At 41.4% G+C, this 288358-nt stretch overlaps 8 protein-coding genes and 1 long non-coding RNA gene across 34 annotated transcripts in view; 5 read left to right on the top strand and 4 right to left on the bottom strand.

The window, feature by feature from the left end:
* nsmce4a (NSE4 homolog A, SMC5-SMC6 complex component) overlaps nt 1–1998 on the bottom strand; it is an 8904-nt gene extending 6906 nt beyond the window's left edge. For 2 of the 5 annotated variants that reach the window (XR_009790955.1, XM_061790976.1), the window contains exon 1: nt 1792–1998. The gene's annotated coding sequence lies outside the window, so the exon portion shown is untranslated. Of the gene's footprint in view, nt 1–1683 lie in introns of all 5 variants that reach the window. The other 3 variants (XM_061790957.1, XR_009790951.1, XM_061790966.1) reach the window with 3 other exon arrangements.
* Nucleotides 1999–8338: 6340 nt separating this feature from the next.
* Nucleotides 8339–103445, top strand: plekhg5b (pleckstrin homology domain containing, family G (with RhoGef domain) member 5b). Of its 6 annotated transcripts, none has more exons than XM_061790776.1 (21): nt 8339–9019; nt 46751–46827; nt 74066–74207; nt 74918–75017; nt 75899–75959; nt 76215–76306; nt 76623–76759; nt 77310–77476; nt 92068–92259; nt 93807–93980; nt 95860–95955; nt 96735–96935; nt 98098–98208; nt 98309–98458; nt 98546–98683; nt 99132–99251; nt 99329–99461; nt 100441–100556; nt 100635–100798; nt 101864–102706; nt 103310–103445. In XM_061790776.1, exons 1-21 carry the CDS (start codon nt 8938–8940, stop codon nt 103317–103319), a joined length of 3306 nt encoding a protein of 1101 aa, XP_061646760.1. In that variant the 5' UTR covers nt 8339–8937; the 3' UTR covers nt 103320–103445. The 6 variants fall into 6 exon arrangements, with proteins under 6 accessions (XP_061646760.1, XP_061646742.1, XP_061646750.1 ...); XM_061790758.1 differs by lacking the exon at nt 8339–9019 and adding an exon at nt 26131–26287; XM_061790766.1 differs by lacking the exon at nt 8339–9019 and adding an exon at nt 28573–28791.
* Nucleotides 103446–110292: 6847 nt separating this feature from the next.
* On the top strand, nt 110293–142376 carry LOC133486118 (ankyrin repeat domain-containing protein SOWAHA). 4 transcript variants are annotated; one of them, XR_009790929.1, is made up of 9 exons: nt 110293–110703; nt 119330–119391; nt 119895–120119; nt 127474–127530; nt 127787–127888; nt 138327–138413; nt 138591–138933; nt 139030–139102; nt 140345–140411. XR_009790929.1 is itself a non-coding variant. In XM_061790829.1 (9 exons), exons 1-9 carry the CDS (start codon nt 110571–110573, stop codon nt 140701–140703), a joined length of 1008 nt encoding a protein of 335 aa, XP_061646813.1. In that variant the 5' UTR covers nt 110294–110570; the 3' UTR covers nt 140704–142376. The 4 variants fall into 4 exon arrangements, 3 of the variants coding, with proteins under 3 accessions (XP_061646813.1, XP_061646804.1, XP_061646820.1); XM_061790829.1 differs by lacking the exon at nt 138591–138933 and adding an exon at nt 140531–142376 and having other exon boundaries at nt 110294–110703; nt 140345–140440; XM_061790820.1 differs by lacking the exon at nt 138591–138933 and adding an exon at nt 140528–142376 and having other exon boundaries at nt 110295–110703; nt 140345–140440.
* Nucleotides 142377–150820: 8444 nt separating this feature from the next.
* Nucleotides 150821–154677, top strand: irx7 (iroquois homeobox 7). The gene is made up of 2 exons (XM_061790738.1): nt 150821–151147; nt 153653–154677. Exons 1-2 carry the CDS (start codon nt 150938–150940, stop codon nt 154367–154369), a joined length of 927 nt encoding a protein of 308 aa, XP_061646722.1. The 5' UTR covers nt 150821–150937; the 3' UTR covers nt 154370–154677.
* Nucleotides 154678–158087: 3410 nt separating this feature from the next.
* Nucleotides 158088–195649, bottom strand: cd40 (CD40 molecule, TNF receptor superfamily member 5). Its single transcript, XM_061790725.1, has 10 exons — nt 195522–195649; nt 167485–167608; nt 166470–166551; nt 166072–166194; nt 165843–165989; nt 165670–165763; nt 163728–163786; nt 162812–162907; nt 159703–159728; nt 158088–158837 (listed from the first exon to the last, which is right to left on the bottom strand). Exons 2-10 carry the CDS (start codon nt 167539–167541, stop codon nt 158532–158534), a joined length of 990 nt encoding a protein of 329 aa, XP_061646709.1. The 5' UTR covers nt 167542–167608; nt 195522–195649; the 3' UTR covers nt 158088–158531.
* LOC133486030 (uncharacterized) lies at nt 167664–231131 on the top strand. 14 transcript variants are annotated; one of them, XM_061790633.1, is made up of 18 exons: nt 167664–167887; nt 171272–171372; nt 181693–181844; nt 183086–183214; nt 187604–188080; nt 188159–188316; nt 189264–189452; nt 190120–190618; nt 190886–191048; nt 198676–198787; nt 207406–207496; nt 209486–209572; nt 215066–215218; nt 220049–220178; nt 220263–220295; nt 220393–220490; nt 222354–222437; nt 230162–231131. In XM_061790633.1, the coding sequence occupies exons 3-18, from the start codon at nt 181773–181775 to the stop codon at nt 230261–230263; spliced, it is 2577 nt and encodes an 858-aa protein (XP_061646617.1). In that variant the 5' UTR covers nt 167664–167887; nt 171272–171372; nt 181693–181772; the 3' UTR covers nt 230264–231131. The 14 variants fall into 14 exon arrangements, 12 of the variants coding, with proteins under 12 accessions (XP_061646617.1, XP_061646633.1, XP_061646626.1 ...); XM_061790649.1 differs by lacking the exon at nt 171272–171372; XM_061790642.1 differs by lacking the exon at nt 167664–167887 and having other exon boundaries at nt 167910–171372.
* LOC133486099 (uncharacterized) lies at nt 195963–198765 on the bottom strand. Its single transcript, XR_009790913.1, has 3 exons — nt 198651–198765; nt 196181–196226; nt 195963–196080 (listed from the first exon to the last, which is right to left on the bottom strand). It is a non-coding gene; the product is annotated as an uncharacterized LOC133486099 (long non-coding RNA).
* A 2492-nt stretch (nt 231132–233623) lies between the features above and the next one.
* On the top strand, nt 233624–237230 carry cbln4 (cerebellin 4 precursor). The gene is made up of 3 exons (XM_061790603.1): nt 233624–234213; nt 235503–235619; nt 236734–237230. The coding sequence occupies exons 1-3, from the start codon at nt 233953–233955 to the stop codon at nt 236929–236931; spliced, it is 576 nt and encodes a 191-aa protein (XP_061646587.1). The 5' UTR covers nt 233624–233952; the 3' UTR covers nt 236932–237230.
* Nucleotides 237231–263264: 26034 nt separating this feature from the next.
* On the bottom strand, nt 263265–264535 carry LOC133474620 (probable N-acetyltransferase camello). Its single transcript, XM_061766474.1, has 2 exons — nt 264444–264535; nt 263265–264139 (listed from the first exon to the last, which is right to left on the bottom strand). Exons 1-2 carry the CDS (start codon nt 264460–264462, stop codon nt 263409–263411), a joined length of 750 nt encoding a protein of 249 aa, XP_061622458.1. The 5' UTR covers nt 264463–264535; the 3' UTR covers nt 263265–263408.
* Between the last annotated feature and the right edge of the window lie 23823 nt (nt 264536–288358).

The raw sequence follows: 288358 nt of genomic DNA, 5'->3' as shown, positions 1-288358 counted from the left end.
CTTGTCAGTGCAAATGAATATCAGCTGCTTCAGTCCTAATTGATGGTCTACAAAAACATCTCATTGCCAAGGTATGAGTCAAGACACATCTCATGATGGGTAAGAGCAAAGAGCTGTCTAAAGACCATTGCAAATTGTTGCAAAACATAGCGATGGCATTGGTTACAGGTGCATATCTAAGCTTATGAACGTTCCAGTGAGCACGGTTGGGGCCATAATACGTAAGTGGAAAGCCAATCATAGCACCATGAATTTGGCTCAATCACGTGCTCCTCGGAAGACTTCTGACAGAGTAGTGCAAAGAATAATCAGAAGAGTCGTCAAAGCGCTCCACCACCTGTGGAGAGCTTAAAAAAACCTGGAATTAGCAGGTACTGTTGTCACGAGGAAAACAGTGAGTAAACCATGTGAGCCATGACCTGTATGCATGCTCACCACGCAAGACCCCATTGCTGAAAAAAAAAAAAAAAGCATTTCAAAGCTTGTTTAAAGTTTGCTGAACAACATTTGGACAAGCCAGTTAAATACTGGGAGAATATAGTCTGGTCGGATGAGAGCAAAATTGAACTGTTTGGATGCCATAAGGGCGGCACGGTGGGCGACTGGTTAGAGCTTCTGCCTCACAGTTCTGAGGAGCGGGGTTCAATCCCCGGCCCCGCCTGTGTGGAGTTTGCATGTTCTCCCCGTGCCTGCGTGGGTTTTCTCCGGGCACTCCGGTTTCCTCACACATCCCAAAAACATGCCTTAATTGAAGACTCTAAATTGCCCGTAGGTGTGACCGAGTGCGAATGGTTGTTTGTTTATGTGTGCCCTGCGATTGGCTGGCAACCAGTTCAGGGTGTACCCCGCCTCCTGCCCGATGATAGCTGGGATAGGCTCCAGCATGCCAGCGACCCGAGTGAGGAGAAGCAGCTCAAAAAATGGATGGATGGCTGGATGGATGCCATAATGCACACCCCGTTTGAAGGAGAAATGGCACTGCACATCAGAATCAGAATCATCTTTATTTGCCAAGTATGTCCAAAACACACAAGGAATTTGTCTCCGGTAGTTGGAGCCGCTCTAGTACAACAGACAGTCACAAGTTTCCTAATTATCCATACAGCTTATCCTCACTTGGGTCGCGGGTGTGCTGGCGCCTAGATCAATTATCTTCAGGCGAGAGGTGGGGTACACCCTGAACTGGTCGCCAGCCAGTCGCAAGGCACATATAGACAAACAACCACTCACACCTACGGGCAATTTAGAGTCTTCAATTAACCAACCATGCATGTTTTTGGAGAAACAGGAGTACCCAGAGAAAGCCCACGCAGGTACGGGTATGATTTCTGGGCAGATAATTCTGATATATTTTTGACATAAAAAGTGTCATAAAATCCTTAATCCTTTTCCAATTCTTACAAACTAGGGCTAATTGTATTCGTGTAACAGTTCTCTATCTAACCCTACTTTGATATAAAGGCATTTTAATAAAGAACCTACACCTACTTATTGGCTTTGTATATTAAGATTTTGGCCAAAAATTGGTGCATTTTCATCGGTTATAAAAAGTCATAACTGTCTTCATTTTGTCACAGGAAAATGATACATTTACCTCTGAAATTGTCTTACATAGCCATGTCTCTGATATTGGTGTTAATGTCTCGTGTAAATCAATTCAACTTCAACATTTTACACACATACCTCTAACATGACATTGCTGTGGGAGTTTCCTCCAAACTGGTGCTAGCAAAAACCCAACATTAGCAAATTAAACAACGTGCTAAACCACTTTAGTCCAGAGTTTCATACTTTACGCTGTAGCACCGGCTGGGGTTGTTCGAGCTTTGCTCCTTGTGTCCAAGATGAGCCCCAGGGCGCTTCTGCCTGGATCGCCTACAGCCTTCTTATTCGAGCCTACAGCTACAATGCCCGCCGTAAACTGACGTCGCGGCTGACTCGTAGGAATCCCACTAGCCTTGTTGGCAGGACACGCTCTGCTGCAATATGATTGGCTCCTGAACACGCGCTGCTGCAATATGATTGACTGAGAAAGTCTCTCTCGCACGCGAGGGAATGGGCAATCGTCATATTACGTGGTTTCCGTTTTGGTGGTAAATGACGTAACACAACAGGCGTTCACCCATAGATATGAACACGAGATAGGCCAGCGCTGCTCTCAACCATAGATATCTTATGTAGTATTGAATCACGTGGCATAAGCGGTCTCTGCGGTCGTTTAGGGCTACATGTATGTTATGTCCAGTGGCATATTTATGCCTCTTTTAAGGGGGCTTCAGTGTATCAGTCACCATTTTCAACACGTTGACCATAACCAAGAACGACAGCTCTTCACTTTTTGCAGCTGAGCTGAGTAGATTCACAAATGACTCCCCTCCAAAACCTTTGGCCAATCACAGTGAAGATTGATTGATATCAACATGTGACCAATCACAGCCAAGTAGCAAGGGATAACCGTCTGTTTTGCATTTGATTTAGTTTTTCGAATTCGAGCACAATGTCAAATAATATCAATGTTGTATCCGTAAATGCAATTTATGCTGATAAAGACCACCTGCATCAATATTTTGACTGCCTCTTTTGCTTGGTTTAGGCGGACTTTAAGTGACGTCGAAAAAAAAACAATGTAATATTTCTGCTCAAAATGCCAACAAATAGAAGTTTCAAAGCACCACAACGCGTGAGCACCAGCACCAAAGCGGTCGTAAATCTGTGGAGTCCAATACCTATGGAAAAAAATAAATACAAATGTGGGCCCCCCGTTGACGAGCGTTATTTCAGGGGAAGAAAACCTTTGCACAGGGGATGAGTTTTGCACACCACTATTTTGGGGCCACATATGAAATCTCATTTACGGCCACCGAATTTGCACATTTATTTAGTATTTGCCCTCTGCCATCCATACGAAAGTATATGTGAGTAAAATACTGACACAACATCACAGTTGGTGTAAAGGATATCATTACAAGATTTGTATTTTAGTCTCTAGGCTTTGTGGTCAATCTTATTCTAATTGGAAAATTTTGCAGATCTAAATGAGAATCTCCAAATCCCCTCAAATTTTTCAAATATTTTGTGGATTTTTTTTTATTTGCATAACAAATACCGTAAAAGTAACAAATAATGAGAAAAGCATTTACAAGTAACAATACTTTGGTTACTTATATTTATATTTAATAGAACTTGAATGAAAAGGACTCTAGTGTCCCTTCTACATTAGCCGTACACTCACTGTTTTATCACGCTGCACTATTTGCATACCGTTGTTGTTATTTGCATACCTACTGCCCACTTATGTGTCTGAGAACTCTCTGCACCATTTGCACAATCGTCACTGTGCCAGATCATTGCACTATTAGTCACTTTAAATGTCTCTAAATTGCTTGGGGACTGCATCGTTTGCACAATTGCCACTATATCGGCATCACCACACTAGTGGTACACTTTCATTGCTTAGTGAGTCTCCACACGTTTTTTTTATGTCCTATTTGTTCATAGCTGCTGTTTGTCGTCATTCTAGAGTTGGTCCAACTAGTGGGAGACAAATTTCTTGTGTGTCTTATAACTTACTTAGCCAATAAATCTGATTCTCATTCTTGTGTGTTTGTTTGTTAGTTTTGTTTTGTACTTTAATGTCAAAACCATGTTATTTTATTCTCTGCCTATGTTTGAATGTTCATATGTTAATAAGTATTTCAACAGAATAAGTAATTCAATAGATCTAAATACAGATCTCTTCTATAACACGAGATAGAGCCTTAGAGTGGCCGCTGTGTGTGTATTTTCAGTTTTTTTTTTAATTCAAGGTTTACGATTTTTCCCTCCTTGAGCAGTCCCCTTATCGTGGTGGAGGGGTTTGTGTGTCGCAGTGATCAGAGGATCTAAGTGGTCTGGGGCTTTATGCCCCTGGCAGGGTCACCCATGGCAAACAGGTCCTAGGTGAGGGACCAGACAAAGCACGACTCAAATGAACCCTTATGATGTTTATCATAAATGGACATCAGTTTCCCTTGCCCGGCCGCGGGTCACTGGGGCCCCCCTCTGGAGCCAGGCCTGGAGGTGGGGCTCGAAGGCGAGTACCTGGTGGCTGGGTCTGTACCCATGGGGCCCGGTCGGGTACAGCCCAAAAGGGTAACGTGGGTCCCCCTTCCCATGGGCTCACCACCTGTGAGAGGGATCATGGGGGTCGGGTCCAGTGAGCTGGGCGGTGGCCAAAAGGCAGGGACCTTGGTGGTCCGATCCCCGGCTACAGAAGCTGGCTCTAGGGATGTGGAACATCACCTCTCTATGATTTTTTACAGGCTGTTCGATCCCTGTATGACCAGTGTCAAAAGGTTGGTCCGTGTTGCTGGCAGTCAGTCGAATTTCTTTACAGTGAAGAATGGACTCCGCCAAGGCTGTCCTTTGTCACCGATATTGTTCATAACTTTTATGGACAGAATTTCTAGATGCAGCCAATGCGTGGAGGGGGTCTGGTTTGGTGGCCTCAGTATTGCATCTCTGCTTTTTTCAGATGATCTAGTTCTGTTGGCGTCATCAAGTCGTGATCTCCAAGTCTCACTGGAGCGGTTCGCAGCAGAGTGTGAAGCAGTTGGGATGAAAATCAGTACCTCCAAATCTGAGACCATGGTCCTCAGTCGGAAAAGGGTGGCGTGCCCTCTCCAGGTCGGGTATGAGATCTTGCCCAAGTGGAGGAGTTCAAGTATCTTGGGGTCTTGTTCACAAGTGAGGGAAGAATGGAACGGGAGATCGACAAGTGGATTGGTGCAGCGTCTGCAGTGGTGTGGATTTTGTATCGGTCCGTTGTGGTGAAGAAGGCGCTAAGCCGAAAGGCGAAGCTCTCAATTTTTACCGGTCAATCTACATTCCTACCCTTACCTATGGTCACGAGCTGTGGTTCATGACTGAAAGAACAAGATTCCGGATACAAGCGGCCAAAATGAATTTCGTCCGCAGGGTGTTCGGGTGCTCCCTTAGAGATAAGGTGAGCAGCTCGGTCAACCAGGAGAGGGTCAGAGTGGAGCCTCTGCTACTCCGCATTGAGAGGAGCCAGATGAGATGGCTCGGGCATCTTATTAGGATGCCTCCTGGACGCCTTCCTGGTGAGGTATTCAGGGCATGTCCCACCGGGAGGAGACACCGGGGATGACCGCAGGACACGCTGGAGAGACTATGTCTCCCGGCTGGCCTGGGAGCTGGTTGAAGTGGCTGGGGAGAGGGAAGCAGACTTCCCTGCTAAAGCCACTGCCCCCGCAACCCGACCTCAGATAAGCGGAAGAAAATGGATGGATGGATTATGAATTTTTTCAAGTAATTGTTTCTGTATTTTTTTGTATATTCCTAATAGTTAGTTTACTAATTTAACAATGCCGAAAATGATTTTTGTTAACGCTGACTTCAGATTCATTTGTCACTGACTGCATTTATTTATTTTGTGCATTTAAACAACTGATCTCATGCACAAACTGATCCCCAACTGAGCAGTACTACACTTTGAAGCTATTCTGTACCTTTGCAATCATGCTACTTTGTTTTGTTTTGCTGGAGCTGTGGTCATCTTCACCTGCACTTCATTTGGATTTGAACTCCTGACTTTGCTGGGGAGGAAAAAGCATGTCTGTCTTAACAAAACCCCACTTTTTGTATTCCTGTGCAAAACGTTGCATCAAATCTGTTCTAATGAATGAGTTCTAATGAAATCATTCAGTGATTCATACTGTCTGAGCAGTTTGACATTCCTTTGTTTTTAACCTTACGAACAGCAGAGAAAGAAGCTCTTACAAATGTGCCGAGAAGAGAGTGAGGATAATCCTGCATGTTGTCAGGTGACCAAGAATTAAGGAAGTCTCAAGACTGTAAGACAACCAGACACTAAGCCATTCTGCCGCTTATGTGACTTAAACACTCTTCAGCTATTCAGATGAAGCTGTAGAAGCTTACTAAAGACAAGGGGAATGTGTGTCCCAGTATCACGGACATTACCGCTCTCGTGCTGGTGAAGCACCAGGAGGACGACGACCCCCTTTTAGTCAAAGGGAGCAGAAAGAAGGGGAGTCAGAGGAGGCACGGCGGAGAGAAGAAGGAGGTAGAAACTGGAGGCCCGCTGGAAGGCAGACAGTGCGTCAGAAGAAGAGGGAGCAGGAGAACTTAAGCAGGAGGTGATGCTCCGAAAAGGTCTGGAGGAACCTGAAGGAGCAGGTGGAGGTGCAGTACAGAGAAAAGATAGCAGCTGCATAGAAGGAGGCAGAGGAGAGGAGATGCTTCCACACAGCAACAACAGCCAGGTGTTAAGTTGACTCTCACAGTCAAATTGGACCCTTGCTAAAATTGTATATTGATAGCTCCACAGTTGTTGTGAGGATAATTACATATTTAACACTTTAACAGTTGCATGTTTAACCCCTCTAAACTTAAAAAAACAAAACATTTTGAGAATTACAACTTTACTTTTTAGCTTCACTCCATACAGTGTCAGGGACCTGGTGACTCCTTTGTTTTCCAAAGATCAATGTTGTACACAATTGTTTGCAGTAATGTGTAGACCGTACACTGTCCTAAAACAGATTAGACAACATGCGTTTGCCTGTCTAAAGGATGTACAGTGGTACTTTGATTTGAGTGTGCGGCACTATTTTATTTATTTATTTATTTATTTATTTATTTATTTTGTTGCTTTGTGTTTAAGATATGAGCAAGCTTCAGATATGCTGCTGCTTGAGTCAAGTATTTTTTTTTTTCAACTGAAGTGTAAAAAAAAAAAAAACAACAGCCGCCAATGCACTTTTTAGCCGTTTATTGAACAGGACAAACAGTCAAACACAAATACAAAATGAAAACACTTGCAAGGAGCATGGAGGAGAGGCTCACACCTGCCAACCCGACTTACTCCAGGTTCCTGACGTCACTAAACTGCACCACTTAAAAGCACATCGACACACGAATGTACTGCACCGTGTGTATGTGTGTGAGAGACTTTAATCTTAAAATCTCTTTATTAAAATCACTTTGCTACTTTTCATGGTCTTTTATTTTTTTTAACAGTATTTATTCAATTAAAGTCAATCGCGTAAGGAGTGTAGTCATACATTAATTCATCTTCAATCCCCGGCCCCGCCTGTGTGGAGTTTGTATGTTCTCCACGTGCCTGCGTGGGTTTTCTCCGGGCATTCCGGTTTCTTCCCACATCCCAAAAACATACATGGTAGGTTAATTGACAACTCTAAATTGCCCGTAGGTGTGAATGTGAGTGCGAATGGTTGTTTGTTTGTAACCAGTTCAGGGTGTACCCCGCCTCCTAAACGATGATAGCTGGGATAGGCTCCAGCACGCCCACGACCCTTGTGAGGAGAAGCGGCTCAGAAAATGGATGGATGGATGTTAATTTACCTTGGGAAAGAGTCATTGATCGATCAGTTTTTCAGCTGCAATAATGCATTTATATTTGGAGAAATGTCCTTGTTGTTTAAGGATATGGAGAAGCAGCAAAACATGTGTGAATTCTGAGTACATTAAATGATGAGGTGAAATTCTCATCTATTCTTGTGATTAACAAGATCCTGTTTGATGTGTAATTTAACAACATTTTTGTATGGGTACACTGTTTGGTTGCTGAGATGCTCCTCCAAACTGCAACATGACTTGAGCAAATAAAAGAACACTCAGGATTAGCTCCAAGCACAATGTGTAGCTCCGGAGGAAATCTGGGTAAAAATGTGGGTTTTCGTTAACTAAGCTAAAATCGTATAAATAAGTCATCAATTCATTTTCCGTACCGCTTATGCTCACTAGGGTCGCGGGCATGCTGCAGCCTATCCTAGGTATCTTCGGGCGAGAGCCGGGGTACACCGTCAACTGGTCGCCAGCCAATCGCAGGGCACATAGAAACAAACAACCGCACTCACATACACGCCTACGGGCAATTTAGAGTCACCAATTAACCTACCATGCATGTTTTGGGGATGTGGGAGGAAACCGGAGTACCCACGCAGCCACGGGGAGAACATACCAACTCCACACAGGCAAGACCGGATTTGAACCCAGGTCCTCAGAACTGTGAGGCGGAGGTGCTAACCAGTCATCCAGCGTGCTGTCCGTCTAAATAATAACAAATAAAATCATAAAATAATTTACTCTGTGTGGTGAATATATGAGTTTTTTAATTTAACTACAGAAATACACCATTTTTGAGATGCACCTTTATTTTTATTTACAAAGCAATACATTATTATTATTAGTAGTAGTAGTAGTAGTAATTTAATTTAATTTATTGCTGTACGCCTGAATTTCCCCTCTGGGTATCAACAAAGGACATTTTATCCGAAACTGCGATTCAGCACCCCTAGAGGCACTCGCCTGGCAGTGCAGAGCAAATCGCTACATTGGATGAATGGAAGGCGGTCGGCGAGTGTTTGGAGTGGAAGACACGAAGCTAAAAAAGGAGTAGAACTTGTTTGAAAGTTCTCTGATGAGAGGCGCTTCCTTTAAAGCACAACCGTGGACATTTATTTCTAGATTCATCCCTCCCCGTGGGCATCAAACTTGCAAGCCGAGCCCAACGAACGGCGATTTCAGCGAGGAGCATTTAATTTTTAAATGTTAAACCACGGCAACAGGTTACGATGTGCGTGTTTTAGTTGACGTGAGGACATAGGCTATCTTAAAAACACGCACCTTGGTCACACTTCGCCTTCCACGCGCTCGGCGTGATGTGGAGGTCGAGCCGAGCCGAGCCGAGCTTCACGTCTAGTGTGCAGGACAATGTGGGAGAGCTTTTGACCGGACAGCTAGCCAAACTGAAACTTCACGGGGTGATTAGCAATTAGCATCGGAGCACACCGGCACGCGAACCTGCTCGGAACCGGTGAGGGTTCCCCCTTTTCTGCCTAACCACCACAGCACCACCACCCAAAAAAAAAAAAAGCACGACCGCATTCCTTCATGGTTCCGAACAAGTGGACCATGAATTCAGTCCTGCACAAGTCGCCTCCTCGAAGCTGGCTTGGACTCAAGTTGAGGCTCAGTAAGTGACTACTGTATTTTTATTTTGGAATTTTAGCTATTACAGTACTTATGAGGCCTTATATGTATTTTCTTTTGGAATTTTAGCTCTTTAAGGTAGTCGTGAGGCTTTATACGTTGTTGTTTTGTCTCTTATTTGTTCAAATGACCTAATCAATCCATCATTTCAATTGGATACTGTCTTGTTCCTAGTGACACTTGTGCTCCGCACACTTTTGTAACAACGTTTCCTGGATTTTCTGCTTTTATTGATACTGAGGTCCTCGGTTTACGACGGAATTTCCGTTCCTACGGCGGCGACGAAACCGAAATTCAATTTGTACGTAAGGCGGAATGCTTCGTCGTCATCACTAGCCTACATTAATGCAGAAGTAAATAAATCATGACAGTAAATATTTGTGTGAATTCCATTTTTTGGCGTAAATAAAACAATCAAATGAAAAACAGTAAGTACAGCGGTAACTGAGCGTGCCTCCTGACGATGTACGACTTATATAACTGTACTTTAACGCCACGTACAGCAATTAAAACAAATTCTGAATAAAACTGAATGATACGAAAACTGAAACAGTATTTACTAATAATGTAAATCCAATTAATCTATTTCAGACACCCAAACTATTAACAAAAATACCATTTTATAAAGAATAACTGTACAATGTGAATAACTAATAAAATTGATGAATAAAGATTTAACATCACTTTTACCTTTATTGAAGACACATGATGGCGTATGTAAGAGGGCAAGAAGGGAGAGGGAGAAGGGCAGCTTATTGTTTGGAAGGGGAATCTGCCATTTTCGTACTTTGCTATATGAATTTTCTTTCTGCAGTGTTTCTCATCTTCTTTATCAAAGCCAGGGCGGGTGCTTGCATGGTGGCTTATTGGGCAGGTACACTCAATAAATGAGCACAAAAAAGACTTTTAAAAATGTGCTTCTGATGAACGTGCTGTTGTCTTGTGCTGATGCACGCTCAACCAGAAAACAAAGTGCACGTGTATGGGGTCCTTTGTGTGGGGCTCAGTACTGGGAAACGAGCGGCAGAGTCACAAACAGTTTTGGTTGAAACCTGAGCAAATGTTCATAAACTGAGACAATTGCGGATATGAAATTGCCGAAAACCGAATTGTACCAAAACTAGGGCATATGGAAAGTGAGGTTCCACTGTAGTTCAATGCACGCAGTTAACCTTAAACTGTTGAAAGTCGCATCCATGATAAACTGGTAAACCCCAGTATATTAGAACTCTTTGTTGGATTTAAAATGATATGCTGTACAGTTTGAAAGGTTCCTCTATAATGGGGGTCTTTGGTGTATGACGTAGCCCAAATCTGTACGTTTTTAAGTTTGAAGGTGCCATAGTCTAACCGTAGTCTGTCCATTGCCATCTGTTATTTTTACACATTATTAACCAATTGAAAGTGTTCAAAATAGCTTGAGAACAAACCTATGAACTCTCTTGAATGCTTCAACTGTCTGGAAAGTGTTGTAAAACTGCAATCTTCTCTCACTCTGCGGGAGCCGTGCAGCATTATGTCGCATCAAGATTCTGGATGTACTTGAGACAGTAACAAGTGAAAATCGTTAGGTTAGATGCATTTAAGTAAGACAGTTATGTTAATGCTCGCTGCAGAAGGAACTGTAGTGGCACACAGCTAAGTTTGTATGCAGATTCATTTCAGCTTATTATACCACTTAGACAGCTCGTCGTTTTATTGAATGCAATACTCCTTTGGAAAATAGTTTGACAAGATGATATAACATCTTTTGTGACATATGAAAGCCTTTTTCGCTCGATCAGTTTGGTGTGAGCGCAGACTTTGATGTGGACAGCTGGCGCTGTGTTTGAGCAAAATTTTCTTTAGGTTTTAAAAAACTTTTAACTGTTAACTTATCTTTACACTTGTGTGACAAAAAAGTTAAAAAATGTGATTCATGAATGAAGCACATTTGCAATGCGAGTCTTATAGGTTCACTTTTGTTGATGTCAACAAGTTATTGTCCCGGATTGTATTGCGTTTAAACCTAAAAGGTTACACTGTAATTGTCCTCGTCTTATTGTTCTTCAGCTCAATTTCATCACGCTTAGGAGCTGTGTCTCTTTTGGGATTGATTAGCTTTTACATTTTTGGGCCTGAACCATTGAAATTTCTGACTTTTTTAGGCAAGAACATCAAAGGTGAGATCAAGCCATCAGATTCAGAATGCGTGTCCAAAAACCACACAAGGAATTTGTAGCTAGTAGTTGGTGATACTCAAGTAAAGTACATAGGAACAACTTGCAAAGGCTGGATTTGCACTGCATTGTCCAAGTAACACAATTGTGTTTTTTGCTCTCAAGTGGCACAGTTGGGATATGCACCATGGCATGGAATCGGATAGCTTCAGATCAAAATCAGGCCTCTTCCAAATGTGAATAATAATGGACATCTGCCAATGTGAGGGCAGCGAAAATACACACATCTGATATCCCCTGTCAATGCAAGCTTGATGTCATGAAAATACATAGATTGGTGACGTATACTGACACAAGTAAACACACTTAAACACGCCCATTGTAAATATAAAATACAGGGAAAACATCTTAAACACGCCCATTGTAAATATGAAATACAGGGAAAACTGACAAATATGACAGTTATGGTACATTAGAGGTGTGTCGGCGATTCAATAAGGAAAATAATTGCTGACGGGAGCCAGTGAAGTAATGTGGAGGTTACCCTCATTTCAACCATTGAGAGAAAGAGTCAGCCCAGGCCAACTAATGTAACATTTAGTATTTGTAATATTTTTGTATTATTGTTTACTTCCATCTTGTGAGAGCCCGGTGTTAAGGTTTATAGAGTTACTAGCAATTTGGGCATCCGCACATATAGGTTGGTTTATGTGTTCTGTCAGAAAAAAAAGAAACACTTAGGCACATATTGGATATGTGTCACTTGAAATGTAAATATAAATAGATAGCAAAGTATGAATCACACCATCCATCCAGCCATTCATTGATTCATTCATTTTTCTATACTGCTATCTCATCGAATGGCAATGAGCTATGGGGTCCCTCAAGGGTTAGTTCTTGGACCCCTCCTGTTCAGCCTGTATATGCTACCCTTGGGTCAAATTCTTCAGAACTTTAATCTTGACTATCATAGCTATGCAGATGACACACAGTTATATCTAGCAGTGTCTCCAGATGACTACAGTTCAATTGAGATGTTGTGTCACTGTCTAAAAGAGATAAATATCTGGATGAGAAAACATTTTCTTCAATTAAACCACAACAAAAGTGACATAATTGTTTTTGGCAATAAAGAAAAGAGAATTGCTGTTAGTAAATACCTGGAGTCACTCTCTTTAAAAACCAAAGACCAATTCCGAAACCTTGGTGTTCTGATAGATTCCGACCTGACTTTCAACAGTCACATCAAATCAATTACTAAAACTGCTTTCTACCATCTGAAGAACATATCCAGAGTGAAGGCTTGCATGTGTCAAGCAGACGAGGGGCCTCATGTACAAAGACTTGCGTGGATCTCCTACTAAAACGCGTACGCTCAAATCCAGAAAACATCGTAGGCACAAAAATATCCAGATGTATGAAACTCTGCGTACTCATGAATCCAAGCACATTTCATTTGTACATTCCAATCAACGTGGAAATGAGCGCACATGTTGGAGTAGCCGACTCCTCGCTTTCCACGCCCTCATTTGAATATGCAAATCACATTTAAATGAACCCTGCACCTGAGATGCCGATCTCTGCATGATCAGATAAAAAGGAAAATGAGCAAAGTAATGAAGAAAAAGAATTTTTCGGAATGTGAAGTTGCTCAATGAAGTGGAGGTGCGCAAGAAAATCCTCTTTGGCACGCTGTCCTCCGGCGTTAACAACACACGAAAGAGGAGCGAATGGGACAGCGCGTGTGCAGTTGTCAATGCTGTGGAGACAGAATAGCGCGCACACGCTAAACTAAAAAAGAAGTGGTCAGACATTAAGGTGGATGTGAAGCGGAGGACAGCTGCAAACTGTGGCCCAAAAAAGGCGGAAGAACCGGCGCGCAGGGCCTCACCCCGTTCGAGGAGAGAATCGCTGCGATCATGGGTGACGCTGCTCTCTCAGGGGTGATGGGAGGACACATGGCTCACTATGATCACCCCACAAGGTTAATACCATGTATTTTTATAACTCATAACAAATGTGTTCATACAGTAACCAACACTCAGCCCTGTGAGATAAAGGTTAATTCGTAAATGTTCTATGTGTGGTATTTCTAATAAATCTTTTGAATTCAAATAGAACCACATCAGCATATCAAAGAGGATATCAAAAACTTTTGACTCCTTTTTGATTACTCCATTTATTATTTTAATACACAGGAGTGGACACGCACGCTAAAAAAATTTTTTTTAGGTGAAGGGGGTAAATTATGTCAATTTAAACACATTTTAATCATGTGCAACCGATGTACATGTTCAAATGAAGTAAATTCAAAGGACTCTTTTTTTTCCAGTGCATGTGCTGGAGTCACGAAGCGATTGTGAGGGCATAGGCATAAATGATTGCCTTGATCAATTAATAGGTGTCCTCACAAATATCAGTGGTTAATTAAATACACTGGTTAACAAATGAATTCTGAGTCCTTGCCTCAATTGCATTGTTGAAATCAAATGTTGCCGGGCATGAATTGTCCATCAGTGCTAATTGTTCATGTCTCTCTGATGCGCAGATTTATGAGAACAGTTTCCCAGCATCACCGCTAAGTGTCGCCAAAGCACCAAAAGCTGCAGAAACGTGCGTACCCCAGCCATGCAGTTGGCGTGAGGCACCGTACATTTCCACGGTGATGTCACTCTTGATACATCTGAACTTTGTCGTGAAAAAGAACGGACACCATGTTTTTGTGCGTTCGCACCTTTTGTACATGAGGCCCCAGGAGAAGCTCATCCATGCTTTTATCTCAAGTAGACTTGACTATTGTAATGGTCTTCTGACTGGACTCCCTCAAAAGAGCATTAAACAGCTGCAGCTCATTCAGAATGCTGTGGCTCGAGTTCTGACCAGAACAAAGAAGTCAGAGCATATCACTCCAATTCTAAAGTCTTTACACTGGCTTCGAGTCAGCTTTAGAATAGATTTTAAAGTTCTGCTACTGGTCTATAAATCACTAAATGGTTTAAGTCCTGAATACATGAATGAAATGCTCATGGAATATAAACCCAGTAGGGCTCTGAGATCGACAGACAAACAAATAGTGGAGCACAGAGTCCAAAGCAAACATGGTGAAGCAGCATTTAGCTATTATGCTGCACACAAATGGAATAAGTTGCCAACAGAAGTGACGTCAGCCCCAAGTGTGCAAGTTTTTAAATTCAGGTGAAAAACTCTTCTTTTTTCTGTTCTTTTTAGAGCATTTCCACTTTTATATGATATTTCTTGCACTGTCAAATGCGCTATATAAATAAATTTGCTTTGCTTTGTTTGTCCTCTTTTAGTGAGCTGGAGCCGATCCAGTCAATTAAAAAACTGACGGGTAGCTTCTGAAGCCACGGTGCTTCTGGCTTTTTTTATTCCTAGTTTTAAAACAGCATTAAATAAGTTAGTTTGATTAGCTAATCTTTCTTAAAATATTTTAAATTTTTTAAAAATAATTATCCTCTCTTGTTCGGTTGTCTGGTCAAGCAGAATGGAGGATCTGTGTTGTATGCCTTTTTATGCTGGAACAGTTTTTCTGTGCAACAGGGGAAGTCAACTAATCTGCGAATTGCCAGCTGAATGTTTCAAGTTCGCCTGCAACCCCATCTCGACTTCACGTGTTGGCACTGTCGGGAGTCAATGGGTTCATACCGTCAACATGATGTTTACGTTTAGCAGCATTAATAGTTTGAGTCTGGAACCCTTCAGTGTTCCAGGCCACTGGAGTCTTAAATTGGTCTTAAAGTCACTGGTCTAATCTGGGGCCAGATGTCTTGTCTGGTCTCTGTTGAGTGTCCAAAAGACAAACACAAGTACCACATCTACTTCCGGTAGGGATTCTGAAGCTTCGGGCATCTGTGAGCAGAACACCTTTGTTCCACTGTTATGTTTCTTCCACTTTGGTCAATACAGTAACACTGATGTGGAACACAATCCAGTGCTAAATGCTGGCCTACCTTGTTCCAATCTAGAAACACTTTATCCATTGGAAATAATGGAAATGGAAGTAATCATTTCTAGGCTCAAACTTTTGTTAACACATTTAGCACCTTTGTTGACGCCTAAAACGTTAAAACACTCAGCTGTAACTTTATTGACAAAGGTGGAATGTGGAGGTGAGTCACATAGAAGTTAGTTACTGTTGATAGTATCCATCCATTTTCTGAGCCGCTTCTCCTCACTAGGGTCGCGGGCATGCTGGAGCCTATCTCAGCTGTCATCGGGCAGGAGGCGGGGTACACCCTGAACTGGTTGACAGCCAATCGCAGGGCACATACAAACAAACAACATTCCGCACTCACATTCACACCTACAGGCAATTTAGAGTCTCCAATTAATGCATGTTTTTGGGATGTGGGAGGAAACCGGAGTGCCCGGAGAAAACCCACGTAGGCACGGGGAGAACATGCAAACTCCACACAGGCGGGGCCGGGGATTGAACCCGGGTCCTCAGAACTCTGAGGCTGACGCTCTAACCAGTCACTACCGTGCCGCCTACTGTTGATAGTAAAATATAAAAAAAATAACTTTGAAGTGATGATGCAGATGGTACTGCTTTGAATCTCTCTGGTTACGTCATGCAATTTTGTTTATGTAGTATTATTTGTGTTGTCATGTTCTTCTCTCAATATGCATTGTTTGGAAGTGCTGGGGAAAAAAAAGAAAAAAATAACAAGCAAAACACGCTTACTGAACTGAAGTTTAACACAATATGCTAAGGTCTCACATGATGCTGTTTGAACGCCAAAGCCCAAAATGTAGGTCAGAATATGAGCTGTCAACTCTAGAGACGTCATCACAGTGTTTGGCAAAGCGATTGTCCTCTCAATAGTGTTTCCGGGACTACCCTCATGGTCTACATAGTTTGGTTCGGACTGTTCTTAGTGGACTTTAAACCACTTTAGCAAGAAGTCATTGAGCAGGGGTCTCAAACAAATTTTTGCCATGGGCCACGTTGTTGTTAGGGTTTCCCTCAAAGGGACGTTCTGACTGTGAAACTGTACGTTAATGTAAAATCGCCTCATCCTATTATCAAGCTTACACAACAAATTGATGGATAACTAGTTTTGAAATCAGAAGGATACTAGTTTAACTATTGCAGTGTTTCCCCTATGTTGAGAATTAACTTTTTTAATTTACTTACTACTGGTTGTGCGCAGTGCAGGGTAGCGCCGTGGTGTTTGATAAGCACATATAAAATATATATCCATCCATACATTTTATGAGTCGCTTCTCCTTACTAGGATATATATATATATATATATATATACACACTAAATTATTAGTACAATTCATGGCCATTACTGTGTACTAACCTTGCTTAAATCAAGGCATTATAATTGCACAAATTAATATGAATGCTTCAAAGAATAAATCAATTACAAAATTATTCAAACTATTTACATTGCACCGACATTGCAACAATGCACAATATAAAATATTATGCATTTCTGTTTCACTGTTGCTATTTATCTTGTGGTTTTATTGTATTTGAAGAAACCTACTCATTGCCTGTCTCATGGCCATGATGATACCTCAAGGAATGTATTGACACAAACTGTGTAGGCACTGTATTGACACTGTGTTGGTCACTCAATAGTGACCATAAAGCCATAAAATTCTAAGTTAATGATTATTTGCTAAAAACAATAAAGTTTATCAGTTTGAACATTAAATATATTGTCTTTGTAGTGTATTCAATTAAATATAGGTTGAACATGATTTGCAAATCATTGTATTCTGTTTTGATTTATGTTTAACACAACGTCCCAACTTCATTGGAATTGGGGTTGTATTTTGTTAAAAGCTGATTAAAGGACTGTAATTTTTACAAACAATATTACAATCACACAAAGCCTTTTGTGTGTAATAAACTATTTTTGAAATGTCACATTTTTTGTGAAAATTTCAACATACCTGGGGTACTCACACAAGTATCTGTCAATTCTTCATTGCCATGCCGAGCTTTATAATGCCTCAGCATTGATGAAGTGCTCTTGTTGATGTAAGATAGCTCTGTTGAGCTTCAGGTACAATACAATCAAAAAGTTAATTAGTCTGAAAACAATTCAAACCTCTTACCAGAAAAGAGTACAAACATATTTAATTAAAAAAACTAACAGTAAACAATGCCCACAGGAGAAAATTCTACCTTATATGGCATCAAAAGATCAACATTATTCCAGATTGGGGAAAATTTCTTGGAACAATCCATGAAGTCAGTGGAACAAGGTGAGGGCAAGCAAAACTCCAAAATCCAACAGCAACAGCAAAACTCCATCCAACAAATCCTCAACATACCGACAACAGTTTGTTTCCTTATAAACACAATTTGGCGCGGGACATCCAAAAGACAGACTTCCTGTATCGGTCACATGATTTTTCTTAAAGCGATACACTCATCAATACAGGGTTTCACCCTTTTTCTTCACATTTCTCTGTCTGTCTTGTTTACTCCAGGAATGTCCTTTGCTGCCGTCTTGTGCCAGCAACGAAGCCGCCATGGAGGCGGATTAGTGATGCTAGCTTGCTAGCTAGCCCGGCTAGTAACAGTTCAGAGCCGTGAAGTTGACAGCATGACACAATCTCGTGCTGCGATGCTGATTTGTGTGCATAATTGGACATACTAATCTGCCGACTAGTGACGATAGCTAGCAAGCCTGGCTAATCACGGTGCAGAGCCGTGAGGCAGACAGACAGAGTGGAGCTTTTCCAGGGTTTGTACAGTATGAGCATGTTTTTTCATCTTGGGTGGCTGTCAATTTTCTTGGGTGGCCCACCCAAGTAAAGCCCATGTTGGGGAAACACTGCTATTGCTCAAGTAACTGTAAAAAGGGGTTTGTAACAACAACAACAAAAAATGCTTGCAATATCTCGTTATTTATTACATATGACATTTTGAAATTTTGGAACAGATTTTAATAAGAAATATAGAAGTTGACACGCATGATTTGCTTTCGCAGGTGACATAAAATAATGTGTCGGCTGGATCTGGCTCCCGGGCCTTGAATTTGACACCAGTGTGTCATAGCGTCAAGAGAGTTCATGTTTTCAGGCGAGCAGATGAAAAGTGTGTGCGCTGTTGTGTGCGGGGCTGTGTGCGTGCCCACGTGTGCGTTGGGGTTCTGGCCCACCGCGTGACTTCTTACAGGTCAGACTTCCTCCTCCATTGTTATACTTTATTCTCAACAGTAATTTCCTTTCTCTCTCGTCTGCCTCATCCTAATGTTGAAGCAGGTCACACAGTTTTTTTTATTTTGTTCAGGAATAAGGTCATGCATGTTTGATACTGCAGTTACATGGTTTATATTTCTGTATACTACAAAACGCAGTCATAACCATTAACCTTTCTCCCCTTAATCTGGGAATGCATGGTATTATTTTAGATATTTTGAAATGTGGGTTTACATGTATTTTCAAAGTCCAATGTCAGTCTCACAGGCACCAGAGTTAGATTTTTCTCTACCACCATTTACCGTAATTTCTCGTGTATAATGCACAGCCCCCCCCCCCCAAAGTGTCAAAAACCAATGGTGCACATCATACATAGGTATAGGGGGAAATGAAAAAGACTTTCCCATTTTATAAACGTATGCCGCCATCTAGAGGTTATGAAAAAGCGGTACACGTTCATTTCAAAATGCCACCGCCACCTAGAGGTTCTGAGAGAGAGAGAGAGGTGTACGCTTTCATTCTAATATGCCAGCGCCACCTAGAGGCTATGAAAAAAGCATAGCCTACACTTTCATTCCAATATGACAGGGCTATGTATGACTGCATAATATGTGCAGTTGTGCTCATAAGTTTACATACCCTGGCAGAATTTGTTAATTATTATTTTAAATTATTATTATTTTTAAATACCACTGGTGACTGAACAGCAACCATCATTAATTTCTTTATGGTTATGTTTTGTTTGATGATAATGCTTTTCTGAAAACACTTTGGGAGTTTGTATCTGGGCTCCAGCGACCCCCATCAGAGCACAAAAGCCCTTGTTTTTGATGACAGCATATCGATCTAAATCATCTCCAACTCGCAGCCCTCTACTTGACAAAGTTTTTCTGTGAGTGCAGCCCATGCGTTTTTTTGCAGAGTTGTTGCCCTGATTTTTATTTATTTTTTTTAAATAAATCATTTATAAGACCATAGTTCACGCTCATGTTTGTCGACAAGTTAGCCAAAGCAAATTAGTCATGTGGTTGAAATGTAATTCCGAAGTGACACCAAGTGGATAGAAGATATATCCTCTCAGCCAGTTCCAGTAATTTTTTTCTCAAAACCTGCCGTGACGAGAGATGTTGGAAACGAGCACAGCCAATTTCAAGAAACGTTACTAAGGCAGACATGCTGAGGAGTATACCAGGAGAGGGTCACCAATCTTATGAACTGTTAATAATAAAAATTGAGAAGATTGGATTAGTTTTTTTGTAATACTTGAAACCTTTTTTTGTGGAATGCTTGATGCCGCCCAGAATCACCCAAACTTAATCTCCAGCAGCCCTCAAATAAGTTTAGTTTGAGACCCCTGACCTAAATCCTTAGCAATAAAAGTTGCGATGCATGATGAAATTCGTTTCACCCTTTCAGAGCTGCGGGGAAGTTGTGATAAACTTTCTATTGTTTGCTGGTGAGCAGCTACAACTGGCGGATTCTTCACCTGCCCTAGTCTGTTACCAGTGTACTTCATTTTTGTTTTACATGCCTTACATGTGGAGTAGGTTTTTTCAATGCCCTTTCTATTTTCATATTCATAAAACCTGAAATGCTATCAAACAGTAGCTTTTAACATGGTTATTGAATATCATGCTCAGTGACTGTAGCAAACTAGTTGGCTGCTGCCATCGTCACCTGGTCCGTTCCTTCAGGTTTCCGAGTGGAATGCGTGACTTTCACAGCGGTTGTATTTTTGAACACATAATCATTTTTGAACATTTATGAATCATTATCGAATCGTCACGTGTCACATTGCAATTACAATCGAAAAGCACACCCTTAATATTCTGGCTGCAATTCAGTACTGGATGTTTTCCATTCCATTGTTAAAAGTCATGTAGGGTATCAAAATCATTGATCTGTACCATACAACTCTTCCCATTGAGGTACCAAGCGACGTAGTTGGTTGCCTAAAAGGAGTGTTGCTAGACAGAACAGTGCGTTCGTTGATTGATGGACAGAGAATGGTCACTTCCAGAATGGGAAAAAATAAAGGTCAAAGGTTGTCTTCTTTTTGTAATATAAAAAGAGCTACATGTTACGATGTCCTCCATTTTTGTCCTTTAGTTTACAGTTTTAGTTGAATTAGTTGGGGCCTTACAATGTACTGTATATACTGTACCCCTTCCAAACCTTCAAGTGGACCGGACTGCTTGGTGGAAATGTGAATTTAGATCAGGGATTGGAATGCGTATTATATATATTTTTAATGTGCATGTGTGGATTAAATGTGCTTTGCCTTTCATAGAAGTGTCTCAAAGGTTTTATCTGCTTTGAGAAATGCATGGAGGGCCAGATCAGATGCTCTTTTGGGCCCTATATGACCCACGTGCGGTAGGTTACCCCCCCACTAGATGATTCTACACGAACACACTCGTTTAAAGACACTGATAGTAGTCATTAGTGCCTTTAAACAGCTAATAATCATTTGATGATATTTATTTTTGCTGCGCTTGGCTCACATGAGCTAATGTAGATATCAGATTACAAGCAGTGCAAGTGTTGCGTGAGGGTTGGTGCTTGTAAAGGCACTGTTGTCAACTCTGCACTGCAGTGTCACTTTTACTGTGTTCATTCGCTGATGAAGTCACCGTCATAAACATGCTCACAGCTGGAGGCCTTTCCCCTCTCCATTCTCTTGCGTGTCTTTTCCCATCATTTCTTTCCCCTCCCAAACATGGTTCCTAGTGAATGCTGATCTTAAAACTCCTGGGCTCCTCTTATACTCCCCCCCCCCCCCCCCCCCCCCCCCATCCCTCTTGAAAGTCACTGTTCTTGTGGCACATTGATTTACAGCACTGTTTTTTATAAAAGCTTTGGATATCAGTTGTTGTTTTTTGTCCAAAAGGTGTTCTCAATTTATTTTTATTAAATCTGCATGCAGAACCTTATATCACTAGTGTTAACTGCAATAATTATTAAATTGATATTTCATGGAATTTAGGGTATGTTTATTCAATCTAGACTTTGGGAAAAAAATGGGAACATCAATATCCATTGTAGTTCATCCCCAAGGGATTCCATGGGCTTGTTCTTCCACACCTAATTCATCAAAGCATAGTGTGCCTTTTTGGACCTTGCTTTGTGTCAGGTGTCACCAACCACGGGCACCAGGTAGCCCCCAAGAACCAAATGAGTAGCGCGTGGGCCTGCTGTAAGATTTTATTTTTTATTTTTATTTTTTTAGTTTATGGACAATGTGGACATACATTAATCACTTTGTAGACTTGAAAAGATGCTTGCACCATATTTAGCAGAAAACTAACTTCCGTCTGTAGTCCTGAACATAAAATATAACCAACAAAAAACAAACATGAAAACCCCCGAAATTGGGGTACACAACAACTAACACAGACTAATAAAATATACAATAAAAATAGAAAAAATTGCTCACCAATTGTGACAATGTGATTCCCTTGGAATGTTGTACACAGTGTTGCAAAAGTTCATTTTATATGCGAACTAATTCAAAGTTCAGTTTACCGTTCCAAAAATGAACTAATTCAATTCACAGTTTATAATTCAAAATTTTGAACTAAGTACACCATTCCAAAAATGAACTAGTTCATAGATAGTTTTTGTTTTTTCTCAATATGTTGCTGATGGGCTATTTCCCTTAAAATACTGGAATTTCATTTTCCCATTGTTGCCATCCATTCAGTCCACATTAGTAACCAGCTGCAGCTTTCACCCGACAACGTCAAAAACATGAGTAAAAACATGTTGCTTGAATGGTCTTTTTTAAAATGAGGAATTAAAAACAAAACCAGGACCTTTGTCCTTGCACAGAAAAACATGCAACACAGTATGACAGGAACGATGGTGAAAGGACGTTAACTTTGCATTCCTTGCAGCCCTGGCTGACTATATGAACAAAATATTTTATTTTATCTTTTCATATATCACAAAAATTACAAATTCCATATCATGCCAGTGTGATCGTACAGAGTTGTAACTAAAGCATTCTGATACAAATAATAATTTTCAATTTATATCAATATCGTAATACATTTTTGCAATTATGTACTGTATTACAAAAGAACCACCGAAGAACACGTTTACTCCCATTTACGATGTGTCCCTGAACGCACCTCACGTTCTCACGCAGCTGTGACGTGCCTGCCATAAATGGCGGCTGTGGCCATTCGAACTGAGGACTCTGCATCTTTTTGCACAATTGTTGTTTTTTGTCAATGTCTTTATGTCTCCAAAGTGTTCTGTAAATTGACTGTCTGTTGTACTAGAGCGGCTCCAACTACCGGAGACAAATTCCTTGTGTGTTTTGGACATACTTGGCAAATAAAGATGATTCTGATTCTGATTCTGATTCTGAATCGGTTGCACAATACAGCTTCGGTAGCCAAATACAACTTTCGTTTGAAAACCGTTCTTTGACGCCAGAATGAGCGCGTTCTCAGTTACGTTCATCAGGCAAAAATGAATTAAGTTCAGTTCACTTGCGCACAAAAACTACTTCATGAACTTTCATTCATTGAACCCATTCAGGTACAACATTGGTTGTACAAGTGTTCATTTCAAAATGTGAACACTTTAAAAGAATTTTAAGAATTTTATTTAAGTGTTACGTATTGATGTATTTCCTACCTTGTAAAATAATTGATTATTGTGAGAAATCATGAACATAATCAATGGGTCTTCACATAGATTAATATAATTTATTATTATCCATCTATCCATTCTCTTAACCACTTATCCTCACGAGGGTCGCGGGCATGCTGGTGGCCAACTTAGCTGACTTCGGGCAAGCGGCGAGGTACACCCTGAACTGGTTGCCAGCCAATCGCAGGGCACATATAAGCAAACAACCATTGGCACTCACATTCACACCTATGGGCAATTTAGAGTCTTCAGTTAGTTAACCAACCATGCATGTTTATGGAATGTGGGAAGAAACCGGAATACCCAGAGAAAACACACGCAGGCACGGGGGAAACATGCAAACTCCACACAGGGAGGCCCAAAAGGTATTATTATTCATAACATAATTAAAGAAACTTTTAAGAAGATTTTCTATTACAGAAGTATGTATCAAACTAGTAGCCCTTCGCATTAATCAGTTGCCAAGAAGTAGCTCTCAGTTTCAAAAAAGGTTGGTGACCCCTGCTTTGTGCACTGGTGTACAGTCATGGTGGAACTACTACATACTTCCTTCAACTGTTCTCACAGGGGACAGTGTGAATCATAGAATTCTCTAAAATATTTTGCTAAAATGAAGAACTGAGATACAAATGGTGGTAACATGGTGAGCAATGATTGCAAAAATTCTGGAAGGGTTATCAATTAGCCACTATTTGAGTAAACTGATCTGATACACTCTCATTAACTATTATTAGCAAATGATAACATGCTAAACAAGTAGGCTTTACGCGATCAGGATTTTTGTTGCCGATCACCGATCAGCAAGTTTAACCGATCACCGATCTGATCACAAAATGGAGCAATGTGTCTATTTACATGACTTGTTCATTTATTGTATATACTTGTGGACTGTATACTATCATCAAAATTATTCTCTCGCATTTTAGACAAAAGTTAAAACATCAATGACCTCTAGGGGGCATTCAAGGATTGGTCACTGACATAAATTTAGGTCAACTCAACATTACAACATGACTAATGACTAACGAATAATGGGTGCTAACTTACTGTAATTAAATTACTTTATTGCAGTTAAATTACGTTAACAAATACTGATAATGAAATGCTTACTCTAACTTTCTCACTGTCCCAGCTATATGGACGGGTGTTGTACAGAGTTTGTGTCCGTTTGGCTTTTCCTATATATATATCCCCACCCTCCCAACCCCCACGCTGCGTAGCTTGAACGCGGCATGCTCCTCCTTGTGTATATTCTCCAGCTGCCCAATCAAATTTGTTGTGTTGAAGCATTTAGATGACATTCCCCACGACGTACTTCAGTTGTGCACAGACTGCAAATAATTTACGTGTTGTTTGTCTGAGACACCGCAAAATAATCCCACACCGACGACGTGTTTTTTCACCGACAAGATTTAAAAAAAACTTTATTGGCCGTCAGATAGTTACAGTACTACGCCACAAGACACGTGACAAGGCTAAAGATAAACTAGCTTTTGGATTCATGTGTGACGGCGACCCAGAGTTAGTTTTTTGCGGAGCCGATCGATGACGTCATTGATTGGATCGGCGAATTATGACATGAAAGCTGATCAGCATAAAATGCTAATTATCGGCTGATACCAATCAAACCGATCAGAACGGTGTAAAATCTATAAACAAGTACATCAACACAAATCATAATGCTGTTTATTCTTTTACTGTAATTCCAGATGAAAAACCACTTTGTAGCTACACTATTTAAGAATAATTAATTTTCGCGTAAGATTGTAACTACTGTTTATGATGTCACATGATTAGCACGTAGGGTTTACAGGGTGACAAGTTCATCACCAATGGAAACATGACAGAGTGGTTTGAGCTGTTTTGGTTACAATGTGCTTGTCTTTATTAGCAGTTGAATCTCAAGAGACTATGCTAATGCGCATCTAGTGTCAAGTATGTTGAGTATTGGAACATTATTATTATATGACATGAATTGCCTCATTTATTTGCCTTTTTCATTGTAATTTGGTCTGAGCTGGCTGCTAAAGGGTCATTACCAGTGCCATTGGTGTCCTGCCGTGCTATTTATAACCTACATATGGTCATGTACTAGCCTCAGTGTGCACTCTCTCTGTCATGGATTACATCTTTTTAAAGTTCTTTAAAATACGGCGAGTCTTTGGAGCAACCCACAATTCAATTTACGTTCATTTAGTTAGTCATCTCAAGGTACTTTCCATATGGATCACTTTTTTTTTTTTTTTAAAGAGCTAAGAGTTCTTTGTTGCAGAAAACTTGCTGGTACTGGCACTAATGATGTACTTGTGTGATTTCTCCTTCTATTACAAGTGTTTGTGATTGCACATTTTCCAGGAATTTGTTTTCTTCTGGCATCTCGTCCGTCCGTGGCTATGGTGGCTTTTGATTTTTCGGAATTATAGCGTCATGTCTTGCTTCAGCATGCAAATGAGAGGCAGCAAATGTTTTTCATGAGCGTAGTGTTGTACACTTGGTTAAAGTATTCTTTGTTACTAAATGTACGTGAGTTTGTCTTTCTAATGGAAACCTTGTGTGGGTGAGATCAGATATAGATTCTACATGAGCATCATGCAGGTGCGTTGTTTGTGGAGTCTTTTTATGAAAGCGTGACATGATGAAAGCGAGGCTGCCTAATATCTCCTCTCCCCTCCCCACAATAACGCCAGCCCCCCCTTCCACACACACACACACACATCTTTTGTTACTGCAGGAGGTGGAAATTGGCCCTTGTATTGGCAGCCCAGTTTTCATGCTGCACATCTGCTCGCTTCATTAAAAGGGAAGCTTCATGCCCAAAGCTGCTTTTGATTATTACCATATGTCTGCAAAGCCGAGAGCCGCACAGCAAGCTCGGCTCCCATCCTACCCTCTAATTTCTCATCCCAAAATTGGAGATGTTGGTCGTTGCATGTGACTGTGTCCCTCCCTTTCCTCAGCCTGGCCAGACTCAGTCACACAGTATTCCTTCTCTCGTTTTTAGATGTGCAACAGAAGTGCGTCAGTCAGGAACGCTGGGAAAACTGTTACAGTTCTGTGCAAATGTCTTGGGTAACCATGACACATCCAACCATCCATATTACAGTATATGTCTATCCCAGCTGACTTTGGGGGGAAAGGCAGACTATACCTTTGGACTGGCCTTTCGTCAATCGTACTTATGAAGGGACAGACTACTATCCACACTCATACTCACACTGTCACTGAGTTGGTACTGAAGTCAGGTGAGTTTACCACTACACAGAAACATGAGACAATGTTTTTTTTTTTGGTCTAGCAATGGGCTAGTGATCGTCCCTTGGAACCTCTAAGGTAAAATGCAATTAAATCTGAGACCACAGGTTGACCCCTGATTTCTTCGGATTTTAAACCAATTTGTCAAATAATAATGGGAAATCTTGTTCTAGCGTCTTTTGTCATGACATTGTTGTTATATTATCATTTAACATACTTTATTCAGCACAATTATAATTAACAATTGGTAACAGTAACAAAAAAAAAAATCATTTTATCTTTGATAACAAGTGAATATTTGGAATAAATGTCCCAAAAAAACATCAAAATCCAAAATGCCAGAGAAAAGGTTAATCTCGACTTTCTGAATTTAGGTTTCGAGTGATGTGATGCAGGGCGGCAGTTTCAAATTTTGTGTTAACCTTTAAGGTTCAACTGTATTTATTTTGATTTATTCATTGTCACTCAGTAAAACGCAGACCCTGAAAAAAGGTCCAGGAAATGCTTTTTGGTTCATTGACGCTGATGAACAGATGGCGATATCGTTGTATTTTCTGGGAGGTGGTTGCTTCTATTAATACCATAGTGACTCAAATCTTAAAGACCCCAAAGAGGCCACAAAAATGTCTTGTAAATTTGACACACCACAGAGAATAGTGTTTTTAAAAAGCCTGCCAAATTTGAATGAATACAAAAAATAAATTAAAATCACCATGTATGTAAAATAAGACTGAAATCGTGAAAAACGAGGCCCACCGTCGAGCTGTGGGAGTATTTTGGTGTGTCCGCTGAAGGCAGTGGAGACAGCCTTACACCTGTCAATCAAATGCATTCGCTCGTATGCTGTGTGCTCAAGTGTCTGTAGTCAGCTACTGGCTGAATGACGTGTGCTGCTGTGGTTATGGTTAATCAGGAGTTAACGTTCCCGTGTGTCTATTATGTAGGGACACACAACAACGCCGAGTGAGGAGCTAAAGTTTTAAACAACCCCCCCCCCCAGTTGAGTGAGCTCCTTAGCTCGCTAGCTCCGTAGCTCGCTAGCTCCTTAGTTTATTAGCCCGTTGGCTAGTGATTGTAATAAACAGTTAACTTTCCCTTAAGGTCTCAAGTGTCTTAAGTGGACTGTGACATCTCCTTATTTCAGAATTGTACAAGGAGTAACGATTCGATTCTGATTCAGAACTCATTCACTACTGTCAACACTAATAACAAATCGGGATTAAGAGGGTGAGTCTGAGCCCTGATTACCACCATTTGTTTGTTCTTTCTTTCTCATGTACCATCCCTCTACAAAATTTTGTGGGAATATTTTTTTCTGTTATCTAATCGAATCTGTATGTATCCTGCTGTTTACCGTTTTACTATGTCAATGCGGCTGCTGTGACAAACCAATATTTGACCAACACAGTGCTGAATTTACTGTATGTGTGGACCACATGTATACGGTACTACACATTGTTTTAACCTGTTGGCATCGTCAGAGTGGTTCTCTCATCATCATCATCTCTTGCCTTTTATTTGCATGTTTGCATTGTTCAGCGCACACAGGAAGCTCATTCACAAGATGAATACATCTAAAGGGCAGAGACACAAATGAATGCAGAATATGTGAGCCCTTTACAGTTCGTGAAAAATATAAAGAGAGTCCACTCTGCATGTAGGAGGAGTGTTTAAAAGAGATCTTTGTGAGGTCCGGTCCAAAAGCCATTGCCCCAGACTGCCCCAGCATGTCTCTCACCCCTTCATGAATAGAGCACTTGTCTGATGGCGTGGGCCCTAAAAGCCCCCCTATGGTCGAGACATCCTCCACAAGCAGCTCGGCTTGCACAAGTGTTGTATAGTTGGGGAAACTTTGACACAGACAAGGTCGAGTCACAGGGAGAGTGGCGACGGTGGAAAGAATTGCTCTTGAATCGTTGTGAGAAGTCTGACAAGGTGGTGACTGGATGTCTCAGTAGGAGGAAGCATGGGGGAGTGACTTTTATCATTGCATCATTTGATTCCACTATTTTCTTTGACTTTCGAGACTTAGACTTAAACTCGATTTCTTGGGAGCAGCTTCTTCTGGATTCTGCGTTCTTCTGACGGTGCAACAAGACGAAGCGTGACACCAAGTGTTGGCAACTCTACTGCATGAGGTCATGGTGCAGGTGGATATTTGGAATGAATGTATTGGCAGGCATTTAAAGCAGAGTTTGAACTGGCAAGTTTATTATTTTTGAAAGATGAGCTCATTGTGGAGAGGAGTCCACAGGCTGGTCAGCAGCTCCACAGGGGTCTCACAGCTTGGTCAGTTCTCACTTTATAGCATAGCTTAAATATTTGCCTCTTCATTAATATCTATAGAGTGAATTAGTTTAAGTCAGCAGAATGTTCCTGTACTGGAAGAAGCGCGGCGCTTATGAGCTCGAGCCACCTTCATCATCTTGCTCCCAAATGGGAATAGAGCGCTACTTCTGGTCTTCCTCCCTGGACGCCATCCATGATCTGTATGGTAAGATAACCAACTGATCCTAGTGTGTGCTTGCTTGTGGCTTAAAAGTGAATTTGCAAGTTTTATTTTAGATTCGCCTCAAGGCGATGTTATACAGTTGGGAATTTGTCCAAAATCTTTTGAAAAATATGCCACGAAAGTCGCGCAAAAGTTGAAACCACTATCATACATGATGTCAGCAAGACCTCAGCTTCTCTTCGTTCAGCAAGCATCAAATCATTACCTATGCTGTGTTTTTATGTTTTGCTTCCTGCAACACTTATTCCAAAGGAAGAAGCAGCTTCAAGTTCTCAACAAAAGATGTTAATAGAAGAAGAAGGAGAGGAAAAAGAATATATTGTACACCTGGAGTTTCGTGAACTATTTTTCCGAAATCTGAACAAATGTGAGGTCACCAAACCTCCCGTAACAGATTGAAACAAATACATTTTAGATGCTGTAATGTCTGGACTTTGGTAGTTTTGTGGTACACCTTGTTGCCCTTTGACGCAACAATCACCAGTCACTGTCATCAGATCCTGGCCAATGCTCCAACACCCAGCCATTAGGAATCTCCACTGCTGGTCCCAAGCCTGGATAAATGGGAAACTTGTGTCAGTAGGAGCATCTGGCATAAAAAGTTGTGCGTCATCATCACTCAATATTTCACATCTACTCTGACTTTTCCTGTTTTGCTTAAATGTTAGTTGAATGTTTTACACGCAACGACACTATTACTTTGTTGTGAGACATTTGTCAAACTTGTGCCATTGTGTGATTCATATTTTTGTTAGTATGATGCCACACTTAGCAACAGACATGACTTAATTTTGTTACATTTACTTTTTTACCAGCACTGTTATTTTGAGGTGAGTATTTCACCTCCATCGTCAGAATCAGAATCATCTTTATTCGCCAAGTATGTCCAAAAAAACACACAAGGAATTTGTCTCCGGTAGTTGGAAAGGCCTTTTCTCCTAACCATTTCTTGCATCTCTTGTGGAAATTGCTCAGCCAAGTGGCATGAAGACAACCCCACATGAACGCAAAGAAAGGGAAAAAACACAGATGAAATATTTACTGCCCCAGAAAATGGAGAGCTGCACTTTCCTGTCCACTTTTTTTTTGTGTGTGGTGTGGCACAGGGGCACCCGCTTTCCGCTGCCCTTCCTCATTGATGCTATTAGTAAAAGGGATGTGATAACACGGGGCTGTGAAGGAATGTTCCTCCCTGCCAGCCAGCCTGGAATTATTGGAACTTTCCGGCCATCTTAAGGATGATGGATGCTTGATGCAAAGGTGTTTGGCAGACGAATGTGACAGAGATGCTTTGATCAGTATGTTTTATCTGTAACTGTGAACCTCTCACCCCCAACATTTTACATCTTCACATTCAACATTCTCTTCCTTGAGCTGTCACCTTATTGTGGTGGAGGGGTTTGTGTGTCCCAATGATCCTAGGAGCTAAGTTGTCTGGGGAGTTATGCCACTGGCAGGGTCACCCATGGCAAACAGGTGAAGGACCAGACAAAGCACAGCTCCTAAAACCCCTATGATGACAAACAATTCAGTAAGACATTTTCCCTTGCCCGGACGCGGGTCACCAGAGCCCCCCTCTGGAGCTAGGCCTGGAGGTGGAGCTCGAAGGCGAGCGCCTGGTGGCCGGGCCTGCACCCATGGGGCCCGGCCGGGCACAGCCCGAAAGGGTAACGTGGGTCCCCTTCCCATGGTCTCACCACCTGTGGGAGGGGCCGTAGGGGTCGGATGCAGTGTGAGCTGGGCGGTGGCCAAAGGCAGGGACATTGGCGATCCGATCCCCGGCTACAGAAGCTGGCTCTAGGTACATGGAATGTCACCTCTCTGGCAGGGAAGGAGCCCGAGCTGGTGTGTGAGGTCGAGAAGTTCCTAGTCGATATAGTCGGGCTCGCCTCCACACACAACTTGGGCTCTGATACCAGTCCTTTTGAGAGGGGTTGGACTCTCTTCCACTCTGGAGCAGGTGTGGCAATACTTATTGCCCCCCCCCCGACTCGGCCCCTGTACGTTGGGGTTCACCCCCGTGGACGGGAGGGTAGCCTCCCTCCGCCTTCGGGTAGGGTCCCGACTGTTTGTGCCTACGCACCAAACAGCAGTTCAGAATACCCACCCTTTTTGGAGTCTTGGATGGGGTGCTGAAGAGCGCGCCCGCTGGGGACTCCATCGGTATGTTGGTGGACTTCAGTGCTCACACGGGCAATGACAGTGAGACCTGGACCCCACACACACACACACACATCCCTATTAGAACCAGAGCGGTGTTCTGTAATTGGACTTCTGTGCTCATCACGGATTGTCCATAACAAACACCATGTTCAAGCACTTGACACCAGGACACCCTAGGTCGCAGTTCGATGATCGACTTTGTGGTCGTGTCATCGGACTTGCATGTCTTGGACACTCGGGTGAAGAGAGGGGCAGAGCTATCAACTGATCACCACGTGGTGGTGAGTTGGCGCCGATGGTGGGGAAGATACCGGTCCGACCTGGCAGGCCCAAACGTATTGTGAGGGTCTGCTGGGTACGTCTGGCAGAATCCCCTGTCAGAAAGAGTTTCAACTCCCACCTCCGGCAGAACTTCACCCAAGTCTCGGGGGAGGCGGGGGACATTGAATCCGAGTGGACCATGTTCCGTGCCTCTATTGCCAAGGCGGCCGACCGGAGCTGTGGCCGTAAGGTAGTCTGTGCCTGTCGTGGCAGAAATCCCCGAACCCGTTGGTGGACACCAACGGTGAGGGATGCCGTCAAGCTGAAGAAGGAGTCCTATCGGGCCTTTTTGGCCTGTGGGACTCCTGAGGCAGCTGATGGGTACCGGCTGGCCAAGCGGAATGCAGCTTTGGTGGTCGCTGAGGCAAAAACTCGGGCATGGGAGGAGTTTGGTGAGACCATGGAAAAAGAATTCCGGACGGCTTCGAGGAAATTCTTGTCCACCATCCGGCGTCTCAGGAGGGGAAAGCAGTGCACCACCAACACCGTGTATAGTGGAGATGGGGCGCTGCTGACCTCGACTCGGGACGTTGTGAGTCGGTGGGGAGAATACTTCGAAGACCTACACAACTTCACCGACACGCCTTCCCATGAGGAAGCAGAGTCTGAGTTCTCTGAGGCGGGGTCTCCTATCTCTGGGGATGGGGCACTGCTGACCTCGACTCGGGACATTGTGAGTCGGTGGTGAGAATACTTCGAAGACCTCCTCAACTCCACCGACACGCCTTCCCATGAGGAAGCAGAGTCTCAGTTCTCTGAGGCGGGCTCTCCTATCTCTGGGTTTGAGGTCACTGAGGTGGTTAAAAAGCTCCTTGGTGGCTAGGCCCCGGAGGTGGATGAGATTCGCCCGGAGTTCCTAATTGCTCTGGATGTTGTGGGGCTGTCCTGGTTGACACGCCTCTGCAACATTGCGTGGACATTGGGGACAGTGCCACTGGGTTGGCAGACTGGGGTGGTGCTCCCCCTTTTTAAGAAGGGGGACCGTAGGGTGTGTTCCAACTACTGGGGGATCACACTCCTCAGCCTCCCTGGTAAGGTCTATTCAGGGGTGCTGGAGAGGAGGGTCTGTCGGGAAGTCGAATCTCAGATTCAGGAGGAGCAGTGTGGTTTTCTTCCTGGCCGTGGAACAGTGGACCAACTCTACACCCTTGGCAGGGTCCTCGAGGGTGCATGGGAGTTCGCCCAACCAGTCTACATGTGTTTTGTGGACTTGGAGAAGGCGTTCGACCATGACCCTCGGGGAGTCCTGTGGGGGGTGCTTCGGGAGTATGGGGTACCGAACCCCCTGATACGGGCTGTTCAGTCCCTGTGCGACCAGTGTCAGAGCTTGGTCCGCATTGCCGGCAGTAAGTCGGACTCGTTTCCGGTGGGGGTTGGACTCCGCCAAGGCTGGCCTTTTTCACCGATTCTGTTCATAACTTTTATGGACAGAATTTCTAGGCACAGCCGAGGCCTAGTGGGGGTCCGGTTTGGTGGCCTCAGAATTGCATCTCTGCTTTTTGCAGATGATGTGGTTCTGTTCGCTTCATCAAGCCGTGATCTCCAATTCTCACTGGAGTGGTTCGCAGCAAAGTGTGAAGCGGGTGGGATGAGAATGAGCACTTCCAAATCTGAGACCATGGTCCTCAGTCGAAAAAGGGTGGCGTGCCCTCTCCGGGTCGGGGTTGAGATCCTGCCCAAAGTGGAGGAGTTCAAGTTTCTTGGGGTCTTGTTCACGAGTGAGGGAAGAATGGAACGGGAGCTCAACAGGCGGTGTTGCAAACTTAAAAAAGGCAGTTGACCTGAAAGCAAGATTGTGTGACAAGACATTGTGTGATTGTGACCTTTCCCACATTTGCTCTGGTGACTTTGTTTTGTGTTTGATTTAAACATCATCCTAAATGCTGTTTTCTATATTTCTTCACTGTTGTTCTTGTTGGGAAATGAAACGCGGTAGAATGTGTCTTTGAATCAAAACAAGGAAGTGACTTATTGGCGTATATGTGAACATGATTTGGCATAAAATGGCAACGATTGGGTAGATACGTGGACAAGTTGCTAAAACTGTATTAGTTGTGATAGCAACCTCCCGAAATCCTGGAGGGTCTGATTAAATGTCTAAGGTTAAATTTAACAATACTGTTTTCATTTATGTATGGTGGTAAGTATAAATGCCTATTGTGGGATACATTTAAATTTTAAACAGACTCTTGAGTAATGGACTATGTCGACAACAACAACTGTGTCAAGTCCCACTTTCGCTTTTCACGAAATCTGGTGTTTTACTACAGAATACATTAAAGATTAAAGGTTGCCACAACATTACATAATAATCACTTACTGTACCTTGTGACACAAATACCCTCGGAGACACGGCTTTTATGACTAATAACCCTGAAAATTGCTGACCCTCCAAGCTCATTAAGGTCAACAGTATGGGAGCATTTCGGCTACCTGGTTAAGAAAACGGACGGAAATTATGTCGTTGACAAAGCAAGACAATTTGCTGGAAGTGCTTCATTAAACATTCCCAAGTCACGTCAAACATGTTAATGCACCTTCAAAGACACTATCCTGAAGTTAATTTAAGTGGAACAAAACACAGGCACTGTCGACTCTTTTTTTAATTTCTTTTTTAAAATTTATTATTATTATATTAATAAATAATATGCAGTTGAGATCAGAAGTTTATATACGCTATATAAAAATATTTATTTTTTTCCAGCTTGACATGAAATCAGACTTTGCTGGTTTAGGTCAATTAGGATAGCCAAACTTATTTTTATTTGCTAAATGCCAGAATGAGGGCTTTATACAAATTGTAATATTGTTATAATTGAATTAATATTATATATTGGCGTGGCGTTGTGCCAAGGGTAAGTGTACGACCTGAAACTAGAGGGGCGCTGGTTTGTATATCCTCGCCTGAGTACATGTCGTAGTTGTGTCCTTGGGCAAGACACTTAACCCATGAATGAATGTGGATGGATGTTTGTTGGTGGTTGGAGAGGCCGTAGGCGTAGAGTGGCAGCTACACTTCTGTCAGACTGCCACAGGGCAGCTGCGGCTACACAAGTGTCTTACCACCACTAGGTTGTGACAGTGGCGTGAATGAATAATGTGTGCAACTGTAAGCAACTCTGAGTGCCTTGAAAAGCGCTATATAAGTGGTATGCATTATTATTATTATAATATTGTAAACATATTTTATTCATTACATTAATTTATAAAATATTTATCATATTAATTTTATAATTATATAAATATTATTAGTACCATTATTAATTGTTATATTTATTAAAAAATAAAATCATGTCTCAAACCGTGCGTCAGAACTCAAAATACGAGTATTGTTTACAGCCAAAGTCAAGACGTGAGGAGACAAAAGCTGACAAGATCATTTTTAGTTTCAAATTAAATAACATGGACTTAAGTTTAGAAATATTTTTGAGGTGGAAAAAGAAGGAATGGGTTAGTTTTAATGTGAGTATACACGTGTTTTTCAAATGACTATTTCCACAGTTTGTGTACAAGGAAATGGTAAGAGTGATGTTTTTAAAATCTTCTACTTTGAGATCTTATTTAAAATGTTGGCATTTTCATGCTCCATAATGTTGTCATAATGGTACAGTGCTTTTCATTGACATCAAACATATAAAACACAAAACAAGCTCCTATGTAAACAATGACAAGTGATGAGCTTTGACATACTGTAGATATACTGTGCGGTGAAAATTTTTTTGCTCCCTTCTCAAATCCTTGTTTTTTTTTTTTTTTCTTTGCATAGTTTCATCAAACAAAAGTAAATATCAGACAAAGATATCCCAAGTGAACATGAAATTTTTAAATGGTGATTTTGTTTATTAGAAAAAAACTATTCAAAGCTACCTCGCCCTGTGTGAAAAATTGCCCCCTAAACCTAATAACTGATTGGGCCACTCTAAGCAGCAACAGCTGAAATCAAGTGTTTTCGATAACTGGCCCACGACCCTAGTGAAGACAATCGGAATGGAAAATGAATGAATGACTGAATGTGAAATCAGGCTTCAAAATGGTCAAGAATTGAGACGTTCTTTCAGCTTAAAGGTGCTGTTGGCTGAATGTTCTGAAAACACCGCCTCTTGCAACTTTCAACTGTCACTTAAATACGTGCCTTCTCTCCTGGCTCCTAAAGGGCCTATCTTACTGACGGACTTGTCGCTGAGACTGCCAACAGTGATCAGTTGCGGCGACTCTGGGAGGCCGGAGACCAAAATATTGCTTGCGCTCTCACCAGGAAGATGTCTGGGAGACATCTAGACAATGAAAAAATTGTCGGTACCCCCCGATCTACACTTTAAGATGTGCATGCTGCCAGAACTAAGATAAGCGCATGCAAAATCCTCTTTGACCCATCCTGGTCACCCCCTCTTCCAGCTCCTTCCCTCGGGTAGGCGCTATTGAACAATGCAAACTAAAACTAGCAGACATTCCAACAGCTTCTTCCCTCTTGCCAAACATTGTAATATACTGCCAATTTTATCTTGAGATTGTTGTCACATCTCTGTCGAGCCAATTATACATTATTCATGCACTCACTGTAGTCGTCTCGCCACTCTGGACTACTTGCATATCTGTTGTTGACCAATACTGGCGACTCATGTACTTTAAGTATCTGCACCCTTTACACAATTGACACTTCCAGATTATCGCACTACTAGTCACTTTAAACTGCATACATTTCTTGAAGTCTCTGCGCCATTTGGACAATGGTCACTGTACCAGACTATTGTTCTATTACTCATTTCAAACTGACTCGGCATCATTTGCACAATTGTCCAAAAAAAAAAAAAAAAAAAAAAAGTATCGGCATTACCCCATTACTGATAACATTTGATTTAGTCTGTTGTCGTACTAGAGCGGCTCCAAATACCGGAGACAAATTCCTTGTGTGTTTTTGACATACTTATATAAAGATGATTCTGATATAGGCTTATACAGTCCTGCTCACCATTATTGACACCCATGAAGTTAAAGTACTAAATGTGGATTTGCTTCTAAAGAAAATTAATCAAATGAAACATTTTACATTTTTGTAGAGAAGCTGTGTTTGATACAAAAGAGCAAATGATAAACATTTTATGGATAGATGAAACAAAAATAGAGCTTTATGGTAATGCACACAAACAGTATGTTTACAGCCGGCGCAATGAAGCCTTTAATCACTGCAATTGATTGCTGTTGAATTCAAATATCCATGTTAACATGGAGGACTGGGAGTGAATAAGTTAAGGAAAAGAACAACTTGCCAACAGTCAAGCATGGTGGAGGGTCCATAATGCTGTGGGGCTGCTTTTCTGCATCTGGTACTGGAGGCCTTGACTGTATCACAGGCATCATGAAATAAGAAAATTATCAAGAGATTTTAGAGCGAAATGTCTTACCCAGTGTAAGAAAACTCGGTTTGAGGCGAAGATCATGGGACCTTCAGCAAGACAAAGACTAAAAGCACACAACCAAAAGCACACAGGAATGGTTGAGAAGAAAAAGAATAACTGTTTTAAAATGGCCAGCAATGAGTCCTGATCTCAATCCAATTGAAAATCTTTGGGGGAGCTGAAATCTACAATTCGGGAAAAGAACCCTGCAGATGTTCAAGAGCTTGAACAAATTGCAAAGGAAGAGTTGGAGAAAATACCCCCTGGGAAGTGCAAAACACTTGTAGAGGGATACAAGAAACGTTTGGAGGCTGTCATCGCTGCCAAAGGGTATATAACCAAATATTAAGGAGGGGTGCCAATATTCCTGCACATGCTTATTTCTGTTTATTTTTTCTTTGAAATTAAAATAAGTTGAAAAAAAATGTATTTGTTAAATTACTTTGGATCTCCAATTAAAAGATCCTGAGGCTATACGTTTTGTACATTTCCATTTATTTGTTGTGCAAAAAATTAAGGCTTGCCAATATTAATCAGACATGCAAACACCAAAGGCCTGAAAAAGGTAACAAAAAATAAAAAACATTGTAGGGGGATCTGAGGGGATCCCCCGGTCTCCCGCAGATAATGTTTTTGATTTTAAAATCAATTAAGCAACCTGGAAGACTCTGAAGAGTACAGTCAGGCAAAATACAAAACAAATTATTCACGCAGAAAAACATTCATTTACACCGCTCAAGTACATGTTGATGTACAAATTTAAGATTAAAATTAAATTTGCCTCATTTCTTTCCTTTTTTTTGTTTGTTTTGGCCTCCAGCTTGAGCCAGGCCCATCTCCACCTGCACCTGATGCCAGCTTCAAGCTGTGCCACGAATATCATCCACCTCTTTAAGCACACTCATTCTGGAAAAGAATTGACTACAATCATTGTCTGTTCCATTTCACTTTTCACGATTACCAACTTCAAAGGCTAATCCCAGATGCATCCTCCAGGAAAATATTAAGTACAATATTTTTCCATTTTTATTGGCCATTGCTAAATTTGAAGTTAGGTCCTTACTGTGTTGTGATCCCTAACATCGCTCTATCGCTTAATACATTCAACTTTAACATCCGTAAACTAATTAGATAAATGTAGGCGCGTTTCCTAATTAATACAAGATGTACTAGCGGATCAACTCTTGTCGCTGAGTTACGTGTGCTTCGCTGTTCCACTGGGAGCACAACCAGGGCCACGGCCCACAGCACCTCAACGCAAAAATACAGAAGACCAGTGCAACAAATACAACACTGGCTGATCTGATGAGCAAAAATGTTGCTTAAACGTAAGAGTAGCAATAAAGGATGTCCGCTCCAGAGATGGGTAGAGTAGCCAAATATTGTACTCAAGTAAGAATACTCTTACTTGACAATAATGTGACTCAAGTAAAAAGTAGTCGTCCAAAAAAATTACTTGAGTAAGAGTAAAAAGTACACAGTGAAATAATTAACCACTGTACATGTAAGTTTAATATTCAAACATTCAGCTACTCAGTGGTTCCCAACTGGTTTTGCATCAGGACCCAAAATTTAACTTAGTCATTAAGTCGCAACCCAAATTTTGACATTCTTTAGCAACTCAAATTTATTTCACAGAAAAAAAGCCCAGTAATACAAAAGCCTTTATGCACTGTTGAAAACATGAAAACGGTTGATAAATGAAACACGAACAAACATGACAAACATGAAATATGAAATAAAAAGGCACACTTTCTACAAAGTAAATAAAAAGGCAGAATTATTTTTTGTTGACAAAAAAGGCAGACCTTGAATAAAATAATAAAATAAAACAGACAAAATACATACAAAAATAAAAGGGCAGAATTCACATGAATTACAGGTAGGCTATACCTATTTTAAACAAGCTACACAGGTGATACTGGTGAAATTTCAGAAATCAAACTCTGAAATATAAAGGCAGAATTCACTTGAATTACAGTATGTGTGCTTTTTAAACAAGCTTCACTTGTGATGCTCATTAACAGCACTTTTGTGATGCCCTCAACTCCTCAAGTTTTCGTTGAAAGCACTCCACAAGTTTGTCTTAAGTGTTTTTAGCTAGCCTGTTGTGCAAGACATTATGCATGAAATAAGATGCTGCAGAGAAGAGGAAAAAAATGCAATAGCAACACTTTTGACACTGTAGCAGTGTCAGTTTTTAAACTTTTAAACAAACATATCAGTATACAAACAGTTTAGAGACATAACAAAGGGCAAAACGTGAAGCATAATCCCCCAGCCTCCTTCACCTCATATTTCATTTAAGCCAACAGAGCCTGAAACATCTAGATGGCCGATTGTCTGCTAGTTTCATTCCTCTAAAATCATTGGAGAAACACGTCAATATAAGCAGCAACCCGAATTAAATGTAGACGTTAATGTGGAGTGGCTGTTGGAAGCTGGTTAAAGCGACGTTAAGCTTTTTTGATATAGGAAGACACTGTAACATTCTATAAAATCCAAAATAATGGGGCGATCTTTCTGATCTTTTCAGAGGTTGAAGTCAGCATAGGTAGAGACATCTATAGAAGTGTTGTTAACGATTGCTAGCAGTTTAGTGATATTAATATTAGGGATGTAACAATATCTATATCTCACGCTTTGTTTTTATCACAGTGTTAATCTCACGGTCCAATAATTATTGCTATATTTCGTCAGAAAGCTCATGGTATTGCAGTAAGACTCCTGATATTGCAGGAAGCTTCACGGTACAGGTGGAGCCAAGAGGCAAACGCAGGAGAACCGAAAAACCTCTTTTTTTCTTGCTGGCTGAGTCCTTGGCAGGTTTTAATAGTTTCTGTATGTTTTCCCATAGGTTTTTGTGAAAAAGACATCTTCAAATTATATATTACCGTGCACTTCTATCCCTGTCCAGCCAATGTTTACATTCGTATAGAATACCTCCAAAACGCTGTTATTGCTGCAGCAATATTCATACTATACTCACAATGACAAAACTGTCCATTGAGAAATTGTCTGTTCATTAATTTAATAGTATTTATTGTCATATTTTTTAAAAATTTATATTAGAAATTGGGTACTGCCTACTAACAGTGATTTTTTTTGTTTGAGTCCAAAAATGCAAGTAGTCAGAAATGTAGGAACACATAGGAATCCTTAGTTTCTTAGTGATATTGTAAGATGATTTATTTGTCTGAGCAGCCTCAGTCTGTAATATGTTTTCATTTGAAATTTGGACATTTCATTTGAAGAGAGGTACTTGTCTTAGATTATTTTTTGCATTGATGTTGGTTGTTATTGGTACGAGTGGGACCTATTATTAAATTTTTTGGGACTAATCGGATGGATTGGCGGACGACTGCATGGTAGCGGGAGTCGGAATCTTTATTCTCTCTCTGTGTGATGTTCATTCACCCAGGACCTTCGACTTGAGATAACACTAGATAGATAACACCACTAAAAAGTGATCCTGTTACAATATGCTTTGCCGGATTGTCTCTTCGACGAGGCAGCGGCGGCATGAGGAGAGCCGACTCACAGGGCTTCCTGGTGGTAGACGCGGGATGCTGGCAGCTGAACCCGGCCCGTGGTGCTCTTTGCTAGGACAGAGGCTGGGGCGAACAACAAGGCGCCTCTTGCCCAATCGAATATAAAATGACGCTCTGACAGGCGTAGTACACCGTAGCAAGTTGCAGTGCTTCTGCATCCCTTCCAATGAGAGCCTTTCGGTAATGTGGGCCAGTCGGCCAATCAGTGCATTTCTTGTGACGCACCCACATGGTCACCTGGGTCAGTCAACCAATCAGTGCATTTCTTGTGACGCACCCACATGGTCACCTGGGTCAGTCAACCAATCAGTGCATTTCTTGTGACGTACCCATGGGGTCACATGGGTTACGCATCCAATCGGGTGCGCTTACACTCAAATGAAAAAGTGAAGTGTTCTCGCAGCCTGGCTAAGCACCGTGACTTCGCATAGCCAGACCAAGCTAAATTTTAAACACAAAGGAAAAAATTTTATACCGAGACAAAACCACGATGATATCGAGGCACACTTAAATTTGTGATACCACGAGATCGTGAATATTGTCACATCTCTGATTAATATACTTTATGAGCCTTTTCTCTATAGTGTGTATTGAGGAATATCCAAAAGGTCTCTGCTAAAATTGAAATTGGCACCCTCAGGACAATTTTCCCTCGTTTGTCTCAGTTAAAATTCTCTGGGCCGTGCATCACGCTGCTGTGGCCGCCAAAGTGTGCATCTTATGCGGTGCGATGGACAGTTGTCCCCCTGTATGATCTTTTTCTTTTTTTTCCTCTCTACATCTCCTTTCCTCACAACATTTTGGTTGGAAACTGTTAGGCTGACTGTCCTATTGCCGTTGTGCCGGAGTAGCTGGCGGCGGCCTGGCACAGGGCTGCGGGACTGCAAACAACGGTGCTGCTGGCCTGCTGCCTTGCCGTGCTTGGGGGCACAACACGGCAGATAATCTGTTGCCCTAATAACACAAAAAAACATTACACTTCAGGGAAGATGTTTTTTGTTAGTTAGTTGTAAGCATAGTTTGATGGCTAACCGCATTCTGTAGTGGTAGAACTGGGACAACTTGTTAAGATTAAGGAAGCGGCAATAATGCTGAATGGCCACTGCATGGAATAAGGGCGCTTGGTAATTATACAGTGGGGAGGACTGACTCATGCCGCAAAGTATACGCCACCAGCCCTCTTTCATCACGGGGCTATTTTTTAGTCCCGCCCAAAAAGATCCGGCCAGTGAAAAAGGGTTGTACACTAGATCTCAACAATTCAGTATTAAAGGGCCTATCTCACTTTTGGAGATGTCGCTGAGACTGCTGAGGCTCATCAGTGGCAGTGACTCTGGGACCCAAGCGACCAAAATATTGCTTGTGCTTTTACCAGGAAGATGTCTGGGAGATGTCTCCAGACAACTTGACAGCCTATTCACCTAGAAGTCGCTCATGTAGACCTATGTACGGTATATGTTTTTATTTAAATAAATGCAGTATATACTGTATATTATGTGTGTGTTTGTGTGTGCGTGCTCTGCGCTCAGCCGGGACAGTCCTCTGAGGAAAACGCTTTAACGTCCATAAAATCGAAAATATTGGGCCGATCGTTCTGATATTTTCATAGGTTGAAGTGGGCTTAGAGATGTCCACATACATGTTGGTGATGATTGCTCGCAGTTTTGTGACACTGTCTACATAAGGTGATTATTGCTTGCAGTTTTGTGACACTGTCTACATAAGAGGAAAACTCTTAACGTCAATAATATCCAAAATATTGGGTTGATCCTTCTCCTATTTTCAGAGGTTGAAGTGGCCATAAGTCAAGATGTCCACACATTTTGGTGACGATTGAGTGCAGTTTTGTGATGTTAAGGTTTTTCTCTATAGTGAGCTTATAGAGGAGTCGCCAAAAGGTCTCCAGATTTCATCGCAACTCCCTATCGACCTGGCGAGTCTCCTTGAGACTCTAGGAGACGTCTCTGCAACCCGTGGAGACTCGACTCGCCATCAGGACACCAACAAGGCTCTAGGCTAGTGAGATGGAAATCTCAGGGCCCCAGACAATTGCCTGTGTTTGCCTAATGATAAATCTGCCGCTGATTGTATGTCACACGCCAAACAGAACATGCAAATGCATGTTTAATTTGCAATCCTAATGTGAATATTAGGAGGGAAGGTCTTTCATGCACACCTGGCCTGGTGTTTAATATTCTCATGCTAACAATGATCTCTCTCAGCTTGAGTCTTTTTTGTTTGATTAAGTGTTGTATTTACCTGTTTCTTTTCGATTTTGACATTTTCTTCAACTTCACCACTCTCACTGATCACATGAATAGGAGACAAAAACATTTGAAACCTTTGTTGCTAATTTTCAACTCATTTAAGGCAAGTTTCCTTCTCAGCTCCAATATCAACCACATTTAGACCTTAAACATTCATCCATCCATCCATTTTCTTTACCGATTATCCTCAGTAGGGTCACGGGCTGCTGGAGCCTATCCCAGCTATCTTCGGGCGGGAGGCGGGGTACACCCTGAACCAGTCACCAGTCAATCGCAGGGCACATAGAAACAAACAACCATTCGCAGTCACATTCACACGTACGGGCAATTTAGAGTCTTCAATCAACCTACCACGCATGTTTTTGGGATGTGGGAGGAAACCGGAGTGCTCTGAGAAAACCGTGCCGGCTAGACCTTAAACAATGCTGTAAAAAGTAAATTAAAACTCCCTTGTGCACACTGAAGTGCTCGAGTGAACTGTTTCCTTCACGGCTTGCTGAATGTTGTGAAGTTCATTTAACAGGCATAAGCTCAGTCAAGTCTGTTTTGTATTCAAATTGTTACTTTGTAATTCATGGAGGAAAACTCAAGTTGTTATGAATTAACAGACAGTGCCATTTTGTGTTCCATTAAGGAAATTAGGACTCAAAGGATTGAAAGAAAACAAAAACATAATTCCAGACCTATACTATATTTGATTGTGATCTAACCCTCTAGAAAGCTTTTACATAACAGTGCCAACTGTCTTAATCCTGCTTTTCCCACTGTACGGTTGAACTCTGCTCAGCTCTACTCGCCTTTGTTTGGGGTAGTTGTTGTGAAGAACAGCTTGTTTTTCACTGAACGCATCAGTCAGTACAGGACACACTAACAACAACTGTATTTTAATGCATGGAATTATGGCATTTGGCTGTTCTCCATGGTAAGGAGATCCAGTACCTTTGATGTGAGAGGAGACTGAGGTCTGTAAGAATACATGTTCCCGCAGCAAAAAATAAGGGATGGGAGTGTAATACTGCAGTGTCAAGAGCTAAGGCACAGCAACAGTGTAAGTTAACATTGTCTGTTTTTGTCATCTATAGCCCTTCGCAAATTTACAATGCACATAGGGTTGACAAATTTGCTTGACCAACGAGCGACAAGTGGTGGTATACAGTACATCACCCATATGGTATCAGTTTGAAATGCTTGAAACCCCAGCTACAAATAGTACCTGGTAGTAGTAGTAGCTATTTGTTTGCCAAAGGAAAAGCATCAATAGTGAATAGAGCCTAGAGACTGGTATGGACAAAGGTGGAAAAGGACCATTAGTTCTTCCTTTGTCTTGAGCCCCTCATATCCCTTGTTCAGTAGTCCTCTGCAGATGGTGTTTGTGTTATCCTGCTGACAAGCATACAAATAAGAATAAAAACACATTGGGGGAGGTAATGAGCTCGTTCCATCCCAGTGAACATTTCCTGGGAACATGTGGGGAAAAGTTGATGGCCAAACATCCTCCTGTGACGGCTTCTGTCAGCTAAATATACACGCCTCAACGTTTTCACATTACCTTAGCCTAAGGTGGCCTGCACTGGAATGAACTTCCTGAGAAAACTGGATGAAAGCCAGCACAACAACTTACCTTTCGCAACCTTTTTTCTTATCCGTGGATTCTTGACGGTTTACCTTTTAATGGTCTGATTGAATTTGCAGAAGATGGCTTGGTAACAATCAGCTTTAATTTATTCATTTTTTTTTCCAAATATTTTTACATTTCCCTTGAATCCAGAAGAAGAACATATGGATGCTGGGACTTGGTCACCTTTAGCCATTGATGCCATTTACAGTAATCATTCACTCTTTCATTTCACAGATGACCAATATTAAACTAACCCTTGGTTTAGATTAACGTAGGCAAAACCAGACCAACTTTTACACATTATTGAGCGTTAAGTGGTTTTGCATAGAAAAATTGCTAATATGACCATATTAACTAACTTGGTTGTGGATGTCAACAATAGTCAAGACATACTTTTTGTTAGCCACACTAAACAAGCAAGTATTCACATAATTGGAATTGTAAAAGTATTCACATTTTGTCACATAATCATAGTTGAGTTTATTATTGTATTGTCTTTTTGCATGACATCAAGATAAATGGAAGTTTAGCCAAATAGTCACTGTATTTCTCCTGCAATCCACCTGTTGTTTCGTACACACGAGTAAAAAGAATAGTTTCCACTGGCAAATACCTCAGTTTGCAGCTAGTGGCATAGATTTGATTCTCCACTGTCTCTCTAGTGTGCGATCTCATTGTGCACTGTCACGTGTGCCCGTGTATAGCTTGTGTTAGGTTTTGGCTTCATCAGCACTGCTGAGTTGAGGAATTCCAATGAGTGAGTGAGTGAGTGAGTGAGAGAGAGAGAGAGAGAGAGAGTGTCAATGAGAAGAAGGGGGCGCGGCCCTTTTATGTATGGCAGAAATTTTAAGATGTTAACGAGATTTGTTCCATTTAGCAGTCTCTGTTAGGTATCACCATAACACACAAATTAATCCATGTCTTCAAGGTGCTGTATTTACAAGTTTAAACATACTGTACTGAGATTATGTAATGCATAAATGTGAATCATATCCTCACTCATATCAAATGTGAATCATATCCTCACTCCAGAGCTTTTAGAATTAGAAATGGGCTTGACAATCGATTAATTCATGTTCAAAATTCGGTTTAATTTGTAAAATTGAAAGTGTCCTGAAGCAGCTCGGGTAAAATGTGTGTGCTGCAGTGCAACAACCATTAGTGGTACAGTAGATTCAGTCTATTGTCTGAAGAAGAACAATACGATATCAGCTATGATGAGTAGTTGCGTAGACGTCCACTATGGCACGACTCCTCTAGGCAGTAATATTCTGTTGAATATTACACTGGCGAGTTCACGAGTTTAGAATTTTTTCAAATGCCCATCAATAGATGGATTTTTTTTTCTCTTTTTTTGTAATCTGGGGTGGAGATTTTTGTCACGTCTTTTCCGGGAAGCTGAGGAAACCTGCTGCCTTAAAGCAGTGCGAGACCACATTTTGTTTGCGGAAGCGTGGGTTTTCTCCAGGTACTCGGGTTTCCTCCCACATCCCAAAAACATGCATCGTAGGTTGATTGAAGACTCTAAACTGCCCGTAGGTGTGAATGTGAGTACGAATGGTTGTTTTTTTAATATGTGCCCTGCGATTGGCTGGTGACCAGTTCAGAATGTACCCAGCCTCTCACCCGAAGATAACTAGGATAGGCTCCAGCACGCCCCCGACCCCAGTGAGGATATGCGGTACAGAAAATGGATGGATGAATGGAAGTCCACTGCAGTGTTGTCCCTCGTCCTCCCAACAGGGACACTGCCAGCCATGAGGTCTGCAGCAATTAGTGTTTTTACTCCCTCATTCCCACAAGAACCTTTGACCTGTCGGTGTAGCTGTGGCCAAGTGCATGACTCGGAGACTTTTCGTGTGGAATAAGGCCTTGGGTCTTCGATTTTTTTTTTTTTTTTTTGCGCTTGGCCTAAAAGTGTCTAAATGTTTCAGCAGCGACCTCTTGAAAAGTGCCTTACCTTAGACTTAAATAAATAAATAAAAATAATAATTACTAATACGTTAAATAAACGTTATACTGTACTGTGATCGGCTTCTTTTGAAAGGGGACAAGTGACACTGAACTATTCTGACCACCCTTGTGCAAAGTGGACCTTATTAGCCAAGTGGATAAAAATGGCCTTATGTTATCTTTACCTCATGTATGGACCCGCACAAGATGTGGACATAAGGCCTTTAATCACTCGCTCAATACTGACTAGTGGAGTAGCTTTTGGAGGTTTATTTAACAACAGTGATTTGCTATTGTGGACCATGGAGTGAGTGCACTTTGCGAAAGAAAATGGGCCAGAGCTTTCCTCTCTGCTCCATTTTTTTCCTGCCCTGTCACTCATTATTCATGTCTCTCTGATCTCCTCCCATTAGTGCGCCCTAACCCCCCCCCCCCCAGCTTCTGTTTACTCTGTCTCACTTTGCTCTCTATTGCCGCTCGGTCACTCTCGCTGCCCCCCCCCCCCCCCCCCAACTCTGTCCTTACATAAACAGAGTTGGTGAGTCTAGACCGTGTTTTTAACAGCTTCATTAAGAAATTAGTGTTAATGAACACATACATGTGATTAGATCGATATTAGGTTATTTCTTAGTGTCAATGATGTGTGAATTTGCTGGTTTTGTTTTGTTTCAGATGACAAGCCTGTCCAGGAGGATGACTGGGTGGTGTGCCAGCACCCTGAGTGCCCTGACCGACGCAGAGCTTCAAAGGTAAGACCTCTTGAAGTTAAATGGCCTTTATACACAATGTAAAATGAGTCTCAAAAGAAAGAATGGAACTTTTCACAGGGCATGTACACAAAACAAATATAGCTTTGCCTGACTTCAGTGCAGGCAGCGTGGGTTCAGTTCCCACTTAGTGACCTGTGAATGTGAAAGTGAATGGTTCACTGTCTCTATACTGTATGTGCGTTACCACTGACTGACGACCATTCCCTGGGTGTAGTCTGCTTCTTGCCCAAAGTCAGCTGGGATTGACTCCAGCTCCCTGTGACCCTCAGCAGGATAAGTAGTATAGAAAATGGATAGATTGAAAATTACAAACCCCAATATCTAATGAAGTTGGGACATTGTGTAAAACTTAAACAGAATACAAAGATGTGCAAATCCTATTAATCAATTAAATACACAAAAATGACATTTAATGTTCAAAATTATGAATGCTATATTTGTTTTGTGCCAATATTCTTTCATTTTGAATTTGATGCCTGCCATGCCGCTTATTGAGTGTTCTTAAAAGCAAGGGTAATGTAATACAGTGTTAAACATGCCCCTGTCCCAGGTTTTTGGAACATGTTCCAGGTGGCAAATTCAAAATGAGTGAATACAGTGTTCCCTCGCCATTTCGCGCTTCACGTTTTGCGGCTTCAGTGCTTCGCGGGTTTTTCCAAAATATTCATTAAAAAAAAGAATAAAATAAAAAATACAGCCATATCGGCAGCCACATTGCGGAAAGACCCATTGTTTCATGTTGATGCGCGCAAGAGAAGATTTCCCTGCATGCCAAAAAAAGAGATGAGTTGACTCAGAGGCTTTGTACATGCTTGTACATGCCTGTACTGTACGGGCACTCATACAAGGTGCGTGATTGACCATTGACCAATGAGAGCACGAGTGGATTTATCCCGTGAGCTGATTGGCTGCGCATCGCCGCAGCCTCACCCAGCATCCTCCCTTGTTGTGTCTCGCCACTCTCGTCCACGCTGTTGTGTTCGCAATAACTTTTTTTGTTTAAGCGCTAATTTTTTTGGTTAGTTAAGCAAACCCTTACAATGCCGCCGAAACGCTGTGCGCCTGCGAAAGCTTCCTCCGGGGCGCCCAAGAGGAAGAAGATGATGATGAACATCAGCGAAAAAGTGAAACTTTTAGATTTGATCAAAGAGGGCAGAAGTTATGAATCTACAGTGCGGTACATAAAGAGGAAGCAAACATCCGCAAAAGTGCTTCAATAACCTCCAATAATAAGGAAGCAAAACGTGTGGTAACTCTGCGTAATACGAGAATTGTAAAAATGGAAGCTGCATTGGCATTGTGGATTGCTGATTGCAGGGAAAAGACAGTGAGTTTGGACACTAATATTATTAGGACAAAGGCCAAAGCTCTCTACAACCAAATCTTGCCCGATGACGACAATGAAGAGGCTGAAGAAGGTGCTGACGAACCTCAAGCCAGTACTAGCGCTGCCAGGAGTGATTCGCCTCCTCGAGGACGAGGCTTTTCAGCTGGCAAAGGCTGGTTCGAAAAATTTAAAAAAAGATACGGCCTCAGAAGCGTGCCTCTGTATGGTCTGTATTCGCCTCTCTCAGAAGGCAATGTTGATGAATGTTAATTACTATATAATAAATGTTAATTACTGTATAAGGTTTTATAATTCAAGATTTAAGTAAATACATGTACTGTTGTAATATTTGTCTCAAATATGTAAAGTATACTGTTTACATATTTTAAACATTCTGGTACCCACATACACAGCCACGAAAATTCCTAAAATCAGAAATCAACTGATTTATTTTCAAATCATTGTATTCCGTTTTTATTTAAGTTTGACACAATGCCCCAACCTCATTGGAATAGGGGTTTGTACATTTTAGATTCAGCGAAATTGATTTTTGAACCTTCTCGATGTTAAAATTGCCACATTTTGCTTGGAAAAGTAAAGGGCATTATAAGGACAGCAGCTCTGAGGGTCTTTGCCTGGACTTGAGTTGACTTCAACCTTGCCACCTCTAACATCTCAAAATCAATAGGAGTTTTGCTCTGGCTTATAACAATAACTCCTGTTTCAAGAAATCAGTCAAGAATAGTGGCCAACTGTGCACTGACAAGAAAACTCTTGTCCAGTTGTTGCTCTGTGGGTACCATAGCAATTATTTCTAAAATGAGCCCAGATGTAACTGTTTTTCTGACATTTATTAATTGCCTAAACCTAAAGAGGTGGGCCGGTGTTGAGTCCATAAACAACGCATACTCCATACATGCAAATCACTCGCCTTGGGGCGGCTGTGGGTCAGTAGGTAGAGTGGGTCGTCCAGTGACCGAAGTGTAGCTGGTTCAAATCTCTGCTCCGACTAGCCGCATGTCGAAGTATTCTTGGGCAAAACACTGAACCCTAATTTGCTCCCAGTGGGCCTGGCAGCCCATTGGTGTATGAATGTGTGTGTAAATGGGTGGATGTGATGCTTTGTAAAGCGTTTTGGGCACTGTGATAGTGTAGATAAAGCCCTATGTAAGTGCAGAGGTGGGGTTGGGTGGGGCGGGTGCTGCTGCTAACCTCCGCTTCACTTTCCCTGGGGCACTCTGCCATGGTCATCACGACTCTCTCGCTCGGGCTGCGTGAGGCCCCTCCCGCCTGGGACAGGCCCACTTCCTGTGCCCTGTTCTGGTCGCTAGGTTGTGGTCGGTGGTGACCGGGAGGGGGCTGGGGGGTTAGCGATAGGGCAGGCTTGGGCTGTCCCCCTTTTCTCTGGAGACTTCCAGCCAGTCAGGCCGGGCATGCAGGAGTCTTGTCTCTTACTTCACTTACTCTGAACATTTTTATTGCTGACTCTGTACATATTTCACACATTGTGCATATTCACATCTCATACAGGGTCCCCTGGGGGGCTGGTACGAGGCATGATGATGCGTAGGCTAGGCCGGGTCCTAGCACATCTTTGCTGGTCTCCGGTCTGGCTGCTCCCCTTCTCTGTCTGGCCAGTCCTCCAGTTTTAATACATCATATACCCATGGAGGGAGGGAGGACACTCGGCCAGGTGTTCCTACACTCCAGCGTGTTCCCTGGCCTGCGTTGCCTTTCCCCTGCTCATTTTTAATCACATCCATTCACACATCCTTTGGGCAGCTGGTTGCTCTGGGTTGGGGTGACAGGATGTGGGTCATAATTGACCCATGTCCATGTCGCCGCCCCAATTTTAATGCACGACACCCCACCCCACATGATCCCGGTTCAGGGACAATGGTTGCCAGTTGGGACGGTCCGGTCCCCATGCCCCGACTTTTGGGACTGGTTAGGGCATGTCGGTCTGGCTGGGGGACCACCCTGGGTCCCTGGGGAGTGGGTGGCGTCCCCCCGGACTGCCCCCCCCCCCCCCCCCCCCCCTGGCGGGTTAATCACTTATCTGAATTTTCAGAGACTTGTGAGGGATGGGAGAACAGTGTTGAATGGCAGATGATTAAAATTGGAGCTTTACAATCATGTGACCATAATCCCCCACAATACATCAAACACTACCAGCCATTTCATAGTCATTTGCTGAGATTTGCAGACTGAGTGGCTGAACTGAAACTGCAATAAGTAGCCTGCACATGACAACACCCCCCCCCCACTGTTGATTTCCTCATCAGATTAAGCAACACTAAGCTTCATCTACAAGGTCAGGCTGAGGGCTATAGCTGATGTGCTTCTTTTAGGCAGTTTAAAAGGGGTGTCAGGCCTCTTGTGTCTGGCCAGTGGACCGTTTAATGAATTAGTGCTTTGAAGCCGCCAGTTTTGACAATGGGAGTCTGACCAGAAGACGGAGAGAGACAGACACAGTGCCTGCTCGCTGCTTGCTTGTTTTGGGTGCTCTGCTCCCTCCTGCCACCTCTCCGCCCTGGCATCATGTGGATTTTACCCTTTTCGGTTGAGTAGTCCTCTCTGTAGAGACAAAAAGAGTAATAAAGGTGGAGAATGTTGTTATTGCTGTTGTTTATACCTTTTCTCTATGGTAACAGCGATGAATAAAGTGGAAAAAGGGTGAGCCAAAGAACTTTAACCTGAAACCGTCCTTTAGCCCACATTGACTCATCCCTCCTATAGCAGATTTATCAGAGAGAGTGAAGTTGTCAGAGTTCAGAATGGCTAGATGTTAACATTTTTCAAATGTAGTTGCTGTCAATTTTGTACTAGAGCAAAAAAACGCAATATGTAGCAAAAAGGATATTTTGTATACACAAATGTACAGTAACTTATTAGAAATGAGCATGGCCAGGGGAAAGACAGAAGCCGTTTGAATGTTCTGCCAAATTTATCCACACAGCTTGTTGGTGGCTACAAAAATGTCTGCTGAAACTTACTCTTTTAGTAGGGATATGTATTTGTGCCTGTGTGTCTATTTTGGACCGTGTAGATCAAAGAAAACTCGAAGTGATCAGGGTTAATGGAGACATTGTTATGTAATGCCCACCACCGCACACAAACCCGAACCCACTGTCGTCCAGTGTGTGAACATAATTATAATACTGACAAAATAATGTGGAACTCAGTCATAAATGTGCAATCACACATTTTATTTACAATGCATTGTAAGTGCATTTGTTTTGGAAAGAAAATTCACCACCCTCCTCTCTATTTACATAAACTGGTTCGGTCCAGCTGCTCCAGCCTGTAGCGCGCTAACTTTTTACAGACAGCGAGTTAAGGTGCAGATATCAGGATGCCTCAAAAAAGAAAAGAAGCTCAGACTTGAGAAATAAGAGAGGGTTTGACAGTTCTTTCATAGGCAAGGTGGGTCTGTTAGTGGTTCATTTGATGGAAGGTTCTGGAACATTAGCCTGTCTTTCTTTTGTCTTGACTTTGTACATACTTTATAAGCTAGCTCACCTTTCTCCCAATTTTAGCTCAGATTTCTGACAAAAACGTTATTTTTTAACTTTATTTATACATTCCATTGTTCTTTTAGTTAAATAATAAACAGGGTCCAACTCCGACATTAACGGTGGTCCAATTGCCTGGTGCTAGCATGACACTGTGACAGGCCACCGCGTACCTTACAGACACTGGCCTGTTCCTGTCAGTACAAATTACATAAATGAATTCGATGAAATCAACACATTCACGTCCACGCGTCCAGGTTTCCCCTGCTGCTCGGGTACTATCGGGTAATGCGCAGCACTCCGCTATCTTACGCCACTCCAGCTAGCTTTTAACTCCCGACTGGCTAGCTAGTGCAGCAAAACACGGTGCGGCGCCGCTCCCCTAAGTCACTAATCATCACCTCCATGGCGGCAAATAAGCTACACTTCTGATAAGTATCATTATCACAAAAGGAAGGTGATGAGTAATTAACAGGAAAAGTCAGAGAAACCATGCCTACTGCTAAGTAATCGCAAAACAGTGGAATAAGTGCTGGGGGGTGGGGGAGGGGGGGGGGTGATACAGTACACTTTTCACAGAAGTCAGAAGTGGTTTAAATAACCAGTCTTTCTGTGTTACAAGGTTAGCTATTGGGAAGGACTCAGTAAGTGACAGTTCATCACATTACTATAGATGAGTTTGAAGATGGCCTTAAAATTTTCACCAATTGTAAAAATAGTATAGTTCTTGCTGCTTATTTGGAGAGCGCATGGAAAGATTCAGACATGAATGTTGAATGAAAAATGCTTTACATTATTTTATATATTTTATGACATCTACGCTTGTTTTTATGGCCTGACTCACATTGCTATGGGCCTTTGAGGATGTGATATTCCCCACTGTCACAATTTATTATGTTCCTCCTGAATTTATGGCTTGGAGGTTTGAGGTAAGAGCAGGAAGAACCCCCCCATGTTTGTTCTTGAATTTCTGGATGATAAAAAAAGGATTTATCATCAGATCATGTACTCTTCATATCACTCGATCTTCAGAGTTATGCATCAGTTTTAACAATCCTTAAAAAAGCAAATTGGGCATGTTACGGTGACCCAGCTATAGTCCTGCCACTGGATTTATTGTTCTCCCCGAAAGCAAACTTACTGTGTATTAGTTAGACAACTCTTGGGCAAAGTTCGACATCCATATATCTCTCACCCTGCTCACTTTCTGGAAAGATTTTCTCACTTTTACTGGGTTTGTATTTGTTCACATTGTATCTGCTTGTTAGTTGGCAGACTACTTCCTGGTTAATGGAGGTTGACACATTCTTGGATAGTTGGTCAGGAGGGAACATCCCATTGTCTCACAAATATGGTTATTGTACCTTTTCTATGGAAATGACCATATTTCCTCAAATGGTGACTTCCACTCTCATTGACGCATGCGTTAATTGCTGGGTGTGCCGTCCACCTAAACAAATCAGCGCTTCATCACAAATAGACCTTCCCTACCCTCTTCATGAATCAAAATGACACCCACTAGGTAGTTGTAATTACCTTTGTTGATACTCAGATTGTCTTAAAATGGACATAGCCTTTATCATTATTATTATTATTATTATTATTATGCTAGTGGTTTGGCAACAGGACATGGGGCAGGCACTAACAATTGTTCCTCTCGCTATTTTAACAAACTGTTGTTCCCAGACAGCGCTGACTTTGTTGACTGGAGTCACACACAGGTCGTACACATCGCCTTGCCGAGTTTGCTGCCACGTGTTTCCAAGATATTTTGTTGTCAATTTGCTGTAGGTTGCTGTAAATCCATGAGATTAAAAACCGCCTGCAGGCTGTACTGCAGGCTGTATTGGCAGGGACACAGTTTGAGTTTAATCTCAAATTTAAGAAGTCTTTGTTAGATTTGCGCCAGTTTGCGCTTGGTGCTAGTCCCAGCTTGCTTTTTTGCCTCCCCCCTTCATCCTGTCAACCTCAACAGGACAGGACCAGACAAGACAAGTCATAAGGTTTGGCTTGCCATGGAAACAGGCCCTTCCCTCCAAACAGATGGGGTCCAAGGATCTCTGTGTTGTCACAGTCACCTTCTTTGCGTCACAATTTGGATTATGGAATGTTCACCCTTTTGTACCTTCAATTGTCCCAGATTGGTTTTAAACCCTTCTGTTCTGCCCCCTGCCACTTGTGCTGACAGGGATTGTGCTAAAGCGATGAGGTAAATGCGACCAAAAAGCTACATGTACCGGTACTGTTTATGTCAAGGGGGGTAAAGTATTACACTGTGGTGATGGGTTTGGGACAATTCCCCTATGGAACGAAAAGACTGTTCAGAGGTTACACTGGTTAACTTTTCATGTTGCGGACTTCCGTTAGTCTTTTTTCGAAGCAAAAACGTCTTGTGTTCAGTAAAGTGTTCTGTGATACTCTGGCTAAGACTCGTTTCCTACGGCACCACAAGGCGACACATACAGTATCTTCTCTTTACTGATGTCAACAGTCTCTCGACTTCTCTTCACGAATTCAACTGCAGGAGGTACTCCTTCGCGAGCAAACTTCTTCCATGCCATATTCATGGGCCATTCACACAACACTTAATTTAAAAGGGATAAATGTAGTTTTGTTTTGACTGCTCTTTTATATGACAATTATGTTTCGGAGCCTGAAAATGCAAACATTTGAAAACAACACTGTAAACATTGCAAATGGTTATCCTTGAAAACAGAAGACATTTGCATGAGTGTTTAGTGTCCAAAAGGCAACCAAAATGGCAATGGTGAACCACAGGGCTGTTGTGTTTGTATATTAAAGTGTATGTTATCGAAATTGATAGTGTTAAACAGAGTCAATATAAAACACACAAGACTGTTTTGGATAAGACATGGACAAGCAGTTGATATGTCGTCACCAACTACTGACATCTACGTTATGATGAACACAGACGTTACTGAACAACCTGGGAACTGTTTTAATAATTGGAAAAATGCCAAATATCTTCCTTAAGGAGGGTTTGCAGTTTTCCCCAAAAAACATTTTGTCAGATATGTTAAATCTGTCTGACCTGACAGTAGAATATTATAAAAATATTTTGGAAAATCACCCCACTCTGCACCATCAAATGCCTTTAATTTAATGTAATTATTATTTTACAACTGGGCACAGCAGGACAAGAATAGCCATTCAGCGAGTGTAGTGACAGGAAGCGTGACTGAATAGTCTGTCACTCATTTGCACACGCCGACCGCGCACACGGAGGCACGTTGGGATGTACCGCAGCCTCTCGCAGAGTAGACTATTGTAGTTTCTTGACTGGCTTATTTAACTCAGGTTAACAAAAAAAGTTAAAAAGCCAGAATTGGAACGCTCTCTAATTAAAATCTAGGGTTAAGCTATATATTGGTGGTGTGTGTCCTATATGCAGACAGCTGCATGGCTGAGCTTGGAAAAGTTGATCATCTCACCTATATTTTGGATTGATTATGCTGAAATGAGGCTATATTCAAATAATTGCTAGCAGTTTGAATACTGCATATTGTTCCTTTAATGTGAAACTTTGTAAATTAACATTCTGGGCATGTAAACCAGCTACTTGCTCTCTCGCTTCTTATCCGAAAATCTATACACCTACTCTTTAGAGAAAGGTGTTTGTGTGGATTTTGAATTTGTAAGTAACATGACTCTGTTGGGACACAGTGGTTTAATTTTGATGCACTTAAGTGTTATAAACGGAACACTAACACTGTCCACCATTTATTTGGTTGCAAGGTACATGTCTACACTTAATGCATGTGTCCAATGGGCAACCATTTTCTGTTTTATAGAGAAAATTATAACTGTCATTTTCCAAAACCTTTTTCAAAAACCCATTTTCAAGCAAGAAAATGCTGTTATTTGAAATTTCAGTTGGCCTTATTATCCCAAACAACTAACTACGGTAAACATTATTCTTTTGTTTATTCTAAGCATATAAAGCAAAACAAATTTAACACTGGAAAAAAAGTCTGTTTGAATTGCGACGTCAACATGCTCCAAGAAGCTCTCCGCTCGTCTCTTACATGACACTCACACACTTTGTCAGCCGCGCATTAATCGGTTTTCTACAAGTTAGTACTTTTCCAGCCATTGTTGATGATGATGATGATGATGATGATAATGGCATTGCAGCACAACTTAGTCTGCCAATATGACACATTCAGAGAAGACCAGGAAAATGTGTATGTTGCAAATTTTAAATACAACTTAGAACATGATTCCGACAGTTTGATCTTGGAATTAACTATTACTGATAGCAAAATTGGTTCGAAACCTGAATAAATTGATCATCAACCAGATCCTGGAACAACTTTTCCACTGTACATTGTATATGATGTCTTTAGAGGGAAATGCAAACACATTTGATCCCAATTCACCCCCTCAAGAGCATCCCAGTCAGGATTCAGGAAGCATTGCAACAGATGGGGAATAACAGGAAGAGGCTACATGACTGGTGCACCAATGAAAACGTTCCTTGTATGGACCCACTAGTCCGGATTCAGAGACTTAAGAGAAGACCCCAAACGAGGAGGGGTTAAGATAACAAGAAAAAAAAAGATGACAATCATGTTTTGTTCATGTAAACTGCAGCTTAATGAGATTTTAATTCTGCATGGCTTGGCTACAGAGCCAGTGCAAAGATTTTTAAAAAACTTAAAATGTATTATTATGACTGCCTGACTCCAGCACACTTACTCTCCAAAATTGAAGCCAACCAAGCAACCAGCCGACCGACCAAGAATATATGGAAACTTCCAGCATTATCTCAGGGGAAATATTAGTTTTTAATCCTCTTTGTGTGTCCGTGCTTTGTTTCTTTTGCCGACGTGCTCATCCTCGTTATCTTCACACTACTGCTTTCCTTTGTTTGCCCTTGCACTGCACACTTCCCGGGAAGACTTGGTGGAATTCAAAGCTCATGGTCGGTCAGGGGGTTAATGCCAAGGTCGGGTCACCGACACAGGCCCCCCATCCCAACTATTCATTCCTCCCCCAACAATGGCATTGCCAGTGGGGTCTAATCCTTCACAGTAATTGCATTGCTGCCCTCCCCTCTTTTAAGAGTAGCCGCCTCTAATTAAGACTGACTGTGGGGGACACAGATTCAACAGGTTGCTTTATTTTGAGCAACTGATGTGGGGGGTTAGGCATTAAGAGCCACCCGCTCCTTCACCCTACTTCAAACATGTGCCATTCCCTCCCATGTCTGCCTTGGGGGCTCCCCGTTGTTTTGTGAGCTAGCTAATTGCGAGGGATTTAAATGTAGTCATCTCGGGTTTGTCCGAAAAACAAATGAGCTGTCTTACTGCACCGCCCTTTATCTTAAGTCAGAACGTAAGTTGGGAATGACATCACTCCAAAATTCATCTTTTCCTTTAACTGCTCATGTGGAAAATTCCTTGATGTCTTGCTTTTTTTGTTTTTCCTAACCATAGCACTCATTTTGACATTAAAACAGCAAATGCCTGTTTCCTCCACGGCACTACTGTCAAAACGAGGTACTAATTCCAGTATTGCCATGTTTCAAGCATGCTCTCGCCGGGATACCAAATGCAAATTAGTCATGGCCTTAAATCGTGAGACCGCCTCATAGTGAGCATGGTCTTTTGCGTTACCAAATATGGTTCCTTGTGCAATACTAAGTGATAAAAGCAAAAATGTGATTCATCCAGGATAATAATTGTCATTGTGCAATTAATTCACTCTTCAGATTTTGCCACACAAGACCATTACAGTCATCAAGCAGCTGTTGTATAACTTTATATTTTCAGTTCAGAATTCTGATCAAATCTGATTTGAGTCCATTATGACCTTTGACACAACTATAACGTCACAGTTTTCCAGCTTGTATGACAAAGACTTTACTTGAAAACCAAATGAAATACTAAATAACACCATAAAATCCGCCAGTAGAGTTTACCTTCTAAGTTGGGGTTAAAGTGACAATGTGTTGTGGATCAGCCAGAACGTTAGGGAGCAAAAATGGGAGTTGACATGAGTCAGCGTGGATGTGTGTGAGCTTGTGTGGATGTGATTGGGAAGGGGGGCGGATCCTATGACTTTCTGCCTGTGTGTTAGTGTGTGTGTTGCTGCCAGACTGCTGTCATAAACAAAGTGAAGACATCCCCTGGCATCTTTTGTGGATCAGGACGATCATACGAGCCAGAAAGTGACTGGGACTCTCCTCACACGCATAAGAGCAAGTTTGAATCAGGTTGGAACGAGAACTTTGACCATCACTGTCCTATTGGACCTTTTTGATATTGTTAAATTCTTCCACTGAAACTCTGAAGGCTTGTCTTTCTTGGAAGGGGTCGTTTTCCATGGTAGGTAACTGTTGAAAATGCACTTCATTTTGATTGTAGTACGACTTCTCATTGAGTTTCCATTCATTCTTGGTAAAAGTAAAGGCAGGTGTGTGATATTCGAATTTACAATGGCAGCTTTTGTTTTTCCATGTTTGAGTGGAACAGCACTTTGTCTGTTTTTCTTCCAAACTGTGCATATTTCACATCTGCTTCTTATATCAACACACCAGCCTCCCTCCTGGCGCGCACCACTCTTCTCCTAAACAGTAAAAAAGTTTCAAACAAATCCTTCTCTGTGTCAAATTTGGAACCGCTCTTATCCAAATCGGCAGTCAGAGTTGGGATTTGAATATTCCTTGGCCTTGTGCACCATCCCCCCTTGTCTGTCTCTATGCCTGCCCTCAGGCTATGGGCAGAACGGCAGCTTGTACAACATAGACTGTGCGAGCCTCTGCTTCTATACTTGACTTTGTTTGAACCCCAGCTGCAGGTGAGTGGCACTTACGTATTTCACCGTCGTGGTTTGGATGGTCCAGGTTCAGTTCATTAGTTCAAAAAGGTTTTTAATGTAAAGAAGCATCCTTAAGCGTGTCCATGTTTTGCATGATGACAACAGGACAGTTCAATGTAAATATAAAAATAAAGTTGTGGAACTACCAGATAACCAATAGAAGAGCTGTAGTAGTGGAGGTAAAGGTTTTCTGAGGGGAGAACATTAGTGCGGGTTGAAACACATCTTTTGCCACAGCGCGCAATCAAGTTCACTAAAAAAGGTGTTGCAGTGCTTCTTGTATGAATGTTTTTCTTTGGCAAGTCTGACAAATGGGTAGAATTTCAACTTTTGGTGATTCTCTGTTGATGGTTGTTTGGACAACTTCATGAAGGCGATGTGCCAAATGTTGTTGACTTGCAGACGTGTTTATTATAGCCAGAGGACACTTAAAATGCAGTAGAACCTCGGTGCAAAATCTTCAAGAAACTATTGCTTTGGTTTATGCATTATTCTTCGGTTCATCTTGACATCAACGCTAAAGGGTTACCGTAATTTCTCGTGTATAATGCACATTTCCCCCCCCCCCAAAATTGTCGAAAGTCAATAGTGCGCATTATACACAGGTATAAGGGCAAATGGAAAAAACCTTCACATTTTATAAATGTATGCCGCCATCGCCTGATCATAGTATTATATACAGTATACACAATGGTGAATAACTAGTTTTGAAATCAGAACTCAAGGATAATTGTTCAACTATTGTTCCAGTTACTGTAAAAAGGGGCTTGGTAGCCAAAAAAACGCTTGCAACATTTCAAGGTTATTATTTATTACATATTACGATGTGAAATTTTTGTACAGATGTTGACCCAAATTATTTGCTTTTGGCGGCCACATTAAATGATGTGACAGGCCTGATATGGCACCCGGGTGCCAGTTTGACATGCCTGCTATTTGGTTTTATTATATCCATTTCATACGCTTGTCATCTGAGACTTGTTGCTTAAGGATTTAAAATATTCAGTTTGCTTTAGCAGTATTTGATTTCATATCTTATCAAATTAATTGGTGTCTTTTGTGTTAATGTTGTTTACTTGTTCGACTCTGTAGCATGTATTTTGAGTAACTACTGTATCAATGAATCGTGCAAGCACTGCATTGATGTTGTGCTGTACTAATCTATTATTTGTACTGTTGATTATATTTGGACCCAGGGAAGATTAGCAAACTGCTACGGCACAAGCTAATGGGGATGTCGGCAGCAGCTGCTGCTTGAGACAGTCATTGATAGTTTCACAAAAATACTTCGCCTACAACACCAAAAATAGTCAATATCCAAAGTAATTTACCATATGATCACCAGCACTTGCTGAAATTGCGATCATCCATTGATTTTGAGTTCGTACACAATAAACAATGGTAGCGTGCGCTCGACCCATCAAATTTTCCGGGTCACACTGAGAGCAAGCGCATAGTCAGATTTATTTCAAAGGTCACAGAAAACAAGAATAATAATAGTGAAGCACGTCCATAGTTTTTTATTGTGTCCGAATCCTACAACTTCCTTTTGTTTCTTGTAAAGTTTCTAGGAAAAGGTAATTATGGATGTAATAAACCATACACAAGCATTAATGCCAAATGCATTCAGACTTTATTTGATTAAAGTGCAAGTAACATCTCTTCAGGGTGGATTAACAGTAGGTTTACCTGCGACGTCTGTTTTTTTCCAAGATAAGAAATAACCACATTTTAAGAATAAACACACTGACTGTAATTGAACACAAAATATGTAACGCTCAAATATTCTAATCATATTTATTACGACCCACTCACTCGCTGTCACAATGTGTGCCAAGGTGGTTACGTAGCTCTGAGTAGCTTTTGATGTACAACTATCTGGCGTGTTCGCGTTTTGCTGAAGTATGTCCGTGATAGGATTTTGTACCTCTGCTCAACTTCAAGTGTCTTCACCAACCTTTTAGCTTACGTGCTGTCCCGGTGTACCTCAACTTAGTGGCTTCAATATCTCATATTACTTGTATTCTCCGACTTGTAGATAACCGCGGTCAGCAAACATGTTTTTTGCATGTCCTTCATGTTTCCTCCTCGATTGTTTTTGATTATTCCAAAACCAAAATGCGTCCATACTTCTGATTTAAGCTTTGCGGGACGCTCCCGTTTGTTTTCAGTTAATTTTTTTCCTCATTAATGTACACACAGCACCCCATATTGACAGAAAGAAAAACAGAATTGTTGAAATCTTTGCAGATTTATTAAAAAAGAAAAACTGAAATATCACACAGCCCTAAGTATTCAGACCCTTTGCTGTGACACTCCTATATTTAATTTGAGTGCTGTCCATTTATTCTTATCATCCTTGAGATGGTTCCACACCTTCATTGGAATTCAGCTTTGTTTGATAATACTGATTGTAGTTGATTATGAAAGCCACACACCTGTCTATATAAGACCTTACAGCTCACAGCGCATGCCAGAGCAAATGAGAATCAAGAGGTCAAAGGAACTGCCGGAAGAGCTCTGAGACAGAATTGTGGCAAGGCACAGGTCTGGGCAAGGTTACAAAAACAATTTTGCTGCACTTAAGGTTCCTAAGAGCAAAGTGGCCTCCACAATACTTAAATGGAAGACATTTGGGATGACCAGAGCCCTTCCTAGAGCTGGCCGTCCGGCCAAACTGAGCAATCGGGGGAGAAAAGCCTTGGTGAGAGAGGTAAAGAAGAACCCAAAAATCACTGTGGCTGAGCTTCCAGAGATGCAGTCGAGAGATGGGAGAAGGTTCAAGAGAGTCAACCATCACTGCAGCCCTCCAACGTTCGGTGCTTTATGGCAGACTGACCCGACGGAAGCCTCTCCTCAGTGCAAGACACATGAAAGCCCGCATGGAGTTTTCTAAAAAACACCTGAAGGACTCCAAGATGGTTAGAAATAAGATTCTCTGGTCTGATGAGACCAAGATATAACTTTTTTGCCTGAATTATAAGCGGTATGTGTGGAGAAAACCAGGTACTGCTCGTCATCTGTCCAATACAGTCCCAACAGTGAAGCATGGTGGTGGCAGCATCATGCTGTGGGGGTGTTTTTCAGCTGCAGGGACAGGACGACTGGTTGCAATCAAAGGAAAGATGAATGCAGCCAACTTCAGGGATATCCTGGACGAAAACCTTCTCCAGAGTGTTCAGGACCTCAGACTGGGCTGAAGGTTCACCTTCCAACAAGATAATGACCCTAAGCACACACACAGCTAAAATAACTAAGGAGTGGCTTCAGAACAACTCCGTGAGTCCTCTTGAATGGTCCAGCCAGAGCCCTGACTTAAACCCAATTGAGCATCTTTGGAGAGACCTGAAAATGGCTGTCCACCAACGTTCACCATCCAACCTGACAGAACTGGAGAGGATCTGCAAGGAGGAATGGCAGAGGATCCCCAAATCCAGGTGTGAAATACTCATTGTATCATTTGCAAAAAGACTCATGGCTGTATTAGCTCAAAAGGGCGCTTCTAAATACTGTGCAAAGGGTCTGAATACTCCCGACTGTGTGATATTTCCTTTTTTCTTTTTTAATAAATCAGCAAAAATGTCAACAATTCCGTTATTTCCTGTCAATACGGGGTGCTATGTGTACATTAATGAGGGAAAATGTTTTACTTAAATTATTTTAGCAAATGGCTACAATATAACAAAGAGAAAAATTTAAGGCGGTCTGAATACTTTCCATACCCACTGTAAATAAAACAGACACCGACTCAGACTTAGCAAATATTGCACGCAAACAAAAATTAAACATTTGGCACAGAGGTATAAACAGTCATTAATGCCTTGACAGGCAATACACTGCCAATCAAGTTTTCAGTTGGTTAAGAAAAAGTGCAAAGTATAGCAACATTAACAGCACAACAAGTAGTTCAAAGCAACCTGTTTTGAGTCAAGATTTGTTCTATTTTTAAAAAGTCTGCAGCATTTCTTTAAACGTTGCTTTGTTCATATGTTTAATGGCTACATCTCTTATAGTAGTGAGTACACTATACTGTATATAATATGAGCATACGTGCACCATATACGCTGTCACGTTTGTATTTGCATTGGTGGGCAAGAGTTCCATAATTGCAAGCTGACAGAAACGGGAAATGTACCACTGTGTTTTTGTTCCCAGCTGAAGAAATTAGGTGGGATGGTTGTGTTTAAAATTGATTTTTTTTTTTCATTTTGAGGCTTTAAATTTACTTGTGTTTGTTGCAACGTCATACAAATTCGACATACCAGTTCATTGGTGTTAGTGGGATGGCTGCGTTCATCTGGCTTGACTCCAAAATGTTCCCACATCGTCGCGGTGGCATTTAGGCTTTGGAACTAATTCCATTTATGCTGCTCAACTTTCTATAATTAAGCTATCGTAGGTAGCAAAATGGTCTACTAGTACTACTTACACTACTGTCTGCTGAAAATACTTGAAACCTAGAATTATGCATTCGGGACTTTTTTTTGCGTTTTCCTGTTGTGAACCCAAAACCGAGGTACATACCGAACCGTGACTTCTGTAAAGTGTTACACCCCTACTATGCATATAGCTTTTTTATTTCAAAAAGGCTGAGAAGTTGCTCAGTGATTTGCTAGCGAACAGTGTTATTTCGTCATAATAATTTTTCACTTATTTCTATAGTGTACTGTATTTATTTTAAACTAAACATAGATAAAAGCAAGATAACCATAACTTTGTTCTGTGGCTGGAACGGATTAGTTCTATTTCAATTCATTTTAATGGGAAACATTGCTTTGGTTAGCGAACATTTCGGTTAGCGAATGGAGTCTTGGAATGAATTAATTTCGTGAATCGAGGTTCTCTCGAGGTTCTTTGTGAATGTTTTGGACCACGAATGGAATCTCAGAACAAATTTCTTAAACCGAGGTTCCACTCTATATGGAACCTAGTCAGCTCTAGTCATAGTTTGAGCCACCTGGTAAGACTTCAGCTCAGTGATCTTAAGAATGCATCGTATGACCAGTGACCACACAACAGGAAATGTTACTGTTGCAACATAGGAAAGTGGTACAAACGTTTCTGTTTTGGCTACTCTGTACAATAAGGCAACAGTCAATAATAATAATAGAAGAACAAACTGCATGGTCTGTGTTGATCACTGTCTCACAACTCATAACTCATGTAATGTCCCCTTCTTTAAACGGCAAACTAGTTGCTCGTTAGACTAAATCAGCAGTGCCTCTGCTTGTTGTAGCCAAATAGACTCAGTTTTGCCTCAGTTGCTTCAAGACAATTATGTTAGGTTTCAGATGAACCATTTTGTCACTGCTTTTTGAAAGCAAAGTTTTCCATTTCCCAATCTGGGAAAATACATTTTTCTGTCATCATGCGTCACTGAGCAGATGATGATCGCATTGAGTTTAGTTCATCTCAGACATTGAGTCACATAAATATGAGCTTTACTTGAGCTTTTTTTTTTGTAAACATAGATGAATATCATTATTTCTAATAAGACAATAAAAAGGTAATTTGAGCAAATTTGTTATTTCAGAAGTACGTGTCAAACTGGTAGCCCTTTGCATTAATCAGTACCCAAGAAGTACCTCTGTTTCAAAAAGTTTGGAATCAAATTGTGTATCTTTGTAACAGTAATTGCGATCTCAACCTGGGCAATCAACATCTTACAGTATCTTTGATTAATTTCTGAAATTATGACTTTTTTTTTACCCTCTTTAAATTCACTGTACTGTAAAGAGAGTTTCCATCTACACTTGTACAAAGGTATCAGTGATAAGTGAACGAAAATGGTAATAACAACAATGGAAGTGAAAGAGGTCATCACCAAAACATGGTACTAATACAACTAAATATACTGGTTTCTTAAAACTTTACCCATCGAGTATTCAAAGGTTTTATGATTGCTGACCTTTGACACCTGGAACAGATAAGTTGCTTCTGTTATTTCTTCAGAACAAATTGAAAATAGGCCAACGTCCCGATTGTGTGTGACGTCCGCTGTGTTATTTTGTACATGTAAGCTTAACAGATGGACTAAGTCTCTCACGGTCATTTTGTTTTCACCTTGAAGGATCAAACACAAGTGCCTCTGTTTGAGTAGCTCCACATGTGTGTGGCCACAATCGAGTTGTTTAACGTAAAGCAGGTGCAGCCTGTCGGCCAGTCGCGTTGCATAAGCGCTCCTCAGGCGCATCTGCTGGGCTCTGCTCAACATATGCTCTCTTTATTTATTGATGATAAATCAGACATGGGTGTGGCCTTCCTCTGCCTCCCCCTTTGATCTCAGTTAGCCCGAGCCGGGCAAATTTTCCCCTCTAACCAGTTGGGCCGAGGTGAACTGCAAATGCTTTGTTTAGGCTGCCCCAGCAAACTCTTACGAGGGCCTGTTGGGTCTTGTGTTCTGCTCCCAAGGGGACAATGCAGACTGTCTGGGAGAGAAAAGTGGGGGAAAGTTACATTAAGCAGACACACCTCAAAGGCTTGCCATCCAGACGTTGACGGTAAGTAACTCTGTAATGTTGTGCTCTGACAGTTCGTACTGATGGATGTGGTGTCTGCGCCAGTCAAACAATGTGTGAGCCTTCCATGCATATTCTGACAAGTGGTCAGAAGACTGAGAAGCTGCACAATCGGCAGGGCTTCATCTCACGTACGATTCCGTTTTGTGCTGAAAATGAAATTGATCAGAATTGATGACAATATTGATAAACGTTTTAAGTGTCGCTGAAGTTGAATTAGGCTGGATTGACACAGCAGGTCACAATGGCCAACTGCTGGTTATCTGCCAATATTCATTTATTTTGTTTCCCTGTATTCGTTCAAGTGATCTAGATCTGATGTTTTAACAATGAAACTAATACAATCTGTTTCTAATGCCCCTACTGTATTTACATCCTAAGGTTTATGCAGCAGAAACAAATTGAGCTATGAGTACTCACCTTGACTGCGAGATGGAAGTATAGTCTGCGGTGCCCTCCCCCATGTCCCCACCATAGCCTCTCCCTCTTGGACCGGACGGACATGAACATGCACACTGTGATGCATGCTGTTACATAAGTGCAAGGTGTGCTCTGTCAGGACGGGCCGTTCTTTGAGTTTGGAGGGAAAATGGTTCCCAGTTTGTTCCTGACACAAGCAAACCACCATATTGGCTTTTAGCTCTCTGAAGCTGCTTGGTGATGTTGATTGACAGTTGATTCTTTTTAAAATTATTTTTCATTTTTAATTCATTTGTCCTCCTCAATGCAACGTTAATCCTAAGGCTGTAATTAATTAAAGTTATTGTGTTCTTTATTTTACCATGAAGGTCAATACAATGCACATACATGTTATTATTATATATTCAATATAATTCTCCAGGACGTCAGCTAGTTAGCAGCAGCAGCAGGCTATAAATAATAATAAAAAACAAAACAAAAACTGTAAGGCATGTTGCTGACAGCCACACGTTGTCATTGCACTGTTGAAGCAGTTCTGCATCGCCTTTTGTTTACCTTCCAAGAGTGTCCTTCCTTGTTTGACATACACTGTGTGCGGGCTTCCCTCAGCAGCGTACTTGTTCGGCTTGTTTTCAAATGCGTGCGTACGTGGGTGCCTGAATGTGCAAATCGCCTGCTGCTCCAAACACAGCAATGATCACCGAGTGGGGGGAGTGTCCGTCGCGAGCGGGTTGCAAATAAATGGGAAACACTGCGGTGGGTGCAACTGCGCACCCCCCCCCCCCCCCCCCCCCCCCCTCCACCTTAACATTACGGCAGCACCTGCCCACTGGCAAAACTCTCGGCACTACCAATGGGCAGTCTCCGCTGGATTCCGGGGCGCAGCTCATTCACACTGGGGCACGTGCCCCAATAAAAGGGGTCTGGCGACGCCTGTGCCAGACGCTATGTTCCTGATGCCACTCACTAGGCCATGCCCCTTAAAAACACACATGCAACACTAGTTGTCTCAGCTTGTCCCAATGTGTAGTAGTTACACTTATAAAAACAGTTAGTTACTTATTTACATTCTCTTTTATAATTTATTAGGAAATTCATTGCTGATTTTCTTTATTGAAAACTGTAACAAAAAAAGTGGTGTTTTGGGTGGGCTGTAACAGATTAATGGCATTACAATTAATTGCAATGAAGTCAAAGTCAAGGTACCACTGTAGTCCAATTCCTGACTGAACAGAATAAATTGTTTGATAGACAACCTCCTAAATTTATCAAGTAAAAACAACAAAAAAAAGAATCCACCTTAAGGGAAAACAGTAGGTAGTAGGGCAGGACAGTAAATCTTTTTTGGACACGGACACATTCACTGAGAGTTCCTCCAGTATCTTTCTAAATATATCTTCTTGCTCATAGCCTTGCTTCATCTGGCCCTTCCATTGTGAATCTGCCTGACTGAAAAGGAGAGGAAGGGAGGGGTCGTAGCCATGAGAAAGGGAAAGAGGGAGGTGGTGGTTCTGGCTCATGGTGAGTCTAGCAGCACTGTTTAATCTCTGTTGGACCGTCAGATGGTATGGACAGAGCACAGGCACCAATTAGGCCCCAAGATTAGGCGAGAAAGTCTTTCTCAAAAGCTTCTTGAGGAAAGTTTTTTCCTCTTTTTTTTCCTTTGTGGTTTATATTTTCAGTGGGATATGTCCTCCTCCTCTGCTCCCCCCTTCTTAACTCCCCCCACACACACACACACCTTCCTGTCCCCTCTAAACTGCGATTATACCTGGCTAGACATTGAGAGGAGGGGATTATTAATTAATAAAACGGGGGCAGATTTTTAGCAGCCTGGCGAGGTAGCCAACTGGACATTTGGCAAGCGTGGACATGGAGCAGTGTCGCACTCATGCAGCAATACCTTGGTGAGGTCCTTATCCCTTTTCCCGTGACGTCAATTGGCTACCTCCTCTTTGACAGGAAGCGGTATATCCTTACTTCCTATTTTAACAGGTTATAAAGTCATTGGAGTCACACGTGAGGATATGAAATCACTTTTGGGTATGTTTTTTTTTCTCTCTTTCTTTGTTAGCTATTTAAGTCATAGGTTACTCAATGTTAGGGTAAAATTGGTTATAAAGAGTATTTAGGAGTATTTATTACTCCTGTTGTGCCGCATAACATTGTAAAACAGAGGTATGGCCTTGAGTCACATGACTTGGACTCGAATCATGAATTTGATGACTTTAGACTCGACTTGACATGTTAAAAGACTTGCAACTTGACTTGGACTCAAACAGCATTGACACGTGACTTCACTTGGATTTGAACCCACTGACTTAAAGACTACCATGACCAAAGCACTGAGAAACCAATACTTTGTAGCTTTTTCTTTCTATCGCTATATGTGTAACTTACTGTTTTACTACAAGACAATAAGTGAAAACATATTGCTGAAGGTCTTAATGATTATTTATTAGGCAGAAGTGTCCCACACCATAATTGCTACTGTGTAGTTAGTTCTTTTATTTTTTATTTTTTTACCAGTTAACGCCCTGTTGGGCACCCTCAGGTAGTGGAATGGACCAAGACACACTCTCTAAAGTAATGGTTTCGTTTAAAAAAAAAACAACAACAAGAAATAGTACAACATAAATCAACAATAAATGTGAAAGCTACATAAGGTATTATATTCCAAGATCCACTGTTAACATACACAGAAATGACGACGACATTTAACGTATTAATAAGGAAGTACATTTTTTCAGGGAAAAAAAAAAATCCACATTGCATTGTGAGAATAGCAAGGCTTGAAGTCACATATGCTTGTTTTTGTTAACATTACCAGCTCGCTTTGTCAGCGATCACGCAAATGTTTACACGGTGGGTCGGCCGTGCGCTGTCTGGGCTTTCTGTACATTACAGTCTGGTTTAGTCAGTGTAGTGTTCTCAAGAATCAGTCTTGTACTTTTTTATTAACTTTATTTACCAATCAATCAGTAAACACCTACCATCTATTCGACATGAAACTAGATTCTTCTTCGTGTCCTTTTCTTCATCCCTTTTTGATGTAATATTTCTACATAGTGCCCCCAAGTGTTCTGACTGAGGTAGCACAGTTGGATAAAATTGTACCTTTATAACAAGATGACAAACTTGTGTTCCTCTTTTTTTTTTTTTTAATTAATGCCTTATGTTTTTGATACTCACAAGAAATGCCCAATTTAAACTGAAATCTATTTATATTTGTTTGAAATTGCCTCACTAGGAATGTTTTTATACAAGAAAAAGCAATTTCCTGCTTTATGCACAATGTGAATTTAAGAAAAATACTGTTGATTATCTAAAAGAGGATAAGATTTGGTCATTCATTATTAAATGTCTCATTTTCTCTTGTGTATTCATAATTGCTCTTTAACCAACCAAAATATATTTTATCCTTGATTACTATGATTACTACTATTACTATTACTAATTGCAGCACTACTGGATGCAAATTCTTATTTGTGATAGGTCTGTTTCATGTCACTTCAGAATAAAGTGAGAAAAAGTAAGTCATAGCATAACATTTTCATGGAATAACTGAAAACCTATGATCAATCGGTTTTGAAAGGGCAATAAACTAAGCCTCCCCCCCACCAACCCCTGACGACTGGCTTTGAAGGGGCAATAATTTTGATCAGCCCCCTAGTTTTCTCATAAAGGTCCAAATTTGTTTTGATAGTTAAATATGGATTTTAAAATATATTAAATGTATAAATTCAGTACATAATACATACATATTAATTCAATATAAATATTATATATTAAATATATATTTCAATTTTGTTGGTAAAATGACTCGAAAGGACTCAACTCAAAGTGTAGGACTTAAAGAATTGACTCAGGACTTGACTCAGGAGTTGAGGGCAAAGACTTACTTGTGACTTAAAAAGCAATGACATGGTCCCACCTCTATTTTAGGGTATACAGTATGTCAGTAAAATGCTATTATGGCTCAGAGCAGCAGTTGATAGTGAAAAGACCATGTCAAAGTTCAAGAAAAATACCAGATCACTGGGTGATTGGTAGGCTTCTCTAGAAAATATCCAATATACTGTACATATACAGTATCATTTAAAAAAAAAAAAAAAAAAAAAAAAAAAAAAAAAAAAAGTGGAGGATATGCAGTGGGATACATTGTGGTCATCTACAACTATGCATTTCTAGTTTAACAATACATGATAATGATTAAATAATACATATGCATTTTCATTCAATTTATTCAAAGTTTTCTTATTTGCAGCTCTGAAAATTTGCAGATCAGATAATTATATTAGGCTTAACATGATCAGGATTTTTGGGACCGATCAGCAAGTTTAATAAAAACGATAACCGATCCGATCACAGTATGGAGGAATGTCAGAATCAGAATCATCTTTATTTGCCAAGTATGTCCAAAACACACAAGGAATTTGTTTCCGGTAGTTGGAGCCGCTCTAGTACAACATACAGTCAATTTACAGAACACTTTGGAGACATAAAGACATTGACAAAAAACAATTGTGCAAAAAGATGCAGAGTCCTCTAGCACTTAGAGCAGTTCGAATGACTAATATTGCAATAGTCCGGTGCAATGACCATTGTGCAAAGGGCACTGAGACTTCAAGGATTGTATGCGGTTTAAGGTGACGAGTAGTGCGATAATCTGGGACAATGTTGGTTGTGCAAATGTTACAGATACTCCTCAATCAGTGTGCAAATGGAGCAGATGCTACTCTGGCATGAGTGGCCAGTATATGCAAATAGTGCAGAATGGCGAGACAACTACAGTGAGTGCACGAGTAATACATAATTGGCCCCACAGAAATGTGACAACGAACTCAAGTCAAAAAATTGCCAGCTTGTTGTAATGGAATTATAGGTGAGGTGTTTAAGAAGTTGATCGCAAGAGGGAAGAAGCTGTTGGAATGTCTACTAGTTCTAGTTTGCATTGATCGGTAGCGCCTACCTGAGGGAAGGAGCTGGAAGAGCTGGTGACCGGGGTGCGGAGGGTCCGAGAGGATTTTGCACGCCCTTGTCTTAGTTCTGGCAGCGTGCAAGTCCTCAATGGTGGGTAGGGGGGTACCGACAATCCTTTCAGCAGTTTTGATTGTCCGTTGCAGTCGGAGTTTGTCCTTTTTTGTAGCAGCACCAAACCAGCCTGTGATGGAAGAACACAGGACTGATTCGATGACCGCTGTGTAGTACTGTCTCAGCAGCTCCGGTGGCAGGCCGTGCGTTCTCAGAAGCCGCAGGAAGTACATCCTCTGCTGGGCCTTTTTGAGGACGGAGTTGATGTTGGTGGCCCACTTCAGGTCCTGAGAGATTGTAATTCCCAGGAACTTGAAGGTCTCGATGGTTGACACAAGGCAGCTGGACAACGTGAGGGGCAGCTGTGGCGAAGGATGCCTCCTGAAGTCTACGATCATCTCTACAGTCTTGAGCGTGTTCAGCTCCAGGTTGTGTCGGCCGCACCACAGCTCCAGCCGCTCCGCTTCCTGTCGATATGCAGACTCGTCACCGTCCTTGATGAGGCTGATGACAGTGGTGTCATCTGCAAACTTCAGGAGTTTGACAGTCGGGTTCGCTGAGGTGCAGTCGTTCGTGTAGAGAGAGAAGAGCAGCGGAGAGAGGACACAACCTTGGGGCGCCCCAGTGCTGATGCTGCGTGTGGATGAGGTGGCCTCCCCCAGCCTGACCTGCTGTGTCCTGCCCGTCAGAAAGCTGTAAATCAACTGGCAGATGGCAGGTGAGACGCTGAGCTGGAGAAGCTTGGAGGAAAGGAGTTCAGGGATGATGGTGTTGAACGCTGAGCTGAAGTCCATGAAGAGGATCCTTGCGTAGATCCCTGCACTGTCGAGGTGTTCTAGGATGAAGTGCCATCCCATGTTGACTGCATCATCCGCAGACCTATTCGCTTGGTAGGCAAACTGCAGGGGGTCCAGCAGGGGACCTGTGACACTCTTGAGGTGGTCCAGCACGAGACGTTCAAAGGACTTCATGACCACAGATGTCAAAGCGACAGGCCTGTAGTCATTCAGTCCCGAGATTGCAGGTTTCTTGGGGACTGGAATGATGGTGGAGCGTTTGAAACAGGATGGAACTTCGCACATTTCCAGAGATCTATTGAAGATCTGAGTGAAGACTGGAGCGAGCTGGTCCGCGCAGACTTTGAGGCAGGATGGGGACACATGGTCCGGGCTTGTGTCTATTTAAATAGCCTGTTCATTTACTGTCTATACTTGTGTACTTAATGGCTCAAAAAATTATATTTACAATAAATAATGTAATCTTTCTTCCTCTATTTTTTGCCAGTGTGGCATAGTGACAGTCAGTGAGGCATAGTGACAGTCAAAACAAATAATATAATAATAATACTCTTCTATTAGATGGCAGGAAGTAAATACAGTAATTAATGTATCCACTTTTTGTGACATTTTTGTTTGTTGGTGTTCCGTGAGATTTTCCAATTCTAAAATATGTTCCTTGCCTCCATAAAGGTTGGAAATCACTGCTCTAGTCAGATCGTGTATTCTAATCAGTCAGCTCAAACCAACATTACATGACAGAAATAATGGGTGCTTAACTTACTGTAATTAAATTACTTAACCCACACCGAAACTTTAGAGCATGATTCGACAGAACGGCGCCATGTTTACGTCCAACCGTTCGTGGTACCGCTAGCTTGCGAGGCTACATAACATTTTATTGCCTGCTTGTGAGTTGTATCGTATTAAAAGTACGTGAACATACCTCAAGCAAGCCTTAAACGAACGTCCTCTCCTGTCCTGAGCACTGGTGACCACCAACACACGTTTTTCCCCCATTTTGTCCTTACAATACCGTCTGCTCGCTCCACTCTTGTTGTCGTCGCCACGGTAACGAGTGTTTCCGGTCGCATTCTGGCAGTGCAATCGTGAAAGAACAAATTTGTCTTGTAGTCTGATCCGGGCATTACGTGTTGTCTGTCTCCGACGTGTTGTCTGTCCCACACCGCTCAGGTTTGTGTTTTTATTTATTTATTTTTAAAATAACTTCTTTGGCCGTCAGATATTTACAGTGCTACGTCAACAGACACGCGACAGGCTAAAAATAAACTAGCTTTTGGATTAAAATATACTGTGCACGCGGCGACGCAGAGTAAATGTTTTTTGCGGATTTGTAAATTATGACATTAAAGCCGATCAGCATAAAATGCTAAATATCGGCCAATACCGATCAGCCCGATTAAATCGGTGTAAAGTCTAATATATCTCAGTTCTAAAGCATCTTATTTTCGCCACTGACTATTTTCTGCTCCTTCATCCGCCGTTGCCGTTTTGTGGTGTTCTGTTTTGTCGAACAATTGTGACATTTGTCACCATTTGATGACGTACGGGTAGGATGCGCCCCCCGTGAGCATCCGTACCACACCCTGGTCGCATACATATCTGATTTATATCCACCTATGAAAGAGGCCTGGCTCGGATATGAAAAAATCGTAATTGCAATGTTCACATTGACAGAAAAAAAATCCGATACGCCTCATTGGGCAAAAAAATCGGAATAGACCTACAGTGTGAACGAGCCTTTGTTTTTCTTTAAATCTATTGCTGGTTGAGAACAGAAGTTATCTCAAAGCACACGGTCACTGCAGGAAGGCCTTTAAAGGTGCCATATTTTACCAAACCAACAACCACTAGCGAAGATCTCCGCCTTACTTTCCGTTCCTGAGCCAGCACTATCAATATAACAAACACGTGTGCTCTCACAAGTGGGTCTTCTACACGGAGGCAACCAATCAGAGAAAAGGGGCGGTCTTACCCAAATATGGACGTGGGTCAAACAAAGTAGCTGTTTGAGGGGCCTTTTCTGGACACTTGTATGACACTTCATGGTGTTTTTTTACGTAATTGACACTTTTATAAGTCCATGTTAGAGAGTCACTATGGAGGTCTAAATAGCCAAAATATGGGACCCTTACCATCAGTGATGACACTGTTGTAAAAGCTAGACTATCGCGCTTACACACACACACACACACACACACAATGCACAATGTCGGGAAGTACATTAGAGGGTTCGCCATTGTATCCCCCCATACATCTCCGCATCCTGACGCGGGTGTGGGCGATGGTGGCGGAGGCGTGCAAGAGCCCCCTGGTGTTTATCAGCCCACCAGTCCTGGAGGTGAGGGATGAGAAGAGGTTGTAGGGGTTAGTTAGTGCGGGTGTTAGATCTGTCTGGTCTGAGACAGATCTCCTTAATCCTACAGCCTTCTGCTGCCTTTTGTCTGGGCTCTGAAAAAGATGCTCCCAGTTCATTGCTGGTCTGTGGTCAGCCTCACTGTTTAATTTCTTGGGATGTCATCTTGGATTGTGAACAGTTAAGGTGATCTCAGATCAGCGTGCAAAGGTGAAAAGCTGAGCAGGACAGATGGTTGGAAGGTGGGAGTGTCCAAACCTTTGGGATGTTTGAGTTGTCATTTGAACATTGCGGTCTTGCTGGAAATGTTTATAAGTCTGTAGCTGCTTTGAACTTTGTTCTACTTGAACCCAGTCTTCTGTTTATTTGACATTGTTTCTGTCTTTGTTTAAATTTGTAATGTGCAGGTTTGTCACCACCCCGACTGCCAAGACCTGAATAGCAAAAGCCCCCTTCACCTGTGTGAGTCATGTGACTCGCGCTGCCACTCGGAGAAGAACGACAACATGCACTTTGACCGGCACCCCAGATTTGACTTACAACCTCAAGGTAGCATGCATTACTTATCTTACCGGTACATTAAATCTCCTTTAATTACCTCCATGAAGAGCAGAAGTGCAAAAACGAGCGGTATTGTTTTGATCGCAGTTTTTTTAATTGTTTCTCAGTTAGCAGGATTATGCAAACAATACACAAACAATTTACCTTAAACTTTGTGGAGTCGTGGCTCGTGTTTTGAGGAAGAACACATTACATTGCAAATCTGATTAAATTTTCCATGTTTCTATTTGAGTCACTACTGGTGACAACTTCGTAAAAAAATAAAATAAAATGTTAAAAAATAAATAAATGTACGTTTAGGAGTGACGTAAAATAATTGATACTATAGTTACCTCTACTAAGGAAATTGTTTTAATTTTAGTGGGATTGTTTGTGCACAACTTCCTGTCTGTAGTCGGAAACATAAACCTGGATTTTGTATTTATTTATTTATGATAGATTGGGATTCTTCCTTTAAAATTTGGTGAGAAGCCAGGCATTGTGGAAAAGTCTCTTTTGAAAACTTCAAAAAATAAAATAAAAAAATCTTACTTTGAATTGGTCTTGTGAGGCAAGGAATTATTTTGATCTCTAATCAGTTTGCTAGTTGGCCGCACAACGATAATTGCATAAGAATAATTGCAAAACATGACAATGACATTGTGGTTTTCATTATTGTTATTATATACAGTCAACAATTTCTCTTTTCCCCTCTTTAGCCTCCATCCTGGCTCGGAACGTGTCCACACGATCCTGCCCCTCACGCACCAGCGCCCCCTCTGACCTGGAGGAAGAGGATGAGGGGACCAGTGACCGCTGGTTGGTAACCCTCTTATTACTGTGTTAGAATTATATACCGTAATTTCTCGTGTATAATGTGCATTCCCCCCCCCAAAAAAAATTGTCAAAAGTCAATAGTGCGCATTATATATACATAGGTATAGGGGCAGATGGAAAAAAACTTTCACATTTTATAAATGTATGCCGCCATCCAGTGGTTATGAAAAAGCTGTACATGTTCTTTCCAAAATGCCACCACCATGTAGTGGTTATATATAAAAAAAAGTGTAGCCTACAATTTCATTCCAATATGATTGGTACGTATGATTGCATATATGTACAGTTGTGCTCATAAGTTTACATACCCTGGCAGAATTTGTGAAATATTGTTTTTTTTAAATATGACAGACTGAACAACAACCATCATTAATTTCTTGATGGTTATGTTTAGTTTAATGATAATGCTTTTCTGAAATGCATTACCGTTTAATTTGAATCCCATTAAAATAAAATTAAATGTGTTTCACCTGGTCCTTCATGTTTTCTTTAAAGAATTGTACCCATCTTACAAACTCTGTCTGGGTAATCAAACATATGAGCACAACTGTGTGTTTTCTAATTTACTACATAAAAGTAGAGCTGTTCATTTCAAAATAAGAGCAAGCAAATAATAAAAACAAATTTACTTGCTCAAATAAAGTGCTTAACTTCAGAAATATTCTTTGAAAAAAACGAACAAAATACAGATACTTCATGTTTTGATCATATTGGTAGAAGCAAAATCATGCATTATACATACGTAGAAGGGATTTCCAGAATTCTGAGGTCAACTTTGGGGGTGCGTATTATACATGGGTGCGCATTATACACGAGAAATTACGGTAATCACTTTTTTAAATTAAAGTGCCCCTTTTTTGCAGGGAGAAGAAAGCTGGGGGTATGAAACTGGTGAAGAAGAAACCACGGAGGAGACACACCGATGTAGGTCATCATCCTGACGCAGGGCACTTCCCATGTGCAACACCATAAACCCACAGCACAAAAGCACATGTTCAGTCGTTTTTGCATGTTATGCTGCAAGGAGGTGTCTCATAAACTGTTTTGAGGCTTAAAGCTACAGTGCGCAGGAGCCTCCCTGTGGGGGTGCTAAGGGCTAGCGTATGCTATACCATCAGTCTGTGCAGCCAGGAGAGCTTCTGTGTAAACTAACAATATGTGTACCCTTCCCTCCTCCAGGACCCCAGCAAAGAATGCTTCAGTCTCAAGTTTGACCTCAACGTGGACATCAACACAGAAATAGTACCTGCTATGAAAAAGAAAACCTTGAGGTGAGGTGATATTTACTATCATGTTAATAACACTATCCACAACAATATACCAACTTCATGTCTGTATCACGATCCTTTCTGTATCCTGGCAAGCTCCCACAGCGTCAATAACTTTAAATTGTTCAAAGTTATTTTGTTTGGATTTTGCTTATTTCATAAATGTCACCACTCCCATTAAAATAGTGCATTATGTCAGATCTTACATGTTGGATATAAATGTCAAATAATCAAGATCATCCGTGTGATCTTAGAAGAAGCCTTGATAATTAGCACATTTCTATTACGTCAATTTTTATCATTTGTCTCGTGTTGGCAGAGAGGTTCTTGGTCCAGTGTTTGAGAGGAACGGCATCGAGCTATCAAGTGTCGACTTGTTCCTGGATCAGTCCAACACGCCGCTGTCCCTCAACTTTGAGGCCTATCGATTTGGTGGACACTACCTCAAAGTCAAAGGTAAAGACGCCACTGGCGGGTCATGTCTGACTGGTGGTCATGTTTGAGTATTGGCGGACGGTTTTGGGTTCTTTCTGGAGCCTAAATTGTCAAATTGTGTTTGTGTGTGTCCAAAAGCTGCTCTCAGCCAGATCTCATTGATCTTCATGGGCTAAAAATGACTTATGACACTGGCATCAACAATACCACTTTGTTCATAGAAAGTAAGGAGCCTTTTTATTCAATGCCAAGTGGTGTATTTGACATGTGCACTCTTATCTGTACTGACCTTCACAATGACGAGGGTAATCTGTGTGAACCAGTTTCCGCTCACACCCTTCGTCCTGACTAAAAGAGGAAAAGGTGTGGACTCCTTAAAGCGAATAGAGCTAGCAATAGAGGTGGAACACGATGGATGAAAAAAAAAAAATCCTAAAAGATGAACAGATTAATTGCCTAGCCCTATATAATAAATGTTGTGTGTCACACCACTACCACGTGGTAGTGTAACATCCATGTCTTGGAGGCTAGATTGTACTGGTGGTCTTAATGGTCCTCCTTTGTCCTTAAGCACGGCCTGGCAACGAGTTAAAAGTGGAGCAGGGGGTGAAAGACATGAGGTCGCTCAGCCTACCCAACATGAAGCCTGCCGGGAGTCAGACCCCCTACATCCTCACACCGGCCACTGAGAGGGTGGAGCACGGATCTCTAGGACGTCGTGAGGGTGCCGATCCGCTGGTAAGTCATCTCACATATACACACCCTTCTCTCCTTTCCATCATTCGACTTTCTATTGTTGCGCTCCCATCATATCTTGTGCTGGCGCATCCCCGTTGGTAATCCCATCGTGACCTCGTTGTACAAAGAGTATCTTGCTCAGTGGAACTCTGGGAATGTGTGTTTGGATTTGAGGTGCCCGTCCTCGTACAATGTGAACCCTTAAATCCCATATTAAGTCCACTTCCTGTTTCACTGTAGTCTGTTTAGCTGCATGGACAGAAGACAGTCAGGTCATCAAGTTGATGAGACCTAATGACCCTTGTCACACGGGCCAGGAGTTCTATTTCCTGAAGATTAACAATCCGCTTCCAGTTTCCAGCGTGTCACTTTTGATTAGTTTTAGCATTAAATCTCAAATCACTATACTTACACTTACTTATACTTACACTTACACTATACTAACACTACTGTATTGATTCATGGAAGCTTGTATGTTTAACTTGCTGGCTCACTTGGTAAGTATAACGTCACATCTTACAAAGTCTTGAAAAAGACAATTGAGATACAAATGGCCCTGTAAAATTTTACTTGGTAGAGTGTAAACCTCGACTATGGCTGGACACCACCAAATTTAATACCAAATTCACTAAGAATTTAAGAAAAATTCTCAAGATTCTGGCACAGTCATCAATTTTATTTAAGTATGTGGTGTGTACTCTCTTCAAACTGGCTGCTAAGGAACGAATATACAATTGTTCATATTTGGGAACGTGACCATTTTATGAAATGGTGTTTGTTTATTGCACAGATTATGACAAAACAAAATGGCACATTATTTCATTCCCTTTCATTAGATTGCACTTAATACCTGTGAACTGCGCCGGGGATGTCAGCATTAGTTCTCATTGTGGAGAGGATGGAGTAGATGCATTTCATAGCTTGATGGTAGAAGCTGTTTTCAAGCCTCGTGGGTCTAGGCTTCAATGTCCAATGGTGGTTTCTAGAGGGGTGGCGGAAGAAAAGTGAGTGTCTGGGGTGAGAGGGGTCCTTTATGATTCCCTTGGCTTTTCGGATTAATCTGTCAGTGTAGGCATCCTTGAAGGTGGGTAGTTGTACCTCCTATCACCCGCTGCAAGTCCTTCCTGTCCTCCATGAGATGAACAAGGTGTACGCAGGTGCTGACGTCAGTGTTGCTTTGGGCGAGGAAAAACGGTGTAGTATTTCCCTAACAGCTGTAGCGACAGTTCTGGAAAGGTAGTCATCAAAGGCACACGCAAATAACAAACTCCTAGGTTGCTAAGGAAGTGTTTTTGAGCTATGTTGCGTCACACCTCTTGGTGCATGCATCATGGGATATGTCATTGTTATTGTGTCTGTTAACTGTTGGATAGTCATTGATTACATGACAGCGAGTCATCCAGTCAAGAGTTGTTTTAACGTAGAGTGACAGATGTTGAAATTACCCTGTTACCTGTAAGAACAACTAAAAACACTGCAATATACAGTGTCGTGAAAAAGTATTTGCCCCCTTCTCAAATTCTTCATTTTTTTTTATTATTATTCCCCCCCCCCCCAATATTTTCCACACTGATCATCAAACATATGTCATATATCAGACAAAGATAACCCAAGTCGGCGGCACGGTGGGTGACTGGTTAGCACATCTGCCTCACAGTTCTGTGTGGAGTTTGCATGTTCTCCTCGTGCCTGCATGGGTTTTCTCCGGGCACTCTGGTTTCCTCCCACACCCCAAAAACATGCGTGGTAGGTTGATTGAAGACTCTAAATTGCCCGTAGGTGTGAATGTGTGTGCGAATGGTTGTTTGTTTATATGTGTGCCCTCCGATTGGCTGGCGACCAGTTCGGGGTCTTATTGTTGAGTCATAAAGACTATCATATTCACAAACTCTTTCTTTTAAGTGTCTTAGAGCCATGACTGATGCAATAAATAAAACAATGACCTGACAAAGTGGGTGATCATTATATTTTTAAAAACGCAGGCTTACTTAATTGTGCCTAACCTAACTATTTAGTGCCGGAGCAGTGACCGCTGCAATGTGTGTATTGTATTTTCACTTGTTATTGTCTAAAAAAACATCCAGACTTTAAATTTTGAGGCAAATTTATGCCACATGGCTCCCACACAATGAGGAAAAAGGGACTCGGATAGTTAAGCATTCAAGAGCGTTAATAGATTTGTTGTCAAGCTTTTTTCAACACTTCATATTGGTTAATGATGCATAAAAATAACAGACAATGTAGGATCAGACCAATAGCATCAGTTTGTGGAGAAAATATAAAATTGACCGAATTTGTACATACGGTGTTTCCACCTGACAGTGACGATATTTAAGTACCGTAATTTCTCATGTATAATGCGCATTTCCCCCCCCCCCCAACTAAATTGTCAATAGTGCGCATTATACATACGTATAGGGGAAAATGAAAAAAACTTTCACGTTTTAGAAATGTATGTCGCCATCTAGAGGTTATGAAAAAGCTGTACACTTTCATTCCAATATGCCACCGCCCTCTAAAGGTTATGAAAAAGTTGTACACTTTCATTCTAGTATGCCACCTAAAGGTTATAAAAAAGGTGTAGCCTACGCTTTCATTCCAATATGACAGGGGTACATATGACTGCTTATATGTGCAATTGTGCTCATAAGTTTACATACCCAGGCAGAATTTGTGAGATGTTTTTTTTTAAAATACGACTGATGACTGAACAACAAATATAATTTATTTCTTTATGGTTAATGATAATGCTTTTCTGAAATAATTGACAGTTTAATTTGAATCCCATTAAAATAAAATTAAATGTGATTCGCCTGGTCTTTCATGTTTTCTTTTAAATAATTTTACACATTTTACAAATTCTGCCCGGGTAATCAAACATATGAGCATAACTGTTTGCGTTCTCATTTACTAAATAAAAGTAGGGCTGTGAATTTCAAAATAAGAGCAAGTAAATAAAAATAATTACGTGTTCAAATAAACTCCTTTACTTCAGAATAATTATTTGAAAAAAACTAAAAAAATACAGATAATACTTCATGTTTTGATCATATGGGTAGAAACAAAGTATAATGCATTGTAAAAATGCATTATACATAGGTAGAAGGGTTTTCCAGAATTTGAGGTCAACTTTGGGGCTCCGTATTATACATGAGTATGCATTATACATGATAAATTACGGTAATGCGCATTCGTTTATGGCAACAGCAGAAAAAACAACAACTCAATAATATGTAAATAGACCCTTAGTCTTTTTATTAATTGTGATTGTAGAAAGAGCATTATCAGTTGTACAGTCTCGTACGCAATATTGTGCTACATCTGACTTACTGTTGGTGTAACCTCAACCAAAGTTGTGTGCATGTTTTTTGTATTTGCCACACCCTGTGCAGTTTTTAACATGTCAAACTCGATCTATTTTTTTTAAATAATTGGTAGGTCTTTTATGAGTGGTGCTTTTGAGAGCTTGTAAAATATAAATAGATGGGTGGGTAGATAGCCTGGCCTTTGGCTATCAATGTTAGAAAGTGATGAGTCATATCTCCTCCACCACTACCTACCTCTTCCTGTGGGTTCGTCCAATCAGCGATGAGTCTTATCACCCCCACCAGTACCTACCTTTTCGGTAGCTTAATTTCATTTAGTTTTTTCTTTTGCGGTTGTGATTTTTCATTTGCTGTTGTGTTTAGTTGTTTGTTGTTGTGATTAGTTATTAGTTGTTTTGATTAGTTATTTGTTGTTTTTTTAATTTGCTGTTTAGTTATTTGGCGGCACGGTGGACGACTGGTTAGAGCGTCAGCCTCACAGTTCTGAGGACCTGGGTTCAATCCCCAGCCCCGCCTGTGTGGAGTTTGCATGTTCTCCCCGTGCCTGCGTGGGTTTTCTCCGGGCATTCCGGTTTCCTCCCACATCCCAAAAACAGGCATTAATTGGAGACTCTAAGTTGCCCGTAGGTGTGACTGTGAGTGCGACTGGCTATTTGTTTGTATGTGCCCTGCGATTGGCTGGCAACCAGTTCAGGGTGTACCCCGCCTCCTGCCCGATGACAGCTGGGATAGGCTCCAGCACGCCCGCGACCCTAGTGAGGAGAAGCGGCTCAGAAAATGGATGGATGGATGTTTAGTTATTTGTTGTAATTAATTATTTCCTGTTATGTTTTTTAATTTGCCATTGTGTTTAGTTGTTTGCTGTTGTGTTTTGCACATCACGGCCACAAATATAGCCTCCTTGACATTTGTGCCATGTTGTTTGATGTTCTCTAAAAAATAGAGTAGTGTATGTGCGCCTCAAAATAGCAATGTGACCGCCATCATTGTGGAATTTAAAAAAATAAAATAAAATAAAAAACCATGGAAAGAGCACTTCAAATACCTTTTAAAATCTTCCATAAAAGAAAAAATTAGGAGAAAAACTATTGATTACTAAAGAACATTACCTATTTTACTGCCCACTCTGCTCTTCTCACGAAAAATTTTGCATTAGTGCTATTTAAGTTGAGTTTTTAGGGCAAGGGACACCATTTGACACGTCACAGTAATTTTGAGGCCTCAACTTGAAAAACCCCTCTGAATTTCGTCCTGTACGAGCTATTGGTGTATATTATTAACTGAAACTTGTCAGCCAATCAGAGAAGAGGTTGAAGAGATATGTTAAGAAATAATCAAGTCATACTGTTTTCCTCTAATTTGAAGGAATTTTTGACCAGATTTTCTATCGGTGATATCACACAAAAATGTTCCTCAAAAAGCAAATTATTCTCCCCGCACAAAAAAACTAAATTTCTCTTGAATCAATCATTTAATTTTCAAAATTCTTGGTGCATTGTACCATTCCAACCAGACTCAGCATTTTGACAGGCTCGCATTTTGGGAAATCTCGTTGTGTTGCTACGCAAAACGTTGTATCGCAATAAGAACACAATTCTGTTGGAGCGATTTGGTATGTGTGCGAGGGTCAATTACCAGTTGCGCGGTTCTGAATTGTCGACTGTATATTTTCCCCTGATTTTCCCGTCCAGTCGTATTTGGCTGCCTCGCTGGGTTTATCCATCCATCCATCCATTTTCTGTACCGCTTATCCTCACTAATATTAGAATACTGCCTAATTATAATTCTAATAGACACAATAAATAAAAAAAATTTAAATGCTAACAATGGAACCTCTGTTATCAAAGTGTTATGGGTGATTGTCTTTTTTTGTGTATTACAATGAAAATTGCCTCTACCGTTAATAAGTTTTCTGATTGCAAAAGTATGCCCCAGAACAGATTACTTTGCTGTATCGGATGGTCTGCCTTTCCAGAAGAAGATAATTGTTCATCCTTTAATTATGATACCAACTACTTTAAGCACCATTTAAAATCTTAACACACTACCATTGTAATCAGGAAAGAGTTGGTCCTATAATATTCCTATTATTTAAATCTGTACGGAGCACCCAGCCATCTGAGCTTAGAGATCCAATAAACATTAGCTGAATCTAATGACTTTGTAGCTCAAACTCACATAAGCGCGGCTAGCAAGCAAATGTATGTTTGCCACATTTACGCACGACCTTAGTTAATGATTTGCTGGCACTAAATCAACATCTTTAAAGTGTCTACACAGTGAAAACCACAAGGGGTGATTATGTGCATGTCTGTGGCGTGGGGGGAATTCACGAGCCACATTTACTATACCTTTCTTTCCATGCTTACGCAGGCTGGCTCTTACTGTCTGTTTCCATATTTTGTACAAACTTCAGCCTTTCTGGAATGTAATATTGTCTCATTTTCCTCTCTAGTACCACAAAATAAACATGCTTTTATGTTCTCGGTATAGTTTTTCAGTACCCCAAAAGGGACGAGGTTGTATATCCATTTCATGATGTTTGCCTGTACAGTTAATTGGAGTGATGCAGTCACATAATTGCACAAAATTAAAGAGTCTGTGTCACATCGCTTACTTGACTTCAGTAAATACACTTGACTTATGTATTATTGTATGGCAAGTATAATATCTAAAACAGTGGGGAAAACAAAGAACTCTGCCATTTGTTTCTGTTTTACGAGAGCTTTCGACACAAGCGTGCACATTTCAGGCCGTGACTTGTCTTTTTATCAAGACGGGAAAGTGCAAGTATTACACTCTATAAAGTGAGCTAAGCACTTTGAAACCTTGTGACTTGCGGTAAGCACTTATTCTTTTGGTAGTTTGTCCCCTTTATAAAATGTAAGTGTCAACGTTGACAATGTCACACTCCACCAAGTCCATAAAATAGGAACTGTCAAGGGGCCAGCAAGAACATTGAGGCATTCCAAAAGAAATCCCCCCCCCCCAAAAAAAAGTGTAGGTTTTTCTCATTGTTTAGAAAAAAAAATCTGAAGTATCTGTTTAAATTGATTGAGGCTCTATAAAACATCTGTTTAAATTGATTGAGGCTCTATAAAACTACCCTTTTTGGTTGCAGTTAAACACCACTGTAGTTTTACTGTACTGACATTGGAGGTGGTTACCATTACCTCATAATTATTTCTGCACTGTGAAAATACTACTTTTACAAAAGACCCCCAAATCCTTCAGGACTGTGTAAAGTTCACAAGAGTGATAAGACATTGACGGGTGTGTCAAACGAAAGCATGTATTCATGCACTCTATTCTTGGTCATATTGTATTCTTTTTTTATTTCTTTTTCTTTGTGTGTAAAGCCATTGTCTTCATTGACTTTCTCTTTTCCAAACTGTGCAGTTGACACTTGAATCCTCTTCATGTTGTTTCTGTAGAGCTCAACACCTACTATCAGACCTCTCTGATGGCTCACAATTTTTACAATTGGAGGGTTGGGTTGCTTGTTGGCTAGCACGGTGTGGTTTTGCATGTCAAAGACTAACTGAGTGGCGGTCACGTGTCGTCATAGCTACATTTGATTTGACTCACTCTCGATTGAGATGCTCTTAATAGAGTCAATACAGTTTGTTAATAGCGTGACAAGTATCACTGAGGGAGATGATAAGACATACTTAAAGTATTACCATTTTGCACCTTTTTCACCCCTCATGGCAATGGCAAAAGTAAGAAAAATATTTTTGTCCAATTTTAAACAGATAGACACACACATGAAGTCCATTCAAATAGCTGTTTTGGATTAGGCCTGTTATTGATGTTACAGAGTACTATCGCTTTGCAGGTGTATAAGTGTTTTCAATCATTTTTCTAGGATCGTTTTGACAATGTTGGCGCTTGTAAGTAAAATTATTTTAAAAATACATTTACAGTACGAGACATTCCTGTTTTGGTTGTTGTTGTGTAAGCATACCCTTAGTTAAGAGATCCTAAAACTATTTTAATTGAATGTTGTTTTAAAAAGGATTTTTTAAGCCTGTTTAAAACAAAACATGTCGATCTAGCAGATGTTATTAAGTGAAAAGAGTCAGTTTTGTCAACCATTTACAATAAAACGATTCAGTTGCTTTCCAAAAGGGCTTTTACCTTTCTAATAGCTGAATTGCACCTGCAAAGATCTATTTTAGTCTAATATACTCGTGTGTTGTTGTGGGTGGAGCAGCAAAAGTGTGTGTGTTTGGTAGTGTTTTGTGTGTGTTCTATGGAACAAAAGAGATCTCCTGACGCCCTTAGGTGGAGATGACCGTTTGCGTGTGTGACCTTCGCCCTGTAGCACTTCGTACCTGCAGGATCAGGTTGCGTTAAGGCAGGCTACAGTCTCTGTTTGGAACTACTACTCATCTGAGCCTTGTCACCCTGGGGGAATTAAATACATTTTTTGTGTGATCAAATGGTGCGCTTTGGCCGCTTGTCGTCATGGCACAGCTGGGACCTTCTTCAAGTGGAGATCCCAGATTCATCTCCGCCGGAAGTTAACCAAGCAACTGACTGTCAGGTGAGCGGCTTTGAGCCTTGCCCGACGTGTCGTTTAAAGATTCAATTACCAGTAGGTATCTTTACACAAGAAATTCAAAAAGTGCTATCTCATTGCCTTTTTGAGAAGTTTCGCCTCCAGATGACATTGTCAAAACCTGTTTACACAGTCCTTCAAAAATGCCAACCCAGTAGTCAGCAATGTCACGTCACATGTGCCCATCATTTGCTCCTCTTCGCGCGTTTATCCAAGAACCAATTTGATTCTGGCATATACTCTATTTGAATCGAGAATATCAGTCCTGTTTCTCCACTGGCCACAGTCAACATGCACTTAGCTAGAGAAATATCAATGGAACTACGCACATACCCATCAGTTACCAGTCTTTCTGGGATTAATCCAAGCGCTAATCTGAATATGGCATATACTTGAGTTGAGAATTCAACTGTTTCGCCACAGGCCACAGTAAATGTGCACTTCCCTGGCGAAATGTGATCAAGCTCATTATCTTGACCTGCACATATGCAACAGAACAAGAGTTTAAGACGGGACCAATAACATGATCGTTATGAAAAACGTCTCCACTTGGAGTCCCCTTAAAAATAAAATTAAATAAAAATTGCATCTCCAAAAACGGACATTTTTCCCATTATTTAATTTGTGTAAATATTTTTTTTTGTTCATCTCTACATCTGTACTACAAAATCAACAATATTACATTATTTTTATTTTATTTATTATGCTGATAATACACTCTCAAGCAGAAATTCTACTTGCACTCTGCTGTATATCCTGTATATCTTGTTTGGATGTCTGAGTGAAAGGGGTTATTTGGACAGTGTTATGTACATTAGTTATATACTGTGCACTTTAAGTCTGTTACAAATGACGTACATGATCTGTTTCGAGAAGTGTCTTGAATAAAGACTGATGTTATTGCTGATCTACCAGGTTCTTGTAGTCTACTTTGCAGTCTGAAATTGTGTGGGGATCAGGACCAGTCTTGTTCTTGATGTTTACATGCTTCAATAAATCCATTTCTAAACACATTGTGTTTTAGCTCAACGATGGGACATTGTGTTTTAGATCAACGATGGGACATTTTTGCATGCATCTTTAAACTTCATTTTCAGTCAGACTAACCCAATATTTTTTTCTAATGCTATGTAAGTTTGTGTCACCTCTTCAATTTGAAGCATGTGTTCACAGCAGGGGGTTTGTCTTCAAATCCATTTCCTGGTTATGCACACATGACGTTTTGTGCAGGTTGAGCCAGTGTCGAGTGTGTGCTTTGAAACTTTCAGGAAGGTCGCAGTGTTTTCCCATCGTTAATCAAACCTGTCTGCTCAAGGAGAATTGTTATTGGGCTATCCCTTTGTTTATTACCATACAAGCCTCTCCAGTGTAAAGATTTTCACGTTTCTCAGCCAAGGTTACTGCCACAAATGGCCATGATAAGATAAGGGTGAGAGCAAGGTTTGATATAATTAACCTGGAAGTTCCCCCCTCAGCTTTCCAACTGTAAATGGAAGCTTTGTGGCTGTGTGTGGGGCTTGTAACGTCACTGACCTGAGGCAGGCCTGACAGGTTTCACTGCATGCACCTGGTCATGCTTGAAGGTACAGTTACGGCGAGCACACAGGGTGGAACCAGGCTGGTTGGGGTCGAACCGATACAATGGAAAAGGGACCTTAGCCAGGTGAACAACACCTGAGAATTGTGGAGTTATTTGATTGGTTTATATTTTGAAATAATTGCAAGGATATAGAGAAAATGGAAATAATCTTTTCCCGGGTCGAACTTTAGACCTCATGACACGTGTACAGGCAATGATTTGAGTAGCATTTTAACATTCTTCGACAAAACATAAACAAACAGTGCCCTCCAAAAGTATTGGAACGGCAAGATCAATTCCTTTTTTCTTTTGTCGTATACTGCAAACATTTGGGTTTGAGACAAAGGTTCAGAATTCCAGCTTTTATTTCGTGGTATTTACATTTAGATGTGTAAAACAACTCAGGACAAAGCACCTTTTGTTTAAACCCACCCATTTTTCAAGTGAGCGAGCGTATTGGAACGTGACTGATGGGTGTTTCTTGTTGCTCAGGAGGTTGCCTTTTAGATTGATTGCTTAAACATTAGATGCTTGTTTTTGGCTTTGGGTTTCACATGTGAAAACTGCATTTGCTGTTAAGCAAACATGAAGACCAGAGAGCTGTCTATGGGAGAAAAGCAAACCATTTTGAAGCTGAGAGAAGAGGGAAAATCGATCAGAGCTATTGCACAAACATTGTGCACAGCCAATACAAATGTTCGGAATGTCCTGAAAAAGAGAGAAACTACTGGTGTACTGAGCAACAGACATCAAACAGGTTGGCCAAGGGTATCAACAGCAGTTGATGACAGAAACATTGTGAGAGATGTGAAGAAACACCCAAAGACAGCAGTCTGCCAACCTCCACAGGGCAGGGGTGAAGGTATCACAATCCACTGTTCGAAGACTTCAAGTGAAGAAATATACAGGCCATACCACAACATGTAAACCACTCATCAGCAAAAAGAAACGGAAGCCCAGATTGGATTTTGCAAAGAAGTACAGAGATGCGCCACAAATGTTTTGGAACAAAGTTTTATGAACTAATGAGACCAGGATTAACCTCTACCAAAGTGATGGACAGGCCAAAGTATGGAAAATGAAAGGATCTGCTTATGATCCAAAACACACACGCTCATCTGTGAAGCATGGTGGAGGTAATGTCATGGCTTGGCCTTGCATGGCTGCTTCTGGAACAGGCTCACTTGTCTTTATTGAATATGTAGCTCATGATGGTAGCAGCAGAATGAATTCTGAAGTATACACAACCATTTTGTATGGCAATTTACAAAAATGGAGGCACGGTGTTCGACTGGTTAGCACATCTACTTCACAGTTCAAATCCGGCCTCACCTGTGTGGAGTTTGCATGTTCTCCCCCTGCCTGTGTGGGTTTTCTCCGGGTACTCCGGTTTCCTCCCACATCCCAAAAACATGCATGGTAGATTAATTGAAGAGTCTAAATTTCCTGTAGGTGTGAATGTGAGTGTGAATGGTTGTTTGTTTATATGTGCCCTGCGATTGGCTGGCGACCAGTCCAGGGTGTACCCTGCCTCGCCCGACAATAGCTGGGATAGGCTCCAGCACGCCCGCAACCCTAGTGAGGGTAGGGGCTACGGAAAATGAATGTATTTACAGAAAAATGTATCCAAACTAATCGAGAGAAACTTCATCGTGTACGCAAAAACACACTGCCAATACAACAAAGGACTTATTCAAGGGGGAAAAGTGGAATGTCTCAGACTGGCCAAGTTAATCACCGGACCTTAACCCAATAGAGCATGCATTTTACCTCCTGAAGAGAAGACTGAAACAAACAAGAACTGAAAGAGACTACAGTAAAGGCCTGGAAAAGCATTTCAAATGAAGAATGCAACAGTCTGGTGAAGTCAGTGGGTTGCAGGGTTGATGCAGTTATTGCAAGTAAGGGTTATGTCACCAAATATGAAATGTTATTCACTTTACGTTAATTTAACAATGTCTGTTCCAATACTTTTGCTCCCTTGAAAAGTGGGTGGCTTCAAACAAAAGGTGCTCTGTCCTGAGTTAACACATCTAGATGTAAATACCATGAAATAAAAGCTGGAATTCTGAAGTTTTGTCTCATATTCATCTTTTGATCTGAAATCCAAATGACTTCAGTCTACAACAATATCAAAGGAATTGACCTTGCCGTTCCAATACTTTTGGAGGTGACTGAATATTAAATATTTCTCGAATTCTCCCCTGAACACACAACTGCTGAGAATCTTTTTCCAACAAATTGTATTACAGCATTATTAAATATGATGTTGGAATTGCAGGGGTTTCAATGGTACATCAAAAGATAAAGAAAGATTTTAGCGGAAGAATCCTTGAATAATCTAATCAGGCAGTTATCATGCAAACATCAAACAGCCACTTCAGGATGCATCTTCGGTCGACATGATGCTGTAAAGATGCACATCCAGTACTCAAGAATTAGGTTTAAAATGGAAGTTGGTGTCATCATTGTTTGTACAATAGCAATACAAGTTGTTGCCTTGAAGCTCTGCCTCCAAATATTCAAATGACGCTCTTGATTTGAGTGGGTGGTGTGGTGCTGCCTTCCCTCCTCTTTCCTGACCAACACAATGAGGCAGGATTCTCCTGGTTGCTATGACTTCAGGCCAGTGTCCGCATGATATGCAAGCAGTGAAGATCTTCGCAACGCTGCCTGCGTGTCCCTATTTTCAGGAGAGAGAAAAAAATCCTCTTAGGAACAGCATTGCGGCCACTCCAACCAGGTCCTGGACCTTAACCCTTCAGGTAGACAAGCGTGGCGAGCTAACTGGATGCAGGACAGTGTTTAAAAAGGGAAAACTAAAGAGAGCGGAAGCTGATTCCAGAATGGGCTGCGATCCCTGAGTCCATATTAGAGACCAGCATGGTATTTGTTACTTTTGACATGCCTCTGGCTTCAATGGTGAGTGTAGAAGGAAGCTAATTACAACTTCCTGAATGTCATTTTTCGTTTAAAAAAAAAAACCTTTGTTTGCATAGTTATCTGAAACTCAAGTGTGAACTCTGAACCCATAGGAAATCAATAGATTGTATTTAGTTTAACTGTCAGGCAAGAAGAACAGCAGCATAATAATCCAAATGATTTCATGCGTTTCAGTATTCTTATTTTCCGTAATTTGTCATTGGTTAAGGCATGAATCCTAACCAAATTGAGGTCTACATTACCTTTTTGACATGCCAAGGTTGTTGGGACTTGGTTTATTCAAACAAATGATAAAGAAGGGTTTTCATCTTCACTTTGTCAAGTCTTTGCTTTTTCTCCAGACAAAATGAAAGAAGTTCAGAGTGAAGTGGGGTGACGTTTTTTTTTTTTTTTTTTAGACAGTTTTTGTATACTGTAACCGTAGATGTCGTGTCGTGCCCTGTTAGTACCTGCAGACTCCGCTCTTCCTTACAGTTGTGTCCTTGGTCTGTTGGCCTGGATATTACCTACCAAAAACAAAAACAAAAAAAACACCATTTCCCTCTCAAGGAGATGTCTTTTATTTCTTGTCTTTCAAGCTGTTCATAGCGTGTTCATAGTTTTAGGTGCTCTTAGTTAAAATTGTGTAAATGGAATGGAATCCAGTGTTTTCTCGCAATGAAATGACACCATAAATTGTAAAACACGATACGATTAAGTCACTTACAATACAGATGATGCCACTGTACATTCACCGGTTTTTATTGATGGCAGAGGAACCAGCTACTGGCGAAAAAAATACTCAATGACATGATGTTGTACAGTATATTATATCAAAAGTATTTTTGAATGCTCTGCATCATTATCTCATGAATACTCTTAATCATTCATTATGAAGGAATGCTTACTTTGGTAAGTAATTGGTTGTTTTGGCAATTCAATTTTGATAAGTGATTTAACACTTGTGTTAAATGTAATTATTCTGTTTTCACTGATGAAACTTATTATTCTGACTGAATAATAGTTTGTTGTTTTTGTCATTTTCTTGTAAACACACAGCCAAACCAATATCGTTTTTATCATTCTCCATTTAACAATTGTCTTGCATAAAGACTAGACCCCAGTGATATTGGTCATGGTCTTGAAACCTCAGTTGGTTAATGCACAGAGCCGCTCGTGGGTCTGACCATAACCTTTCAGCCAATCAGCTTTGAGCACCTACTCGTCGCTGGTGTTTGTTTGTGTCTGCAAAGGAATTCGTTTGGAATTGTCGACGTTGTTCCATTGCCGGTGTCAATGTCCTGGAATGCGAGTTCCTGGGTACTGAATTTGAAGGTGGGGTGGGGGGGATTTCTCTTGCTTACCCCCCACCGGCAGATTCCTCATCACTGACAGTGCGGTGTTAAAAAACAAGTGCTTCCTCAGATACGACTGTGGCCCCTGTTTGTTTACTTTGTTGGTACTCGTGAAGTGAAGGGTGTACAGCGGGGCATGCTGACAGGGTAACAATGGTGGTAGTGGGGGGTGTCAGTGGTCAGTCTTGGAATGGAGCAACCTTTCTGTGATGTAATGAGCATTCACTGTGAGGAAGTGGCCGTCCTTCCCTCTCCTGTTTATGTCTGACTGCTTTAATGGTCCTGCTGATGTCATATCTGTTGCCAAATTCCCCTGATGACTTCCTGTTTGTGTCCCCCCCTTTGTGTAGTTCCCTCTTTCCATTGAGCCACCTGGAACTTTTCTGTTTTCCCAGGAAATGAGGAACTCACTGATACTTCTTTCATTTTCATTTGTCATAGCTATCCTATGACCACCATGTACTGTTTCAGATAACCATATTTTATAAAAATGCAACACTGCAACTGTTCCTGGATGGAATCAGCACTAAAAAAGTAAATGTTTCTTTCCATCATGTTGTATGCTTAATGTCTTGAAATGTTCAATTAGGCCTGAATGTACATACAGTATATTTGCTATTTCGAATGATGGCATACGATGGTGAACAGATACTTAGGAGTTGTTCATGCGTCTCTCAGCTTGTAACGATGGGTAGCCAGGTAAAACAAGTTTACATTGATAACTAATGAAGAGCCACCTGTTTTTGTGTAAATTGTCAATCAGTGAACATATGCGGTTTTCGTTGTCAAATGATGTGCTTCGTTGAGTTTCTCCTTGCTAAATTTTGTCCTCTCTACTCCTGCAGGGTCAGTCCCGGCGGAGGAAGAACATGACTGAGTTTCTGGGAGAGACAAACATTCCCACACCGGATACGCTTGGGCAAATGGGTGGCTCGCTCCCTGGCATCGGCTCCGGTCCTGACAGCTGGAAGAACCGAGCCGCCAGCCGCTTCAGTGGTTTCTTCAGTTCCAACGCCGCCGCGGCATCCTTCGGCAAGGTAAGCCCAATGGCTTCTTCTTCGTCTAATAGCAGCGTCTTGTTAGCCACAACTTTAAAAAATAACAGAACGAGGTAAGCACGTGACAACTTCCTGTTTGGCTTTAGTGACTTGTTGGCCAGAAGTACTGAAGAGAGAACATTACAACAAAACGGTAGTAAAGCAACAGTGGGAGGAGGTGCGGGTGGTGAGATCATTTCCCCTCAAATCTTGTTGGGTCAGATATTTTCCTGCAAGGACCTTTGGAAATGAGTTGTCAGAGGCAATGTTCCACACTGCTTCTCCTTATGTTAAAAATGGAAACATTCACACTAGTTATTTTCTCTATCACAGTTATTTTAACAGTTATAGGCCGTTGTGTTAATCAGTTAAAATTACAGCCTTTATTTTAATTTGAACTCATTTTGATGTGTAAAAATGTATTACCATGAAAAATAGTATTATTAATACTAATACTGCTGTTGTGCATCATATTACAAGGTGTTTCTTTACCTGTACCTTTTGCTTTTGATCACATTTTTCATTCTAGCTAGCTAAAACTATGTGAAAACTGTTCCAATTTTCACAATGCTTTGTTGGTGGTACATGAGTATTACGAGTAATAAATTCTGAGTATGATAAATATAGTAAATACAGTAAAGAGTTCAGAGCATCTCATCTCTTGGTGCTACTGGAATAAAGTTTAAATATTTCAAGGATAAAGCAGTAATTTTGTGAGAATAGAGTTGTCATATTACGAGCAGACAGGTATACTTTTGGATGATGACTGTTGAGGATGTGGTCAAATGATCTTTTAAAATGATCAAAAGCAATCAAGTTAATGTTTGACAAATCCGCACCCTTGCACCCTCAGAGTTAACAGTTTGATGCAATTGTGTCTCTTCCTGAGAGAGAGACAAACTGAAACCAGAAGTGTTTTAAACAAATGTTTAATTATCTTACACCTGACTACTACAGTATGGCACATCGCTAGAGAGAGACAACAACTGCTGGTCTCAGCACGGCTTTTCATTTTATTATGTTTTTCTTTTTGGTCTGGCCCTAGAACTCCGTTGTTGATATGAGAATCAATAACTTATCCAAATTTGTAGATATTTAGAATTTAGCATAGACAGCTTAAACGATTTGAAAATAGAACTGTTTGACAACCTTAAAAAGTAGTAAACCTTTATTGCAGCAAAGCCTGGATGTAAACATTGTGTTCACATCCCACACGTGACAGATGGGGGACATTATCTGTCAGTCGCCTGTCAGGGTTTGGTGTGTGTCTATTCACCCTGTCCAGCCACTTTAACCTCCCCAGGGCCAGAGATCCTCCAGTGGGACCTGGACCTTTTACGCCTCTGAATTTGCCCCCAACCACACACAGCCTTTTGATCAAATGTGTATCTATGACCCCTGCCCCTCCTCCTCTTCCATTTGACATCCCTGCCTTGAAGCTCATTGTTAGAAGGTTCTTCCCTGCACACAACTCGTTTTCATAATTCCAAAGAGGGGCCGGCGTCGTCATGTTCCATTTTAACAGCGTTGAACTGTGTTCCCAACAGGAAGTGGACCGACTGGAACAGCTCCACAGCAAGCTACACTCGTACACGTTGTTCGGGCTGCCCAAAGTGCCACCGCAGCTCTCCTTCCACCAGGACTCTTGGGAGGAGGAGGACGAGCAGGAGCCCGACCTGGTCCTGGAGGACAGCTGGCAGATGTTGCTGGACAACGCTGAGGTAATCCAAACAAATCCAAACAGGTCGAACAGCTATCCCATTACCAAATCAGTCTGTCATGGCGAAACGATATTTTGAGCCACAGCTCTTAAAGTGCTACTACCCATTCGTAATATGCAATTTCAGACATAGGCTTGTGCTCTTAACATTGATGACATTTGTTATTAACTCAGCCAAGGAAGTTATGTTTTAAACAGCGGCCATTTGTTTTTCATTTTGCCTTTGTTTGGAACTTCCCATATACGATAATATTTCAACCTGGGTTGTTAGTCACCAGTAGGTATTCTTTTTCATTTTGGTGAGAATGCACACATTCATGACATGAAAAAAATAAATAAATCCATCTATCCATTTTCTTTGGGCTTCTTTGTCATTCCTGAGGGTCATAGGCTGAGCTCGAGCCTATCCCAGCTGACGTTTGGGTTTGAGACAGTCACAAGTCCATCCCAGGGCACATATAAACAAGCACTCATACTCACATTCACACCTATGGGCAATTTGATACTCTTAACCAAACATGCATGCTTTTGGAATGTGGGAGGAAGCCAGAGTACCCAGAGAAAACCCACGCAAGTATGAGGAGAACCTGGAACTTCCACACAAGGGCATAAGCTAAGACTCAAATCCAGGACCTCTCAACTGTGAGGCAGATGTTGAAACCACTCTCTACCGTGCTGGCGCCATGATGAAAAACTAAATCCAAAAAGTCCATATCTCACCTAACGGTTAAACTTAAAGAATGTTATGTGCATGATAGTGTCCTGTTTACCAACTTATTTCCCCCTTCACACCTTAGCATTTTGTACAGTACATGTGCAAACATCCACAAGTCTCATAGCAGCTACACAATTAAACAGACAACTCCCTGCTGGAAGATGTGCGACCTGCTCCGCTGCTCTTTTGTACAATATATTTGGATCATTGTGTGACCACTGAACAGCAGGGTCACCCAAAAAGGGATTATAATTCTCGATATTAATAGTTTAAACCAAAGATTTAACACAAACTCTTATAGGAAAACACCTGGGAAGAGGCTCATGGCATTTCAAATACTTAGAAACTTATTGTAGACAGTATTTTGCCATGATAAAAAAAAATCTCACTTGAATAGGGTTTTCCGCAAGATAACCTAATTTAAAACAAAAAAATCCATCCATCCATTTTCTTTACCGCTTATTCTCACGCGGGTCGCGGGCTGCTGGAGCCTATCCCAGCTATCTTCGGGCGGGAGGCGGGGTACACCCTGAACCGGTCGCCAGCCAATCGCAGGGCACATAGAAACAAACAACCATTCGCACTCACATTCACACCTACGGGCAATTTAGAGTCCTCAATCAACCTACCACGCATTGTTTTTTTGGGATGTGGGAGGAAACTAGAGTGTCCGGAGAAAACCCACCCAGGCACGGAGAGAACATGCAAACTCCACACAGGCGGGGCCGGGATTTGAACCCCGGTCTCCAGAACTGTGAGGCAGACGCGCTAACCAGACGCGCTAACCAGTCGTCCACCGTGCCGGCCCCAAAAAATCCCAATAGGTGAATTTGAGAATGCTGAATGTCGAATATGGAGGGGTCAATTGTACCACTATATCACTGTCCTGCTTCCCTGTTTGCACTACGTGTACCGGTACTTCCTTATTGTTTATGTCTTCCGATTTCCCAGAAGGATCTTTACAAGCTGTTATTGCCCTGCTGTTGATTGCAAGCGCAAGTGCATGACTAACCAAAACAACCAGACAGAGCATTTATTGCTTTGCTAATATGCCTGTGCAGTGATTATATAAATTACTGTAAATTTACATTGTCCACTGCGTGCACTCTCCTCATGCTGAGACCTGTTTGACTCACGTGTGTGTTTGTTTGTTTGTTTGTTTTAGACTTTGACAAGGAGACAGTTCCACCAGCAAGAGGCTATATGGGAGCTGCTGCATACCGAGGCCACCTACATTAAAAAACTCAGAGTCATCACTGATGTAGGTCCAACAGAACAGAGACACTGCCCAGACACACAAAGGTCACACAATGATAGACACCTTTTATTGGAAGTTGTAAAAGATAATGTGGCCTTTGCGCTGGAAGACTCCCTGAAGCATTAAGCAGTCAAATGGATGCAGATTGTTTGATTTTGACCAATGTTTCGAATTAAACATTACAGTACTTCTAACATTCCGAGCTTTTCTGCTCTTTGTGATAATTAATGTACTGCATGTGACTGGAAATGCACAGACTAATCCCATGCGTTGCAAATCCACCCTTGGGAATTAAACTCAGCAAAAAAAAATAAAAAAATAGAAATGTTACTTGAGTTAAAGAAATGTCTTATTTGGTGTGAAAATCAAATTTTTTTTGTTGGAATGCTAATTTAATTGTACCTTTTTCATATTTTCTACTACATATAGGCTGCTTGCTGTGACAGAATATAGTATGTCCTACTTGATTATAATGCATACTATACGTTATGATGTTGAAACAAATCTCTATAAATTTGAGAAGAATACGCCTGATAACACGTTTCCTATTACAATTGTGTTATAGCTTGATACAGAAAAAAATACAGAATTTTTTTTTTGTCTTTACTACAAAGTACGAAATGACAGTGTACACATCTTCACATACATCTTCAAATAATTACTTTCCGTGATCAGAACTTTGCTATTAAATGGCAAAAATGTATAAATGGCACGATAAATTTGCCTTTTGAAGTGCACAAGTAGCTAAATTGATCTCAACGGTTTTGTTGATGTCTTTGCAGCTCTTCTTGTGCGGCCTGCTCAACCTTCAGGAGAGTGGCCTGCTCACTGAGGTGGAACCCCCACGGCTCTTCAGCAACATCCAGGAAATTGTTCGTCTGCACACGGCCCTCTGGAACCAGGTCATGCTCCCTCTTTTAGACAAGGCCAGGCAGGCCCGGGCGCTGCTTGACCCCACCGACCTTCAGCATGCATTCAGGACGGTAGGTAGGAGCTTGGAAAAGGCTCCAGTCTAATGCGCCACTGCAACGTCTTCACAGTCACACTGATGCAGTTAAATATTGTGTGTAACCGTTGCTACATTAGTGTTGTTCAAGAAATAAAATTTATTGGGTTCGTCAAACTGAATCTGGACTGTAAAGAAAGGTGGGCGTAGTAAAATTCACTGAGACTGTGCTGCAAATATGTCATTGTATTGACAGCTTCACTGTGATCGGATTAGAGATGCAATGGAACAGCCATCCATCTGTCTTACTGACATGTCACGACTGAGATATCATATCACAAATATCACGACCAAAATTATCACAATTATCGGTTTTATCATCATACAGGTATTACTCAAAGAAATTTAAGCAAAAACAAATCACACAAACTCTGCAAAAACATTGTTTTAAAAAAAAAAAAGAAAAAAGTATTTTAAAGTAGAAATTTACGTGAAACTTGTTGCGCATACACATATTGTAGTTAGTCTTCCAGCCGCTCGTTCGCTCTTAATAGAGCTTACTAACTGTTTGAAATATTATATGGTTTATCAGTATACCTTAAATTGTTAAGGTTTCATCCCTAGTCACAGCGACCCTCTAGTTAAGCAGTCTTAAGAGTTTTTTTTTTATTGAGCTGAATGAAGCGCACAGTGTACTATTTCCCCTAGTTCTCTTTTGCTTTACATGGAATGGGCCATTCACTGCATGTCAGTGCATTTTTATCTTTCTCCGCCAGCAGCTTTCTTCCTCAGGAGACCCAAGTCACTGTTCTTATTCGTTTTGGCAGCACAGTAGCAAGCAACATAGCCTGCACTGTCGCGTCTATTCCAGAGTAATACTGGAATTGACATACTGCTGTATTTTGCTGCCAGTTTAAGCACACTGTGGGGCAAATTCATTAAATTATATGGAAAAATAGGGCTGTCAAAATCAGCCTCAGAGCGGAAGCAATTTTTTTAACCACATGCAGCACATACCCTGCCTGTTGTGATCAGTGCGAGTAAATCAATAGGAAGCTAAATACTGTAGCCAGCACACTTCATCTAATGATTTAACAACCCCTCCATGCATGGGACTACTCTATGTCTTTATCAAGCGATAGTGCTAGCCTGACTAAACTGTGCATATACTGAATGTATTGTTGTGTTTATGTGTCCAGTTTGCCTCCAGGTTCAAGCCGTACATCCATTACTGCATGGAGGAAGAAATCTGCATGGAGAACATGCGAGCGCTTCTCAGGGACAATGAGCTCTTCAGGACCTACGTCACCGTGAGTCAACGTGACCTTGTTTTGTCAGTCTTGGACTTTTCACGGCCAATGTTATTTGCTCCTATGTGTGGTGTGTAACAAGTCTCTTGTCTGTTAACAGTGGGCTGAGACGCACAAGCAGTGCAACCGTCTGAAGTTGGCAGACATGTTGGCAAAGCCTCACCAGCGGCTGACCAAATATCCCCTCCTGCTGAAGAGTGTGCTCAAGAAGACGGACGAGCTGCCGGCCCGAGATGTCATTGGCAGCATGGTAAGAGGCACATTTACACACGCATTATTATGATTGAAGTAAGCCTGTCGCCCTTCCTAATAATCATGTGTTCCGCTTGAACTCTAGGTGGCCTCAGTGGAGGGCTTCATCGACAGCATCAACTCACACATGCGACAGCGTCAGGAGCAACAGAGGCTGGCAACCATTTCTGCCCGCATTGAGTCCTACGAAGCAGTAGAGGGCAGTAGCGAGGAGGTAGAAAAGGTGAGGACAGATTGTTGTAAAGAACCCAGCACAGCAAAGCTTGCTTTTGGTGAATGACTTGTGAGGCACATTATATAAACACTTAACTCAACCACTTGCTTCAACCAGTGGCTTGGTCAAGCTCGGTCTGGGAAATGGCGATCGTACTGTAATAGTACATTGTACATACAGTTAAAAGTCTAGAATTGGGTCTTTACTGACTTTGATCACTAGGAAAATGCTCAAATTTGTCCCAATTGTCTGTTTATGTGTACCCCACTTTACTCATGGTACTCGATGTACCCTTTCTACAACTCTACAATAACACATTGAGTACAAATATTACAAAACATTTACTGTAAATAGACATACTGAACAATAAACAACATTAAAACAGACTTACAGTAAATATCTTCTATGGTGCAGCATTTGGTGACAATAAACAATCAACTCACATGTTCTCACTCAGATCCTCAAGGAGTTCAACCACTTCGACCTCATGGCTCCGATGAGCGGAACGTCTGCTGAGGAGACTCGACAGCTCCACCTGGAGGGCGCTCTGAGGATGAAGGAGGGCAAAGATAGCCGGGTAAAGCCGATTTCCTCCTGCTTTCAGTCTTTCTGCCTCATTAATTTTAAATGCAACTATCCCTGTCTCCTGCATAGATGGACGTCTACTGCTTCCTTTTCACTGATCTGTTGCTCATCACCAAGCCCGTGAAGAGAGTGGAGAAGGTCAAAATCATCAGGCAGCCTCTCCTCATCCACAACATCGTCTGCAAGGAGTTGAAAGACACAGGTGAGATGCGAGCGACGAGTGTGATTTCTCGTCTCCGTTGTGTGGTATTCAGTGCTGAGGGTGATGACAAATGTCTTCACCATTTAAAACGAGATAAATTAGTGAGCTCTGAAAAAACTTAACTAGATATGCTCTTATAAACATAGATTTCATGAAATACAAACACACAATCATTCTTTGTAAAGCTCATCGAGCTTCGATCAGAAAATATTTTCATGAATACTCACAACACACGTGCGGGGTAGCTGTCGGGCAATCTAGAGTATTCAATTAACCTACCATGTATGGTTTTGGGGATGTGGGAGGAAACCGGAGTACCCGGACAAAAACCCATGCAGGCACGCGGAGAACATGCAAACTCCACACAGGCAAGGCTGGATTTGAACCCGGGTCCTCAGAACTGTGAGGCAGATGTGCTAACCAGTTGTTCCCGTGCCGCCCACCAGGCTCATTTTGCAGCTCTTTATTCTTTATTTCAGACCCACGGGGATCCATATCACAATATAAAATTGTGTGGTTTTTTTTTCCGCAATTATTCCCAGGGCTCCGTCCCTATACCCAGCAAATAGTGGGGGATTACTAGCATTAAATTTATTATACATAACATAATTAATCAAAGGCAGCATGGGAAGGTAGTGGTTCTGCCTTCGGTGTGAATTTGAGCGTGAATGGTTATTTGTCTGTGTGTGTCCTGTATGATTGGCTGGCAACCACTCCAGGGTGTACCCCGCCTCTCACCCAAAGTAAGCTAGGATAGGGTCCAGTTCACCTGTGACCCCAATGAGGACAAGCACTATATAAATGATGGATGGATGGATGGATATTGAATAGAAATATTCTCAATGTTACGTTACATTTGTATGGATAATACTGTATTATAAAAGAGTCATCAAACAGTTTGTTAGAATGTACGTGGCCAGTGTGCCATCCCCAATGATAATCCAACAATATAACATCCTGCCGTCTCTCATCACTGAAGGCTCCTTCATCGTCATCTACCTCAATGAGTTCAGGAGCGCTGTGGCTGCCTACACGTTCCAAGCCAACAGCGCCCCCCAGGGGCGAAGCTGGATGGAGGCAATCTGCAGCGTCCAGGTTTGCTCTGTCGGCATCTCTTCCAGCAGGCAGCGGCAAGGTGACGTTGTTTCGTCTAACTTGTATTTTACACGACAGAACCAACTCCAGAGACTTCGCACCGAGGAAGTGATCCGGCTGCAGAATTCTCTGACGAGTTGCACGGAGGGGGAGGAAGAGCGGGATGAGGAAGAGGAAGATGAGAGCAGCAACTCCAACACAAGCTCACCTTGTCTCAGGCACAAAGATCAGCATAATTTAAGGTACTGGAGGACTGATGGAAGGGACACGTTTACATTAGATATGCCAAGTGACACAAGGTTGACCCAGCCTCTCTCTCTCTCTCTCTATATATATATATATATTAAACACAGAAGCCCATTTATTCTTCAACAAACCTCTTGGGTTTTTTTTGTTAGCAATGGAGAATGTATTCAATGAACCTAAAAATACTTGTTTTGTAATCATCAGACACACAAATAGTCCAATGTACATGTTTGTAAACATTAAAGACAATTTAGAGTCTAACATACAAATTTTTGTAAGCATTTGAAACGATTTAGTCTTCAGTGAACCTAAACATATTAGTTGTTTCAACATCAGAGACGTATTACTCGTTAGGATTTAGTCATCAGTGCACCTAACAAAACTGTTTTTGTAAATATTGTCTTCAATTTAGTCTTCAATGCGACTAAACATATTGTTATGTGTTTTGTAAAACTTGAAGATAATTTAGTCTTCAACAAACCTAACATACGTTTTTGTGAACATCGGTGCCAATGTAGTCTCCAGCAAATTGTATTGCGGAAAAATGTATTTTTTAGTTGAGAATGGGGAATACATAGACAGATTAGTCCAATATACTGTGTATAATGTATATGTTTTTCCCAAAAATAAAGAAAAGTTGGAATGTAATGTATGTTTTTGTAAACATTTGGAACAATTTAGTTCTCATTGAGCCTAAACATGTTTGTAAACATCAAAGATGTATTAGTCTAATGTAAAACATTTTAGAGAGGATTTAGTCATCAATGAACCTAACAAAAGTGCTTTTGAAAACATTGGAAACAATTGTATTCAGTGCACTTAAACGTCTGTATTTTTGTCAAACCTGTAATGTATGTTTTTGTAAAACGAGGAAACAGTTTACTTTTAAATGTACCTAAAAGTACAGTTTTAATATTGAAGCCAATGAAAACTCTAACAAACATGATTTGTGGAGTTGATTTAGTCTTTAATAGAGCTAAACGTACGGGATTTTGTGAACATGCAGACAATTTACTGTAGTCTTCAGTGAACCTGACAGTTTTTCTTTTGTTAACTTTCAGTCAGTCGGATGGTTCCACTGAGACATTGTCAGTGATGGAAGTCGACGAGCTGTCTGAGTCGCAAGCGCCTTCTGCTGCCAGCGTTATCCTCGAGGGACACGCCGACACAGCCGCTGGCATCTCCGCCCTGTCGGAAGTTGAGCAGCCCGCAGGTCTCCACAGGACCTCCTCCAGCGCTTACTGTGAGCTGAATCAGGAGGCGGATCCTGAAGGCGAGGAGCTGGATCCTCAGTGTCGCTCTCTCTCTATGGACAGCGCATACGGTACGCTATCCCCGGAGTCGCTGCTCAGAGAACTTCGGCCCCCGCAAAGTGAAGAAGATGGTGCTGAGGAGGCAGAGGAGGAGGAAGATGTGGAGGAAGAGGAGGATTCTGCATCACTTGGCTCGCAGTTGTCAGTGGCCCAGCCATGCAAACCTCGACGGAGGGCTCATGTACGGTCAAGGCTCCACTGCCTCCAGAAGCTGTCCACTCTGGTCTTATCGCGCTCCGAGGACAACCTCCTACAGCGTCTCCACGACAAAACCCCGCCGTCGCAGAACCGCGACAACCCACCGCACATGGACGCGTCTTCGCTGGCGCACAGCAAGAGCCTGTCGGAGCTCGGGAGCAACAGCGTCGACTGCTTCCCCATCGACCTCCGCCGGGACGTCCTCGACGAGGGCGGGCCTGACGTCACAGGCAGGGAAGCTCAGAGGAAGTCTGAATCGGAGGCCGGCGGTGAGGTGGGAGAAACGTCGCCCAGAGCGAGGAAATCGCCGGCTCAGCAGCATAAGAAACTGACGCTAGCACAGCTCTATCGAATACGCACCACTCTGGTCCTCAACTCTACGCTCACCGCATCGTAAGTACCCTCGTTTGCACAGATAGCTTCACTTCTCACCAAAGGTTAGGAAAAGGTTTTCGGATGAAATTCCAAGATATATGCACTATGGTGAAGCCCTTCGGCACTCACAAATTTTCAAAATTTGAGTGGAACCTTTCCTCCATTATACACTGAAAAATTAACATACTAGCTGTATTAATATGGTACCATTTGGTGACATTTTGCTGCCAAAGAACAGTTGAGGAGGTTCATTTAGACAAAAGTAGTCCTTTGCCACCATCTTGTGGCATCTGTAGCAGTTACAGTATAAACCTTTTTTAAGGGGAGCAGCAGTCACTCACAGATTTTCACCATTTGTGGCAGGGTTTAGTCCCAATACTGAAGGTTCAATATATAACGTGTGTCTTGTTAGACAACAGAAAAGTGTGCCAAAAGTACTGCAATATTGAACAGGTGGACATGTATGTTCAAAAGAATTAACAAGGTCAAATTAATCTCACCTGTAAAGGTTCATCCTGAAATTCCACTCGAAAGCCCAGTGACACTACCTTTTTACTGTAGATTGAAAGATTGATCAATTGTAGTACATTTGACTGACTTTGGGTTTTCTCACTTCCACAGGGAGGTGTAACCACCAACCTGCACTCTCTCTCTCTCTCTCTCTCTCTCTCTCTCTCTCTCTCTCTCTCTCTCTCTCTCTGTCTCTGTTTCTGTCTCTCGACGCCCCCACCACCGACCTTCAGTCGCCCCCCCCCCCCCCCCCCCCCCCCCCCCCCCCCCGTCCCTTCCTCCGGCTTGTGGGCAGCCGGCAGCCGAGAGACTTTTTCACTGCTTGCACTTTGCGGAGGATGTAGCACCACATGGGGGCGCCGCTGACTGTCCCTTCACTGGAAGAGACACGGGGTGTCCCAACCTCTTGAACAAGACCCAGGGTGGATGTTGTTGTGACTTTTTGATTTGCTTCAACAAGAGGAAAGATAATTGCACATTTGTTAAGGAAAACAAGAAGAATCACTAAGGAAGTTTGTGCGCGTGTTTGTGTGTGCATGCGTGCGTGCGTGCCTGCGTTTGTGTTTGACTGATCAATGACCAAAAGTGGACCATACAACCAAAGACGAGTACATCAGTTTTTTTGTCCTAGCTGCTGGCATTCTCGTTTCTATTTTGGGTTAATTTCATGGCCCAGCGAGGTGGGAGTGGGGTCACAGACCACGGCCTAAACGCGAGTAACTCTGAGGGCTTTGCTGCACTACAACGTATTAAAACACACACACACACACACGACAGTCCCTTGGCTGCGCTTTTTATTGCTGGTCGTGTTTTTGGATTTGTAGCAAGGTTGAGCAAATTTGTTTGGGTGCTGAATATTCCAAGTACGCCAGTTCTTCCCTCCAGACAAAACACACTTAAACACTTAGCTTTCCAAACAAAATAGCATTTGTCTATTGACTTTTTTGTTCTGGTGATGTTTAATATTTATTTTGTACAAAGGAGTATTAAGGTCTTGCAGAAGAGAAAAAATATATGCTGTACTACAAGTAAAGACACAAGATTAGTTGTAATACCAGGAAAAAAGTAAAATATTAAGGGAATGAAATCATATTACAAAAAAATTCTATCAGAAATCATTCAAACAATTATGAGGATAAAGTAAACATTTTACAAGGAAATGTTTTAAAAAAAAATAGTCACATTTAGGGGAAAGTCATAAATACAGTATTTAGTCATTTCCACTTGAATTGATCACGTCTCTAGAGAGAGACTCTTGCATGTTCATTTCCCATCGTTGCAAGTTTGTTCACGTAATATGATTTTATTCATGAAATATTACGAATTGATTCTCATTTTTTTTTCTTTCCAGTATGGCTCTAATGCTCCTTTGTAATTGTACTTGCTATGTTGTATGTATAAATATAAATAAGATATTGTTGATATTGTTGAGCTTCCAACATTTGTTGATTCTTTTTTGTTGACGTAGTCTTAAAATGAGTTTCCTCGTTGGCCACCAATTTGCCGCCAACCCAAATCATGTGTTTCCTGATGTTAAAAAGTGTCTCACGGAATAAAAAAAAAAAAGGATTCAGAAGTGCGTTGCAATCCCTGCTTTAATGGTTTAATCCACCCTAATGGAGCCAACGCGCATTAAAACCTTTTGGACTCAGACAACAGGTGGCGAAAGAACATTCTTTTTTTTTTCTTTTTTTTTTTTTTTGTTGGTGCGAAACGTTGCCGTCTGTAACTCGCTAGGGCAGCTGGAAGTGGGCCACAATGGCAACTTTCCATCACTTCCTGTTGGTGAAATTGGTCCCAATTCCTTTGATCTGACTGCAGTGATTTTTATGCTTATATTAAACAACTTTCATCTGGTCACTTCTGCGACTCAAATGAGGTGACCGTCTGAGAGCAAACGTGGGTCGAGGCAGCGTGGCGGCCCTTGCTGTATTTACAGCTCATTATATCAGCTAATCTCCAGATTACAGCATGTTGCGTCCACACGAGCCGCTGAACTGCGGGGGGGAACCACGGCGACGCTCCCCCCTGTGGGATTTGTTGCTTAATCTGGACCCCAGAATCCCACTCACCCATCCACATTTTCACATCTGGACCGCACAGGATTTACTGTTGTAATCCTTCACTTTAGAACTATTTTAATTATACCTCGCCGGGCTTTTAATTATGAAAATGCAGATTTCTGGTTTGGTGTGAAAGTAATTACATATCCTTGTCCTATTAGCTTCTGCTAAGTAATTAATCAGGTTAGAACATATTCAGCTTTTTCTCGCTTTTTTTCTGTAACATGGAACACTTATGGTAGGCGCTCATAAAAACATTTGACTTCAAAATGTCTTTCTAAGAATGGTGTTCATGTCCATCGTCCATTGTATGTACAGCTGGGAAGGGAGGAGAGGGCAAAAGGGTTAACACCACTTGCTGTGGCAGATGTCACAAAGCATGCTGTAAAAAATGTCCGATTAACACAAAGGGGGCACTTTGACAAATCCCGATTATGGGAGCACTTTCCTTTATTAAACTCGGCCCCTGTCCTGCACTCTTTGTCAGGGCAGATTAAAAGCAGGTAGACACCATTGTCTGTCCAAACAATCCGCATATAAACCATCCCCCCCACCCCTTCTCAGCGCCAGTTTATGGGTCGCTGGTAACAGTTCCCAATCTTCACCACCATCATCATCATCCTCTCAGTCAGGATGCTGTGATTGGATTTAGGATCCAGTGCGGGGGTGGGGGGGGAAAGAACAGAACTAGAGCGTGTTTACAAGTGTGACGCTCGTGGATGAGATAGGCGGCATATGTGGGGAGCGCAACATCTGGCCTCCATCATGGCCGCGTGCTGCACCACTTTGACCTTCACATTGATGCATGGTAACATCTGGACTGCCTCTCATGCATGTTTGAAGACATGTACAGTTGCAGTCAGATGTTTACACAAAAGCTAAATTTCAAACCCAAACTACGAGTTTTCCCCTTCAATGTCGACCAGGCGATCAACCATGCATCATCAAAGCATTTGGTTCATTCGGTGTGTGAGAAGTGGCTGCTCCCAATGCTGTGAGCATCTGACAGTTCCTGACCAAGAAGAACATCACCTGGCTCTGTGTGAGTTTTTTTTTTTCTTTTTTCTTTTCCATCTTTGCGAAGCTCAAGCATGTCATCAAGGGGAAGAGGGTTCTGGAGAAATCCTTCCAGAAGTGCATCAAGACTCAAGGAAGATTACTTCGAAGGAAGAAATTTGTAGTTTGAATTTGAAATATATAATTACACATCTTCAGTGAGTTGTCAAAATAAGAATTCGGTGCACACAAAATGTTTTGGGGATTTTTTTTTTTTTAACACACAGGAACAAAAATAAACAAAGGTGCTCACTGATAATTTCTTAAATGTAATATCACCTTGACCAGACAGTTTTTGTAGCCGTCAGCAAAGCATTGCACCAGTACCTCCGGTAGAAAAACGGCCCCAGAGCATGATGCTACCACCACCGTACTTGACAGTTGGTACATATTACATTTAAAAGCCTCACCTTAACTCCTCCAAATACTTCCATACCTTCAGTATCCTCTTTAGCAGGTAAAATGCGTGCTCCGTAGGGTTTGTCTGGAGATTGACTTGGCCTTACTAAAACTGCCCTTGCCCCTGATGAACTCCTTTGTTGTTTTAGCAGTGCGTTTGTCTTTATTCTGCTGTTGAAGGATTGCCCTAACAGTTTGATTTCATTTTCCTTGAAATGTTTCTGTGGACTTCTGAATTGCTTTTGCTGATGCCATCATGTGTTACCCGAGAAAGCCATGCAAGCCCAAGTCATGACTTTCTCCACTGACTTTCACAGATGAGCTTCTATATTTGAGATCATGAGCAGATCTTCCTTTGGTGACGGTTCATCTTTGTCTCATCGTTTTTCCACTCTGTACGTTTTGGCAAATTCCCGTCAGGCCTTTTTTATTCTTCTTGCTTGTGAGTGTTTTTCATCTTATTGTGTAGTATCTGTCCCTTTTTTACATTCATGACAAGGGCTCTACGGTATAAATTTATGAGTATAAATTGAATACCTTTATGGAAAAGGCATATATCACAATATAAATGTATGTGTAAAAATTACAATGGAAGTATTTCTGAATGGGTTATATACTCCCTCAGCAAAGCTAAATTGATAAAAACAAATAATAAAAAATAACAAAATGTTCAATGTAATTTTGAGAACGTTTATTGTTTAGATCTAAATTCAAATTATGCACTATATGGTCCAAAACACTGCAAACAAACTCATAAGATTGCTCATATTTAACATACTATATATTAATATACTTTTGACCTTATCGGCTCCTCATCCTGGTTGACATGCGGTAACGTACTGATTCATTTCCATATTTTGAGCATGTGTGTTTACTGTGTGGCTGTTATTTTCTGTCTTGACACTTATTAATTTACCTCCTAATTTGCTGTTTATTGTATATTATTTTCTGCTGTTCTACTTCTGTTTAAAGTGACTGTACCAGTACCCCCCACTTATTCTGGCGTTTTGCTACTCTAGTGGTTATCGCTGTCTTCTTCTGTTCTCTATTCTGGCTCAGTCTGTAGCATGCTTAATTACAGTAGTTACTCCTCATCCTCCTTTAGTGATAATGATACTTGTGATAAGTGTAGCTTTTTCGCCACCATGTAGGCCAGGATTGGTGATTTGGAGGAGCAGATAGGACAGTGTTTAGCAACGCCAGCTAGCTAGCCGTAGATCATAGCTGGTGTGGAGCAAGTTAGCTTGACACCTAGCATACCCCGGGAGTTTTGAGCAGCCGGGAAAGCAGGGATGATGAGTGACTATTAGACGTAGATGCACATATGGCTGGCTGCTCCTTTAGCTCTATGGTTAGATATGCTTGAAGCTGTTTTCACACTGAGACAGATACGATGACATCTTCAACAAGCGTGCTCTCTTTTTTTTTTTTTTTTTTTAACCTGTCCTGTTCAGCTGCATGGCCTTGCAGAGTGATTAATCTGTATGTGATGACCCGTCACCATCTCCCCCACCCAGGCCAACCAGCTCCCTGAAGGATGTGCGAATGTATGTGGTGCATTAAAAATCTGCGGGGGAAAGGCGTGGCGGGCCAGAGAGCAGGCCGGAGTGCCGGGACATTTGGCCGAGTGTCCTCCCCAGCCCGACACTGCCCTCCCCTCACTGACGGGTGTATGATGCATTAAAACTGGAGGACCGGCAGGGCAGAGAAGGGCGGCAACCAGACCGGAGAGCACAGATGTGCCAGTACCCGGCACGGCGCCGACCCCATCATGCCTCGTGCCAGTCCCCCAGAGGACCCCGAATGAGATGTGAATGTGCCCACTGTGCGAAGTATGTACAGTGTGAGTACTAAAAATGTGCAAATTGTGTGAAGAGGCTAGACAAGCGTTACCACGATTGATCGTGAGAGTCAGAATTTATGCTGTCTACAGCATATACTGCGCACCCCTGTTCATGACTTTCACACTGGCCTTTTGTGATGTCACCAACAGTTGTTTTAGGGTCTTTGCAAGATGTTCACCGTCTGTTACTTAGCACACCAGTGTTTTATTTTCCATGAAATTACAAATGTTTAACTGATTTATTTCCATCTTATCTCAGTTTCACACTTGCTACCTCCAGTCTCCCCAACACACACATTTCGACAGCTCACTGGTTTTCATCTTAGTTCTTAACAAGTACGTACACAGTAAATGCAGTCTTCACAGGCAAAATCCAAATCTGAAACTTAGTGTTGACGTTTTATCTTTTTCTTCTGGAAGTGACCGTTCCAGGTTGAGATGCCTGACCACTGTTCTTGATACCCCAACAATTTTCTGTTGTTGGACCAAAAGAACAACAATAATTTTTGGCGTTGGCTTGCCGTGCTCCCACAATGCCTTGCGCTAATCAGCAAGGTGACCAGCCAGCTGCTTTCTGGCATGAATACAGTGCGCAAAGGCGTGGCATATGCTAAAGGATCAAATATCGTTATCCTCGTGAAAGTTGTTGTTCCCGAAAATGAAAGAGCATAAGGTCCCACTTTTTCACGCCCCCGTATAAACTGCTCACCTCAATAATTGTATCAGCCGTAAGAAGCTTACTGTCATTACAATATTGTCCCATCCTCAAACATGGACGCACAAATCACTCATCAAATTAAACGGAACTCGTTCAAAGAGAAGCCATGGCGGGATTAATGTGTAAGTCTCCTACATTTAATATTTACAGAGCAGCTACACAATTAATCTGACAATGTGTTTTCTCTAATACCTGCGGCTATCATCAGTGCACGGACATGACTACAACTTGTGACCTAAATAACACCCAAAGGCTACTAGTTCCTTCGGTATTTTAAAAAAAGAAATTTGGGGGGGGGGGGGGCAAACCATCATCCCTCATGATGCCACTCAAAACGCTGTGTTTTTCTTTTTCTTTGGTTTTGTGTGTGTGTCTGTGTGTGTTTGTTGTACCCACAGAAAAGTCTGATGATGGCCATAGAACAACAGTAAATGGTACCTAATATGATGTAGGAACATGGTACACATGTATCTGTCCTGGCTGCTCCGTAATAATAATAATAATAATAATATACAGAGAGACTACAGGAGGCACAGAAAGGCATGGAGGTGAATGTCTTTAATAAAAATAAAGTTCACCCGTGAAGGTTAAAGTGCATTTTATGTTTATCCTGAAATTTCATGAAAAGCCCAATATCTTAATATATATTTTTATCAATATAACTTAACAATTCATTTTAAGTACCTTTCAGAGTCTGTGGTTTTTGTTAACCTTTATTTAATTACAGAAGTTAGATCAGTATTTCAATTTCCAGCAGTCCTTTTTTTAATTTGTATTTATTTTTATTTTTTTTACACTGAGTACTTTTGCCACCTCTGTCTGTTCACAGTCCTTTCATAAATAAAGCATGTTTTTTTAAATTGTATTTTTATTATTTTTTTTTAAGCTATTCTTTATATTTGACAGGTTAATCACTGAATGCATGTCTGAGCGTGTCTTTGTGTTCTCCTAATGAGTGGGAATAAAGTTGACGTCAGGAACCGGAAATAAACTTGTATTTCCTTCAAAGAAGCATTCAGTGCCACTATCAAAAATCGGTCAAACGAGCACTTTCTGGTAGCAGCGAGAGGATGCTACATCAAGAAGGGGTTAAAAAATTGAACGGGAGCAGGCGTAGCGGTGGTCAACTTGCTAGCTTGGGTGGAGTGAAATTTTGACATGGAGAGCCACAAATTAGCCGAGCTGACGACTCTGGGGGTGGCTGCGTGAGAAAACACCCGCAAAAAAAGCGCGTCGAAAGAAGCAGCGTCCATAGTGTAGTGTGGTGTCGTAAATTCGACGTAATAAGCAAACATGAGTGATGTGAGCGAGGCGTCGTTGCTGGATTACTTCTACTCCACTTCAGGCAGCTCAGGCAAAGTCAGAAATGCAGACATACTGAAGACTTTTAAGCCTTTTATTGGCCACAGTGACGCGCAGTTGCGTGGTAAGTAACACCGGACTCGTAAAGTTAACCAAACGTGACAGTTCTTATCTTCTGTCTGTGTCACAAACAGTTGTCATATTGTGTTCAGTTTGCATGTGTTATGTTCAAAACATTTCTCTTTATATGTTCCCGCGCCTACTGATTGCATTTTATAAAAAAAAAAAAAAAGAAAATTCCATGGAATTCCGTTGCAATAGGGGTGGTGTCATTTCCTCCCCCGTTATGGGAACTTGAATCACTCTTAACTCACTGAGTAGAACGGGAGGGGCGTCATGACGTCATCTCCCGCCATGGGCCAAATCAGACTGCCAGAGATGGCAAGAAAATTATTAGAGACCAATGCGAAATGATATATATATTTTTTCTAACTGAATGTTTAAAACTTTATGAAGTGCAAAAATTAAACCATTCGAAGTCTGAAGATGTCTGGATCGGAGAAGAAAGTCACAGAAACACAATCAATATTCAAACTAAAGAAGAAATTAAAATACTCGGGAAAGAAACTGGGAGCAAAAACTGAGTATAATTAAAGAAGTTCATAAATGGGAAAATAAAACCTTAAAAGATATATACATTGAGAATAAACATAATCAAAACTATAATTCTGTCAAAGCTCCTCTTCCTTCCAGATATTTTCCACCCAGCGAACAAAACAATTATTAAGATGAACAAGTTATGTTTGGTTTGGGGAACAACAAGGGAGGTTATCAAGACGGAACTCCTTTTCAAAAGCAGAGAATTTGGAGGTCTTGGAGGAGTCAAACCTGGCTCCAGATTCAAAGTAGCATTCGTAAAACCCATCTGTGCAGCCATCGCCAAGGAAGCCCCTTGGCTTGGTGACATGTCCCTTTGGAGGAAGAGGAGTGGAAGAGCGAGACATGGCCCTGAATATTAATACATTTTTGGAGACTTTTGGAGACAAAGCATAAATGAGGGATTCATTGGAATAGTTTAACTATTAAAAATATTTGTAATAAAATAAATAATGATAGATATGATTGACTTACGAAGTATAAATATTTAAATGAATTTTAAAAAATGGGAACATATCAGCAAACATAAAAGATGTATACGTTGGTTGATTTCGGTGGGTAGACTCCCAGTTCGAGCTATGGTTTCATGGAGTTGCTTTGTTAAAGCGAAACAATGTCCAATGATTTACTGCACTGAGGATGAAAAGGAGAAATAAAAGTGCACTTTTGTGTTAGAATGTGTATGTGGCACTTCTTCACTGTTATTGTACTTTTTGTGAAATGTTTTGTTTTGGTCTGTTGTATATTTAAATAAAGATCCTTGTTAAAAAAAAAAAGCAAAAAAAATAAAAGTAGTTAATACTGCCAGAGGTGGAAAAACTTTGCATACGCCCTGGAAGTGGAGGATTGTTGGTTCGTATCGTACCGTGTGCATGTCATCGTTGTGTCCCTGGGCAAGACACTTAAGCCACATTGCCAACAAATGAATTGGTTGGATGTTTGTTGGTGGTTGGAGGGGTCATAGGCGCAGAATGGCAGCCACACTTCTGTCAGGTTGCCCCAGGGCAGCTGTGGCTACAGAAGTCACTTTCCACCACCAGGGTGTGATAGAGGAGTGAATGATTAATGCATGAAATTGAGCGTCTAGAAAAGCGCTATCCATCCATCCATCCATTTTCTGAGCCGCTTCTCCTCACTAGGGTCGCGGGCGTGCTGGAGCCTATCCCAGCTGTCATCGGGCAGGAGGCGGGGTACACCCTGAACTGGTTGCCAGCCAATCGCAGGGCACATCGAAACAAACAACCATTCGCACTCACAGTCATGCCTACGGGCAATTTAGAGTCTCCAATTAATGCATGTTTTTGGGATGTGGGAGGAAACCGGAGTGCCCGGAGAAAACCCACGCAGGCACGGGGAGAACATGCAAACTCCACACAGGCGGGGACGGGGATTGAACCCCGCACCTCAGAACTGTGAGGCTGACGCTCTAACCAGTCGGCCACCGTGCCGCCTTAGAAAAGCGCTATTTAAGTGTAATGCATTCTTCTTATTATTATTATTAAAGACGATGTGAAGTCATTGCCATGATCTGTTTCTAAATAAATAAAATTTTTTGAAGATGCTGAAAATGTGCAAAGACTGAGAACAGTCTTGAATTGTGGAGATATAGCATCAAACTCTTTTCCACCCTTTCAGTTGTCCCGATTTTTTGGGCGGGATTTAAAACAAGCCCAAGTACAGAGGACCCCCACATATTGCCAGTTCAGCACCTGCAGATTTACCTTTTTGCTGATTTAAAATTATTTATTTTTTTTTACCTAATTAAAAACAATTGCTTATTTGCTTATAAATGCTTATTGGCGGCGTATCCCCGCTTATTCAAGATTTTTTGGGTTATAAAAACAACAGAATAACATAACAGAAAAGATAGAAATGAAAACTGCGTGGCAGCAGTTGTGGACAGCAGAGGTAAACAGAAAGGTGATCACTGATTGGTCGAAAGCAGAGCTGTCAAATGTTAGGGAACGTCTGCATTTTGTTATGTGAATCACTGAACGCTGACAAGTTCCAGCCCTAACACTGAGTACAAATTTCTCAAATTAATTTGATGAAATAAACACTATATTTTAGAAAACAAAATAAATGGCATGTAAATTTATACAGTCGTCCAACCTCCCTGATTTCCGGGTACTACAGCTGACTGCTTGGTAAACGCTACTTTTTGCTGTTTCTTGGTGCAACTACAATCCCGTTAGGTTGGATTAACAGTAGGTTTACATGCAACATCTGATGTTGTTTTTCAACATAGAAATAATAAAAATCGTATTGTAACTAAAGACAAAACAAGTAATGCTCAAATGTTCTGATTACATTTATTACTACCCACTCACTAGTCACAATGTGTGACGTAGTGGTTACGGAGCTCTGAGAAGCTTGTGATGTCATGAGTGAGAGACATTTTGCCTGCTCAATACTCTCTTTCACTACTTTGGTCTTTGCCTCTTAGTAAACTGTTGCTGTTAGCGTTTTGCTGAAGTACGTTATGTCCGTGATGGAATTTTGTATCGTGGCTCAAATTCACGAACCTTTTAGCTCTCGATTGTCCCATCATGAAGAAAACCTGGTTGAATTGTCTCACGAATTGATGTTTACCCTCGCTTCTTCCTTGATTCCAGGTGATTGTGGCTTTTCATTTTACTTACATTCTACGACTTGTCAATGGCGGCGGTCAGCAAAATGTTTATTGCATGCCAGTCATGTTTTCTTCTTGATCAATTTTCAAAATATTTTTCATTATTATGACTGCAAAACTCAAATGCGTCCAAGCTTCTGATTTAGCTTTGCAGGACGTTCCCCAATCGCTTCAACAAACAAGAGCAGTCTAGTTGCTTTGATTCAACTTTTGCAGGTTCCAAGTTTAATGCCCTGCTCTATAACGCGCTGCGCCGTCATGCTGTATTTCCTGCACTGCGCATGCTCATCATCATCATGTGGTTTGCATCTCAGACCGGCCCACTCAATAGCGCAGAAAAAACGAGGCAAAAATTTTCTATCGACTTTTTTTGTGGTTGACTTAACCGAGTTACTTAATTATTATTATTATTATTATTATTTACCCCCATCCTTACCTTCAACGAAGTGTTCAGAACTAACACGGTTGTATGGACTGGATATCTGGCCGGAGTAAAAACTGTCTTCTCGCCCTGATTCCAAATTGGTGCCCCTGGTAAACAGTGAAATGAGACTTTGTCCCACCCACCTGTATTGTTGCAGCCAAACAAAGCACAGTAACCGTTTTTTTTTTTTTTTTTAATGTTGGCAACCAAATTTATCGAGTCACTCAGTAAGCACCGGAACAAAACAATTCGTACACCCCCAGCATGGCGACAGTGGCCTACGTCCAGAGGTGTGTGACGTTACAGGAAAACTATCTATATAGTCCCCGTTAAAAGCTACAATTCCCTAACATTCAGTAGAATTTGTCTGTGGAAGCTAATGTTAGCATAAAGAAGCTACATTATGCTAACATTACCCAATCATACCTGTTAAAGACTAGAATGTCCCAAGGAGACCTGTGAAAGCCACAGTATGCTAACATTAACTAATAGTACCCACCAAAAGTACAATGCCCTAATAATAAGCACTAGAAACTGCATTATGTTAACAATAATGAATACTAATTGCTAAAAACAATTTCCTAATATGATCTTAAGTTTGCTTGAAAAAGCTTCTAAAATTGTGTTAAGCTAGGATGGTAGCACAGAAATAGACATTTTAGCCAGAATTATAGCTGGACAAGAGTACACTTATAGTAAGTCTTATGAATTAGAATGTAAACTGCATTGTTTTTAAAATAAACATTCGTCTTTTTACCCAACAGAACTGTTTTGTTGCGTGAATTAGCATTTACATGCTTACAATAGTTGTTTTACAATTCTCTTTCCCCGTTATTTTTTTTTTTATCTGTGGCCGAAAGGCAAACATTTGTCAAGCATGCTATTCAAATGTTGATCCAGGGTGACCTTGCGCTGCCGCCACATGTGGTCCAGATGTGACGTCAGTGCCATCTGACGTGGCCGACCGGTGATTAGAGAAGTGCTTCCCGTAGTGAAATGTCTGCCCGAGCATGTGGTCGCTGCTCCTCGTGATGTAAATGTGATGATCGTGTTTTAATCACAATTAAGTCCACATGCATGACGGGATTTATATGTGGAGGGGGGGTATTTTTCATCACATCAAAAGTGGGGCATGTTGGTGAATGGAGGAACGTGGGTGCATGGGTATTGAGTTTTCTGTCAATAGATAACTAGGCATTGTTACTTACTGTCTGTCGTAAGCATGGAATATTTGTGTGTAAAATACATGTGAGCTGCTGCTGCTGTAAGTGTGGATCACCGCCAGTGTCCTTTGTGTCCGCACTGGGAAAAGGAAACCCCTTGTTTGTCCACGTCAGAATGCAGGCAAACACCTACCTAACTATCATGTAGCTGGCAAATAGTGCAATATTGCTATGTGAGTCTTGGCTCGTCAGACGTTTGTTAGTTTGAAAATGGCCTTTTGGGAGTGACAACATGGCCCCACTGCTCCTGCTACCTTTCTGTCAGTCTTCCTGCCTATCTGTGTCACAATCGCGTGTACAGAATTTTGAACACCAGAGCAGAGCCAACACAGTAATAAGAGCAAATAAACAATTTATTCATTCAACCAAGGGTGCACGAAAAACGTGAGCAAGAATAATATAAAAATGAAAACTGGGATGTTGAGTTCCTGAGCGGTAGACGTGATGACTATTCGTGTCGGAGGTAGCGGATGGGGTGGCAGGCATGTTGGAAGTAACCTTACGCGCGGCCAATTGAGTACAAGTCTTGCTCGAATTGTAACCCGAAGGATCCTCAGGTGGTAGTAAGGGAATTTACCACCATCATAATGTCTTTTATCGCTTGCTCATGCTCTCCTACCAACTTCCCTTGATTGGTTAAGGCCTTACGTAATTTCTTGGCTTCTGCGGGGTCCATGCTTATGGCCGGAATATTCTGTCACGATCGCATGTACAGAATTTTGAACCGAGCCAACACAGTAATAAGTGTGAATGTGAGTGTGAATGGTTGTTTGTTCATATATACTCTAGGATTAGCTGGGGACCGGTTCAGGGTGTACCCCGCCTATCCCAGCTTGCCCGAAGGTCGGCGGGATAGGCTCCAGCATACCCGCGACCCTAGTGAGGCTAAGCGGTACGAAGATGGTCGTGGGCATGCTGGAGCCTATCCCAGCTGTCATCGGCAGGAGGCGGGGTACACCTGGTACAACTGGTTGCCAGCCAATCGCAGGGCACATAGAAACAAACAACCATTCGCACTCACAGTCATGCCTACGGGCAATTTAGAGTCTCCAATTAATGGATGCTTTTGGGATGTGGGAGGAAACCGGAGTGCCCGGAGAAAACCCACGCAGGCACGGGGAGAACATGCAAACTCCACACAGGCGGGGCCGGCGATTGAACCCGGGTCCTCAGAACTGTTAGGCTGACGCTCTAACTAGTCATCCACCGTGCCGCCTTGCTTGTTAATAGCGAACATTTATTAACTATGTAGTGAGGCTACACAATTAATTGAATTTTATTCATCATTGCACTTTTGGCTCCCACGAGTAAATGAGCCTGACTGTTGATTTCTTACATTTGAAATGTGAGCACTGCTGCATGTGAAAATTGCTTCATTTGCAGCAGTGCCTGCAACCTAGTCAGCCAATCAGCAATGAAGTCAGCAATGAAAAAATGCCAGGAGTAAATAGAGAGGGAAATCACAACTGTCGAGTTCTTTGCAGTTTGTGACCGTGCACAACTGACCAATCGTCAAGCATAACAACGGAGAGAACGTACCCGTCCTTGATAATTCACTATATTGACGGGGATTTTCAAGTCTGTACTTACAGCCTAATGTTATTGCGTTTTATGCATTAACTGTATTTGCTTCCATTAAGTTGCAATTCGTGATTGGACTTTGTAATAGCATATACAGTGGGTATGGAAAGTATTCAGAACCCCTTAAATTATTCACTCTTTGTTATATTGTAGCCATTTGCTAAAATAATATTCTTTTCTTTTTTTCCTCATTAATGTACACCGCACCCCACATTGACAGAAAAAAAATGGAATTGTTGAATTTTTTGCGGATTTATTAAAAAAGGAAACTGAAATATCACACAGCCATAAGTATTCAGACCCTTTCCTGTGACACGCATATATTTAACTTCGGTGCTGTCCATTTCTTCTGATCATCCTTAAAATGGTTCTACACCTTCATTGGAGTCCAGCTATGTTTGATTATACTGATTGGACTTGATTAGGAAAGCCATACACCTGTCTGTATAAGACCTTACAGCTCACAGTTCGTGTCAGAGCAAATGAGAATCATGAGGTCAAAGGAACTGCCTGAAGAGCTCAGAGACAGAATTGTGGCAAGGCGCAGATCTGGCCAAGGTTACAAAAAAAATTCTGCTGCACTTAAGGTTCCTAAGAGCACAGTGGCCTCTATAATCCTGAAATGGAAGACGTTTGGGACGATCAGAACCCTTCCTAGAGCTGGCCGTCTGGTCAAACTGAGCAATTGGAGAAGAGCCTTGGTGAGAGAGGTAAAGAAGAACCCAAAGATCACTGTGGCTGAGCTCCAGAGATGCAGTCGGGAGATGTGAGAAAGCTCTAGAAAGTCAACCATCACTGCAGCCCTCCACCAGTCGGGGCTTTATGGCAGAGTGGCCTGACGGAAGCCGCTCCTAAGTGCAAGACATATAAAAGCCTGCATGGAGTTTGCTAAAACACCTGAAGGACTCCAAGATGGTGAGAAATAAGATTCTCTGGTCTGATGAGACCACGATGGAACTTTTTGGCCTTAATTCTAAGTGGCATGTGTGGACAAAATCAGGCACTGCTTATCACCTGTCCAATACAGTCCCAACAGTGAAGCATGGTGGTGGTAGCATCCTCATGTGGGGGTGTTTTTCAGCTGCAGGGACAGGACGACTGGTTGCAATCGAAGGAAAGATGAATGCGGCCAAGTACAGGGATATCCTGGACGAAAACCTTCTCCAGAGTGCTCAGGAACACAGACTGGGCCGAAGGTTCACCTTCCAACAAGACAATGACCCTAAGCACACAGCTAAAATAACGAAGGAGTGGCTTCAGAACAGCTCCGTGACTGTTCTTGAATGGCCCCCCGAGCCAGAGCCCTAACTTAAACGCAATTGAGCATCTCTGGAGAGTCCTGAAAATGGCTGTGCACCAATGGTCACCATCCAACCTGACATAATTGGAGATGATCTGCAAGGAGGAAGCGTTTAGGAGAGGTGTCTGTGGAGTTTTTGATTAGCTTGTTCAACAGAATTGTAGCGGGTGAGAAGATGCCCGAGGAACTAAGGAAAAGTGTGCTGGTGCCCATTTTTAAGAACAAGGGTGATGTGTAGAGTGGGAACTCTGGGAACTATACTTCTTCGACTTTGTTGATTTGGACACTTCTACGGGAGAGAGAGAGTATATTGGGAGAAGGATGATGAGGATGGAGCTGCCAGGCAAAAGAGCTAGAGGAAGAACAAAGAGAAGGTTCATGGATGTAGTGAGGGAAGACATGTGGGCAGTTGGTGCTAGAGAGGAAGCTGCAGGAGATAAGCTTACATGGAAAAGGATGACACGCTGTGGCGACCCCTAACGGGACAAGCCGAAAGGAAAAGAAGATTGTGATTTAAAGATTCATTTTGCACTGAAAACTCTTACATATTGTTTGTGGAAATGTAATGAAATAAAAATTAAGATTTTTCCCTGACATGAGGATTAATCGTGATTACAATATTGATCAAAAAAAGTCTTTCTGTCCGAAACAGAAAAGCCACAGTTGGGCCATTTTCGGCGAAAACATTTCAGGCACTGAAATTTCGGTGCATCACTAGATACTATTAGTACTATTGTCTCTACTACATGTACAAATCTACTATACTATGGTATATCATTAGTTGAATGTCTTGATTGACCCTGTTTTTTTTAAATGCTGCACCTCCTTTATTGCTACAGCTTCTCATAGTGCTTATATAATGTTATTATATAACATTGTGGGTTGTGGATCCACAAGTTAGCCTGAATGTCAACTTTTTTCATGTCCTTACAGCTAAATACAGAGAAGAATTCAAACTCATTATTGACGGAATTGCTGTGGTCAAATCAGAAAATGTAAGTACTCTTACTGTATGGTTTTTAAGTGTTTGTTTGAGTTTTGAGTGTTGCGGAACTACATTTGTCTTTGCTAGTTTTTTTTTTATTCAGTTCAGTTTCACTGCAAATCAGTACTATCTGTGGTACATAACGCAGTATAGAGGGTCCTCAATTTCCGACGGACTTGACTTATGGTGTTTTGAGGTTACGGATGGTGCCATATGAATAAGTCGTCACTCGGCACAAGAAGACACGCTCACTTATCGCCGTACATACCAGAAGTATGTTTCATACTATTTGCTGTTATTATGACTTAACTATTGCGCGAAGCTATAGACTATGGCGCATTATTATTTGCCTACAAATTTGGGTGACGTTGCCACCATAGGACTGGAACTACGAGGACCCCCTGTAGGTTGCAGTGGTGTAGAGCTGCACTGCTCGTTTCTACTATTCTGTCCCCCGTCATGTTCTGTAGCTAAATGATATGAAACATGGCCTCTGTTGTTTGTCTGTTGCAGGGTGAGAAGTATCTTTTCCTCAAGAAGAAATACAGACAGTTGCTGCAAGCGCGAGACAAAGACAAACCTCACATATCCGATGTGGACAGGCAAAGACACTCAAGTCCCACCATAGTGCCCGCGACTGCACTATGGGAGGCAACGGACACCTCCGATTGTCGCTCCCAGCAAAGGGAACGTTTGGATGAGCTGACTACATCCGGCGAGCCAGACAGTGCTAATGAGGTGAATAGAAAATTATTCTATGCTGTTCGACACTGGTGCTTATCCTGAGTCAAATAGGGGATGCTTGGGGTTTGAAAGAAAATCTGCCATTCTCTTTCACTTTGGTGTTTATTCATGGTGCTTTTCTTCCATCCATCCATCCATTTTCTACCGCTTATCCGAGGTCGGGTCGCAGGGGCAGTAGCTTTAGCAGGGATGCCCAGACTTCCTTCTCCCCAGCCACTTCATCCAGCTCTTCCGGGGGGATCCCAAGGCGTTCCCAGGCCAGCCGAAAGACGTAGTCTCTCCAGCCTGTCCTGGGTCGTCCCCGGGGTCTCCTCCCGGTGGGACGTGCCCGGAACACCTCACCGGGGAGGTGTCCGGGAGGCATCCGAATCAGATGGCCCAGCCACCTAATGTCGGCCACTTGTATCCGAGATCTTGTTCTTTCCGTGACCATAGGTGAGGGTAGTAACGTAGATCGACCGGTAAATTGAGAGCTTCGCCTTTCGGCTTAGCTCCTTCTTTACCACAACGGACCGATACAAAGTCTGCATCACTGCAGACGCTGCACCGATGCGCCTGTCGATCTCCCGTTCCATTCTTTCCAAACTCGTGAACAAGACCCCAAGATACTTGAACTCCTCCACTTGGGGCAGGATCTCATCCCCGACCTGGACAGGGCACGCCACCCTTTTCCGACTGAGGACCATGGTCTCAGATTTGGAGGTGCTGATTCTCATCCCAGGTTTACCCGGGTTTTTGCTTCAGCGACCACCAAAGCTGCATTCCGCTTGGCCAGCCGGTACCCATCAGCTGTCTCAGGAGTCCCACAGGCCAAAAAGGCCCGATAGGACTCCTCATTCAGCTTGACGGCATCCCTCACCGTTGGTGTCCACCAACGGGTTCGAGGATTGCCGCAACGACAGTCACCGACCACCTTACGGCCACAGCAATGGAGGCGCGGAACATGGTCCACTCAGACTCGATGTCCCCCGCCTCCCCCAGAACGTGAGCAAAGTTCTGTCAGAAGTTGGAGTTGAAACTCCTTCTGACAGGGGATTCTGTAAGATGTTCCCAGCAGACCCTCACAATACGTTTGGGCCTGCCATGTCGGACCGGCATCTTCCCCCACCATCGGAGCCAACTCACCACCAGGTGGTGATCAGTTGACAGCTCCGCTAGGGCATCCTGGTGCCATGTGGGCGTGTGGACACCCTTATGCTTGAACGTGGCGTTCGTTATGGACAAACTGTGATGAGCACAGAAGTCCAATAACAATACACTGCTCGGGTTCTGATCGGGGGGGGGCCGTTCCTCCCAATCACGCCCTTCCAGGTCTCACTGTCATTGCCCATGTGAGCATTGAAGTCCCCCAGCAGAAAGGACTTCCATCTGTTTCTGATTCGGTTACTGCAATTGCAGTTTAAAATGACACTGGTCCGATAGCGGTTTCATTAAGTCAGAGCTTGTTGGGGTGGAGGCGTCTGCCTCAAAATTATATACACAGAAAAAGCCCCTGCACATACTGTGTCTTGACTCAAGTCATGTTACGCGCTAGCAGTACCGCCATGACCCACCAGGTGGCGTCAAATTAATTGCCTACCTTTTGAAGTAGTCGAAAGCTGACTGTGAAGTGAGTGGGAGGCAAAGGGTGCCACAATCTGCATTTAAATTCAGCCTCCTGTTATTATGTTAAGCATCAACATGTTGGACCTAATTAGAAAGATAATAATCATTTGTGCCTATTAAAAGAAATTCATCACACAGAAGGATCTGCGTATGGACCTCCATTGCATGGAGGTGTGTGCATGTGCGTGTGTGTGTGTGTGTGTGTGTGTGTGTTAAAAAGTGCTTCAATCAGATTAAGTGTGTTTGTTAAACATATAAGTAAGAACTGCTCTCTTAGGACAACCAGTGTTGACAATTGGCTATCATGAACAACAACAGAGATTGTAAATTGCTCCCTCTCGCAGGATGGTCATTTCTGGTCCATTTAAATCCATGTTGCCATGACAGCTGTCTTTTTTAAAACATATTTTTGGTTGCAGTTCACACAGGGCACACAAAATAACACTCAGGTACATTTATAAATCCAACTGATAGCGTTGAAGACAGTGTATGTGGTCAACTGTTTCTGAATATCCATCCATCCATCCATTTTCTGAGCCGCTTCTCCTCACGCGGGTCGCGGGCGTGCTGGAGCCTATCCCAGCTGTCATCGGGCAGGAGGCGGGTGACACCCTGGACTGGTTGCCAGCCAATCGCAGGGCACATATAAATAAACAACCATTCACACTCACATTCACACCTACGGGCAATTGAGAGTCTCCAATGAATGCATGTTTTTGGGATGTGGGAGGAAACCAGAGTGCCCGGAGAAAACCCACGCAGGCATGGGGAGAACATGCAAACTCCACACAGTCGGGGCTGGAGATTGAACCCAGGTCCTCAGATCTGTGAGGCTGACGCTCTAACCAGTCGTCCACCGTGCCGCTTGTTTCTGAATAGTTATTTGCTATTATAATTTTAGATGGTAGAAAGTACTTTCCAAAATGAAATCTCTACTCTAAAGACTAAAAAAAATGCTATTTTTTTTCAAACAACTTTTGAAAGGCAAACTAGAAGGTTCTAACTTAACCAAAGACCCAAATGTCGTCATATTCTAATATACTGTACAAGTCAAGTATAACAAAGTCTACTCTACTGATTTTTGTAGAGAAATAGGAGCATGTCAACAGCAGTGAAAGCAATCAATCCAGCAGATGTCAACAAGTGTTCACAATCAAAGTTTATGCTAACCTTTTTATTTTAATGCCCATTATGTCAGTCAGCCTTCTAGAATACAGGCCATATACAAAACACTTAAATATTCTAATTTGACTTAGAACAGTCTCCATTAATTCACAAATATAAAGAATGAGGCAACAAATTGTATGGTTTAGTAATGAACTATATGTGGAACGTCACGTGACTAAACCTGGAAAAAAGGTTAGCGGACTTCCTGTATGTGCTGCACTAACGAGCATAAAATAACCTGCTAAAATTTACATTTCTGGCAGGGCTCTTTGGACAAAAGTTAAATACAGTACATGTAAAGTATATCCTTTATTTATACAAATATGTTATAATATACTGTACCTGTGCATAGACACAAACAAAGCCTCAACATTTGATATTGTCATCGTTGGTGGCTCTGTAGTGAAATCTTGTGTGAAACAAAAGACATTTTACATGTTTAGAGTTTTTTGGGCTGTTTTGTTCCGGTCACCTCCAATAGGGTTCTGCAATTTACCCGTGCCGTAAGGAAGTGATTTTGCCTGTTTTGCCGAATGCGGACGTTGGTAGCTCATGTACCCTATAAACTGCGACAAGAACATCAAACACATTTGAATGTTACTGAGTTCGCTAGCTTTGTCGACACAGTTCTTCTATTTAATTAAAAATTGTCCCTTGAAATAAATATGGGCACATTTGCAGTTCAAACCAAAAGTTTACATACACTATATAAACAGAAATTTACCTTACATTTTCAATAGGGTTAAAATCAGGGGTTTGTGATGGCCACTCCAAAACACATCCGAAAGCCGCTTTGTAGCCAATTTGGCAATATACTGCGGGTCATTGTCCATTTGGAAGACCCATTTGCCCACAAGCTTTAACTTCCTGGACGCACATTTCGGACCAAAGCATGTTCATCTCTGGGGTACAGAACTGGTCTCCTTCCCATGGTGTTTATACTTGTGTATAACCGTTTGAACAGATGAACGTAACACCTTCCGCGATCTGGAAAATTGCACCCAAGGATGAGCCAGACTTGTCCAAGTCCATTCATCCATCCATTTTCAACACCGCTTATCCTGGTTAGGGTCGCGGGATGCTGGAGCCTATCTCAGCTGACTTCGGGCGAAAGGCGGACTACACGCTGAACTGGTCGCCAGTCAGTCACAGGGCACATTCGCACTCACATTCACACCATCACTGAGTGGGAACTGAACCCACGCTGCGAGTGTACCGCTACACCATCAGTGACACTTGTCCAAGTCCATAATTACAGTATCTTTCTGATATCTTGGCTGATTTATCTTGACTTTCCCATGATGTTACACAAAGAAGCAGTGTGTTTCAGGTGTGCCGAGTTCAAATACATCCACAGGTGTGTCTCTAATTAACATAAATGTTGTCAGTAAAGCTATCAGAAGCTTCCAAATGACATGATCATCTGGGCTTTCCCAAATTGTATAAAGGTATAGTAATTACTCTATGTAAACTTTTGACTTTGGAGAGTTATGAAAGCATTTATCAAATATAAATAATTTTCGGAATACTCATTAACCTCAGGGCGGCACGGTGGACGACTGGTTAGCACATCTGCCTCACAGTTCTGAGGACTGGGGTTCAAATCCCGGCCCCGCCTGTGTGGTGTTTGCATGTTCTCCCCGTGCCTGCGTGGGTTTTCGCCGGGTACTCCGGTTTCCTCCCACATGCATGGTAGGTTAATTGAAGACTCTAAATTGCCCGTAGGTATGAATGTGAGTGCGAATGGTTGTTTGTTTATATGTGACCTACAATTGGTCGACCCTAGTGAGGATAGCGGAACAGAAGATGAATGAATAATTGACCTAAAACAGGAAAAGTTTGTCTGATTTCATGTCAGACATCTTCCGTTCCACTTATCCTCACTAGGGTCGCGGGCGTGCTGGAGCCTATCCCAGCTATCTCCGGGCGAGAGGCTGCGTACACCCTGAAGTGGTCGCCAGCCAATCGCAGTAATGTTAGACAGTGAGAGAAAAAAAAGGGGATGTGTCTTTTTATATAGTCAGAGCTTTCAAATGTTACAGAACGTGCATATTTTGAAATCACTGAACACTGACTCGTTATGGCCATAACAACCAATTATTATTGGTGGGTGAATCCAGCGTCCGACATTAGTGGCCAGTATGGCGCTGTGTTCGGCCGGTGACGAAGATTTCAGAAATAAATTTGATGAAATAAACACAATACTGTTTTGAAAAAGAAATTAAAAAGCTGCTTGGGGGCAAGCTATCTTATTACCCCCGACTTCCAAGGCATCAACACCGCAGAGGTGAAAGTTCTTGTTGCGTCTGGTGTCAACACATTGTAAGTCACTAATCATCTCCTCCTTGTTAGTGAATAAACTACACTTCTTACCATGCGTTTTACACGTATCGTTTGTTATTCCGAAGGGAGGGCGAGGAGTGGGTAGGAAAAAACAGAAAAGCATAGTGCTAATTGCTAAGCTAACGTGTCATGAAGTCGCAAAACACCAAAATAAGTGATTGGGTGATACAGTACACTTGTCACATAGGTCTGGCTGGAACTGCGTTATAGCAGAGAGTAACCAAGTTTGAACAACAAAATAATTAATGTGCGTCTGGAGATATAAATGTAAAATAATTCACAGCCTCACAAGACGGCCGCTGAACCAGAAATGAATTCATATGTCACTGGAGACATCATCTGACAACGGGGTCAGGTTAAAAGAATATTATTATTATTATTAATAAATATTTGTAATATAAGATAAGATCATCTCTATCAGTCCCACAATGGGGACATTTCCATCATCTCAGGTTGAAGACAGAATTGGTAAAGGCGAATTAATCCATAGACTTTTGACGATGGCAGTTTGAAATCTCATATACTTTGATTCAGGTTGTAACTGCGTCCACCATTACAAGGTTGAGGCAATAAAAACATTAAAATAACAAATATTAAAGCCATAATTTATTAACAATTATAGAGGAAAGATTATGTTGTACAATTGAAGAGTATGCAGAATTATTTTTATCCTATTACATAATATATTGCTATAACTGTCCCCCAGTAATGTTCTTGACAAAATTTGGAAAATGTGGAAATTCAGACAAATTTGGAGTAATTGTTCTGGAAGTGAATTGCTATAGGGTGGCAGCTCTGTATAGTGCATGTAAACATCTCGTTTTAACTGTAAATAGTAAAAACAAGCTGGTGCTTTTTTTTTTTTTTTGCAACCAATGTTCATTGCACAGTGAAGCATACAAATATAGCAATGCACTGTCGGCACAACATACAGTAGCTAAACAACCAATTGAAATGTTGTCTTGCATGCAGTAGTCTTTTAAACAAGTATCTCTAAAAGCTACTCACCATTACTTTTAATAAATCAAGTACTACCTTCAACTCTGGATAATGAACATTATGTTTTAAGAAATTAACGTGGAACGTTGCTGAACTGAGTGCTCTATAAACGGCGCCGAAAAAGAAAGGGGGACACACCAAAATCCACTCAGCAATTTTCCAGCTTTGAAGGTAGTCTCATTGATAACAGAGACATAACACTGCTTAGGTTTAAGGGCAAGTTAAATTAACAGGACCCGCTTCTGTTTCCACTCTGTTTTGTCACGCCAAACGCTGGGCTGCATGCCGCTGTGTCGCTGAGTGCAGGTGCACAGTTAGGGCAATATCCCACATTGCTGGGTCCTGTATAAACGGCACTGGTGAAAAAATGGCATATCTTCTGTTATAACTGATGCACCAATTTTTGCAGGGTCTCTGTGAGAAAGAGTGTTCCTCTGGTAACTTCACCATCCTCGGGAACCTCAACATTCACTTAACACCACTCTGTGTTATATGGTACATGGAATCCACTTACAGTATATAGCGCTTTATGTACACCATCACAGTGCCCAAAGTGCTTTACAAAGCCTCACATTCACCTATTCACACACAGTCATACATCAATGGGCGGCTGCTGCCTTGCAAGGCGCTGCAAGGTCTATTGGGAGCAAATTAGGGTTCAGTGTCTCGCCCAAGGACACTTTGACATGCAGAGCCGTGATTCAAACCGGCAACCCTTCGGTCACTGGACGACTCACTCTACCACCTGAGACAAAGTCTTTACGCATAATGACAAAATTGTAACATTTAGGAACAGTTCAAAATCTGCTCTCTTCCAAAAATGTTTTTACTTATATTTCTACAGAAACCAATTCAGACCTAAACTAATTTTACCTTCTGCGGGTGGCTGCTTAGTTGTTGTCACGCTGCAGGTTTACATGTGACTGCTAGCCAAGGTGACGCCTTTACACCTGAGGCGTTCGCTTTTTTAAAAAAAATTTTTTTTTTTTTGTGTCACACTTCAGGCGTATTGTTTTGTATTAATTGTTAATTGGATTGTTATTCATTACCCCTCATGTGTGAAATGTCTGTCTCGCTGTTGTGTTAGCTCGCTGTCTGACACCCTTTGATCAGCAGCAGTGTGACTTCAACCCAGTGTGATACATTAGTTAGTGTGTGTGCGTGTGTGTGTGTGTTGTGGGTTATGACATTGTGTAATACTTTAAGTCATCTTTCACGTTTGTCTAACTTTCAGTGGGAGTCTGAGCAAGACGAGGAGTCAACGGGTAGTATGGGTTCTGCTGCAGTCGCTGTAAGTAGATTGTAGTAACTTTTTTCTCGTTCTAATTTTTCAAGTTGACTGGTTGTTCATCTGCCAGAATGAAATCGCTGTCTCACTTGCGATATTGTAGTTGTTCAGCTGTGTCTTCTTTGTGAGGCTGTTTTAGTAGGTCAGCTTGGCCAAGTGTTAATGTGAAGCTGAGTGACCTTGGGTTAATATTTTAGAGTAGCTTTTGGAATGATTTTGGAAAAAAATCGACATAAGATCAACCCTCTCTCTGTGCTAGCTGGACCCTCTAGAAAAAGAATGGATCTACTTTGCGGCTGGCGCTAGAGTTCCTGACCTCAGTCAGCTGCTTCGACAGGACCAATCACTTGCCAACAAGAAGGTAGTGTGTTGCATGGGTCAAATGTTAGCTAATTAAGAAAGTTTGATGTCAACTGTTGACTACTGAACCTGATGCAATAATTGTAGTAGCCCGATGAACAGACATGTTTCAAACCAACTCCCACATTACTTTTGGGAATAAAATTAGCCCCCCCCAAAAAACAATAAAGCAAAATTAGGATGACATTGTAAACCACACTGTTGAGAAATTCGATTAAAGTTAGCTAGTTTAGTTTGTTATACATGTGACCATGGTAGATGAATTCACTATTATGACAGAATTTTGACTAACTAGTTATCCTTCATTTAGTTATTCAGCTACTTAGTTGGCAAAGCTAAATAATATACCGTATTTTCCACACCATAAGGCGCACCGGATTGTAAGGCGCAATCTCAATTATGGGGTCTATTTCTGTACTTAAGCCATACATAAGGCGCACCGTATTATTCGGTGCATGCTAAAACAAGGTAACGGAAGCAAAACAGTGAGTTTGGTTGAATTTTATTCAACTACTTCCAGCTTCCATTCACATATGGTGGCGTAACTCCCAGTCACTGCCTCCCAGTCTTTGTAAAGGTGTGTTCGCCGTCTCTCATCCATCGCTCCCACGCCGCTCACAACTTTACTTTGAACGCCCTATTTACACCAATGTCCAGCGGTTGGAGTTCGCTGGCAGTTGCTGCGCCACGGTAGTCCTTGCGCGGATGGCAAGATGGCACCTTTTCATAAAACGAAGGCACTAAGATGGACCTCCTTGAAAGTGTTCGATCTTCATGTCTTGCGCTATCGTTATTGCCTTCAGTCGAATGGTGACTGTAGAGACGCTTCTCCCGGCTGTTCTTGTGCTTGAGTTTGAATTCTCTCGCGGCTGCTATATTCCCATTTACAACCGCGTAACTCATAGCCTGTAGTTTGAAATGTTCCTCGTAAGAATATCTCTTCGCTGATGCCATTTTCGGGGGTTCTTAGCCAAACGAATGTTGTTTAATAGCATACCGGTAGTACAGTATACCTACCGGAGGCGTGGTGGAGGTAAGCGTACGTACTGCACGTAGCTTTACGTAATATTCTCTAATTGGTTTACGTACATAGTGTACGTATTACGTCCCTATATCGGCGGGAAATGGTCCAACAGTCAATCAAGCGGAAGCTTACCAAACTCGCACAACAACATTTTGAAACTCAGTGCAAAAATAAGGCGCACCGGGTTAAATGGCGCACCGTCGATTTTTGAGAAAATTAAAGGCTTTTAAGTGTGCCTTATAGTGCGGAAAATACAGTACTCCGTGTTCAAAGCTCGTTTGAGACTTAGCAGTCAAAGCTAGTTGTGTAGCTAGCTAGTTTGCGCCGCAGTGTTTAAATTGATTAAGCTACTTGGTGCCAGGTTCCAAGCTAGGTACTGTAAATCCATAGGGCCTGATTCACTGAAGGTTGATTCACTGAAGGTTTGCAGATGTAAAAACGGGCACAAACTTAATTGCGCATGCAAGCAGACGTGTAAGCCGATCTTCTAACCAGGTGCAACCAGGAGTCAAGCACGCTAAAGTGTCGCGCAGTATATTTTGCGCATTCCTATTTAGTTTGTTAGTTAGACCTCTCAATTCCATGAGGCACGTTAGGCCGCAATTGCGGTTTCAGTAAGATGTAGTTTTTTACGGGAGCAGGTGATTAGTCTACTGCCCAATGCCAGCACTTGGTATACCAGGGCGGTCGCCCATCCAAGTACTAGCTTGTTGTTGGTGTTTAAATGTATTTAGGTAAGCCTTCATTAGTCTAGTCCTAAGGGAAATACACATTGATGACATGAGGACCAGCTAATTGGTGTATAAACTAGCAAGTTAATGTTTAAAGTTACTGAGCTACTTTGTGGTCAAAGCTAGCTAGGGACCAAATGTTCAAAGTTCATAACCGGTTTAAAGTTACTTTCTGTTCAAAGTTAGTTTGCTATTTAGTGTTCACGGCTGGTAATTTGTTAGCTCACATGCTGAAAAAACCTTGTGGACGTAATTACAGATTTTCAAATGCACTGCTCAAAATCAGATTAATGTGACTGGAGTCGATTAGAAATAAAAAGATAATCGATTTGTATTTACATTAAATCAGTACAATGGCCCTTAAAAGCTTATAGTGTATATGGTTGTGTTGTTACCTAAAGGGAAATTTCAGTTGGGACTTGGAACAGGACAGATTGTGAATCAAACAGTGAAAATAAATCCAATGTTGCGTCAAGAGTTTTGCTGACATGTTCTCTTATGTTTTGTGTCCAAACCAGGACTTCACATCTGTAAGTATTTGATCCATCTCCTGTTGCATGATATTAGATTACTTCATATTACTTTGCAAAAATCCATTACTGGATTTGTTGTTTTAGCGATTCTATAATGAACACAAACTGTATGGCTCTTTCTCTTTTTCCACAATGTAGTCGGAAAACAGAAGAACATTAAACTGTCAAATATTTAGTGTGACGAAACTTTCATCACATACAGTACTTTTGTGTAGCTTAGAGGGAAAGTACCCTGAAGTACTCTGAGGTCATTCAATCTGTACCTCAAACAAAAATTTGGGGAAAAATACGCCGCTTGACGCTAGCATATCAGGTGAGGCAGTGAGTATCAAAGGATTGACTCTGTGCTTGTGTTTTACCTTTTCTTTGGCTCTTTGTGGCACTTATTCCAAAAGAAGAAGTCCCAAGAAGGGGAGTTGAGAAAAATGTAAAAGAAGAAAAGGAATCATAGGAAGTAATGTGATATAATCACACTCACATTCAAAGCAGTACTACGCTATCATCACCATATGCATCACCACTTGCTGTCTGTTTAATGTTAACAGTAGTTAACATATTTTACACTTGTGTGACAGTTATGTTATAAAAATAGATGTGGTGCATCAATCACACAATATACCTTCACATTATGCCTTTGGGTATGTTCGGAAATTCAATCTGACGCTTTCACTGCACCGTGAGAGTGCTGTGTTCCATTTTCGAATTTACAGATGAGCGTGTTGGCCATTGGCAGAGATTCTTTCATTTCTGCATGTAAACATCTTGTCCTGCCTGATGCGCCGGCCGCTCTGTCTTCTCATTCAGAGTGGCAGGAATGCGCTCCGGCACTCCCAGACTGTGGCACTCCGAATAACCGAACGGCACACTCTAACAACTCTCTGAGTTTCCGAAGATTTCGGAGTGTAGAGCGCACGCTTGGAGTGAATTTCCGAGCGTACCCTTTGTCATACATGGTTCGTAAAGGTAAACTGATTATTATTATTTTTCCACTTGTATGACAGTTAAGAATGTTAAAAAGTTACTTAAAACATTGCGTGTACACTTTAAAGTTTTATGATTGCAACAATTTCACAGATTGCTTCTATGTCCATTAATTTCTATGCGAAGAATGGTTTTACATCGGAAAAAATGGAATGTCAACGATCACCGCACCATTGATTGTGTTCAACTTTAGAGGCTACTTTATAACCATTCATAGTATTGTGTGTGACAAACTATTATTTAAGAATGACAAATGACAAATAAAGCAAAAGCTAAAATCAAGTCAAAATGACAATTACAGTGTACAGTCTAAGCCTGTCTTAAACCTAAATGGAATGGAACCCTAATTAATGTTGTTGCAAACACCTGTATGTCCCTGCCTATTTGCTGTTTTAATGTGTTAACAAATGGGATTAAAACATCTAAGCGAGTGGTGGAAAAAGACTTTTGCAATGTAATGTAGGTTTTACATCATTTTAATTCTTTCTGTCTTTGTTTTCTGGTCCTCATGGCCTCCATTACCACCTTATTCTACAGGGGGTAAGTTTCCTTCCTCATACTCCTCTGAATTAACTCAACATCAATGTCAGTCTGAACTATTTACGCCTTTCAAGTTTCTCCTAGTTTTTTTTTTTTTTTTTAATCCGGAATACTAGCTGGAACGCAATGCTTGCCTGCCCTCGGACCTGTGATTTGCTTTTGTAACTTTCACAAGCTCATTCTGAGATTTTTGTTCCCCTCTTAATGGAATTCCAAGAAGGCCGTGTTAAAACATCCAGATCATGCATTTCAAAGGTCCACTATCAAAAGGATTATGAAAGATAGCTTTTTAGCTCCTGTGCCCCCTTGACAACCCAAATCCTTTTATTTGTCTCCCTGTGCGCTTAAGAGATTTGAGCTCATGTTTGTTGTCCCTCCCCAGTGTCACAGTTCTCACACTGTCCTGTGGCCACCGCGGACCACCTTTGAAGCCACCGCAGTCCCCACCGGACAAGATAGCACGGCCGCCATTGAAGTGCACGGAGATGTGGGGGGGCGGGTGTTCATGGATTAAGGAGAGCCTTAATTCCCCACAAAGACTTCACCTATTTAAAGATAATCTGAAAGTAATAGAGCGGGCTGGGATTAATTGTAGAACAATGCTGCTTGTGTCCCTGGGAAGGTGCTAAGTCCCCTTTGGTGTGCTTTGATGTTCCCTTTTAGCTTCCCAATACAAGCAGAGGAAGATCAGAATCAGAATCAGAATCATCTTTATTTGTATGTCCAAAAAACACACAAGGAATTTGTCTTCGGTAATTGGAGCCGCTCTAGTACGACAACAGACAGTCAATTGACAGAGAACACTTTTGAGACATAAAGACATTGACAAAAACAGTCACTAAGCAATGAAGGGTTGCTAGTTATCTGGTAATGCCGGCACATTTATTATTATTTTTTTGACAATTGTGCAAAAAGATGCAGAGTCCTCTCGCACTTAGAGCAGTTCGAGTGCCTAATATTACAATCGTCCGGTGCAATGACCATTGTGCAAAGAGCACCGAGACTTCAAGCGAGTAGTATGATAGTCTGGGACAATGTTGATTGAGCAAATGTTGACTCCTCAGTCAGTGTGCAAATGGAGCATATGCTACTCAGGCATGAGATGCCAGTATTGGTCAACAACAGATATGCAAATACTGCAGCGTGGTGAGACTAGCAATATATAATTGGCCCGACAGAAATGTGACAACAAACTCAAGACAAAAAGACAAAAAATTGCCAGCATGTTGCAATGGAATTGTAGGTTAGGTGTTTAAGAAGTTGATTGCAAGAGGGAAGAAGCTGTTGGAATGTCTGCTAGTTCTAGTTTGCATTGATCGGGAAGGAGCTGGAAGAGCTGGTGACCGGGATGTGGAGGGTCCAAGAGGATTTTGCATGCTCTTTTCCACATGCTTTTTCCACATGCTTTTTCCACAGATAGCATTTACACTTACCTTACCCAGAGGCAAATAAGGTCACAAGACTCATGAGAACCAGTTTTGTCCTTTCACCAGGACCAACAGGACTCTCAGGAAGAATTAGGAGTTTCCTGTTTCTGACCAAATCTTTATTTTAGGATCATGTTCTTTTAAGGTTTGCAGGTAACCTTATTTGAAAGTGCCCTCATGTTGTGTGTTTGTGTCTCTGCTCCCATCATAACATGGACCTCGCACCCTGCTGGGACCTGCTCTTCCTCCCGGGCCACACAGTTTGTAAGTACATCATCTGCCCATCACTCCTCTTCTTATTCCTCCTTACACTGGACCTATTTAGGGATAAGGGGGGTTCCAATAGGCATCTCTCAAGAGTTCAGGCAGACGGGGGTGGGTGTGGGGGATCAGGAACAGAAAACGAGGGACGCAGGAAGGGAAGACGCTGTATCCTGTTCAGGCTCGTCCATCACTCTTTCCCACTAGGAGACTACTGACAAATGGCACTATGGCCAATCTGTCTTGTGTTGTGACAGCCAGCTGACAATAGAGATGGAGATACTACTGCACATTACAGGACTCCTGTTGTTTTAAAATCCAACAAGAGCACCACAGAGCGAGAAAACCTGAGACATCGGGGCTTTGTTGGTAGAGTGGTCGTCCTGTCATTTGTGACCAGGTCAAGGTATCCTTGAGCAAGATACTGAAGCGGCAGTCGCTAATGGTGCTGCGTAATGAGTGTCTGAATGAGCTGTTGCTTTCCTTTATTCATGACATTATATTCCATTAATCAATGTGGACCATATTCTCCCGTTCGTGCGGGTCTCTTTTTTACTTGCCTGGCTTCCGCCACTTCTCCCGCAATGACTTCTGCCACACCCTCTGTGCGTACCTGACTATTTTGCGCATAATGGCTTGTGTGGCTTGAGTCATTGAGATTTGTGGGAGGGTAGAATTCACAGAATGTGGTGTTTTCCTGAGACATGCGAATGCCATTGAAATCCACCTGGAAAATATGTCGCACTCCAACTGTGAAATCAACCTCTGTAGTGGATACTGAAGCTAATAACCGGATTGCTGATGACTTGTCCACCGCTTCATTCATAAGCAATACTGTGCTCATGACTGCACGCATCAATGCCAGTGGGACTTCGTCACTGGCATATTGCACCTTTTGATTTTTGACATTATAATAATATGTATAATAATACTGTATGTAATCCTTGGGCACGGTGGTTGACTGGTTAGAGCGTCAGCCTCACAGTTCTGAGGATTCGGGTTCAATCCCCGTCCCCACCTGTGTGGAGTTTGCATGTTCTCCCTGTGCCTGCGTGGGTTTTCTCCGGGCACTCTGGTTTCCTCCCACATCCCAAAAACATGCATTAATTGGAGACTCTAAATTGCCCGTAGGTGTGACTGTGAGTGCGAATGGTTGTTTGTTTGTATGTGCCCTGCGATTGGCTGGCAACCAGTTCAGGGTGTACCCCGCCTCCTGCCCGATGATAGCTGGGATAGGCTCCAGCACGCCCGCGACCCTAGTGAGGAGAAGCGGCTCAGAAAATGGATGGATGGATAATCCTTGGGGTTCCTATGGAGGTGTCGTTATTTTCATCTTCATTTTAGTTTAGTTAGTCTGGTCCAAGCTAATAAACCGCAGCCGCGAACCTACTGTATTATGTCCATCCATTTTCTTTACCGCTTATCCTCACTAGGGTCGCGGGACTGTATTATGTCACATCCTAAAATGTTAGCTGCCCAAGTGAAGTTGCACAACGGGCTCCTTATGGCTTTTTTAATTAATGCCATATTTGTTTTTTATTCTTACAAGAAATGCTAAGAAAAAATAATGAGTTTAAACTGAAATTTATTTTCTCACTGAAAATATTTCTCGACAAGAAAATAGTTTGCTGCTCAATGTGAATTTTAGAAGAAAAAAAACAGTTGATTATTTAAAAAAGAAAGAGCAATTGGTTGTTCATTTTGAAGTGAAATAGCTTTTTTTCATGTGTGCATACATGGTCTTTAACCAAGCAAAAATATAATTGATCTGAATACTCAATTATTCGATAAGATTTTTTGTAGGATACTCGAATACTAAAATATTCAATAGTTGCAGCCCTAATATATACACAACAAAATTATGGATAATTAGTTTTCAAATCAGAAGTCAAGGATAATAGTTTGTTCGACTGTTCAAGTTACTGTAAAAAAGGGTTTGTTAACAAACAAACAAAAATGCAAAATTATTTATCACATATTATGATGTGAAATGTTGTTACAGATTTGAGCAACAATCATTGGAGTTGACACAAATGATTTACTTTCGCCAGCCACAGAAAATGATGTGGTGGGCCGGATGTGGCCTCCGGGCTTCTTTGGCAGTTTGACATGCCTGCTTTTTGGTTTTATTATATCCACTTGATACTCTTTATATCTGAGAGTTGTTGCTTGAGGATTAAAATATATTTATTTTTTAACACTATTTGATTTCATATCTTAACAAATTATTAATTGGTGTCTTTCGTGTTGCTGTTGTTTACTTGTTCGACTCTGTAGCATGTATTTTGAGTAACTACTGTATCAATGAATCATGTGTAACTGTTGTATTGATGTACTATGTGCTGTACTAATCTATTATTTCTACTGTTGATTATATGTGGACCCCAGGAAGATTAGCAAACTGCTGCGACACAAGCTAATGGGGATGTCAGTAGTGGTTGCTGCTTGAGACAGTCATTGATATTTTCACCAAAGTACAACACCAAAAATAGTCAGTATCCAAATGATTATGATGTATCATATAATTCCCAGCACTTTCTGAAATTGCGACCATCCAGTGATTTTGAGTTCATCACTACAACAGTTGCCGCCAAGCTAACTAAGCTGGCTACGGTACCTTTAAACAACAAACAAAGGCTGGGTGCACTGGAGCCATCTTATTTTCTGGGTCACACTGAGAGCAAGCGCATCGTCAGATTTACTCCAAACTTCACAGAAAACAAAAATAATACTATTGAATCACGTCCATATAGTTTTCTATTGTGTCCGAACCTATAAATGTGCGATTTTTGACGCCAAAAACACTGTAAATTTGCACTGTAACAACCACAAGGAACATTTTCATCTTTGTGGAAACTTGAAATAAAGAATAATAACATAGATAACGTTAATGACAACTCATCCTGTAAGAATCTGAAAAATATTCGTGTCGACGTCATTGCCTTCGATCAAATAAGAGGTTCGCCGGCATTCTTTTCCTCGTTGTCGTTCGGCAGTCACTTTCAGTTTTGCAGTCAGATTTGCGCTGACACAACTACGAGGTCTTCGGCAATGCATCTTCATTCAATTGACAACAAACAGAGCTTCCAAAATTAGCAGTAACAGTTACTAGTACTTAAAATGCACGAGCGGATGCATAAGTAGCCATGCGGCTCCTTTGAAACTGGTACCTGTGTAACTGGAGCAAGCTAGGCTTTACGGAAGTACTTTAAGAAACCTCACAAGCTGGCGGCCTGGGCATTTAGCTCAGCGGTCAGTGTTCTCTTCTATCAATAGAAGTGTCACCGGTTACACCTGATTAGCCAACTGTCGTATCCCCACACCCCAACACTGAGTACTGTATAGTTCATACAAATAAGAAGACACTGCTCATGGAAATACTTGCACATGTTTGGGTGATGCTGTTGTGCGGTCCAATGTCACGCTGACTTCAAATTGATCTGCACAGGTCGGAAGTGGCCAGCGGGCCCGGGGCTTAACATGTCTGCTTTAACTGGTGTAAAATTGTGCATATACCTAGAAATGCCAATTGACAATCCTTTGGCGTATACTTGTTTTGCTGTCGTACCCTGCGCAGGTATTTGTTTGGGCATCCTGTTGCCATACAAAATTACTTGCTTACTAATGAATATCTATCTACTAACGAATTTCCTTCCAAGATTGTTTTCCTGTAACCTTAATGAAAACCCCTTCTAGAATGATGAACAAAACCTCTTAGAATCCTGCAGCAAACATGTAAGTTACAAAGTAGCTCTTGCAGGGTTCCCAGGGCACGTTCAAAACGCATGTGGCCGACCTGAAAGAGAATACTGTCATAGAATAACATCACGTCGGCCCTAGACAGCCTGACCTGATGAACTTCTAAGAACTTCCATAAAGTTTCCATCCAACAGACCTTATTCACATCTGAGGTTATTTACACTTGTCCAAAGTAAGGAGTCATTCTGATGTGGCTCGTGTTTGATTTTCCGTGTTAAGGGTCTGATTCCGACAGGATGGTTGTGGTTATTTAGCTGACACCTGTTGATAGCCCGTAATTACGCACATTAAAGAGTGATGGCAAAACACAGGAGATCACAGTCCGACAGGTGGATGTGTGTTTTTTTTCCCCCTGCTACATACTCGGCTCTATTATTTTCACATTGCATGCCAACATGTGGGCGTACCTTTGTAAAGGGTTGTTACTGCACTTTGACGTGCGCTGACATTCGTGTCTGGGTGGGGCGCCCCTTTGCGGGTCACACTAACATCATCAATCTTGCCTGTGGTGACAGGCGGCTGGGGCCCCCCCTGCCGTGCGCACAGCGCTGTGTTATTTTGTAATTAGGCAGGAAACCATCCCTCCATTCATCCTCTCCCCTCTTGAGTGCAGCTGGTCAAACTGGCGGCCAGTAAGAAAGTGTGATGACAACTTTGTAGCCACGCTGCAACCGTCTTACTGTGCAGTGTTTCTTAGCATCATGACTGGGAAGTGTCTCAGATAAAGAAGGAGGCCTGTGCGTGTGTGTGTATGACCAGCAAAGTGCCTTTATGGGCCTTGATTTGTGGACTCGGGTCAGTCATACTGGAACAGAGAAGAGCCTTAATTTGTTCCAATAAAGTTGGAACCATACATTTGTCCAAAATGTCTTGCTTAAGATTCTGGGCTTGAGTCCATCGTCTGATTTATTAATTAATTGATTTGGTGTCATGCCTCAATGTGTTTCTCCATACAATGTATTTGAATTACCACCGCTTTATTTTAGAATGATGGTCAATAAAGAATGGTTATACCTCGGTAGCTGGGGTCAAGAGTTATTGTATGTCAGTTGTAAATCAAAAAAGATGTCATCATTGTTCGATTAGTGGGAATGACAAACGGTCATATTGGATTGTTATACAATATGTACAAAATTCTCTCCTTCAGCACACCAGCTGAGGACTTCTTTGTTATCTCACACAGACTGCTCTGCACTGGGCTGCCAAACACGGCAACGAGGACATGGCAACTCTGATCGCAAATGCCGGTGCTGATGTCAACACCAAATCAGTGAGTTCATTTTCTCTCTCCTCATCATCATTGTAACCTAGCTAGATGTAAAAATGCATAGCTGCTTTTTGTGCTCATGTTTTACATGAGGGATCAGAAACTGAAGGGTCTGTGAAATCCTTAAAGTATTGATGTAGTCCAATCTTTGATCTACTTATCTCGCTCTATGTGTTGCAGCACGTGAGTATCCTGGCTTGTGGCAGGTGCGTACATTTGCAAACAAGCCAGCGTCACCGTGATATAGCTGTCCTCTGCCATCTGAGCAAAGATCCAGCTGTGCAAATGCACTGTGGGAGCACGGTCGCTTGGCTAATAAATCATCACATCATGTCACGTTAATTGTCTCCCATAACATGGCGTCTGTGTCCCAGCATGCACTGCTCTGAAACGACGCAATTTTCAACGAATTACCTGGCAATTATGTTTTTATCATTATTTGCTGTTTCTACAAGCTTTTGTAATTTGTATTTTCTTTCCACACTTTGTGTTGGCTGCCCGGGGCTCTGGGAAACTCCAGGGGGTAGGTACTCTGAAACACTGCCTCCATTACCTTTGCACCCAGGAGCAATGCCACCACTATTCCCTTTACTCATGTACATTATCTCCTGTTCCACAGGGTTATACGCCTTTGCACATTGCAGCGCTGCATGGCCATCGAAACATTCTTGATCTGCTCGTAGGGACCTATGGTAAATAAATAAATAAACACTTCCAGACAGAAACACTTATACACCTAATTAAAACTGTGCACTAATACAGGTTATATGCATCAATTGACAGACCCCGCTCCCATCAGTCCTTTTTGGTAAATTGTCACACAGAACAGCCAAAACATTAAGACCAATTGCACAATATAATAATATCCAATTGAACTGTATCATGTGGTCTGCTATCACAAAGGTAATCACATTTACACATTTAGTCATCATTTTTGTGTGTCATTTGTAGAACTGTATTCCATCATTGAGCGCCGTTCCTAATATTTTTGGCTCACTCATTTTTTTTATTTTTTTTTATTGTATTTGTCATACCCATGACAATCCCTCAAGGGTAAATTTAACTCATCCTCAGAGAACCAGATCACACATATACAAGCATGCAAGGAGACAAGTCAGAGTGAAAGATGTGCGCAAACAGTGCTGCATCTCTTGAGTACGTGGACAATAGCCAGAGAGCAGACTAGCATCTGTCCAACATCTATTTGCCATTTTTTGCATTTTGTCCGCAGTGGTACTCAAAACGTTAACCTCTGGCTCAAAAGCCCAATTCCATAGAGATGAAGAAAATAACCCACAAAATGTCTCAGTGGCTGACATGGTTCCAGATAAGTGACCAGGGGGAACAAAATATTTCCTGGAATAGAGAATGAGAATGAAAATTTGTTGTTGGCATGTCTGCCTCAGTCCAGAGGTCCAGGTTTCGAATCTCTCCTGTGGCCCTCTTGTGTGAGTGGAGTTTGCATGTTACATGGGTTTTCTCTGGGTACTCTAACCTTCCCCCACATTCCGAAAACATGCATGATATTGTATGTTCATTCGAGGCTAAATTGTCCATAGCTATAAATGTGAGTGTGAATTATTGGTTGTCGATATGTGCGTTGCGATTGGCTGGCAACCAGTCCAGGGTGTATTCTGCTTCTCTCGCCTGAAGTCAGCTGGGATTGGCCCTAAGGTCATCCATGACCCCAATGAGGACAAATTCAATGTAGAGCTGCACATTGGAATAGCAGCTGGCACATCTGCCTCAAACTGTTTGTCAACAGTGAAAAATATCAAGAAAAAGACGCACCTGTCATTTCATGTGGAATTGGGTTTTTTAAATCTTACTCTTATGATAATATACGCATAAATTGCAAGTTAGTTTTCTACCGACCATATTTCATCCTCAATGATGGATTATACTGTATATATGCAATGACATTTTTCCATCAGGTGCTAAGGAGAACTTGAGAGATTACAGCGGCCATCTGGCCTTGCATTACCTCAACCACAAAGAAGCAGACGGTCCAGGGGACGACTGTGAGCTGCGTGAGTGCCCTTTACTTTCAGACCTCAGTGGGACAACCGGATGCTGTAAGTCAGTGATGTATCACTGTTCGGTATCTTTCACAACAGCAGAGTATCAAGTGTCCCAGGCCAGAGAGCGTAACAGGAACAGGAAGTTGGCATCGCTCTTCCACTCCAAGAAGAAGTGGGGCTCAGCCGAGGACCTGGCGCCCATCGAGGAAGAGAGGACGACGTCGCATCAGCTCGCCGTTCCCGCTTTCAGACCAAGGAAGTTCTCTCGCTAAGGGACGGCGGACACTCTGGAGCGTTCTGCAAGTTGGATTCATCTTTTAATATGTTGTCGCTTGCTCGTAAACCGTCGGTTATCACACAGGACAGGACAACAGCATCCTCCTTACACACTCTAAACAGTTTCTATATGTATTATTAATCTGTATTTTGTGACCATTGCAGTATTTACACTCAAATGTATGTTGCCTGGTGACTTACGGCTTGCCTTAATTATTTCTTGCTCAGGATAATTTTCAAGTTAAAGAGTGCTGTTACGTTTGTGTTTACACTTTAAACCCCAAAACCAAAATTTGCTTTTATTGGAAAAAGCTAACTAGCTACTTAAAGACTAAATGCTTCACTACTGTAGTTTTATGAAACTGCAGAGTTGATCCATGACTACCACTACTTACTGGCTCCTACTTGCACAGACAGGAATTTAGTTTTTAAGTCTTCTGAGCTATAACGCATTTACATTTCATGATTTCATGCCATATTAAACCTTTTGTTTCATTTTTTTGTTTTTTGTTCATGCACTTAGATGAGAGAAAATCTTATTTGCTTAACGTGAGCTGTGTGCCGAAAGTTTTTGTTTTTTTCTATTTGCGTGTTTTCTTGCCGCAAATTGTTGATGATCTGAGAAATTACACAAGCTACAGTATAACCTGGGCTGGGCGATTATGGAAAAAATAATAATCATGATTATTTTGATTGATATTGAAATAATGATTAACAAACACAATTATTTATTGATTTCAAAATTTTATATTTATTCAACTGCCAAAACACATCTTTAAATATATAAAGGATAACCAGAAACTAAATTAGTAAAAAGTAAACTAATATGTTTAAAGTAATAGCAATTAAAAAAAAACTAAAATAAATAACTGCTATTCCTGATGTGTGCGCCTTTGCCTCTTAGGGACATTGTGGTGCACTCATGGAGATACATGGAGTTCTGAGGACCGGGGTTCAAATCCCGGCCCCGCCTGTGTGGAGTTTACATGTTCTCCGCGTGCCTGCATGGGTTTTCTCCGGGTACTCCGGTTTCCTCCCACATCCCAAGAACATGCATGGTAGGTTGATTGAAGACTCTAAATTGCCCGTAGGTGTGAATACGAGTGCAAATGGTTCTTTGTTTATATGTCCCCTACGATACCGCAAGCAATACAGTTGTTTTCTTTGATCAAAGTGTTTTTGTGATCGTGAGAAGCCAAAATCGAATTCACGATTGAATTACGATTAATCGCCCAGCCCTAGCTGTAACCTGTTAAACCACTAGTGTGATATTTACAGAGTGTGGGATGGGAAAAACACATTTTTAGCATCATCCAAAAGTCTGTGCAAAGTTTGATCCCAGTGAATGGCTCGAGGTGTCACTTTGTTGCCATTTGGAGTCCAGACGCAGGTTTTATCAGATGACTTGTTATGGTAATTAATGTTTTCAGGCTGTAATCTGCTAATTAAGTGCCTCAATTGAGTTAAGCGCTAATTTTAACTTGTCAATGTTAGTTGCAGTGTTACATTGTCAATTTATGCTTCAAAGGGAATTCTGTCCCTTGGCATGATTTTGTTTGTAGACGATACCCGTCATTTTTAATTGACTTACTTACCCTATTATTTTGTTTAAACAATTATAGGTACTGTATATTGTTTAAAGGTAATAAACTATTTTATACTAAACTCACCTATTAGTGTCTTTAAACATATTTTCTGAAGCGGGCTACACATATACAGATTTTTAATATTTTAACCGTTTTGTTGTTGTTTTTTTAATGTGAGAGACACCACACATCGAGGGAAAAATGTGTGTTCTTACTGTTCTTGAAGTGTGTGTGGTGTACACGCATAACGATGTCTGTAGTAGTACCAATACTGTCCTTTGAAAGGCACCAAAAAATGCAAAGAATAGTAGTAGAAGAAGAAATGGAAGAAACTCGGCGAACTGTTAGCTTGTCTGGTAACTACATGGCGGTTGCAAACTCTTCTATTTTGTCATTTTTATTGCGGTAAATGAATTGCGTTCTTCAAACGGTCAACACAACACGTTGTTCCTCTATTTGTGCCCAGCAACATATCACTTCCTAATTGGCTATCGTTCTGCTTCTCGTCACAGTCACGGAGTCCGTGGCTCGGCCCAACTCTGTGTTGACCACATCCGCTTACATAATGTGTGATGTGGGTTTGCGATCGTAAATTTTGAAAACGATCCTTTCTCCACTCAAAAAAACATTTTCATAATTATTCTATTGATATACACAATTGGAGATGGTTAATATACAAAAATATGAGCCTAATTTTGTTCTCAACTAATGAACTCTACTTTCAAGTTTCCATGATGTGTTTTTCACGTATCGTTTACACTGGTCAACAAAAAAAGTATTGTCTAAGATGTTTAGGACAATTTTGATATGCTGGATCCAAATATCACATTGGTTTTTACTCAGTTGGGTCAACGTTTTGAACTATGGCCACCTTTTTGTTTACATGTACAGGTATTTTCGCTTTAGAGGTTCAAATAAACGGAGGTTCATTCCCTGAATTTTGAACAATGATGACGTAACATTCAATTCACAGGTACTTAGTTTTATCAATGTCTACTACTCAATTTACAGTAAAAAAAAAAAGTTTGTAACATTTGATTAATAAACTGTTAACAACTTGGCATAAAAAACAATCTTACCTGAACAAGAGAAACGGATGCCATTTTTGGATTCAGCAATGCAAAATTGTCCTAAATTAATTGGGGAAAAAAACAGAACTTATTTTTATTTTTTTATTATTTATTTATTTTTGTAACCCTGAGTAATCCGGTCCTTTGCTCTGTTTGATTGCAAGGGAGAGAAAATGCTCAAATCTGGCCTGTTAAATGTGACTTATTTTTACACAATAACAAGCTTGTAAAATGGATAAATTGTTCATTTTCAGTATGTTTACAGATGACAACATTGACAACGTGTGGAAAAATACGACTCACATATGCATGTCAGGCTAGAAGCTGGTGATGGCGCACCATCTGCTTCAGTCTTATCCAAGTTGTCTGGTCCGTGTACATGTGAATCAGTTGGACACATTAGAGTTGACAGAGCAAACACGCAAAATCTTAGCTAGTGAATTCTTAATTCTAGTGAAAACATCTTACTTTACTTATTTTAAGACACTTTTGACTTTCTAAATTTCCACCAAGAAAAATTCAATTCATATTAGTTCCATTGGCAGATTTCTCACTTATTTTAGGGACAAACTATTTTTGTACTTGTTTTGAGAAGGTAATTTTTCCAGTGTAGCAAATGTACACTTGGATGGTCAAATGTTCTTAACAAAAACACCACAGCGTTTTGGTTGTGTGATACTCAATTTACAGCATTTAGACATAAACAGTAACAGAATACAGAAACGTCCACTTTGAGACATCTTTTGAAATGTTTGTACGTTCATGCTACCAAGTTTTATTGTCATCTACGCAAACGGCCAAAACAACATTTTTTTTCTTTCTTTTTTCGCATGTTCAGTTGAAAAAAAAGTAACACGGCCTCAGCGGGTTCTTTAACTACCTGACTTTGTGGGTCACAGATGGAGTAAATATGGGCCCTGCTAACTCTCCATACGGCTCTGGCTCTTAATTCCTGATTAGCTGAAAATGGCAGCACTTGCTCTCGGATTTTGGGATATCAGACGACACCAAGGGGGGACGAGGGCAAGTGTTTTTGTGCCTCATTTTTAAAACGGGGATGTTGGCGGGATAAGAGGGAGTTTCTGTAATAGATACTTATCTTACTGCCCTCGAGCCCCTCAAACAAAGTCCCCCTCTGAAGAGATTATAACCCAGGGAGGCACATTAACTCTAATCCCATGCTTTGAGGCCTCGCACCCCCGTACCACCCTCTGCCCCATTTATTCCATCCCTTCTGTTGTTTGGCGAGAGGGGGGCTCACCTTGTTTCTGGTGCTTGTAGGAGCAAAGCCTTTGGCTACACGACGCCTGTGAGTGTGTGTGCGCGTGCGTGTGTGTGGTGGTGGGGAGGGTGGAGTGACTGCTGCTGTTTCTATAGCCCGCTGACTCCAGTGAAAAGCACTAAGGGCTGCATACTGCTGTGTAACTGATTCTTCTCTCTGAAGAGATTAGGCGCTACATTGTCGCTTCGGTTGCTCATTTCCATGAGAGCACAGCCTCCCACCAGCGCTCTGCACGCCTTTTGTTATTTTCACTCAGAAAACACAAGGCCCGATGTCCCCGGCTTCCTTGTCGTCATTATCTCACAAATAGGCCCCGAATTTAGATGTCACGTCACAGATGCCCAATAACCTCATTAGTGCCCAGAGAGAACATGCGCATTTGCTTCACTTTGTTGTGTTTGGGCACCGCATGGATTTGACAGGACTCGTTAGGCTTTGCTTTTTAATATGGCTGGGAGACATGATGTATATGCTACTACGCTCAGCTATCTGCTGGTGACCGCCTTGCACATGTTATACCATTTATGAATGCATGAGAAAACAAACTCAAAAAATAGACACACATAGTTGTGGGAGGAAGCTGGGGTACTTGGAGAAAACCCACACAAGCATGGGGAAAACATGCAAACCCCACAGAGGTCCAGAAGCCCAGAGCCAAGATTCAGACCCAGAACCTCAGAACTGTGAGGCGGACGTGCTACCAGATTGCACGTAAATCCAGTAAATCCAAGAAAATACATCAAAACAATCAAGTCTGAGTCGAATTCTTGCCTAAACAGATTGGTTTGTTAACTGTTTTTTAAAATGACCACAGATTAGTTGGTCTGGCTTCAATTTAATGAGGGTAAACTCGCCAACTGGTCTGGCATGCATATTGCAGTGTTGTGAGTCGGTTTTGCAGATCGGTGTGAACGGTGATCGTTTTGACATCTTTACGTGAAAGACAAAATGTTGCTGTATTGACTTTGTTGGTGGTGTAAACGTACTCTTCACTTCTAAAGAATGCTTTCTCCTTATCCAATGATATTCAGCATGATGACTCCATCAAAATCGAGGTGAATTTCACCAAACTTGGCTGCGAGCTGCCGCGTGGGTCAAAACGAGTGCTGCGTTCCATTTTGGGTGCAGATCTGTTTGACAAAGCAAAACTAATTCCTTAGTTTTTTTTACACTGAACTTGGCATGCGTCAGCATGTTGACATGTTGACCTCTCTCCCTGCAGAGTTAACACCAAAAAGGAAGTCGCTTCAGAGCCTCCCGTCCAGTTAGAAAACGATATTCCACCGGCGGCAGGACCGGCTGTCACGACCGGCCAGCGCCTCCCGAGCCAGTGGCGCCTGTCACTCACTCAGCGGAGGGCCGTCAATCAGCCCGCACCCCGGAGGGAGCCGGGTGGGGGGGCGGACCTCGGGCCGGCCTAAACAAAGACATACATTTGCAAGCGCTCTCAACGCCACCACTATTTTGAAAGAATGATAGAGTGGTCCTGATAAGAGCAATGACAAAGGACAAAGAGTGCAAGGCGGTCTTTTGGGGTAGAAGAAGAAGTAGGGGTGGTGGGGTGGGGGGTTAGATGGCGAAGAAGTGGGAAAGCTTGATAACATTCACACTTTGCTTACATCTCCCCATTTGTGCTGTTGCCCCAGGAAAATCCTATTAGACAGCTCAATTGGATATTTGCCGTAAAACATTTCATGTAAATGATGGCCACACTAATCCCAATATTGATCTCTACATTTTCCCTGAGGGTCTCGCATCCAGATCCGTGCGGTACCTCCATCTTGTCAAAATAAACTAACGAGGTCAAGGTGTTGGCAACTCTTGTGGATTGTCGCTCAAGGCTTTTGTTGTCCCGCTCTCGCCTGCCGATGAGATCTTCTAATTACACGTTTGAGCCCTTTGCCAGCCACCTTTAACGGGCTTCACACCTCCAAACCAATTGTCCCGCTGTCACATTTGGCCATATTTGACAATACGGGTTTTCCAAAAAAGAAAAAAATTCTTTTTTTCAAAAATGTTTTCTTTCAACTGCTTTGTGACCATTTTGCATCGCTGAATCCGAAAATGACATCCCTTTCTCTTGTTCACGTCAGGTTTTTAGGCCAAGTTGTTAACGTGTATTAATCAACTGAATACTAGACTAACAAAAGTAAATCTCTGTAAATTGAATGTTACGTTACGTCAAGGGCATGAACCGTTTATTTGAACCTCTAAAGCTAAAATGCCTATTCATGTGAACAAAAACGTGGCCGTAGGTCAAAAGATTGACCTGACTAAGCAAAACCAATGTGATATTTGGATTCGGCACATCCAAATTGTCCTAAATCAGCTTAACAAATCTCAGACAATAAATGTGTCTTTGACCAGTGTAATCGATACATGCATATGTGGAAAAGGAAAAACGCAAAATTTCCACACAAGTAGAGTTCATTAGTTCAGAACAATAAAATTGGGATTATATTTTGGTATATTAACAATCTACAATTGTGTATATTCACTTTTTTGAGTGGGGAATGGATCCTATTGTAATCAAGTTAAAACAACCTTCCCAAATGAAATGCTGATTTTACTCATGTCAAATGTGTCTATGCAATTTTGTGTTGTTAGACAAATACAAAATATTTCATTATAATAAAATGGTGCAGAACCTTCCATCCATCCATTTTCTCTAGGGCTTGTCCACATATGTAAGTGCTGTGGGTGAGCTGGGTCCTGTCGCAGCCGACTGGCCGAGAGATGGCGTACACCCTGGACTGATCTCCAGCCCATTGTAGTTGATATAGATTATGATCTAAAGTCAGTATTTCATTTCATTTTTAACCTCCAAAATGCAAATTCTTGATGGCCTAATTATTTTTTTCCCAGCAGTTTTATTTTGTTAGTCAGGTTGAGTCAAATGAAAGTAGTTGGACAAATAAAATAACGTAAAAATATTTTTGTGATCCAATATTAGGCCTACATTAGTACAAACATCATCACTGTTGTGCTGTTTGTGCATCTTACGCTTATCCTGTTATATTTATGTCACCTTGAGGGGCCACAAAGACATAAAAAGGTTATAATAAATTGGGATTATTTTTTATGTGTGTGTGTGTATAATTTTTGTTGATACCACAAGAGATATCAAGTGATACAATACTTTCTCGTATCTTATCTCCGGACTAAGTCTTCCTGGAGATAACACCTTTTTTTTTTTTTTTTTTTTAAATCCTCTTAGCTATCTTGTATGTTATCACATCAGGCCAGGAGAACAATCAAGATTCCATTTGGTCACTTCCCTGCCCCCTTCCTCCCACCGCTGTAAACGAGCGACATCCTAACAGCAAACAGGGTCAGAGTAGCGCCGACACCTGCATTGTGGCCCAAAAGAGGAAGAGGATGAAAAGAAAAGTCCGAGCACGGGACAAAGGCGGCCGCCCGGAGCGTGTTTGTGTTGAGATGTTTTCCCCTGATCCCGTAAGCCGCCCTCTCAGTCTCTTCTTCTTCTGCTCCTCTTTGCACTCCACTCGGCTATTGTTGCCGCTGTACAAATTTGCTCGAGGGCTTTTCGGGCCGCACCCAAATAAATCGTCCGTTTCTTCCGACTAAACCTTTTTTCCCCCCACCCTGGGATCCCACCAACAGCATCATGTGTTCCCAAAACATGTTACACTAGTAAGGCTAGATTTGTAATAATTGAATAAGCATGAGGTTTCCTCTCTGGGAAGACTTCCTACGAGATGTTGGAGTTCTTCATCCCCAAGTTGTCTGATGAGCTTGAGGTCGGGGTTCAGCATAAGCAACAGTTCTTCCACTCCAAACTCATCCACTGTTTTGGAGCTTGCTTTGCAAAACAGCCTTGCAAGATGTTCCACCACATGGACGCTTGTAATTGTACATGTCTTGACAAGGCCTCTTAAAGGTTAATTCATCGACTAACCCTCTTTTTATGTTCCAGGTCAAATTGACTGGTTGCAAGTTTGAAAATCCAGACAAAATAATATGCATATTTTTGTTTTTTCCTTATAATTTTAAATATTTTTACATTTTAGTGTTTCATTTAAAGAAATATATCAGCAATTATAATCATTTCAAAATAATGTTCCTTTTATGTTAGGGCTCCATTTTACTGAAGTAGAATAAAACTTCTGTTGGTCTTTTTTTTTTTCCCTCTATTTTTTTGCATTATTCAATAAAAAATATTTTTACATTTTATTGGTTTATGTGCAAAAATATGTAAATGATAATTTTTTGAAAGTTTTTCACTCAACCTAATGCTATGTTGTGGGTCAAATTGACAAAAATGAATTTGAATACAAAAGTAAAAGTTAAAATCAAAATATTTAGCCTGTTCTGCTGGACTTTTCCCCTTTTGTCTGTTGGAATAAAAATGTAAAAACGTTTTTTTTATGGTGTTGTTCATATATATATATATGTGTGTGTGTGTTATTTCTGCTATTTAAAAGATTATTTGCCATTTTTTGGAATTAGTTGAACAACTTTTCACCTCACCTCAAAGAAAACTATCATTTGCAGTCGTGTTTTTTTTTCATTCACTTTGTTAAACAGACTTTGGTCAGAAGTGATCCAAGGTATGTCAATCCAAAACGTAACAAAAGAAATACAGTTTTTCTTGAAAGATGTTACTATAAAAATAACAACAAATGTCACCAGTATGGAATAAATAACTATGTTATCAGGGGAATTCTTAGAAACAACATAACAAATGTTGGCTTTTAAACAATTTTGGCCCACTTCTTGGTTAAATTTGTCACTCGTTTTTATTAAAAATGTATTTGGTGATCATTATTGTTTTTTTAAATTCTAATTTTAAAATAATTCATTCAAGGGATGCCAAATTGATTTTATCGATGATGTTCCATCCTTTTATTGTATCTGTTACAGCTCTCATGGAATACCTTATATTACTGTTTGACATATGTCAATTGCTTGTTTGAATAAAGTATTTTGAAAATGACGATATCAATTGTTGGTCATTTAAGAAGTACGGCTCGATTCTGTAAACATTTTGGGCTCATATTTAAAGTCAGATAATGAAGTCAAATCAGAACGTGACTTGACATTGCAGCAAGTTGTCAACATGCGTCACGTGATAGGCGTGTGTGTGTGTGTGTGTGTTTTCAGAAGTGCAAGCTCGCCCTTATCTGTAGCGCGCACACACACACACACTTAACATTAACATCTGTTATCTGACAATTATCATATACATTAGTCAACACCTGTTTCTCCTAACCTGCTTTCATTAGGACGACAATAGCCGACAAGACCATGTCAAAAGGGACACTTTGTTTACCGCGCAAATCGTGCGAATAATTAGAATATAACCCGCATGTGCAGCATATTTATGCCCTTCAATAATGTCACGTCATGCAAAAGGCACTTCGATGCATAATTGATTGACATGCAGCGATGTGGAGCCCCCCGCCCCCCCTTTTCTTTTTTTTTTCATCTTTTTTCTCGTCTGCGACGTGCCAAAAAGCCTTTGCCTGCATGATTTATATATTTGGGGTGTGGTTAATTATGTTATGATGTAAATACAGATATATTTTGTATCATATTCCATTACATATATAGTCTACTTTTCCAAAAGTCTTTGTCATTTTTATTAGGACTGTGTTTTTTTTTAGTTGAATTATTATTATTATTATTTTATTTTTTTTTAACTATCCATCCATCCATTTTCGGTACCGCTTTTACTCACTTAGGTCTAGTTTGTCTTAGTGAAGAAAAAAAAAAGTCCAATTTAATTTGAATTACAAAATACATATACACAAAAAAGAACACGTATTACAATTAATTGTATTACTGTAACTGTCAAATGTCACTACTATAATGCTTTCTGTTTACTTTCCACGGATAGGTAGATAAATAGAAAGATAGTTTTTCAAAATGTCCATGCTACAAGCCCAAAATTGCACTTATTCATCAGAATAACTGACGTATAGATTTTTGTTGTCCAGTGGATGCAAAAATACTAAATGCAACGATAACGTTACAAATAATATTTCTGAATGAAATGTTGACCTTTTCCTGCACATTTCTACAAAAGTTGAATGAGCGCATCTAAACACTAAAAGGAACAGCAGAGCTTTGATGGGATTTAGTGAAAGCTTGACCTGTCAGTCAACACCAGTTGTGTCCCCCCATGCCCCCCCCCCCCCCAAGGTCCTCCTCCTCCTCCTCCTCCTCGCCCCCACCCCCAGGCAGCTGGCTGGATATAAGCCCAGACGGTTCCGGCAGCAGCCCCACAACCTTTCTTCGCGACTCATCGGCGCTCAGCACGCAGGGAAACATGCCCGCCACGCCACCAGACTTCGGAGCCTTCTTCGTGGACCGGAACTTGGGGATGATGGCCATGGGGGCCCACGGCCCAGGTCCCGGCTATCTGGGGGCCCAGCAGCGGCAAGATCTCGGGCTCCCCGTCACCTACTCGGGACTGCACGGATACAACTTGCTCCCCTTGGCGGCCCACCAACACCACCACAGACACGTCACACACATGGTGAGCGCTCTTAGGATGAAGTAGAAATTTCACATATCAGCACTTTGCTATTCAGATTTCTGCCAACTTTAACTTGTACTTCCTGACAATACTTTTTCAATTTTCACCTGTACCTGACTTATTATATAAGCCATCCCACCAATCGCAGGGCACATAGAAACAAACAACCATGTACACTTACGGGCAATTGAGAGTCATCAAGGAAGCTACCGTGCATGTTTTTGGGATGTGGGAGGAAACCGGAGTACCCGGAGAAAACCCAAGCAGGCACGGGGAGGCCGGATTTGAACCCGGGTCCTCAGAACTGCGAGGCCGATGCGCTAACCAGTCGCCCGCCGTGCTGCCTTATTTCTAGCAACTTCCCTCCATGTATACGTATACGTTTTCCCCAAACCAGCTTTGTTATTCGTTACAACACAAGGACTTTTAAAACCCATTTCACTGACTAATGCTTAAGAACATTTGATAGCAGAAAACTCCTTTTGATACGACAAATGTCAGACTTTTACTCAAATAGGTCAAGTGCCCTGAGACAACTTTGTTTGTGATTTGGCGCTATATCAATCAAATTGAATTCAAATTGAAATAACTTCGACCAAAGTTATTTTCTGTTAAGATAATTGTACTTTTATCCAAGTACTATCGCTTTCAGGTAAGACTGATGGCGAGTTTGTCTGATCCATTATGATTTGCAACTTTTCCCTCACATTTACGGTAGTCCCGCTTTAGTAAATGTACACAGAAAAGGCACACGATATGAGGTCCAATTGCACATATTGGGGACTCCCCCACGTGATGCAACTCAGCCAAGATGAGAAATTCAAGATGATTTATTAGTCCAACTCAATACGGTGCAGGTGCTCCTTAACTCCAGATAGGAGTTTCGCTCCTACGGCAGCAACGTAACCCGAGTTTGGACTTAAGTCGCAATACGTGGCAGTTGATCACTAACAATGAAGCCAAAAGTATTGTCAAGTTTTTGGGAGACTTGTAGCTTATTAATGAAAATCAACTAAATCAACACAGTGAAACTGTTCTGGCATGAAAAGGATACAGATTCTCCATTCCGGTTGACCTAACAGCCGAACAGGATAAAAACAAAAACAAATTCTTATGCCCGCTTTATTTGTAACCTTGAAACGTTTTATGTCAAACACTTGTAGGACCCCTTGTCAAATAGAATACAAAGCCTTTATTGTCATTGTATGGTTTAGATAAAAGAAAATTGGGGTAGTTTGTTTTATTTTATTCAAGAATAAAAAAAAAAAAAAAAACTGAATAGAAAATAAAGAATATCATTAATACAATACTAAACAAGTATATATTATGAGAATTCAGAATATCATGCTATTATATAAACCTTATGACACAACGAAGTACATTTTACAACGAGGATTCACAAAGTGTTTCACATAGTTATTGAATACGTTCCTAAATATATCAAATTAAGAAACAATATTTTACATCTTATGGTTAGTACCAGAGAAACACAAATCTCTCTCTCTCTCTCTCTCTCTATCTATATATACAGTATATTTATTTGTGTGTAAATGTATTACCTTTTATATAAAATCAAAATCAAAACAAATCTCGTCATCCTGGAATGCATGCCTCAAACAAACTGTCCACTGAAGAGGCAGAAAAAAATGCATTCCATAGGACACATAGAGTAGGTCCAACATTAGAATCCAGTGTTACAGCTAGTCTATATGTTGTCTGGAAAAAATACATCGAGTATCCTAACAGCATTGCTGAATTTGAAACTGACCTGGAAGGACACATTGACGCATCTGCATAGACCAATTAGTGCATGAGGAAGATAGTCAAAAATGCATCCAAAAATAAGTGTTCAAGTGGACATGGGCTAATAAGTTTAATACAAAATGGATTTCAAGCCAAATGGCTGCCTAAATGCAAAATGGCAGAGTTCCTGTGTATTTCCAGGCATGGGGTCTTGAGACTTTTGGACTGTCCTGTTTTAAAAGGTTGCCCACTGGCTAAATTGTTGGACACCAATATGGAAACGTTCACAAGGATAGACGTGTTTGTAGGATTTTTTTTTCCATCTCACTGATAATCACAATAGTAAAAATTGCGATCATATTCAGTGAACCCCCTCTATAGGAACAGGGAGCGAGCCCTGCCTTGAAAACGTGAGCGTAATTGCACACCAAAGGTTTATCATACCCTACAGATGCCACAAGATGGTGGCAAAGAACTACTTTTGCCAAAATGAAGCTCCTCAACTAAATTTGACATACTTAGTTCCTTGGGACCAAGATGCCATAGGATGGCAGCAAAGCAATACTTGTATTTATTTGGCGTCGACATAAAAAAACAGTGAAAAGGGAAGATAGGTTCAAAACCAAATCTGCAAATATGTGATTAGCGAATGCCAAAGGGCAAATACGCGGGGTCTTCACTTTACGAAGACATCAGGCGTTCCCCCCCTTTGATGCATTTCGGGTTCGGCCACGTGTCGCCAACTTTGCCTCTCATTCCCAGGGCAACACCTTTGACCTGAAGACCGCCATCTCCCCCTACCACCATGCGCTGCTGGCCCGCGGGGGTCCCTTCTTCCCACCCTACCGGCCCGGTCCCGCGGAGGAGCCCGGGCGCGGCGGCGCCAAGGTGGCCACTCGCGAGAGCACGGGGGCGCTGAAGGCCTGGCTGGGCGAGCACCTGAAGAACCCGTACCCCACCAAGGGCGAGAAGGTCATGCTGGCCATCATCACCAAGATGAGCCTGACGCAGGTCTCCACCTGGTTCGCCAACGCGCGCCGCCGTCTCAAGAAGGAGAACCGTGTCAGCTGGGCCTCCTCCAGGTCCAAGTCTGACGAGGAGGACGAGGAGCAGGAAAGCGAGGACGAAGAGGAGGAGGAGGAGGAGGAGGGGGAGGGGCCCCTGAGGAGGAGCCACGCCAGGGAGGAGACGGAGCGGCAGGCCGGCGAGAGCTCGCCAGGGAACGCGGCGGACGTGTGCGTGACGTCGAGGGACAGGGGCGAGGGAGCGCACGGGCGGGCCCATCACACGCCCTCCCCTCCCCAGAGCAAAGACACTCCGAAGCCCAAAATCTGGTCTCTGGCCGAGACCGCCACATCGGAGACGGTGAAGAAACCAGCGCAGCACGATTACCAGTCCGCAGGGAGGATGTGGGCCGAGTGGGCCTCCAGAGGCGCGCTTCTGGTGCCCGCCTGCTACACTGCCCACGAAATCCACTAATGACATCGCCCCACCCTCCGAAACCCTCAGACAATGTCCACTATTGATGCACTTTAACCTCTCAGACGACAGGGATCCGAGTTCAACCCTGGAAATCTGTTTCCACACCAAAGACGTTTTAAATGTAAATAAATGGAGATGTATTTTTCCAACAAACCTGTAAATTATATTTCCTTTGTTCCACTGACGAAGGAATATTTTTACTTAAATAAAACCAGATTTAAAGGAAACAAATCTAATTCGCCTTCTTTTTATTCAGATCTTATTTCTCATTTAGGACAAACTGATTAACAAATGTTACCTTTAAAGAGTACAGTATATATATATATATTTTTTAAATAATACAAGTTGAAAGTCCCTTATGAGTACCACCACTTTTGAGATTTTGGAGACACGAGCCGTCGCTTGGTCGACATTTTGCTTTGTTTTACAAGAAAAAAAATGAATTGAACAGTCAGCCGCAGTCATTCCGCCACTAGCGAACTTCACAACTTGTGGCCACTATCAGTTGTGAACGTACACTTTACTGTTGTGTTTTGTGCTCGCATTTTCAGATTTTTGTACAGGTATTTTGCCATGTCTTTTTTTTTTCTAACCATGGGTCCAATGACAAGTGAGTTCTGAGAAAAGGAAGCAGACGATGTCCACTGAACTCAACTTTGAAATCAGAGCAAAACATGAGCAAGGAGTGAGTGTGGAGTGCACGATACTGAAACAGAAGGAGTCGCTTTAATGCCGGCCAAAGGCATTACAAGTGGGGGAATAAAGTAGGAATTAACTTGAAAAGTTGTTTTTCTTCACATTCTATTTGAATGTTATTACTGCATGCTTTATACAGGACAATACTGTATTTGTCTTATTGAAAACCTTCCAAAAATGTTGGCGTTTTAAGGGGCAGGAATAGATTAATGGCATTTCCATTCATCTTCATGGAGAAGTTGATTTGAGTTCCTCAAATGTATTGATTTAAACAAATATATTTTTCTATAACAAAATAAAATTACAGTAACAGTGCCAGAAGGGTAAACTGTATGGTTAGTGGCTATAGTTTGTTTCATGTTGAGAGCATATTTTCTAATCTATTCCAGTGCTAAATCATTTTAGTTTATATTGTCTTTATATTGTTTTATTAGTACAATATATATTATGGATTTCATTTGATCTGTCCAAACTAATAGCATTTTTATTATAGAAACAGCTCTCGGGGTAATTCAGTACAGTTGTACACCACTGCAAATGGCAACCACAATATTCAACAGATTGTTAAATGAATAAACCCCAAAGTGAGCTTTATTACCTACGGAAAAGCATGGGATACGGACATTGTATTCGATATTATTAAATTGTGTAGGTGTCTGTTTGATGAATAAAGTTGGATGTAATTATTCATTGAAAAAGTATTTGTCCCCAATATCCATGTCAAAGCGATCTCAGAAAATGAGATTACAAGATTTACCTCATTTTATTTGAAATCCTGTGAATGGAGTTTGACGTCAAAGGTTTCTCTCTCCAGGGTGAATGAATTTCTTTCATTTTTCTTTTCCATGTAAATTCATCAATCCATTCGGGGGACAATGTGGAACCCTGCAAATTGTCCCCTTGTCTCGATTAGCTCTCGTTGCCTGAAGACAAAACAAACTGATGGGCAATTTTATACTCCCAACAGTTTGGTAAAGGCCTTTTTCTGCTCTACGTGCACAAAGCGAGGCATGCTTGGACAAGTTTGGGGTGTAAGAATCCTATCAAAGCACAGCCAGGCCCTCTCAGTGATCTCCGCCACTACAAATGGACAAATATTACACAGGCAGGCGACCTCTTTGCGTCTAATTACTTTTGTCCATATACTGCCGCCACTTGAGGTTTAGTTTGCGTTTCATCAACATATTGACATAATGTTTGTCATCACATTTGCCAACAAGTGAGCACACCATCACAGTGGCACGTTGGAGTAGTGGAGCGACTTACTTTGCTCAAGGGCAAAATCTGTAAATACATACGTTCCTCAAGCTATTGGCTGGAAAAGACGTTTGTCCATTGTAGTTTTGTTCTGTTGCAACGCTCCATCGCTAAAGTGGAACCTCTGGCGACCTCTTGTGGCCACGGGCATTGATTACAACACAGCCCAGAATCCGTCCATCCATTTTCTACAGCGCTTGCCTATATTCGGGTCACAGTTGAACAGTTTAAGGTGGGGCACACCCTGGACTGGTCGCCAGTCATTTGCAAGAAGACGGGACATTTTAAAGAAGATTTAAGTTTTAACCTGGCTAATAATCAAGGACGTATACTAGTAGACGTAGTGATACTACTTGACTGAGAGACTAAGATCCATGTACATCAGGGAGGAGCTAAGTTTAGCCTGGGTTGTTTGAGGAAGTTGCAGAAAGTCTTTGTTGCATGTTCATGTACAGACACACTCCCGGTGCATTTTTTTTTTTTTCCCAAATTCAAATAGTTTGTAATCCATTTGCTTTTAAGGGTCATGTTGTAAGAAGAGTTTGAAAGGATATTCAAGTGTTTTGGGATCATAGTTTGTAGTATATTTACAGTTTAACCCATTAATATTGGCACTGCTGAACATTTTTACAGTGCACAGCATCAAGTTTTGATTATTTTACACGGACAGATTAGCATTATCTTTTGATAAGCGGCACATACTTGATCGATCGGTGAAGGTAGTGTAGTGTATGAGGTGCTGGCCCAATGAAAATGCTTGAGATGACGCTTACTTTTCTGTCAGGTCTGCTCGCGCCATCCCAGGTTGTTATGGTAACAAAATCTATAATTGCCATTGGCCCAGCATTATGTGTAATGCGATGTTCAGTTAAATGAGAAAAGGCCACTCTCTTAAATGGGTTGATTTCAGCAAGTCAAGAAACGGGGTGCTTAAAGTATTTCTAAAATTCTATCTTTGGGGTTTTTTGATGAAAGCATGTCACAGACACGTTATTTAGACACCTGGGAACTTTTTTAAACTGCGATAAAAACGGCATAACCTGTCCCTTTAAAGGAGACAATCTAATGACAAACTACATTGACATATTTAGAATATAGAGATACTGTAAATATCATATTGTTGAGGTAACGTACAACAAAAAAAGAAAGTAACACTAAGGCCTCTTTATACTCCCGCGGTTGCGCAGCCGACAACGCCTGCATTGCATCACGTGACCGACGAATTGCCCCGCGCAGCACCTCTGCCTAGCTTGCCGCGCACACGCCAAAAATAGTTGCTGCGCGTCGAACGCCGCGGAGATCATCTCTCGTGATTGGTCCGTTTTAGTCACGTGCTGTGATGACGTACTCAGCGTGCCACTTGGTTCTGCATACCATCTACGCCGCCGCCTTCTCGATCGATTTCGCAGCATAATCAAACGTACCATCTGGTCATCTTGTTCCATTTGTTCTAGCAGACACTGTTCCACGGTCGCCATTGTTGTTGCTTTGTTCCTTGTTCCGGAAAGGAAAGGAAAAACGACTACCGGAAATGGCCTCAAAAAATGCAGAGGAAACTCCACCCTGTGGCGTCCTAGCCAATACCAGCCGTAGCGACACCCCCGACTTGGAGGTGAACTGCAGTACATTTTCAAAACTGCGTGCGTGGGTTGCGCTCCACTATAAAGGCAAACTACGCACCGGATAGCCGCAGTGACGTCAGCGCGGTTGCTGTCTGTGCGAGTATAAAGAAGCCTTAACATTGTTAATCGTCAGACAAGTGTGAAAATAAATTAACTAGTCTTTGTATTAACATTTAAGTCTTAACCCTCTTTCAGGTCTAGCCAAATTAGCGAATAACATGGAATGGCCTTTGCCTTTAACACAGAATGCAGTGATGGATGTTGTGGCAAACTTTCACAAAGTGACACGTAATCTTGCGCTCAAGACAGTTCGATGAGGGCGCGAGACGTGAGGGTCGGGTGTTCCACTGAGAGTCTACGCACACACGTCACTTGTTAAATTGCACACCCCTGCTTTCCGCGCTCATACAGCCGCCGTCCCACCTCCGCTACGCTGCTGACACTCCCTCTGAAGGTGTTTGATGGACGGTTCAGTAATTTATAGAGACAAACCACGGCATTGAAAAAAATCAAGGTGGTCATAAAATGGACGTAGGTGGTTGTTCAGGGCCATGTGCAGAATTAGGCGCCACACGGCAGAGCGCTCAGCAAGATATTTCATTCATCACAGTCATGCTTTGGGATTCCTGACGGGAGAGCACTTCTGCTTTCCCGTTCTCCTGCGTCACATAGTTGCCTTTATCGGTGAATAGTGAATCTCCCAGGGCCGCCTGAGTGGGACTGTCCTCGTTCTCCTCTGGCTCGCCCGTGGCGCCGCTGCCGGTGTCCTCCAGCGACGCTTGCGCTACAGGCGACACGGCCTCTTCGTCGACGCTGTGAGGGATTGGCGACGTGATGAACACCTTTCTGGGGGGGTCTTTGTCACGTCGCACACACTCCTCAATGCAGCCCTGAGGACACAAAGATAAATGACATACTGGACTGTACTTAAGTTATGGTCCAACTTTCCATCCAGTTTCTATACCGCTTATCCTCATGAGGGTTGCTGGTCTCTTGGAGCTTATCCCAGCTGACATTGTGAGCGCACCCCGATATTTACTCGCGTAAACTCGCTACCTTAGCTTAGCTTAGCATACAGTTTGGTGGTCATGGAAACCGGCCAACTCTTCATAAGGATTTTATTATTATTATTATTACTACATGGATGGCACGCAATAAAAGTTCATCCATCCATCCGTTTTCTGAGCCGCTTCTCCTCACTCGGGTCGCGGGCGTGCCGGAGCCTATCCCAGCTATTATCGGGCAGGAGGCGGGGTACACCCTGAACTGGTTGCCAGCCAATCGCAGGGCACTGAATACAGGTACAGGTATGGCGGCACGGTGGCCTCACTGTTCTGAGAGCCCGGGTTCAAACTCAGCCTCACCTTTGTGGAGTTTGCATGTTCTCCCCGTGCCTGCGTGGTTTTTCTCCAGGGACTCCAGCTTTCCTCCCACATCCCCAAAACAGGTCAACTGAAGACTCTAAATTGCCTGTAGGTGTGAATGTGAGTGCCAACGGTTGTTTGTCTATATGTGCCCTGTGATATGGCTGGCGACCAGTTCAGGGTGTACTCCACCTCTCGCCCAGAGTCAGCTGGGATAGGCTCCAGCACGCCCGTGACCCTAGTGAGAATAAGCGGCAAAGAAAATGGATGGATGGACGGATGTACTGGTATGAACAGTAGTTTCATGCACTGAAGATGAAGAGATTCTTTGGTTTGTTGTTGTGTAATCATGACAGGTGAAAACAGACTAGCAACAATAAAAATGATTTACCTTTCCCTTGGAATCTTCTTCTTTGCCTAACACAAACAAGAACAGGACAACATGTTATAATATGATTGATCCGACAATTACATTAAGTTAGAAATTAAGTCGACTTAAGAAGACTGGCCCGTGTGAGGACTGAACCAACGACCTTCGGATTCTAAGACTGACATGCGACCTACTGCACTAAGGCACAACATCGAAGCCCAAACTCTCAAGAGAGAGGTGGGAGGGACCACAGGATGCTACGACAAAATCCACCTTATAGGGAACGGGAAATGCATGGTCCTAATGACTACACAATATTTCCCACCAGACATCCTCATCCTTATGCCCCTTATTGTTGTACTCAACACTTTACGACCCATGAACCATGTGATCTGATCACCATGTGATCAGAGGCTTCAGAGCCAACTCCTGAGAGGTGAAGCTGTACCCAGGGAATTCTGAGTCCCTGAGGTTGTGGGTTCAAATCTTCAAATCTTGACCCTGGGTGGGCATCGACACTGACTCCCCCCTGCTCTCGCTTACATTGCCTGGTTATTATGCCTTTTTTGTGATTTGCTTTACCACACAGTAACAATATCAATTAGTGCAGTTGGGTAATATAACACATTTATTCACAAGAAGGCTGAAAAATACTTTAAATAAAGATGAAATACAATGAAGTGCAAAACAGGCAAAAATAAATGCTTTCCACAATTACCTGCAACTACTCATTTTCTAATATAAAATGTACAAATTTGGAGTTTGGACTAACAAACTAAAGGGAGCAAATATAGGCCAACAGTAATGTGAGTAAGCCTTATCCTTCACTCTTCGAATATTATTGTGCGTGGTAACCAGAAGTGGGTAGGCACGTGCTACATTTACTCAATTTCATTGACTCAAGTAACTTGGGATAAGTTGTACTTTTCCGAGACGTTTTAATGCAACGTGCTTTTTACTTTGACTTGACTATTTATGTTAAGAAGAAACAGTACTTTTACTCCGATACAATGATCTACAGTACATGCCGTTCGCAACTTTTATTCGTCAATTATTGCTTGGGTGATCTATTTGTTTAGATTACAACTACTGCATTTGGCGCTGTTGAACCAGTCCAATGTAACCTCAGTTTGACCTCAGTTCACCAATCAAACGGCACAGAGCGGTCACATGACCGCACACAGTCTTTTATTGGGCTTTGCAGGACTGCCAAAGTGAGAAAAACAAATCTGTGGCGCGTGACTTGTCTTTACATTTCAGACTAGGAAAAACAACAGCACAATGAAGCAGTATAGTTTTGTGACTGCACAAAATTAGATATTTCATCCCGCTTCTAACTTGAGAAAACACATTGCGGTAAGTTGGAGATGTTTTTGTATTTCTTTTGGCTCCGCATATGGCAACATTAGCCCTATTTTAAGTGAACATGCATCTTTTGGGGTACGTGCTGTTTATCTCAGTCGCTTTCTCTCGCACATGCATGCACGCACGCATGCTAACTACAGTTCTTAGTGCAAGTACCAAACATATCTATTAAAAGGCCTATTCTTTATCAATAAATCTGGTCAACAAGCAGCTTCTTCATTTAGTAATTTCAGTAAAAGCAAATAATGTTTCTGTAAGTGCAAGTCCAATTTGGCAGACAGGTGTGCGCCAGGCTGGGCGTTTTGGTGCAGCAAGCGTGTGTGTCCTTGGAGATGCGCCCAGCGGAGTGACGCCAATCTAAACTTACCCCTGCTCTGACCACATCTAAATAATGGCACAGTAAGTAGACCGCTGGTCTAACGTGATTTTGGATAAGGTGACTGGGGCACAGGCAGGCAGAAGCTGAGCTCCGTGGACATATTTAAGTCGCCAGCGATTATTACCAGCTCATTCTGTATTTAATAAGGATACCAGCTCAGATTGTCAGTTGCCACACCGGCCAGCTGTGACAATGTTCGACTCACGCACGGATCGGTGCCATTACGCATCGTCCTTTTCCGCTCAGAGACGTCTCCATGCGAGACTGTCAGTTGCCCCGCATTTGAAGGAAATGGGACGAGATGCTTTGATTAGCGGCGAATGAAATCGGCTGCAAACACACCCACAGTGGAGCAGGCCACCCACCCTCAGATCCGTCGGGCTGCGATTATCTACGGAATTAAAAACACCGGTCTAACGCGCCATTGGTGCATAGTCGCGTCGCCCACCTTGCCGGATTTTCGCTGTTTATGAAAGTAGGGATCATTGCGTTAAACTCTGTTCACCATTTCAGTTGTCTGGATTTTTGGGGGTGTGGCTAAAACAAAGCCCAGGTACACACTTGGGTTTTCCGGCATGAGCTGGCCTTCCCCCACTACATACAGTACACACTGAGCGCCTTCATTCCATCAGTGGCTATGCGGCGCAATTGCGAGTTACTTAGTAATATTTACTTGGCCAATTTCTACCACTACATTGTGCAGTTAGCTAGCAGGCTATGCCTACACGCTGAAAACCGCATCTTCCCTGGACAGAACAGCTCGGTGTCATAATTTAAATTCCTAAGTGTTATGTGTTTTGTGATATTCTGGCTACCGTACCATATTGAAACGCAATGCATTGTGGGTTTCTAACTAGCATGATGTGCTCAAACATCTCGAGACTTCGCCACAGGCTGAAAACATGTGCCTTAGTGTTTAATAAATGGTTAATTTCCCCTGAAACGTCTCTGTTATGTCAACCCACACACAATGTCAAGCGAGGGAGCGCCGGATTATACGACACCACCGCCACCAGTTGCCAGCGTCCAGAAGCAGGCGTCCGGAAGCCTGTTAGCCGGCGAGCTATAGCGGCTCGTACCAAGTCGTGGCAAAGAAAATCCTCGCAACGACTAGGTGGAATATATTCCAGGTACTGGGGGCTTTAAGCGTATATATTTTCTCATGGAGTAGTGATTATCCACCCCGCGCCGCAGTAATCAGACAGATGAGCACGCAGTTGCAGGCTGAAATCTCTGTTGTGGCCCAACGAATAGATTATGGAAATCTTTCATTCCGCGAGCCGGAATATGTTGCAGTGGGATGACGTGCAAATGTTGCTCAATGAGGCTGTGTGGCATAACAGATAATGTCTCAAAAGCTGAAATCAAAACCAGCTCAGCCTGTACCTCTTGAGAACCAAATCTTGATTGCAGCTATTAGCAGGATCCCGATCACAAGTAAAACCACACACGCGATGACTACATGCTGCCGCTGGTTCTTCTCTGCAACACAGTAACAACACTTATTTAAACAGTGCAACTGTAGTAATTCACAAAGGAAAATAAGCATATGCAACAATGAAGAGTTAGATCAAGAAAATGTAATCAAATTAATTGAAAAAAAAGGTATCATTTAGCCCAGTTAATCTCAAAATGTGGTTCACTGGCTCGCTCTTGGGCTAAGAAAAAGAATTACTGAGTTAAATACAAAATAAAATCCATTTAAAACATGAAATACAAGAAAAATGATAAAATGATTGAACACATCAAATTGGATATTTTGAATTATATACGTTAAGCCTTTTCAAAAGTTTGCATGTGCATTGAAAACCATTAGCCAGATTAGAGGAAGCAGCCCAAGTACAAGACTTGACTTTTAAGAACAAATCATTTGCATTTAATCTTTAAAAATGTTTTGTTTTTAAACATGTATTTAGGTTCAACTTTTATATAACTTTTAATGTGGAAGTGTTAATGTGCAAACTGTGCATCATGTTACTGTGGCTTACAATAATACTAAATACTAAAACCTGTGCCTTGTGTTTTTTGATGAACACTTATTATGGTCATGATGGCGGTCGGTACTTGAAGAGGGAAGTACTTCTTGACATGGTACTTGGTGTAAAAAGTTTGAGGAACACTGGTTTAGCCAATATATATACAGTATCAGACTGTAGTGTAGAGACTATAATATGATATTCTTTAAAGTGTGTGTACGTCTAAGAAACCACAGAAACCACACAAGGTGACACGAATCATCGCGGAGCGGCGCTGTGGGTTGTATGCATGGAAGTCTCACATCCGGCCCGTGCCCTCAACTTACCACATACAACGTCAGAGTGGTCTGAACCTCTTTGACCGATAGTGTATCCGCTCTCACACCTGGAAAGAATGGTGGCGTGTTAAACGATATTTGGACAGTTTTATTGAAAATACCAGACACAATAAGACAACATAACAGTACGTTTGCATGTACACATTCGTCAAACTACCGCTAAAATACAGCAAAAAAACATTTTTTTCTTAGCCATGGAGCAACCTAGGCTCACCAGACATCCTCTTTTATTGGAAATTTCGTATGCTTTTTAAAAACAATTTTAGTTGTAAAACAATTTCTATAATATAACATAGATAATTTTCCACTTGAGACTATGTGAGTCCCGCGATGCACATGTCCTTGAAACAATGAGTCCGAGCCCTGGAACAATGAGTCCCTGTAATTTATCATCACGGAATACAGATACAGTAATCCTCCGCAACGTAACAGTTCTTGCTTCGTGGTCCCGCGATATTGCAGATTTCTTTTATACTGTTTGTAAAATATGTTTGTTATCTATTGCTCTGGATCTCTCTCTCAATATATATTAGATGTGTTTGCCACGATAGCAAATTTTTTAGAACAATATATTTTCCCAAAAATGTTAATGATAAACGATAGTTTTTTTTAAATGCCACTGGTATAACAATAGAGCATAATAAAGAATTGTACAAATGATGCCCTGGTAATCAAACACATGAGCACAACTGTGGACTGGTGTCTCATTTACTAAATAAACATAGGGTTGCATTTCACAATAAGAGCAAGTAAATAAAAAGAGAAAGTTATACGTGTTCAAATAAAATGCTTAGCCATAATAAAAAATAAAGTTTTAGTTTCCCTTTTCTGTTTGGTATCTCGACATAAGTGTCTTGACAAGTCTCAAACGATTTGACATATTTTAATGTAACAAATTGTAACAACTGAACCATTTTAGAGGATATGTTTGTTCAAAACCTTTAAAAAAATTGTTTTTTAATCATAATGGCATTTCACATATAAGCGCTTTTAATAAGTGCTCCGTGTGGGAACTTCCCACTGAGAAGTTTAAACATAAATGACTTTAAACTCAACTTCCATCCTAAGTCTCTTTCTCTCTCCCCTGCTACGCTTCTTCTGGTCTCTGTCTGGCCTGCGCGCAATCAGTGATTACGGCCTGAGATGCAGATTTCAATGGCTGAAGGGGGTGGCTGAACGCGCATGTGATTGGTCAGTACAGTTCATCAGTACTGTAAAGCCTATAATATGTTTCGGCGACCTGTATGAATCATAACCTTTCTTTTTTGGCTATGGTGTGGGTACGCACAGGACAGCTTCTGGGTCCGGACGCAGACCGCAGTCCGCCATTTGTAGTGACCTCTGTATGTCGCCACGATCAAGCGAGCCATTGCGAGCTGTTTAGCTCCTTAGCTAGTTAGCTCATGGGATAGCGAACTTAATAAATAGTTAACTTTCCCTAAAGTCTCCCAAGTGTGTGCATCTATGGAGCCAAAGCTGTTCTGCCAGCGGCTAGCTGTGTCGTGAGCGGCGTGCCGGGTGTTACCACGACAATGAAAATGTATCGAGTCCGAGAAAAAATATTGTGCCCATTGTATTGATGGAACGAGAACCCGCCCTACTCGACCTCTGATTGGTTAGCACCAAGGCAAGACTCGTACTTTTAGTGGATAATGATTCGCTGAAGCACTTCAGCAACACACACATACGCCGGGTAAGCAAGACGCAGATTCAGTTGTGCGGCTTTCTAGCTGTTATTGCTCCTTTTCTGCAAGTTGCCCACATGCCTCTTTCGTGAAAGGCTATAGTCCCTAGTTGACCCTGTTGACCTAGGCATGCATGCCCTTGACAGATGAGGTACAGTATTTTGATGTGGACATATTTTTGTCCACATAGTACATATACTCTGTACTAAATAAAACTGTTTTATAAAAACTTGCAATATACTAACTTGGTCCATGTAATACAGCTGCTGTCCCACGAGCTCCGGTTGGAAAATGAGCCTTCAGGACATTTGTGGCACACTGTGTCATGGGTTTGATTCCCTGGCAACAAAAAAGGAGATGGAGTGCCAAATGACAAGAAGAACTGATTTTGTTAAGTGCAAAGTTAAAGGTGCCACACCTTTAATGAGCAGCCCCCATCCGGGCTCACAAGACATGTGCTGTACACAGGTGAGGCACACGTCACTGGAGCAGTGGAATCCCAGTTCACACATGCAGGTCCTTTTTTCGGTTTTGCTCCTCTGCTCCGCAACCTGAAAGTTTTTATCTAGAAGAAAAAAAAACACAGTGAAATTTAGCACCAGTGAATAAATCAAAGCTGTGATGGATGTGAGGTGAAGACATCTCACTCGGGTCGCAGTACGGCTGACGTTTACACTTGTCTTCCGTCGTGTATGTATCCTGATACTCGTTGTCGTTGCATTGGAGGCATTGAGGAGCTGCGCACGTGCCCCATTTAGCCATGCTAGTGCCTGAAATCATGTTTATGTTGTCAAAAGGTACCCTCAGTCATGTTAAAGATTACTTAAAGGTTTTATATACAGTATGAACTTCTTCACATTATTGCTGCTGAATGAAAATTGCTGAGCCTGAAGACTGTTACCGTAGCTTGTTGGTCACCTGTACCGTTTCAGTCTTCCTTTTAGGCAACCTTTGACATTTTTTGGCATTATTCTTGTCCTTTGTGCGTATCTATGTGTGTACACGTTTTTTTTTTACATAAAGAAGGTAGGTAATAGTGGTTTACCTGGATGACACATTTGGCAGCACTGTCCACTGACTTTGTATTGAGTCAGAGGGTCACACAGTGGCTGAGCTGCAATATTTACCTGGACAACAAAACGCAAGACTTCATCACTTAAATTAGGAACAAACGGGTAAATTGTATAGAATTATAGATTGCAAATGAACAAGGGTTTCAAAGTTCTGAATGTCGCAGAATGAATTGGTTTAAAATATGCAGAACAAAAAGGAATGCTCCGTTACTGACTCTTTTTCATTTGATCGTTTTATATTTCTGGCCTAGAATTGTTTTTCATACAATCATTTACCATAATTTTGAATTTACTACAGCATTAGCATAGGTGAGTAACAGACTACAGCAGGGTTCACCAACCCTTTGACACTAAGAGGTACTTCTTGGGTACTGATTAAGGCTGGGATTTGAACCCCGGTCCTCAGAACTGTGAGGCAGATGTGCTAACCAGTCGAACACCGTGCCGCCCAATTACTATTACTTATGTGTAATTGACAGATTACCAAATTGAATTAAAAAAAATAATAATACTATTAACTGCAATTGTAGAGTTAGAAAATGTCCTCAATGACGGAACAAGCATCATGTTTTTATTGATTTTTGGTGAATATTTTTGACAATTTATTGCTTTTTGGTGAAAAGTAAGTAGTGGACTCTCATTGCCAACTACTACTACAATCAGAATGAGAAAAAGTGTTTTTATTGCTTTTTAGTGATTTCACCAAAAGCCTCGGCCGTGTAACTTGTAGACGGTCCCTGGCGAATGTCAGGAGAACGTCAAACGTCCGGCTAACTTTCTCTCGCTGCCGTCAACCGAGGAGCCTTGTATTAGTACAGTAAATAGGTAACACTGTACACTACTATGAAACCGCAGGTGCCCAAACCATGCTGTGAAAACGAAAGTGAAAGTAAAAGCGTTGGTGTTTGAAAATAATAATCTTTTTTTTAAACACATTTTTTTCGGTGACAACATGTCGTGTGGTGTCCAGTGTGAACGAACACTCACCGGAGCTGCCCACAGCAAGGTCATCATGGTCACCGTTATCACCAACACCGTCGTCATCGTCAGGCGAGGACGAGACCTCTCTGAGTGTCTCTCTCTGCCACAAGGCAGCTGCTGGCTTGTCTCCCTTTAAGAGGGAGGAGGAGGAGGAGTTTGGGGCACTTTCCTCTGCACTGACCAATTTGTGACCATTTCCCGGAAGAGATTTACAGTCACGCTTTCTTCTCTAACTAGGAAAACATGCATTCATTCATTCAAATAACAAGAATAACTTACAAAATACGATTGCGTTTGAATGCTGAAAAGCCAAAGGGCACTGAAATGCTGTGGAATTAACTACATTGTTGAAATGGAGCGTGTGATACTTGGAATGGTTTGAGATGATCAAGAAATGTGGAAGAAGTCGGTAAATATGTAAAATATGTTTTGGGTTGGGATTTGTGTGTGTGTGTGTGTGTGAAAATGTAGGAATTGGGGAACACTTCCCAAGATGTCTTGAATGAGCTAAACAGTTTGACGTTGGAATGGTTTCAATCTCATCAAGCTTTGTGGAAGGAGGAGATAAATGTGTAATGTAGCTCTCAATACGTGAATTTTACTGTGAAAATGTGCACATTTTGGGAATGGGGATAGTTTCCAAGATGTCTTTAATAGTAACACATTTTATTTGGAGGGGCCTTTCAGGGCAGTTGAGGTCACTTTACAGTCCACTAATTTAAAAAAATGACAATTAGCATGTTTTCATTACCATCAATTTTTTATGGCGCTTGTTTTCATTGTCCTCCTGACTGGTCGTCAGCCAATCACAGGGCAGATTAAGACATCTGTGGACAAGAGTTTCAGTTAACCTAAGTAATCATGTTTTGGGACTCTGTGTTGGAAGCAAAAAAACAAAACAAAAAGTAAGCACGGGGAGAACATAGAAACTACACAGGAAAGCTGGAGCTGAGATTCGAACCTCAAAACTCATAACTGTGAGGTAGATGTGCTCATCATGAAGCAAGTGTTTCCCAACCTTTACTGAGCCGAGGCACATATTTTACCCTCAAAAATTCTCATGGCACCAAAAGTCACAAAAGTTGCTAAGACACATTGATTATGCACCCTCTGGCATCTGGTCAAAGAGCATTTCATTGTTCTGCCTGTCACTATGTGTCACTGGCATAGATAGTTGAATAAAGATAGCGTACATTAGTCATGAATATTCTACCAATTAAGTGAAATTGAATAATTTCCTGCGGCACACCTGATGATATCCCACAGTACACTAGTGTGCCATGGCACAGTGCCTGGGGATCTTTGCACTCGGCCACCGTGCTGCAGTTAGCAATCCTATAAAAATAAAAATAACAACACACCGAGCAACATGACCAAACGCCACTCAACTGTCACGCAATGTGTCGGGTTCGGCAACTAACTAGTTTTGCTGTGATTCGAAATTTGAATCACAGGTTCGTAAGGTTGCAGATGTAATGACCAATCGAAATTGCCTTGTCGTATCACACGAGTTTTCACAACAAAATTTATGTTTCTGTGTTTGAAGCGAGATCCAGCTGGCCGCTGCCATTCATATATATATATATATATATATATGAATATATGGTATTGAAAAATAATACTTAAGCATATTTATAATTTCATATCTACCCGTGGCTAAAATGCAAAGCATGGAGAGTATCTGTTGGCGAAATACACGAGTGGAGGCAAGAATTGCTCTTGGCAGAGCCTCTGAAATATACGCTCACCTTTATTTCTTGGCCGTTTTCTCTCTTTGTATTATCATAATATTGCTACAACGGCCAAGGCAATCCACTTCTTCCTGAACAATCACGCCGTGTTGTTTGTGGTTCAATAAAAAATAATACAGTAGTATGTGGTGCCTCAAAACATTGCTTCTGAATAAGAAAACTAGGGTTTGCAGTTTCTGTGTTGCAGTATGTGCCAGATTCAATCAGCAGATGTGCGGGTGTGCTATCATCGGGCAGGAGGCGGGGTACACCCTGAACTGGTTGCCAGCCAATTGCAGGGCACATACAAACAAACAACCATTCGCACGCACAGTCACACCTACGGGCAATTTAGAGTCTTCAATTAATGCATGTTTTTGGGATGTGGGAGTGCCCGGAGAAAACCCACGCAGGCACGGGGAGAACATGCAAACTCCACACAGGCGGGGCCGGGAATTGAACCCCGGTCCTCAGAACTGTGAGGCTGACGCTCTAACCAGTCGTCCGCCGTCAAAGAACATACATTTTTAAAAAGGACTTAAAATTGTGGAAAAATGTAAAATCTCAGCGTGATTGGTGAGTTCCATACCTCTGGACCTAAATGTGGATAAACAGGCTGGAAGTACACTGAGGAAGAAGAGTGCACAGGCTGAAAAATAGTGTTATGTATGAATTACACAGTTGCCATATAGGGGGCCCCTGGAATTCAACCAGATACCTGTTGATCTACAGTCAAACACTCTACCACTGAGCTACACCCCCACAGGAAAGGTCCACCCATTAAAACAAATCCTACGTTTATGATAAATCTACCAATTAACAGTTAATCAAGTGCTGTACCATGTCACAAAAGCAGAAGTTGTGGTACTGTTGTGCTTGACCACACCTATGTAGCACACCAAAACTGCTAAGGAATTCCCCCGTAAAATTCTCATGCTGGGATTTCCCTCAAAAGTGAGGGAAGTCCCAGAGAACCATGTGTCTTCTTGACACATGGCTCTTTATTACAAGAAAAAGAAGACACACTTTTCTTTTAGCTACTTCCCATTCTAGGAGTGATCATTTTCTACCCACCAAACAACACACTTCACTGTGCCTAGCTTTGGCACCCTTCCACTGCCAAAAGGTGGCACATTGTAAATACTAAATATATAATATTATAGTATCTACACTATATAACACATACATATATAATACATCATACTTCTTATGAGAACATGAAGTCATGTGCCTTTAAATCACTTTCCTCCAAAGCAGCATGCTTTGCTTTTTCTTTGGCTTTTTTTATTCCAAAAGAAGCAGCAGCTGTAACAAACAGTATCAGATTCAAAGCTGTATGACTCCAGCCTCATCGTCATATTGTATAGCCCGCTCAGTTCTTTAATGACTATCAAAACGTGTCATTTGTTACATTAATTTAGCCGTTTTTCTTCCTAAAATTGGTTGATTAAAATGGATGTATCAATAGTTTTTGTTCATTTATCTCATTAAATAATTGGTTGATTAATAATAATTAGTTATAATGCAAATGAATTATTCTGTATGATTAAAATAAACAGTTTTACAGTTTTAAATATACATTTTAACTTTTTTATATTGTTTATACATTAATCTACAACTGAGATGGCCCATCTGTCCATTCAAATATTCAAATGTGGCCTTTGAGGACCAATGTTTACCCACCCCTGTCCTACACTAACCTACTATTAACAGTGGTTAACTTACTTTTACATTTGTATCACCTTTGCTCAACTTTTGTTTTGTAATGGCAACAATTTGACAAGTTTGATCTTTTTTGCCCCCCAGTATTTCCTAGAAAAAAATAAATTATCAAAGGAAAAAAACGGTGCCATGTAGTGGATCTAGTACAATGCTAATTCTACCGCAGAGTCACCAGTAAGTTAGCAAATTCAATTCGTAACCTGAGGTTCCAGTATAATAGAACATTAAGTGTTGTCACTGATGGTGTAGTGGTAAATCTGCCCGACATTAGTGCATGCAGCATCGGTTCAGTTCCCACTCAATGATAATGTTAACATGAAAGGTTGTCTGTCTTTATACAGCATGTGCCCTCTGCCCTGTGCCTTGCAACTGACTGGTGATCTTTCGCCTGATGTCAGTTGGGACAAGCTCCAGGTTCCCACAACCCCAAACAAGATAAGCGGTTGTTAAATATATTATAGAAGTTATCATTTATTTGCTTAGCTTGCATTAGTATGATGGACAATTTTAGATGTTTCGCCTTCAAAAAGAAGACTCAGCATCATCCATGGAAGGACGCTTGGACCAAGGACGTGATCGGATGTGGTCGGGTCGTGACAGGTGTTGATCCAATATTATGTGTTGTGTCTTATTGCTTAGAATACTATGTCTGGGGAAAAACCCTCTTATTATCAAATATTTTGTGTTGTGTCTTATTACTTAGAATAATATCAAATATTATGTGTTGTGTCTTATTGCTTAAAATACTATGTCTGGGAAAAAACCCTCTTATTATCAAATATTCTGTGTTGTGTCTTATTGCTTAGAACATTATGATTGTAAATCCCTCCTATTTCAAATAAATGCAGGAGCGAGGGGGGGGGATTGTTTAGAGCGTGTTGAGAGACTGTGATCTGAACAATCTCCCATACGCCCTCCTCATGAGAAAAAGTAACAAGCGTCTTCATTCCTTTTGTGTCTATTATAATGTTGGGTAAGATTAATCCAACATAAATTGGTCCTTCGAGCCGGATGTCAACACACCCGAAGATTCCAGTTGTGGAGCTGACATCCAGTTAAGAGACCGTGGCCACGGCATTTGAGACCCTTTCCGGGACTGGTCTTCGGACTTCTCAACTGGGATCTGGAGGTTGACGACAATCCAAGGATTGAAGACGACTTTGGTGAGTTAAATTTTAAAAAAATTTTTTTAGGAAAAAGGAATAAAAGAGTGAATGAATTGCGCGACGAAGAAGTCTGCGGCAGAATAAACCTTGTGTAATACTAGTCCCTGGCAAGTTAGATGGAGGACGGAATCCGATAAAATCCGTGGGGACGGCGGAGTCCTGTACGTACTTAAATTCCGTGTTTCTGTATTTCTGTATTTCTGTGTTTCTGTGTTTCCGTGTTTTCGTGTGTTTATAAAAACGTTATTAATAACGTGTGTATGTGTAAAAGTATGAATTTATAAGACAGGATTGTAAGTGACAACTGAGTTTGGAAGCAAAGGCAAGAATTCTCCGCCCCAATTGGGGTAGAAGCTTGAGAATTACCAAAACTCAGACATTAATTGTCACCCTGTCATTTTTGAATAAAGTCAGTATTTAGGTCACTCTAGGTGCAAATGAACTGACTTCCAAATTCACAAAAATGGGAAATAACAACAATAAACCGGATCCAAAAATAGGCCTAACATGTAAAGATTGGAAATATGTTCAACTCCAAAACCCTTCCAAAATAGAACATTTAAACACGTGGATAACCAAATACGGTTTTGCTGGCCAGCTAAATTCGCAAAAAATAGTGAAACTTCAAAACGAAATAAAGTGTCGACACAAAAATGATATATCACAAATACAAAAAGATGGATTTGACGACTTACTCTTCTGGTTAAACATGGCGTCAAAAAGAGAAAAAGGAAGGGAGAATAAGAAACACTTAACAAATGAACAAAAAGAGCAGGAAGGTAGACATAAAAATATGTTGTTTCAAAGACAGGAAGATGACGAGACAGGACCAATAATAAGAACAAGCGAGAAAAAGATAATTGAAGAAAGTTGTAAAAAAAGTAAGGAAACAAAAGCATCAGCACCATTGTACCCGGTTTTGCCACCTCATGAAAATCCTCCAACTCAAGAGGCACAAACACAACGAATTTTACGATCGGGAGGGGTACAAATGAATTGGTCTAGAAATTTGGGAGAAACATTTTCTCCCACTCCCAAAATAACAAATATAACCTCAGACGAGGGAGATATGGATTTATTTCCGATGATTGAAGTGGCAAATCCGAATGTACAACAAGATCGCAGAGAAACTCTTTTGGTCTATAGGACCTGGACAAATGAGGATGTGAAAAAGGCCGTAGCCGGCATCACACCTTACAAAGTAGACATTGTCCAGTTTGTTGAGGAAATAGAAAATCTTAGACAATCTTATCATTTAAATGGGACAGAGACTCAACAAGTTTGGATGACGGCAATGGGACCAGATTGGCATCTTTGGCGAGGGGATTGGGACCCAAAGCAACATGGTGTTATAATGCCACATGATGACAAAGAATTACAATATAGAGTTAGGGGTTTGATAGAGAGAACCACAGCCAGGTTCCGCAAAAGAGCAAATTACACGGAAATTAATAGGGTGAAACAAAAGGATGACGAACTTTTTGAAGAATATAGAGTTAGAATGACTGCTTGTTTTAAAGCAAACAGCGGCTTGAATGAGGATGCTAGTCCTCAGGGCCCTTACCAACAGCAGTTAAAAAATGCTTTACATGCGAATTCAAAAGAACACATTAACAGATGGGTAGATAAACATTGGATAAACCTAGCAACTGGCCCACTGGAGGAATATGTTAATCATGCCCTCCACGCAGAGAGAATGTTAGAGAAAAAGAAGAAAAAAAAAATTGATGCCTTCCTCGACGAAAGAGCAGAAATATACTATCAAGGCAGAGAAAGAGATAATTTTAGGGGACGCGGCAGAGGCCGTTGGAGAGTAAGAAATGATAGAAATCGAAATTATTGTGATAAGAACATCTGTTGGTGCTGTGGAAACAAAGGTCACATTGCGCGTGATTGTCCTAATAAAAATAAGAGAGAATACGGACAAACTACTGCATGACTAAGCCAGCCTGCTTCCCAACTCAACAAATCCTCCTGTGTAAAAATTACAGAGAATGAGGAGGTGGATTTCAATTTACAGGACATTCTGAGTTTGGACACTGAAAAACCTGAAATAACTTTATCAGTAAATGGTAAACAAATGACATTTCTTTGCGATACAGGGGCATGTAGGACTGCATGTCGGGAAAAGATTCCAGGTTCCAGATTATCGGGACATAAGGCACTAGTGAGATCTGCAAATGGACAAATTACTTTTGCCATGGAACTTGAGCCTGTGTGGATTAGAGACCCACAGGGAAAAACTTGTAGAATGCCCATTTTCGAGGTCCCGGAGTGCCCTGTGAATTTGTTGGGAAGAGATGGCTTATTCCAATTAGGACTTGTACTCATTCCATCATCAAATGGAAATATTGTAGTGAAACGAAAACATGAATTAAAGAGAGAGGACCTCTATTTAACACTGGAAAACAAAGAAAATACATTCTATTACACAATCGATATCACAAACAAACCACCGTTAAACATGGGGAAGGCCCTAGTGTCTGCAGCCTTGCAGCTTATCACAGAATTTGAAGATAAAAAACAATGTGATCAGCTGCATATAATTCTGTGGTACAATAACACACAAGGGCCAGACCTAGAATATGAAAACAAGTTACGACATGCGACACCTAATGAGATTACTGTAGATTATCTATACTCAGATAATGAAGCAAAAGTCGCGGCAGGAATTATTTTACCAGACAAATTAAAGGAACTGTATAAAAATACAAGTGTCCCACATGTTTCGTTGTGCAAAGATTATGAGTCACAATGGAAACATATGGGAACATTAGTAAAACAAGGACAAGAGATAGATGATTGGCAGCAAATAGAAAACAAACTGGAATACAGTGCATCAACTGGTCTAATTAGAAAGGCGGTGTTTTGGACAATACAGGTTGATGAAGGGAAACACATGCAACCTGTTTGATTAGACCAAATGATTCTCACTGAAATTGATGAAGAAACATTGGAAAAAGTCCCCAAAGAATTATGGTCCACGGGACCATTTGATATAGGCCTTATTAAAGGGGCTTTACCAGTACAAATTAAACCCAAAACAGAATATAGACCAGGGATTCGTCAATATCCGTTAAAACCAGATGCACATGAAGGAATCAAACCAGTAATTGAAGCACTAATTAAGGCAGGAGTTATAGTGGATTGTCCAGATTCACCATGTAACACACCCATTTTTCCAGTAAAAAAGGCCCCACCTTCAATTGGTTGGCGAATGGTGCAAGATTTACAGGCAGTAAATTCTGCAGTAATTCAGAGAGCAGCATGCGTACCAGATCCACACACATTGTTAAATTCATTGAAACCAAGCGCTAAAGTGTTTACAGTGGTAGACATAAGTAATGCTTTCTTTTCTATACCAGTAGAAAAGAAAAGTCAATTTTGGTTTGCATTCACATTTGAAGGGAAAAAATACACATTTACTAGATTGCCACAAGGTTACTGTGAAAGTCCAACCATTTATTCACAAATAATGAAAACAAGCATGTCTAAATTCACTCCCCCAGGAGGGAGCCAAATTTTACTTTATGTGGATGACGTGCTGCTGGCATCTCTAGATAAAGACACATGCATCAAAGATTCATTGGCCTTATTGCATCATCTAGCAGGAGAGGGACATAAAGTTAACAAAAATAAATTACAATGGTGTAAAAAACAAGTCAAATATCTAGGCCATAATTTAAGTGAAGGAGGAAGGACTATATTAGAGGACAGAAAAGCTATAGTTTTAAAAGCCCCTAAACCACAGACAAAGAAACATATGATGTCATTTTTAGGTCTGACAAATTATTGTAGAGCATGGATTCCAAACTATGCAGAAATTGTTGCACCATTGTCAAAATTGATGTATGAAACAAACCTTAAAATGACATCACCTATTCAATGGAATACAGAGGCAGAAAAGGCCTTCTGTGACATTAAACAACATTTGGTGTCCAGCACTGCACTGGCCCTTCCAAATTATGATAAACCATTCATTCAAATGGTAGATTGTAAAAACTATTACATGACCTCCGTACTTACACAACAATACGGTGATAAGCTAAGACCAATAGCTTATTTTTCGACTAAATTAGACAACGTGACATGTGCATTACCTCATTGTGTCAGAGCAGTTGTGGCAGCTTCAATGGCAATAGAAAGCAGTTCCATAATAGTGTTATTTCATCCATTAACTCTTAAAGTGCCGCATACAGTGTCTGCTCTACTATTGCAAACCAATATGGCATTTTTATCACCTGCAAGGCATTTATCTTGCATGGCCATTTTGCTGTCACAACCACATTTGACTGTTGAGCGATGCACAACCTTAAATCCAGCAACACTAATACCATTGCCTGATGAAGGCACACAGCATGATTGTCAGGAATTGGCTGAACAAACTGCTAAATGTAGATGTGATTTGAAAGATCAACCATTAAGTAATGGACAGGTTCTATATGCAGATGGTTCTTCGAAAAAAGATGAACTAGGTAAGACAAAAACAGGATACGCGGTGGTAACTGATACCATTATACTAAAAGCTGAGTCACTACCATCACATTACTCTGCCCAAGCTGCTGAATTAGTAGCATTAACCGAAGCATGCAAACTAATGATAAATAAAGATGTTACAATCTATACTGATAGCCAATATGCTTATTCCACAGTTCATGTGTTTGCGCAATATTGGGATAACAGAGGAATGATTACGTCAACAGGGAAGCCAGTAACTCATGCTGAATTACTTAAACAATTATTACAGGCAGTGCAACATCCGCGAAAAGTGGCAATTTGTAAATGTGTTGCGCATACATCAGGCACAGACAAGGTTTCTAAAGGAAACGCATTCGCTGACAGAACCGCGAGAGAAGCAGCCTTTAAACCATTTTTAGGTTTAAAACAACAGATTGAACAACAAACATTAGATGACCAAACATTAAAAGATATGCAACAACAAAGTCCACAACAAGAACGCAATAATTGGGAAAAACAAGGTGCAAAACTACAAAATGAGATTTACATTAGCACAGAAGGGAAACAAATACTTCCAAAAAACCTATTTAAATGGGCTGCGATATTGAGCCATGGAATATCACATGTCTCAACTGGAGGGATGGTGGCACAGATAAATCGACACTTTACAACCTATGGTTTCAATTTATATTCAAAGAATTATTGTAGAGCATGCATGATCTGTGCACGACATAACCCGCAAGGGCAATTGCGACCTACTCGAGGTACATTCCCAGTGCCTACATACCCTTTTCAACGCATTCACATGGATTACATAGAATTAAGTCAAAGTGAAGGAAAGAAGTACTGCTTGGTTATCATAGATGCATTTTCTAAATGGATCGAATTATTCCCAACAAAATCACCTGATGCTCTGACGGTGGCAAAAGCACTATGTAAAGACATTATTCCAAGATATGGCATACCTGAAACCATTTACAGTGACAATGGGACTCATTTTGTAAACCAAATAATTAATAAAATAGGAACCATGTTCCACATCAATTTAAAAAACCATTGTGCTTACCACCCTCAGAGTGCAGGTCTAGTGGAAAGAATGAATGGGACAATAAAAAATAGACTGAAAAAATGTATGGAAGAGACAGGAAGGTCATGGACACAGTGTCTTGACCTCGTTAAAATGTACATCAACATTACAAGCACCACAGGTTTAACACCTTACGAAGCGTTGTTTGGAAGACCTTATAGACTTCCGTTATTTAAACAAAAATGGGAACTTGATGACGAAACAAACTTAGCTGATTACATGAGAAAGTTGTTAGAGAAACAAAATGTTTTAAAAGAATCTGCTAAAAGTAAATATGTTTCCCAGCAGGAAACCAAGTTGGTTGGACCGGGAGACTGGGTCCTAATTCGAAGCATCAAAAAGAAGCACTGGCATTCACCAAAGTGGGAAGGACCGTATCAAGTGTTATTGACAACACCAACAGCCCTAAAAATAGCAGAAAGAAATACGTGGGTTCATTTAACACACTGTAAAAGAGTCATTTCAGCTGAGTACTCAAATAAGGAAGGTGATCTAAAGTCTGATAACGGAGCGGGAGCAGATGTGTAGATTCTGAAAACGCTTGCTGGTCAGTGAAGAAAAAAGACACCAACCCGTTTAGTGAGAACTCAGCAGAATGGCACACCCACATTGGTTACGACATTTGATAAGTGGATACGTAGTAATTTCGGCTACTATGGTGTTGGTTTTGTTTTTGTGGTACATGGGACGTCCCACCCTAAATGATAGAACCCATTTTTTTGATGAAAAATCACCTACCAACTGGACCAATATGACAAACCCAATAATAACAAAAATTGGATCATTAACTCGTGTCAAAAGGGGTACAACTGATGATCAAGTTTGTGGGCATGGCCTCCAAACACGGCAAAAGGGTTTAATATTTTGTGCCCCCCAAAATCAAGCTGCTTTAATCATAATTCCATATGCGGCTCTCACAAATGACGCTCAAGAGAATGGGCAAAATTGGGGATATAGATATGACTGGTATGCAACTATAGGCTTTAAATGGGAAGACCTTATTGGTGAAACAGGTTATGATTGGTCCAGTTGGTCAAAAAGAACAGCAAAAGAACATAGAAAGAAATTTAATTTAAGCAAAACGGTCCATAGTTTAATATTGAAATACGAATCAAATCAACCAATGTGTTTGACGGTGAGCTTGTGGGCATATACTGGCGGAAAAGATCCCCACTTCCAAGTATCATTGTGTTATGGGAACCATGTCGAACCAGAAATGCCATCAGAAACTTCAAATAAAGGTGGATACATTTTAACGATTAACGAAATAACTACTGATGATTGGTTTCTTGTTGTCACAGGAGTTTCAGGACAAAATAATAATTGGTTATTATTGGTGGAACAAGCAGCAAATGTAACGAGAAAAGATTGTGTAGTTTGCATGGGTCCCAGGCCTTTGTTGCGCATAGTTCCGGCACAAATATCACAAGATTGTATTATTCCATTAATGAACGCTACTGTACCAACAAAGAGGTGTAAATCATGGGATCCTATATATCCCGTAACAGAAGCAGATAAACACAAACCAATGTTTTCTACTTTAGTAGCACCAAATAATTTCACTTGTATAAACATGATTAATAAAGGGAAAAAATTAGGACCACTGAACGACACACAGTGTAAAGTAATCTTAAAAGTCAAACCAAATTTTGTGCCAATATCACGGAGCGACATCTGGTGGTGGTGCGGAGATGATAGACTGTTTGATAGATTACCTAAAGATAAATCTGGATTATGCGCTATTATTACTTTGATATTGCATGTGTCAGTATACCCTATTCCTGTTCAAAATTTAATGGAAAGGACACCAATGTTTTTGTCCAATCTAGAACATAGACAAAAAAGAGATTTGTCCTGGCAGGGGCAAAATAATCCAACATACATAGACGCCATAGGAGTTCCTCGTGGGGTGCCAAATCAATACAAATTGGCTGACCAAGTTGCAGGAGGATTTGAGTCTTTCATATGCTGGTGGTGTACGATTAATAAAAATGTTGATAGGATAAACTACATCCACTTCAATGTACAGAGATTAGGTAATTGGACTCAGAGTGGGTTGGAAGCTGTGCATGAGCAGCTCAAGGCTACCTCTTTAATGACGTTCCAGAACCGCATAGCTGTCGACATGCTCCTCGCAAGAGAGGGAGGTGTTTGCGGTATGTTTGGAGAACAATGTTGTACATACATTCCAAACAATACTGCTTCGGATGGGAGCTTGACCAGAGCCATCGATGGTCTACGGACCCTCAATCACAAGATGAAGAACCACTCTGGGGTGGACACTTCTTTGTGGGACAGCTGGATGGACGTTTTTGGTAGATATAAAACCCTAATTTCACCAATATTGATATCAATTGCTGTTTTTGCAGCCATTCTGACATTATGTGGATGTTGTTGTATCCCATGCATTCGGTCATTAATCAGTAAATTAATCACCACAGCCATAACCCCCATGGAGAATCGTCTGGAGCTTATGTATCCCTTACTGTATGATGATAATGATGATAATGATGAAAATGATGATAATGATGATTTTGCTTTAACTAATTTGTTTCCTGATACAGATGATTACGATATTTAAACTACAACATTCATATATGACAGGTTTACTCTGAGTGTAAATGTATTTGTTTCATAAAAATGATTCTACAGTTAAAAATCGAAATGAAGTGACTGTAAGATGATATGAGAATTTGTGCAAATACATGATAAACAGGAGGGAAATGTTAAATATATTATAGAAGTTATCATTTATTTGCTTAGCTTGCATTAGTATGATGGACAATTTTAGATGTTTCGCCTTCAAAAAGAAGACTCAGCATCATCCATGGAAGGACGCTTGGACCAAGGACGTGATCGGATGTGGTCGGGTCGTGACAGGTGTTGATCCAATATTATGTGTTGTGTCTTATTGCTTAGAATACTATGTCTGGGGAAAAACCCTCTTATTATCAAATATTTTGTGTTGTGTCTTATTACTTAGAATAATATCAAATATTATGTGTTGTGTCTTATTGCTTAAAATACTATGTCTGGGAAAAAACCCTCTTATTATCAAATATTCTGTGTTGTGTCTTATTGCTTAGAACATTATGATTGTAAATCCCTCCTATTTCAAATAAATGCAGGAGCGAGGGGGGGGGATTGTTTAGAGCGTGTTGAGAGACTGTGATCTGAACAATCTCCCATACGCCCTCCTCATGAGAAAAAGTAACAAGCGTCTTCATTCCTTTTGTGTCTATTATAATGTTGGGTAAGATTAATCCAACAGCGGTATAGAAAATGGATGAGCCATTATGCTTTCACCTATTGAATATGCTACTTACATTAACATCTGCTTGGTTAACTGCATTCATAATTGATATTACATTTATTGTCTCGCTCATATTGTACTAAATAGCTAGATGCTCTCCTGTGTTACATTGTGTGCCATTTTTAGTCCTCTTTGTTTATCACTGGTAGTTGTTAAAACACAAAAAGCAGAAGAAAAAGAAAAACTAAAAACGTACCCGTTGAGAGCCAAATTCTCAAAACATTATCTGCCTTGGGTGATGTTAACATGTGAATATACTGTAGTTTCACCTCCAAGTTTAGTTTCACCTTTTTACCTATATTTTTTCCAGAAATATTGTACACGTTTTGGGGCATTTGACTTTTGTGGTTCCAATTAGTCATATAAATAAACCAACTCAAATTCTGTGATTTGTTGGTATTTCACAAGCCATGCTATAAGGGGAAAGGCCTGGGGATAGTTGCAATGAAACATATGGTTCCAGTTCCCCGTTGCTCCATCTTCCTCATTTCAAACCGCCCTATTAGAGTACATATCCCACCCTAATGATGATGTCAATATGGTGGAGTGTGTCACTGCTTGATGCGGCCCCACACGTGTGCAGACGTGCGCGCCCCGAGGAGAAAGCTGAAAGGTAAGCAGAGAGAGGTGGGGCCAAGTCAGGCCTGACATACCTACAAGAAGTGGAACCTGAGCTGAAGTGGGCAGGGAACTGCCACACACACATACACAATACAACAACAGATTGACTTTTTTTAGGAGCAGATCGGTGCCGGAAAAGAACCAAACAACTCCACTGCAGCTTCGAGGTGCACTCGATTTGAAGAGGAATTCTGAGAATGCCGAGTTTAGGAGCAAAGAAGAAGGACAATGCGTCCAGAATGGAGAGATTCATTGAGGACTTGCCACAGGTGAGAGACCACTTGTGTGTTGGGACGAGAAAGATTATGTTAAGCAGCACTTGTTCAAAGTGTATTTATACCACAACTGTGAAGGCGGACTTTGGTTGTGTTTACGGAAGGATCTGAAACTTTTACTACTTCTATATGTGCCCTGCGATCAGAGCACATATCGACAAGCAGCAATTCGCAATTACATTCACACCTCTACAGGCAAATGTGCTAACCATTACATCACTATGCTGCACTTGGACTAAAACCAAACTAAATAATTTCCTTAAACCTTTTTGCGAGGCTGAAAGAAGAAGCAATTCAATTTTGGTGATGACCTGGAAACAAAAATGTATTTTCCATTTTTTGATGTTACAGTCCACTTCCATCGGGGCTAAGTCTTAACCACCAGACTCACTTTTAATATTTATTTAAATGTATGCGTGATAAACAGGCTTGGGGACTAACAGAATACATGCAACAGAATTATGTAACCAGAATCCCCCCCCCGCCCCCCCCCAAAAAAAAGTTTACTGTATTACAGTTTCTCTTGCATTTATTTTTACTGCATTACAGTTACTGAAAAAAAACCTTTAATCAGATTACAAGTACAATTATTTTTTAAAAATCAGATTTTTTTTTTTTGCAGGATTACAATTTCAATGCGCAGAGAGGCTGGTTTTGAGCTGCAACTTTTTTTAGAGTTAACAGCGCATCACTGTGTCATAAGTTGGAAGGCATGCTATTGATATTGAATTTATTTTGTCACAGTTTGTTAATCCAAAAATAATTGAAAGTAATCAATTTACATTACTTGAATATTGTGGAACTTGGATTACGTTACTGCATATATGTATTTTTTTAACAGGTAACTAGTAACTATCGCAATACATTTTTAAAGTAACCCCCCCCCCCCCCCCCCCCCAACCCTGGTGATAAATATAAACATATTCAAAAAATATTTAACATGTTTTCATACAACATTGTGGAGGGTAAATTTGCATCTGAATTGATCAGAAACAAAGATTTTTCTGTGATGAATTTAAATGCCAAATGTAAATTCAAGGATAAGACAGAACTTCTGACATTACAGAGATTTAAAATGTTCATACAGGTATGAAGAAAAGTGCACAAGAAAACTTTAAGTCAAAGTCAAGTACTCACCCTGAAGATGGATAGTAGTGGTGTGCTATTCTGCATATTTTGCTATCGATCCAATACCAAGCAAACCTTGATTCGGTTGTGATGATTTGTGATTTCAGCTGAGCAATGAGATGCAGCTGAGCATCATGAACAAGGTGAAGACTGGAGAGTTGTCCATCGACGATGCTCTGGACCTGGCCAGGAAGGACCGGGGCCGGTTAACCAAACTACATCGTGCCCCTGAGGAGGTCAGAATATTTTATCTAAGACCACATCCAATTCATACCTTCTTTATGCTGACCTGAGGTCACGATGCTATCATCCCATGCTGGCAACTGTATTGCTCACAGTTACTATCAGGGATATCTGTATAATATCTGGGGATTGCCATGTTAATTGATGATGTATTTACAAGTATACACTCCATCCATCTAAACAGTCATCCCCTTTCATACCTTGCAATGAAAAAGTATCCATATCCCTTGGACTTGTTCAACATTCTGTGACATTACAATCACAAACCGTGAAGTATTTTGTTTGTGATTTTATGTGATAGACCAACACAAAGTAGCACGTAATTGTGACGTGGGACAAAAATGATATACAGTTTTAAAAATTTGAAGCGAATACAAATCTGAAAAGTGTAGTGTGCATTTGTATTCAGCCCCCTGTATTCTGATAACCCTAAATACATTCCAGTGACATCAATTGCTGTCAGAAGTCACCTAATTAGTAATTTGAGTGCCCCTGTATGTAATTTACTCTCATTGTAAATACATCTTTTCTGGGAAGGCCTTAGTGATTTGTTAGAGAGCACTAGTAAAGAACAGCATCATGAAGAACAAGGAACTCACCAGATAGGTCAGGAAGTTATTAAAAAAAATATCCCAAGCTTTGAAGAGCTTAAGTAGATCCATCAATCCATCATCCAAAAATGGAAAAAAGTATGGCACAAATGCAAAACCTGCCAGGACATGGCCAGCCACGAGCGAGCGAGGGGAGCACTGGTCAGAGAAGCAGCCTAGAGGCCCACGGTCACTTGAGATGGAGCTTCAGAAATCCACAGCTCAAGTGAGAGAATTTGTCCACAGGGCAACTATAAGTCATGCACTCCACAAATCTGGCCATTATGGAAGAGTGGCAAGAAGAAAGCCATTGTTGACAGAAAGGCAAAAGAAGTCCAGTTTGTAGTTTGCCACAAGCCATGTAGGGGACACGCAAACATGTAGAAGAAGGTCCTTTGGTCAGTTGAGACCAAAGTTGAATTTTCTCGCCTAAATGCAAAGTGCTACGTGTGTTGGAAAACTAACACTGATTATCACCCTGAACACACCATCCCCACTGTGAAATATGGCGGTGACAACATTATGCTGTGGAGATGCTTTTCTTCAGCAGGGACACTGAAGCTTCTCAGAGCTGATGGGAAGATGGATGGAGCTACATACAGGGCAATCCTGGAAGAAAACATGTTGGAGGCTGCAAAAGACTTGAGACTGGGAAGGAGATTAATCTTCCAGCAAGACAATAACCCTAAACATAAAGCCAAGAACTACAATGGAATGGTTTCGATCGAAGAATATTCTTGTGTTAGAATGGCCCAGCCAAAGTCCAGACCTCAATCCCATTGAGCATCTGTGGCAAGACTTGGAAATTGCTGTTCGCACACAGTTTTCATCCGATCTGGCCAAGTTTGAGCTATTTAAGAAGAATGGGCAAAAATGTCTAGATGTGCAAAGCTGGTAGAGAAATACCCCAAAAGACTTGCAGCTCTAATTGCGGCGAAAGGTGGCTCTGCAAAGTATTGACACTGGGGGGGATGAATACAAATGCACACCACATTTTTCAGATTTTTATTTGCTTAAAATTTTGCAAACTATGTACAGTATAATTTCCGTTCCACTTTACAATAATGAGCTACTTCGTGTTGATCGATCACATAAAATCTCAATTAAAAACATTTAAGTTTGCGGTTGTAAAATGGCAAAATGTGAAAAAGTTGAACACTTTTTCAAGTAGGTGAGCTGGGTACATATAGAAAATGCGCATGAATTAGTCCCCTACTGTTACTACATGAACACATTCATTCCTTCCTTTGAAATTTCTGTTCAGCGACATCTCAGTTTTCACATGCAATATCTGAGTGTCATTTCATTTTCCTGTTTGAATATTATTGCTCCACTTCACAATGACTTTGACTTTGTAATATAATGACATTTTCCATGTTCTCTTGCATCAGCTGTTAAAAACATTCAGCTATATAACCAATGAAAATTTGTTATTTTTTTTTAAGTACATCCGTTGACCGCCAGAATTATTCTCCCAAAACCTTCACTCAAGAGCCAATTGCTATCACTTTGCTGTAATGAGCCAAGTGCCGACAACCTTGGATAAAAACAGTCATGTTAAAAAATTATTTTGAGGAGATGATTGAAGATGGAGTTATGCACCGGTAGTGTAGTTGTGCATGCTGCTTATTTTTCGGCAGAGGGCGTGGGTTCGAATCCCAGTAAGTGATCCCGTACCCAGCCACTGAGTTGCGTCAGGGCGTCGGGCATAAAAACTGTGCCTCACAAACAATGGGAATAATTTGCTATGGCGACCCCTGATTGGGCAAGCAGAAATGCACAACATTAACAAAAAGCTTGAAGAGCTGTTTTCAAGAATGCTGTAAATCCATTTGGATCACTCTGAGAAAAAAAATGCATTTGCGCAAAACTGCAAATTTTACAAATTAATTTGATCATGTCAAAAAAATTTACCGGCTCAGATGGAACATGTTCAGTAAAACATCATATTCTCTTCCAAATAGAATGCCATGTCTGTATAGATTATTTTAAATTTTGCATTTATTGAATTCTGGAAAAGGGATCTTAATTTGGTACATGCAGGTGAAAATGGGGTGGGGAATAAACGATGAACTCTGAATTAATGGGCTTTCAATGTAAAATATCAGCTTTATTGGCTATATTGCTATATGCTGAAAGGAACATGAACAGCTATTGAGACATTCCAGACAAATTTGCTTTAACATTTTAAATAATTAAACAAACAACATATTTTTAGGTTTGTGAAAAGATAGATTGAAGTTTCCAGTGCAAAAGTCCGTCTGATAATACTCGATTGATGGTGTATTTTACGCAATGTTTCGTGTTAAAAAACAATTTTTATTGATCTAAAATGTGACATACACAGTCGTCAGCAATGGACGATGATGAGTATGTTCAATTCACTCAGTCAGACATTTGGTAGCTAATTTGTTTTGACAGGCAACAACCACAAAATCGACTTGTTGTGAAAATGGTGATACTATCAGGTAGTGCTGGGCGATATATCGAGAAGCTCGGTTTGATCGATATTTTATTCATGCTTGATATGGAAAAAGGGGATCACCAATTTTATTTTCTATACTTTTCGTTATTCCGTGAGACTTCCGCCAACATGGAGGCGAAGATGCTCGCGACTAGCGTGCCATAAATACTGCGAAAAAAGGGCACGTCTATCATTTGGGAAAAAATGTTGCAAGCAAAACGTGTAGTAAAGGTGTTACGAAGAAGACAGGCATAGCCGTGTAAAATCACCTGAAGATGAAGCACGTTATTGAGTGCGATGCATGTATCACGTTAAAGAGAGCCGCCACCCCATGCTGCTCCAATAACGTAAACAGAACAACAATGGAGAGCGTAGCGATCGTGGTGGCAGTTGAAGCGCTTTTGTTTTTGTGTTCGCTCTGAAGGTCACAAGATAGTTGTTTGTTGATCATGGACAAGATAGAAAGTGTTCACAGGATTTGTTTACATTAGCATTAGCAGATACTAGCTAGCTCCGTTGCGTGAGCGACCGCCGATCACGCAAATAGTTTGACAGTAGGTCGGCCATTGATGTCTGAGCTAACTGTTCCGGAAAGTTGGGTTTGCACTGTGTGGCATTCTCAAAAATATGTCTTGTATTTATTTTTTAATTTGCTTAATTTACAGATCACCACCGCATTGTATTTGTTCCACATGAAGTCACGTTTCGTCTTCGTGTCTTTTTCTTCTTCTTAAAATCCGGCAAACTGGCCATGTTTAATTGCATCGGTGCCACCTAATTTTTAAGTGATGACGACCTGCAACAGCGCCAAACCCTTAGAAATACATTCAAATAACAAATATTGAAGCCATAATATATTAACGATTACAACTGTAGAGTATTTTCATTTCAGTGCATCGGTAATTTTGAGATTATTATATTTTGGAATACCTGCAGGGAAACGTAATTTACTGCGATTGGCTGGCAACCAGTTCAGGGTGTACCCCGCCTCCTGCCCGATGACAGCTGGGATAGGCTCCAGCACGCCCGCGACCCTAGTGAGGAGAAGCGGCTCAGAAAATGGATGGATGGATGGAAACGTAATTTATTTCTTTGTGATGTGTATAATTGTTAAATAAACCTTCTGCTTTATAATGTAAATCAATTTAGTCTGGTCCAGTTTTATATGTTTATAAACTTTAATACAATAAACATCGAGTTGGATCGAATATCGAAATTAGGGGAACAATTTAGGCCATATCGCCCAGCACTACTATCAGGCATTTTGTCATCTATTCATCTATTCTTTAATGTATTCAATATTTATTATGTTGGGGCTGTCCACACAGGAGCAGCTTCCGTCACAGTACAACTTCAGTGTGCACAAGCATGGACACTACAGGTGGAAGAAGCGGGTTTTTCAGGTATCTGTCCATCCATCTATCCATCCATCCATCCATCCATCCATCCATCCATCCATCTATCTATCTATCTATCTATCTATCTATCTATCTGTCTGTCTATCTGTCTGTCTGTCTGTCTGTCTGTCTGTCTGTCTGTCTGTCTGTCTGTCCGTCCGTCCGTCCGTCCGTCCGTCCGTCCGTCCGTCCGTCCGTCCGTCCGTCCGTCCGTCCGTCCGTCCGTCCAACCAGATGGATTTCAACACCAAAATGCTGTGCACCATAGAGAAAGGCATCGTCAAGCGCCAACTTCCCTTCGCCATCGTCAAGAGTTGTGATGATGGAGTTGGTTCTAGATTTTCTATTTCGTTCAAAGGCCACCATGATTATGAGCTGGAGGCCACTTCAGTGGATGACAAGCACAAGGTTGAATCGCTACACGATTAAGTTCATACCCATATTTTTGCTGTCTCTCCATTATCATGTGTGCTTCCTTTGCTCCAGATCATGCAGCTTGTAAACCAGATAATTTACAGGAACATCTACAGTCATGCTGAGGGGGGTAGTGCAGGGACACACCAGCAGCCTCAAGCATCGCAAACCCTCCGGGAAGGTGTCCTTATGCTGCACAGGGGCGGACTGGCATCATTCCGATGGGTCAAGTACAAACATTTTGTTCTGGGTCATTTACTTTACTTCAGTCTTCGATATCTGGTTAGTTCCAGAATGAATTTCCACATTAAAAATCCTATTCATTATTTCTTGATTTGGGCGGCACGGTGAACCACTGGTTAGCACATCTGCCTCACAGTTCTGAGGACCGGGGTTCAAATCCCGGCCCCGCCTGTGTGGAGTTTGCATGTTCTCCCCGTGCCTGCGTGGGTTTTCTCCGGGCACTCCGGTTTCCTCCCACATTCCCAAAACATGCAGGGTAGGTTAATTGAGGACTCTAAATTGCCCGTAGGCGTGAATGCTCTGGGACTGTTTTGTTGCTTCAGGCACATGAATATTGATATTTTGCAGAATATCATCAAGAAGTCAGCTGCCGTTCTAGGATGAGGTAGTTGCTCAGTTTTCTAACAAGAGAATATCTCTAAAAATCGGTCCAAATTTCTTTAAATTACACCAAAACCAATCCTTTTGACTTTAGCTATAAACGTGGACACACATAACGATGAGTATTATGCCTGTCAGAATCTACCGTAATTGTTTCATTTTGCTGTCTCCAATTCACCTGAGATCATCCTCCAAAGACTACTATGCAGGGAACTTGTTTACAACATGTGATAAGTAGCCACACTTTTACTTTTCACGTGCTTTAGTAGGTGCTGCTGTTTTGCTGAGCAATGGACTTCAATTGCACGCTTGAATTAACTAATGTGTGTGTGTGTGTGTGTATATGTGTGTGTCTGAACAATAGTCTCGATGATCTACTATCCATTTTTTATATATTTAAGTGAGGCATCTATTTCTCTAAAGTGGATAATGCACCAGTTAAGAAAAAGGCAACTAATTGGGGCACACTGTCTATTGGAGGAACGGCCATAATTTGATATTCTAGATACCACACTTGCTGCCAAACACATGATCTCCTCCACTGTCATTCCAGATATGAGGTTCAGCTGCAGCCTGGCCAGTTAACACTGGGGCCCTTTAGTCACCGAGGCGCCGCCGACGGCGAGCTGATGTCCTCAAAGCCCGTAAGCGTTGTGATCCATCTGTCGGATGGCGACACCAAAGTACAGAAACCTCACAGCATCGATACCTTCACGCTTGTCACTCGCAAAAATGAATACCAGTGAGTGAACCTCACCATGATAACATGATGATGAATGAATCGCTCAGCACATCCAATACCACAGGAGAATCGATCAGAATAATCTTTTTGTGAAATCCGATAATTGAACCTTTATTGACTTTGGGTGTATGGGACCAATGGGGCTCAAATCAAGCCTGATTATTGGTATGTGTGCACCCCACTTGACAAAGCAAGAACACAAAAGCTTATAATAGGACACGTGACCCAGAATCTTGCAGGGATGCTTCATTGTTGTATGCGACAAATAATGAATTTTGTAAATGTTTCACGCAGATTTTCACTTGCATTAAAATACATTTATAGTCAGTCCAGGAGCAAAATTACATGCTTGTTTGTAACTTTTCTATTTTGAAAATGTTTTCTGGGAGAAAAACCTTCTTTCCTCCAAGTGGGATAGATCACTAATTACCCACGGCACACCTGAAGAGCGCTCACGGCACACTAATCTGGCACACTGGTTAAGAATCACCACACTAGGGACATAATTGTACGGTACCTGACAATTACTACGATATGCTGTGATGCACTTTCACAAGCAATTTTTGAAGGAAGTGACATTCCTATCTATATCAAGCACCTTTCAACGATATATTCCATCAAAGCAGTACAAAGGATAAGGACATTGTGGCTTGCTGGTTTATTACAGCTTCAGAGTGCCCCCATCGTGTCAGCCACTTCCTGGTACTGTCCAGACGGAGCGCGATGCCTGGGTCCAGGCCATTCACAAGTTGTGTTCGGACTGGAGAAGAAAGTCCAAGAGTGAACGCATGCTTGAGGTCAACGAGAGCCTCCGACATCTAAGCATAGCAGAAGACATAGGGGAGGACAACAACGGCTCTGATGTCGAGTCCGCTGGTGAGGATGTTTATGAAGACCCAAATTCAGCTGGCGACATGAATCCAAATCCCCCCCAAGAAGTTCCAAAGCAGACCGCCCCCGATGCTACCCCCTCCCACCTTGGCCCACCACCCTCTAGCAGAGAGCATCCTCACCGGCATCCAGCAGGCTCGGTAGGGGACAAAATACCTTGCACCAAGGAGATCCCGCCACCCCCACCTTTACCTCTCTATTTCAAGATCGGTCCACGAAAGACCACACCACATCACACCAAGGCTTTCCACTGGGACCTCGTTGGTACTGATAAGGTACCACACCACATAACCCATCTATTCTACATCAAATAATCGGGATTTAAACATCCAGTGGAACCGATAAGGTCGAACACAATTTCTCTGTCGTCCTTATACTAGTCACAGCCACCAGGTGGCATATTTCCAAGGTATATGGGCATTGTTATGATATGCTATCATGTATCGTCATTAATTATCTGGTACAGGGTTATTATTTTTGTAATGTGTCGATTTCTCCTACAGTTTTTGGTTGTTGTTGTTGTTGTTGTTGTTTCTCTGCAGATTGTAAAATCATTTTGGGGGAAAGGAAGCCAGCAACACGTTGAAGTTGACACAACGCGTTTGTACATGCAATTTTCTGTTGAAAACGCGGGGTCCTTTGGAGCATCGGAGCCCACCAATGCACAACACATCATGCTCAACCAAAAGATTGCACACAACTTCAGTAAGTAACCACTCATAATGAGATTTATTGCTAATTCCTAAAAGAGGGCAAGTACGGGAAGGCTTGGGTCGCTGTTTCTAAAAACATGAATTGTTGATTAAAGACTAAATTGTATTTGACGTTCACAAAGACACGTGTTAGCTTAGTTAAAGGCTAAATTGTCATTAACAGCTTTGGCGAAAAATCTGAATTTCTTTAAAGTTTTCAAAAAACGTACAGTATATGATTCATTGAAGACTTAAATTAAATTAAACTTAAATATTTACAAAAATGTGTATGTTGACTTTGTTGGAGACTAAATTGTCTTTGTTTACAAAAACATGTAGGTTCATGAAATATTGACTTGTCTTTGATATTCACAAACTTTAATGAAAACTAAATTATCTTTAATATTTACTGAATTAGGGGCGGAATGGTGGACGACTTGTTAGCACATCTGCCTCACAGTTCTAAGGACCGGGGTTCAAATCCCGGCCCCGCCTGTGTAGAGTTTGCATGTTCTTCCCGTGCCTGCGTGGGTTTTCTCTGGGCACTCCGGTTTCCTCCCACAACCCCAAAACATGCATAGTAGGTTGATTGAATCTAAATTGCCCTTAGGTGTGAATGTGTGCGCGAATGGTTATTTGTTTCTATGTGCCCTGCGACTGGCTGGCGACAAGTTCAGGGTGTACCCCGCCTCTCGCCCGAAGATAGCTGGGATAGGCTCCAGCACGCCCGCGGCCTTTGTGAGGATAAATCAGTACAGAAAATTGATGGATGGATTTACTGAATTACAAAATTGTATTTGTCTACAAAAACTAATTGAAAATGCATTGAAAATCCCTGTTGTGAAGGTTGCCTGTTTTGAGGGGGCTGGCCTCATGCAAATAAGCCACTATTCTTCAACCCACATTTCGGAACAATGACAACCAGGGGTGACTGGTGGCTACGAGCTCAAGCCCTGAGTCTGGGGGGAAAAAAAAAAAAAAAAAAGGTGTGTGACACATCCCCAAGCCCTCAGGTACAGTGGTACCTCAAGAAAGTGACTACAACTTTCACATTTTTGTAAATATTTCATTATCTTTTCATGGGACAATAGTGAAGAAATGACACTTAGCTACAATGTCAAGTAGTAACTGTACCGCTTGTAGAACTGCGTACATTTATTGTCCCCTCAAAGTAACTCAACACACAGCCAATAATGTCTTAATGTGTGATTGGGGAGGAGGTGTGTTCTTATCTCAGACCCTCATACAGACAGGTCACTGGAAGTTCAATATGGCACCTCATGGCAAAAAATTCTCTAGGATCTGAAAGATAGTATTGTTGTTCGAAATCAAGACGGCCAAGGCGATAAGAAGATTGCCAACACACAGTCAGGCCGAAATCTGAACGGCTTGCTCAAAGACACATTTCCCGATGTAGACAACTCACAAAAATATATTTAAATGTGCAATTTTACACTTTAATGGCTAGCCATGGACGCCAGAGATCCAAATATGTCAGCACAAGCAAATCAAACTTAAACATGTTTCACTACTTTTTGAAGCTGATAGATACTGTTTCTCAACTTGGCCTGCAGGCTGCAGTGTGTCACCAGTGTTACCACCTTCTTTAGTGCTTTCCCAGAAGTGGGCCATATTGTTTTTCCTCTTCAAAAGCTTTTCTCTTCTGATTAACTGAAGGTACGCTGCTTGTATATTTCAAGAGCACAGTGAGGGGAGAACATTTCACAAGCTTCCCCTCACGAAGTCCTTCAAGTGGCTCAGGCATCTGGTTGTGGGCGGCGGCCTGCTAAATCAGTGTGAATGTGCAGGCGGGCAACATAATTAGAGTCCACATATTTATGAAATATGGATGCAGAATGTGCTATGTAGCTCTGGTTCCCTTAGAATCCTCAGATTCTCTGGCAAAAACCTGGAAATCTTGTTCCGGGTAACCAGCCTGGGCCATGTAAATACATAATACAGACATATACAGTACTGTATAATATCTATTCCAATCTTTTGGTTATGTTCTGCCCTGCGATTGGCTGGCAACCAGTTCAGGGAGGACCTCTCCTGGACCAGCAACACCTCATCACTGGCCAAGAGAGCTCACCAGCGTCTCTACTTCCTGCGCAAGCTGAGAAGACCCAGAGCCGACCCCCATCATGTGCTCGTTCTACAGAGGGACCATAGTGCCTTCTGCACGATGATAGCTGGGATAGGCTTCAGCACTCCCGCGACCCTTGTGAGGATAAGCGGCTCAGAAAATGGATGGATGGTTATGTTCATTACAACTTAAATGGAAGAAAAAAACATTTTACTTTTTGGATATGTAAAAATACACCCAAACTCCTCCAGGAGTCAATTTTCATCGATGCAAACATCTTTAATAGGATTCTTTCCCTTTCTGCCTCTTGGTTTTTTTTTTTAATTTAATTTTTTTTTTTTTTTTTGCTAGGCTTTTCCAGGCTTTTGCCACTTTGTAAACAGCTCAATTTAAGTTTAATCAGACCATAGGACCTGTCTCCTAAAATGAAGGTCTTCATTCCTGCGTGAATTTTCAAACTATGACCTGTCTTTTCTTTTTTAAATCTTTCTTTTGGAGTAATTGTTTCTTCCTGACAGAGTGGCCTTTCAGCCCATGACATACTCTTATTAGCGTCAGTCAGCATCTTCACAAGGTCTTTTGCTTTTGTTCTTGGGTTGATAGGCACAGTTTGGACCAAAGCTCGTATATTTCTGGAACACAGAACCTGTCTCCTTCCTGAGCGGTCAGATGGCTGAACATTCCCATGGTGTTTATACTTGCGTATAATTGTTTGAACAGATGAATGTGCTACCTTCAGGCATCTGGAAAATGCACCTAAGGATCAACCAGACTTGTGCAAGTCTACAATTCTGTTCCTGATAGCGCATCTAATTTCTTTTGACTGTCCCATGATGATTTACAAAGAAGCAGTGTGTTTCAGGTGTGTCTCGCTCAAATACATCTAAAGGTGTGTCTCTAATTAACTCAAATGTCGTCAATACCAGAAATTACCAAAGAAATGACATCATCATCTGGGTTTTCCCAAATTGATGAAGGCATAGTAATCTTACTGTGTGTTAACTTCTGACTTTGAAGAAAGTAATGGAAAATTGCCTAAAATCTTCTCATTATTCTAGTGTTTAACAAATATAAGTCATGTTGGTAATCCTAATTACAACAATAACGAGTTTAGTCTGATTTCATGTCAAGATACTGAGAAAAAAGTGTCTTTTTATATAGTATATGTAGACATCTGGTTTCAACTGTACTTAGACATCTATTTTTTGTAACCTCATCTATGAATGAAAGGGCTGATCTGTCCGTTTTTAAAATCCAATATTATATACGGAGAATGTAGACACGGATTTAGTTTTAGGTTGGAAATCATGAATATTAGCTGGTATCAGCTCTAGGGTGGGGAGGCGCAGCCCCCACACCCCCCCTTTTCGCTGTGGTCTTCTAGCCGGTCAGGGGTCCACAGGGGTCTAACCTCTTACTTCATACACTCTGCACATTTTTATTACTCATACTGTCCATATTTCACACATTGGACACATTCACATCTCATCTCAGGGTCCCCTGAGGGGCTGGCATGAGGAATGATTAGGCGGACGCTGGGCCGGGTACTGGCACATCTGTGCTGGTCTCCGGTCTGGTCGCCCCCCTTCCCTGTCCTGCCTGACCTCCAGTTTTTATGCATCATAGACCCGTCAGTGGGGGGAGGGCAGTGCCGGGCTGGGGAGGAGACACGGCCAGGTTTTTTGGCCTGTCATGCCTTTCCCCCGTGGATTTTTAATGCACCACATACAGTACATTCGCACATCCTTTGGGAAGCTAGTTGACCTGGTTGGGGGTGACGGTTGCGGGTCATCATTGCCCCGTGACCGTTTCATCTCACCAACACCAGTCTGCCCAATTTTAATGCATGACACCCCATCACACACGACCACGGTACAGGGATAATGGTTGCCAGTCGGGGACCTGGTAACCATGGTAATAGTGTGGGTGGTGGGTCTTCACATTTCTCTGGCTTGACACGATTTGACTGTCGTAATGTTACTTGTGGTCCAATATCTAGACTGTGTAACTGTTGTTCTGCTGTGGTTCACACGCCTATTCCCCTTGCCCATTCTCTCTCTCCGTCTGTCCCCTAAAACACTTTTCTGCCCGGCTGTATTTTCAATAAACATCAGAATAAGTAAAAAAGTATTTCAAACGCCCCTGCTGCACAGCAAAATTGTTCCAGCATAAAAGGCATACAGATCCACAATTCTGTATGGCCATGAAACTGAACATGACAGGTAAAAAAAAAAAAAGGAACTCATGACTTCTTTGCTCACTTTGAGGCACACAACAGCACCCCTGCACACAAGACTCCACCCCCTCCTGGTGACCAAGTGCTGACACTGACCCGGGACAGTGTGAAAAGATCTCTCGATAGGATCAACACACGAAAAGCCCCGGGCCCAGATAACATACCTGGTCGTGTTGCGAGGGACAGTGCAGCTGAACTCACAGATGTCTTCACGGACATCTTTAACGCCTCCTTGAGACAGGGTGTTGTCCCCGCGTGCTTCAAAGCCACCACCATCATCCCGGTCACAAAGAAGTTGTCTCCCTCCTGCCTCAATGACTACGGTCCGGTAGCTCTCACTCCCATCTTGATGAAGTGCTTCGAGCGGCTCGTCATGCACCACATCAAGTACTTCCTCCCCACCCCTCCTTGGACTTCCGGTCAATCGATGACGCTGTCTCCACCGCCCTCCACTCTGCCCTCACACACCTGGACTGTAAGGACTCGTGTCAGACTGCTGTTCATAGACCTCAGCTCAGTATTCAATACCATTATCCCGCAACAACTTATCTACAAATTGGACCATCTGGGGCTCAACACTTCGATATGCAACTGGCTGCTGGACTTTCTGACAGGGAGACCACAGGCAGTACGGGTCAGCAGCCACACATCCAGCACCGTCACTCTGAACACGGGGGCCCCTCAAGGTTGTGTGTTGAGTCCCCTTCTCTTCACCCTGCTGACCTATGACGGCACACCGACATAGAGCTCCAACCTCTTCATCAAGTTCACAGACGACACAACTGTGGTGGGTCTCATCAGCAACGGGGACGAGACAGACTACCTGAGTGAGCCGCCTGGCCGGGTGGTGCTCGGACAACAATCTCTCCCTAAATGTGGAAAAAAACAAAGAGATTGTTGTGGTCTTCAGAATTGACAATAAAAGCACCTTGTACCTTGTGAAGCACAACCGTTCACTGGTGGACCTCTGATATAACAATTTTCTGATATATTTTTTCCACACATTGCAAATAATGCATAACGGTTAAGGGTTCAAATCATGTGCAAAAAGGAACTAACTACACTACAAGACCTCTGATCTTCTTGGATTTGGATATTGTTATTCTTTTGTGCTGTTACTGTTCAATTTGTTACTGTAAGACTCGATTTTTACCTATTGCAGGACGAAAAATATTTCATTCATTCATTTTCCGGACGGCTTATCCTCACTAGGGTCGCGGGTGTGCTGGAGCTTATCCCACTTGATTCTGGGTGAGAGGCGGGCTACACCCTGAACTAGTTGGCAGCCAATCGCAGGGCACATATAAACAAACAACCATTCGCACTCACATTGACACCTAGGGGCAATTTTAGAGTCTTCAATCAACCTACCACACATGTTTTTGAGATGTGGGAGGAAACCCACGCAGGCACTGTGAGAACATGGAAACGCCACACAGGTGAGGCCGGACCTGAACCCAGGTCCTCAGAACTGTGAGGTGTCCACCGTGCCACCTAATAATATTCACAAAGCGCAATTCTAAGGAAGTTGGGACATTGTGTAAAAAACAAATAAAAACAGAATACAATGATTTGCAAATCTTTTTCAACTATATTCAATTAAATACACTACAAAGACAAGATATTTAATGTTCAACTGATGAACGTTATTAAGTTTTTGCAAATATCCTCTCATTTTGAATTTGATGCCTGCAACATGTTCCAAAAAAGCTGGGACAGGGGCAACAAAACACTGGGAAAGTTGAGGAATGCTAAAAAAAAAAAACATTCCACTGGTGAAAATGTTAATTAGAAACAGGTGAGTAGCATGATGGGGTATAAAAGGAGCATACCCGAAAGGCTGAGTTGTTCACAAGCAACGATGGGGCGAGGTTCACCACTTTGTGAACAACTGCTTGAGCCAATAGTCCAACGGTTTAAGAACCGCGTTTCTCAACGTACAATTGCAAGGTAGGTATTTTATTATCCACAGTCCATAATATCATTGAACTATTCAGAGAAGCTGGAGAAATCTCTGCAAATAAGCGGAAAGGCCAAAAACCAACATTGAGCGCATGGATTTCTACTGCTTCAGCGGGCAGATTTAATCTCAATGAACAGAAAAAAAAGCCCACCTAATAGGAACACCATTTAAGAGTGTATGAATACAGTATGTATTTTATATTTAAGTATGCTGCCTAATCAGTAGTGGCCACTTAAGAGTATACCTCTAAGCGCTACTCAGTCAAGTCTTGTTTAACACTCACGTCGTCACTAGAAAGGACAGCATTGATTCACATTTTGAATGCTCTTTTTTTTTCTTTTTTTAAAGCATAATGTGTCCCCAAAAATTTTAATGTATTTATGACTGCTCAGTAATTGATGTGGTCGGGGTTTGTCACGGAAACAAAAGTGAAGTTCGAGTGGAACATCTGAAGGTCGAGCACAATCCATTCTGGGATGGCGATTAATGTAAAACAACAACAACTACAACATTTTAACAACCTGAATTAATGGAAACAGAAATAATCTCTTCCAGAGTCAGGTCAAACAGTCGCTATCATAAAATCTTTTACAAAGTAATAGTTTCACATTCTTAAGAGCAATAAATGTGTTGAAATAATTGAACAAATGTTAATATTAACATAAAGATAAAACATGAAAACATTCTTAACTTCAGACACCTGGCTTTTAACACATACTGTATAACTTATTTTGGAAAAAGTGTTGCAAAAAAGCCAAAGAACCAACATACAGTTAATGCTTTGATGTTCACTGGACTGAACTTTTGAAAGGTACCTCAGGGTACCGCTTTCACACCCTCATAAATTATGAAGTTTTGTTTAACATATCCTTATAAATATATTTTGTATTATGTTATGGATTTGATAATATGAGCAATATCACCATTTTGTGTTTTTTACTTCTGTTTTCTTTTATTACCGTTTAATAATTCATTCATTCAATAATCATTTTAAAAAATGAAATAAATATTTAATAAATGAGCCCTGATTCTCACGTTTTTGATGGTGACGGATGAATATGTGACAGCAAAAATGTTGATCTCGTTGTCTGACTTGCCAGATGTTTTACATTTGCCTAAAAAGTCTTGAAGCACTTGACACTCGTACGCCGCTGCGTTGGAATTTTGTTTAAAAACAAAACAAATCGACCTGACGGTGCAAATGTGTGCGTTTCCCTGAGGTGTTTGGAAGAAGGGAGGCGTAATTAGGCTGCAGACGTTTTGTCTTTTTATTTCGAGTCATTCCATGAAAGGACAAGACAAAAAAAATACAAAATCAGCCGGGACTCACATTGTCGACTCTCTTGTTCTTGCAGACATTTTCCTCAAAAGTTTTGCGGTGCAGCCTGCAGAGCTGAAGGACAAGCTGTTCGTCATTAACGAGGAGGACGGAGGCCTGTCTGACGAGCACATTACCTCGCTGAGGAGGTATGACTTTTTGAGGCCCCAACCTGCTCATTTGTATTCCTTTCTCGTTGAGATGAGAGACGAGTCGATCTTTGCGCCCCAGTCAGCGAATAGAGGAAGCGGTGCATTTCACCCATTGGCTTTCAGTGGTGTCCTATTTCAACTTAAAGAAGGTCTTCATGCTATCATTGTGACACTGAGGCTCTGGAAACAAGTGAGAGGCATGATAAGTTGTTTTATTGATTTTAGCTGACCAAACATTTTTGAAAACAGAAAGTAAATAATATGTCACAGTCAGACAATAAAGCTCTCAGATCACACATTATCTGTTGGTGTACTTTGAACTTTACCATGGAAAACAATGGCAAATATTGTGTGGTTGAACTCTTGAGTCATCTATTTTCTATACCGCTCAGCCTGTTCGGGATCACAAGTGAGCTGGAGTCTCTCCCAGTTGAATTATCGGGCTACACGCATACCGGCTTTTAACATCTTAACTGATTTTTTTAAATGTAACGCCAACACAAGATGAGGAAAAACTCACTATGTGTGCCTGTTGCTCTTATAGTGTGTGTTGTACTCAGGATGACCAACACAGCACACCACACCACAATGTCTTTCGTCGTACCAAGACTAACCTGTGAAAGATAGCATAGCGCCACAGGGCATAACTGCTGGATAATACAAAGAAGAAGAAAGAGTAGTTGCAGAAGAAGAACTAGAAGAATCTCGGCAAACTGCTTATCTGGTAACTACCTTGTGGTTGCAAACTCTTCTCCTTGTCATTTTTATCGTGGTTAATGACTCAACACAACCAGTTGCTCCTCTATTTCTGTCTGGTAACAGTTCGTGGAGTGGATGTTGACCAAACACATAAGGAGATAAGGGAGGAAAAATCACACATGACATAACATACCCCACAGCACAGGATCATTGCTCAGGATAATTGTTCAAAGACATTTGAGAATCGCGCCTTTGTCGACAGTCGTGTTAACATGGAGTCTTGTATTCTGATTAGAATCGGGTTAGAAGACCAAACCGAATAAAAATGCCCCAGATAGACATCTCCATCAGAATAATCAGGCTGAAACCGAATGGAATTTTATTCGGTTGCACAGCGGTAGGACATCCCTTTCCCTTAACCGATCAAAAGTCATGTAAAGGGTTCAATCCGCATAGTCAGCCTGCCTTCTGTCTGCGCATGTTCTGCTTTAGAGTAAATTCGCAGTGCCGTCATCGTTTATGCATTGAAAAAATATGGCAGCTTCCAAACAGAGCACGTATGTGACGTGGAGCTTATTTTTAAATACTTGTAACTTGTTTTTTATCAGGCTGTTGCTTTAATAAAAGTGTTAAAAGAACAATTGCAACTACTGTGCTAAACGGACGACTGAGTTCCACCTTGAAAACTTATGTGATGTGAATATAGAGCTGCTCATGTCACACGTCTGTAATACGGGTGTTCCTCAGTAAATGTAATGGACCATGTAAACACCACATCGGAATAGATCGCGTCACATCTTCAATCGGAATGAAAAAAAATCTCCCTATAAACCAAGCTCAATTGCAAGGGAGGAAAAATGCTCAAATTTGACTTGATTCTTGCTATGGTTTACCCCTTTAGGTCACTTATCAGTGGGTGATAAGTGACCAGATAACAGGTGAAAGAAATCACTTTCAGAGCATATATGTACCTCCACTACCTGTATTGGCCAATGGAAGAAGATGTAAAACAAAAAAAGAAGAATTAAAGGTGAAATGATCGATCTTAGCAATAATAATTGAAAGGCAGAGGTGCGGATTGGTGCAGCAGTTCGTCTGCCCCCAGTGACAAGAGCATAATTAATTATTTTGTTTTTAACACGTGGCAAAGTGTGTGATATAATAGATTTCAGTCCAACTCTGACAATAACAATTCAACTGGCGGTACAAGCATCGCGAGACAGACTGAGGAAAGCAAAATACACACAGTGTGGCTGTATTCTCTCATTGAATACTACTAGTGTTAAGGCCAGCAAAAAATTCCACACCAGCCTACGTAGTTTAAACTGCAGAAGCCACATCTGAAGCACTATTGGGAGTCACGGCTCAGTATGGCTACGGCAATCAAGACAGGCTGCAAATGTGTCCTCTTCTGCATGCTCAGGGTTCTCATACTAAAGAGCAGATGGCAGAACCTTTTACCAGAGCAATGTGGTAATGAAATTTTTATCCCAGGATATTTGTGGAGACGGAAACGATTGACATGCCCTCTGGAAAGGTCAGGTGAAAGTGGCTTCCTACTTGCAGTTAACTCACTGGATTTGGATGCTGACCCCCCCTGGAGGGCACCCAGTGATCTAATGTACTGTGGAGGGGAAGGATTTTATTTATTCTATGAAAACATAATATATATTTTAATGGGCCACTGTGTGTGCCTCAGGAATACAATCTTAAAAAGAAGCTCTCCCAACAGGTGCTGCAATATTAATGTCCGGTGGCGCTCCGGAGGCACGAGGCGGTCTCATGAAAAAGTCAATGCATTTGGTTTGGAGTTCAGAAACAAATGACAGAAAGGAGCACGAGCAAGGATTAAAGTCAATGCAGGCACTAAATGGCTCCACCGAGGCTGGAGAGGACCACCCGGTTTGAACGTGTATGAAAACGGTCAACATGGGGATGTACCGTTAGGTCTCGAAGTGTTTGGACTGTAACAGAGTTCCATGATTTTTGCCTCTATACTCCACCGCAATAGATTTCAAATATACCTATTAAGATGTGATTGAAGTTCATTTGATAATTTAGGAATAAAATCCACTCTATGCAGGGTATTACCATTTTTTAGGGTATTTGGAATGATTGTAAGAATCAGCATGATCATTTTTAATCCTAGGATGAAGATGCAATGCAGTGAATGACTGCAATGTCAGTGACGTGCTGCCTGTTTGTGGAATTTGCTGCCTTCACTTTTGTCTCCATTGAGTGATAAGCATGCTCGTCTATTGCGATAAGGCCATTGACTTCAAATTCCGAGGCAGCTTCATAGTATGTTCAATGTCACCATCCATCAATACTTCTGTCAGCAGTCACAGCACTGATAAACACACATGAACTCGTGATTTGCAATGATGTTAAATACCTCTGATGGTCCCCTGAAAATCAAGAGTCTGCTTATGGCTTTAATCAGAGGTGGGTAGAGTCGCCAAATATTGTACTCAAGTAAGAGTACTGTTACATAAGAATAATATGACTCAAGTAAAAGTAAAATGAAGTCCTCCAAATAATCACTTCAGTAACAGTAAGAAAGTAATCAGTGAAAAAAACGACTCAAGTAATGAGTAACTATTGAATAACTACTGGTTTATTTTTGTTTAAATCAGAGCGTGAATGTCAAATCAAATAAAAAATAACTCAAATATGAATTGCAAATTCAGATAATGAAGATAAAGTTTAACTTCCTGACTTCTTGGCCAGGTCACCATTGCAAAAGAGATGTTCTGTTTTAACTGGTCTTATACCTGTTAAATAATGTTTAAATAAAATAACTAAAAATTAAAAAAAAGGGGGACAACCACCCCAGTCTGCCAATCCAGAGGCACTGTCCCCGATGTCCACGCGATGTTGCAGAGGCTTGTTAACCAGGACAGCCCTACAACATCCAGAGCCTTGAGGAACTCCGGGCGAATTGGTCCCGTGTTGGTCCCCCTTTTTAAGAAGATGGACCGGAGGGTGTGTTCCAACTACAGGGGGATCACACTCCTCAGCCTCCCTGGTAAGGTCTATTCAGGGGTGCTGGAGAGGAGGGTCCATCGGGTAGTCGAATCTCAGATTCAGGAGGAGCAGTGTGGTTTTCGTCCTGGCCGTGGAACAGTGGACCAGCTCTACACCCTTGGCAGGGTCCTTCGACCGTGTCCCTCGGGGGTTCCTGTGGGTGGTACTTCTGGAGTATGGGGTACCGAACCCCCTGATACGGGCTGTTCGGTCCCTGTACGACCGGAGTCAGAGTTTGGTCCGCATATCCGGCAGTAAGTCGGACTCGTTCCCGGTGAGGGTTGGACTCCGCCAAGGTTGCCCTTTGTCACCGATTCTTTTCATAACTTCTATGGACAGAATTTCTTGGCGCAGCCGAGGTGTAGAGGGGGTCCGGTTTGGGGCCTCAGTATTGCAACTCTGCTTTTTGCAGATGATGTGGTTCTGTTGGCTTCATCAAGCCATGACCTCCAACTCTCCCTAGAGCAGTTCGCAGCTGAGTGTGAAGCGGCTGGGATGAGAATCACCACCTCCAAATCTGAGACCATGGTCCTCAGTCAGAAAAGGGTGGCGTGCCCTCTCCAGGTCGGGGATGAGATCCTGCCCCAAGTGGAGCAGTTCAAGTATCTTGGAGTCTTGTTCATGAGTGGGGGAAGAATAGAACGGGAGATCGACAGACGGATCGGTGCAGCATCTGCAGTGATGCGGACTTTGTATCGATAAGTTGTGGTAAAGAAGGAGCTAAGCCGAAAGGTGAAGCTCTCGATTTACCGGTCGATCTATGTTCCTTCCCTCACCCATGGTCACGAGCTGTGGGTCTTGACCGAAAGAACGAGATCCTGGATACAAGCGGACGAAATGAGTTTACTCCGCAGGGCGTCCGGGCTCTCCCTTAGAGATAGGGTGAGAACCACAGTTATCCGGGAGGATCTCAGAGTAGAGCCGCTGCTCCTCCACATCGAGAGGAGCCAGATGAGGTGGCTGGGGCATCTGATTCGGATGCCTCCCGGACGCCTGCCTGGTGAGGTGTTCCGAGCACGTCCCCCGGGGACGACCCAGGACACGCTGGAGAGACTACATCCTTCGGCTGGCCTGGGAACGCCTCGGGATCCCCCCGCAAGAGCTGGATGAAGTGGCTGGGGAGAGGGAAGTCTGGGTGTCCTTGCTAAACCTACTGCCCCCGCGACCCGACCTCAGATAAGCGGTAGAAAATGGATGGATGGATGGATGGATGGAACTAAAAATAAATCAGGTTGCACAAGGATGCACTCCCTCCTATAACTCACATGTGGCTGTGTTCAGAACAGATCACATTCAAACTCATGTCCAGTGGGAGTCCCCCCCCAACACACACGCGCTCAAACACACACACACACACACACACACGTCACCATTTCAATTTTTAAGTGGGGGAACAACAACACATGGGGCCTTACAAAATCTGATTTGCTTTATCCACTAAAATGACTGAATGAAGAAGCTGTTTGCTGACCAGACTTATTGATAAATTGTGTGTGTGTGTGTGTCTGTGAGAGAGAGAGAGAGAGAGAGAGAGAGAGAGAGAGAGAGAGAGAACAAGATGCAACAGTTACTTGTGACCATAAAATAGTGCTAATGTTGCCATATGCAGAGCCAAAACAACAGCAAAAACATCTGCCACTTACCGCGGGTCTTTTCTCAAGTTAGAAGTGGGCTGAAATAATCAAGTTTGGGCAATGACAAAACTACGTTAAAGCTGTTGTTTTTCATCATTTGTAATGTAAACACGAGTCACACGCGGCTGTCACGACTCACTCTGATCGGCCCGTGAAGACCAATAGAAAACCTTGTTTGCGAACATGTGACTTTCTTGTGTTTGATTGGTGAACTTGAGTCAAACAGCACCGTGTGTAATCACGGTGGATTGGACCAACAGCGCATGATGCAGAAGTCGCAAACGCAAGTCCAAAAATAGATCGCGGACACAATTATTGATAAATAAACGTTGCAAGCGGCATGTAGATTATTGTAATGGAGTAAAAGTACTGTTTCTTACAATAAATACTCAAGTAAAAGTAAAACGTATGTTTCATTAAAACTACTCTGACAAGTAGAATTCATCCAAAATGTTACTTGAGTAAATGTAACGTGTTCCTACCCACCTCTGGCTATAATTCCTGTATGGTAAATGCTACAGTATATTTTTGTTTTTAAGTTAAAGTTGGAGTCTACGCTTCAATCACATCTTGATGATTTTTTTTCCCCAGATCCATCATGGTGGTGTACAAAGGCAAGCTCAAACTACTAAGATTAAAACTACTCTTTGTCCAAATACTTAAGTTTATATTAGGTCCAAAACCAACTCTTATGTAAAGAAGGATCATTATGTAAAGCGGGTAAAAACATAACAACTTTCAACATTTTAACAAATTTCAAAACGTAGAGACCACACACTACTGGTGTGAGATACTGCATATTTTGGTATTGATCCGATACCGAGTCAGTACAGGCCCAATATGGATACTTTTCAGTAATGCATCATCAAATTGCTAAATCTCAATTAATTGTCATGATCTTTCAGTGTTTTTGAGATCTTTTCTTTTTTATTATTAAATAATTCAAACCCAGGACAGAAAGACGACAATGTTCATCAGAATCAGAATCATCTTTATTTGCCAAGTATGCCCTAAAAACCCACAAGGAATTTGTCTCCGGTAGTTGGAGCCGCTCTAGTACGACAACAGACAGTCAATTGACAGAGAACACTTTTGAGACATAAAAGACATTGACAAAAAAAACAGTCACTGAACAATAAAGGGTTGCTTGTTATCTGGTAATGCTGGTAAAAAAAAAATTTGTGGACAATTTTGACAATTATTGGTAAATAAAAACATTTTTATCATCAAAATAAACATAATTTATGACCTTCTCTCTCTGTTTCAGTACAGTTTTCTTTTGCATGATTTTTCATGTACTTATATAAATATGTGGTGTTACCACTGTATTTTATAGCCTTTTTACAAATTGTATACCTTGCTGTTGTGTAATTTTCGGCCTGAACATATAGCCACATAGCGCTCCTCTTCCTCTCTACCATCCTTCTGCTCCGTATGCCTGTGGATGCATGTGTTGTGTATGTGCTGGTGGGCGGGCTTGTTTGTTTGCGCTGCTAAGTCATGTGACGGCACGACATTGAAACACAAGAGGGGTAGGATGAGCAAAGTGTGCCTGCTCCGCCCTGAGACAGAAACGACGAGTTCCGGGACCGGGCTGTCGCCTGTTTGACAAAGCGGCAGCAGTGCATCAAAGGGTGAAACTGAAAGTATGGTATTGATCTCATCAGGTTAGTATCAATCTGATATTGATACCGACTTCGTATCGATACTATTGATATTTGGATCCCACCACTACCCGACACACGACGCGGAAACAAATCAGCAAGTGTGTTCTTACTGCTGTTGTACTTGAGACGACCAACACAACATAAAACACACATAATATCTCCATTCACGTCACAGTCACAGAGTCTGGCTTCAGCTGGACTCTGTGTTTACCACACACACGTGGATTTGCGATCATGATTATGATTATTATTATCTACCCATTCATCTATTTTCCGTACTGCTTATCCTCACTAGGGCCGCGGGCGCACTGGAGCCTATCCCAGCTATCTTCGGGCGAGAGGCGGGGTACACTCTGGGGGGTACATCACAGGGCACATATACAAACAACCATTCGTGCTCACATTCACACCTATGGACAATTTACCGTTCTTCAATGAACCGAGCATGCATGTTTTTGGGATATGGGAGGAAACCAGAGTACCTGGAGAAAACCCACGCAGGCACGGGAGGGACATGCAAACTCCACACAGGCGAGGCCGGATTTGAACCCAGGTCCTCAGAACCGTGAGGCAGCCCACGGCTCAGTTCGTATCTTGTTTTTTTGGTCATAGTTTTCGGTTTGGTTCGGAACATGCTGACTCTAAGTAAAATCAATTATGTGTACCCCACTTTAGTCTGCACAAGGACTGGTCTTTTGGTTTTAAGCATTCTAATGATATCTAATACGAGAGCTTTGTGAAAAATTATATTTGTGGATGTTCCATTTTTTTTTTTTTTTTTTGTGGTCAGCATCCACACTCCTGGTGAAACTTTATGTCTAATTATGTCTAAATATATATTTTTTAATATCCATCCATCCATTTTCTGAGCCGCTTCTCCTCACTAGGGTCGCGGGCGTGCTGGAGCCTATCCCAGCTATCATTGGGCAGGAGGCGGGGTACACCCTGAACTGGTTGCCAGCCAATCGCAGGGCACATATTTTTTAATAATTATGTCTAAATATTTTGTCGGATTTGAAGGAAAAGTAGCATTTGCATCATTTGTGCTTGTAACATTTGAAGCTGAAATGTCAAAGGTTGTGCATTAGAAAAGCACCTCTTTATAGGACAAACATCTACATTTGGTCACTTAAGTCAAAATGGATGCCACAACCAGTTGCACTCACATTCACACCTACAGGCAATTTAGAGTTGTCAACTAACCTAGCATGCATGTTTTTGGGATGTGGGAGGAAACCGGAGTGCCCGGAGAAAACCCACGCAGGCACGGGGAGAACATGCAAACTCCACACAGGCGGGGCCGGGGATTGAACCCCGGTCCTCAGAACTGTGAGGCAGACGCTCTAACCAGTCGGTCGTCGGGGGATGGTACTAATAAAATGAATAATTGAAAAGAAAAGAACAGTAAGATGGTGTATCATCTGTTTCTAGAATAGGAATTCAAAGGGGACCTATTTAACAGGTTCAGTTGCAGTGGTGTGCATTGAGCGTGAGTTGTCACTTAACATATTGGCAACCAAGCTTTTGCAGGTGTGACTGTAGAATTCTGCAACCAACAGGACTGATAATGTGTATTCAAATCTCACAGGTATGTTCCCACTCTGGAGGATGTGGAGATGTATAAATCCTACAAAGGACCAGTGAGTGAACTGCACATTGTGGACCAGTACATGATGGAGGTAGAGATTTTACCTATTGTGATACCCACCTTGAGATTTAACACACGTCAATCCAATTAACATTATGCTCACTCTGTCAAGATGCCTTCTTACAAAACATCCACTTATCACCCACCAGACATCTGACCTGTGTGTGTGTGTGTGTGTGGAGGTGTGTGCGTGCGTTTGTGTGTGCGTGTGCGCGAGATGAAAAGCACAAACATCCCACAATGCCTTTCATAAAGTCAGACACGAGGGACTGAATATGCAAGACGAGGGCGTCATCACCTGTGCAACATAACGAGTCTTCTCTTCAGGCGAATGTGACCTGTGACAAGGTGCAGACACGCCACTAGAATAAAACATTCCAATCACTCTTTAGTGTGTGTTACTGACTAAAGCACATATTGGAATAGTTCACAATGCCAGCTGATTAAAAACAAAGAAAGAAAACACCTCAGATTAGAAGGTAACCGCTCACTAGAGCACATGAGTAATTATGATTGTTGTTGAACTGCAGGCTTGCTTTTTAAATAAATCCTTATAATTTCAAGCACCGTCATTTTTAGAGGATTTTAAGTTGCGCAGTTAAGATATTTAAATGATTACAACCTTTTCTTTGTTTTTTAAAAAAACAATCGCGTACATTGACAAGATGCCCCGTTCACACAGACCTGTAAAAAAACTGAAAATACTGTAATATGTATGCAGTCCTTGGCGATGTCACTTTGTGAACAAACACGATTTAATACATCCTTCATCGAGTAAAGAACTAAAATAATTCAGCTTGTTAATCAAATGAGCTTTTTTCTTTTCATAAAATGTCCCCTTTGCTTGTGAATACTGAGAGATGAGCAAGCAATACTGACCTAACATTTGCTTTTTCTGACAATACACATATACTATAAAAAGTGAATGAATTTGCTCGGTTTAAAGACGCAACAATAGCAATTAGTACTTTTTTGGGAGGTGGACGACCAATACAGTTTTAGACATCTGATTGTCATTCGTGTCAGTACAAAAGTGTAATTCCTCTAGATATGGTATCTTAGTGCTGACAAGATGCTGTCTCACCATAACAATCCCCAACGTACCAGGATAAATGTGTATAAATTGAGTTCTCGTACAGTATTGGGGATTTGAGACAGTACAAAGGGTGACAAATAATACCAATTGATTTGGCTGTTTGTTTACATAACAGCGTTTTGGACCAAGAATACACAAATATGAGAAAAATAAAGCTTTATTATTTTGTTTCCCCCCCCAAAAACGGCAGCACGGTTGTTTAGTGGTTAGTATGGGGTTTGCATGCATGTTCTTCCTGTGCTTGCGTGGGTTTTCTCCGGGAACTCCGGCTTTCTCCCACATTCCGAAAACATGGACGCTAGGTTAATTGAAAACTCTAAATTCTCCATAGGTGTGAATGTTAGTGGGAATGGATGTTTGTGTATATGTGCCCTGCGATTGGCTGACAACCAGCCTATCTCTTGCCTCAAGTCAGCTAAGAAACGCTCCAGCACACCTGCGACCTTAATGAGGACAGCGCCATAGAAAATGAATGGATTTAAAAAAAAAAAATGTTCCCCCTTAACAACACTGTTTTGTTTTCATGTAAATTCTGAAAAAATTCAGTGTTGACATGCACAACTCCTGGAGGACTTGTATTTGTGTTCATTAGACTTCACAGTCAGTTCTTTACCACAACTCGAATGTATCCAACCGTGTAGAATAGATGCCCACTTTCTAAGCCTGTTCAACATTGACAAACGGTATTCAAAAGACAGTCTTGGTTGGACCTGGCAGGACAGGCAGTTGTTGTCATGTGTGTATTGTTTCATGACTAAATGACACAGCCTACTACTGGGCTGGCATTCACACTGCAGTGTTTTCACTATTTTTGCAGGTCTGTGGGAACAGAAATCATTTTAGCAATGTTGGCATCTGTATTAGAATTATTATTTTTTCTACTAGGCTGTCATTTGAAGTCTTATCATTCCTCCTGTGTTGCAGATGTGCGACATTCCATACCTGAGCACACAACTAGAACTGCTCCTGACCCTGAGAGAGCTTCCCATCAGCATGAGAGACCTGCAGCCTGTGAGTGCACTGACCCAGAAAAAAGGTCAAATCCTTGTTTCCATGTGTGTCGCATCCCTAAAAGCTCCCATCACAATAACTGCTACTAATGGACCAAAAGCTCTTTGCCTGTCCTTTGAATCTTTATCTTTTCCTTATTTTTGATTAGTATGCATCTTCCAGACAGAATGCACTTTTTAAGACAACTCTTGATGTGATGGAGAGGAACGAAAAAGGATCTTAATCAAATCAAATTTGTTCTTTGTTCAGTAGATGCTGCAACACAATTTAACTTGATTCGGGAAACATCCAATTCTCTATGAAGACAAATGAATGAAGAGAGTTCCAAACAAAATAAGCAAATATAGTTTTTAGTGTTTTTGCTCAAGTGAGGATCAATATTTCATCATTAGCCAGTGTGACTCTCTTACACAGGATCTTTGTTTATTGGCTTTAGGGACTGCAGGCTGTGAAGTTATTGAAGTCAGACAGCAACACCTCACAACTCTTATTCTACTCTTTTATTTTTCATTCTTCCCAAACTTATTTTTCATTTCATCTGTCTCACAATGAAGACAAACAGTGGTGCTGCATCAGACTCAACAAAGACACAAAAGCTTGTTCGGCTGGCCTTTCATTCTACCTGGTTGTAATTTAAGCGGAGTACACGCACGCCGATTTTTGACATCTTCATGCTAGTTTTACAATATGTTCCCAGTGGACACAGCAATGACGTTTCAGACCGCCATGGACAAAACATCTCTGGTCAGATTTTTAAACTGTCCCAAAATTTGCCACTGCAGTCATGGTACTGATGTGGAACCTAGTCGGCTGGAGTAAAATAGGATGAACGCAACAAAACTTGACAGTATGTGATGAAGCATAACAAAACCTGGAGGCGGTGTGGAGTGGGATGGGAGGCGCATATACTGCATATTTTCAAGTTTTGTTACATTCTCGTGCCTTTGGTGTGCGTTTTGCCACATTTTGTCACGGTTCTCGTGACAAGCTAGGGTGTATAGTCGTTGTTTCGTCACATAATCACGGTGCGTCCTACTACGGTTAGACATTGCTTGTGCCGTCTGGGAGCAGGTCTGAAGCCTGGTGTGGCAGGGGAGCTTCATTCGAGTCTGCCGATATGCTGTGATTCAGTGTCATATTGCAGTCCTCCACTTTTTGCAATCTGCCTCTAACTGGTGGTAATAATGTCCGCTTAGTTACGACACTTCATCACTTCACTCCTTATAGCAAACACACAAAAACCATTAAAATTCCCTCAGAAGTTGCATATGAATATTGAGAGATGCTTTTGCTGACCTGAAATGGTAAATAAAGAAATTAAATGACGGAGATGCTGGTTAATACATCACAGCATAGTGTAGCAAGACCGCAGACACATGCAAATATGCCATCTAGTGGTTGTGAGCAGTCGATGCCATAACAAAGTACAGTATTTTTATTGTGACTGGTTTAAGTTTGAAATAAACCAAATTTGGAGCCCCATCTATCTGTGTGCAACAACCTGAGGAGAGAATATGGTGAAGTGGCCACCTGTGAGATGTTTCTCAGCAGCTGGTGGGAGCTTACGCTGCCAGGATCACCTGTTGTGCCTTTCACATTCAAATGTGAACCACCAACTTCTCACGATTTTTAATGACTGATGGAAATTCAAGATAACATACAGTAGAGTGAACCCCCACTATATCGCAGCCATGTTGTTACCCAGCCTTTCTGTTTTCGACATGTTTATATTATAGACCTGTGGTAGCCTTAGTCAGTTTTTGGCCTTTTGTAAGTTTGTTGTGAGCTTGTAGGCTGTTCCACCTGTCTCGGACAAGGCCAAATACAATATTTTAAATTCCAGCTTTTATTCAAAAGTACTTTGAATGTCAGCAGAGGCAGCTGACGTGTGCATGCACTCCATGGTTATTTCCTATGACTTACTGTTTAGAAACATGGTCACAGACGAGCACCACTGATCAACTCAAGTTTATTTCTATAGTGCTTTTCATTCATTTCAAATGCTACACAAAGTGCTTTCCAGAGATAAAAATAGATCATTCAAATACCAAGAAATATACAAGAACCCGCCCCTCCCATCCCCACAGGAAAGCGAAACTCATCGACACGAACACCCACACGTACACGCACACAGCACATATCGATTAATAGTGTAGAGAGGTGGCACTGATAATTCAAAGTAAATCAGTAATAAATAATACTCAGTATCTGTATAAACAAACACTTAAAATACTTGACAAGAAATCAAACAATTATTTTCAAGCAGTTCATTATTGCCCAATATTGAATAAATATAATTTGGGTCGGGAAAACAATTTAATATGTGGATGTTTGTCTAATGTATAAGATAATATACCTATATGGCTTGACTTCTCCTTGTTTGGTTAACAAGAATAACTGCACATCAATTTACAAAAGGTGCAGTAAGTTTGTAGTACTAAGAGTGGAACTCCATCCCATTAAAAACCCAGTGAAGTAATTTTCGTTTTTTTTTTAAATACATGAACTCATTCACTGCCATTAGCGGATGTTGAATTCAAATATCCATGTTAACATGACGGACTGGCAGTGATTAAATATGTTTGAAGACACGTGCAAAGACTAAGTACAATTTAGTATTGAATTGCTGAGATATTGCATTAAATTCATTTTCACTTTCTCAGTTGTTCGAATTATGCAACCAGGCCTTTGCCATGAGTGCCCCCTCCCCCACTACATAAGTACCAAGTGCCCTTTTTCCATGCAGTGAGTATGCGGTGCAATTGCTACTTCCTCAGAGATAACAACTTGGCCCATTTCTACCGCTACAGCATGCATTCGGCCATCAAGCTATGCCAACAACCCCCAAAAAATGCATCTTCCCTGAAGTGTTATGTGTTTTGTGTTGTTTGGGCTACAGTGTCTCCCATTTGCGGCTACGCATGGTGCTTGGAGAAAGGCTGTGGCAAACCCGACGGATCCGCCGCCCCACGCTAGCCCGCCATCGGCCAGTTAGTAGCCAGTGGTCTGACACACAGGTGTCGGGGCCCGTTCAACTCGTGACAGTCGCGCCCCGTGCAGGCCGGGAAAGATAACTGTGACTAGCTTGCAAGCTAGCAAGCCAGCGAGCTCGCCCATATGGCGTCGGCTCATCATCAGCTTTTTGAATCCATCTTTTTCCACTGTATAAATAGGAATCATGGCCAATGGCTACAGTATATAGAATGAGATTGTTGACGTTCCCTCCCTCCATTTGGTGCTCCACCTCTCATAACGTGAGGAGCTGAACATGGATCCTGTTAAGTTTGTTTTGTTGAGGTTACAGGAGCAGCACAGGGAGTCGCGGCTCTTTGGCGTGTCGCATCGCACTCGATAACATGCTTCATCTTTAGGTGATTTTACACGGATATGCCAGTCTTTGTCGCAACATCTTTCTTACACGTTTTGCAGACCACGGTTGTTTCCAAATGACAGACGTTTCGTGCTCTTTTTTGGGGACTATTTGTGACTGGCTCGTCACGAGCGTCTTCTCCTCTACGTTGTCTCCGCGCAACGAGAGCTGCCAAGGAAGTCTCGCGAAACAACGAAATCTCGTGGAGTAGCAAAAAGTATACAAAATCAAATCGATTCATTTCTCCTTATTGAGCGTTGATAAAATATAGATCGAATTGAGCTTCACGATATATCACCCAGCACTCAGTTTTACTGTCAGACTGATTTTTATTTTATGTAATGTGCGTGCTTTCTATGTGTGTGCTTTTGCTATTGCATAGTTCGGTGGATGTCTAACAATACAGTACAATGTTGTTATAACCCATTTTTCTATGAACAATAACATTCCTGATTTAATTATTTTGTTAGTTTTTTATGTCTTGTTTTATGAGCCTGCATGTTACATGTTTCATATAGCACACTGTTAGACATTTCATAGGGGGTTTCCAGTAACTTAAATTACTGGAAAACTCTGTGTGGCGTCAACCAAAATCCCATGATGCAGTGGGAACTGTAGTTAATTACTGTATAATCGCATTAAAGTACTTTACTGTATGGTACAGTGCTGTGAAAAAGTATTGACCCCCTTCTCAAATGCTTATATTTTTGTCTAGTTTCCCCACTTTAATGTTTAAGATAGTCCAAAATAAATATCAGACAAATATAACCCAAGTGAACTTAAAATGCTGTTTTTAAATGGTGATTTCATTTATTAAGGAGAGAAAAAACAAACCGATTAAAAGTTACCAGTCCCAAAATAAATAACTGTATAATTTACTGGAATGTTTAACAGCGTACCTTTCAGTGTAAGATGTCAAAAATGCTCAGTTTACATTATTATTTTCTTTACCTTTCTGGTTTTTTTTTTTTTAAATGATTGTTCTGCATATTTACAAGTTTTGATAACATTATCATTGCAACTTTATATGCTGTTTAAAGTTTGGCTTTTAGATGACTTTTTTTACATTCTCTCTGGCACAGTTACGGTAATGTTTATTAATGTGAATTGTCTGTTCAATAAACCAATCATTCCATCCATCCATCCATTTTCTGTACCGCTTATCCTCACTAGGGTCGCGGGCTGCTGGAGCCTATCCCAGCTGACTCCTGGGTGAGAGACGGGGTACACCCTGAACTGGTCGGCAGCCAATCGCAGGGCACATAGAAACCAACATCCAATCGCACTCACATTGTGGGAGGAAACCGGAGTACCCGGAGAAAACCCACGCAGGCACGGGGAGAACATGCAAACTCCACACAGGCGAGGGCGGATTTTAACCCGAGTCCTCTTACTGCCTTAAAAAAGTAGTCCATTGACTTTAAATAATTTCCTATGTATGGTATATTATTCCTTTGTTACATTCTTTTTCTCGCAACACCCCTTGTTGAGCCTGCTCCTTCTTTTCTTTCACACAAAAAAGACAAAAGACAAATAAAAGCAAAACATGCTCAGGCTTACTGAGCTGATGCCTCATGTGAAAGTTAAGTTTTTAACCTTTACAGGCATACCTTAGGGGTATTTGACTTTAGGGGCACCACTGTATATAAAATAGCCCCATATCAGCTCCTCTGTGGAAGTATGCTCATCTCTAAGCAAGATGTTTTTTTTGTGTGTGGAAAATAAGGCAACATAAGTGTATGGTGGCGGCATATTGGTGCTGGCTGGTGCGGAGGCTTTGTTAATGACGAGAATTCCCACATCATCCATTTCGTCTCCTCCAAAGAGCTCATTGGCAAAACCGAAACAGTCCTACTTTCACTTCCGCCTCGTGCTTGTTAAACCGAGAGATTGTGTATTTTTCCATAGGGATATTAGCACTTGACACAATTACATACCAACGAATCATCTCACCCAACAACACAGGCCTGATTATTCATCTCATTGGGTCAAATGAGGTGGTGTTTAGAATGTAAAAAAAAAAAGTTATTTTGGCCCTTTTACTTACATTCAAAGCATGTTTGTTGTGTGGGGATATTAATTCAAGCAAAAATAATAAACTCGACTCTGTGTTTGCCTTGCAGCTGATTGGCCAGAAGATTGCAATGTGCACGCAGCTGCACACCTGCAAGTCATTCGTTTCCGTGCTGGAGTACACGCTGGCCATCGGCAATTACCTCAATGAGAACGCCGGAAAGGAAAAGGCCAAGGGATTCCGCCTCTCATCCTTAGCTAAAGTACGACACCGCTGTTGGCTGACTTGAGCTGTGGCGCAGCGCTTAAAGGACGTCGCTCATTGACATACACAACAGGGCTTCTCTTCATTTTGACTCTCGGCTTTCCTGCTGCAGCCGCTTAAGTTCATTCAGGTCTCTGACGGCTACATTTTCAAGAGCGATCGCTTTGTATCTCAAACTCATAAACAGAATGAACATTTACACAGTCTAGTCACTCTAGTCTATTGCATAGCATAGAATAGCACAGCCTAGCATTAGTTAGCGCATCATAGTGACATTCATTGCATGCCAATGGCATAGCATAGCTGTAGCTGTCATTTTAGAAATATCAACAGCATATCTAAGAGTAGCATTGCGTACCATAACTGACCATCGCATATATACAGTATCTTTCAGTTAGCAAAGCCAAGTTGATAGCACAGGAATAGCATAGAAAATATAAAGCATTACAAATGTATTAATTGAAGAAATTTGGAGGAAAGTACTCACACTCTGTACTTAAAGCTAGGTGCAGTATTACAAAAACAGGAACTGTCGCTTTAAGGACAGCCAGTTTGGAAAAAGATGGATTTTACGGAAGAGGTCATTGTTCTAAATTCCCTATTATTGCTATGTTTTGTGCATGAATTGCTCGGACGTTGCTGAACTTTGTTTATCTTACATCCGGCATCTGTCGGGCAGCTAAGGGCTCCTGGGGAAGATGTATGGATTTTGGTTGCGCCAGGCGGCTTTTATTGCTTTCAGAATCAGAATTAGAATCATCTTTATTTGCCAGGGATGTCAAAAACACACAAGGAATTTGTTTCTGGTAGTTGGAGCAACTCTAGTACGACAACAGACAGCCATTTTGACAAAAAAATGCTTTTGAGACATAAAAACATAAAACACACTACGGAGAGTCACTGAGCAATGAAAGGTTACCGGAAATGTGCTCATGCTTATACAAGTTTCTTGGGATAATTGTGCAAATGATGCAGAGTCCTCGAGCAATTTAAAGCAGTTGAAATGACGAATAGAGCAATAGTCTGGTACAGTGACCATTGAGTAAATGGCGCAGAAACTTCAAGAAATTTAAGTAATTTAAAGTGACAAGTAAGCGATAATCTGGAACAATGACAATTGTGCAAATGGTGCAGATACTTCTCAAGCACATGAGTGGCCAGTATTGCAGATATGCATTGTTGAGGGATGAGACTACTACAGTGAGTGCACAAATAATGGAGAAGTGTCCCAACAGCTATGTGAAAACAATCTCAAGACAAAATTGGCAGCATGTTACAATGGAATTATAAGTTAACTGTTTAAGAAGTTAATGTCAAGAGGGAAGAAGCTGTTGGAATGTGTGCTAGTTTTAGTTTGCATTGATTAATAGTGCCTATCTGAGGGAAAGAGCTGGTATAGGTGGTGACCAGGATGTGGAGGGTCCAAGAGGATTTTGTCTTGGTTCTGGCAGCGTGCAAGTCCTCAAGGGTGTGTAGGGAGGTACCAACGAGTTTTTCGGCCCACCTGATTTTCCGTTGCAGTCAGAGTTTGTCCTTTTTTTGTGGCCGCACCAAACCAGACTGTGATGGATTAACATAGGACTGATTCGATGACTGCTGTGTAGAACTGCCTCAACAGCTCCTTTGGCAGGCCGTGCTTCCTCAGAAGCCGCAGGAGGTACATCCACTTCAAGTCCTGCGAGACTGTAGTTCCCAGGAATTTGAAGGTCTCAACGGTTGGCATAGGGTAGTTGGACAGCGTGAAGGGCAGCTGTGGTGAAGGATCCTTCCTGAAGTCCACGATCATTTCTACAGTCTTGAGCGTGTTCACCTCCAGGTTGTTTTCGGCTGCATCACAGCTCCAGCCTCTCCACTTCCTGTCGATACGCAGACTCGTCACCGTCTTTGATGAGGCCGATGACTGTGGTGTTGTCTGCAAACTTCAGGAGTTTGACAGCCGGCTGCGTTGAGGTGCAGTCGTTCGTGTAGAGAGAGAAGAGCAGCAGTGAGAGGACACATCTTTGGGGCGCCAAAGTGCGTGTAAATGAGGTGGTGTCCCTCAGCCTCACCTGCTCTGTCCTGCCTGTCAGGAAGCTGTGAATCTACTGGCAGATGGCAGAAGCTTGGAGGAGAGGAGTTCGATGAGGATGATTTTATTGAAACACCTTTATCATCGAAGCCTGTTTGTATTTGTGAAGCAGAGCTATCAGGCAGAAATACACAATAAAAACAGAGTGAGCCATTCCCTATTATTGCTGCGTTTGTGCATGCATTGTTTGGTGTGTGCATTTAACATAAAGCACCTTGTCGGGCAGCTAAGAGGTCCTCGGAAAGAGGTTTCATTCATTCGCAGCAATTATTATTGTTTCATTTTCACAGTAATTATTGTATGATAATTTTCTGCTACAGAAATGCAAAATAATATGTTTAGTGAGCCTTTTCCAAAAGACAAGGGGCCATGCTGCGTCCGTTGCTAGGTATGATGGGTAATTTCGGTGCCATCATTTCCACTACGTCATTTCCGGTGCACCACCAGGTGGGCCAGCACGGGAAATGAATCGGGCATTCACTAAAAAAACAAACAAACAAACAAAACAAAAAAACAAGTTCTGAAAAATACAGCAAGATCTTAGAGGAGCTGGTAGGCTTAATCAGCATTGTGTCATCTCCTCTTGTTACATACTGCAGGTTTAAGTAGTAGTACAGATAAATGTGTAAAAAAATACTCTAAATTAGAAACACTGATTCAACTCCCCGAGTAAATGTAAAAAAAAAAAAAAACTGACTGAAATTTACTTACCCGCAAGTTAAAAGTACAATGCTATTTTGATAACTTGGCACAGTGAGAAAAATAGTTCTCTACACACAATTTTCCCTTTTTTGTGCATATCATGTGCATATCATAAACCATAAACATACTTATGTCATAGTATGAATTACCACATAATAGCAGACAAATATCCAGAGCATTGCAATGGCATACCAAACATCCATCCGTCCATCCATCCATTTTCTGAGCCACTTGTCCTCACAAGGGTCGCGGGAGTGCTGGAGCCTATCCCAGCTGTCATCGGGCAGGAGGCGGGGTGCACCCTGAACTGGTTGCCAGCCAATCGCAGGGCACATATAAACAGACAACCATTCGCACTCACATTCACACCTACGGGCAATTTAGAGTCTTCAATTAACCTACCATGCATGTTTTTGGGATGTGGGAGGAAACTTGAGTGCCCGGAGAAAACCCACGCAGGCACGGGGAGAACATGCAAACTCCACAGAGGCGGGGCCGGGGATTGAACCCTGGTCCTCAGAACTGTGAGGCAGACGCTCTAACCTGTCGTCCACCGTGCCGCATACCAAACATAACAATATAAATATCAAAAGACTAGGATAGTGTTCCATCCATTGCCAGCCAATCGCAGGGCACATAGGAACAAACAACCATTCGCACTCACAGTCATGCCTACGGGTAATTTAGAGTCTCCAATTCATGCATGTTTTTTGGGATGTGGGAGGAAACCGGAGTGCCCGGAGAAAACCCACGCAGGCACGGGGAGAACATGCAAACTCCACACAGGCGGGGCCGGGATTGAACCCCGGTCCTCAGAACTGTGAGGCTGACGCTCTAACCAGTCGTCCACCGTGCCGCTAGGATAGTGTTGCTTAGCATATTTTAGAAAGTATCGCTCAAAATAATTTGTTATATTATTTGTGAAAGAGTACAGCACATCAAATCCTAAAATAGTGCAATCATAGTATAGCATAGAATATATACCATAATATAATTGAACTTAGCCTTTAAACCCTGGCGTAGCATAGTAATGGTATTTAAACAGCATAGCAGAAAACTGAATATTACGGCATAAAATAGCATTGTACAAATTAGGTTTCTGCATCATTGTTGGAAATAGTATAGCACATAAATAGAATAGTATCACACCAGAGATGTAAGTTGTTAAAGGTAGCAATTGATGTGTTTTTGACCTGCTAGTCTCAATGAGAAATTGAAATGCACAAAGGGTATCGCGCGTACGTGTTTCTCTGAAAAGTCTAAATTGCTTTGAGCTCTTGTAGCAGTTGGACATATAGGTGTAACTGTTCCGAATTTAATTTCAACCACTGTTGTGTGCAAGTGTCCCCACCGGGAGGCTTTAAGGGCCTGTGTGCGGGGCCCACACCTAAAATGTCCTCAGCCCGCTTTAATGAAGCAGAGCCCTTCCGTTCCCTTCTGAGGTGTGGTCTGGTTGAGCTATTACGTTGCAATAGACTCTTTTTAAATGAATGCCTGAATATACTGAAAGATAAAGGCATCGAAGATGGTTTTACACTCACTGGCCCAACATTTGCTGAGACCTGTATGACCTCGGGGGATTGGGCGTTAGAAAATGAGCATTATTATCTTTGTAAAGGCAGATATCTTTAACTTGTATTGTCTCATTATGAAATTAGACAACATTGCTCATCTTTGCAATAAAACCAAAGCTACAATCATTGATGAATTAACAGTAAAGTCTTAGCAAAGCAGACTTCTGCTTTTTCCAACATATTTGCATTCTACTTGATATAGAAGTGTTCACCTTTTTCAGCTGGCACTGTATTTTCATGAAGAAAATCCAATTTAAACCTTAGCTGGAGAAGAAAAAAAAAACTCCTTGTAGGAATTAATTGAATCTTTGCATTGACAGTCTCTACTGTCTGGCCTTCACACGTAGGAACTCTTAAGAATAAACCTACACACACACACACACACACAACCAAATACATTCAACCTTCCCTGGATGTAAGGTATTTTGGTTAAAAAAGGTAGTGTGCTCATGGAATTGTTTTTTTTTTCGTTTTCCGTTCACAGCTGTCGCAGCTTCGTGGGAGAAAACGGACTTTCAGCTTGCTCCATGCCCTTGTGGAGCAGATTATGTTGCATGAGCCATTCTTGGCCAACTTTACCAACGAGTTGGCGGAATTTGAAGCAGTCCCAGGAGGTATTTATGTTCCAACGTTTGAGCAAAGATGAAAAAAATGTTTTTGTCATAGCTTTCAAACAGCTTTCTCTCTATATATCTTAGCTTCTGTCAAAGGCCTAACCGCTGAGGTAGACGGTGAGTACTATAGGAGAATTTCATGAGGCTCCAGAGCTTTGGCCCCAATGGCCCCCAGCCCAATAATTATGTATGAATGTGTGTGTGTGTGTTTTAGTCCTGAAAAATGAACTGCAGAAAGTCATCCAGTATGGAAAAGCCTCCAAGAAGAGAAATGTTGGAGGACATCATGCACACTTCAGCAAAGACCTGAAGGTAAGATTAAAAACTGATGCTAATATTTAGAGGTTTATAATACTGTAGCCACTTTGTGAGTTGGTAAAAATTTGTAGCTACGTCAGTAACACAAAGGTAGCCAGATGGCAGGTGGTACAATGATAGGTAAGTGCCATGAAGGTACGTGTTCATGGAGTAGGCAGAGTATGTTAGTAGGTAGGTAGCATGACAGTAGTTTAGTAGCTATGCTGTCCCTTGAAGTTTGGTGGGTTCGTCATGGGTAAGAGAACCGATAGATAACTCTCAGGTAGGAACAGTGCATCTGGAAAGTATTCACACTTAGCTTTTTCCATATTTTGTTATAATACAGCTGGGGCTGTCTCTATCGAATATTTTTAGAATCGATAATTCTTTTGGAAAAGTGTTAATCATTGTTTTCCAAAGTCAAAGCTGATGTTTGCAAATGTCTTAGTTTGATTAAACATAAAGCTAATCAGTCTGATTTGAAAGAGGACTTCAGAAATAAGAGAATAATTACTGTTGAAAGGCTGAAATAAGAATATTTGGACAATTTTAAGTAAAAAAAAAAGTTAATTGACTATCAAAACAGGTGTTGATTAATTTCATAATCGACCAGCTGTCGATTAATCAATTGATTGTTGCAGCTCTAAATACAACCTTATTTCAAGTTGGATTAAAAAAAATCCCCCTCAAAAGTCTAGTGTGGAGCATGCGATCGGTGGGTAGAATAATAGTAGCTCCTGTGCATGCAATTTGGTAAGAGGTCGGTGGTACAAGTAAACCTAGTGGTAGTTTGTAAGAAGCACAACATACGTTAGGGAGGTGACATGATGGTAAACAGATGGGTTAGTAGATGGTTAGGGAACAGAAATGTAGACGGAAGTTAGTTCAGCTAGTAGGTAGGGAAAGAATGTAGGGTGGTTAGTTGGTAGGTTGCTGAAATGCACCTCAATGTTCAGTGGGTATCAAGTAGTGAGTAGAAAAGTAGAGGTTGGCTAGCAAGAAGGTTGGTCGATCAGTAGAATGGTGGCAAGTAGGTAGGTAAGTCGTTTGAAGGTAGGTGTATACAATAGGTATTATGTTGTTGATCAGTAGATTGGCGGTGAGTAGGTAGGTAAGTAGCTTGAAGGTGATAAGAAGGTAGTAGGTTAGTAGATTTGTGAATTCGTGGAGAGGAGGTAGCTAGGTGGTAGTTTGGTGGTTGAGTAGATTGGTGGTGAGTACTTACTGTGGGGAAGTACGGTAATTTGAAGAGAGGTATGTAGGTTGGTAGGTCAGTGGATTGATGGCGAGTAGGTATCACATATAATGAAGGTAGGCATGTACAGTGCCGTGAAAAAGTATTGCTTTTTCACACAGGGCCAGGTAGCTTTGACTAGTTTTTTTTTCTTTAATACATCAAATCATCATTAAAAAACTGCATTTTATGTTTGCTTGGGTTATCTTTGTCTGATATTTATATTTGTGCCATGCAGAAATATAAGAATTCAAGAGGAGACCAATACTTTTGCATGGTACTGTAGATAGTAGGTTGGAAGGTCAGTAGATTGGTGGTGAGTAGGTAGGTAAGTAGCTTGAAAGTAATTATGTAGTTAGTAGATCAGTATATTAGGAGTAGGTTTGGTCAGTAGATGGGTGATGAGTAGGTACAGTAGGTGGTGATGTCAGTATGTAGCGAGTAGATACGCCAACAGCTATAACAAGGAAAGTTTGTTTGCATGTGAAGTTAATTAGCTGAGCTCATTCACCAGCCACGACTCAGCAGTATGAACACGGCATACTAAAGAGACTGGACTTTTCTGAAAGAATAATTAGAGACGAGCACAGACTGCCTGATTGAAAATTCACTTACCTGCACTCCAATGTCTTTTTATTCCCCAGGCGGCAGTGGAGAAATACAACGCAGATCTTTTGGCCTTGATTAAGTCTTGTGAGGAGATGAAGAAGCTATACTCTGGCATCTTGGTAATCCCTGATTTAAATGGGCTCTAAGCAGATATCCGTGTTTTGTTCTAAATACATTAAATATGTTTGAAGATGGCGGCACAGTGGTAGACTGGTTAGCACATCTGACTCACAGTTCTGACGACCGGGGTTAAAAATCCCGGCCCCGCTTGTGTGGAGTTTGCATGTTCTCCCCGTGCCTGCGTGGCTTTTCTCCAGGTACTCCAGTTTCCCCCCCACATCCCAAAAACATGCGTGGTAGGTTGATTGAAGACTCTGAATTGCCCGAAGGTGTGAATGTGAGTGCGAATGGTTGTTTGTCTCTATGTGCCCTGCGATTGGCTGGCGACTAGTTTAGGGTGTACCCCGCCTCCCGCCCGAAGATAGCTGCGATAGGCTCCAGCAGCCCGCGACCCTAGTGAGGATAAGCGGTACAGAAAATGGATGGATGGAGGATAGTAATCATAAAACTATCCAAGCCGGTAAATTCAAACAGTCGCAAGCTTGGGTTGATACTGTCCCACTCCAGTCCTGTCATAATCAACTACTGACTGAATTCTGGGACCATAGGGTTCTACTATTTATTTATGCAAAAACCACATCACCATAATCAAAAATTCTTTAGAGTAGTGATTCCCAACCAAGGGGCTGTGGCACCTTAATAAAAACAGGTGTGCCATGGGAAATTATCCAATTTCAATTAATTGGTCGGAACATTATTTTCCACAAATAGTGTATCTTTGTTCATCTATGCCAATTAAATGTTATTCCAGGTGCTGGCAGAAGATACATAAATGTCCTGTGAATCCAATTTTTGGGACTTTGGTTGTGCCGTAACATTTTTTTCTCACTTAAATATCTACCTTGGCGCAATAAAGGTTGGGAAACACCGCCTTATGCCTAGATCAGACTGCAGGATTATAGCCCCGATATTGGCCCAATTAGCTATCGCAGCAGATTTCCTAGATCGGCCCCGACGTACTTTGTCAGGAACTACAAATTTTCCTGTAGTGTGACATAATCCACGACCAACGATTTGGCCCTACGATAGCCCTACGATGCAAAAATTAAGTCTAGCATGACAGCGCACCTTGACGTCGACCAATAGGATTGCATATTGTGACCTATGCATCGCTTCCCGTGCTTGCCGTTGTCAACATTTATTAACGCTCACAAACCAATGTTTACCGAGGCTTTACAGCATGATTTGAGAGAATGCTGGCATGTTTACTTACAACCGTTAGTACTAGCACTAGCTTGCTAGGCTACATAATGTTTTGTTGCCTGCTTGCGAGCCGTATTGTATTAAAAGTATGTGAACATACCTCAAGCAATCCTTTCATGAACGTGATCTCCTGAGCACCGGTGATGACCGCCACACGTTTTTCCTCATTTTGTTCTTTTTTTTCCTCCGACAGAATACATTGGCGCGCATTGTTGTTGTCGTCGCCATGGTAACGAGTGTATCCATTCTTGTTGACCGATGACATGTTCTCTGGTTCCGCCTCTCCAACAGTGTTTGATTTGACAAGATAAAGCCCAGTGATCGTAAAAGACGGGATACGGTGGTATCGGAATACATGTCGTGTAGTTTTGCCGCTGTCCGCCCGAGATACGGCTAGATTGTATGCCAGTGGTCCAACATAGTGCAATTGTCAAAGAACAAATTTGTCTTGTAGTCTGATCCAGGCATAAGAGTTAGTAGTATGGGATCAACATTGCTTGGTGGAAGTAATAAAGGACATTTCTTTGCTATCTAGCATCGTATTTTTTTTTTTATGTCCGAACAGCTCAAGTTCACATTCTAATGCTTTTGTGTGCGTTTTTTTTTTTTTTTTCCCCAAAAGAACTGAGCCAATCTTTAAGAAAAACCCTTCACATGGCCACTATCCATCTCTATAGAAAGCCCACATGTGCTCACCAATGGCTCTCAGTGCAGAGCTATGATGGAATGAGCGCTCGGAGAGCAGACAATTGGGTTATAGGAAGCCAAAATTAGATTGCTCTGTTTCGCCACAGCTCATGCTCGAGTGAGCGACGAGAGACCGGAACGAGTGCAGCCTCTGATGTTTTGTCTCCCCATGTTAAAATCCTCCTCCTTAAGTCAAGACTCTTAGTGATTGTACTTATTATTTAGTCATATGGTTGTGCCGCTGCCAAGAAAGTTAGCCTCTGGGGCAAGAAGGGTCTTGTCCTGCCTGCTCCATCAAATGGCGCTGTGGTGAAAACAAAATAGTTACTGTAGAGTAATGAGTAATGCTCTGTCATTTTCTATTAAATTTAGGATCTTTTTCTTGGTTTTACATTTTAATCTCATCTGGTCTAACTGCTTTCATGACTTTTAACAATATTACAATGTTACTGAAAACCAGTTGCAGCGCATTTCGTACTAGGGCCTTCAGTGAGTTGATATAGAGTATACCAAATGTTTTGTGTGTGTGTCTTTTGGTCTAGTGTTGTATAGTATAACTGCGATTGGCTGGCGACCAGTTCAGGGTGTACCCCGCCTCTCGCCCGAAGATAGTTGGGATAGGCTCCAGCACGCCCACGACCCTTGTGAGGACAAAGCAGTACAGAAAATGGATGGATGGATGGATGTATAGTGTAATGTAATGCAGTGCGGTGTTGTGTAATGCGATGTAACACAAAGCCATTGCAGGGCCATCGTGAGCGTTGATGGGGGCTGGCTGCTGCAGACCACCAAGGGGTCTGGAAAAAAGACTTGCATTATTTAATAATATTTAGTCTCATTTTATCCCATGGGCAGATGATGTTTAATGATTACCTTGACTATTCAAGATGTTCGATCTATGAAACATTGTGGCCGCTTTTAATACGTTGAGGCGAGTAAACAGAGTGGGATTGCGGAGAGACACTTTGCAATGTGACGTGCTGTAAGCAGGCTTTTGTGTTTCATCGAAGTATTCATACATCTTCACATACAGTATATCATTGCAGGGAGAGACGCACACAAACTTAGTCCCATATCCACAAATGCAGTTCTGTATATACACATAGGGGCGGCTGTGGTTCTGTAGGTAGAACGGGTCACTGGTTCAACTCCTGGCTCTGACTGTCCTCATGTCGAAGTGTCCTTGGGGAAGACACTGAACCCTAATTTGCTCGCAGTGGCCTGGCAGCTGCTTGCACGGCAGCAACTGCCCATTGGTGTATGAATGGGTAAATGTGAGGCCTTGGGCACTGTGATTATGTTGATATTTTATATCACTGTAATGGCGTAGATAAACAGCTCTATATAAGTGCAATCCATTTACCATATTGTACAGTATATGAAATCATGTGGACATATTGACACACAAAGGCAGACTGTATACTGTATGTAAGCATACACGAGGCTCTTGCCAATTTGACGACTTTCTCGCTAAATCTGGTGACTTTCCAACTCCTCTTAGCGACTTTTTTTTCTCAAAAGCGACAAATCCAGCGACTTTTTCAGATGTTTTGGAGACATGAAAGCACGTATCACGCTGCAGTTAATGAGCTCAACAAACAGTGAGGGGCTCACGGCAGCACCCGCTCCTCCTCTTGTGAACGTTCACCGTCTCACTCAGTGGAGTAAAGGAGAAGCTGTGATTAAAAAAAAAAAAATGAAAAAATGAAAAGAAAAAAATGGCTCACAAAACCGCGATTCGGTCCCAGTCCCATCGTTCATGTTGATGAGCCAGTCAAAAGTATTTTGATCAAATTCGATACTCTTAACATTTATAAATGCAGAACAAAATTGATTTAAATTTAAAGAAAACAAATTATATAGAATAATACAATAAAACAACTTATATACAATTATACGTAGCATTTTTCAAAAGTCACTTTTTATCTCTCCTACAACGTTATTTCTCTCTCGTACAGGGTCCATTTAAATCGATTATGCAAATGAGGCTATGATGTCATCCAGCGACTTTTAGGACAGCCAATAGGTACTTTCCTTACAGAAGACTACTGGCAACATAGTGCTGTGGGCGTATCCGCTAAATTTGCTGAAACTACGCCCACTTCCCTGATCAGCTGTCACTCACGCGTTATTCGGTTTCCCATGCACGCCCTGCTCCAATATTACTGCAAAGGGCAGGCACCGCTGCACTATGATTGGCTGCTGTATCCCGGTAGAACACGTCCTACTGCTTCCACTTGGGAAAAGATGTGATTTAAGTGTGGCGGCGTTAATACGTTTCCCACTAACCCTAATCCACCCTAATCCGAAATTTAACCTATCCTACACCACTACAGAAGGCTATGTCTAAACTCTTTCTCATCCCTACACATCCTTATATGTTGGAGTAAAAATATATCTGCTTAAAGCCTTGGGTGGCTGGAATATATCCCACCAAGTTGTCATGGAGCTTTCTACGCCCCGACGAGATCTTGCAAGTTAACTGGCTACCAGAGGCTCCTGGGAACTGACGTGGACAGGGCTAGGGCTAGTCTGCTGTGTCACTACCTCGCTTGGTGTTGTAGGTCCACATGATAAAGACACTTAAGGGAAAGTCAGCCGTTTATTATCACAGCAGCACATCATTCAGCCTGCGGCTCACACTAAATGACAGACATTTGAGCACGTACTTCCTGCTAGTTACAGTATATACCCGCAATGCTTTGCATAACACAAAATGCATAACACTTGGAAATTGAAATAATGACACCGAGCTGTTCTGTACATTGTGGCTTCCAGAGAAGATGCATTTTCGGGGTGTAGGCATACTTAGCTTGCTAACTGCACGCTGTAGCAGTAGAAATAATATAGTGCGGTATGGGGGATAAATGCTGGTCTCCCAACTACGTGACTGGGCAGCTCAAGTGCTTATATAGTGAAGGAGGGGCGACTCATGCGTACCACCCAAGTGGGTCACTGTGCACCATTTTAGCCAAGCCCCAAAAATTTGGAAAACTGAAATTGTGAAAAATAGTTTAACACTATAGCTCCACAATACAGTACTACAGTTTTTATTCTTTGCAAATTTTCAGCAATTATCTTCACTTATGTATTTAGAAACGTCTCTCTGAATTCACTTTACAGGGTCTTTAAAAGTATCTGCAGTATATGTGACTACATATACAGTAGGACCAGTGGTGTCAAACATATGGCCCACGGGCCAGAACCGGCCTGCCAGGTGATCCAATCGGGCCCCTGGGATGGACAACACATGCACTGCTATTTTTAATAACAGTAACTTTTGTTGCTAATTTTGTCCAGTGGAGGGTGCACTGACAACACTTAAATGACATTGATACACTTGTGAGGGCCAAACAATGCCAAGTATCAGGAGCACACTTACATAAAATGGTGTGCCATGTTTACACTGTGAAAATAAATACCTTCTATAGAAATGTTTTAAGACACTGAATATTACAAAATTTGGTTGGTTTGTTGGAACGTTGCGGCACGGTGGCCGACTGGTTAGAGCGTCAGCCTCACAGTTCTGAGGACCCGGGTTCAATCCCCGGCCCCGCCTTTGTGGAGTTTGCATGTTCTCCCCGTGCCTGCGTGGGTTTTCTACGGGCACTCCGGTTTCCTCCCACATCCCAAAAACATCCATTAATTGGAGACTCTAAATTGCCCGTAGGTGTGACTGTGAGTGCGAATGGTTGTTTGTTTGTATGTGCCCTGCGATTGGCTGGCAACCAGTTCAGGGCATACCCTGCCTCCTGCCGATGACAGCTGGGATAGGCTCCAGCACGCCCGCGACCCTAGTGAGGAGAAGCGGCTCAGAAAATGGATGGATGGAATGTTTTTGTTTAGTTTTTTTCTGCCACAACTTAAATCTTTATGTATACATTTACAAAGGATGCTAACTGAATGGTGCACGCTCACTGATTCATAATGCTGTTGAAATAGTTTTTGGTGAAACATTTCAAACTGCTCATATGATTTGCAACAACATTTGCAACAAGATAATAATGAATAAATGTGAATATTTTCCAAAAGTACTTGTAATTATTTGCACCAAAAAAATGGGGAACATTTTTAATAGGTGTTATTTATGGATTTTTGAGACACAAATATTGTGGTCCAGCCCGCTTGAGATCTAATTGGGGTAAATGTGGCCCATGAACTAAAATGAGTTTGACAGCCCTGCAACTATATAGACACATAATTAACTGTATACATACACTTGTATTCCAATTTACATGTGTAAAACAACAATAAAAGGTCAACAGCATACACTACCAATATAATACATTCCATTTTCAAACTGATCAATTTTATATACTTTATTTTTTTACACCACTTTTCATCATTCATCATTCCGGTCATGGGTGAGCTGGAGCCTGTCCCAGCTGACTTTGGGTGAGAACCCCCTGGACTAGCTGCCAATCAATCAGGACATATAGGCAAACAACTGTTCACATTCACATGCACACAAAAAGTTGTCTTCAGTGGACGTAACATGCATGTTTTTGGTATGTGGGAGGAAGCAGGAGTACCTGGAGAAAACCCACACAAGCTGGGGAAAACATGCAAACTCAACACAGGAAGGTCAGTGCCAAGATGACAGTGAGGCAGACATGCTAATCACTTGTCCACCGTAATAATATATAAATATACATAAAATAATAATTGAAAATGTGGACTCTTTAAAACACAGCACACCTTTTTACTTTGTGTCAGTCCACCTGAGATAAGCTTTGGCTCAGAGAGACTGGCAGCACTACTGGGTGTTGCTGTTACATGGCTTTCGCTTTGGATGGTAGGAGAAGGTCAGGGGCATTCAATGTTTTGGACTGTGCTGCTTCTGTGCACACAAAGATTCTTCCAACGTCTCGGAATCTTTTGGTGATTTTATTTTAATGTACTTCTGTCATTTTTTTATAACTTTGGTAAGACCATTTCTTCATCTTGCTGGACTACAGAGAGTTTGCAAGTCGTGGCAGATTGTCATGGCAACCTTTATATAAACTTATATATATAAAATTATGTTTAATATGTAAATTTTTTGGCCGACTGGTTTTGCACATCTGCCTCACAGTTCTGAGGACCGGGGTTCAAATTCGGCCTAGCGTATGTGATGTTTGCATGTTCTCCCCGTGCCTGCGTGGGTTTTCTCCGGGTACTCCGGTTTCCTCCCACATCCCAAAAACATGCGTGGTAGGTTAACTGAAGACTCTAAATTGCACGTACGCGTGAATGTGAGTGTGAATGGATGTTTGTTTCTCTGTGCCCTGCGATTGGCTGGCGACCAGTTCAGGGTGTACCCCGCTTCTCGCCCGAAGATAGCTGGGATAGGCTCCAGCACACCCACGACCCTAGTGAGGATAAGCGGTACAGAAAATGGATGGATGTCAACTTTGTGATGCCTGAGGGAGAGAACAGAAATTAAATGTCATGTTATTTCATATTTGTTCAAGTAGTTTAAAAAAATTCAGAAGCTGACAGCAGCACTCGCGCCAGCATGCGGCACGTGGATTAGGCCACTTAACCCCCATCAACCTTTAAAAAGTTTGGAAATCTGCGTTGGTGACCCCTAACCATCCAGCTGAGCATTAAGTAAGCTATCCATGTCCAAGTCAGTGTTCAAGTACACCAGAGGAGCAGTTGGCATGCTGTAGCACTTTATGAGGTCATTAATTCAAACAACCTGTGTTAAGAACAAACATGCGGCACTCCGGTACTGCTGCCCTAATTAGGCTAAACTGCACTCACTAATTGTGAAGTAATTGTTCTGGCTCCAAGTATGTGCGTGTGTCCTTGCAAGCAAGTTACCGTGTGTGTTTTCTCTTTCTGCAAGGTGAAGTTTGGAGAGGTGGTCGACCAGGACTCTCAGGAGCTCTTTGGCTTCATCTGTCAGTTCATCCACGACTTCAAGAGGGCCCGCGCTGATGTTATGTAGATGCCAATGGACATTAGAATTCATTACTGACACGACAAGAATATAAACCCTTTGCTTTCTATTCCCATTTCCAGTGGACCCTCAAACAAAACAATTTTCTCAAAGGAAATATAAATAATCTGTTTCAGGGTCTAACCATAAAACCTTGATGAGCTGTACTAACAATATTTTAATTAACATAAAGGCAATACAAATGTGCAGAGGGAGATTAATGCTTGTACCTGGGAGGTAATTCGCTTCACAATAAGACTAAATGCATCTCCCTTTTCTGTGCACATCCTGTTCTTCTTCTTGGTGACAAAAAACAAAACAACAACAAAAAACATGGAGTGTCATATTTGTGTTTGTTTATCCATTTGTTTGTTAGTTAGCAGAATTCTTCCTGGCTCTTGGATGATGATGAACAGATGGGCAGTGCCATTGTGATTCTGGGGTGATGCCATTGTGACTCAAATGGTGAAAAAGGAAATTCCTATATTTGCACCGAAATGTAATGTCTTCTTCCTTGACGCAAGCACCGCCCCTCTGCAAATTTTAGTATTTTATTTGTAATCTTGCTAATTGTCCATTTATCATGTACTATGTTACTATGTCAACATGACTGAAAACTAAACTTAAACAACAAAGCGAGTGTTGGGCGAATACTTTTGCACACTACTGTATGGCTTTGTTTCAAAGAATGAAACATTTAAATTCATGCAAAAATAAATGTTTACCATTTTGGGGGAGTATACTGTTTGGTGGCCATTTTGCCCTTTGGGAAAGTGGGGCAGTGCCCTACCAAATCCAGTAGATGGCTTTGTGGGCTGTGGATAAATAGATTGTATTGGGAGTCGTATGAATAAAAGTCTGTATGAATAAAAATGTTCCCTATATAAATATTGTTGGGAGTAATTTCTTCCTTGTGCGTTTGACTGTCTGATTGTTTTCCCCAACTGTCATGGCCCTTCATCTACTGTGCACTGCAGCGGAGACCTCTGCTCCAAGTTGCCAATAGAGACCAGCTGAGTGGGCGTAAAAAAAAATAGAGTGAATCCCAGTATTTTTGTTGATGTACAAACTGCAATTGCGAGAACGTTTGGATGTTGTGTAAAATGTAAACAAAACCAGAATACAATTATCTGCAAATCATTTTCAACCTACATTGAATTGAATACACTACAAAGACAAGATATTTAATGTTCAAAATGATGAACTTTGTTTTGTTTTTTTCTGCAAATTTTCACACATTTTGAATTTGATGCCTGTAACACATTCCCAAAAAGGCGGGGCATTTTTACCACTGTGTTACAACACCTTTCCTTTTATCAACACTCAATAAGCATTTGGGAACTTTGTTGAAGCTTCGTAGGTGGAATTCTTTCCCGTTCTTGCTTGATGAACAATTTAAGTTGCTCAACAGTCCGGGGTCTCAGTTGTCGTATTTTGCTCTTCTTAATGTGCCACACATATTTAATAGGAGATAGGTCTAGACTGCTGGCAGGCCAGTCTAGCACTCGCACTCTTTTACTATGAATCCACACTGTTGTAATTTGTGCAGAATGTGGCTTGGCATTGTCTTGCTGAAATAACTAGGGACGTCCCTGAAAAAGACATAGCTTGGATGGCAGCATGTTCGTCCAAAACGTGTAGGTACCTTTCAGCATTAATGGTGCCTTCAAAGATGTTCAAGTTACCCATGCGATGGGCACCTACCCACCCCCATACCATCACAGATGCAGGCTTTTGAACTTTGGCCTGATAACAATCAAGATGGTCCTTTTCCTCTTTGGCCCAGATAATACGATGTCCACGATTACCCAAAACGATCTGAAATGTGGACTCCTCAGACAGCAACACATTTTTCCACTTTGCTTCAGTCCATCTCAGATGAGCTCGGGCCCAGAAATGTTGTTTTTATATGGCTGTCGCTTTGCAAGGTAGAGTTTTAACTTACATGTGTAAATGTAGCGACGAATTGTGTTAACTGACAATGGTTTTCTGAAGTGTTTCTGGGCAACACCCTTGACACAATATTTTTAATGCAGTGCCGCCTGAGGGATCGAAGGTCACGGGAATTGGATGTTGGTTTGCTGCTTACAGTATGTGCAGAGATTTCTTCAGCTTATCTGAGTATTTCAATGATATTATGCACTGTAGATGATAAAATCCCTAAATTCCTTGCAATTGTATGTTGAGGAACATTGTCCTTAAACTGTTGGACTCTTTGCTCACGCAGTTGTTCACAAAGTGGTGAACCTCGCCCCATCCTTGCTTGTGAACAACTGAGCCTTTCGGGTATGCTCCTTTTATACCCAATCATTCGTCACCTGTTTCCAATTAACCTGTTCACCTGTTGAATGTTCCAAACAGGTGTATGAGAATTAAATAACTAGTCTTTGTAGTGTATTTAATTGAATATAGGTTGAAAACGATTTTCCAATCATTTTATTTCATTTATTTACATTTTACCCAACGTCCCAACTACAATGGAATTGGGGTTTGTAGAACAACTCTATATTAAACAGGAATGACCTGTTCGTATAGCTAAATTCGGAGCAAGAGGGGCAGTGCCAACCCAGACCAAGCAGATGCCGTTGTAGTGACAATGTGCAAATTAATGCATAAAATGAAGCTCCTGGGTTGAAACCAAATCACTAAAGTAATAAAACATATGACAAACATGCATATCAGCATAATCTTATGTCATGCCCGTGAAGTGAGGGCGAGTTTGCCCTACGGAAGCCATGTGACTCCAAACACCTGATGTGAGCTGAGTTACACATACAGTATTAATGCAATACTAATGGTCTACTAGAGAACCCCAGAGATGACTTGCTTTATCTTTTATGTTGCATGTGTTACAGTATGACACTTGCGAGACACCTAAATTGTAACTTAGTAAATTGCAATCTGGCATGCCCAAGATACTTAAGATACTTAAGATACCATACCTCGCCTCCTAATTAATCCTTGGAACTGAAGTACACAGAAGAGCTACACGAAAGATTTCTTAATATTTTACCTGTCTGTGTGCGATAAACTCTCATGTGATCTAATCGAGGAAGGATGAAGAGGAGCGTTGGCTTGTTACAGTAAAGTGCACCTGTTCCTTACGGTGGGGGGAGGGGAGAAGGGATTCCATTTTTGGGAAACCTCATTTTATCTTAGGGGGGCTATGACAATAAAACTTCACCGGAAACACAAATAATAATCTTCAGCCCCTGTGACAAGTGAGCAGGAAAGTGAGTTGACTTCCGTGGACTTGCCAGCACGCCTGGCAGCATTTGCAAAAATGGTTGTCAAGAATGACTTGTTTAATGCCAATTGCATTTTAGTGTTGCGTTGAACAAAATCCGCGGAACCAGTTGACAAGCGAAGGTTCATTCGAGAGCCTGCCTTCCGTCAAATGTATTCACGTGGTGCGCTCGCTGAAGAGGCGCTGCGCGCGACGTGGGTTGGGCGTACCTGGCCATTGTTAATGAATGTCTAGTGAGAGAGGGTGGCCGCAGCATTCGGGCGCGCAATCCCGCAGCACCAGCGAGCAAATCTCTTCAGCCCCGAGCGCGCTGTCAGTGGCGGTGGGACCAACATTGACGTTTGCTTGATTAAGGACACGCTCAGGCGTGGGGATTGGACGGCGTGCGCGATGAGGGTGTCTCTCGTGGACGCGGCGCACGTGCGGACCCGCTAGCGGACAAGGCGCGGACATGCGGGTGTTGGGCTGGAGCGTGCTGTGGGCTCTGGCTGCGGCCCTGCGAGCCCAGAACGACACGGAGCCCGTCGTGCTGGAGGGCAAGTGTCTGGTGGTGTGCGACTCCAACCCGGCCGCCGACTGGCGGGCGTCCAACTCGCCGCTCGGCATCTCGGTGCGCGCCGCCAACTCCAAGGTGGCTTTCTCGGCGGTGAGGAGCAACAACCACGAACCCTCCGAGATGAGCAACAAAACCAGGATCATCTACTTCGACCAGGTCCTCAACCTCCGTGTGTTATGGCTCACAACAACAGTTCCCCGTGTTTTTGACTGTGCCACTGTCTGGCTTGTTCGTGCTAGTGTCATGTAACGTGTGTGTGTGTGTGTGTGTGTGTGGAGGAGGCGGGGTGGGGGGAATTCCATCCTGCACAACACCTGTAGATCAACCAGACACCCTCATGGTACTTCACCCAACAATACAGAACATTTTTTTTTTTTTGGGAGGCATGAGGTCTTTCCAATATGCTTGCTTTTATTACGAAAAACAAGTCAAGATGTAAACTGCCACAGTTTAGTGGCGACTATGGGGGTTGGAGTCCATCCATGCATCCATCCGTCCATTTTCTATAGCGCTTGTCAGTCATTTGGGTTGTGGGTCAGCTGGATCCGGGGGGTACGCCCTGGACTGGTCGACAATCAGTAAACCAATGATCAATTCATAAGATGGTGTTTTTTGTTTGTTTGTTTGTTTCAGTTCTCGAAAGCTGGTTGTTCCCGATTCATACAGATTTCCCCAATGGAAATACTGGAAGTCACACTAATCTGTTCCTTTATTAAAGGCAATGTTTTAAAGTATTGCATTTTAATATTCGTCATTGTCATACACGTGTGAAAATAAGTTGATCTCTCTTAATAGTAAAAGGTTAAAACAATGAAGCTTACATTTGAGGACAAGCAACATCGCATATTGTGACTTACTGCTTTGAACGTGAGCCTGCCGAGGATTTTTCTTCTCTTAACACTCCTCCAAGTGTACCTTTATCCAAGGAAAAAGCAAAACACAAAGAGTTAATTCTTTGATACTCACTGAACTGAGGTCTCACGTGACATTCCGCACAATGGAACACCAAAGTTTTGCATGACGTTTGAGACACCTTCATCCATAAAATGTTGTTTCACGTAAGGTTCCAAGTATTTAACAATACGACTCAGGGTTGGGCACTAAAACAAGTTTCATTGGTACAATAGTTCTTACAATCATCTAACAAGTAAACAAAAAAGGTCAAGTTATTGATGCACTCATTTCCCCAGCCTGGGCAACCTCACTCCATTCACTTTACACCCATGTTTTGCAGGTACAGTATCTATACAAGTGGAATTTTAAACTGCAAACAAATTGCAATCAATGCATTTTCATGTGACTGACAAATTATGATGAAAAAATCTCAAGCCTGTAGGATCTTTATACAGAAAAGTCAGCAGATAATCAAACCATCCAATCATTTAGAAAACCACGGAAAGTTGGACTGTGAGTTTATGTTGTCTTCTGTCTATCTTCTCTTGTAGGTTCTCGTAAATATTGGAAACTTCTTCACATTTGAGTCCGTCTTTTTGTCCCCAAGAAAAGGAGTCTACAGTTTTAACTTCCATGTCATTAAAGTGTACCAGAGTCAGACCATACAGGTATGTCCCCCCCCCCCCAGCTTTAGGCTTGATTCACATGGAATGATTCAAATAAAACAATGTAGAATTTTTGGAATGGGACATCTTCAGATCGGAAGTTTCCAATGCGAGTGCAGTCTAAAAGGGCTGATGTGTCAATGCGAGCTTCATGTCATGAAATACAATGCAATTAAATCTAAAAATGTAAATAAGAGGCGTGTCCATTCTGGGTGTAATGATTAGTTTTAGCAACGATTCGAATCATATCACGATTCGTGGTTGCCGATTCAATTTAATTTACAACGATACGATCAAAACAATTTAGACAAAAATTCATCCAGTGTGACTGAAATAAATACCTGCATACTGGACAGTTACAGGTGAAATGTCCTAGATTTCTGTTGTTTCTTATAAGGGTATCAGGTAAAATTAATTCTGGTCATTAAAAATAAATATTCAAATTGACCGTTTTAAATTGTGAAAAAAATGCATAATATTAGTATTATTTATGTATTAGTGTTTACTTTTATGTTGTCACTAGCCATTGTTGATGCTTGTGGAGTTAATTACAGTACGTGCAATTTGGGCATCCGCACATGCTAGCTTTTTCATGTGTTCCATCAGTGTAAACACGGCCATATCGCATATGTCTCACTTGAAATGTACATGGAACTAGACAGTCAAAAACATTGGATACAGACAGGAAATAAGAATTGGGCACCAAATAAATGTCGTGGCCTACTAAGTAGGTTTCTGACTAAAAGTGAGATTCATGAAACATTTTGAGACTGCAGGGAAAGCTGGTCCGACTCAGAATACAGTGGAATATTGATGCACACTAACTGAAGGTTGAATGTTGATAGGTGAATGAAAATGACCTCAGACGACAACTATATACAATACTGTACAGTGCTTAACGAAGGTAATTAGACCATCTGTCAGAAAAGCAAGTAGAGACCATCTACTGTAACATCATCGAGTGGTTTCATCCAGACTCTTTCAATTTCAGTGAGCAGGTCACCGTTTTGAACCTTTTTACACCTACATTTGAGCGGCATGTTTTACGTTACACATTGAATGAGCCCCCAAAATCTGCAGATGTTTCTACAGTTGTTTAATTGCCTAACTTTGACAGGTGAACCTCATGTTAAATGGGAGGCCTGTCATTTCAGCCTTCGCGGGGGACAAGGATGTAACCCGCGAGGCTGCCACAAACGGAGTTCTGCTCTATCTGGAAAAGGAGGACAAAGTCTACCTGAAATTGGAGAAGGGCAACCTGGTCGGGGGATGGCAGTACTCGACATTTTCTGGCTTTCTCGTCTTTCCGCTGTGAAAATTAAGAAAACAACAACAGTTTGTAAATTGACTGACTCTTCTTTCGTGATGTGTCATTGCTGTATAAAACAAAACATGATTGCCAATGCAGCATCCCAAAACAGGTTTTTGATGTTGCTTTGTTTAACGTGATCTCATCAATCAGCTGCTCCCAGAGAGAAGAAGCACTTTGTTGTCATGACAGCTGTTGCATTCAGGTGTATCTGCCTTTTTGCTGACTTTTGATTTGTTCCCATAACCCATTTGATATGGTATTTGCTTTCAATGTAACAAATCTTGCAAACATATCATCGCTGCCCGATTTAAAAAAACACCTACTGTATGTCCACTTTATGACAACAGCTTTTATTTTTTTTTGCATACCCAATGTACAGTATATAAATGAATGTCCATAGTGTCCTCTGTTATTTGAAACGGCATGTCTAAACTGATGAAAATATGAAAATATGTTGTCTCTACTGCAGTGATTTCCAACCTATGGAGCCAAGGCACATATGTTACAATTGAAAAATCTCACAGCACACCAACAAACAAAAATGTCACAAAAAGTGGATACATGAATTACTGTATGTAAGGCATTTATTTGTTCCGTCTGTCACTATGCCTCACTGGCATAAATAGATGCACAAAGATACAATATTTTTTGGTACAATTACACTGATGTGCCTCGGCGCACTGGTTGGGAATCACTTCCTCTACTGATAAGAAATGTTCATCAACTCACATACATTGCAACCTCCAAAGTTGAACGCCCCTGAGGTTGTGCACTTCGGAGTGGAACCAGATTACGGGGTTAAGATACGGCTCTATATTCACATAAAGACTTGGCAGTTTCAACCACTCTCGTGTATGATGTCACGCAAGACATCAACATATTGGGCAAGTGCAGCGAATGTCAGTGAATTAACGCAGCATGTGTTAGGTTTTTTTGGTTGCTTTTTTCGCAACACTGATTCCGAAAGAAGGAGAAGCTTCTACAAGGTGTGTTAAGAGAATGTGAGAAGAGAAGAAGAATAGACAGACAAAGTTCAATTTCTAGCAGCATTGACGTTAACCTAAATCTTTACCTTGGTTGAATGTGAAAAAACTCTTGTAGGCCATGAATATAAAACAATCAAATGAAAAACAGTAAGTATGGCGGGAACATTCAATAAGTTGGAAAGAAAATCATACAGATTCATGCCTTTTTTGTTAAAAGCACTGGACATTGCTTCGTCAGTCTGGTGTGGTCATTAACATTATAGGTCTCATTCAGCGCGGTGTATTCTTATGCCGCTTCGCAAACTATGTAACTGCGCACTGTTTGTAAGCTCGAAATGTCGTATGTTGGACTCGGGACAGTCATAAACCGAGCTTCCCCTGTGCACGGGAGGTCCGGTGAAGTAGGCACCAGCCGGACTCACGATCAAAGCAGTAAGACTCGAGTGTCACCATGCACGCTGCCGCTAGTCAGCAAAGTGAAGACAGCATTGTTTGTTTTATGTTTTAAGATCAGTAACTTCATTTTGCACTTGCATGACAATTAAGAATGTGGAAAGGTCAGTAAAGCAGTTCAATGCCTTCATCATTAAACGTAAGACTTGATTGTTTTATTTGTTTTCACGTGTTATCATTAACAGTGGCAGACTTTTCTTTACACTTGCATGACAGTTGAGAATGTCTTAAAACATTGCATGTACAGTCAATAAAGGTTTGATGATGGTGACGGTTTGACAATGGAACAGACTATTTCTACAAAATAGCAATTATGAACAAATCGGCGTTCAACCTCAGAGGTTCCATTGTACTTTAAAAAGTGCACGTCCTTGTTTTTGTTTGTCAGAATGCAGATGATTAATTAATTCCTTGCCTAAGAAAAATAAACGTGTTGCACTAATCATGGGCATTGGAGGCAACATTTTGCTGAGTTGAGGCCAATTAATGCTCAAGTTAAAATAATGTGGCTCAATGAGCCTTAGAATTATGTTGATTCGAGTCAAAATTATCACCATAAAGGTTTGATGACTTTGCAAACTTTAAGGCTGCCGCACACTGAGCGACGTGGCTGAACCCGACTGCACTGTCGCGCAGAGTGCGTGGTTTGCCAACTGTTTTCATGGCCACTGGTTTTGCCACCATTCATTCAAATGTGAATCGCCGGCACAACGTCTCAGATAACAGCCAGTCAAAATGCACATAAGCATTCACTCACACTAAAAATACATTTCCAGGTTTAAAGCTAGAGAGACGCCGAAAGGCCGCTGCGTTGTCCAAAGCCAAATAATTGAAGTATATAAAGCATCAAATAATGTGTTTTACATTAGTACTTAACTATATTCATAATGTATAAGGTGCCTGTGGATGAAAAAATGAAGCTTGTGGCCAAAATGTACGCAAGCCGTAAATACTGTACCTCGCTCGATCCGTTCACATGAATGGAGTCGGCGAGCCTCTTTTAAAATACCCACCTTTGCACTTTTATTCTCGTCCACGTCTGCTTTCTTTACCAACCTGTTTCTTCCTTAAGAATCAATCTATCTTTTTATGGTTTAAGAAATGCGATAAAGTACAATATACTGAATATACAGCATCAAACGCCTACACAGGCTTGCTCTTCAGGGCGTCCATATAGCCAGTCGTTCAATGTGTGGGGGTGCATCGGCAACTCTTATTTTTACGCGATGGTCCGGTCCAATCGGGTTCAACCGCATCGTGCAGTGTCTCGGCAGGCCTTGGGGCACATGCAGTTACTTTGATACTCACAAGAAATAAAAATGTGTGTATCCAAGTCATAACTGCCCATTTGATGGAGAAACTTAAACTGTTTTTTTTTTGTTTTTAAAACAAAAGTTCATTTTTCTCTTCCAGACACGACACAAATTCTATTTAAGTCTGCTCAAAATGTTTGCCAAAATTCAATGTATTCCTGTAACATATAGTGATGAAAATAAAGATTTACATTTGTGGTAATTGTGGTGTGTTTTATAAAACACATATGCACATACATGGATGCTACTCATTTGCTCGATCTGGTTGAAGTTGAAGGAGGCTGTCATTCAAGCACTTTGACAGGAATCGTCTCCTTTTTGGCCGTTACAGTTCATTATTTTAGAGTTTCTCTTCATATTGAAGGGTAACTCGCCCAGGGTGTTTTAAAGCGGCTTTTACTGACAAAACTAAGACCAAAAAGCCATCAGCCAAAGCCACACAGACAATCGTACTATTTGAATGCATGAGTGTTGGATGTCAGTGTAGGTACTTTGACATAGCAACTTGTGTTGTTGTTGTTGTTGTTTCATTGACACTAAAGCGTGGTACACACATGCTTGAGAAACACGAGTTGAATTTTTTTTGGGTGATATCAGCAGTTCATTTTTACAATCAAGCTTTTCTTCATGTCATCGCCTAAGCAGACGCTACAGTATTTTGTCTGACTTTTCAGTGTTACAGGAGGGCGAATGCCTTTTTAGATGGGCGTGAATTGAACAGACTTGCATATTTTGCATTTTATTTAAGTTGACTGTGCTACCGATTTCATTTTTAGTCAAATATTGCCACACCCTTGAGACACCGCTGCTAGTTTGTTGTCCTGACCGACGACCTGTTGATTTCAGGCGTCCACGGAGTTACTAAGTTTTTTCACCTCCAATGAGGAAATCTGTGGCAGGTGCCATAACTATAGAGAGTTACCTTGAGTTTATTTCAGTCCGTGACCACGCTCTCTCTCACACTCCCACACTTGCTCTGCGCCCACCTCCCAACAAGGTGTCTGTCTCTGTGAGTTTCTCGTTAGCAGTTACGTTTCACAATCTTTTGTTTTACATGTCTTTTGATAACACCTGCACTCCACCGTACAAACACACAGTAACAACATTTGCATCCCACATGACGTGCAGTTCTTTTTTGAAACAATGTTATGTGTTTTAGAGTGACCTGCTGTTGTGTAAACCTCCACTTTCACGTCTTCTGCAGAATACGCTTCGTCGCTGTATCTCCGTAACTTCTCCGACGTAATAGAGTTCTTGTCCACCGCTTCAAATTGTTTTAAACACCCTTGGCTGGTGTTATTGTATTTTTTTCTGTGTGATGTTAATTGTTAGCACGTGTGGCTTTCCATTGTATGCTTGATGGAGGCTATGGGGTTGTTTTAAATACACTTAAATGTACTTCTCTTTGTTTTATGGTTAATTTGACTGTAAACTCCAACTAGTAGTATCAACAGCCTCTTTATTATTATTATTATTTTAGAATTATATCAGCAAAAGTGCTGCTTATTTTGAAGTGAGTGGATCCAACTGCCGCCATACAACAATCGTATCTTAAGTTTGGGCATGAAAGTTAAAAAGGTCCTTTGATGGCTCGTATCTAGAAAACCTACAACCTGCCCAACCTATATTTAATTGAATACACTACAAAGACAAAAATATTTAATGTTCAAACTGATAAACTTTATTGTTTTTAGCAAATAATTATTAACTACAAATTTTATGGCAGCAACACGTTCCAGAAAAGCTGGGACAGGTGGCAAAATAGACTGAGAAAGTTGAGGAATGCTCATCAAACACCTGTTTGGAACATCCCACAGGGGAACAGGCTAATTGGGAACAGGCGGGTGCCATGATTGGGTATAAAAGGAGCTTCCCTGAATTGCTCAGTCATTCACAAGCAAAGATGGGGCGAGGTTCACCTCTTCGTGAACAAGTGCGTGAGAAAATAGTCGAACAGTTTAAGGACAATGTTCCTCAACGTACAATTGCAAGGAATTTAGGGATTTCATCATCTACGGTCCATAATCTCATCAAAAGGTTCAGAGAATGTGGAGAAATCAATGCATGTAAGCGGCAAGGCCGAAAACCAACATTGAATGCCCGTGACCTTCGATCCCTCAGGCGGCACTGCATCAAAAACCGACATCAATGTGTAAAGGATATCACCACATGTGCTCAGGAACACCTCATAAAACCAATGTCAATAAATACAGTTTGGCGCTACATCTGTAAGTGCAACTTGAAACTCTACTATGCAAAGCAAAAGCCATTTATCAACAACACCCAGAAACGGCGTCAGCTCATCTAAGATGGACTGATGAAAAGTGGAAATGTGTTCTGTGGTCCGACGAGTCCACATTTCAAATTGTTTTTGGAAATTGTGGACGTCGTGTCCTCCGGGCCAAAGAAGAAAAGAACCATCCGGACTGTTATGGACGCAAAAGTCCCAGGTGGAGACAGGCTTGAGCAACGAGACGTGGAATGTGGGATGAATCTTTAGGGATTGTGGCAGTTTTAACTGGACGGAAGTGGGATTAATGAGTTTGGTGATGGGAAAAGGACCAATGAAGCGTGGAGCGAGCTTATGGGACTCTGTTTGAAGGGGAAGGTTGTGGGAAGAGAGCCAGACGGATTGACCCACCTTGTATTTGGGCGTCGGGGAGCGATGACGGTCCTGAGCTGCTTGTTGCGTGCCACGGACCGGTTCAGCGCTGCCCGGACGTCCTTCCAAAAAGCCTGGACTCTCTGGAGGTGATCTTGTATGGGTGATGCCAGGGTGACAAGTTAATTTAGAGTTGTGGGCCCACTGCAAGACTTTTATCACTTTTACGATATGTGAAGTCACCTGCTGCATGATGAGGTTTAGTTGGTGAGTTGGTAGCCTAACTTGGCCACATGTTTGGTTAAGCACGGAGCAATACTATTGGCTATTCGTATCGGCTATCAAAACATGGTCAAATGCAATCTCTCAAAGTCTATTGACCAAGTCTCAAATGAAGAAAAATTATTTTGCGATATGTATCTTTATTGTTTAATCTCCCAGCCCTAACTAAGCCATATTTTGATGGATCATCGTAGCCCCAGCACAGTGAGACTGAGATGCCCACGAAGCACACCGCCTACAAGCTGGGCCACCATTGCCTTCCAACGGTTTGTGACCGACTTTCTTGTGCAGCTCACGCTGGCGGCTGAGCTCAATTGACCTGAGAAAGTATCAAATCAGTTCATTAAGTGATTCCATTCACTTTCACTCAAAAGATTTGGTTGTTTAAATGTGTCATTCATGAACAACACAACGCTACTCGAGCCCCCGCTACTATCCGAAAGAAAATGCAAAATGCTTGGTATGCAAATGCACACTAACACACAAAAATCTTTACACGCTTTAAATATTGCAGTGCACATGCGCACCTAGCACCAATTATATGTAACCCTGGTGATAACAAGCATTCTTGTGAGTTCATTAAACAAAGAAAGAAAGAAAGAAAGAGAAGATCTTCAAATGAATGCTGTTGGATTGACATGTCTGTTTTGTTACAATGCTCGCAATGTTTCCTACGTGATTTACATTCACCACTTCACCATTATATTTCATCAGCAGTTTTTAACATTTGGGGAATAACAGCTAAAAGCTAAATGAACATTCCTAACGACGCAACCTAAAAAAGCAAACCTTTCATTGAAAGCTTATCTCCACACTGGATTTAACTGTGACAGATAAGAGAGACTCTTTGGGGGTTTGGATTTCATCGTTTGAACTTGTGCTTCTTTCGTAAGGTTTTATCATATCACACAGACGTTCCACTGAGTGCAATATTGTACTTTTCCTTTACAAATATATTTTGTTTTGTTCTCCCTGTTGGAACAATTCTTTGAGAAGATTGTAAGAAAAGTCTACTTTGGGTCAAAGATACTTCCACACAAAACACTTTTTGATTTACTTGACAGTTCTAATAATTTTACTCAGATACAATAATTAGCTGAATTTAATTTCTAAAATGGGGTACACACATACTGACTTTTAACATCTTAACAGATTTGATTTTAGGGATCGAGAGATCTCCCACACATGACAAAGAAAAACTCGCCCTGTATGTCCTTACTGCTGTTACAGTGTGTGGTGTACTCAAGATAACCAACACAGCACACCACACGCCTAACGATATCTCCACCGATTAACATGAGTCTCCTCCGCCAACCAGATGTCTGTCGTAGTACTACTGTAAGTCTGACCTGTGGAGGCAGCGTGGTACCACAGGACATCTACACTGACAGAAAGTACAAAGAAGAAGAAAGAGTAGTTGTAGTAGTAGAAGACGAAGAAGAACCTAGGCTAACTGTTAGCTTATCTGCTAACTACATTGTGGTTACAAACTCTTGTCATTTTATTGTGGTGAATGACTTGCGAGTCACATTATACAAACACGCAACACAACCAGATGTTCCTCCATTTGTGTCTAAGCGCTAGGTTGCTTCCTAATTGGATATTACTCTGTGCACAATACAATAACGGAATATATGGTTCCCCGCACATTACCACACATTAGGATTTGCAACCGTTTAACATTTACAATGTCTGGCGAGACCGTTTTCCCCGCACAACTCGGAGGATATAATCATTCCTAACACACCTCACATCACAAGATAATCGTTTACGATAATCTTTTAGAGACATCCAAAAATTGGGCCTTTGCTGGCTTTGATTGGAAGATGGAACCCAAATTGGGCCTGATTATCGATATGTGTGTACAGGGCCATAACTCAGATTTTAGAAATACGGAGGTCATAATTGGGGAGATCCGACTGTAAAGTTTCAGCGAGCGTGTCCATGAGGAAATGTGCAAACTGAATCCATAAATGTTTTAACATAAGCAAAGTTTCAAAGATGAACCAAGAATGTAAAAGGGCATCATGCAAGACAAGATCTTCAACATGAAAAGTTGTCCACAAGAAAAGGTATATTTGTCACTGATTTAAAACTGCTTGAAATCATGCGTGATGCCTGCACTGATGTTACCTTTTTGATTAAATGATAAAGCTATTCTGTGATAGCCAGAGGCATCCAAGCACCTTAGCACTTTGACTGAATATAGGGCTCTGTGTTTATGAACATGTATCATGACAATTTAGTCCTGACAGTCTCTCATTGCCCATTCACATTAACATTTGGTTAGGGAGATTGAGAAAATACACTGGCTGTTTGCCTAATGAGAGGTCTATATTTTTAGTGGCCACTTGGGGGAAAAAGATGAATATTTTTAACCGCATTCAAATTACAATGTTTGATTTTTATAGACTTATTTGGACCCTCTGCGTTACATAATTGCAAGCAGAACTGATTTCTTCTCCCAGATATTTTTAGAACCATAAAATCACATCGTGACTATCATGGGGTGACAATTTTGAATGGAAGGCACATAATTTTGCAGAAAGTCTTGTATTATCATTCAATCTCATGATGAAACAAAAGGTCCCCTTTAACTTTAATTGGATATCATAAACAATAATTATTGTATAAGTACCATTAATTGGGCCTGTTACTGAGTTGATAACTAACTAAATTACTCACCTTCATTTAAAAAATTCTCTTTTTGCTGTACGGCTGATGGAATTTGAATAGTCCTTTATATTACCCAGATCATTTAATCTATATTAAATATATTTTTTTTTCTAAAAAGAACATTTTTTTAGTTGCCATGTGCATTATGGATAACAAAATTGATGTCAGAGTCTAACAGATTGCTTATGAAGTATATCTTAGACACTATTCAAGATGGCAGCATCATATGCTGATTAGTGGATGTTTGAGGAACACAATTTACTGGTAAAAGACTGCCTATTCAATTACTGAATGGGTTATCCAAGACCGTAATTCTCAAAAACATGGTGGTGGGATATATCACGCACCAATATTTTAGGAAGAAAACATTATTTCTATGCTGTGTAGATGCCTGAAAAATGATTTTGGGGGAAAAAAACCTATGGTGTGGGAAGTATAAAGTATGACTATCATTTAATGCTACATTGACAAAGGTATGTACTGTATAGGTCAGGACCTGGGACACTTGTGAACGCAAAAATATGTAAACCAAATACTTCTTGTCTAGGCCAGCTAGTGAATTTTATAGCTAAGGAATCCAACTCTTCTTGAGCTTGGTTTTTGACTTTCACCTGTGAATCATCCTTGTCATTTTGTTCTTCCTCTGACCATCTCTTTCTTTTTAACACTAGCTTCACAGTAGTATCATCAGTAGATGCAGTCCGAGAACGGCATAGCTTCACAAAAATGAGCAAGCATGTATGATAACTAAAGTTAGCTAACATCGGTCAACATGATTTATCTTCCCTCTGCTTTCAATGGCCACCAAAGGACTCTCGTCAAGTAAGGATGTTCTGCTCAAGCCCGTGTACATTGTACATTGTAACTATCGCAATGTATTCCGGGAACGAGCGCATGCAAATTTTCCGGGTGTTAAGCTAAAATACACCCTGCCAAAAACTGCGACTAGAAGCTTCCCTTGGCCTCTTAGGGTCAGTTTGGTGCGATGTATGCATGGAGCTACACGTTACTGTAAGCTTAAAAAAAGAGTAGAAGAAGAACGTCACGATAGACATTTATTCAATGTTTTTTTTCACAGGTTAGAAAGAATATATGCCTGTGAGTATTGTTATATTAACTGTCTGTAAACTCCAAATGGGGTGTCATTAAACAGCTTAAAATACGCTCAGGGAGAGCAGAAGAACATACGTCATACGCTTTACAACGCAGGAACTTGCATGCATAACCCGCACCGCGGCACATTAGTCATTTTTCTTCGATTATATCGTTTATGTATTATAACAAGAAACCTGGATATGATATCCAGCATTTTTTCCATCCATTTTCTGAACCGCTTCTCCTCACTAGGGTCGTGGGCGTCCTGAAGCCTATCCCAGCTATCTTCGGGCGAGAGGCGGGGTACATCCTGAACTGGTCGCCAGTCAATCGCAGGGCACATGCAAACAAACAACCATTCGCACACACATTCACACCTACGGACAATTTAGACTCTTCAATTAACCTACCATGCATGTTTTTGGGAAGTGAGAGGAAACCGGAGTACCCGGAGAAAACCCACACTGGCACGGCCGGGATTTGAAACCCGGTCCTCAGAACTGTGAGGCAGATGTGCTAACCAGTGGTCACCGTTCAAGCATTTTTTAATTTGATTCAATTCATTTAATAGTTTTTTTTCTATTTAAAGTCCCGTGGATATTTTCTTCTGCCCCAAACTACAAATTTGAGAATCAATAAGAGAATCGATAAATAATCGAAACGTTAAGCAGCATCGAAAATGGAATCGGAATAGTAAAAATCTTATCAATTCCCATCCCTAATCACTAATAACGCTGAAACGACCATTTGTAGGCTGTTAACATGTGGGGTCACAGTTCAGTTAAAGCTACTGACGTTAGTTTGTTAGTATGCTTTGTACAGTATTTACTGTATACCAGTGTCCTGTGGGGGAATACATGTAAAAGTGAAATTCTGTACTGCCTAGGCTGTAATGTAATGTGACTGCAGCAGTCTGCCTGGAGCAGACACAGTGGATGTATAGAATAGAAAACATTTCCTTTCTTGTTTTTTCCACTGAGGAAGAAATAACAAGGTCATGACCTCAAAGTCCTCAAGTGTAATGTGTTTTGTGTTATTTGGGCAGCAGTGTACAGTGAAGGCCTTCAGAGCCTTCTCTGCTGGCCTAAAAGTTACAACTTAATCACATTATTAGTTATTGTTAATATTTATTGTAATATATATATATATATATATATATATATATATATATATATATATAATGTAATAAAAATATATATAATATAATGATGCGCTTGCCAATAGAAGTTGCACTAAGATGATTCACTTGTTATATAATAATCATTAGGAAGGGTTTTAAGCACTTTATCTAGCTCAGGGAATAGGAGAATGAGCCAGCCAGCCACTCGGCATGACAACCGAGCTGTGATTATCGGTTCGCTCATTGATAAAGGCAGCAGCTAGCTAGCTGCAAGAACTAATGTGAAGTGCAGGAGACGTTGACCATCAACACTTCAAAAGGATAATATCCTTCAATTTGGTGTCGAACAGCGCCACCTGGCATTCTCTTCCCCGATGTGCCACTACCCCGCATTTCTCGAAGCGGGGGGCAACAAACCACTAACACCGCTCACACACACACCAGATTGAGCACTCACTTTAAATTTGATCAGGCAGGGGCTTCTGATGCATGCGAAATGTGGGCAATATTCGTGTCGCCACATCCCGTCTTTTACGCCATGCCATTACTAACCTTAGAATGTTTTAAAAGTAACGAGCTAATTTTTAAAATGTAAGGATATTTGTGTTAAAAAGTAAGGAGTATAAAGTACAGATATTTGTGTTAAAAGTAAAAAGTCGTACAGATACCAGAAAAATCTATTTAAGTACAGTAATGCAGTATTTGTACTTTGTTACTCGACACCTGTGTAACATATACACTTTAAATTATTATTTAAAAAACATTCTGTTAATGAGCCAAAGCTGTCTGCAATTGGTCTGTAAACAGGCATGTACAGTATATTTAGTCATTTACAGTTTGCAATTCACGTCAGAATCAGAAACCTCTTAATTTGCCAAGTATGTCAATATATACATACAGTATAATGCCTGTGCGCTAAAACTGCCCTTTTTGCAGCTGGAAAACCAGAACTTTCCCATTGTGGGACGACAAAAGGCTTGGTCTATTCTATTCTAAATCCCTTGGCAGTCTAGGAATGGCTCAGGACTCGTCTGCGCCAAGCTGGGCGCGTCGGTGCAGCGAGAGTGTGCACTTGGAGATGCTCTTGGCGGAGTGAGATTTTGGTGTCAGAAAGTCCATCTAAATGTACGCCAACTGGGACTAAGTTTAACTTTTGGCGCATGATATTGTTACGTTATTTTGGTGAATTTGGGCACATACAGGCAGACAGACACGTCACGATGCGGTGAGGAATCCTGGTTAAAGTAAGCCATTTTAAACTAAAAAGCAGAATTTGGCAACAGTTTTTTTTCCCAGGGGGAACCGAGTGGAAACACTGTGATATGAATGCCTGACCAATAGTTGGCAATGTCACTTTAAAAAGAAACACTGCACACATGCACAACACCGGTGTGCCTTCACAGGTCTTCTGCAAGGCTTGAAGTATCGGGCGCGACATCACCAAATGATTTATAAGTATACACAGTTCTGAATAAAATTAAGGGACCACCGCAAAACTATCAGTTTCTCTAAATCTGCTATTTATAGGTTTATGTTTGAGTATAATTCAAACACTTTCATTTTATAAACTACTGACAACATAACTCCGCAAAATAAATAGTCTTTTAGAGCATTTCTTTTCAGAAAATGAAATATGGTCAAAATACCCCCCAAAAAAGGTCAATTGTTCTAAGTTTCTCTTCTTCTTTTGTATTTTTTAGATGTGCGCTGTTCCGCTTGATTGCGTCCACAAGGTAACATAACACCCCTTGAAGTGAAGTGTAAATAAGCATTAGTAAGAGCGGGATGAAGTCTAATGAGCAAACACACAGTGGCTCATGATGATGTGTTGCCATGCATCTCATCAATCTGCTCAGCACCCATGAAACAAGAGAAAACTTTATTGAAAATCACGTTTTCCCCATGACCGCTAAATGGAACAAAACAAATATCTGCTCTGGGCCAATAAAAGATGTCCCTGACCCACCCAGCATCTCTTCCTTAGCAACCATCACTAGGCACTGCGTGGCCTGTCAGGGGGTGTTAGTTTTTTTTTTTTTTTTTTTAAATGTTTTTTAATCTGAACAAAACAAGTTCATATCACCCTGACACAACTTGAACTATATATATATGTGAACCGGGGTTCAATCCCCAGCCCCGCCTGTGAAGTCATGAATCATTGCTGTTCAAGTTGCGAGTCTTGTAACAGCTTGTCGAGTCTAAAGTCATCAAATTCATGAGTCGAGTCTGACGCGAATCCAAGTCATGTGACTCAAGTCCACACCTCTGGTGTTGGTGCCAGTATCAGAAGCTCCAGCTGATAAACTAACACTTCTCTGTGTGACCAGCGACACTGCAGCTCTGCTTTAGCTTTTGGCTTTGACATCACAGTGCTTTGTCCAATCCTATCATTGCTTAAAAGTGGCAAATCTTTAGAGTCTTCAATCAACTTATCATGCATGTTTTTGGGATGTGGGAGGAAATAACCGGAGAAAACCCACACAGGCACGGGTAGAACATGCAAACTCCACACAGGTGGGGCCGGGATTTGAAACCCAGTCCTTAGAACTGCGAGGCGCACGTGCTAACCAGTCGTCAACCGTGCTGCCGGTTTTCCAAAATATGTAAAAAATTCCACAATTTCCATAGTAAAAAGATTACCTTAACATCACACAAATGTAAAAATAGCTCCAGTTTTTTTCTTATCAATGATAAAGCACACTACAAAGGCATAATGCAGAGGTGATTTGCACCTTTTTTCACCTTTTTAATTGTCAGAAATAAATGTGTTTTTTTTTTTAAACAGTTCTTTATGGTAAAGCCATTTTCATTCCTTCTTAAGGTAACTGGAGCCTAACCCAGCGAGAGACAGGGTACACCCTGGACTGGTTGCCAGGCACTCTAGGGCACATCTAGACAAGTAATCACTCACAGCTATGGACCGAATAGTCTTCAGTGAACCATGTTTTTGGGTTGTGGGAGGAAGAAAACCCATGTAGTCATGAGAGAAGGATCCAAACTCCTTACAGATGATGTGCCAACAGAGACTCAATCCCGGATCTGCTGTTTGTGAGGCAGACGCGCTGTCATCATAAAATACAACAACACACAAATAGAAAGAGCCTGCATTAAGCCTTTATTTGGGAAATTACAGGAAATTCTAAATTCTACCTTGATCTTCGATAACATGTTACTTTTTTTGGGTCACGTTTCTTAATATAAAAATATCATTTCATATCAAAAGGGATCTAATCTACCGTTCTGATCATCCTTGCCGACGTCATGATGCTAACTAAGAGTGACATGCCAGCTTTCAGCATAAACCTCGCCCCCCTCCGAATTTTACCTTTGCATGGTTCTGTGAACGAGTTGCATTATATCAAGTTGACGCTAGCATGCACGTCATGGTGACATTGAGCCGCCGTTGTCTCATCTGTGGTGAAGGATAGGGGTGGTCTACTTCCTGTCAAGGCAGCTCCTATAAAAATAAGTGCATAAGTGACTTGATTGACAATGACGGCATTTTTCAGGTGGAGGTGAATGGAAGAGGTATTACCTACCAAGACCTACAGAAAGAGCAAGAGGAGTTTGATGTGCGTCCTTAAATGAACCAACATGTCTGGGTGGAGGCTCAAGGCCAAGGTGCCAGCAAAAATCGCACAAAAACAATTTAGCAAGAAATATACAAGAACCCGCCCTCCCATCTCCACATATAAACGCAAAACACACCCAGATGAACACACACACATACACTTGCATGTACGCATGCACACAGTTCATATTAATATTAACAGTGTAGAGACATGCATGACAAGGCACTGAGGATCCTGGGTGAAGAAAGACAACCTGTGGGAGCCATCCACACTGAGAGCTGCCACAGAGGATGTCGCCACAGAGACCACGATGACCTTCATTTCTAAATAAATAATTAAGAAATCAGTTAGAAACTAAACCAAACAGGTGAGTTTTGAGCCGCTTTTTAAAAACATCAGTCTCCGCGGTCCTGATGCCCTCTGGCAGTCTATGCCATAGTTGCAGAATGCAGCCTCTCCAGAAGTTTTTGTTCTTCTTGATATGATAAAAGCATAGATATGATGGCCCAGGACCGTTTAGACATTTGAAAACTAGTAAAAGAACCTTAAAGTGGCACTAAGCAGAAATTCATGTTTCATTTCTAAATACATTAAATATGTTTGAAGTGCTGAAACCATATGCAAAGACAATAATATAGTGCTGAATTGTTGAGATAAAACTTAAGCATCCTTTTCACCGTTTGAATTGTCCTGAATTTGCGGGCGGGGCTAAAACACAGCCCCATGACATCATGGGGCTGGGGCGTATACTTTCTAATGCGAGTTCCCTCCCCCACGATATAAGGACAGTGACGTCGTTTGGTTTGGCTATGCTGCCCAGTTGTGGGTTAGCTTCCATATCAAGGCCCATTTAGCACTCCAGTGTGCAGTTAGCAAGCCAACGACGGCTACACTCTGAAAATGCATCTTTGCTGGATGCCTCAATTTACAGAACAGCTCAGTGATGTTTTTTAAGCTCCCCAAAAAAATGAGGAAAAACAAAAACTTACTTATTTTTCTAATTACAGTCCACAAGTTAAGCCTCCTAACGTGAATTTACATCATATAAGCTATCACCCCCTCAGTATGTCTGCTTCTTTTCGGCGCATCCATTTGACACGCCCACAGCATCTGAGAGTTGAGAGGTGACCCTTATTATTCAAGTTTTAAAGCCTGATTTTATATGCGTAGCGATTTTTTTTAAATTATTCATTCAAATTTGGCAGGCTTGTTTACATTACTGTGGTGTGTTGAATTTACACGACATTTTTGGGGCCTGTTTAGTGTCACTTTAAAATCAATCCTAAAACACACAGGGAGCCAATGCAGTGATCTTAAAACCGGATCTTTTGGTTCCACTTAGATAGTAAATGGTTTTCCTTTTGCTTTCGGGTGGATTTGTATTCTTCTCTTCTTCTCTCTTTAGTAACTGATAGAAGCCATCTTGGCCTCACCTCTAGCTGATATTGTGACACCATATTAACCCTTGCACAAACTCAGGTCCTGTCTGTACTGCAACTACAACTACAAGGTGTCGCTCCGGGTCCTCTGCCCTTGTCTATGGAACAGCCTAATGGGGTAACTCTTGGATGCAGAGAGCACGATATTTTGATGCCTATCCCTTTATCTTAGTTAAGTTTTATCTAATCTATTTAGCATTTTATTTACATTTTTAAGTTACTCCGGTGAGCTACCCGTACTTTTTATTGGTTTCGTTTATTTATTTTTTTTGGACTCCTCTGTCTCTGTGGCTATGAGCTGCAAGTGACTCCTGCTGCTGGCCCTCCTCACTCCACTCTGTTCTTAACAATATCTCAGCAGCCAGATCATGTCTTTTAATCATCTGTTAACACTATAACTGCTTTTACATATGGCACAGGGGGTGTGAGATGGCCCGAGTATGTGGGGAAAAATATTGCTGTGGTTGGAAGGGATTTGTCTTTTACCAGTTGTGTGACGCACTTCGCGTCTTTCAAGCAGGAAAGGTGCTGCTTAAAATAAAGTAGTGATTGATTGATTGAATGATTGAAGTCAAAAGCGTCTGACAACCTCATCAATAAGATAAGTAAAATACAATTTGATTGTCACCAGCCCTGGCAACAATCTTTTTGGTAGTGCTGATCTTATTTTTTTTTATAATATATTTTACTGAATCAGCCTCACAGTTCTGAGGACCCGGGTTCAATCCCCGGCCCCGCCTGTGTGGAGTTGCCCGTAGGTGTGACTGTGAGTGCGAATGGTTGTTTGTTTGTATGTGCCCTGCGATTGGCTGGCAACCAGTTCAGGGTGTACCCCGCCTCCTGCCCGATGACAGCTGGGATAGGCTCCAGCACGCCCGCGACCCTAGTGAGGAGAAGCGGCTCAGAAAATGGATGGATGGATGGATGGATGGATGGATGGATTTTACTGAATACAGTGATTCCTTGAGATACAAGTGCCTTGACTTATGAGTTTTTTTGAGATACAATCCTTCACTTGGGTCTTTTAGGCACATTTCAGCATCTGGAGTTCAGAGTACAGTAGCTGAACCAGTACTTCTTTTTTTTTTTACATTAGTTTGTACTTCTACTTAAGTACAGCGTGAGAGTACTTTTGCCACCTCTGCAGAGGGGACTAAAATATCCCGCCAAGGCCAAACTGCAAAAAAAATTGTGTAGCGCCATCAACATTTTTGCTCGTCTGTGGGTATTGTAAGAAATTGGATTGGATGGATAATGCAACTTTCTGAAAAGTGAAAATTAATCATTGATTCACATCTTTCTGTAGAATTCGACAATAACAATTTTAACAATAACCATTCAGTGAAAACGGGAAGAGTTTGACATGCATCCTAAATGAGCCCACACATGCACCTGTTGAACAAACTCATTTGGCAAAATCTTTAAATGTGCATTTAAACAGGGTCAAAGCAGTCATTGTGTTGCCTTGCGGAGGCTTGCGCCAGCAGCAGCTCCTCCACATGATCAGCTTGTTGAACGCCAATTGAACTCAGGCTCATTAGATGGCGACGTGAGGTCACAGGTGGCGCATGACACATGATTAGCACACAAAGAAGTATTTTAAACCTTGTGACAAACAGAGACATTGTAAGATGTTGAAGATAATACTACAAAAAATACATTAAACTGACAGTATATTTCCATATTCCTGAGAATTAGAGGCTGTATTGTTTATTTACTCAACTGCAGATGGGGCAAGGCAAATACTGTTGGGTTGTTGGCGTCTTATCTATTAGTGAGTTGAGCTTTTTGTATATATATTGTATAATACTATTTTATTGAGGAAATATGATTGATTGGGTATGCATGGTGAGAATTGTAATTTATTTTCACCAACATAAGCTCTTACTAAAGGGTACACACATGCCAATAGCAATTGTAAATTTGAAATACAAACCCCAGTTCCAAATAAGTGAGAACGTTGTGTAAAATGGAAATAAAAACAAAATGCAATGATTTGAAAATCCTTTTCAACCTATATAACATTGCAGTGGCGGGAAGTGCATTTGGGACCTGGGCCTTAAGTGGAGATTTAAGTGACCTAATGAAGCCCTTATTACAACCACTACAACATCGCAACTTTACAAAATATAGAAAAACGGAATATAACAATGATTGGCATTACAGAGAGAGAAAGAGAGAGAGAGAGAGAGAGAGATTTTATTATTCACCATTTTTTATTTGGCCGCAATTGCTACACGGCATCTTTCAGTACTTAATGTTGAATGAAACACTAATAACAGGGAGGTACTGGCTATTGCTAACAGGGCACTTGTGTACTTTTGTGTCTACTGACTTGTCATGAAAGCACACAGCCAAACAAATTCAGAATCCTGTACACACACAATCTTCTACCAATGCATCACAGGTTTTGCTCCTCCAGCCACTGTGACATTACCACCCATGCACAAATCATGTGACAGCTCAAATAACAATAATGCACAAATGGACATGAAACTAAAAAAATGCTTAAGGTAGCAAATTGAATAGGTTAACCCCTTATAGGGCCCTCATGAAAATACAAATAAAAAATGTTTGTGACTTTTCCTTTACTTCAGTTTTTCCTTTGACTACAGCTCCTCTTTTCGGCTATACATGTTTAGTTGTGTCAGTGTGATTTGCTAAGAGAAAGTACACTTTACAAAGCAAATCTTTGTATAGTGACAATAAAAGGTGTTCTCTTCTATTCTAGTCTATCAAAACCATGTTAAGCCGGCAACATTTAAGCAACAAACACAGCACTTCCGGTAAACACTATTATTTAGACACTGAAAATTGCACCACTTCTGGTGGTTCACTTGAACGTCACATATGCGCAAGCAAAAAAATTAGACTCCTCAAACAACATTACACGCATGCATACAAAATGAACTTTGAAGTTCAAAGCAGTTAAATGATAAATACTTACATAAATGACTTTGTGGTCATGTGCAGTCTCACTGCAGACAGGAGATCAGACAGCCACCGGCACGTGACTGCAGAGGAGACAATTGAGGAAGTGGAGGATTCGACTTGGCCCAGCGTATAGTCGCCCTCACAGCTCACAATCAACGTTTGTCTAATAACTTCACAAAAACATCTATCCATCCATCCATCCATCCATCCATTTTCAACACCGCTTATCCTGGTTAGGGTCACAGGGGTGCTGGAGCCTATCCCAGCTGACTTTGGGCGGGAGGCGGCATACACCCTGAACCGGTCGCCAGCCAATCGCAGGGCACATAGAAAAAAACAACCATTTGCACTCACATTCACACCTACGGGCAATTTAGAGTCTTCAATCAACCTGCCACACATGTTTTTGGGATGTGGGAGGAAACCGGAGTGCCCGGAGAAAACCCACCCAGGTACTGGGAGAACATGAAAACTCCACACAGGCGGGGCCGGGATTTGAACCCCTGTCCTCAGAACTGTGAGGCAGACCAGTCGTCCACCGTTCCTGCCAGCCCTGTTTATTGAATCTGAAATGCGAAAATAAACAGCCATTACCACTGTGAGTAAGTGGCATTGAAGGCCCTGGGCAGACTACATTGACATGGCAACACATAGAAGCTGAAATCTGATTGGAACAACAACACAAAATGTAATCCATACGCGACTGGAAGCTAGGACAGCCAAGACAAATGAGACGAAATGAAGACAAAGGACTGTGTCATGGTCTGTGTTTTGGTTTGGATTGTGTTTGGTGCTCATTTAGCTCTTGTGTCCACCTGTTCTCGTCAACCTTCTACCTTGTGTCGACCAATCAGCTCCCTCCAGCCACTCGCGTCTTGTCCAGGTGTTCCTCGGTGTCTCGTCAATTTGTTTATATTTAGTTCCCTGGTTTCTTTCAGTTCTTGTCAGTTTATTGTCACAGGTTGTAGTCGCCAGTAGTGTCGCTCGGTTATTTGACGAGTCATGTCTTGTTTCCAGTTTATTCAAGTGTTTCTTTGTTACTTTGATTATCAGTTTTGGGATTTTGTCTAGACAGCTTTATCCATGATCCTTGTTTGCCTTTGTTTTGCTTTGGCTTAAATAAAAACCTACGTGACAGACTGCTGGAAATGAATACACACACACATATATATATATATATATACATATATATATAGGGTCTACCAAAAGACACAATAGACTTCCTTTTTTGTTCAAAAGCTTCAAGTAGAAGATTGTGATGCTTAATAAACTAAAGTCGGAACAAATAAAGCTTTAAAATTCAGCAGGGGGAAATTGCTCCCAGCCAAAGGATCTCTCTTTCACACAAAGTTGGCTTTTCAAACTTTCTGATTTGTTGATTAGTGTCTGCACGTATTGAATCCTCCTTCACTCCAGGGTAAAAGAAAACATTCTCTGTTCATAGCAATGGTGTTTAAATTAGAAAAACACATCACAAGCTACACCAGGGGTGTCAAACAAACGGTTTGGTGGTTAAATCTGGCCTGCAGAGGAATTTGAATGTGAAAAAATACTGGAGTGACCCTGCAGTTATGTATTGTGTTAAGAAATCTATAATAGCTTGTCTGTGAGGCTGTGAATGTGTATAGGCTGAATCCTGACTTGGGATTGGATGAGAAAGCCAAAGGGCGAGGGCGAAGTTAGGAAGCACTGGCATTTAACAGATATTTGTTTGATTTAAAAAAATAATAATAATATATTTTTTTTAAATTTCCAATTGAAAATGGTTAGAATGAATAAAATACAGGTTCTCAATATGTGTATAATTCATTCTTTCTAGTTTCAAAATGTGCAATGCATTGGAAAAACAAACCTCAGAGGTCATGACTGCAGCTGTTTTCGGTGTTCTCAGCATGAATATGAGGATGAGGTGAGGGGAGTTGCTGAGTTTGCTAGGAGGCCATATTAGAGGGAAACTTTGGGCCGACTCGGCAGGAATGACAAAGCCCCAACAATGATGCTGCTGAGAGGATGTGATCCTCTTTTTCTGTCTTCTGGCCTCATGCGTGCACTCTTGATCATTCAGTTCCTCATTACAACTCACTGTTGTTGTTGTTGTGTGCTGTGTGTCACTATTGTATTCTGTCGCATTGCTCCAGTAGAAACTCAAGTTGCACGCCAAGTTGTTGGTCATTCCAGAATTGGAGATGTTCTGTCCTCCCCATGAAATTTCAAATACTCCATGCATAAAACATGCATTTGCTGTGTAACCTATAGTTGTTCTGAAACAAAATGTAACGATAACTGTAGTACAAATGATTCCTAAAATTAGAGCTGAACGATTGATCAAATTCAAACCGACAGCGCAATGTAGCAGAATCCAAATTTCAAATCACAAAGGCTGTGATTTGAAAACAAAACAAACAAACAAAAAGTTACATGAAGTACGGTAAGTGGACTCACATTCAAAGCAGTAAGACTCTAGTGTCACCATATGCATCATCACTTCTTATCAAAGTTAAGGGAGACGTTTTCATGAAATGTTATTTGATGGGAATGTGGATTAACAGTTTATATTTTCAAATAGTTAGCATTACATTCAAATTTTAAACTTGTAATTTTTTTTATTACCGTATACTATTCGTGACCTTTGAGAGATAAAAGAGTGACAAACAGAGTAAGGAAAAGATGCGAAGCAAAAACGAAGAAGACGCTACTCAGTCAGAAAAGAAGACAGATCTGTTTCACTACCAATGTGACAAGATGACAGTCTGTCAAATTGCTGAGCCCGGTTGGAATAGCCACTTCAACTTGAGTACAACCCACCAAGAACTTTGAAAATCGAATGATAGGTTCCAGAGAAATTTTGTTTTTGTTGTGGGGGGAAAAAAATGGCCTTTTAGGGGAACGTTTTTGTGTTACTGATGGTGTAGTTGTTGATTTGTCTAACTTGACTGCAGGCAGCAAGGGTTCAGTGACGATGTGAATGTGAGTGTAAATGGTTCTCTGTCTCAATGTGGCCTGCAACTGCCTGGCGACCAGTCCAGGCTGTAGTCAGCCTTTTGCCCACAAACCTAAACCAGATAAGCAGTACAGAAAATGGATGGGCAGATGGTATGGATTTACAAAGTATGGAAGAAGCTAGGTAACACATACAGAATATTGGACTATGCTGCCGCCTTTCCAGCTAGCCTGCTTCTACTTAGGCTGCTGGCTACCTAGCTACTCTAGTTTCACATTGTGTTGGATCAACTTTCTCCAATTAAATCTAGAGTGAGAGTGTGAATAGTTGTTTGTCTATACAGTATGTGACCTGTGATTGTAGGGTTGGCAGTGGGTCATGAAACTTCCGCCAATGTGGCTAAACAGTTCAAAAAACACAGAGGCCGGCGTGAAAAATAAGGCGCCTCTATCTAGTCCAGTCGATTGTGAAGTGACGCTCTGACAAGTGTAGTACACCGTAGCATATTCAGTCAGCCAATCAGTGTATTTCTTTAGACGTACACGCATGGTCACATGGGTTACGTGTCCAATCATGTGCGCATACACTCAAATGAGGAAGTGAAGCGCTGTAGCAGCCTGACTAAGCAGCTTGGATTCGTATAGAACTAAAACTACATTTTAAGCACAACAGCTCATTATTTTATGCCGAGACAAGGCCACGATGATTCCAATTCACTTGCCCGTGAGTATTTTTGACTTGCCACGGGCAACTGGGAATTGGTAAACTGTTAGTACTGCCTAAATGTTATAATGAATTGATATGAAGAACAAATCTTTATTTTTCCGATTGAAATGTCCAGCAGATGACAAATGATAAATTCGGTTCATACTGTCAACAACAATTACAAAGACCTTAATGTCACTGTGTCATTTAATTGTCTCACCAGAATTTTTATTTGCATCTAATCTTGCAAAATTGAGGTGAGCAATCACCGAGGGCTTTGAATAGAGAACAGTCTGTTTCTTCATCAGCATGTTGGATTCTCGCTGGGCCCGTCAGTGTCTCCAGTTATTATTAGTTTTGACACACACAAAAAAAAACTCATTAAGAAATCATAGTTGGATATTTTAAAAAAAATATTTTTCGTTTCCCGGAGGAAGGAGAGCATGGGATGCTTGCAGTGGCTGCCAACATGTGTGATTGTTCCCGAAGAGTTGATCTTCGTCAGCAGTCGCTGGTTGGACACACCCTTTTTGTCCATTTTGTATTAGCTCTTATTTATGCCATACAATTGGAATGGAAACATTTGCAAAGCCTCTACACAGACGCAAGTCAAATGCTATGTGTTTAATATGCAAAAGTATAGAGAAGGACAAAAACAAGTATCAATATTCAGTCAGCAGCACAGCAACAGTACCTGGGTAGTTTTATAATGAATAAAAGACAACAAAAGCCAGAGGTAAGTATAAACAAAAACAGCTGGACGTGAAAAAGCAAAGACGTCCAACTGTGGAGACCCACCGGCAGACATCATGGCTTCAATGCATCACACTAACTGAATGCATTTGTTCTTTCCTTTGTGTTATTTCATTTCTTATAAACTGTAGTTAGTGGTGACTTTGTTCAAGTCAAGGTGTTAGATGGTGCCATAGTCCGTCTTTGAAAGATAACTTTTATATTCAATAAGAACTCTACAACTCTGTCTCCATTTGCTTTTGACCGAGCATTTTGTTGGTTTTACATAGCAATATCAATGAGATACTGTGAGAATTTGTGGGATTCCACAGAAGATCCTGAACCTCATTGACCAGGGGGTTCGCAAACTGTTTTGATCGGGGGACCCATTACAGTGAAGGAACTTTTCCAAGGGTACCCTCATAGCCTTTAATGCCAATTAAACATAACGACCATGTTTACCTCTAAACGGCCTAGGAATATAAATGTTGCCTGTTTTCAAGACAAAAAAAGTTGGAATGTTCTGATAACAAAGTCATATTTTTAGGGGAAAAAAAAGTTGTTAGCTTACGAGAACAAAGTTGTTTTCTTCCAAGATAGGGTCTGAATTTTAAGATGTTAAAAACAAAGTCGGATGTTAATAACTGTGTAAAACTATAACTTTATTCTTGTAATGTTGTGCTTTTCATTCTGAAAAATACATCTTTATTCATTAAAAAATATGTTTTCCTCACCAAACTATGCCTTTAGTTCAAAAAAAAGAAAAAAAAAGAAACTGACTTTATTCATGCAGGGATGTCATATTTATGTGATGATACATTATTTCACAATCATAGTCATAGTCGTATGATTACTGCATTGAGTATATGCCAAAAAGCAGCGTGCTTGCTTTATATCAAAAAGGAAAAATAACACTTTGTACAAGGTGTTGTTTGAATGACTGAAATAGGAATTCGACTTTTAAAGTAAATTCTCAACACAAATACCTGTAGAATGTTGATAAATACCAAATGCATGAATGGTAGTATGTCTGCAATAATTCCTGCCCACTCGCTCCCACCTTCCCTCCCTCACTCGCCAGCGTACATGCATACACGCACACACGCACGCACGCATACACACAAAGACAAAGTTCACCAATTGGATTTTTGAGCGGAGGTTTGATGAGAGTATGCCTTCTTCCTGTATGTTGTGTCAAACTGGGAGTATTTTGATCCAGCAGAAACATACTATATGGGGGAATATTTCGACCGGTGCCCATTCCACTCACAGGAAATGAACAAGGACAGATATGTATCCCACCAGATATCTAAAGGATACGTTCCAGTAGTCTAGAGTAAAAAAGCACAGTGCGATTTCTGGTCCATTCTGAGTTCAAAATTAACACAGTATACATCAAAACAATCGCAATCTGAAACTTGCACAAACATTAAGAAAAGTCACATGCAGTCATGCGATTCATATTCAAAATCATTCAGTTTCATCCATCCATTTTCTATACTGCTGGTCCTGTTCGACTTCAGGAGAAAGGCAGACCACCCTGGACTGGTTACCAATCAATCACAGGGCACAATCTGTGTAGAGGGAGACACCCATTCACAATCCCGTTAACACCATCACTGAATGGGAACTGAACCTACTCTGCCTGCACCCAAGTCAGACGAGTGAACCACTACACCATCAGCGAGCCACTTTCATACACTTTAAACATACACAACATCCTCATCCAACACACTCCCAATCACGTAAACAGACACACAGCAACAAATGAAATCAAACCTATTGACACCCTCGCACACACAATCACATGAATGAAAACTCTGCTCTATTATTCTTTTGTTTGCCATCAGTTCTAATGTTGGTATTTTCACAGTATACGCTGACCTAAATGCACAGCATCATACTCCATTCTTGATCCTCTTTGTATGCCTGCCGTGCACACACACACACACACACACACGCGCACACACACACACACACACACACACACACACACACACACACTGTTCTCTCAGCTCCAAAGAATTTTAAACCTTCCAATGTCCTGACATTATTGCATTTTTCATTGGTATTTTAAGCAAAGAGTTGTGAGGTCTTAGAAGACGGCTGGCATTAATTCTTCTGAAGTAGACGGATTCAACTTCTCCCTGCAAAGAGGCTTAACACAAAGTTCTCCCACACCTCCAAATGACTGAACTTCCCTTTTCTCACATATTTGAGTGGCCCCAAGAACAATAGACCATGTGACTGGCGCTATTTAATGTCTAATAATTTGTAGAGCAAAGAGGCTCTGGACATCAACATATTGGGAGTAAGCAATAAGTAGCTTATAGCTGTTACTGAAGACTTTACACCTCAGATGACCTGTGAGTTCCTATCATAGCAAGAGTCCGTGCCATTCGCTGTAGAGCCAACATGGAGATGCTAATTGCATTTTTATTTTTTTTTTAAATCTCCAGTCAGATTCACTATTCACTATGCCCTGCTTTCTGGTCTTCCCAAAAGGACCATTTCAGGCTTACAGTTAACCGGTACTACAGAATTCGGCAGCACGTGTCCTGACAAAGACCAGAAGGCGGGAGCACATTGCACCAATTTTAAAATCACTGCATTGGCTCTCTGTGTGTTTCAGGATAGATTTTAAGGTTCTTTTGCTGGTTTTTAAGTGTCCTAATGGCCTTCTCGTCTCTCAGAGCTGCTTTTACCCTATAAACACTCAGGGCCCTGAGGTCCTCCGGGTCTAGCCTTTTATTCTGACAGTCAGAACACATACATACGGTGAGGCATCGTTCCGGTTTCACGGCCCCCGTCTGTGGAACAGCTTGCCGGAGCACCTCAGGGCTGCAGGGAACGCTCATGTTTTTAAGAGCAGGCTCAAGACCCACCTTTTTAATTTAGTTTTTAATTCATTTACCTTTTAACTTAAACTTAAATTATTTTATTTCCTTTTTAACTTTTATTTTATTTTCATTGTTTTCCAGAATTGCCCGCTGTTGTTTACCGGCGCTGTGGCGCAATGCAGGCAGAGAATGGGAATGACGTATTTCCGGGTCACAGATATAGAAAAAAAAATAGATCCACTTCCAAAAGACGTGCCTCCCGCGCCTACGTGGTGGCCATGTGACGATGGTTATATCTATTCTCTATTGTACATTGAGCAGAGAGAGAGAGAGCAGCATGGCTGCGGCATTAACTCTGATGAAGAGTACAAACCATAAGTCTTTGGAGTCTGGAACATGCTATTTTTTGGTACAGTAACATTTTTTTATTTTTTTTTTGTCAAGCCGGTCGCCTTTGGCAACGGATTTGGAACAAGTAAGCTCACTAATTCCTCACGGCTCATGAAAGCAACTCGCCTATGATGAGTAATGTACGTAAACAATGTTACCATGACCAAGCACACCAGCGTGATAGGTTTTGAAAAAATGTGAAACTTTCAAACATTTTTTAAATATTTATTTACAATAACTGTGTACTGTACTGGGTGTTTAGGCCACAAAAAACCTACAAACAATAGTTTTGTACTGTCGAGTAATAAGGGTACATATGGCCTCAAATAAAAAAAGTGCTTCAATGTAACGGACAATCGGCTATATCGGATGTCCAGGTTGGAAGAGGTCTTGGAGTCTTTCAGAGGAATTTCTCCATGCGCATTACACTGATTCTTGCCAGTTTGGCGATCAAGCCATTGGCATGCGTGTTGCTGTGCGATGAGGTCTGAATAAAGCCAGCCTTTCGGAGTAGGGAGATGGCCCCCGTCTGTGGCGAGCTGACATCCAGCACAAGACGAGCGAAGCCCTGCTCTTTGCAGAAGTCTAATGCCCGCTGGGTCAGCTGGGAACCCAGCTTCGTGCGACGGCATGGGAACGCCACAACCAAATAGGACAGTTCTCCGCTCCCGTCGGCCGAGGATCCCGTCCCCATACCGCCGTTCAAGTTGTCACGATGGTCATCTTCTTCCACTTTCCTCCGCCCCATCACCATCACCATGCCCACCACCCTGGACAGCGTGCTGTCTCCCACCTCTGCCACCCAAAAGCCATTATTCGGGTTGTCCAGGTAGTTGGTTTGGATGTCAGCCATATCTCCGCTCAGCCTCCTTAGCATGTAGCCCTCATAGATCTCGTGGCAGCAGAAGTAGATGAGCCCTGCCCACGCTGCGCCAAAGAGTAGCGCCTGGAAGTAGGAGCTGCCTCCGAGCACGTAGCCAGCCACAGAGATGCTCAGCGCCACACCCACGTGGTCTGGGTGGCTCATGGACTTGAAGAAGGCCGGGTATATGTTCTCGCGGACGCCGTCACAAAAGAGCTCTTTGACCACACATTGATCGGAAGGCAGGTATTCCCTGATGGTGAGCTGGACTGAAGGAGGGAAGCAGGGGGGGAAAGCTCAGCGAGGCTAATCTGTGCGCGGCTTTAACGACATTCTTGATGGATTTTATGATATGTAACCTAACAACATCACTCTTGTTCTACTAAAGCCATTTCTATTCCAAATGGATCCAAATCGCAAACGTATACAATATGTGAAAAAGCACAAATGAAATCAGCATCACATTGGTTTTGTGTAGGATCTTGTGATGTGAATAAGACCACAAATGCCTCACAGAATCCTATGTTATATCTGGTCTAATCAACAAATTTAAGACAATTCATCAAAACTTACGGTTCTTTGTCTGGGCCATGATGACTCTTTTTTTCCTTCTCCTATGTTTTCCGTGCACTAAGACCTTCTCGACGCTCTGCTTGCCCCCAAACATGAGCTACGGCTAATCAGCCAATTACAGAGAGGATGTGAATTACTCAGAACAAATCCCCCTTACACCTCCCTCCCAACACAAACACACATTGAGATCATCAAATGAAACGGCTGCCTGAGTGGACACGCTTCAAATCAAATAAATCAGTGTTGTTTGGATGATGGGATGTCTTTCCAAAGTTAATTATCTCAGCTGACGAACTCTGCAGTCAAGGAGGATGAGCACAAATCCCGATTAAATTAAAGCCTGATGTGAAATCAGTTTGCTTGTGCTTTTTTTCCCCAAGTATTCATGTTAGCTGCAGAACACTGTCTTTAAACACACCATAGTGAAAGTTTATATGGTGACACACACGTCCAGTGTCCATGTCTTCTGTAATAGCGTTTCTCTCTTATTAAATCTAATTTGCTCTGTAGAAGAACGGCCTTTAGACCCACTTAAAGCAGCAGAGTCCTTCATGAATGTGGGAGTCCTGTGATTTCGAGCATGTCTCAAAGTCTCTGCAGCAATCTCACTATGACGTTGGGGGTCGCAATCACAAATCAAAGCTCCTATCAGTCAGACAGTCGGCCCAAGGTCTCAAAGACACACAATAATTACAAACTTTATGGCACGTGTACGGCATGAGGTTTTCAATGCGCAGACTACAATTTGGTCAAAATGATCCTTGTTAACACAAACAAAAACAAAACAAAAAAACTGAAAAGATTGGAATATGCGTGGCAGTTGGCGGTATCACTTTACAAAGAAATACATACAAACTCACTAACTGCTATTATCCAACAGCATCTTTTGAAAAGCCTTCATCAGCATAAATGTGACATTAAAATGTGATATATGAAGTCATGTGCCCTGGACACAGTATCTCTGTGGTCCATTATTGTTGTTTCAGTTGTAAAGTACATATAATATCCATGGCTACAATGAATACTTAACACGTATGTTCGCTGTTTTCAACCGATTTCAGAACACTGAAACAATAAGTGTCCTTTTTGGAAACCTTTGCTGACACATTTTAAAATGTTCATGTAAACATTATCGACGTTCCTGTTCCAAACCAAACCAGTCAGATTTGTATTTTAGTATAAGTAAAACATTTTTATTTAGTATAAGTAAAACATTTATTTGCCAGCAGAGGTGGGAGTAACTCACATACAGTACAGCATGTCAAAAGCAAGTCTCAAGTCATAACGTTCAAGTCTCAAGCAAGTCATTGTGGGAAAAAAATCAAGCAACTCAAGTTGAGTCGAGTCATTACTTGGTTCAGGGGTGTCAAACTCATTTTTGTCCTGGAATGCATTGTAGTCATGACTTCGCTAAGAGGGCTGTTAGAACAGTGAAATGTTTAATCACCAAATCATATTATTACCATCACACAACAAATTGAGGGATAACTAGATTTGAAATCCGATAACAGGATAACAGTTTGTTCAAGTATTGTTTAAGTTACTGTAGAAGAAGGGTTTGGTAACAGAAAAAGTGCAATATCTCAACATTATTGTTTATTATTAGAACAATTTGGAATTTGGGTACAGATTTTAGCGAAAATCACGGAGGTTGACGAGCATGATTTGCTTTCGCGGGCCACATAAAATGATGTGATGGGCCGCATCTAGCCCCCGGGCCTTGAGTTTGACACCTATGACTTGGTTGAAGCAAGTCGCAAGTCAAAAGTCATACAATCTTGCTCCAGTCACAAATACTGTATATTGGAGTGGTAATAAAATGTGTTTTTCACATATTTTCCCCCATAAATCATAACATTAAAAAAAGTATTCATACTCTATAAAAGTGAAATGAACAACAACTGAGATTATGATTGATTGAATTTATTGCACTGAATTGTTTTTTTAGTTCTATTTTTCTCAATTGTATTTCAAACTCAAGTTAACTGAACAAACTATGCTGTTTATTTTGTGGTGACAGCCTTGTAACTCCTACGGTTCTTAAGAGAACACAATTAAGCAAAAGCCAAGACTGTTCTTTGTTGGTCAAATATAATTAGATGTGTACCTAATGGGCCAATGGGCAAAATGTTGCCATCCTTAAAAAGAAATACAAAATAAAATAAAATAAAGAATGGAGAATGTTAATTTAGAACCACTGACTCCGGACAATTGACAAATTGTCATTAGATTACATTTTACGTATGTTACATATGCTGTGGTCTCAATTTTAAAAACACAGCAGATGACATTTTAATGGTGACACTTCAATAAACACGTTCAGTAGTGTAAAAAAATAATCTTATCCTATTAAAAATAATTAAAAAAAAATTGAGGTGACAATGAAACAATGCTGTTTCTGAGGCAAACCACCAAATGTGAAGCATAAAATATTAGTTCAGTGATCCACATTTATCTTAAATGTGGATCATATGGTATATAAGAAAACATAATTTTTTGACTCAGTAAGATCTACAAAATAAAACGTATTGAGTGCTTTGGGCAGGACCTACAGTTGTATGGTCACAGATGAGAAGAGCACTCCTGCATTGATTACATTGCTTGGAAACAACATAAATCCGGCCGTGATTCAACTAAATAAACACCTTTTAATAAAAATGAGCTGAAAGCACTTGGGCGCTGATTGGCCATTGTCACGAAACAAAGTCAGAGTCAGTAAGTTGCTGTGGAAACGAGCCACTGTAGACAACTGGTCTGCTTGGTATGCTTGTCACACTGTGGCCGCATTAGGAGTCTAAACCATTCAATTTCTCCTCATATGCAGGCATCATTTAAACACACTCCACACAACTTCAACTTCAGCCCACTTGCCCAAAAACTTTGGAACTGAACCTGACTTGACTCCAAAGTGCATATATGCAGGTATGTCATGCAAAAACACAGCACAAATATCCATTTAGTCCAAATGTCTTCCATTACTTTATGAATGCATTTCTCTATGTGCAATGAAATGTCTTAGTACTGATGGAGTGCTTTTTTCTGTGAGTGCTCATCAAACTCAACTGGGGGTGGGGGGAATCACCTGTGATATTCTTTTTTCTATGTAAAGGGCTTACGTCTTGTTTCTTTCTTCGTTGAATAATTTTCCTTTGTCACAAATCTGTATCGGCCTGCTTCTTTGGAATTTGCTGAGGCAAAACTGATGCATGGCGCACAAATGCATACAGTCCCTCAAAAGGCTAGCAAGTGTGTTTGGAATTCTACTGAATAAAATCAGAACACCAGGATAGAAATACAGTGGAACCTCTAATGCAGGGCTGTACGAAAATGTTTTCTCCAATGCCGCATACTGAAAAAAATGAAGGCTCCAAGGGCCACTTTAACATTTTTTACCTTTAATATATTAAACATGTTAAAATTCACCCATCAGTGCAGATAAAAATATGCTAATCAACTATGCATTTATGTACTTACTGTATATTTATTTTGAAAAACTGCTTCATCACAGCTTTCTGTTAAAGGTAGTATTTTATTGGATTTGGGGGTTGCCTGCAGCCCTGTGTCCCACTGGAAAAGATCCACCCCTGCACTGAGCAGCAGCAAATTCCAATCTCGACATTCACAACCAAAATAGGAACAGCAGACAGTCTTTAAAGGAGTGAACTTCATAAGGATAATTAGCGTGATGTTTCACTAATCTGACCTTGTGATTCAAACTATTTGCTTTGGATACTAAATTATCTTTATTCATTGAGGGGTTATAAATAACATTATGTCACTATTTTAGTTGTAAATAGTACATTTGTGTCTTTTCATATCAAGAAAAGCTCTACATAAAACCAATATGGTGCAGTGAAAAAGTATTGACCCCCTTCTCAAATTCTTCCATTCATCGCATTTTCCGCACTGCTTATCCACACTAGGGTCACGGGTGTGCTGGAGCCTATCTCAGCCAACTCTGGGCGTGAGGCGGCGTACAGCCTGAACTGAACTTTAATGTTTAAGATCATCAAACAAATGTAAATATCGGACAAATGAAACCCAAGTGAACTTAAAAATGCTGAAAATAAATAATGTAACGTTACCTGGCCCTGTGTGAAAAATTAATGGCCCCTTAAACCTAATAACTGGTTGGGCCATCAACCAGAAAATCAAGCGTTTTCTAGAACTGGCAATTAGTCTTTCAAATATCTTCCTTGTAGAATTATTTGAATTCAGCAAAACAAATTATGGGTTTTCGAGCATGAATGGCCTTTATAAGGTCATACCACTGCATTTCAATCACATTCAAGTTTGGACTTTGAATAGGCCACTCCAAAACTTTCATTTTGTTTCCTTAAGCCATTCAGAAGTTGACATGCTGGTGTGTTTTGGATCGTTGTCCTGCTTCATAACCCAAGTGCGCTTCAGCTGAGGTCACAAACTGATGGCTAACATTCTTTACGCCCCTGGTAGGGTCAACCATGGCAAACAGGTCCTAGGTGAGGGAGCAGACAAAGCACAAATCAAATGACCCCTTATAATGAAAAAAAAAAATAGACCTAAGTTTTCCTTGCCCGGACGCATGTCACCGGGGCCCCCCTCTGGAGACGGGCCTTGAAGGTGGGCACCTGGTGGCCGGGCCGACACCAATGGGGCCCGGCCGGGCACAGCCCGAAGAGGCAACCTGGGTCCCCCTTCTTATGAGCTCACCACATGTGGGAGGGGCCAAGGGGGTCGGCTGCGTTGTGAGCTGGGTGACGGCCGAAGGTGGGGACCTTGGCGGTCTGATCCCAGGTTACAGAAGCTGGCTTTAGGGATGTGGAATGTCATCTCTCTGGCAGGGAAAGAGCCCCTGCTGGTGTGCGAGGTTGAGAAGTTCCGACTTGATATATTGTAGTTGGGCTCACCTCCACACACAGCTTGGGCTCCGGTACCAGTCCTCTCGAGAGGGGTTGGACACTTTTTGACTCGGAAGTTGCCCAGGGTGAAAGGCGCCAAGCAGGAGTGGACATACTTATTGCCCCCCTACTTGGTGCCTATACATTCCTGACTGTTGTTTGTACCTATGCACCAAACAGCAGTTCAGAGTACCCACCTTTTGTGGTGTCCTTGGACGGGACGCTGGGGAGCGCTCCCGCCGGAGACTCCCTCGGTCTTCTTGGGGACTGTAACGCTCACGTGGGTAATGACAGATGATGAGACCTGGAGTGGCCTGATTGGGAGGAAGCTCCTCCGTGGCAGGGCCCCAGGGGTGGATGAGATCCGCTCTGAGTTCCTATAGGCTCTGGATCTTGTGGGGCTGTCCTGGTTTACACACCTATGCAACATTGCGGCGACATCAGGGACAGTACCTCTGGATTTGCAGACCGGGGTGGTGGTCACCCTTTTTAAAAAAGGGGGACCGGAGGAGGGTGTGTTCCAACTATAGGGGGATCACACTCTTCAGCCTGTGTGGTAAGGTCTATTCAGGAGTTCTGGAGAGGAGGGTCCATCACTAAGTCGAATCTCAGATTCAGGAGGATGAATCTGGTTTTCGTCCTGGCCGTGGGACAGTGAAATAGCTCTACACCCTCAGCAGGGTCTTCAAGGGTGCATGGGAGTTCGCCCAACCAGTCTAAATGTATGTATGGACTTGGAGAAGGCATTCGACCGTGTCCCTTGGGGAGTCCTGTGGTGGGGTGCTTGGGGAGTATGGGGTACTGGACTCCCTGATACAGACCGGTCGGTCCCTATACGACCGGTGTCAGAGTTTGGTCCGCATTGCCAGCAATAAGTCGAATTTTTCTCCAGTGAGAGTTGGACTCTGCCAAGGCTGCCCTTTGTCACAGATTCTGTTCATTACCTTTATGGACAGAATTTCTAGGCGCAGCCGGGCTGTTGAAGGGGTCTGGATTGGTGACATCAGTATCACATCGCTACTTTTTGCAGATGATGTGGTTCTGATGGATTCATCAAGCCGTAATCTCCAACTCTCGCTGGAACGTTTCAGAAGCCGAGTGTGAACCAGCTGGGATGAAAATCTGCACATCCAAATCAGAGGCCATGGCCCTAAGTCAGAAAAGGGTGGCGTGCCCTCTCGGGGTCAGGGAGGAGATCCTGCCCCAAGTGAAGGAGTTCAAGTATCTCAGGGTCTTGTTCACGAGTGAGGGCAGAATGGAGCGGGAGATCAACAGGCGGATCGGTGCAGCGTCTGCAGTGATGTGAACTTTGTATCGGTCTGCTGTGGTGAAGAAGGAGCTGAGCCGAAAGGCAAAGCTCTCGATTTAGCGGTCAATCTACGTTCCTACCCTAACCTATCGTCACGAACAAACTGTGGGTCGCAACCGAAAGAACAAGATCGGAGATACAAGTGGCCGAAATGAGTTTTCTCTGCAGGGTGTGATCAGTGAAAATTAACCAAAAATTGTGATTAGCCACAATTAATTCATGATTTAACAAGGGGGATTATTACTTTTTCACATAGACCTTAATTATTGAAAACACCATCTAAAAAGTTAAGTTCACTTGGGTTATATTTGTCTGACATTTACATTTGTTTGATGATCTTAAACATGTAAAGTCGGGAATCTATGCAAAAATCTAAAAATTTGAGGAGGGGGCCAATACCTTTTCATGGCACTGTATATTATTATTTGTTGTAGTAGTTTTCATGGGCGTTGCACCCATGGAGGACGTGGATGTCGCAACCCCCACAATCTTTCGACTACAATACTTTTCACACATCCATAGTCCTATGGTCTAATGCAATCGGTTCCAAAATGCTAATCAGCCTCCTATTTAATTTTAAAAAGAAATTTCCCCTTCAGAACATAAACTAACTTAAAGTGTCACCATCATATAACCTATTAACTGTACAGGAAATGTTTTATTAACATTTAACATTCTTAATCTAACCACTGTTAATCCTAAAATATAAACACAGTGACAACTGCTGAGAGCTCAAAGTTACATCACATAAACACCTCTCATTTTGAGTTGTACATTCTCTTTTTGTGCTTTTTTTAATGTTAGCGATGTATTGTTGATTCTCCCATATTGTACTGGCCAGCCAGGACAGAATTGTGTATTGAATGGCTGACTGTGTGGTTAACTATAAGAACTTTATACTGCTAGAGCAGAGATTTTATCATTTGTAGAGTAGTAGTTCACAAATTAATAACTGAAATGACAAATGTTATTTCATGGTGCCGGTACAATAAGCAACAGATAAAGACAGTTACATTGTAAAATTTTCATACCAGCAATGGTAATGAAAGTGAGCCATAACATCAATGGTAAAATATAGCACATACGAGCGGTAGTATAAAACAACTATCGCAGCAATGGTAATAGACAATGTACCAACAATGGTAAGGAAACAAAGCACAAACAATCACTTGCAAGACAGACCGGGGGCGTCGAACAGTTGGTAAAAACCTGACACTGTCAAGGGACCCTGAACATTTGGGGGGCCCAGGCTGTCTGACAGGCGGCCCGCACTTGAGTAAACCCAAAACAGGAAACAAGACTTTACTAGTGACATGACTTACTGAAAGAACAAACAACATTCGACAAACGACATTTTGACAATGAATCAACAAGTATTGAAAGAAACCAAGGAACTAAATACAAATAAATTGATGAGACAACGAGGAACACCTGGACAAGAAACGAGTTGCTGGAGGGAGCTGATTGGTTGACGTAAGGTAGAGGGTTGATGAGACCAGGTGGACACAATAAATAAATGAGCACACAAGACATGAACAACATGGGACCACAGGACAACATGAAACAAAACTAAATATTATCTAAACTAAAACACAGACCATGACAGGTCATAAATTGTTGAATGCTTTAAAAGGATAATGGGTGTGAGGATTATTTGCAGCTCTTGGTTAGTTTTAAGACAACCAAACATCATTGTTTTAGTTTTACTTAAGTCTATAGATAATTTGCTCATGTCCATCCACTCTTATTTTATTTAGTTCCTTGTTCACAGTATTTAAAGGCTCATATATAATTATTACTGCTATAGAATATATTTGGATCATCTGCAAAGAGTATGATTTTTAGTTATTGAGGTGCATTAAAAACATCAGTTATATACACATTAAAAAGTTGTGGCCCAAACACAGACCCCTGGGGTACACCACAAACAATGCCAAGGTTTTCTGATGTATACTGCCCCATTTTAACATACTTCACCAGTCTTCAGAAAACCTCCCCACCCCCCACTAAATTCCAGTTTTTTTTTCAGTTTGTAGGACTAGGATTGAGTGTTTAATTGTGTCAAAGGTTTTTTTTTTTTTTTATATATGAACAAAGATACCAATTGCATATTTTTTTCTGATCAAGTACATTAGAAATCTCTTAATTTTCTTCAATTATCGCCATTAAGGTTGTTGTTTTGGTTCTAAAGCCAAATTGGCCTTCGTTTATTGATTGATGTTCCTCAACAAACCTTTCTAATCGGTAGCTGAAACGTTTCTCCAGAATTTTTGAAAATTGTGGCAACAGAGATTGGTTTATAATCTATAAAACTGTGTTTGCGATCATTTTTATGTATTGGTATTACCTTTGTAATTTAATTTTATTTGGAAAATATATTTATTTATTAAAAGTGAGAGGTCACCGCTATTGATTGAAATATAGAAATTTGTATACAAATTAAAAATGAGAGGTCACTGATGTCAGATTCAAGGGAGATAGCAAACACAAAACAAGACTTCATCACGTCAAAAATGTCTAAAATCTTGTCACCACTGAGATGAGGTGAAGAATGTCAACCCACAAGATTACTGTACATTTTTCATCGTCTTAAGTGAATTCAATAAATAGAGTGGACAACACACATCAGTTTACTCAATGTTAAATTATCATTTTATTTTGGAAAAGGGGATGGTATTGAGCATAGCAATGCTTGGGATTTGGAATTTTTTATAACCTCTATTAATCAAGTTTCAAATTACTCAAGCAACATTGGATTCTGAAAACCCTCAATAATATTTACATTAGTACTAATGGCAGAAGTTTAACCTCAAACACATGATAGTTTCCTGGCAATGCATAGTACAATAAAGCCTTTAATGCAGTGAAGAAGAGTTTGTAGTAAAACTGACAACCTTCTCATCTATTTAAGGTAACAGCATTTTAATCAACGTGTATAATAGACTTGGAAAATACTGTGGTTAGCACATACACGATATATACAAATACAAATATCAGACTACTCTATTAACTGGACAAAATCAACAATACTCCCAATAACAGCAAGCTCATGGACTCCTGCAGATCAAATCCCAGAGTACCCTATGCCTATAGGAAACATTAAGTACTTAGGTATCAATATTTCGTCAAAACTCACAGAGCTAACCAATCTAAATTACACACCACTTCTGGAAAAAAATCTCATCTGATTTAAGACGCTGGAATAACTTGCCTATATCATTACTGGGAAGAATAGCTACAATAAAAATAAAAACTTTACCTCAAATAAATTATTTATTTTCAATGATTCCATTTAAGACCACATTTAAATGGTTTCAAACCTTAGATTCTGCTGTAATAATTTTTTATTCAATTAATAAGAATAATAGAATCAGTCTATCCACTCTTCAGAAAAATAAACAGGAGGGAGGCCTAAATGCTCCCAACTTTAAACACTGTTATTTAGCTAACCAATTACAATACCTCATCAAATGGTCGCACCACAGTGAGGAGTGTGATTCTTGGCTAGAATTGGAACAAACAGACTGCAACAACATCAAACTACCAAAACTCCCATTTATTTCTACTTGTCTTAAACGCCATAAATGTTTCAAGAATCCAATAATCGCCTCCACCTTAACGGCTTGGTGGCAAAGTTTACAATCAACAGGATCTCAATTAGCTCCCAGTATGCTCTCCCCAATCTGTCATAATCCAGATTTCGAAATTAATAATATACCCCTTCATTTTAGTACATGGGAACAACATGGAATTCACCACCTACAACAACTATTTAACAATAATGTTTTAGGACATGTGATGAACTGTTCCAAGAATTCCAAATAACAGCCGGAAGCTTTCTTCAATACAATAAATTAAAAGCAGCAATAAAAAAAAGAATACCAACACTCTCCAACAGAGCACTCTCCAACTGCTTGTCAAGCAAATAATGAAGCTTCTCCCGCAAAGTAAAATAAATCTCTCAAAAGTTTATAGATTAATTTCATGTACTAAATCAATGCACTTACCAATCACCAAAGGGGAAGATGACCTCTCCATGTCTGCTGACCGTAGCTACTGGATACAGATTTGTAACAATGACAAAAAACACAAATCTACAGCAATATAAAGTGCTTCATAGAACACACTTTACTCAGTACACTATGCATAAAATGGGCTTCTCTCCATTGAATATATGTGTGCAATGCACCAAAAATACCCCAGACACCTATTTTCATGCTATATGGGAATGTACACCAATTCAATGCTTTTGGTCTTCGGTTATACAAAAACTCTCGTATATTTTAAACTGCAGGATTCCACTTTCCCCAAGATTTTGCATACTTGGCGACTTAAGCATAATTGACCTCCCTAATAAATATTCACAATCATTACTTGTCGCGTTAGCTACCGCTAAGAAAACAATTCAATTAAACTGGAAAAACAAACAAGCTATTGACATCAATCAGTGGCTAAATCTCATCATAGAATATATTGCGTTAGAAAAAATATCAGCAGAACAAAAAAATCAATTACACCTATACGTAGATAGCTGGTCACCTTTCCTCAACATGCTAAATCTAGACTCTTGATTCCTTTGCCTGAGTAGGGTGTCATCTGACATTTGACAATCGCAAGACTATTTTCATAGGTGTGAAAGTAAACAAATTAATTTTATATTCTTTGTTGTCAAGGTTGTTGTTGTTTTATTATTATTCAATTTATTTCTTTTTATTTTCACACATTTTAGATCGGTTTGCATGGTGAAAAGACACATGCATGCTGTGGGGCTCTTCTCCTCTTGTCCCTGTGTTTGCTGTTTCGGAGTCTGCGGGGGCAGGACTATTTTTCACTCCTTCCTGATCTCGGGGGTGGGGGTGACCTCCTGGGGAGTAATAGTGGTGTGATGGTGACACATGGTCTGTGGGTACTGGGGACGGTGCCGGCTCTGGCTACTGGTGGAGGCGGTGGGGCCACACTGTCGCTCCTCGGGCCTGCTTCCTCCTCTTCTCTCCGTTCATTGCGTCCCACTGCGGTCGCCTCTTCCTCTTCCCGTGGGGGAGCCGGGCGGTCTGGGTGGGATGGCCCTCTTCGTCGGTGGTTGTCCGGCCTAATGAGCCCGACCTGCGGGAGCCATGCCTCTTAATCACTCACTTAGCACACACTCACACCATTCACTGTATATATTTATCACTAGTCACATCTGGGCACATACACATATCAAAGGGTTCTTGGAGGACTGGTATGGGATCGGGAGGGTGTGGGTGTCGGATTGGGTTTCAGTACGTCTGTGCTGTTTCCCGGTTCGTGCGCCCTGCCCCTCCGCCCTGCCTGCCTCCCTGGATTTTAAATGCATTACACACACACTCCCCATGTTTTAATGCACCACATACACCTATCTCTGGGGGGTGGTGGGTCGTGGGTCGTGGGGGGTGGGGGGGTTTTGTCTGTTAGGCAGTAGTGCCTGGCAGCCCTGCCCCCACCCCCTTGGCTCACTGACCTCTCCAGATTTTAATGCACCACAACACACGGGGTGATACATGGAGTAGGGCCAATGACTGCTAGTCGGGGACCTGGCAGTCATAGTAAGTGAGGTGGGTCTCACTTACTTGCATGGCGGTGCTCCCGAGGCCGGGCCCCCTGGGCTGGATGACTGCTTGGTGTTGGGGCTGACAGCTCCTTGGGTTCCGCCCCTTATCATTCCCTTGTTGGGTGCCCCTATCGGCCCTCCTTTCCAACAAACAAGAGACACTCTCCCTCCCTTGGGCTGGGCGGGGACTGGCTGCATCGCAGGCCCTCCGGGTTGGGTTGGTGGGGTGGCGGGGCGTGTGGGGCGGTGGGTGGAGTGGGTTGGTAGGCTGGGGGGGGTGGCATTGGGTCCCTGCGGTCCCCGCTGGGTGGCCGGTTGTCGGGGCGCCTTGGTGGGGCCGGCCGACCGCCATTGGTCCTTCAGAGTGGGACGTGTCCCGTCCCCGGGCTGCTCTCGGGTGGACCCCTGGGCCTGATCCCGCCCCTCAATTGATTGGGTGGGGTCCTCAGCCGCCGAGGTGCAGCCACAGCAATTACAGGACACTTCTGTCAGTCTTTGTGCATGTAAAACGGTATCAATTCACTTGCATGTATCCGCAGGCACACACCGCTTACTGCAACAAATAACTAACGAATATGCAAAACACTTGTGTATCCCCTCACTTATACTTTCGTCCTGTACACTTTTATAATTTACATAATTAATGCCACCACACTTCAGTTGTACAGCCGGGTTCACGACCCTGGTCCTGCATGCTTCTTCTCCTGTCCTTGTCCTGTTCTATCTTGTCCTGTCCTTACCTCACAGGGTGTAGCACTACAGCTCCATGCAACACTCATATTTAACGTTTTGTTGTAGATAATGTAATGATTTACTTCACTCATCTTGTTTACAATTATTGCTTTTTCTTTTGTCTTTGTTTCTTTCTCCCTTCTTGAAACTTTGTTCTGTTCGACTGATCAAGTCTGATTCTCAATAAACCTCAATTATAATACCACAGCGGAAGCTTAAAAACTCCACTGTGACACAGTAAAACTGTTTCGGCATAAAAGCGATACAGATTTTCCATTTTGCTTGACCAAACAGCCGAACAGGACAATAAAAAGAAAAAAAGAAAAAAAAAGCACATACACAAAACAAGAGCATATCTAGTGTATTTCCAACTGTATTTCCTAATCATAAGGCATAATTACAAGGCATTGTTGCTTTGAATAAAAAGGTGAACTAAACCAGACATATTGTATCACAATGAAATCAGATTATAATCTGGATTCCTTGGCTACTTGTAATCTGTTCACATACATTTTAAACGGGGTGGTCGTAGAATTTAATTGGCATTGCATGTACAATTCAATTTCATATTTTCTTTATATAATATTGAAATACATTTTTTAATGTGCAGTCTTAATAAAAACAATGTCTACATTTACTTAAATACTGCACATATGAGTGGCAGCAGTGTAGTATTGGAAGTTATACAGTAAATGGCTTTTTGTAGACCATCAACTGACGATGTTCAGCTTTCATTTAAAAAAAATAACCCAACATCATTTGACTGAGAGCATTTTTATGTTAACATAATCTGTCCCCCATTTGATTTAATTTAGACAGGAATCAAGAGCAAAGTGTTTCTATGCATCAAATCATTATATCTGAAGTAACATCTCTAATGTGCTATGCACTTCAGGTGGCCTTTTGACGAGGAGAGATTTCATCATCTACGGTCCATATAATATCGTCAAAAGGTTCAGAGAATCTGGAGAAATCACTGCATGTAAGCGGCAAGGCCGAAAACCAACATTGAATGCCCGTGACCTTCGATCCCTCACTGCATCAAAAACCGACATCAATGTGTAAAGGATATCACCACATGGGCTCAGAAACACTTCAGAAAACCAATGTCAGTAAATACAATTCAGCGCTACATCCGTAAGTGCAACTTGAAACTCTACTATGCAAACCAAAAGCCATTTATCAACAACACCCAGAAACACCGCCGGCTTCTCTGCGCCCGAGCTCATCTAAGATGGACTGATGAAAACTGGAAAACTGTTATGTGGTCCGACGAGTCCACATTTCAAATTGTTTTGGGAAATTGTGGACGTCGTGTCCTGCGGGCCAAAGAGGAAAAGAACCATCCGAACTGTTATGGACGCAAAGTTCCAAAGCCAGCCTCTTTGATGGTATGGGGCTGTGTTAGTGCCAATGGCATGGGTAACTAACACATCTGTGAAGGCACCATTAATGCTGAAAGGTACATACAGGTTTTTGGAGAAACATATGCTGCCATCCAAGCAACGTCCTCAGTTCCAAAACGTTTATTGAATGTCTTTAAAAGAAAAGGTGATGTAACATAGTGGTAAACATGACCCTGTCCCATCTTTTTTGGAACGTGTTGTAGCCATAAAATTCTAAGTTAATGATTGTTTGCTAAAAATAATAAAGTTGATCAGTTTGAACATTAAATATCTTGTCTTCGTAGTGTATTCAGTTAAATATAGGTTGAACATGATTTGCAAATCATTGTATTCTGTTTTTATTTATGTTTAACACAACGTCCCAACTTCATTGAAATTGGGGTTGTAGAATCTAAATAATATGCATGAAGCCAGAGTATCTGGAGAAAACCAACAAAAGGACAGTGAGAACACACAACCTTCGCACAGGAGGGAGATTCAAACCCTTAACCTCTCGACTGTGAGGCAGATGTGTTAACCACACGCTCACAGTGTTAGAAAAATTATTTGCTTCTGTGGGGGTGACTCAAAAAAGGCAGCACAGTTCGAGAGATGCACAAGATACACCAACCAGGCCTAATATTATGACCTTTGCGCTTGCAATACAGAGATAACTCAATAAATTGTGAGTTTTAATTAAACAACGTTTATTAAGGCCACTGTGACAAGCGGTGTTATGAGACACAAGATATACATTGCACTGTTACGTGATAAAGAAATGCAAAGTGATGCTTTCAATGTACCAGGTTTGTCGAAAGTGGGAGAAATGTGTGATTTTCATTTAAAGTAAAATATAACATATCACAAAGGCTGCCCACAGGCTCCTTGAATGACAAAGTAGGGGTTGACAGTGTAGTGCCCTTACACCAGGGTCAGCAACCCACAGCTCCACAGCCGCATGTGGCTCTTTCATCTTTCTGCTGTGTCTGTCTGACTTTGGAAAATAAAAATAAATTTACATTGAAATTGCTTCTTTTGTTTTTCAAATACATGCCTCCATCCATTTCCTACACCGCTTATCCCCACGAGGGATCCCCAACCCTAGCCCTAAATCTAACCATAACAAACTTGTGATTCATGTTTGGGATGCTCATTCGTTACATCTGTGTAGCCTGCCCTTCCCACAATGCGGGAGCAAATCATGTTGCAGCAGGGCGTGTCTTTCCAGCAATGCACATGGGATTCCTAATAACACGTGTTGGACGGCTTGACTTGGTCCACCACAGAGTTTGTTCACTGTTTACGCCTGTCCGTATAGTTGAGTTTTATTCGCTTTCATTTGTGCTCTGTATTAAATATTATATACAAAGGAGAAAAACAGCACCATACAGATTCCCCACTTTGCAAATCTCAAACATTTTACAGCCACAGTGGAGATGTTTTTACAATGCACACTGGAAAATTTGATTAAAAAAACAAGCAACTCATAATTTCTCCTTGTTATCCCTCGGTTGTAGCTTACTATTAGGCTGTAATAGTGTGTCCTCATGCAAGATCGACGACCGTGCGTGTTGTTCCAACATCAATTGAGGCTAATTGGCTGACAGCCTAGCTGAGTCGGCGCAGCACTAATATGACTGATCTGCTTTTTAAATTTCTTCTAGAACATAATCCTGCTGGGGTGAATGCAAAGTATTCATTCTTCCCCGGTAAATGCCATCGGAGGACTACTGTGTAACAACACGTGGACTTTTACATTGGCTCATTGGAGTCACCCAGCTGTCTTCAGCTTGGCCAATGTGGCCTGACTGAATGTTTGCGCATCATTGACATAAAAGTTGTGAGAGTTAACTTTTCCATTAAAACTCAAAAGCTTTGTAATTTACCATTTGTCTATGATAGCCTGTTCAAATTTCACTGTGATCTGATCTACCCTGGAAGGAGTCTAAATTGGCCTAAATTAATGCAAGCAAGTCATTTTCCAAAGCCACGAGATTGACCTATGACAAATTAAGGAAAATGATTCTTCCTCATAGACCTTTTCATGTTTGTACACAATAGGGTGTTCTCCTTCTCAGGGGTGTGTATAAAGGTTTGAGGAGCAGAGAGACATCGTATGAATAGCGTAAATGTGGGTGTTGTGTGGCTTTGTTTAAATTTTGCGTAAACAGATTCTAATGTGTTTTCCCTCTGGTTGCTGATAACATTTGGGCAGGACTTTTCCTGATTAAAATCACCGGCTATAATGTGTACACCATCTGGGTGAGATCTCTGTAGTGTAATTAAACAAGTAGTGTTAAATGATAGCAAGAGAGCTATACACTAGTGTTAGCACTAGGTGGTATGTGCACAGCTGTTAGTTCTCTAGGATCAGAGGTTTATAGGTCCTGGGATTCATTCTAACATTTAAGAGACATGCAAATGACACAAAAAAAAAATGGGCTAGAAATGCCAATACCAGTCAGTAAGCTATTTAGTAGCACCTTGGCTATAATACAGTATGTACATGACACAATAATTCTCTCAATCCAGTTCAAACAGAGGACAGTGGTACTACTGTCTGACAACCTGAATCCTTTCGTAGCTAGAAAAAAACCCATTTAATGGGTTATGGACCTAGGGTTTGTGACAAACATACTCGGGAAGGTCGGTTTGGGTGGATCCCTCCTTAGTTGGGCTTCTTCTTCTAGTTATTGTGGACTATGAACTCTCTAGTCGAAACTTCCATGTTCTTCCCAAAGTTTTCAAAAAGAAAAGGAGCCACCGGTAATTATATTCATAGAAATATTGGCAGCTCTTTCATATAGTGACTAACTGGCTCTTTTCTTTTTAATTTAATTTTTTTTGTGTGGTAAGAATGGAAATGCAAGTTACACATTATACTCCACACACAAGGGGTATGTGATTGTAAGGGAGCATTACTTTGGGAATTAAAAACTCAGGCTTCCCTTGATTTCCACTTCCAGTCATTCATAAATGAAGATAAACAAATCTTTAAATAAACTGCAGGCTGTAAGCTCGGGGACAGCAGCGTGCTCCCAGAGCACTCGCCGTTCTTTATTGCAAACACACTCACAGGATGACTTGTCTTTATAGTTGTGATGCTTCCTGCCGCAGTGTTATGTTTCTCTGTAGTCTTGGCTTATCAACGTGACAGACTGTAATGAAATGAGCGACATCCCAGCAATGCGCAATGCCTGTCCAAGGAAGCAAAGGGACTGAACTCATCATAGACAAACTAATAGAAGTCTCAAACATAATATGTCTAGCTACGACTGTGTCATTTGCATGTCTCTTAAATGTTGGCAAACATCAAGTTAGATGAGTTTGTGTTCCACACTTTCAAGTTATGATGAAGCTTGCATGCCTTTGTGGCCTAATGGATCATACCTCAGATCTTCATAGTCTCTATGTCCTATCACTCAGAACCTCTGTGAGCTTTGTAATCGGGTCTATGCAGGTAGAGTTGAATAAGGGTGTAATCACACTGGACTTCTGATCTTCCTCTTCTTTCTCTCCTTTTGGCTTGTCCCGTTAGGGGTCACCACAGTGCGTCATCCTTTTCCATGTAAGCCTATCTCTTGCATCCTCCTAACACCAACTGCCCTCATGTCTTCCCTCACTATATCTACAGTGCCACCAGAGAGTATTCACACCACTTCACGTTTTCCACATTTTGCTATGTTACAGACTTATTCTAAAGCTGATTTTAGTATAGTTTTCTTCAAAAAAAATCTACAGAAAATATCCCAAAATAACAAAGTAAAAAAATATTTTCAGAAACTTGTGTGAATTTATAAAAAAGTTAAACATTCAAACATAATAGGTACATAAGTATTCACACCCTTTGCCATGACACTCAAACTTAAGCTCAGGTGCATCTGATTTCCACTGATCATTCTTGAAATGCTTCTACAACTTGGACGGAGTCCACCTGTGGTAAATTCAGTTGATTGAACATCATTTGGAATGGCACACACCTGTTTATATAAGGTCTCATAGTTGACATATCAGAGCAGAAACCAAGCAATGAAGTCTAAGGAATTGTGTCCTGACCTCCAAGACCAGATTGTGTCAAGGCACAAAGCTGGGGAAGGATACAAAACAATTTCAGCAGCACTGAAGGTCCCGAAAAGCACTGTGGTCTTGATTATTCGGAAATGGAAGAAGTTTGGAACCACCAGGACCCTGGACCGACCAAGCTGAGTAACCAGGGAAGAAGTGCCTTGGTCAGAGAGGTGAAAAAGAATCCTATGGTCACTAAGGCGGACCTCCAGTGTTCCCTTGCGGAGATAGGAGAACCATCCAGAAGGTCAACCATTGCTAACGCACTCCACCAATAAGGCCTTTATGGTAGAGTGGCCAGACGGAAGCCATTTTTCACTAAAAGGCACATGGCAGCCCGCTTGGAGTTTGCCAAAAGCCACCTTAAGGATTCTCAGACCTGCAGAAACAAAATTCTCTGCTCTGATGAAACCAAAATAGAAATTCTTGCCTGGCAGCTCCATCCTCATCGTCCTTCTACCAAAATACTCACTCTCTCTCCTCTGGACGTGTCCAAACCATCGAAGTCTGCTCTCTCTAACTTTGTCTCCAAAACATCTAACCTTGGCTGTCCCTCTGATGAGCTCATTTCTAATTCTATCCAACCTGCTCACCCCGAGAGAGATCCTCAACATCTTCATTTCCGCCACCTCCAGCTCTGCTTCCTGTTGTCTCTTCGGTGCCACTGTCTCTAATCTGTACATCATGGCTGGCCTCACCACTGTTTTATCAACCTTGCTCTTCATTCTAGCATCCTTGTGTCACATTAGACACCTTCCTTCAGCCGTTCCAACCTGCTTGGACCCGTTTCTTCACATCCTTAACACACTCACCATTGCTCTATACTACAGGTCTCAAACTCAAGGCCCGGGGGCCAGATCCGGCCCACCACATGATTTTATGTGGCCTGCGAAGGCAAATCATGTGTGTCAACTTCCATGATTTTTGTTAAAATCTGTAAGCAAGATTTCAAATGGTCATATTTTGTAAATAACATTGAGATATCGCAAGCATTTTTGTGTTACCAAATATGAACAATAGTTGAAAAACCCATTACCTTTGATTTCTGATTCCAAAACTAGTTTATAAATTTCGGGTGTAATAATATGATGAGGTGATTCGGCTGTTAGGCTGTTACAGCCAAACAGGACAAAAAAAAATGATGAGGTGATTAAAGATTTTTATGGTTTCACAGTCATAATGGCCCTCTGAGGGAAACCGTAACTACAATGTGGTCTGCGACAAAAATGAGTTTGACACCCCTGCTCTAGACTGTTAACCCCAAGTGCAGTATTTAAAGTCCTCCACCCTCGCTTTCTCTTCTCCCTGTAGCCTCACTCTTTCCCTTCCACCCCTGTCATTAATGCGCATACTGTATATTCTGTTTTACTTAGGCTAATCTTCACTCCTCTCCTTTCCGGTACATGCCTCCACCTTTCTAACTGTTCCTCCACCTGCTCCCTGTTTTCACTGCAGATCACAATGTCATCTGCAAACATCATGGTCCATGGGTATTCCGGTCTAACCTCATCTGTCAGCCTATTCATCACCACAGCAAACAGGAAGGGGATCAGATCTGATCCCTGATGCAGTCCCACCTTCACCTTAAACTCCTCTGTCACACCTACATCACACCTCACCGCTGTTCTGCTGCCCTCATACATGTCCTGTACTATTCTAACATACCTCTCCGCCACTACAGACTTCCGCATGCAGTACCACAGTTCCTCTCTCGGTACTCTGTAATAGGCTATCTACAGATGTACAAAGAGACAATGTAGCTCCTTTTGACCTTGTCTGTACTTCTCCATCAGCACCCTCAAGGCAAATAACGCATCTGTGGTACTCTTTCTAGGCATTAAACAGTACTGTTTACAAATACTTACTTCTTTCCCAAAACTTCATTCTGTGGCTCATCAACTTTATTCACACAGTTCACACAGCTCTGCACATCACCCTTGTTCTTAAAAATGGGCACCAGCACACCTTTCCTCCATTCCTCAGTCCTCTTCTCACCCACTAGAGTTATGTTGAAAAACCTGGTCCAAAACTACACAGCCACTTCTCCTAGATGCTTTTATACCTCTCCAGGTATGTCATCAAGAACTGCCTTTCCATTTTTCATCCTCTTTAGTGCCTTTCTACCTTCCCCCTTACTAATCATTGCTCCTTTCTGGTCCAACACACTTGCCCCTTCTGATCGTCCTTCTCTCTCATTTTCCTCATTCATCAACTCCTCAAAGTATTTTTTCATCTATCCAGCATACTACTGGAACCAGTCAACACATTTCCATTTCTATCCTTAATCACCCTAACCTGCTGCACAATCTCCCTGTCTCTATCCCTCTGTCTGGCCAACCTGTCATATTTGTTTGGCCAAGTTTTAAGCCGGCTGCCCTTCCTGACGCAACCCTCCGGATTCATCTGGGACCGGCCTATAGTTTGCACTAGCTTGTGCCGCCATAGGGCTTCTGATAACATGCCATATACCCCCTCCCGATCCTGTCTCCTGCTGGCCTGCACTCTCACTGCTCTTTAAGCAATTGGGTTTAGGCCCATTTAGGTGTGCCATCACTTCATTACACAATGCTATGTTCTATTTATTTCTAAGTGAATGAGCGTCCTGTGGATTTTTTTTTTTTTACTCTGGAATATTTGTAGTTGTCCAGTTTATTTCTATTGTACAAGACATCTATTGTTATGAATAACTGGCAAGAGGAGCAATCACATTAATAATATGATAGCAAATTGCAGGTGTGAGTATGTGCCCGGGCATGACTATGCATGCCATTGACTTTTTTAAAAACTTTTTTTTTTTTTACTCTGGATTGTTTTTAGTTTATTTCTATTTTGCACTGTGGCAGTTAAAGAGCTTTTAAATGGATCACAAATGTATTCTTGTCAAGATTTATGTATTGACCAAAGGAACTTGATTAAATTCCAACCAGCCATTCATTAATTTTCAATATTTCTTGTACTCATTAGGGTCACGGGTGAGCAGGAGCCCATCTGACTTTACACCTTGGACTAGTGACCAGTCAATCACGGAGCACTAATGCACACTGTTTACTGTACAAACAATCATTCACTCAGATTCCGACATATTGAGTCTTCAATAAACCTAAAATGCAGGTTTTGTAATGTGGGGGATGCCTGTATACCTGGAGTAAACACACACTAGCAAGGATAAAACATGCATTTGAATGCAAAACCTCTTGACTCTGAAGCGGATGCGCTGACCACTACCACACCCGGCTGCCTTGATTAAATCAAATCACAAAAACGAAAAAAATCAATAATCTGATTACTCTGCATGAAAAGTATTACATTTTTACATACCATACCCACCTGTAATATCAGAATTATATCATTAAAAACATGCAGTGTTCATTGGAAAATTTGGGGCAGAAGCAAAAAGTAAATAATAATAATAGTAATAATAATAACAATAATGAATTAAAAATAACCACAACAAGGAAATCTATTAGGCAAAGGAAGGGGCGATTCTAGGATCAGAAATTTAAGGGTGCTGAGCTCCTGGCTTGGCAAGATTAATTTAATTTTTTTTTCAGACAAGGCGGGTTCTGCGTTTTTGTTCTTAAAATATTATGATTCAATCAAGTAGGCCTACCTTATGGCTATGCACTTGCCTAGCGTGTTTAAAAAGAACATGCAGTAAAAATAAAATAAAACATCTTTAAAATGTTGGGGGTGCTGGGATTCACCGCCAAAAATGGGTTATAAACACCTACAGGCCAAAGGCTTGGCCTTTGCATTAATCTTACACGTTTTGCTTCTAGAAGGGATGCTATGACTGGTGACTTTTTATGAATAAAAGACGCAGGACAGAATGAAGAAACAGCGGCTGCCTCCATGGATTTGTTTGACTGTCCTGACATTTGGATGAGTGTGCAGAGGCAAAGGGCAGACACAATTGTTTCTTCGCTGTAGCACCACAGCAGAGATCACGTAGCTGAGGCAACACTGAGGAACAGAGGTAGATGAAGACCACGTACAAGATGACCTCTACACTAGTCTCGCGGTTGTCACAATGCATTTTCTTCATGTTGCATTGATCACGTGTTTTGGTGCAGTGAGACCTTCTGACATTATTTCTCTTTTGCCACACTCAGTCGCCTGCTTGGTTTTAAAAACGGAGGGACAGCAACGCCCTGTGCTCTGTTTAGCACTTTTAAAATAATGGGAATAACTGGCCACAATAAACTGAATAAACAGGGGCTTCAGAGTTCAAAGTCCACATGCAGCTTAATTTGATGTCAAGTGGGCCGGTCCAGTAACACCATAACATAGTTAATATAAAGAATAAGTTGGTGTTCTCCACTTTATTTTAAGGCCAAGCAATACAAGTACATTCAGAGTAGCTTTATATTAATTTATCACCTATCCTTTCACAAAACATTAACTTCAGATTTCTCAACAAAGACAGACATGCTTCATGTTATCATCTACATGAGTGCATAACTAATCACAATGATTATATATGAAGGCACAAAACTTGAAGTAACAGTTTTTTGGAGCTGAAAAATATAGTATTGCAGTTTGAAAGTAAATCCATTTATGAAGCGCTAGGGATTATTATCACTCCATTTTCTACATATATCCATCCATCCATTTTCTGAGCCGCTTCTCCTCACTAGGGTCGCGGGCTTGCTGGAGCCTATCCAAGCTATCATGTGCATTATAATTCTCAAAACCTAAATTGACTCCTAAACCGTACAAACTAAAGTGAAAACTATTGTAAAAGTGCCAGTAAAAGAAAGTCATCCTGCCCAGTAAATGTATGAACTTGATACATACAAAACAAAAGACACAGCTACTTTACGGTATTGCATGAACAATTTTACACAACTTTTTATTGTATAAAATGTTACAAGCAAATGTATCTAAACTAACTCCTTTCACTTCGTGTCTAAAAAAACAAAAATTCAGACTTTCAATCGTGAGGCACACTGCCTGACATCAGAGTGGGGGAAGAGGCAGTTTTACATTTCTCACACAGTGGGGCGTTCAACTGGGTTAATAATACGTAAAAGAAAAAAAACACGACGTTCAATAGTATACCACCTGCAAATTCATCGTTTTCTGCAATCTGTCAGTCGATAGTTCAATTGCACGATATGGTAGCAGGCTGCCCTCTACCGGCACTTCGTGGTCACTTCAGCTCTGCATCTGATACTGTTTTCGACCAGCATGCCACCTGTTGATTATCCCGTTTAATTCGCTATACGGAACGCCACGTGACAAAAGCGGAAAACGGAAGAGCTGACTTCCTGTGTATGCTTTGTTAACAATGATAACTAGGATTCATTATGATTGTTAGAATGCGTAAGTAGTTTGCGTATATACTGCATTCTAATGCCATCAAGGCCTTACCTGGTTAAAGAAAATTAATAGTTTATTTCTTATTACTATAGTGTGGAAGTGGAATGTATACAAACTGCATGGAAAAATACTTGCTATGCTGTTTTCCTCGTGTGGTTCCACTCAGGTCAAAATGAGAACAAAGTACGCAAGACCACAAGGGGGAAATAAGTTCAGTCATCTCCATGCTTCTTCCTGCTTTAACAAGTGCTGCTGAAGATGCTGTGTGGACTAAGTCCAGGTGGTTCATCAGAAATTTGGATGTTGGGGGGGGGGGGGGGAAGAGTACACCAGCAGAGGATGACTCGTAAAGTATGATCAACAACCAGATCAACCAACAGTGTCTGCTTCAATGTAATTTTATCACTCGCTTTCGACATATCCTGTACAGTACTTGTGATTTGTTCTGTCCTTCTTACCTACATACTAATGATTCTCATCACTGTGCATTACCATCCGTTGTATACAGCACTTATCCTCATTAGGGTCGGCGGTGAGCTGGAGCAGAGGCCAGCTGACTTCATGCGAGAAGAGGGGCATATCCTGGACTAGTCATCAGTCATCAGTCAACAGCACGGCACATATAGACAAGCATTCACACCTATGGAAAATAA

This window comes from Phyllopteryx taeniolatus, chromosome 1, assembly GCF_024500385.1.
Source record: "Phyllopteryx taeniolatus isolate TA_2022b chromosome 1, UOR_Ptae_1.2, whole genome shotgun sequence".
Classification (NCBI taxonomy): domain Eukaryota; kingdom Metazoa; phylum Chordata; class Actinopteri; order Syngnathiformes; family Syngnathidae; genus Phyllopteryx; species Phyllopteryx taeniolatus.
Note: the sequence above shows the minus strand (reverse complement) of the source record. Positions and strands in the feature narration are given on the sequence as shown.

What these genes read in the sequence shown, in the direction of transcription:
- plekhg5b (XM_061790758.1), top strand. Translation starts at nt 26,152, where the DNA reads ATGTCTATCCCAGCTGACTTTGGGGGGAAAGGCAGACTATACCTTTGG. An exon ending in TGTTGCTGGACAACGCTGAG is followed by an intron (nt 93,981 to 95,859) that starts GTAATCCAAACA and finishes TGTTTGTTTTAG; the next exon opens with ACTTTGACAAGGAGACAGTT. An exon ending in CAAGGAGTTGAAAGACACAG is followed by an intron (nt 99,462 to 100,440) that starts GTGAGATGCGAG and finishes TCATCACTGAAG; the next exon opens with GCTCCTTCATCGTCATCTAC.
- cd40 (XM_061790725.1), bottom strand. Translation starts at nt 167,541, where the DNA reads ATGACGACGGTGTTGGTGATAACGGTGACCATGATGACCTTGCTGTGG. An exon ending in CCACTCTGACGTTGTATGTG is followed by an intron (nt 162,908 to 163,727) that starts GTAAGTTGAGGG and finishes ACTGTGTTGCAG; the next exon opens with AGAAGAACCAGCGGCAGCAT. An exon ending in AAGAAGATTCCAAGGGAAAG is followed by an intron (nt 158,838 to 159,702) that starts GTAAATCATTTT and finishes TTGTGTCCTCAG; the next exon opens with GGCTGCATTGAGGAGTGTGT.
- irx7 (XM_061790738.1), top strand. Translation starts at nt 150,938, where the DNA reads ATGCCCGCCACGCCACCAGACTTCGGAGCCTTCTTCGTGGACCGGAAC. An exon ending in ACAGACACGTCACACACATG is followed by an intron (nt 151,148 to 153,652) that starts GTGAGCGCTCTT and finishes TCTCATTCCCAG; the next exon opens with GGCAACACCTTTGACCTGAA.
- cbln4 (XM_061790603.1), top strand. Translation starts at nt 233,953, where the DNA reads ATGCGGGTGTTGGGCTGGAGCGTGCTGTGGGCTCTGGCTGCGGCCCTG. An exon ending in GGATCATCTACTTCGACCAG is followed by an intron (nt 234,214 to 235,502) that starts GTCCTCAACCTC and finishes CTTCTCTTGTAG; the next exon opens with GTTCTCGTAAATATTGGAAA. An exon ending in ACCAGAGTCAGACCATACAG is followed by an intron (nt 235,620 to 236,733) that starts GTATGTCCCCCC and finishes TAACTTTGACAG; the next exon opens with GTGAACCTCATGTTAAATGG.
- LOC133486118 (XM_061790820.1), top strand. Translation starts at nt 110,571, where the DNA reads ATGAGTGATGTGAGCGAGGCGTCGTTGCTGGATTACTTCTACTCCACT. An exon ending in CTGATGTCAACACCAAATCA is followed by an intron (nt 138,414 to 139,029) that starts GTGAGTTCATTT and finishes CCTGTTCCACAG; the next exon opens with GGTTATACGCCTTTGCACAT. An exon ending in AGGGGACGACTGTGAGCTGC is followed by an intron (nt 140,441 to 140,527) that starts GTGAGTGCCCTT and finishes CTTTCACAACAG; the next exon opens with CAGAGTATCAAGTGTCCCAG.
- LOC133486030 (XM_061790649.1), top strand. Translation starts at nt 181,773, where the DNA reads ATGCCGAGTTTAGGAGCAAAGAAGAAGGACAATGCGTCCAGAATGGAG. An exon ending in ATTTGAAGCAGTCCCAGGAG is followed by an intron (nt 220,179 to 220,262) that starts GTATTTATGTTC and finishes TATATATCTTAG; the next exon opens with CTTCTGTCAAAGGCCTAACC. An exon ending in ACTTCAGCAAAGACCTGAAG is followed by an intron (nt 220,491 to 222,353) that starts GTAAGATTAAAA and finishes TTTATTCCCCAG; the next exon opens with GCGGCAGTGGAGAAATACAA.